We start from the raw sequence: 288,358 nt of genomic DNA on the forward strand, positions 1-288,358 counted from the left end.
GGACTACTAGGGACAGAGCAGCCACTCGAGGAAGACCGGGCCATCTGCAGCACCGCCGGCCCTTCGGAGGGGCCCGCGCCCTTCGGCAGGATCGCTGCTTTCTGTGGAGCCACGTCTGCCATTGCAGGAGGACCGCAGCCACCGTTTGATCAGACTGCTGCCAGCACCCTGACCAGCAGGGTGTCAGGTCGTATTCTGACTCTGTCAGCGGGCTTCTGTTTTTTTTTTCTTTTTGTGTACTGTTGCATTTGGGTTGTTGTTGTTGTTGTTTTCCCTTCTCTTTAATCTTCCCAGTAAAGAACTGTTATTTCTACTCCCATATCTTTGCCTGAGAGCCCTTTAATTTCAAAATTTTAGTAATTCGGAGGGAGGGGGTTTACAGTTTCCATTTCGAGGGAGGCTCCTGCCTTCCTTAGCAGACCTCTGGTTTTTGTTTTTTTTTTTCAAACTGAGACAATTTTGGCGCCCAACGTGGGGCACGAGGGCATCGAGAGGAAAAGGAATAACAGTTCGTGAGCGACCTACCTTGTTGTAAGTGTAACCATGTGGTCTGGCTTACCCTGGTTCGGGTGGCATGTGGTCGTGGCTGTATTTCTTCCATTTGCAGGCCCTTATCTAAACATGAGTCCTATAACTAAGGCCACTGTGGCTGTTATCCAGTTCGCTTTATGGGTTAATAAGGTGAAGAATTCATGGATTTTTAACTTCCTCTGGAAGGCAGGCACATGGATTCAGAGCTATCACACACTAACTGTATGTTTTTGGGGTTACTTTCTTAATGGTACCTACTGTGAGGAAATGACACTGGGAAAAATTTTCTCCCAACCCTTCACCCAGGTCTTTGGGTCTGCCCCACCAGTTTTTGAAGGATTCAAATCTTCTCTAAATGCTAATGATATCATACAGTGGTTGGTGCTGCTGATATGCCTGTTCTTTTTAGCATTCAGAGATAAGGGAAGATTGACTTGGATAACTACCCTGATATCTACCCCAGAGAATAGGGAAGCTGCCCCAGAGCCTGACACTGCCCCAGAGACTAGAGATGCTGCCCCAGAGCCTGACTCTGTCCCACAGCCCACCTCAGAAATGAACCACTCGGACTGGATGGGGGTAATGGAGGAGAAGATACGCCAGGTGCTGAGGGAATACACTTCCCCAGCTGATGGGAAACCCTCTCCCTGCCCCGAGGAGAGGGAGCTTGATGGTGCAGCAGTGGAACCCACAGATGTTACAACTGTTCAGGTTCCAGCTGAACCGCAAGGGCAGCTGCAGTCAGCAGCCGTCGCCCCTGTGGAAACAAGGAAGTCTAAGATAAAATCAAAGCACCCAGATAAGGATAAGAAAGGAGGGCCCTCACAACCGGCAGGAGAGCCAACGGTTGAAATCATCACCGAGTCCCTGACGTACGAAAGTCTCCGTAATCTGCACAAAGACATTGTACGACGGGGGCGTGAGGCCTATACAACCTGGTTACTTAGGGTTTGGGATCTTATGGGTACAGGCGTGCAACTGGATGGTACTGAGGCAAGGAATTTGGGACCCTTGACCCAGGACTCAGGTATGAATCAGATATTTGTAAGGGAGCCAGGGTCCTTTTCCCTCTGGGAGCGGCTTTTAATGAGTGTAAGAGAGAGGTTTGTTCACAGAGAGAGAATGCAGGAGCACCATCATAGAATGCGCTGGAAGACCCTTGAGGAAGGGATCCAACAGCTGAGAGAAGTGGCGGTATTGGAGGTTCTCTTTGGGAGAGATGGGCAGCATGATAATGACCCTGACAAGGTCAGGTGCACGGGGCAGATGTTGTGGAATCTGGCAAATCTAGGGCCATCTCAATACACCACCTTCATTGCAACAATTAATGCCGATAACAACCAAGAGACAGTGGGCTCTGTAGCCAACAAGCTTAGAAATTATGAGAGTATGATCAATGGCCCGATGCAGGCTCATGTCTCTGCTGTGATTAAGGACCTCAAAGAGGAGATGAGGGAGATGAGGGAGGAGATGAGGAGGAACAGTTCTCACATGGCACCAGTGCAAGTTACAGGCCCCAGAGTCAAAGTCCAACAGAAAGGGTACACCCCACGAGCTAACCTGTGGTTCTTCCTGCGTGACAATGGGGAAGACATGGCAAAGTGGGACAGGAAACCCACTTCTGTTCTGGCAGCACGGGTGCGTCAACTCAAGGAGGGAAACATTAATCAAGGGAATTCCACTAAAGTGAAGGTAGCCTCAACCTCCTATAACCAAGCTGCTGGGTATGATCTGTCAGATCCCCTTGAAGGAACCTCTAGTATGTATACTCAGGAAAGAAATTACAACCAAGGCTAGAGGGGCCCTGCCTCTAGCCAGGGAGAGGCACGGGAAAACCGGGTTTTTTGGACGGTGTGGATCCGATGGCCTGGCACATCAGAGCCACAAAAATATGAAGCATTGGTTGATACTGGTGCGCAGTGTACCCTAATGCCATCGGGACATATGGGGGCAGAACCTGTTTCTATCGCCGGGGTGACAGGGGGATCGCAGCAATTGACGCTGTTGGAAGCCGAGGTGAGCTTGACTGGGAAGGAGTGGCAGAAACATCCCATTGTCACCGGCCCAGAGGCCCCGTGCATTCTAGGCATAGACTTCCTCCGGAATGGCTATTACAAAGACCCAAAGGGACTCAGGTGGGCTTTTGGAATAGCTGCTGTGGAGGCAGAGCACATTAAACAATTGAACACCCTGCATGGACTATCAGAGAATCCTTCTGCAGTTGGGCTCCTGAAGGTGGAAGAGCAGCAAGTGCCAATCGCCACCTCGACAGTGCACCGCCGGCAGTACCGGACGAATCGAGATGCTGTGATCCCCATCCACAAGATGATCCGCGAGCTGGAGAACCAAGGGGTGGTCAGCAAGACCCACTCACCCTTCAACAGCCCCATTTGGCCTGTGCGCAAGTCTGATGGAGAATGGAGATTGACAGTGGACTATCGTGGCTTGAATGAAGTGACTCCACCATTAAGCGCTGCTGTGCCGGACATGTTGGAGCTCCAGTATGAGCTGGAGTCTAAAGCAGCGAAGTGGTATGCCACTATTGACATTGCCAATGCCTTTTTCTCCATTCCTCTGGCAGCAGAATGCAGGCCTCAGTTTGCCTTCACCTGGAGAGGTGTGCAGTACACCTGGAACCGATTGCCCCAGGGGTGGAAGCACAGTCCTACCATCTGCCATGGACTGATCCAGACTGCACTGGAAAAGGGTGAGGCTCCAGAACATCTGCAGTACATTGACGACATCATTGTGTGGGGGAACACAGCAACGGAGGTATTTGAGAAAGGAGAGAAGATCATCCAGATTCTCCTGGAAGCTGGCTTCGCCATCAAAAAGAGCAAAGTCAAGGGACCTGCCCGGGAGATCCAGTTCCTAGGGGTAAAGTGGCAAGACGGACGGCGTCAGATTCCCATCGAGGTCATCAATAAAATCACTGCGATGTCTCCACCAACCAACAAGAAGGAAACACAAGCTTTCTTAGGCGCCATAGGTTTTTGGAGAATGCACGTTCCTGAGTACAGCCAGATCGTAAGCCCTCTGTACCTGGTTACCCGCAAGAAGAATGATTTCCACTGGGGCCCTGAACAGCAGCAAGCCTTCGTCCAGATCAAGCAGGAAATCGCTCATGCGGTAGCCCTTGGCCCAGTCAGGATGGGACCAGAGGTGAAGAATGTGCTCTACTCTGCATCCGGGAACAAGGGTCTGTCCTGGAGCCTTTGGCAGAAGGGGCCTGGTGAGACTCGGGGCCGACCACTGGGATTCTGGAGCCGAAGCTACAAAGGGTCTGAAGCCAACTACACCCCAACAGAGAAAGAAATCTTGGCTGTCTATGAAGGAGTCCAAGCTGCCTCAGAGGTAATTGGCACAGAGGCACAACTCCTCCTGGCACCCCGACTACCAGTGCTGGGGTGGATGTTTAAGGGAAAGGTTCCTTCCACGCATCATGCCACTGACGCTACTTGGAGCAAATGGATTGCCCTCATAACGCAGCGCGCCCGTATTGGAAGCCCAAATCGCCCTGGGATCTTGGAAATAATTACGAATTGGCCGGAAGGCGAGACTTTTGGATTATCTTCTGAAGAAGAGGAGGAGCAAGTGACACGCGCCAAGGAAGCGCCCCCATATAATGAGCTACCGGAGAGTGAAAGACGATATGCCCTCTTCACTGATGGCTCCTGCCGAATTGTAGGTGCTAGCCGGAAATGGAAAGCTGCTGTATGGAGCCCCGCACGACAAGTTGCACAAGCTACTGAGGGAGAAGGTGGATCGAGCCAACTAGCTGAACTCAAAGCCGTCCAATTAGCCCTGGATATTGCTGAGAGAGAGAAGTGGCCAAAGCTCTACCTCTACACTGATTCATGGATGGTAGCCAATGCTCTGTGGGGCTGGCTGGAAAGGTGGAAAAGGGCAAACTGGCAGCGTAAGGGAAAACCAGTCTGGGCTGCTGATGAGTGGCAAGACATTGCCACTCGAGTAGTGAAGCTACCTGTGAAAGTCCGCCATGTAGATGCTCATGTCCCTAAGAGCCGGGCTAATGAAGAGCATTATAACAACAAGCAGGTAGATCAGGCTGCGAAAATAGAGGTGTCCCAGATAGACTTGGATTGGCAACATAAAGGCGAGTTGTTCTTAGCTCGATGGGCCCATGATGCCTCAGGCCATCAGGGCAGAGATGCCACCTATAAGTGGGCACGAGACCGAGGGGTGGATTTAACCATGGACAGTATCTCCCAGGTTATCTATGACTGTGAGACATGCGCTGCAATTAAGCAGGCTAAGCGAGTGAAACCCCTATGGTATGGTGGGCGGTGGTCCAAATACAAGTATGGGGAGGCCTGGCAGATTGATTACATCACACTGCCTCAAACCCGCCAAGGCAAGCATTATGTGCTCACCATGGTAGAAGCCACCACAGGATGGTTGGAGACCTACCCTGTGCCTCACGCTACTGCCCGTAACACCATCTTGGGTCTGGAAAAGCAAATCCTGTGGAGACATGGCACCCCTGAGAGAATCGAATCAGACAACGGGACCCATTTCAAAAATGGCCTTATAAACACCTGGGCCAGAGAACATGGTATTGAATGGATATATCATATCCCTTACCATGCACCAGCTGCTGGGAAGGTTGAACGGTGTAATGGACTGCTTAAGACTACCCTGAAGGCACTTAGTGGGGGAACTTTCAGAAATTGGGAAATGAACTTAGCGAAAGCCACCTGGATGGTCAATACCCGAGGGTCCGTCAATCGAGCTGGTCCCGCCCAATCTGAACCCTTGCATACAGTGGATGGAGATAAAGTCCCTGTGGTGCACATGAGAGGTATGTTAGGAAAGACCGTTTGGATTAATCCCACCTCAGACAAAGGCAAACCCATCCGTGGGATTGTTTTTGCTCAAGGACCTAGTTACACTTGGTGGGTAATGCAGAAAGATGGGGAAACACGTTGTGTACCACAAGGAGACCTGATTTTAAGTGAGAACTGTATGTAAGGGGTTTTGGTTTTGGTTTTGGTTTTTTTTTTTCTTCATTCTGTATCTCTCTCTCTCTATATATATATATGTGTATCTCTGTAGGAGGATATTGATTTGAGTATGATGTAGATGGTAATAGAATAAGGGGTGGATTATGTCCTAGGTTATGATGTAAGATGTGCCCAAAAGTATGTATTCTATCACCATCTTCATGAGCTGCTGAAACCAGGTGGGGCAATGTTTCCCTTGCCTCCTCCTCCCAGACTGTCTTCTGTTAATGGGCCATCAATGCCTTGCCCATGACTGTGGATCACTCCCTCCAGGAGCCATCTCTGTTTGATGGGCAATCAAGGATCTGCGGCCAGACTCCCAGAACAACATCGGCCCCATGTGAGATGCTCCAGCGGGGGAGGAGAGGGCGGGCCTGGGGACTGCACCCGGGGGGCGCGCGGGAAAGGGGCGGCGGCGGCGGTCGGGCTCTGGCAGTCACCGGGGGAAGACAGACGGGCACTTGGGGCTGCTGCTGGACTACTAGGGACAGAGCAGCCACTCGAGGAAGACCGGGCCATCTGCAGCACCGCCGGCCCTTCGGAGGGGCCCGCGCCCTTCGGCAGGATCGCTGCTTTCTGTGGAGCCACGTCTGCCATTGCAGGAGGGCTGCAGCCACCGTTTGATCAGACTGCTGCCAGCACCCTGACCAGCAGGGTGTCAGGTCGTATTCTGACTCTGTCAGCGGGCTTCTGTTTTTTTTTTTCTTTTTGTGTACTGTTGCATTTGGGTTGTTGTTGTTGTTGTTTTCCCTTCTCTTTAATCTTCCCAGTAAAGAACTGTTATTTCTACTCCCATATCTTTGCCTGAGAGCCCTTTAATTTCAAAATTTTAGTAATTCGGAGGGAGGGGGTTTACAGTTTCCATTTCGAGGGAGGCTCCTGCCTTCCTTAGCAGACCTCTGGTTTTTGTTTTTTTTTTTCAAACTGAGACAGGGAGTTAGGCGTGATTCTTGGTACGAGGTGTAGGAACACAACTTTGCTGCCTGTTTAGCAAATTCAGCATTTTAATCTCCAAATATTTGCTGTCCAGAGTCTGCCTTATGACGTAATTTTATTTTTTTTCATATATATGCAGCAAAAATGACCCCTTTAATCATCAGTTTCCTAAACTTAAGTTTAGCTGCTGTAGCAAGCTGGATTTTCCTTGTTTTGCAGACTTTGCTGAAGGGAAATATGTACTTTACTCCACTTTTTGCGAGATCATATTGATTTCTTACTTGGCAAAGCATTTTTACTAGACCTCAACTCTACATCTCAAATTACGCAGCAATTCCTGTATTGCAATAGTTCAGTTACAATTTTAAGTTACAAGTATGAGAATATGTTGTGCAAAACTTGTAATCTTTCAAGAAACGTACTTTTCTGTAGAATAATGGGAAAACCCAAATTCAGATAAAGTTCTGAAACACACCAATGTGTTTGAAAAGCAGAAATATTCCAGTAAATGTCGCAGAATTCAATTTTTTTCTGTAGAACACTGTCATTTACAATACTTTGCTTCATGTCATTTGCACGGTGCTTGAGCTCGTTGAAATATTTTAATGGAGGTTCGCCTTTCAGTTTTAAATGGTTATGATACAGATTAGGGTTTTGTTTTCCATTCGCCAGGATATTTTGGAGCAGGAACATATGACTAGGCAGAGCAGATTGATCATGACAGGCAACTCAGCAATAGGATCTGCAAGACATCAGGAAAGAATTAACAAATCAAACAACAGCCAATTACACTCATAAGGAAAAGTTTGTTAATAAGGAAGCAAGAGCTTTTAGCAGCTTTTATAGTAATATCTTCAACGAGCTGTAAAATAATGCACAAGAGAAAAAATCCCAGATCTCTGATGAACTGAATTCATTCACAATTAGACATGGCTGACTCCTCAGTGAGGCACAACTCGACTGGAATTATAAATCCGTACTATTCAGGTTAGTTATTTATAGTGGGCAAAGGAGACACACTGGTGAACGCCAAAGGTGTCAGAGCACTAGAGAAGCGACGAGTCCCGCCATTTATCTCGTGGTCTGCTCTCCACTCACCACATGACCTTCCGTTGACTTCCACGGCCCCGGACAGGGACTCCAGCTCTTCGATGTTTTGCTTTACATCTCTACAAAGTGGATGCTATTCTAGAAGGCTCCATTGCGAGTTGTTCAGTTGGATCCACACGGAATGTGGGCACTATAGCTACAAAGGATCCTAGGTCTGAAGCAGAGGGCAGGGTTTCTGGAGCCTGGACTGTGTCCGCTACGCTCCCTCCAGACCTTGTGCCACCGCCCGCGGTAAGGGGACCCTGAAACGGTGACTGGCTCTGACCTCGATGCCCTCGAGCTTTCCGCTGCTGACTTTTGCCACTGGTAAAACTGGGAAATCCCTGCCCAAGGATCGGCAGCAGCCACCAGGCCGTACCTGTTGCTTTGAGACCCTGAGAGGGGAGGGGAGGGGGTCCGCGCGCGCCCTTTGTTCCGGCCGCACCGCCGCTGAGACAGGACACATCAAAGCTCTTGGGGCTCTGGCGGGCCGCGCCGACCAGCGGCAAACGCGGCGCTGGAGGCGCGGAGCGGGCGCGCCCCTCCGCGAGGCTCCGCGGGGCTCCGCGCCGGCCCTTGCGGCACGGCCTGACGTCACCGCCCGCGGCGGGCGGGGCGGGGCGGGGCGGGGCGCGGCGGGCGTCGGGGCCGCGCGCCGGAGCGGGCGGCGCGGAGGCAGCGCGGGAGCGCGGCGAGGCGCGGGGAGGCGCGGGGAGGCGCGGGGAGGCGCGGCGGTCCTGCCTGCCGGCGCCATGGAGGAGTTCCTGCAGCGCGCCCAGTCCAAGCTGGTGAGTCACGGCGGGGGGCAGCGGGCGCCAAACTTCGCCCGACTTGCCGGTAACTGCGGTCATCGGCCTCCCCCCAACCCCCCCGTCCCCGCCCCGCAGCCCCGGGTGCAGCACCCGCGGATGCTCCCGAAAACTTCTGGGAGTGTTTCAGCGGCGCTCCGGTCCTCGGCGTTGCTCGGCAGGGCGGGCGGTGGGGAGAGGATGGGGCTTGTGACCTTTGCGCCGGCTGGGATGTATTTTGGGGGCGCATTTTCTTCTCGCACCTTGCTGCCCTCTAGTTATGGCTGAATAACGCTCTGCTTTACGAATATTCGAAACCCGGGTTTGACCGGCATGTTGGGGGGTGGCCGCGTGCCGGTATTTGCGCATTCGTGGGGACTTTCAGGCGCATCAAGTTGCACAGTCGGATGGGGAAAAAATGGTATCAAAAGTCACTGAAAAACTGTGGTTTCTGTGGTCTAAATGTCACTGGGAGTAGGAGATGAGTTTGGGTAAGCAAGACTTGAAATAACTGAGGAATCTGCAAAGGTGATCAAGGACCAGCCCCATAATTTTGTCTTGTCTGCCATAGGTAGTTAATATTGCGTTAGGAGTCAAAGAGATACATAGGTCCTGTTCTCAAACGACTCTGTCGGTAGGGTTGTGCTGAAACTGCAATGCATCTGTTTTGTTTACAGTGACTGGTGATCTGGCCCCAAATAGTGTGTGCTTTTTTTTCCCCCTTATGTGCAGTGCAAAAGTAGGATGTTTTTAAGGCTGGGATAGTCTTTGGCTAGCTTTTTTCCAGCCATGAGGGTTGATTTTCTGAGCAGAACTCAGTTTTACAGTTATTACCTTTCATGGGCAGCCTGCACTCCTGCTAGCTATCCCAGCTCTAAGAAGTATGTTCAGTTACAGGTCTAATAATGGGTTAGTGAAAAAATCCCGTGGCTGCTAGTTTTGCCCTGTATTTTTGGCTGCTAGTTTTGCCCTGTATTTTTGGGTGCTTGGGATCTATGTGCTTGCAGGCTCCCCTCTCGCCCTTTGGAGAGCTTCTGTAGATAACTAAATGTAAACTTCATTGTTGATAACTAGAAGCGTAGGAGAGTGAGCAATCATAAAACCAAGATTCTCTGATGCCCAGCATTCCCTATATGTAATAATTTGTAAAGGATGGTTTTGTTATTCCGTCTTTTGTTGTCATGCATATGTTGGAAATGAGAGAATTAAGGCATTTTTTAGAGTACTGGCAAAATAGAAGAGAAAATTTATCCCTTGGTGGCTCCCTCAATATTTAACTGTGTTGGCAAATGTTAAGAGTAAACACGAGGTGTGTCATCTTGGTCACATGCCAACTTTGTTGTTTTACTATGTATTTTTACGAGTTTGTAAACTGTTTCCCTTATATTTTCGTGTAAACAGTCTAGACTTTGGTAGCCCTGTTAAAAGATACTGCATAGCGCAGCTACAAATACTTAATACATTTTCACATCAACATTTCATATATTGCAACGTTTGAACTGGAGTTTTGGTTTTGACAAGTTTCCTGCTCAAGTACATCAAAGGTGGTCTTACTTAATAGACATTAATTATGTTATGATAGCGGTCCCCTCTGCACCATTAGTAAAGGGCAAGCAGTAAGAACTACTTGATTTTACTACTAAAAGCAAATACTCCATTAATCTTTCTGAATAGCTGTTGATAATCAGAAAGGACCTTGTCTGGAAAACCATAATCTTAAGGGGCCCCCAGATAATAGATGATATGATTTCTTTAATTTAGATTAAGCAGGGGGCACAGCAACTGAACAGTAGCCCCTTTTATTCCTGCAATGTGGGTTTTCAAAAGAAATGCAGACTTCTCTTTGTACCTTCTGAATCAGGTTGTTTCGGGAGAAAAACGCGGAGAAAAACTCTCTACAGGAGGAGTATTGTGGGGGGAAACGTCTTCCTGGCTGTGATGTTTTGTTGTATGGTCATGCCAGCTGCGCATGGCTGGGGAAGAAGCATCTGAGCGCTAGCGCATCCAGTTCAGAGCAGATTTATAAATCTTATAGACTGACTTCAATTTGCCAGTTTACTTTGTACCACAGTGTCTTGAAAAAGATAATCTGGAATAATTGAAGGTTTGCATTCTGCCACACAGAAGGCTGATGGTGTGTTTTCCTTCCTGCTTGGTCAAGCCTTTTGTGGGGAATCTTTCTCTGGTGGTACAAGGACTGAGTTGAGTGCAAACAAGGAGCTATATTTGGTTCGCCACTGATGTAAGGTTAATGGGCAAATGGCTCAGAATTAACGAGCTTCTGTGCGTTTCTGTGCTACTGCAGCCATATCTGCGGAAGATTGCTAAAGTCCTACAGTTATATCTCAGAGGCCTGATGATGCTAGTCTTAACAGTGCTAGTATTTCACACCATAGGTGATCTTATAGGTTAAACTGCACTGACGACATGAGTGCTACTCAGCATGAGTAAATGGAAAATTTTCTTTACTCATGAACAGTCACTCCAGAAGAACAATTGCTCCAGACTGCGCAGGAGAACCTATTACTGCAAGTGCTTCATCATTCATTTGGGTCTGGCTCCAGCCACAATGTTAAACAAGGCTGTTTTTCCACATGGAGCAAATTCTAGCCTCAGAGTACATCACACGAAGGACTTACGCATTTTTTGTTTTCTAAGACTCTTGTATTGTGTGCTTTCGTTGATTGTTAGAAAGGAAAATTCTCTGCATTTTATATATTAATAATAAAGTTTCCATTAGGCTATTCTTTCTTTAAGAACAACGAAGTTTACTTTTGTGACTTGTCATGTAGTCATTGAACATTCTCAGTAATTTTCAGTACTGATTTTTAAAATTATTGTGTATAATCTATGTAAAACCAAAGGGTAAAAATGTTAGAAGGCAAAACATGGCAGAATATGAGAGATGCTTTACTGACATTTTTGGGCATTTATGATTCAGTCCTGCAGGTTTTTTCTCCAGTTTATCCTGTCTAGTAATAGTGTGAGAATAAGTGAGACTAGGTGAGACCAAAGGTCCTTCTAAACCAGCTTTCTCTGTTGGCTTAGAGAGGATTATAAGCAGTAGAATATACAGGTCTGCTGGTCAGATGTTGAAAGCTTAGATCGAAAGGTATGTCTAAACTATGTTAGCTGCAGCTAGAGCCATCTTCCATACATTTGGCTATGTTTTGGGTTTGTTTTGTTTTTTTTTGAATCATCTTATGCTTTGGTTTCCATAAAATCCCTGAGACAATGAGTTTTACAATTTTATCATGTGCTCTGTGTGTGGGGCAATATCCCTGTTTGTTTGCTTTAAACCATCTGCTCGACAATTCTAATGGGTGTTCCATGGTTCTTGTGGCTTGAATTAATATGTTTTGTTCACTTTCTCCATGGTGTTTAGTTAAGTATTACTGTATCCCTCTTCTCACAATCATTTCCGCTAAAGTTTTCTGTTGCCCCTTCTTACATGAGCACTATTCCTTCACTCTGCTTATCCTTGTGGCCTCTCTGAAGACTTCATAATTTTATTAACCCTTTGAAACCTCCTTTGTGGAGCCCAGAAATGCCTGCTGTATGAGTGCATAAAAGACTTCGGAAGTAGTATAACAACATTTCATTTTTTTTTTTCCATTTTCTTAAAAGTTCTTGGTATTCTGTTACTTATTCTAGTCTTATTTACTCTATTTTACCATTAGAAAGCATTTTTCTGATGCTTTCAGAGTATAATTTAAAGTGAATGCAGGATGTTGTTTCTGCCTAGTAATACCAATTTTAAAGCCTGTCTGATTGTGCGTGGTACCTAAATATAGTTAAAAAATGGAGGTAGGGTTGTTTCCTCACGTCTTCCCTCGTCTGCGCTTCTTGGCCCCTGTTTCAGTTTACTGTTCTATTAGCTAGTCCTTCAGTGTCATGAGTCCTTTCTGCAGCTTTTGTAGCCAGTTTTAGATTTGACTCTCCTGAATAATCTGGTATTGTCTGCAGCTTTTGTCACTTCATTATTTGCCTGCCTGTCCTACTGGAAGTAATATTATTTATTATTTATGGATGTGAAGAACAGTGTATATCCCAGCACATATGCTTGTAGAGAGCCCTTCACATGGTGAAAACTGACCATTCGTTCTCGTCCTTTGTTTCCTAACTTTTAGTTCTTTATTATGCCATGAGAAGATTATATCCCCTTTTTCTTTGGTAGTTTAGTTTCTTTCCTAGTCTCTAGGAAACTTTTCAGTAATATTTTTGAAGACACAAGTACAGCACATTGACTAGCTTGTCCTTCTCTGCATGCTTGTTGAATTAGTCAAAGAATTATAAAAGATTTTGTACAAAAATTTCACGCTTCACAAAACCTTACTGTCTCTTCCCCAGTAGTTTAAGTTATTTATATGTTTGGTGGCAACTCGGTTTGTCTATCTCTGGGTTAGACGCTTTCAGGCATAGCTAAGCTCTTCAGTGAGAGATGAGTGACCAATCTGCCAACACATTATTTTGTATAACTTAATTAGAAAAATAAATCAAAAGTTTAAGGCTTCAGTGGTATAACTTTAGAGTGATTGACAGAATGAGTATCAAAATGTTAAAGGTACTTAAATAGACAAGTAAAAATTCAGAAATTATTTCTTTAGTAATTCTCTGATGCGAAATACTGTGTGCTGCATGAGGTAGTTAAGTTTGTTATTTTTTATGTAATCTCCTCTGCTTCAGACCGTTTACAGTGAGGCTGAATGACTGTGAGAAGTTAAATCAAGGAAGTCCGTCAAGAAAGAAGCTGTAAGAATTTAGAAAAAGTAAAAACAAAAAAAAAAAATTGACAGAATTCCCCCAGAGAGATGCTGAGACGATGGCTGCCAGCCAGTACTTTTTCTCTGGCCTTAGGTCTGTGCTTAATGGAGAGCCTAATGCTTCATATGCTGGCTTCAGGGAAGTCAAAGAGCACAGAATGAGCCCCGGAAAGGGCTTAATGCACAGATGATACTGAGATATCCATATACTGCAGCAAACTGCTTCAAACTAGCAATCAAAAGATGGTCCTCCCTCTGCAGAGAATAGCAGATTAGCTGGGGAAATAATCTTTCTAAATGCTGTGTCATCTTCAGCAGTTAACAGCATTTGGAAAAAAACCAAAACCCAAACTCACTAAACCTTCAAGTTCTTTTAATCCTTTGCTGCTGTTAAGGGAAGAGACTACAATGCTAGATTGATGTTAAACCTGGCAGAAAAATACACTGGGCAAATGGGGAGTTATGCCCCCAGACAGCCATGCCCAGAGAAAAATTGTACTGTGTAACTGGACGTTTTCCAAAGTGATGGCCCAGCTCATAACCAGGAGGATGCCCTTGAGAATTGTAAAAAAGGCTTCCAAGTCATTGCTTTGATAGATAATGAAAAATGAATGTTGGGCTTGTTTCTGAGGGAAAGAAGTTCAAAGAACAGTTAGTGATGATGGCATGACTTGAGCAGATTTATGTGACAGCAGTTTAAAAACAAGCTGAGTCACTTACATGTTTATTCATATTGCCTTTTATTTGCCTATCTGGAGTTTTGTTAGCAATGATAGGCAGTGGTTACTTTGAAAATAATATTTGATTTAGCTGGAATAAAGTGGTGGCTTTACAGGAAGTGAAAGACATTACTGAAGTGAAGCAGGAGGTATTTTCCCAGAACTTGCTGAACCTATCCAAGCAGAGGGATAAAAAAGCTTTCAAGCATTAAGATAAGGAATCAAGTCTTAACCCTCTCTTGTATCTTCTTTACATTAATCCAGCAGCACACAGGGGACTTGACTCCATTTAGCAGGGCACTTAGAGTATACACAGAATTAGGGGTATGAGTAATGATATTGACTTCAGTAGAAAAACTCTCATGTATAAATTGTACATACACCTAAAAATGTTACAGAATCAGAGTCCTACAACTGATTAACCTTTTGTTCCTTAAATCAGTCAGAAGAAACCATGTACTCTGCAGCAGGAACTTCAGAGTCAGGGTTCATTAGTAATGTGGAAAAAAGAGTAAACTTTGCACTAACGTAATTCTGAGATAAATATTGAAACAAATAGTAGTTGTGAGCCATGCTGAGCAGATACAGTAATGTTAAAGGGCTTACAGAGATGAAGGAAATGGTTAGAAAAATATTTTGGGAAATTGTATTGAAGAGTAATTCCAAATATACATCCGATATGATGAAGAAAATCTGACAGTATGAAAATGGGAATGGAGATGGGAGTGTCACTGTAGTGCAAATAAGACATTCTTATAGGGTGATGTAAGTGTTAAAAAATGCATTTTTGGGATACGGTCTGCGTATCCCATTGTAAGGCCGTTATAGACCCTTGTAAGTTTGTAAAAACACATAGACATCTTTATTAGGGAGGGTTATGTCCTGTAATCTTACTCTGTCTCTTTTTCATCATCACTGTGCAGTTTCAAGTGGAATGCTTCCTTCTGTTTTGGGTACCATATAGCCAAAAATATTTCTTAACTGCAGGAAGAATTCAGAGAATCATAGCAAAATGATTTAAAGATTTGACTTCCAAGGAAATAAAAATGAAGTAAACATAAAACTTGATTAAATTACTGCTGAGCTGAGACATGAGAGCAATCGGGATATATGTGGTACTAAAAGCAATGCAAAGAAGCAATCATTCATTCATGTACACAGGTGTAAATAACAAATTGCAAAATGGTCAGCAGAAGCTTAATAACAAGAGAATATTTCCTAAAAATGAGGGAGGAGTGCGGTGTCCCAGAGGAAGGAGAGCCCTTCCATAAAAGCAAACCAAAATAAAACCAGAATTGGATGAACGTATGCAAAACTACTTTAAAAAAAAAATCCTACAGTTGTAAGGAAAATATATTAGGTTATTTAATTGCCTTTTACAGTTCCACTGAAGCCGTACAGACTACAAACACATAGCAGAAGCTCAGAATTAAAAATGCTTTTCCCCCATGGATTTTCTTGGTTTTGAAGAATGGAAGTAACATTTCTAGATGCTAACCTACACGCCTTGCCTTTCATCAGTCTATGGTGCAGTGATGTTTTCTCCTTTTTCACAAAAAAAAAAAAAAAAAAAAAAGGAGAGGAAATGAAAGAATAAAGTACATCATGGTCAATTTTCCATTGGAGGAGGTGAAGTACATCAGATTAATCAAGATTAAGCCAAATTCTATCCTGAATAACTTGTCACGTGTTGAATCATGGCATGTGTAGCTGACATACTTTGTTCATTGTTCTACACAGAAATAAATTCCAAAGTCATTTCAGTGCAGTACATGTGAATTTACAAGGGTATCATGATACTCATACTATTATTTAAGTTTAGTACTGTGATATTGACCAGGATCCTGTTGTGCTAGGTGCTCTGCAAATACTTCATTAAAAATCTGTTCAATCTCTGTCTTAAACAGTCTGTGAAGTAAGTTGGCAAACATAGGGGGAAGCGGATGAATCCAAAGTAGTAGTAGGGTGATACTGGTAGGTGTGATAAGGTTTGTGTGTCCTAACCTATTTGTTAGCATTTTGGCGAAGGGCAGCTTTGAGTAGGAGTTAGAAGAAGGAAGATGACAAGGTTTGGTAACGTGTTTTAAGTATAGGGACAACATAGGAGGAAATGAGATGATCTGATTACTCTTTCCATTCCTGTGCTATTGACCAACTGGAGATAAAAGTTAATGTTTCATTGTTGAATAGGAGATGATAGATAAAGCAGAGGAAGGTTTGAAAAGGTTATGAAGTGTAGTTTAGGGATTGTATTTAATGTGTTGGTGCAAGGAGAGCCAGGAGAGAGGCCACTGTGGACAGAGCCAGTATGTCGTGGTCAGAGCCACAGACTAGGGGAAGGTTTTCCACAGCATGGTTCTGGAAGATGCCGGGTTACCTCTGCTGATGCTGAATAACATTTATGTGATTAAACCGTCAGGTAATGATAGCCAAAGTGTTAGCTCTGAGGGCAGATAGGAGAGGTTAATGAGAAAAAATCCCTGTGGGACTTTGCAATAGGCAGGATGTGCGCGTCTAAACTAAACATAATGCCAAGATTACAGACTGGAGTGATGGGCGGGATAGTTTTGTTAGTCCTTATATACCTATTATATATACATATATATATGTCTCTATGAGAGAGAAGTGCAGTAAAAGGAGAATGGTAAGATTATGCCAGGGAAGTGGGGAGATGGTGAGGGATTTTAGTGTGGAAGGGGCAGGACCAGAGCTGCACCAAAGTCCCGTTTGCCAGTCCTGGAGTCCTGAGGGAGATCAGGCTCAGGGTTTAAAGGACTTAATAATGTTCCTGCTGTGGTCTTTTTCTCCAAAGAAGAGAGCCTGATGCCAGCAACAGTTAGACAACTGAAATGATATCACCTGTTCTAATGAGATACAAATAGATTGCAGTAAGGACAGAGGACAGACAGTGAAAAGGTGAGGAACATTTCAGAAAACAATGACGTCTGGATGATGTCAGTTCTCTTTCCTTGTTTACTGTATCATTTGACAGTAACTGAATAATGTGTAATAGACCTAATGCACTGGCCCGGTTCCATCTTGCACAGTCATAACCTGCTTTTGTACATTCCCCTCTAGCCTCAATTTATTAGTCTTAAGCCTCCTTACGTCATCTTCTGTCTAGAGGACAGTGAGATTTTGCAGTCACCTGACATGATTTACCTCTTTTGTACTACGTAGGAAATTTTGATTTTGCTGTATTTTGATAGCAATAATTGTGTTTATGTCTTTTTGTAGTTGACACCGTTTTGATTCTGGTTTAGTTTTATTTATGGAAGTGGCTCTGTATACAGTGCCTGACACTAACTAACCAGCTGCTGAACCAACCTTTGATTAAGTGACAGACCATCATGTTGAAGTGACCTTTTCCCTGATGGTTAATCTTATTGTGCTACACTGTGAAACACAGCAGAAGAATTATTATACTTAATAGATACTTTCTTGCTCTTGTACAATAGTGATTAAAAAATCCAAAGAAGGGTGACTAAACTCAAGGGGCTGGAAAATAAAACTTATGGGGAGCGGCTGAGGGACTTGGGGCTGTTTAGCCTGGAGAAGAGGAGGCTGAGGGGAGACCTGATTACGGCCTACAAATACTTGAGAAGGGATGGTGGGGAGGTGGGGGAAGGGCTCTTTACATTAGTGATGGGTGATAGGACAAGAGGAAATGGGTATAAGCTTAGTCAGGGGAGATTCAGGTTGGATGTTAGGAAGTATTTCTTCTCTGAAAGGGTTGTCAGCCACTGGAATAGGCTGCCCAGGGAGGTGGTTGAGTCCCCATCCCTGGATGTGTTTAAGAAAAGGGTGGATGAACTACTTAGGGATATGGTTTAATGGGGGATTAGGGACGGTTGGACTGGATGATCTCTAAGGTCTTTTCCAACCTAGAAATCTATGAAATGTATGAAATCCTGAGCAAGATGGGTTGGTAGGGAGGAAGAAACCTCTGAATTGTTTCTTCAGATACTACTGTGCTTTTATAACTCCTGGAAATAAGTGGAGACATAGAGTCTTGCTGGTGTGCTGGCAGAGAAGGGCACGTTCTGCTTGGTGAATCTTGTATGCTGTTCTGGAGTCAGTGGGATAGAAGGAAAGAAAGGAACTTTTCTTTTGAGTTTGGCTTTTTTTTTTTTTTTAAGAACCAGAATCGCTCCATTTGGAATATATTTGACTCTTCGTGAAGCAGTGCTAAATGGTAAACTTTTCAGCACTCGGAGAGACGATCTCCCCTAAATATAGACAGTTGGCAAGTGATCAGTTTACTGATTCAGCAGCCTTTCTTGTACTTAACAAAGGTTTTAACACTCAGTCAAAGTCATTTGCAGGCCTGTCTGGATTAAGGCTGAGTCAGATGGAGTGCAGTGATTGGTTAATTTGCTGAAAAAGTATATTACTGTTTTTTGACAATGCATGTATGCAGTCCACAGAAGTTTAGTGTATGTTTACCTTGCTTTCTTACAGATAAAACATTCACATTACTCAGAAGAGCAAGTGGCTTTGCCTGATGGACCTGTGTTTTGTGTGTTTGAGAGGTTTAGGTCTATACGAAATCTTGGAAAGGTTGGCCTGCTAGCTTCCTGCATGTTTTTCAGTACATGTTTGAAGTGAATAGCCTTACCAAGTTAAAATACCAGATATGATTTTAAAACCGCTGTTTCTCTTCTGGCCTCTCTCCGTTTTTGGGTTTGTTTCTGTGTTGCTTTGAGTTTTTTGTCTTCTAATTCAGCAAGCATGAAAATGGAAATTGCCCATTCAACTGAAATATCTTCTGTGCAGAAAACAAACAAAATTTTCCTTTTTTACAAAGATGAACTTATCTGTCCTTTCTTTTGACTTGGTTGAGATAGTAGCTGTTGTAATTTTTTCACTAGCAAAAATACTGTAATTCAAGTTTACCTAAATTACAGATTTATTTTTTTTCTGCAAAACAAATTACTTGTTCGATTTGTGAAGGGTTTACAGGCTGAATAGTATCACTAAGGCATAGTCTGCAGTAAAAGATTATATACTTCCTCTCTGTCACCCCTCAGGGAAATGTGTGCATGTGTCACTTTGTGATATGATGAGTTCAACTGTGCAGTTGCTGCAGTTAGCTTTAAAATCTTTAAAAATCTAGATTTTTTTACCTAAAAGTAGTTTTGTATATAAGAGGAAGAGGTGTGGCATGGCTTTGTACAATTCTTTGCTTTCTGCATATTCTGAGAGGCTTAGCTACATACACTGATATGAAAACAGTTCCATGCTACTATGTGGAATTTGTTCCCTCTCTAGAGAATGTGATGCACACTAGAACTTCAGCATTGGCAGTCTTAGGAAGAATAAGCAAAGAAAGTGACGTCATTTGTTGTTTGGAAGGGTAGCATAACTGTGCATTAAAACATTCATTCCAGGGATGAGAGAGTGGTGCAAATTGGAGTTCTAGTCTTTCATCTCCAGAGTCATGGGCTCATACCCTGTTTTAGATCCCATGTGAAAATGAGTTAAGTGATCTAATCTTAGCAGCTATTTGTTCACCTCTCAGAATCATTGCACAGTTTTTCACTGGCAGCTTTTGCACAGTGGAAGAGGGATTTCTAAGGCTGGGTCTGAAGTCTTTTGATTGATCTGTTTTGCAAAGTTTATGTGATAGTTGTTACTATGAGCCTATTTCAATATCAAAGTGTTAAGCCTTCATTTAAAAAACTAACCAAGGACACCAAATCAAGACAGCCATCAACTAAAATCTCACCCTCCAGTGTGAGAATTGGGCCAGTTATAATCTCATGGTCTGAAAAAATAATTTGTTTACAGACTCTGAATAAAACACAAATTACAGTTGATTGATATAGAAAATTAACTGATCTAGAGAAATATTTTTATTTACGTTTAGGTAAGTATGAAGACTTTGAAGTCTGCTTGGCTGAAAATGCTGAGATCTGGTTTCTTGGAAATAGAGCGAGTTAAAGTATATGGCTTACTTGTTACGGAAGCAGTTTATATGCCATTTCTGTGTTCTGTATCTGTCCCCATACAAAATAGTTTGAATGTGTCTCTTTACCAAATGGTCCATGGTGGAGGAAAACATTGCTTGGGAAAACTTTCAGGCTTTCTATTGTTGTGGTTTTTTTTTTTCCCCCAGCCATCTTGGAGAACTTATTCGAGATTTTATTCTTGTTGTCAAATGCCTTACAACTTTTCTATTGGATTGGGAATTCAAGTTCTCCTCTGTGTTACAATGGTGAAAATACAGAGTAATGCCAGTTCTGGTAGCATTAGTTTATGTTTATACTGAGAAAAACAGAAGAGATTAGTTTCAGTGTGCTAGAATGGAACACTAGATATAAAAATGCTCTGTTTTAATGCAGACAGCAGTAAACAGGTGAACTTACCTTCTTGCTTCCTTTTCTCCTCAACTTTTTAGCTTCCAAAGAGGGAAAAGCAATGAGATCTTTGTTTACATATTTAATTTTTTATCTTTTTCCTTTTCCCTCTGCTTTCTCTCTGCTCGCTCTCTTTTCCTGCCAGTAAGATGTTTGATAGTCAAAACCATGATGTTGCCTTGGGGGTTTTAGGAGTTGAGGCATACATACCCATGTGTGTGAAACTAGTGTAGTCTCTCAGTAAATTTCAACAGTTTCAGCACGATGTAGTATAAGTACTTTGTGGCTCTCCACAAGTGCTTGTAATATAGCAGCTTGTCGTTTCCTTCTGTGCCAACTGATGAGGTACTGGTTGGTTCTCTTGAGTGCGTTACAACATTTAGGATAAATTAGCTTTTTGGCGTATGATTGTTTATGAATTGCCGTTTTCTGTTCTACCTTACAATGTGCTGTCCATTGCTAGACAACCAGACAGTTCATCCTGTCTGCCTCTCAGGTTGTTTCTCTTTGCGTTTTGCTGCACTGGAAGATAAGCAAGGATGCTAAACCAGATGTGAAATGACATTCTAAATCTTTCTAGCCCTGCTTAATTACATGTATATTCCATTGTTAACTGAATGCTTGATCACTTACCTTTTAAGCTAGTTAGATATTAATTTTAATTATTTGCACGTTTTAATTTTTCAAAGCTTAGATTGATGCTGTTTGATGATGTCATGGAAAAAGCAACCTAGTTAGTTGCCATATATTAAGTAGTGATTAAAATCTAGCTGCTTCTCTCCCAATCAGATAATAATTACTGATATTGAATTAACATCTATCTGTAAGAGCAGAATCTACTCTTCGCTTCCATAAATCAGAAGTGGTTGTACAAATGAAGTTTATGGATAATTGAGAGACAGGAATTCTGCTTAAGAAGTGCTAGGCTTATGGCAGAAAGCAGGAAAAACCCAGCACTATTTCATAGCATTGTTTTGATCTGAGGCAGCAACCTTGTGGTACAATAGCAGAAGTTACAGCTGGGGTAGTAAGCTGACATGTTCTGTCCAATTTGAAAGCTTAAAAGGTGATATAGTAGATTGCACTTCAGGCTTTGTAAGGTGAGAACATCCCTCTCAGGTGCATGAAAATGTCGGTTACAGATTTATAGCATTGTGAGAATATGGGACTTGCTTTAAAGTACGGGTGTGCATTTTAATGTTTCCAAAGTGACTACGTAGATCCTTTAGGTAGAGAGCATGTATGTTAGCAAAAGAAAAGAAGCCAGGATAAAGGAAATTGGAAGGAAAGTGTAAACACTGAATGTGGCTGTCCAAACTGACATCTCAGCCTTAACAGTTTTAACTTAACCTGCATTGTTAAAATACCACTTTCATCTAGTGCACTCGCACTCTCTGACATGCGCACACAGAGAGAAACACAAACCTCTCTCTGCAAGTGGGTTAATGGGCTAGGGAGCCCTTGGACAGAGTTCTGTGCTTTGGACGCCTAAATCCAACCAGAGTGTGAGGCTGAGGACCAATTCTGAAATCCCACAGAACCAGCCGGGGAATGGTGTCTGTGTTTTGTGTGTGCTCACGCACGCACGTGCACTCGTACACGTGCTGCAGTGCATCTCCCAACAAGTGTAACTGGTGTCGAGCTCGGGTGATGCGAGGGGGTGCGGTGTGTTGTATTTCCCACTCATCTCTAGGGAGGCTTCTTCTGGAAATTGTTGAGATGTGCAAGAAGATTCCTGAGGTGACGGCGTGGAGACTTTACTGAATAAGGCTGGTCCAGTTGGGGTCTTTCATAGGTATTAGAAATACTGTCCTCTTAGGTAAATTTACACCTCTAAAGAAAGGGGAAACAAGACTTTCCTTATGACCCTAACGTATGCTATAGCTTTGGCCTTTCTTAAAAAAAAACTGTTCAAGAAGTAAGTTACTCCTAATGCTCTATTTTCACTTTGGCTTGAAGGAAAAGTTTGAAGGCCTCGAGGGCAGGACTTATGAGGAGTGGCTGAGGTCACTTGTTTTGTTCAGCGTGGAGAAGGCTGAGGGAAGACCTCATCACAGTCCACAGCTTCCTCAAGGCGGATAGCGGAGAGAGAGGTGCTGATCTACTCTCTCTGGTGACCAGTGATAGCATGCGAGGACATGGAATGAAGCTGCATCAGGGGAAATTCAGATTGGGCACTGGGAAAGTTTCTTCAGTGAGAGAGCGGTCAGTCACTGGAACAGGCTTCCCAGGGAAGTAGTCCCAGCACCAAGGCTGTCGGAGTTCAAGGAGTGTCTGAATGATGCTCTGAGTCATATGGTTTAGTTTTAGGTATAGGAACAAGGAGCTGGACTCGATGATCCTTATGAGTCCCTTCCAACTTGAGATATTCTAGGATTCTGTGATTCTGTGAAATATGAAGAGCTTTCAGTTCTTCCTTTGAAACTAAAAGAAATACGGTAATCAGATTTTTGCAGGCTTTTCTACAAAATCTGAAATAGCTCTGTTCTTCCATGTAGTCATACTTTGACATACTCTTATGTATATTTGCAAGGCTGGATATTATAAGTGTTCTGTTAACAGATACGTTCAGAGCACCACAGGTTCTTGAGAAAGCATTTCAAGAACCACAGGTTCATTGAGAAAGCAATGACTGACTGTCATTTTTAACAGGAGAGAGGGGATCTCTGTCCTTCAGAGATCCCAGCAGAATGCACAGCTGCATTAAACAGAACAGGTGACTGGATGTCACTGACGCTGTACACAGCTATAGCTGAAAGATCATTTATCTTCAAGTTAAAAAGATCTAGCCCTCACGACAGACTATTCATCTGTGACAGTCCAGAGAAGCTAAGGAGTGGCATGCTTTGTAATTCAAATTTTTTGGAAGAGTAACACGCCATTATATTTGTTTTGAGGACCCCTTTAACTCATTTCTGAATGTTTAGAAAGTAACCCATTTTTGTGGTAATTTGATGTAAGTTAGATTGATAGGTGATACACAGAAGAGCATGTTGCGTGCACTGAGAGTTAGAAAGCATTACTATAATAAGAAAAATAACTAAAAGCGTGTAAGAACAGAAAACAGGCAGGGCAAGGGAATTTTCTTGCACTTTCTGCATCTTTACTGCATACTTGGGTACTTGCAAGCCTTGTTCTATCCCTGTGCATTAACACAGTAACATTTGGAACAAGATCATGGTCTGACACTTTTAAGCTAGGAATAGCTTGCTGGAAATCATGGAGCTTTATTTGAAATGATTGGTGAGTGAGACAGGGTCAAGGCCAGGGAGTGAAAAACACAAAAAAAAAAAAAAAAGAAAAAAGAGAAAAGTGGGAAGTAGAATAATAATATGAAAGATATTATTTATTGAATGCAGAGGTGTCCCATGTAGTTCCAAGTTCTATCAAGAATCTAAATAAACTTGAAAATTGGACTTAAGTCTCGAAAACTTCCTCCTTTCCCTATACTTACATTCTCTGTCTGCAGTTTTTAGTTACTATTGTTAGAGAGATATTAATTTCAGGGGCCTAGCTTTACATAATTGCAAGTGTTTCTGAGGGCATTTAATTAACGTAAATCAACATGCATAAAGTTTAAAATAGCTCAAACCCGCTGAGCTTTAGTAACTAGGTCTTTTTCCTGGCAAGCCCTTATAAAAACACCTATATAGACTTGATAGTTGTATTGGGAAGCCGGAGAGCAGTGTCAATCAAGGACACTTGATTGGAAAGAGTGAAGTGCTTCCAGTCACAGAGAAATGGGTTTTCCCCTCCCTCTCCTCTTTGGTTCTCATAGCTTCTGCTGCTGAATGGTCTGTGAGAAGGAGAGTTTTTCTATTTGTTCTGAAGAAGGCCATGCTGAGCCACAACCTTATTTCTGTTTTTGACAGGGTGGTCTGTCATCCAGCATCTAATACTAAAGCTGCCTAGTTTCTGTCTCTTAAAACATACCTTTTTGTAAGTGCATCTTTCGAAGTGTCCCTGGAGGAAAGAATCAACGAGTCTGATTTTAGCTCTTCATCATCTGCTCTTTAATTACAGAGGTTAGTGACAAATCCTTCATTGGGACGTGATATCAGTGGGGAGAAAAAGGAAGACGCAAAACATCAGTACAAGGTGTTCTTTTTAGCTAATGATAGTCCGTAAGGTAACTGTGCTCACTAAGTCACAGGTGTGATACCTTTTTTGTCTCTGTCTTCAGGTCCACGTAGCTGCTGCCCCAGGAAACCACTAGAAAGGTGGGAATGGAGCTGAGTGTGATTAGTTCTGGTTCTGCAGTGCTGGTGTTGAGGAGAACTGGAGCAAACATGCAAAGACTGACCATATAATCTTTGAGGTGGGGATGGAAAACAAGATCCCTCTCTTTACACAATTTCTATATGGAGTGTTAATTCCTAAGCAAGTATTACTCATATTTAAAGTCTTACAAACTTACATACAAGTAGTTCTCTAATATTCCAGGTTATTAAATAGGAAGATATGCAGATACTCTGTCCTACTGAACATAGCCAATATGCCTACTTCAATATGTACATGCACACACCAGCCCCCAACATGGAAAGTGTCCTAAGTTCATACCTGTGGGCACTCCTGCATCTATAATTTAAGAGTCTTACCTTTTCATGGTAAAATAAAACTGTGCTCCATAGGGGTTTCTGTAACCTCATCCCATCATGGACATTTAAATTTAGTTTCTTTTCTTCATGGAAATGTGTAAATCCTCAAAAACAGAAAATGTAGGAATATTTTAAAATAGTGAAAGACATTTAGGAGGGAAAAGTTAAGTCAATACTTTCAGTAACTTGGAGATGGGAGTTTGGCTAAATTATGATTTGTACAGTAAAGTTTGAAGAAAGGGCAAAGTATCCTTACTGAGATCAATAATAAGAAATTGAGTAAGCAGCGCTAGCGCAGCTCAGCACTCTGTGGCAAGACCAAAGATATTTTTGAAGAAATAGGAGAAACATCCTAATAATGTTCCAGAAGGCTGCTAAGCTTCGTGCTCTTTCTGCAACTTTAATTTGAGGTTCAGTTTGAGCTGTCGTTGATATTAATGTCAGATCTGTGGTATTTGGAGAATCAGTTGCTCTTACATGACGTTAAAAAAGGCACTTTTGTATCTGGGAACAATAGTATTTCGTATCCGAGAACAATACCAGACTGCTATGGTTGCTTTGGACAGAATTTCCGAAATGTCTTGCTTTTTTTCCTTTTTTCCCTTTTTGCTTTTCAGAATGTTTATGCTGAGCCTCTGCTAGTTTAATTTTCAAGTGCTATTTGTCATGTTATTGGTATCATTTAGCCGTGATGGATGAAGGAAGTGCTTAGACAGGGATGGTATCTGTCTTCTGTGTCCTGCTATTTGCGAAGTATTCAGAATTCCAAATCTGTTTGTAATTTTTTGTGAGGAGTTATACATTAATTAAGAGATTTTGTCATTTAAATGTTTTCTACTACATTCTCTGAGTGTTATTTTTTTATGCTGAAGCATTCCTGAAAAGAGAATTCCATTCATGAGGAGCAGTTAAGTGTAGATTTCATTTAACTGTGTTACAAACTTTCTCCATGTTGTGCATTTTAAAATGGTGTTTTGAGTTTCCACCTACTGTTAAGCACAGCTATCACTTTGTATCACATTAATTGATTTCACAGACTACATGTCAGCAGAGTAAAACCTACAGTTTTTATTGTTAGTGTTGTACTTAAGCATGTTGCACAGCCCAGATGCTTCACAATACACCTTTCATAACAAAAGAGGTCATGCTCCTGTTAAAACATGTAAATATGCTGCTATGTATTGTATATACTATTTTTACAGAAAAAAAAGTAAATACAAATTAAACTTTCTATTATGATGCTAATTGTGACACTAACTACCATAATTATTAGCATCCCAGTTCCCTAGATTGACAGAAATCATTACAATGTATTTGTAAGGCTGGTTTTAAAATCACAGGATTGCAATATTCATGTGACTTCAGCAAGAGAACATGGATCTCCTCTGACAGCCATAACAATCTATTTTTATAAGTAGACCTCATTCTCAAAATTTGTTTCTCATATATTGCTGTGCCTGTGCTAGATGACTCAAATCACAAAGCCTTTGGGGGTTGGTCCTCGTATAAATTTAAACAGCTTACTAATCTGTTTCAGTAATCATGTGGTGGAATATCTCAAATCTCTTTTAAGTCAGTATTTTCTTTTGAGACCTGATGTGCTTTTTTATTCAGGAGTGGCAAGTATATGCCGGTATTTATACATATGGACTCCATCCACAGCCAGAGATTAAATGTTCAAATACAACTGCGTATAAATGTGTTGCCATTATACGTTATCCTCTTTGACCGATCCTGAGAAAAAATATTGTTCTACTTAGCTGGTAAAAGAAAGGAAAGAATTATGCCGTGTTTATTTTTAACAGACTTTCCTAATTTCATTAATGCTGAACAGATATCCTTTTGACAGCAGCACAAGGCCAGCACATGCTTCCCGTATAAGGGAAAGAAAGCTACACATAGTTATTCCTCTTGTTCTTTCAGTGCAGAATGCTTATATTACATAAAATGCAGTGTAATGGTCCTCTGATCTGCTGAGATTTTTGTAATTAACTAAGCAGAAGTAATAAGCTAAAGAAATGTCAGATTGAGAACAGAGAGTGACCTTACACTGCAAAGCCATGAAATCTCCGATTCTAATGTTACACTGTTCCTGTTCTGACAAGTGTTTAACTGGATGCTTGTCAGTACCTCCAAGGGTGATGAATCCCATTTTTTGACAGCTTGGACACCTTGTGAATACAAAGGAATTTTAATTCATGTGTTGCAGCATTCTGATAGCTGGAAACACAGGAATTGTCTTATTGACGCATACTAAACATACATGTGATAGACTACTTGTGTTGCTGGTCGCTGAGGTAGGGTTTAGTTAGAAGCAAATTCTAAATGCCCTACCAGTGTTGTCAGATTTTACCAGAAGGAAATTGAGGGTCTGGCTGCTGTGATCAGTCTACTGTGATCAGTGTTGTGCATCAGATATTTTGGCTTGCTTAAGTCCCTTTAACGTACTTAGGTTTGTTTTTTTTTGGTGTTTTTGTTGTTGTTGTTGTTTGATTGTTTTTTCCCCCCTCTCCATCCCCAGAGATTTAAGGATTTCTTTCTATGCAAGAGGTGACCTAGGAAGGGTGTTGCACTGTCAGATTTTTTTACTTTCAGAATCACTTTAAAGCAAGGTTAGAGCTCTGTGATTTGGCGTAAGTCAGCTATTAGCCTAAGAGGAAGCAGACTGTTCTTTGCTAGCTTATGTATCTCTCCTTACCTTTGGACCCTTTGTTCTAAACTAAGAACAGACACAGAAATCAATGGATGCTGCTTTTCTTAACAGTATATTCTTCAGTTGAAAACCGGGAGCTTGACTGTTGAGGAAAATCAAGCAAGACTCCGTGTGTGGGAAGATGCAGTTATCAGTGTTTTCCATAGATCAAAAATACATCATATTGTGTTAAATATAAAGCTAAAAGATATTTTTGATCTGTCAATTGGAGGGTAATGTTGAAATATTAATGTAATTTATTTTGTTTGTTGTTACCATATTTTTTCCTAAAATATTTGTTATCTTTTGAATTAGCTAGGGCAGCAGATTTGTCAGGGATGATGAATTGCCCGTTTTGGTGTTAAGTGAGAGAATTCAGCAAAACTATCATTGAAGGGGATGTCTTACTTAATCAGTCATTAGTGTCTTTTCATATGTGAATTTGTCAATTTATATATACTGTTTCCTACTGCTTAATAAATTGAAATAATATGTTGTGAAAACCTTAATCAAAATGAGTGAAATTGAGCCAAACCTTAAACAAAAAAAATCTCTTCCAGGTGCCTTCCTTGTTCTCATATTCTGTTACTGCTTACCATTCTTTTAACAGAAATGAATGGCATAAAATATCTTTCAGGAAATTTTTTTATAGCTTTTTAATATAAACAGTGCTTCAATTTACTTTGTATTTACACTTTAAATGATTTTGTCATTAAAATTATTTTCATACTTTTAAAGCGATAGTTGATGTGCTCACCATGAAGATCATCTTTAATACTATATATTCTCTGCTTCTTTTGTTCTTCTCCATATAACATATCTGTTATGAAATGAAATTGATCTACTATGCCAGATAAAATCTGTGCCATCAATAAGCAGTTTACCATTACAGAAGCTCTCACCTCTGTTCAAGGTGGGGTTTTGTTGATAGCTACAGTGACAATCTGGCTATAGCTCTATATGAGAAAGATGTGTTTATCGTATTGTGGTTCTTGATAGATCCTGGCTGTGCTGGAACATTACTGTGATGACCAGCAGAATCATCGTAGAATCCTAGAATGGTTTGGGTTGGAAGGGACCTTAAAGATCATTTGGTTCCAATCCTCCCTTCCTTTTTTTCCTGTACCAATTGTCCTAGTACGTTAAATTTAAAACATGGCTCAAGTGCATATATGCTCTATGTCAGGGCAAAATAATGTGAAATAGAGCTGTGGTTCAGAGGGGCAATAATAATCATCACCATAAATATTTTTTACAGTATCGTCATCTGTACATCAGTTCAAGGCGTTGTTGGGACTATACGAGAGTAATAAGGCAGGAGTCTTACCGAAAATGTGTAACCTTAAGATTCTTACTTTTTTGGAGAGTCTTTGTAATGGGCAGTTAGTTGCTCTGTGGGACATTAACTATTGCAGTGCTGAACTCTGAAGTGCCAGAACAAATGGGAAATGCAGATTTGAACATATTCCCTCCTATAGATCTTTCCCACCTTGCACCAGGCATAGGAGGTAATAGTCATTCCACCTCTTGATAACTTTTTGCTCCCTCTGGAGGATGGTTTTCAATGTGATTGATATTTCTTCCAGTTCTTCTACTATTTCTCATTGTCAGTTGCTCTTGGACAAATACAAGGATTAGATTCAGTGTTTTCCCCGATGCAGTGCATTTTTGTGGAAAGACATTTAAGAAATAAGTCCCAACTCAAACTTTTTTTTTTTTTTCTGAAAGATCTTATATCCTTAGCAGTATTTTAAATGTTTTCCCTGAAATGCAAACACCCCATTTCAGTTTCCTACCCTTTTCTCATTGAATGTTGAGAGGAAATTTTTCAATAAATTAGGACTAGTGTTGCATTCTTCAAATAGGAATATTTGTGGGTTTTTTTGCTTTTGCAGGAGTGTATTTTACCTGTTCTGTCTCATTAGAAGGAAAACTAACATCAGCACAGCAAAAATGAATGTTTCAGATTGCTACTGTGCATTGCCTTTCAGCACACTTTAATTAAAGTGGCGTTTGTTTGTCCTACAATATCACCATTCCCTAATCGATGTACTGAGCAAGCACCATGGTGACAAGATAAGTTGCTTTGTTTTGTTCCATATGTCTGTGTTCCAAATTTTCCATAGTTTTAATTGGTTCCCTGCAGAATAACATTTACAAGCATATGGTATGGAAAATGCTGACTGCATTTGTTATCATATATTTTAGTACATTGGTGGCACTAGATCACTAAGCCTTCAAATGTGATTATGAGGTTATTTAATGCAGTCAATAGTGTGCTTAAAACACAGCAAAAATCTGCAGTGAGCCAAATGGTATCAAGGAAATGCCTTCTTAATGCTTCAAGGATAGATGAGGAGGTCTGATTCAGAAAAGGTTTTGGGTAATGCTTATGCTGAAACATACTTTGTCACGTAAGAGCAGTTTGGAAAGGTCTTTGAGGGCTGTTTGCCATCACAAGAGGCACGTGCATAGGAACGTGGAATACAGAAAAGGCAAAATACATAATACGTCGAAGATTATTGACTTCTGAAGAAACTCACTGGCATTAGCTGATGTAGTGGAATGCAGGATCAGCCCTTAAATCTCATGTGTCTGACTTTGGAGACATCAGCACTGCATTTTTACACTGATTCGGCTCTGGCAGAAGGCGACCAATCCAAAAAAGACCACGATGGCCTGACAAAACCCCAGTCATCTCAACTTGTGTGAAGCTTTGAATTCAACAATATTGACACAGGTGTTGGGTTATGCCTTTTTGATTGTGCTGGAGGGGAGGGTGGGTCATGGTGGAGAATAGCTGAATTGGATTTCTTGCTGAGACAGATTGACCAAGGTGGTTTCAGACTGGTCCAAGAAGAGCTCAGTGGGTCACTGTGTTAATGACCTCTCTGGATTTCATGAGCAAATTGGAAACTCAGACACAGTCCAAATGATCAGAGAAAGAGGATCACTCCATACATGGAGATTTCTGATGTATGGATTACAGCCTTAGCGTATGGATTCAAGAGGTACCATATCCCTTATGTCCCTAGCCCGAACCCAGCCTAACTTACTAAATAAATTACTTCCAAATTTCTACTGTTTTAGTGTCATCCATGTAAAAAAAGAGTATTAGACATTAAAGGAACACAAGTTCTAAGTTTATTAGTGACTAGACATATGCTGAAAAGCATATGGATGTTTAAAGCGATACAAGAATGCGATTATGCGTTATGCATTCTTTCTATGCAGTACGTATATGGCTCTGATACTAGTATTATGGTTAGGGCAATTCAGGGATCTAAGCAGTATAGACATAACCAATTACTGCATGAGTAAAAGGCAGTGCCTACTCATAATGGAGCATATGTTTCTATTCTCATAACATCCCAAATAAAAAAATAGATTGTTTTTGTAAAATCAAGTTTCATTCTGAGTGTTCATTTCTTAGTGCACTGTCATTTCACTAACAAGCACACTGTTGCAAGATAATTTTTAATCTGTGCTCAGCTTCTGCAGCAAATCAACCTAACATCTATCTCTGACAAAGAGACTTGGACTTAAACATATTACAGTAATAGAATTGCCTCATGGAAAAAGAAGCTGCCAATAATAAGAAAGGGCTTTTGGGAAAATTCTTTTGGGGAATGGTGTTTGCAGCAGGCATAAAGAACAGCAGAGGATAACTTGTTAATTGGTTTCTGATTTTCGGTGTGAAAAAAAGTAGTGACTAAAATAATATTGAAGTAAAAAACAAAAACTGCATCTTTTCTGAGGCAGTCTTCACAGAGAGTGGGTAAAAAAACAAAAGCGTTTTAGAATTATAGTGTGATAAAAACCTGTTGAGCAAGCAAGGCAAAATTGAAAGTGACTTTGCCCTCTTGACATCTCTTCCAGCTATCATTTTCTCTTTCAACTGAAGGTCTGTAATACCTCTTAGGATAAGTGACTCATGAGAAGATGGTGTTTATGATTTTATTGTTAGCATGGGCTACTTGTTTGTCTTGAATCGCTTAAAACATAGTTCATGGTGAAGAGGAGACAGAAGTTTACACAGAAAATCTAAAACGAAAACGTGAAAATGTAGCTATGCATAGTATTGAGTGCAATATGGTCACAATCCGTAGCACATTGGTAAAAATTTAGGAGATGCATTGAGATTGCAAGATTATACAAGTAAAAAAAGAAAGGAAGAACAGAGTAAAACCTTTTTATATATTGTCCATACAAACATAGAAAATTCAGTCTTATTGTATGATCACTAATGATATTTCTACTGGGCTGTTGGCTGATGCCAAGGTATGGTCTGTTCAACTTGGTGCATGTCACCTAAGGGCTACACTGGCTTAAGAAGCATGAAGCTCAACTCCAAGGGTTTGTACAGCACAGTGTTCAAATGCCTCCTGATTCTTGGTGAATTTATTCTCAGTTGCAAAGCTGCTTCCACCATTTTAGCGAAGAAGCTAAGCTTCTTAAACACTCTGAGGTCAGACATTAAGTCTGTGACAGAGGCAGGTAAATGAACTGCATTATTTGAGTTGAATTCCTTTGCCTTCACCAAAAAAAATGACCTTCTTTCTCCAGTACACTTTCTCTTTGATCTCTGTAATTCATTCAGCTTCTGCAGTGAGCAACGTAGGGGATTATTGGTGCCATTCACCTCCTGACACACCACACAACTGACACAATTAATATGACAGTGGCACTCTGCTCCTCAGGTAAACGTGCTCCCTACTTTTAACTCATTTGTTTTTAATATCTCAAGAGACACCTTGTTCCTATTGTAAGCTGAACAATTCCTAAAGGAGATGAATACTATCAAGTCCTGTAAACTGACAGGCATCCCAGTCTCTCCTTTGCATCTTAAGTAGCAAGTCGGAAAGGAGAGGGAAATTCCTGAGCTGAAAATTCAAAGATGCGCTGTGACTGGCTTTAAATATTAAAGATAACTTGGAATAGGCGTGTAAGTTGTTCTTTTGCAGAGCTGAATTGCCGTGTGCCGTATTGCTGATACTCAGTTATGAGGTGAGGGCACTAATTCTGCATAGAACACATTAATTTAAACAACAAATGAGTTAATGCAGCATAAAAGGAATAGGGGAACTTTGATTTTTACTTCAGTATCTTCTCTGATAGAGAATCCTATTGACAGGCTGTCGAAGCACTGCTGATTCAGACTTGAATAATCATTCTGCTGGGAACATTTTCCTTTTTCAGCAATACGAGCGTATATCCTGTTTTATCTTGGCAGAAAGAGCAATGTGATATCTTTACTGAGCCTGAGGTCATTTAAATCAAGTTTTTCCCCTCCACAATTTCTTCATCTTGTATCATAAAAACTTAGTTTTCTTTAATTTCCTAAGACAAAGCATATTTAATATCTGTCTGACTTAATGGGAGTTTTATCTTGATGTAACAGTAAAATTGGGATGAAAACATGTGATGCCAAAGTCATGCTTCCAAAATGTGTGTGAATGTTGGCCTGTATGTGTATCCCATGTATGACTCATTTTGAAAACCAGATACTGTCTGGTATACTGTATACTTACTCCCTAGTAGAAGTGGTGTCTCAAAAGCTGGCTCTAAAAGCAAAAAATTTGAAGAAGCAAGAGAGTGTGTGAACATGTAAAGCTTATAAAGCATGGTGGAAAATCAATGCCAAACCAACTGATGAAATAAATCTAATTTTAAAAGGAGCCAACAGGATTTTGATTTATGTTTTTAATTCTATGGTGCTTCTTTTGATATTTAAATGGAATCTCTGCATGATTTGATTACTCCAACTATTTTTTTTCAAATGAAAATTGCATGTAGAAATCATTGCTCGTTTTTTTCAAAGTGAATAAATGTGTGTGATAAATTAGAAGGTATTTCAAGAATGGGCAGACCAGACTTGCATGCAGTTATATTCCGTAAAATTAGTTCAAAAGAGAGTAGGTGTTTGCAGTTGGTAGGAATTCTTTCTTGAACAGTGTGGTTTGTCTGCAGAATGCAAAATCAGAGCCTGTTGATAATGCAGAAATATTGAACTGAATTTTCAGCGGCAATAGCTGACTGTGGCAATTCTTGATTAGAAATGACTGGAAAAGGAAAGCTCCTGTCTTGTGGAAATTCCAGAACAATCCAGGGACAGGACTTCTTTGCTGACTGGCGTGCCAGGTAGTTAACCTACCTCATTTCCATTACTAATTTTGAAGAATCAGCATGCTTCTGTGGGTCAGTGTGATTTTGGGCAATAGCAGTTTTAAATAAAACTTTCTTTAGCAGGCTCTTGACTCTTAAATATGGCTTTTAAAGTATTAACTTTAGAGGACCAATAATACTTGTTCAGCAAGGCTACGTTCAACCTCCTCTGGGAAGCGCAGTCACCATTAGAGAGGTGACTGCAGGTAAGACTGGGTAAAATATGTGCATCAGTTAGGCCCCCCTGAGTTCTATATGCATGACAGCTAAGGTGCAAAGATCTTTTCCTAGTCTTTGTTATAGACTAGTCATAGTCGTTTGTCATCACATCTTTCTCAACACAAAGTTATCAGGTGATATTTTAAGCCTACCCAACCATTTCTGTGGGCAGCATTGAATTTTTATGACCCTTTCACTTTTGTTTACCTTTTTTGTAAGGCTGTTTCTCTTGTACAAAAGCGGGTTGTCTGGAATTAGAAAATTGCCCTTTTGTTTTATTATGTTTTTTTCTGCTAGGGGGATTGATGTTTGCAGTAAAAGCTTTTTTTAAGATCCATAAGTAAAGCAACATTGTACAATATAGATCCAAAAAGTAATTATTAAAATACAGCACACTTGAAATTTTCTCTATTAAATTATGTTCTTTAGGGAAGAATCCACTATGTAACCATGTGTTTTACAAATATTACAGTAAACTACAATGTATATTATATTCTGTACATGATAAATGTGATGCTACAGGGGCAGAGTACAGGTAATGGTTTTTCTTCTGTCCTCAAAAATAAGAGAAAACAAAGACTTCTCAAGATAAGAGACCATCTTTTTTTTTTTTTTTTTTTTTTCCCAGGCCAGTATAAAGCTTTCTTGTGAAAAGACTTATGAAATATTAAACTAACTTGAACTTTGCATAAAATATTAAATTAACTTTGCCTTGGCTTAAAGCCATTTCTTTGACGACGGAGAACGATAATCAACTTAAAAGCCCTCAGGCCTATGAAAGTATAATGCTGCCTGATACTATAAGGCAAGTGCAGGATGTACTCCAAAATAACTATTCAATAAATTGTACCTCTGAGTTGGAGGTACAATTCCGAAGTTACTGAGCAGGTACAAAAATCCTCTCTCATATAAATAAATAACTTAAAATCTCAGTTGCAATATTTATTACTATCTTGTCCTTAGTCCGGGTAGTTAGTTTTTTTCCCCATGCATCTCCAGGAAAGCTAAGTATGTCTGTGCAGCCATGCTCCCTTGTTAGTGCTTCTGCCACAAGGTTGGAAAAGCTTTCAGCTTTGTATCTGACACTGTATTATTATATGCCCCTGCAGCTTCTTCTTTATTAATATGCTTGTGTTGAGCCATATAGCTTCTTCCTTCAAATAATTGCCATCCTTGTCAAGCACTGTCCCATCCCGTGGACCAAAATGCAGTGATTTTGTTGCAGTTGAAGGACAGAAGACCCAGTGAGATTTGAGGCAAAAAAATAGTGCCTCAGAAAGCAATACTTGGAAGGGGGGGGGTGTGGGGGGGAAGGTGTATGAAGGAGAGGGAAAAACCCAAAAATTTTTGCCTTGAGACAGTGAGTGTTTTGTAGGGGTTCCTGTTTATACTAGAAAAACTCCTGTATATTTCTTATCTTGCAAGATCGTTTCAACTTCTGTATTAAGAGAAGGAAAAAAGAAGATACTATATAATTTTTGACTGCTATATTTTAATTTGATGAATCACTGTACTCGTATGTCCTAGCCAAAATTTTTGCAAACCTGACTGCTGCTATATGCATATGCATGTTTGAATGAATCAGCTGTTTGATATAGGTAAGAACCAATAAAAGGTATTTTTGACTGCGATTATATGAAGATACAGTTGCCATACTAATGCTTTTATGTGATTAAAGACAACAAAACTGGGCAGATAGGTGATTGTCTTCATTGTAAGTATCAGAGTATCAGAAGAGCTGTCTTACTAGATAGCAGAAGTAGCTTAATGTTTATAAATCCCTTTTTTGAGCATGATAAGTGAATGTTGGTCTGTGCAGGTCTAATCTGAATTGAATTATCCTGGCTGCTGCCGTCTGTGAATGACACATCATTTCTTTAATTCATTTTATCCCAAGCATCTAGTGTTTATGCATTATACAATTTACCTTTAATCTAGCTAAACAAAACCCCATCAGCATTAAGAGAGATCAGTGGCCTTTTATGTAGTTTAATTTATGAGTTGCAGTTTCATCATCAACCTCTTCAATTTTTTAATTCTTAAAGATATGAGAGCTCATTATTGCTCTTGGGTTTAGGTGTGGTAGCTTCAGGAATTAATTACATTTTAGTCCTATTGCAGCTAAGTCTTACAGAGTTTCTGGGTCTAAAGCTTTGTCTTCCTGATTGTGGGCTTCCCTGCTGTAGTCTTTTCTTGGAAAGACCTGGAAGAGCAAGCCTCATGTCTGTGTGCGTGCTTTTCTCCTAGCTGGCTGATTAGCAATCAGTAGACTATGCAAACTAGTTGGATCTGAGATGACGGAAGAGGAAGCAGTCTCAGACATGTTAGATAAACAATAAGCTTGGGTGGCCCTGGGAGCACGTACTTCAGGGTTGCTTTTATGGACAGTACTTTTTAGAAGGTTAGTATTAAGTAGTAGTAAGATACTAAAAAGCCATTCAGGGAGCTACACATGGGGAGAGGAAATGCTGGTGAAATCATACGTCTTGGACCTGCAAGAGGGGAAGGAGAGGAGAATAAAATGATGCTTAGTAAATGGGAGAGCAGAGATCAGGAAAGGTGAAAAAAAGCTATCACTGGTCATTAAAACAGCATGTGAGGACTGTCAGTGGAAGGTCTACCTTGTGCCTTGATCTAGGAAAAATAGATAAGAAATCAAGTCACAACAACAGACAGTAGCTCATGCTGGTTTTGTGTTGGTTTCTGAACCACGAGCGGCCATAGAAGTTGAGGCGACAGTTCTCAGCCTCAGAAGAGGTGGTACCAACTTACCAGAGGAAACGCTCCACATAAGTCTGTCAGAGCTGGACATGTCACCTGGGATAGAGAATGCCATTTTTATATGCTTTTTGAAAACCATTATGTGATGTGAGAATTGAAAGTGATAGCGTACTTTTGTTCCAAATACACAAAAAAGGCAGCATATCGCTGATAACACTTGTTTTGTGCAGTGTTCTCTTATATTGTTATAGAATCATAGAATCATGGAATGGTTGAGGTTGGAAGGGACCTCAAAGATCATCTAGTTCCAACCTCCCTGCCATGGGCAGGGAATCCCTCCACTACACCACGTTGCCCAAAGCCTCATCCAACCTGGCCTTGAACACTTCCAGGAATGGGACATCTACAACTTCTCTGGGCAACCTGTTCCAGTGCCTCACCACCCTCAGCATGAAAAATTTTTTTCTTATATCCAATCTAAATGTCCTCTCTTTCAGTTTAAATTCATTGCCCTTGTCCTGTCACTACATGCCCTTGGAAAAAGTCCCTCTCCAGCTTTTCTGTAGGCCCCCTTTAAGTACTGGAAGGCTGCAATAAGATCACCCCGGAGCCTTCTCTTCTCCAGGCCGAACAGCCCCAACTCTCTCAGCCTGTCTTCATAGCAGAGGTGTTCCAGCCCTCGGATCATCTTCATGGCCCTCCTCTGGACTCGCTCCAGCAGCTCCATGACCTTCTTGTGCTGGGGACCCCAGAGCTGAATGCAGTATTCCAGGTGGGGTCTCACGAGAGCAGAGTAGAGGGGCAGAATCCCCTCCCTCGACCTGCTGGCCACGCTCCTTTGGATGCAGCCCAGGACACGGTTGGCTTTCTGGGCTGCCAGCGCACATTGCCGGCTCATGTTGAGCTTCTCATCCACCAGCACTCCCAAGTCCTTTTCCTCAGGACTGCTCTCAGTCCATTTTCCGCCCAGCCTGTACTTGTGCTTGGGATTGTCCCGACCCATGTGCAGGACCTTGCACTTGGCCTTGTTGAACTTCATGAGGTTCTCACAGGCCCACCTCTCCAGCCTGTCCAGGTCCCTCTGGATGGCATCCCTTCCCTCCAGCGTGTCCACAACACCACACAGCTTGATGTCATCTGCAAACTTGCTGAAGGTGCACTCAATCCCACTGTTCATGTCTCCAACAAAGATGTTAAACAGCACCGGCCCCAGTACAGACCCCTGAGGAACACCACTCATCACCAGCCTCCGCCTGGACATTGAACCACAACTCTTTGAGTGCGACCATCCAACCAATTATCAATAAGTTAAGATTTCATAGAATCATAGAATGGTTTGGATGGGAAGGTGACCTTAAAGATCATCTAGTTCCAACCCCCCTGCCATGGGCAGGGACACCTTCTCCTAGACCAGGTTGCTCAAAGCCTCATTTCAGTGATGAAAGATGAAAACAAAGGTTGTTTTGAGGGTTCCTTTGATCTTAAATGTTTTGAACAATATGAAAATAGTTTTGTTACAATTTATTTAATTATTCCTCTTAACATAACTTTGGATCTATCAGTACACTCCTTCTTGTTAGCTTGTGATTGCTTTAAAAGTTGAGGTAAGCAACATTGTGCTTACAGACTATGAGACCTGGTTGTTCCTCAAGGAATAATTCATTATTTTTATCCATGGATGGTGGTGCCTTTTTGCCAGTAACGATTATCTGAGGAAGTGATATCATGCTCAAAGTCCTGACTTCTACAACTTCTAAGATGCTGCAAATCAGATTGAGGGTTAAAAATGTTGCTTTCGTAGTCCTGTGATAGAATGGGTAGACGGCACCCATTTGTGCTAAGATGAAGGTTTGCAGTAGCATTCAATTTTTTACTGCTGCAGTTTGGATCTTTCACCTGATGTGTAGATCTCAAATTGTCTGTCCAGCACAGGGCAAAACAGTGTTTAATCTTCTCCCACTTGCGTAACACTGTGATTATAGCTAAGCTTTTGATATAGTATTTGTGTTGTTGGTGCAAGAAGGTTTCCTGTGTTAAAATAGAATGGGGGAGATGCTACCTAGCTTCTTGAGTAATCTATTAATATATAAATACATTGTCTGTGGTTCTGGCATCAGATGAATACTCAGTTCAAGTAATAAAGGTGCTTGGAGTAGAAAATGTTATCCATGTGAATAGGTTATGCAAGTGTGATTTTTATGTGTCATTAAATTATTTTAGTGGTTATCACTGGGGAATGGGAAGGTAAATAATTCACTGTGAATGTACTAAGCTGAGTCAGGGATAGCATGTACCTGTTTCTGCGCTTCCCTGAAGATGCCCTTGGCTGGTCAATTTTGCATGTACCATCTCTCAGACCATAGCTTCTGATCTATGGTTTGGAGTTACATCTGCATACTTAGAGGAGTTGCTGCTTAGCCCAGGGGTTCTAATCTTCCTGCTGACTTCACCTCTTTTAGGACAGCACATGCTATGTGAAGGCAAATACTAAGATGGGACTTCTAACTGTGGCTGGGACAGATTGTCTGTAAGCCTTATCTATGTCTATCTAAATCAAATTTGTGCTGTTTTCTGGAAGTGTATTGTAGAATCATAGAATATCTTGAATTGGAAGAGACCCATAATGATCACCAAATTCAACTTGTCTTTGGGCAAACAGATTACTTGCATGGATAAGAATATTTTCCAAAAATGGAGAATTTCATTTAGGAAAATCATAGCAAAAATCTTGTGCTTTCTAGTAGTAATTAAGAGTGATGTTTTAGGTTGTTATTGTTATCTTTTTCTCCCTTTATGAGTTTCCACAACTACAGGAAGAATTAACTGTCCAAACATATTCTACAACTTTTAAAATATTAATTTATGTTATGATTAATAATTACTTTGGTAATATATGATTTGATATTGGAAAATGCCCCTTCAAAAATCATGCTTTCACGTTTTTTTAATGAAGAAAATTCTTCAGACTGGTGAAATAAGATGTGGATTGTCACTTTTCTCTCTCATCAGTGTGTCTTACATCATCAGAATGTGAAGCACAGACAATCTTTGCAGTTCGTTCTGGCCAATTTTGGCATTGAAATCTGTGAAATAGAAACTTGAATTACTTACTAAGACAGCTCACAGGTTCACTTTGTATTTTAACATTAGTAGAATAGTTGTCATATTTTATTAGAAAGCCCTCGTTGGAAAACCACTTTGCCAAAAGTCACAAATGAGAGATTAGGGAATGAAATGGGGTAGTTGTGTGCGAATGAACAGATTCTTACTCAAGGAGAGGTAAAGTAATTAAATCTGGAGTGACCAGAGAAAGACAGTGTGCAACAGAAACCCCTGAACACCTTCAGAAATTTGTTTTTCATTCCCTTTCATTTGGGAAAGAGTTAGCAGTAGCTAGTCGGTTACCTTGACTGCATGTTTGTCTCAGACAGAAATATTCTGGAAGAAACTAGCAGTTGTTTAGACGGATAGCATGTTAACAACTGGACCAAGAAATACACTCTCTCGCTGGTGGTATGCTTACTGTCATATTAAAATCTCAGCTTAATAAGCTCCATCTCAGAGGCCTTGTTAAGCTCTTGAGAACAGTCCAAGGAGATGATGGCCTGTCCTTCCACAGTCTGTTCTGGTTCATATCTGTTAATGAAATTCTGGTGTGCTGGAGTTGAAATATCAGTCCTCAGATGTCTAGTTGACCTGTTTGTATTACAAAGAGATGATCTCCAGAGCTTTCTTCCTCTGCTATGTTCTCTTTATATTCTGGTCTTTATAACTGTGTTTTTTTCATTTCTTCAGAAGTCAAGTGTAGGGTTCAGAAACTTTCAGCCTTGGAATTCTTCAATTTTTGTGTACTTATTGTGTCTCCATTCCTGGAGAGATAATAAAGTTGGAGGGAGTGTGTGTGCAGGCACAATGATACAAACAAATGAGTGAAAGATGCTGGGTTGTTTGATTTTTTGTTTGTTTGTTTTTGTTTGGTTTTTTTTAAAGAAATGTGAATTCTTCTTTTAATTTTAAACAGCTATTAAGACAAAGAGAGTTTTCCATCTTTGGTAGTTCTCCTCCCACATGATTTTCTACAGCTTTTAGACTGCAGTATATCTGTGTAACAAGGCTACAGGTAACATGTGAGTTTAACAAAGCTACAGCTAACATTTGAGTTGTAAAAACGTGTGCAGATTTTAGTGCTTGAGAGAATGAATTCTAAAGATAACCCAAAAAATGTCTTAATTTTTTGGAAGAAAACACTCAGGTAGCTGATGACATGAGTAGGTCTTACATTCATCACTGAAACTCAGGTGACTGTTGAGGATCCTTGCTAGTTCTGCATGGGGTAGTGTATTGTGAAATGTGAGCAACAGGAAGCAAATTGTTTCATAGGTACAGAATAGGTAGATATAGAACAGCATCAGATGGTTTGAAATTTTTTATATTGCTGTTTGCACTGGATTTGTGGAGGTGGGTGACTTTGTAGCTTCAATGATCAATTTGTCAATTCATTCAGTTTCCTTCTTTTTCAGGGTTGAGTCATTTGCTATGCAGTTATGATGAACCTAAGAGAAAAGAGTTCCGTATACTGAATAAGTCTAAAAGAGGATGAGCTTATGAAATTTCATTCTTTGCTGTGGCAGATCAATCAGAAATGTATGCTGCAGAACAATATGAGAAAAAGTATTTTTAAAAGAGGAAAATGGAGGCAATTTATTGCTGGTGAAGGCCTACAGCTTAAATGAACATACCTGTTCCAGACACTGTACTCTTCAGAAAGTTGTCTGTCTTTCCCAGTACATAGGGAATGAAGAATAGGTGTCCTGGTTTTATTACCCAAGGGTATTTTGATGACTGGGTTCCATAGAAGGGAAAGAGAGCCAAGTTTCTTCCTTATACCCTGAGGGAGGTAAGATTAGACACAGAGAAAAAAGGCTAGTTTAAAAAAATTGCACATTTGTAATTGTTGAGGATAATATACTAATTATGTACTTATGTTGAAAGATTAACATTGTATTTTATACCCAGAATCTTAATTCAAAATAACACAAAGTACATCAGTCCGTATACAACAACAACAAAAATGTTTAATTACATATATTTGGTTCTGAAACATCTACCTTAGTGTCAGTCAGATATTTTTCTCTAATTAAGAAGCATAGCTCATTGAAAGAAAATAAACTGGAATGTTTTGTTGCAGCTAGCTTGATGTTAATGATGTGCACAAGAGAAGACCATCACCTTACATTTTGTGTGTGCCGTCATGAAGAAGATAGACACTTCCCTGCAGTATTTTGCGTTCACACAGTTGGTTTGTCTTTTCTTTTCCTCGTGTTTGGAAGGCTCCTAATTTTATTCAGTGCAGAGCAGGCTCAGTTGCCTTTGCAAGTGAGAACAAGTCAAAGCCCTCAGTGCTTCACTGGACGTGTTCACCTTCTGAAGAGTCAGGGTGAAAGCCACTTACTTACGCTAGTTACTGATTTCAGCTGAGCAAAGAAAAAAAGGGAAAATTAAAATTACAGCTTGCTATGTGTAGTTTGCCGTGTGTATTTCCACGCTCTTTGGGACTGCTTTTCTTATCAGATTTGTCAGGTGTTTTCAAAAGCTTTTTCCACGTATACATAAAGCTGCTTATCTGTTACTTTGCTGCTAAAGGGACTTCTGTGAGGTTAGATCTCATTTGGATCCTAAACCAGGATTACTTGGCTTTTTTGGGAGCTATGAAGCCAAGGAAGCATTTCTGATCCCACAGTAAGTGCATTCCATCAGCCGATGGCGGAAAGCACTACGACTGGAGACAATGCCGGATATTTAGTTTGTCTTTTGAAATGTCCTGGTGATTTGGCTTTTGTTTTTTCTCATCATTGTAACTCATTGCAGTTATCTTCTAATGTGTTACAGAACAGGAGCAAACGCCTGGAGAAAGTCCACGTTGTTCTCGGGAATAAATCCTGTGATTTGGATTCCCTCATTTCTACTCTGGCCTATGCATACTTTCTAGACAAGGTAATAGCAAAAGTGGAGTGAGTGATCTGAACTCATTTGTTTCAGGTTGTTACAGATGTCTTATTGTTAAGTCAATTAAAACATACTGTAAAAACATTATTCTGGACAATGATTTTGTTATAATCAGAGGTGAGGTTTTTAAATAGAAACAATGTACATGTCTTTCCATGCAGAAATTAATGAGTGAGTATTAGGTGGCTTATTCATTAGCAGCAAAAAATCACTCCTGTACATCATTCTTTCTCCTTCCTAGTTTCCCAGTGATTCTGTAGAGGCAAACAGAGACAGAAGAACAAGAAAAAAAGTAAAAGTCTCTTAAAACATGAAGTAAAAGGGGAAAGAAAATTCAGACTGTTTCTAATTGATCACTCTGTTAAAACGTCTTAATAAAGAACAGGTCTTATTTTATGCAACTCTGACAAATACACACCTACATTACAGGTCAGTCCTCCTGACGTTCTTTGCTTACCCGTGTTGAACATACCAAGAAGAGATTTTAGCTACTTCACAGAGACAAGATTTATATTGGAGGAGCTGAATATCCCGGAGTCATTCCATATCTTCCGAGATGAAATCAATTTGCACCAGCTGAATGCTGAAGGGAAATTGTCTTTAACACTGCTAAACAGCAACATGCTGACAAGGTATTGCATTGTATGTACAAGAAGATGGCTTATGCGAGTTTGAGCTGTTTTAAAAATTATATTTTAAATTTTTTCTGCATTAATATTGGTATTGCTATGTTAACACAGACAAAAAAAAGGAAGTTTAAATATAGTCTTCCATTATTTCCAATAAGTGTAACAAAATAAATAGTCATCTTTCTGTCACTTTTAATGGAACTCCCTTGTTTAAGGACCGTGTATTTTCACACGGGTTAGATAGCTATTTAATTCAGTTTAAATATTTTGGAAGTTCCCTGCGACTAGTAAATAAGAGATCAGATTTTTTTCCTGCTTCTTTGTTAGCTTTCACTGAAGGCATTAAGACTCTCACATTGATTTGGAGATGGCCAGCACGCTTGCATATGTGCTGTTAAGGTGGCTGCTAGGTTATCGCAGTCTTTGCAAACTACAGCATTTTTCTTAAAATGTCCTCAGTGCTGGAGACTTAGAGATGCTTTGTGGAAGATCATAGTCCATATACCTGTCCTTAAGAGGGAATATTTACAAGCCCGTAGTGAATCTTTTATAGGGAGCCTTTTTATAATGTCTGCTTGTCTTGCCCAGAGTGAAGGATGCTGTTTACTTCCAACTCTCTTTAGAACTTCATTTAAGACAAGCAACATCCTTTTGTGCTATGGTCCCATCCTGCTCTGAGGGCTTTGTAGATTACAATAAAAGTAGGGAAAAACTAAAATGAGAAATATACACAAATATCATAGCTATTGATTCTTTAACTGCAGTCAACTCAGTACATCATTCACTTTTTCAAAGTAAAAATTGTCCATAAGGTTTCCTTTTGTTTTTTTGATTACTGTTCCTTCCTGTGTTTCTTCCTTCTAAAGAATTAATGATTAGCATATTCTATTATTAAATATAGTTTCACTTTGTTATTGCTATTATAAGCAGAAGCATAATGTGTCTAAATGCAAAATAAAGATCTTTTTTAAGTTTTCAAAATATTGAATGTGGAAAATCCCAACTCTCCCCAATAATTTTGAGTGATATTTTCAGTACATGTAGAAATATTTTTTTCAAATTATGAATTTTTAAACATTTTAATAATGGAAATGTAAACATTTGAGTCTTAGTACTTCATGATGTATCAAGCAATAAAACCACTGTGAACACTTCATTAAAAAAATTACAGTTTTAGGGCTTCATTGTGACATTCTTTGGCTTTATAGCAGACTTCAAGTAGCAATAACAATAGTGTTATAGTCCAGAATTTTAAGGATTTTTTTTCACTGTTTTACTGGGTTGTCTAAGCAGCTAGAAAGAAAAATATATATAATTTTTAAATTTGCTTGATAGTGAGGATAAAAGTTTGGAATCGGCTGTTGTCAGAGTCATCAATCCAGATGAGCAATGTGATGGCAGCCTGGAGTTACAAGCATCTTCTTCCTCTTTAGTAGTAAAAGAGATTCTTCAAGAGGCACCAGAGTTAATCACTCAGCAACTGGCTTATCTCCTCAGAGGTGAGAGATTACTCTTTGTATTAAATACTGAAAGGTTTAATGGAGTGTTTCTGAATCTGCTCATGCAGAAAGAGTGTGATCCATTCTTTGGTTAACAATCCCTTTAGAGACCACGGGAAGCTTCATAAAAGAAGCAGGGAGTAAAGAGTTTGTTAAAGAGTAACATTATATTGAATATTAAAAATGTGCATTTAAAAATAGGCATGAGAGGTCTTTGCTGTATCGCTAGACAGGAATATTAAATGGAGCTGTCGACGCACCAGCTGGGTAGCTGGAAAAGCTGTGCAGTTCGTCGATTCCAGGGGCTGTGCAGCGCCTCCAGTTCAGCTCTGCCTGCCTGTGGACAACAATATGGATTGGGATCTAATATTTACATGTTAAAGCTTCTCCCAATGGCGGTACCTTTTATATAGAATGATGTTTTAACGTCGTGATGTGAAACTTTTACTGTTTAAAAATGCTATAACTGAGTCTTCATTGTGCTCGCCTTTTCTTTTGTATCATATGCCCGGTAGAATGCAAAGGATGGGGCTTCAACAGTCAGAAGTATTGTCGTGTCTGTCTTCATAGTTGATAATTGGTATTAGTTTCCTCAATTTATTTGCAGCAGAACTCTTCAGTTGGAAATAAAACTGAAGCTGAAAAGAACTGATTGCTGCTTTTAAGTTATTTACTGAATTTTAATAGTGTTTAATGAATTTTAAGGTTTTAGGTTTTAACTGACGTGCAACTGTTAAATGCCCTTTTAAGAAATTAAGGTGGGCATGTTTAATGAGGATTACGAAAACTCGCCTACACTTTTCAGGACTGGAGTCTTGGCTTGTCATTGTACTCATCACTGTGATAACTAGCGTAATGAGCATGTTATGAGAAACTACAAAAGGTGATTTTAATTTTTTTTTATGTTCCCATAGAAGAAACATTAATATGAACACAGTATTTAGCCGTCTCTTTTAGTGTCTTTCCATGATAATAATAAGCTAATAAGCTCTTGTAAACCTGCCATGAAATATTTTTGTAAGCTCCAAATTTCTGTTCAGTAGCTATCCAGGAATCTAGGCAAATGACCAAGCATAGTAATTGATTTTGAAGACAGAGCCATAAAAGGCTTTTGGGGATCTCTCAGGATACCTGTTTGATGGTGGAAAGAGTCAGGAGGCAGTGTTCTGAATAACGAACAAGAACATGTTCAAGTACTATACATGCTTGTAAGTGTCTGCATGTTTTGGCTCCCTGGTCTATATCCAAATTAAAATAAAGTGTTTTTATTAGAGAAATATTTTAAGTGTTTGCATTAGAGATAGCACTTCCAGTTTTTAGAGAGAGAGTAGCTTTTTTTTTTTTTTTAAATTGGTAACTTCATTTTAATTCTTGTGTCTGGTAGCGCATATTTGAGAAACTTAGTGTATATAGGAGTGCTTGCACACACCTTCTCTTGCATAGTATGAGAAGTGATTGACAAAGCCTAAACAGCAAAATGCAGCTGCACTTGTGACTTGATGCTTTTCTGCTTCTCCCAGCAACGTGATTTGTATGTATAGAAGGCTAAGGAATACAGTGAGTCCTCTTGTGTGTCTCTATTTTAAGACTTAAAACTTTTTCGGTAATTAAGAACCTTCCATTGCAAATTAAGAAAAGTCAGTGAATCTCATTACTGCTTTTGATAAGATTTTAAAAAATCATCTTAGATATAAATGTATGCAGATAGCAGATCAAAGTACGGGCAATCTGAAAACAAAAGATCAAATACAATCTACCCAATCTAGCTTTTTTTCTTTCCCTTGTATATGTTATGGTCTGTTGTCAAAGTCCTTGCCCAGAAAGTATAACTTTTGAAATTCGTTTCACCTGTAAGTGTAGGAGATAAAGGGACCACGTATCATGGTCTGGAAGGAGAGGTGGCTGCTTCATTCTTGCTACCAGTGAATGTGTGTGTAGAGACTCACAGGATGGCCACTCTGGTGGCACTCCACAGGTGCAGAGCCAAAGAAAAGGTCCTGCTGGGTTTTTCCCACTTTGTTACTTCCAGTGTATATCTGTATGTTGTTAGGATGTATAAATTTTGGGAGAGGTTCAGAACCAAAGGCCAAAGTGGAAGTCAAAGTGCTAAGAATTAAGATTTTATTTTTGTAAAACAGCTGATAGATCCTAATATCTGGGGCACTGAGCTGGCAACTCAGCTTTCATTTTCTGGCTTTCCAGTGGCTATTTTGCTAGAAGACTTGTAAAATAATACAAATATCTCATGTTCTAATAATTATCATGTAGTGGCAGTGGCAGCTTCATTTGTTGCCTCTTTTTCAAACTGATTTTTTCTCACGGTCTGATAGCAATTTCTTTTTTTTTCATAACAAAAACATCTTTATAACCTACCATATTTCAACTTTGAACAGACTTCACCTGCTCTTCTGTGTTTTTAAAAAAAAAATCAAGATAAAAGACTTTTCCTGTGAAACTGAGCATTATTGATTTAGTCAGTTTAATATTTAAGGACTTTTTTTCAGCTGAATGCTTTTCTGTTATCTTTGTCTCCCCGTCAGACATGCTATAAGTTAATTCTACCCTTGGGCTTTGCATAGAGCCTGCTTGGAGAGTCGGAGTGTTGTAGAGCCATATTTGCCTTAAGTTAGAGCTTGTGCTGTCCCTGGATTTGTGCCAGAAGCAAACAATTATAGAACCTGCCAGAGTCTTGGGCCTGTATTATTTTATTTCCCTAGAGATGTTTACAAGGGGACTGTTGCCAAACTCAAGATCCATTAAACTGCTGAATCATTACATTTTCTGTTGCAGCCAGCTGGCAAGGATGTGATTCCAAGAACTCACTGTCAGGTACCTTGGGTCAGTGCGCTCTCAAAAATGCCTCCTTATGTTTGTTTGTATAAGGCCTTGAAGGATGCCACAAGGTGCAGACTGCAACATGTAAATAGAGACAGATTTACAGCAAGAGCATCAGCAACTTTTTTTTTTGTGTGTGTGTGAATCTGGTTTTGCTAGTTATGGGCAAATAGGTTGAGGTCTCTTTGTGCCCGTTTGGGGCGGTCTGACTTTCAGTAGAGAAGATGAATTTGTTATTCTGGCCACCCAGACACATGTTAAGAAATGCCCTTTTAAGGACTTTGGGAATGATGCCAATTTTTTTTGTTTTGTTTTGTCTTGTACATCGATCAGATGATTCACACGTTCCCTAATTGGTGTGTTATTAATATATGTGCCAGAAAGAAAGGAGCGTTTTGAACTGCACCAAGCGCTGCACTGAACTTGGACTGATACTTTTGTTTTTATGTATGGAAACAGTTTTCTTGGAGGCAATGCTTCTCTTTCTCCTCCCCTTTCCCCCCCAAATTATGTTTTATTCCAGCTTCATGGCTTTCCTGTTAATTACAATGAAGACTGCTTCCTTGAGTCCGTTTTACAGTTTGGTTTGTGGGGTTTTTTTGGGAGTGGGGAGTGTTGAAGAATACTTTCCATGAGGGACTGTTGGTTTTCGCCTTTTCTCTGTCCTTTATTTTTCCAGATCATGGAACAAAACCTCGACAGGAGAAATGCCTATATTTTCATTGTACTGTTTCTCTCAGCCATAAACTTATAATTCAGGAGATGCTTGTGCTGTTGTTAATGTTTTCCCAAAACGACTTCTGCCTTCATTAGATCATGTTTAATATTAATGCACAGCAATTGCTTTTGGCAAAACTAGTGTTCCACTTCAAAACTGCTTTGCAAAAAAAAATAAAATGCACATTTTTTGAAGAGGCCTAGCCTATTTTCTAGTGACCTCTCCTTTGGAAAAAAAATATCTGTAATGTAGTGTGATGTACACAAGAAGTAATATTGAATCTTGTATTACCTATTATATATTTCTTTTTTCTGTACTTGTCAGCAGACAGAGCAGCCTCCATTATGCTTTCAGAAACCCTGGGGGAGCTGCACCAGCAGTCAGTAAAATCTGCTGGAGATTTCTAAGCCCATGTATCTCTTTTACAGCAGGTACTTAAAAGAGAGCACATGACTAAATGGACTGCTGACCTTTGGCCAAGCAAAAGTTCCTCGAGTGAACTGTTTTTCTAAAGTGCCTGGAATCTTAACCCTCACAGGGATGCTGAGGATGCCTAGGAGAGAAGACATGTATGCTTGCCTTTCCTGCTCATAAGCATAGTGTTAAAGAATCAAGGAAGAACAAACATTGATCTTAGGGCTTGCTTACAATCTATTAATTTGAGAAGGATCCTTTTCTTACTTTCGTCCTAGTAGAAACGCTAGCAATTTGAAGCACTACAGTATTGCTGTGACAAGTGGGAAAAGCAGCCTTTTAAAAACCTTTCTAAGATGTCTGCCTATGATGAGGCATTATTGCAGGCTCACTGCATTTCATTTTTGTGTTGACAAATCTCAAAATTTCTAAGTTTACTTTGCTATTTGAAGATGTCACCCCAGATCAAAATATGCAAAGCGATTGACTCAGATGAACTGAGCAGTGAAAGGCAAAGGCGTCTAGTTAGATGCTGCAGTACAGTGCATGTCTAAACACATTCTGATTTTACAACTTTACAGTGATGTCTGTGTCCTGCCAAAGGTGAGATCAAATCCTAAATGGTCATGCCGTTGAAGAAACTGAGAATTTGTCACACGTGTGAAAGCAAGAGACAAATGCACAGTGGTCCCTGTAGAAATGCACAGTAGGCTGCTGTAGTATGTACTAGGCAATCTTTCCATCCCTTTTGATTGGGGAATAGATAAATAATGTAAAAGCTTCCTTCCGCCAATCCATGTGTTCAGGAGGATTAAGCTAGTTTTGTTGGCATGAGCAATGCTGCTGCAACACTGTAGTAGAACTGCTTTGGTGTGAAAGAAATCTGTGTATTATTTTAGCAAACAGATACTTATGATGATTTTTAGTGCTGCATAGCTGCTGTGGTTCAGGCACTTGTTAAAATCACAGCCAGATACTGACCTAGCTGGTAGCACCTGTCTTGGTGTAACCACAGCGTTTTGCTGCCAGTTCTCCTATTTCCTGCAGTTGGAGAAATATGAGACTCTTCCTCTTCTTCGTTCAAATTCTTTCCTGTCTTGCCTCCCAATATGCTTTTGCGTGGCTGTAGAAGAGCTGGACTACATCGGGCCTGGAGCTAGTCAGTTTAATTTGGTGGCCCAGCCCTGAACTTTACAGCAGAAACTGCCTGTGCTGTATGGAAACATTACATGTTTGAAATACTGACATAGAAAAAAGTTTAATTAAATAATCTATTTCATTTTATTGTAGTAGTTTGGGAACTGTTTCTGTGAGAAACAGGAAAAAATAATTTTCCTTCAGTTCTGAGACTCAGAAACTGTCTTAATTTGTTTCTATATGGTTAAGCTTCTATTATGGAAGGACATAGTTCTGCATTTGTCTTATAGCTCAGTTGAAATCCAGACTGACTGGATAAAAACTATGTTGTAGTTATTGCTCAATTCACAATCAATCCTGTAATTAGACTGGAATGATTTGTGGTTTACGGAGCTAAAATGAATCAGAAGTGGCTGATCTGACACCGAATGCACTCCATAGTAGTTATTTCTGTATAATTAGGCAGACAATGAAGCTCATGTCATGGTGACTTCAAAACTGAAAAGCTTGATTGTATACGCAGCTCATACCTCGTTTTACTGCATTTTCCAGTATGCTTGTGTTAAGATATTATCTTCTTGGACTTGCCCAAATGCTCTCCTCCTGCTGAAGCACACACAGATGCGGTAAAAGTTTGACACATTGTGTGTCTGAGGACTTGTGCAGATAGACAGATTGCCTAGCTCATCCTAGTGCTGCTGGGAGACTGTTAGGAGATATGCTACAGCCTCCCTCTGATAGGTAATTGTATGATGAATTTGAGCATGCGTTGTAGGTCCAGTACTTTCTGCTGGAGTCTCCATTTCTTTTGTGTGTGCATGAGCAATTTCCCTGTCTGTGCCTGGAGAAAGAAAACAAGGGTGCTGAAAAAGCAGAAGATTCCTATTGCTAAGATAATTCATGCAACCTGATCCCTGAGCTGCCATTTATCCAGGTGGAGCTTTGTGCTGACTGGGAGTGTGCTGTGGGCCGTCAAACTCATTCTGATCACTGCCCTTCCCAAGGTATGGACAAAAACATGTAGCACAGGCACTGTCATTTGATAAGAGGTGGGAACAATGAAGGAATATGATTGGATGAATTATCCTGTAGGCTGCTGATTGAGAAACTTGCCTCATATAAAAGGGATTGAAAAATAGTCCTTGCTAATATAGATAGATATCTTGATTGCTTTATATATCAGTTATTTACCTGTAGTCATCTGAAATCTGCTTGCTGTGCAGCCATGTTTTGTGTACTTAAATTTACAAATGTCAATCTGGGTCAGTATACATGATTTTCCTGCAGTCTGTATTTCTTTTAATATTTTTAACACTATCAAATGGGGCAGGAGCATCGTCTCAAAGTGATAAGACTGACATAAAGAAAGGGACGCTGAGAGTCAAAAGAATATTGGCAGGTACAATATCTGTAATAGAAACACAGAATGGAATTTCACATGTGTGAATTTCCAGAAATTAATATCTGATGGGGAACGACTTTTGGCTTGTTAAGCATTACTTATTATTTAATCCACACAAGATTTGTCTGATAAGGAGATGTGTACTTAGCGTGGCAAAATTGTTCTATTGCACAAGTGCTTTATGAATTTTGAAGAAGTGCTTTTTGTTATTTTATGTTATGACAGTGTAGGAGAAAAACATATATACTAGATGTTTGGGTCCTAGTCAGTCTAATGAGACTGAGAATGGCTATGTCCAAGTTTATCTTTTTCCTTTCTTGGCTCTGTGCTAAAGCCTAAATGTTTTGGCTTGCAATAACTTGTACTATTGTACTGATTTGCTCATTGACCTAGCATGATGCAATGCAATCAGATACTTGTTTGAGATCCCTGTGCACGGTACAGTAATAAATAATTTCAATGCTAAAGTATAAGATTTTATTATCCTTAATTTAGTGTGAGTAATTGGATGTGAAGGCTGTCTTTGGGTGTAGTAATAAATGGGATCCCAGTCTCTAGAGAACAAAAGGGTGGCTTTAAACCTTGAACCATCAGGAATGTTTCATATCCAGGATTCAATATATGCAGCCCATAATTGTCTGAAAAGGCATAAAACACACCTCCGTATTGGAAGAGCATACCAATTATGGTGAAGTTATTTATTGGATTATGTTTCTTTTAAATTTTAAAATTGAATCCATCATTTTGTTTGGCTGAATGTGCTGTGCTTTTTTTGTATGTTTGTTGATGAAGAATTAGCTGGAGTCAGTTACGCCAAAATGGCCAATGACAAGATCATCTAGTCCAACCCCCCACTGCATGCAGGGATATGATCTGCTAGATCAGGTTGCTCAAAGCCTCCTGCAGCCTGACCTTGAACACTTCCAAGGATGAGGCATTCAAAACTTCTCTGGGCAACCTGTTCCAATGCCTCACAACCCTCAGCTTAAAGAATTTCTTCCGTCCATCCGTTGTAGCAGTTCATTGACACGTCTGCAGAAGGAAGGTTGGCAATGTGGATTTGCTGTTCCCAAGCATACCAACACTTGGTCTTGTGCTTACAGAAAGGAACGTGCCCTGGTGTCCCACTGCTCGCTCATGGCCATTCCGCAGAGCTATGTTAGACGTACAGAGGCACGCTGCACACCGTGGTGGCCCTGGGACCAGCCAGTTTGCTGTCCTCTGGGCCCTGATGAGCCACCTGGTTCAGACTGTAGAAACTTCCTTCGTGTTAGGAGGATGTTTCTGTGTGAAAAGCATTCAGTATCTGATTCAGTGAACTCTTTAGCAGAAACAGCCTCCAAGAAGGAAAGGGCTTGGATAGCAGTACAGTAAACATTCTTTTTTTCTGTGGTACCTCTGCTGTTTACAGGAGGCATTGATTTTTGTCCTTCAATGTTTCAGGAAGCATTCTCTTCAAGTGCATGTCTTTGGAGGCTGACAGAATTACAGAGCAACAGGAGAAGGTACTCTCAATCCTAGAGGAAAAGTTTCCAGATCTTCCCCCACGAGAGGAAATTATCTCTGTTCTCCAGGAGACTCAATTTAACCCACAAGGTAGTGCATCTTGCTTCCATTTTTCAGACCTTTTACAAATTCAGTTATGTAACTGTATCAGAATATATTGGCTCATTTTGTATGGTGAAAATAGTTGCAGCGTGCTATCTTCATTGACAGTTACATGTGTTATATTTAATTCTAAATTAAGTGGCTTACATCCTGAATCATGGAATTGTGATTTCTGTTGAGGAACTACTGAACTCCTAAATAATCTTTTATTGCTGTTACAGGTAAAGTAAAAATTAATTTATTTCATATATTGCTTTTACAAGTGTATGCTAGTCGAGAATTTGTGTTGATGAAGTATAGGGACGTAATCAGTGTGTCAGCCCATGTACAGAAATTGTGCTGCGATTGCCTAAATGATGTGGGAGTGGATTTTATCTTCTGAACCTTCCCAGGTTTATCAAAGGCTGTGTGCAGGTGAAGTGAATTTGACTTCAGACCAAGATTAAGAAAGCAATGGGAAAATGACAATTCTTTCATTTCCTTCTGCTAGAAATAGCTGTAAACACTTGTGATTCTTTCCATGATCAAAAGTAGGAATGTTTGAACTCAAAATTTCATAGCAGGCTTTTGAAGGTATGTTTTGAAATCTTGAAGAAAATTGTTGTAATAACTCACATTTTTTACTGTCTTTGTTAATTGGCATTTGCTACCAAGTTGTTACCAAAGAGTGAGTATTGAATTACTGAGATATTTGTTAAATACATCAGATATGCACTGAGTCCATGCAGACTCATAGTCTTTTTTTTTTACCATTCTCTATCCACCACCTGCAAAACCCTCTTGTCTGACTTCAGACCGCCAGCCTGAGACAGCTGCCCTAGCTGGTAGTTAAGGACAGATTTTGAGATGCCATTTCCTTTGCTCTTTCTTTCAGTGAGGTCACAAGCTAAATTAGTTAAGGCCTATAAATCTTCACATAGTTCCCTGAAGTCTGTCCAGACTGTAATCAAGGACACATGTTCAGAAGTAAACTGAATGCAGCCTGGATTGGAGATACCCAGTGAAAGTGGCTTTTATGGAGCTCAGTTCTTAGTTCTGCCAGTTGCCTGGGAGGTTGTACTTGGCCCATGAAGTTTACCCTAATATCCAACAGAAAACTTGGACAAATAGGTATGATGGATTCAGTTGTCACAGCATTGGTTGCCAATAATTTTTATATACCACATGAGAAGGGCAATGTCTCTTTTTTTTTTTTTTTTTGTCTCATAGCTGCTGTTTGCTGTATATTACAAGGTACATATTTACCACTGCATATATTCCTGTGGTGTTTGCATTATTGCTGTTGAGTTTCTGAAGGCACTAACCTCTGCTGAATATTTTACCTTAGGTACCTGTTATTTCAGGCAGTATTAGGACAATTCTGCAAAAAGATCTGTTTCATGCAGAAATAATGATTTATTGACCAGAACTCATGAGTTCATTTGTTATTAGAGGCATAGTGGGCTATAACCCACCAGAAAGTCTACTGGTCACGTATAAAAGGACACAAGCATAAATGTAGTAAATATTAGCCAGTTCATCATGTCATTAGATTGAATGCAGTAGCTGGACTTTATACAGGCACAGTAATGAGAGGATTCATTTCTTTGGCTGAAGTTGGTGTTTGGCTCCTTAAAAATCAGGCATGCAAAGACATTTTGGATGTTAATTGCTGCTAAGCTTTAAAACTCTTTGGACATTTTAGTTGCCACCCAACACTGAAGTGAGTGGTTTGCAGCTTTCTTTATATAGACATTTGGCTATCATTTCTGTGTTTTTGATCGTGTGATGTGACCCTGTTCCTATACATGATATATATTTCTTTTGAGAATCTGTACAGCATTTTAGACAGACATCTTCCGTTAGAGAAACTTAGTCATGTGGATTTTCAATACATTGTACTTAAACATACGTTTCTATGGTACACAAACATCTGGTTGGTTCATTCATCATTTGATATATATAAGAAAAATGCATTGGTGTTGGTATCAATTTATAAGGAAGATCCAAAAGGTTGAATGACTTTGTGTTTGCAGAATATCTTAAGTGCTTTGCTTCTGAATATTTTATGAATGTCATAGTATTCCATATGTGCTTTTCAATATATTGCTCATTCCAGAAGTGTTTTATGTTAATGATTTCATATTAGACTGTAGGAATGCTATATTTATCATCAACTGGAATTCAGTTCTCTTAAAAGTAGTGAGTGTTCACCTAACTTCATTGCAGGAGACAATTCTTCATTCTTTGCTTCCTCTTCCCCCCTTTAAATCTCTTCCTTGCTTAAAAAATTCCTCTAGAAACATTAAGCATTGAAATATTAATGTTGGTTTTAATTTTCGTATAGGATATCCTAAAATACAGATGGCTCAGCATTAGGGTCTAGCTGTGTTTTCAGTTGATGTTGCTGCACCAGGTCAGCTGTGGATACTTGTATGTATTGAAATTCCTTTCTCTTCTCAAACAGGTGTAAGTATTGAGGAGGTTATGCTGAAGGATCTCAAGGAGATTTCAGATGGAGAAATCAAAGTAGCGATTAGCACTGTGTACATGGCCCTGGAGGTAAGAGGAAACCTAAACGGCGTAGCTGGTGAACAGCCCTATTGCGTACAAAGGCGGTTCTTTAACAAAGATTTTGAGCCAGTTATTTTCTCAAGATTGTATATAAACAGAATTTTCAGGGATTTCATTAACTTTGAGAGAAGCAGTAACTGTCTGTAGTCTGACGTCCATTGTTAAGTGTCTGATTATTCCTTCTTGTGAGTCTGTACCATGGTCTGTTAAAACAATGGCATCAGCAAATTGCAGCCTTTGGGTGAATTTATGTGTCAGCTTTCTGTTGTACTTCAGTAGGTAGTTGCTAAGACTTTGTCCTACCTTTCACTTACAGAATGGCATACGATTTATAAAGTCACTCTAACACTCTCTCAGCTTTTTGAGACGAGGGGGTATTCTTTTATGCCTTCTATATACCTATCTTGAAACTGTGTAATGAAGTATGTCCATTGCCTGAATGAAAATGTTGGCAGAAACAAAAGGGCCTGGGTGGGTGTATTGGGTTTATGTGGCTGGATTTTGGTAGTGGGAGAGGGACTACAAGGGTGGCTCCTGTGAAAAGCTGCTGGAACCTTCCCTGGCTCCCAAGTCGGACCTACCTCTGGCCAAAGCCAAGGCAATCTGCAATGGTGGTAGTGCCTCTGGGACAGCATATTTAAGAAGGGGAAAAAACCACTGCTGGGAGAACCTGCAGAGGAGAGAATGGGGAAGTGCGGGCACCTCGATCCTGAAGTGCCCACTGGGTGTAGCTTGTCCTTCCGGGGTGGTGGGTAAAGAGGAGTGGGATGTGAGACAAACAGCTCTGCAGACACCAGGTCAGTGAAGATGGAGCGGGAGGAGATGTGCCGGAGCTGAGATTCCCCTGCAGCCCGTGGCAAGATGGCAGCAGCCCCTCTGCTGCCCGTAGAGATTAACAGTGGAGCAGAGACTCACCCACAGCCCGTGGGAGAGGACCCCACGCCGGAGCAGGTGGATGCTCCCAAAGAAGGCCATGACTCTGTGGGAAGCCCGTGCTGGAGCAGTCTGTTCCTGGAGGACTGCACCTCGCGGGAGGGACCTACACTGGAGCAGTTAATGAAGAGCTGCAGCCTGTGGGAGGGACCCAATGCTGGAGCAGGGAAAGAGTCTGAGGAGTCCTCCCCCTGAGCAGGAAGGAGTGGCAGAAACAGCGTGTTATGAACTGACCGCAACCCCACATTCCCCTTCCCCCTGCACTGCTGACGGGGAGGAGGTGGAGAAATCGGGATCAAAGTTGAGCTCGGGAAGAAGAGAGGGGTAGGGAGAAGGTGTTTTTAAGATTTGTTTTTATTTCTCATTATCTTACTCTGATTTGATTGGTAACAAATGAAATTGATTTTTTTCCCCAAGTTGAGTCTGTTTTGCCCATGGCCATCATCGGCGAGTGATCTTTCCCTGTCTTTGTCTCGACCCATGAGCCTTACATTATATTTTCTCCTCTCCATCCCACCACGGGGGTAGGAGTGAGCGAGCGGTTGCATGGTTCTTAGTTGCCAGCTGGACTTAAACCAGACAATGGGGCAGAAGTTCCTAGACTTTTGATCTTTTGGATCAAAACTATAGATTTGTCTTTATGAGTATCCCTGTGACAGCCTGAAAGTGGCTGCTTGGACTTTCTTTCTTGACTAATCCTAAACATTTTCTAATGGCTTAGGGAAGGCTCTTGTGTAGTATGTTTTGTATCGTTATTCAAGATGATTTGTACTACAGATGTTAGCAGCTATTTAGCTTGACCTGGAGTAGTTATAAATGTTACTGGCTATTACGTAAATATATTAAGTAAAAAATATTAATGTTTAGATTACTGAACAAGTATGACATGGCAGTATTACTTCTGACGGAAGTTTGCATACTGATATACTGGTTAATAATTGTCCTGGTTTCAGCTGGGACAGAGTTAGCTCTTCTTTTTAGCAGCTGGAAGAGCTCTGTGTTTTGGTTTTACTCAGAGGCTCGCTCTGAGAAGAACGCTGACAGCGCACTGTTTGTAGTTGGCACTGAGGTCTCAAGGACTTCTCAGCTTGCCATATTCTTGCCAGTGTGCAGGAGCACAACAGGATAGAGGGGAGCATGGCCGGGACAAGGGGGCCACGACTCTCCTTATGATTTGTACTTGGACTTAAGATTGAGGGCCAAACTGGCCAATTAGTATTCCATATCATGCAGCGTCATGCCCAGTATAAAAGTGAGGGTCAGCCGGAAAGAAGGGCTTTTGCTCTTCCGGGACTCTCACTTTCGGGCTCTCAGAGTGTTTTCTTTTTCTCTCTCTCACTCTCTGTCTCGGGGCCTCCCGTTTGTCTGGGATCGCGGTATCGAGTTTTATCTGTTTCAGGATTGCAGCTTCGTAACGAGACAGGCCTCGGTCAAGGGGTGGTGAGCAATTACACCGTACATCACTCGTTTGTGTATATTTATCCTTGTACATATCTGTATATATATATTGGTAGCAGTAGTAGTAAATTGTTCTTATCTCAACCCTTGGGTCTCTTTTCTTTTTCCTCTTTGACTCTCTCTCTCATCCCTGGGGTGGGGGAGGGTGAGAGGGGACTGTGTAGGGTATAGTTACTGGAGTGGCCTAACCCACCACAATAATAAAACTAACTAGATTGAAGAAAATCTAAGCAACGAAGAGACACTTTTACATAGTATATATTTGCAATTTGCAATCTCATCATTTGCCTGAAGGTGACCCATAGAAAAGTATTTGACATGCAAAAACAGTTGTCATCTTCAACTTTTGCATTTTACTTTAGTCAAAATTTTACTTTTACCTTTATTTTAGTACCTCAAACGGTACTAAAAAAAGTAGTTCTTGAATAGTTCTTCCCTATGTATATCCTATGAGATTTCTTACAACATGTCTTCTGTGGTTTTGTGGTTGAAGAAGCTTGTGGTGCAATCGAGCTAATAATTATCCATAGATTTCTGCTTGCATATTAAAATATGCAAAGCAAATTGGGTAGTAAAGCTTCAAGAAATGAAGCAGGATTTGTTAGTTTCTTGGTTAGTTTCTCGATGTCAAGCAATCTTACCAGCCAGGAAACCTGCACTGCTTTATGAACTATAATTTTTTTTCTGAAAATTATGCCAAAGTTGGGAGGAAAAGGGGATGGAGAAAGAGTATTTTAAGATAAATCTCCAAAAGAGGAAATGGGATTTTTAAAACTTCTTAATAAAATCTTCTTTTTGTTTTAAATCTTTCTCTTTTATTCTGTCAGTTTCAGTGAATGGTAGACACATGGGGCTAGTAATTAGGAGCTAGCTTTAGCATTACATTTTCACAGAATCACAGAATGTTAGGGACTGGGAGGGACCTCAAAGGATCATCTAGTCCAATCCCCCTGCCGGAGCAGGACCACCTAGATCAGATCACACAAGAACACGTCTAGGCGGGTTTTGAACATCTCCATAGAAGGAGACTCCACCACCTCTCTGGGCAGCCTGTTCCAGTGTTCTGTTACCCTTACTGGGAAGAAGTTCTTCCTCATGTTTAAGCGGAACCTTCTATGTTCCAGCTTATATCCATTTCCCCTTGTCCTTTCATTGGATGCCAGTGAGAAGAGCCTGGCTTCATCCTCATGACAGTCACTCTTTACATATTTATAAACATTAATGAGGTGCCCCTTCAGTCTCCTCCAAGCTAAAGAGACCCAGCTCCCTCAGCCTTTCCTCATAAGGGAGATATTCCACTCCCTTCATCATCTTTGTGGCCCTGCGCTGGACTCTCTCAAGCAGTTCCTTGTCCTTCTTGAACTGAGGGGCCCAGAACTGGACACAATATTCCAGACGCGGCCTCACCAGGGCAGAGTAGAGGGGGAGGAGAACCTCTCTCGACCTACTAACCGCACCCCTTCTAATACAGCCCAGGATGCCATTGGCCTTCTTGGCCACAAGGGCACATTGCTGGCTCATGGCCATCCTGCTGTCCACCAGGACCCCCAGGTCCCTTTCCCCTGTGATGCTCCCCAACAGTTCAGTCCCCAACTTGTACTGGTACATGGGGTTGTTCATACCCAGATGCAAGACTCTACACTTGCCCTTGTTGTATTTCATTAAATTTGTCCCCATCCAACTCTCCAGCCTGTCCAGGTCTCTCTGAATGGCAGCACAGCCTTCAGGTGTGTCAGTCACTCCTCCCAGTTTAGTGTCATCAGCAAACTTGCTGACCATGCACTCTATTCCCTCATCCAAGTCATTGATGAATATGTTGAACAATCGTGGTCCCAGTACCAACCCTTGAGGGACTCCACTGGATACAGGCCTCCAACTGGACTCTGTCCCATTGACCACTACTCTCTGGCTTCTATCCTTCAGCCAGTTCACAATCCACCTCACTACCCGATCATCCAGACCACACTTCCTCAGTTTAGCTGTGAGGATGCCATGGGAGACTGTGTCAAATGCTTTACTTTAATAAAATACTTTATTTTCTTTTTATTTATTTTCCTTTTACTCGTTTAATAGACTATGTAGAATGCAGGCCTTGTCCTCCATGAATTTAAGCTCCAGCTAAACGTGGCTGAACTCATCTTTACTACTCTACATACTCAAATTAATCATAACCTAAAACTTGTCTTCCTCTTGGCCACAACTCACAAATTGAATTTGGCAACAGTAGGTTTCATACTCCTAAAAGTAGACAACTTTTCAAACCTTCTTCAGTGATTCTGTATCATTTGACGCTGGCATGCTTTGTTCAAGGAGTGTCAAGGTCTGGTTGTTGAGCAATAAATGTTTCATAATTGTTTTCTTAGGATAGATCTAGCGGCCATTATGGAAGAAAATGGAGATAAAGTTGCATGTGAAAAGAACAAACTGATCCGTGTTTTACAAATGTTAGATGGCTTTAAATCCCAATCTGTTAAGTAATTTTGTTACCAGCATTTTTGATAGTGTTTTTCTGGACGTTACCGGTATCTCTCTTCACTTTTTGCTCTCTGTTCTGCTGTGAAAAGTTTGCTTCAGAAAGAGCTATTTTTTTCAGGGATGTAAATGCTTTTTTCTATGTTTACAGAGTCACACTTTGTACTAAAAGTAGTCTTAATTTCACAGTTGAGATGGAGGTCAGTTTTGTGTTTGCTGCATTACTGTCCTTTGTTAAAACATTTTTTGAACTCCCTAATTTATAGTACTTGACTAGCACAAGACCTTTTTTACTTGCTCTTACTTATCGCTTTGCACAACGATAAAGGAGATGGCTTGTAAAAACATTCTGCACTACTGACTTCACCCAGTATCAGAAGCATAAGACATGTAAGGGAATTATAGACCTGCCTGTCTGTTCAGTTTAGAATTCTGTTAGAAACTCAGGATACAAACTTTAATGACTTCAAGATTTTCTCAGCGATAATAATTGTAATTTGTTATTCATCAAACTGCTCTACAGGCATTACCTGATTACACATTAAGGCAACATGAACAACAGGCTTGAGTTTGCTGCAGGTGTTGAATCTCTAATGTGTTTGCTTTTTCAGAAATCTCGCAGGGTCAATTTTGTTGTGGGTTTTTTTTTTTTCATCAACAGATATGCAAAAGTGTCTTTCATTAAAGTGTTTTCTATAGGCTTGATTATTTGCTTTGGTTCGATGGACTACCATGTAGGTGATACTGCTAAGAACAAAGATGGTGATCATACGATTATAGCTGGGTAGAGTAAGCTGTGCGCAAGCATGCATCCCCTCCCCTGTATCCATGGGATAGGTATCACGAAGAGTGGAAGTGTTGCAGCTCAGCACTCAAGCTCTGATTTCAGTCAGAGTTTCACAATAGTAAAGACAGAGATCAGTAAGTCCGATATTCTGACAAATGTCACACCTCAGTAGCACATACTCACATGATTCTGAACTTTCCTTATTTTTGCTTTCATGGCAAGTTTTACAGGTCTTTATTGAAAGTAGATTCTGAAAAAATCCTCTGTGCCTGATAGGGTGGATGCTCTTTTCAGCAAAGTCTTGACCTGGAGCTAAGTTCTTTTCCCTTCTCTACTGCTGATTTCCTATGTTGAATAAATAAATTGTTTCCTCAGTTTCCCCTCTGTAAATAAGGACATTAATCTTTTACTTCATTAATATGTCATGAATTTAAGTTAATTTAAGCTTGTGTTAGATATGCTGCTATTGACACAGATTTCCTAGTATCTGTGGAAATGTTTTCTAAGTTCTGTGCTTTAGAAGGCAGGAAGAGATGGTAACTAATAAATCATCAATTGCAAATTAATACTCGTAATTACCTCTAGTACTATTGCGTTGCAGTACTCAGACATGTACGTCACATGCAGGTGCACTCGTGCTCTCCAGTTTCTCATGAAGAAAGCCATGAATGCAAAAACAGTAGTGCAGTGGATCTCAGTGCTTCTTTGTATGTACATACTGATATCAATCAACAGTGTGTGATTTACGTCCATTGTCTGTTGGCTTACTAGTTGTCAGCTGACTGATTTTTAAGTGTCTTGATAAAAGTGAATCTTTCAGATGTTAAAGGAAGAGACAGTGTTGTCATTAGCGATCAAGGCGGGGAAGGCATTTCGTGTGGATGTGCTTAGGTTTCTAGAAGAGTCTATATGCAGCTTTGCATTTCTTGAGATAACTACCTTTGGATCTGGGCTTCCTGGATTTAGGTGGCATTAAGGCTGTAAGTTGAAATCAGACCTGTGTCTCCAGTGACTGGCTGCTACTTAGATTTCACATGCATAGCAGAATTTTTTCAGGAAAGTGACATAAGAAAAGTCGCAGTGCCCAGATCACAGTTATTTTTGTTGCCTTTGCTGCAGTTTCCCCAAGTCATGCTAATGGTTACTCATAGGATATTGCAGCAAAATTCAATGCATGCGTTACAGTTAATTTCTGTTACATTATGTTATACCCTGAGAGTATATTTTGCTTGTTCTCTGCTGGAATTCTCTTGGAAATGAGAAATATCTTCTCAATATGACTTTCTGTGAAAGTAATTTTTTTCCCTGAGAAAGGAATACTTCCTTTGTAAACTGAACTGTGTTCTCTGATTTCTTAAGTCTAGTGCACCAGAAGAACAATCCAGGTTTCATGAACATTGAGTTTAGTCGAAATGGCTCGTGATTATTGTAGCTTAATAATGCGTTTGTTGGACTTCCAACCCAAAGCATTCTATGATTCTGTGATTCTATGACAAAGTCGTTAATCTTTTGATTCATGAAAATTTACTCTAACTGCTCACAGAACTTGCAGTAACTTCAGAAGATAGAAAATCGAGTTTCTCCAGGGAAAAGCAGGGCAGTCAGATGAAAACAAGGCAAATAGTCGTCTGCTATTGACTATTACAAAGAAGGATATATGTGCATTCTGAAGGCTGACCGATCTGTTGAGGTTCTTGTTCATCTTTTTGGCCGTGTTATCTGAATATTTCATAAAGACAGTTTCCAGGGTGTAGAGGTTGTGTAATGTTTCAGTATTGTAAGGCTGGAGCCACCTCTATGGGAGTGCCAAAAAAAAGTTTAGAGAAAATGTGAGAGCCTCAGTGGAGGCTGCTGTCACCAGTGTTGTTGCCCCACAAAAGTGACCTGCAAGACTGTGGCAGCACAATAAGCTTGACTGTCCTTGGGTAGCATCTAGTAGTCCAAATGATTTGAGGATGGTGCCAAGGGGAAGTTCTGGCTCTGGTAACAACTTTCCTCTTTGTGGCTCTGTCTCAGAGAAACTCACAGTTCCAGCAAGAGTAACTTAGGAAATTTAGAAATGTTTGGGCACACAGTGGATCTGCTTCCTAATGAATAAATAGTCTAATCTTAGAAAGACTGTTTAATTTAACTATGTTACTAACTTGGACAGATTTATTTGTGTATTACAAAAAGTGATGCTTTTAATACTTCTGTAAAGCAAATCAAGAATTTCCGTGTCAAACAAGTGCTAGGTAGACTATTGCCACACAGTTAAATGAGATTACAACATGTTTGTTTGAAGATTTGAACTTTTGTTGTCTGTACTGATTGGACCATAGTTAGGTATTTGAGAACTTTTTTCTTGCAGTATAAATATAAACATATTTTGAATGGCATCAGATTGGTCCATGAATTTGTTTTTAATGCTAAAAACAAAACAAGAAGAAAACCCCAAGTAAACATGTTAACATTTAATCTTCCAGTAATGGAATTGGAAACAAAATTCTCAGCAACTTACAATAGCAATGCTGTTCAGAGATATTTTTCTGATGCCTGTTGTGAGAAGTTAGGGTATGTAAAATAAATGATGTATGGAGCTGTAGGAATGCGACTTTTGCAGACTACCTTATGTCTAAGGAACATTAAACATAGGGTTCTCGTTTAGCAAATAAATAACCATTCATTTCAATGGCTGCATAGTCTGGACTTTTGTGCATATTTTTGCAAAGATGAGAAGAGGCCATTAGGGATTTAATATAAAATAAATCGCCAAGGGGTCTTCTCATAGTCCTAGTCTTTCTGCCACATGGTGTGTCACTAATGTGCATAAATGGGCTTAAATGAATTTGTTATCTGTATTACATTTGCAGTATGTATATATTTATATATTATTTTTTAATTGTGTTTAAAAATAAAACATTAAATACATCATTTCTGAGAGCTGAAAACATACCATTTGTAAATAAATCAACCTTAATTAAGGTCTTAAAATGTCAGTGTGTGAGATCTGCCTGTAGGAAAATGTATAACATATATAGTACACAAAGCTTAAACATACTTTCGTTTGTTTTTTCAGAAGTATTAGGAGGGTTAAGTTGTCCCCTTATAGGACTGAGTAATGCAGCCAAACATGCATTTTGTACTGAATGAAGTGTACTCACGTTGAAATGTCAGGCTGCTGTGTTCTGGAGGACGGTAGCTGTTCTGTTGATGCCTCAGGTCAACCGAAGTACCCCACTTGTAACGAGTACAGTCCAAGGTGTGGAAAGCTGAGGCAGACCTCCTGAATTCTCTGTTGGAGTCAGTTACTCGTCCCTAATGGTATGAAAGGACACTGTTGGGGAGAACCTGAGACTGTTTTATGTACTTGCTAATTAACTAGGTGAAATCAAATGGCAGCAAAACCGACATTGATTACAGTTATTATCAGGTTTGCTTATAGTTTTAAAATCAAGACCAGATGCCTTCCAGAAGAGGATGTGAGGATGATGTGGACTAAAGTTGCCTTACTCAGTGAGATGTTTCTGCATGTAGGATACCACGCAAGGTGTTCATTATGGTCCCTCGCGATGGGAGAAAAACATAAACTTGTAAAACTGGCCAAGACCATTACATTTATCAATCAATCCAATTCAGCCTGTGCTTAAATCATTAAATAACGATTTATTCAACTGTCATTTTTGCAAGGTGTATTTGTTTTATTCTATACTGCTGTCATAACTCGTCGTAAACCAGAACCATCAGAGATTTTGAACTTGCAGTGTCTCTTTAAGAATGCGTGAGATATACAGGGATACCCGGTCTGTAATGGTATGTATGTAGGATTTCAGTTTATTACAGTGTCTGAAAAAATTTGATAGACTTAATCTGTTATAATTTGTGTTACGTCTGGTCTAAATTTGGCCTATGCTGTTGTTTATGATTTTGCCTTGACTGTTTTTGTTCAATCTTGGTTCCAAAGTTAATAAATAAAGTAAAATAGCTATGAGAATTATTAAAGGAATAAGCATAGACATTAGATCAATCTACTAACATTACAGTAAAAATGTGCTTGTGTTTACAAGTACATTGTTCAAGAAGATAAACTGTATTTTCTTTTGCATCATTTATGAAATGTGTTTAAATAATTAAGATAGTTTCTTTATGAAATACAGTTGTATAATATGCACTGTCTCTCAGCTAAATAAACTGCTGTCATCTACAGTGTCATTATTGGACTGCATTCCTGACTTCTACAAAGCTGACTAATTTATCATTTGTGTACTCTTCTAGTTCTTGTCAGTAGCATCTCGGCTCAGCTGCTCATGGGGCATAGACATTGACAGCGGGAGGTGCTGTTTTGAGAAATGTTCAGCATAAAAAGAGTTTTTCTATGAAATACAATACACTTTTTAAAAATTTCAATGTAAAATCTAATTCAGACCTCTAATATTTTAAGATCTGGCTGTAATGCATGAGAATATAGGAACAGATGATAGTTAGGGATAACAACAATGTGAATATTACAGAAAAGTTCAATTTTATATTCTGCTATTTAGTTTATTGTGTGGGAAACAACTTAAACTGTTGATCCAAGATTACAATATAATTCAAGCTGTAACTAAAAAGACTTCTTTTGGGTTTGCTAGTGTTAGTGTTGTGATAGAATGTAAGTGAATGCTTAACACTTGTGTACATTACACTATATTTTTACCTGTGTTTTTACCATACACCATTGAATTTTATACCTTCTGCTATGTATCAGGAGCCTGTAGTCCTGAAGCAACTGGCTGTTTTAAGATGCAGGAACATTTTGGAATTTTGAATTAGTCAGATCAAGTGCTCTGTAAGATTTTTCGGCATTTGTGTTCTCCGGTTAGGTGATGACAGGGAAGACCCTTCTTTTGACTGTGTAACTGAGTACACTCTCAGGCTTACTTGAAGTCAAGTGTTTTATCTGACCAAAAACTGCAGGGTTTATTTAAGTTTATATACACTGTCATATATTTCATTTATAATACAGGGATGAAAAAAATACGAAATTATTCAAGTTGAAACCCTTCATCCCCTATTTAAGTACTCAAATTCAGAGTAGCTAAGAACACCAACTGTAATTCTACCAAAGAATTCAATTTTTATTTCTCTATTTCTAGGAGACAGGTAGTTTTTGTTTTTTTTTTTTTTTTCAGAAAGATCACAGCTTCTATATTCAGAATTATTCACAGCTTCTGTGCTTCTCTAACAAAATGTAGTTTTCATCATAGTCATCATAAAGCTGCTGCATGAATGGTATTCACCAAAAAAATATAATTTCTTCTGCAACTCCATATCTAGATTGCTTGCGTAAATTTTGTATTTTTATATTTGAGTGAATACGGGTTAAGTCTCACCTGCAGTCTCTTTGACCTGAGAAAAAACAACATTCAGAACTCCTATGTATATTGCAAGAATTGCAATATCTTACTTTTTGACCATTTTTTCCTTTTCTGTATACACTTGATAAATAAAGTATCAAGTGAAAATACATTCAAGGTAATTTTGCACTGCTTTGGGGACAGAGAGTATTTTTCTCCATAAGAGGTTCTATGTATAAATATATTATTTTTAGTTCTGGAATTGTCCCATTTCTGAAATAAGTAAATTATCTTTAACCAAGTTGCTAAGTACAGATTGAACTTATTGATTATGATAAAAACAGTAGAAAGTGTTCAAGATCTTTGGTAGGTTTTTAGCATTTATTTTTTTTTTAAATAATGTATCTGAAGAATAAATCTCAGTAATTTGAGTTTCATAACTTCCTCCGTATTTGTGATTTGTGGTTAATAACAAAATCATGCTTTGACTGAAAACTTAGCTATGGAGAGATTTTCCTTTCTCGTTCTAGCATAATTCTTGTGGTTTTATACAAAGCCACAGAATTCTCATTACTGTTTAGGTAGAAAAGGTAGAACGGGGTACTTTCTTCAGCTGTGATCATGTAGCTCTTGATGCATCAGAATTCCTTAGCATATCGGATGGCTGTCCTCCAGGATTCTTACAGGCCCCTTTCCTTCTGAACACGAGATGAACACAACACTTATGCTGATATAAAACAGGAAAAAGTTGGTTGAAGCCACTAAGTTTATGCCTAATGAAAAATCTGGCATCTGATTATTTTGCCTTCCCCAAATAAGAAAAATTGCAGTATTTGCATTGTAGTGATGGGGAATTCAGGCAAGTATACAAACCTTTCACACTTGGGAGTATGTTATTGTCAGTTCTGTAAGAAAGAAATAATGAATATGAATACAGTTGCTTGATTCTTTGATTCAGGTCAAACAGGACTATAGAGTTAGTAGTAAAATCAAAGGGAGAACCTGGCAGAATTATCTGTCTTCATTGCCAGATGTTTCTTTTTTCTTCCTTTGCATGAACAAGGAAACCAGTTGAAGAAAATCTCTCCTACCCCGGATTCTACTTTTGCTAACAATAGCTATTATTTAGTATTTATTAGTTGCCAGTCTGCTTCCTCTTACAGAGGGATAAATCTCACTGCTAGATACTCTAACCTGACTGCATTTCAGCATTTCTGTCTTGCTGTTGTTCTTACCTTTTTCTTAGTCACATTTCAAATGAATTTTCATAAAACATTACTCTCACATTCTCCTCCCTCTTCAATGGAAAAAAAAAAAAAGGTAGACTTACAGAAACAGAAAGATAAGAGTAAACAGAGTCCACAAGGAATCTTCTTGCATTCCAATCTTCTTTTTTTCCTCTACTGCAAGATTGCCAGAGAGATACAGTAAGCAACCTGTATCTGGATTCCACACCCAGAATTTTTTTTTTTTAGTTTTCATGGATGCCAGACATCTGTGTATACTGATTTGTTCTCTGAGTTCTTGTCACAGACTAGAAAGGAAAAAGGTTGGAATACATTAATTTTGGACCTGAAGTGGGAACTGTTAGGTCAACTATTTGGTTGGTAGAACACCATGGACTTACATTAGTTGTGGATTGTTTTAGCTGAAGAAGAATTTGGAGATGAGTTTGAATAAATGGCAATTGTACAACCAGGATCTCCTGTAATTGTGTTTTCAACCCAAAAGTCTTATCTGACCACTGAGGTGAGTGCTGGTTTTTGTCAGGTTTTGTCACGTACTGAATCATATTCTACTGAAAATCTATTGTTTTAGTCTATAAAGTTTGTCGTATCTTCTTTATATAAATAGCATTAGCAGGGTTGTTTGTCAGTATTTGCCATAAAGCAAGACTTTCTAAATAAAGGAACTAGAGATAATTCAGAAACAAAAAAGTGATTTTCCTTTCACATCTCTCAGTTGAGTATTTGCCATATGGGTTGCTCAGCATCACACTCTCAGCAGGTCTAATTTATGGTAAACACACAGTGAGTGAACAGAAAAAAAAGGGAATGAAAATATTAATATTTTCCCCCCACCCCATTTTTTTTAAACTGAACTAAACGTATTCAGGTTCAGCCCATACAGTTGTGGCATTTAGTTGAGTATGTATGTATTTGCCACTCCGTTGGGAGTGTGTGAGAACTGAAAAGCTCCACTTTTCTTGCCATGAGACTGATTTGCTGGAGCTTGTGTGGCAGCGTGTAAATTATACCTTCCCTGCTCTGATCTGGCATGCTGCCAGGCCCCCCCAGGGCTGTGCTCTCTCCATGAAGGGCAGTTGGTGAAAACATTGCTGCTCTCACGGTGGCATGGGGCGCTTCAGCTTTTCCCTGGGCCACCGCAGGAGGATCACCAACTGAGTGAATGTGTTGATGCCCTGGTCCGCTGCTAGGATTTGGAATAGGCAAAGAAAGAGAGATAAAATAAATAATGGTATGGATTTTTCTCGAGACTCACAACCATGGAAATCCACAGCATCAATATTTTGAAAACTTCCCATCTCCCACAAGTTCCTGGGGTTTTCTCTAGCTGTTGCATATGTGCTTTCTTTCTCTCTGTGGGTTACCTTCTCCCTGTAGGGACTTGGCTGCTATAACCGTCCTTCAAGGACTCTTTAGAACTTGGAAAACCCCACTCCTTAGTGTGCCTGTGTGGAAAATCACTGGAGAGCAACACAAATACTAAGCATGTATCAGCAACCCAAGTGAGCTCTCTTTCATCAGTGCTTCCAGCTAAGGGTATGAGTTTTTTCACAGGAGGGTCTGCATTAACTATATTTAAAAAAAAACAAATTAAAAAAAAAAAATCTGTTTTACAGTTAGGAGCAGGCGTATCTGAACAAAAGAAGCTCCATTGCATAAACAGATGCATTGTTCCGAAAATAGAAATTGCTGCCATTACACCCTTGATATTGAAACTACAAACAGGAAATAGCTACAAATACAATGCTTTAAAAACCCCTTGGTGCTGCTGTCTCCCTTATGGTTGTACAGTAGACCTTGGTATTGCACATACTTTTCTTTCTGTCTGGATACTATTTATTCCAGCAAGAAACCTGCACATTCCCATTCCAAATCTGAGGAGTCAGCCAAATAGTTGAGAACTTTGCATGGTTCAGATTTAGGAGAAAGTGCAGTAGTCCTGCATTGATCAATCATGATATAATTTCCTATAATTTCCTTTAGGCAACATTTCTTCTAAGTCTTCAAGAGGAAGTACTTAGTTTACAACATCTGCAGGAATTTAGTTCAAATAAATACAAAACTCTTTTGTTGGGTCCTGCTAAATGTTTGTCTCAGCGTGATCACAAGTTTCCCATAAGATCCACAGGTTGAATATTTAACTTGTATATTAACAGATGCAGTTGTGTTTGATTTCCCCGTGTTCACTCTTTTGAACAGGAGTTAATTGGAACAGCCAGTTTTTGTTTCTCTGCTCATTATTGAGTATTTTATACTCCTCTGTTGTGCTGCATCTTGTTGATCTTCTCCATGAACTAATCTGTAAATACTTGTAGATAAATAAATAGAAAATATTGGTCGTTTTATCATCTAGTATGAATTCTTCCTTCATGTATATCATTAGCCTAATTGTTCAGAGTGTTCCAGTCAGTTACACTTACACAGATCCTCTGAGGTAATGGAGTTGTGTTTTGTAGTATAAACCAATATTTACTCAGAAGTCGAACCTCAGCCTCACTTCCTGTGGACTTCTAGTACTATCAGTGTAGCAGTAAAATCCAGAGTGAGATTTTTAAGATGCCTGGGTGGACAGAACCATGAAAGCAGTCATTTTACTGATTCCTATTTATGCATTTAAATTTCTATGGATAACAGCCAGCTGAAGCCTGGTGCCACTGGTGACTATTTTGGACTCTGTGGATTTTATGCTTTAACCATTCTAGAAAAATGTCAATGTACAGTGTCTTCGGTCAACTGGAAATGGTTGTAAGGTTAAAGTAAATTAAGTGATGAGGGATCCTTTGTGTACTGTACACTCTGTCCTTGTGAACTCACATTCTGAACACATTTAAAGTGGCATTAAATTTGACTATATTTTTTATCCATTATTAAAGACTAAAAAAACAAGGATATTTTCAAATGACGTTCTGCACAGTCAGTGATGTAGCTGTGCTTGGTGCCACTGTTCTTCACAAAATGTGATATTAATGTTATCTGTTACCATAAAAACAAAGTTTGACTCCACAGAAGCAGCTGGAAATGGATAACCACAATTAAATCTCTTAGGAACACATTGTTTGACATCTACTGCTAAAAGTTCCTCATATTCAGGAATTCTTTTGGTGAAATACTTGTGCTGAATCTCAGCTGGTGTGCATGAAGGAATATTCATTTCCCAGTGGTAAAATGGAATTTGATTTTTTTACCTTTTTTATCTATATTTAATGGATTGAAACACTTCGACGGAAAAATACCCATATATTTCTGGTCCTAATCTAATTCAAGGGGGTTTTATGGTTCTGATTCCAGCCTTTTCTCATGTTTTATGTATAGATAAATTGGAAGGTTATGTCTTGTCCGAGCTAGCAGGGAGCAGAAACAGTCTTCCTCTGTGATATCCAGAAAGATGATCAGTCAGGCAACAACAAACGGATGTTTACTAGGTGGCTGCTGCAGGTGATTTGAAAGGGATTGTCTACAGCTTGGCAAGAGGGTCATGTTAACACCCTTGTGTTCTAAAACTTAACTATTTTGTAGCTGCAAGTTGCGAGAGAGGGTTATTTGAACTTCATAAGGTGTGCTGGGTATTTCAGGCCTGAAACTCCATTATAGTTTAAGATTTTGGAGTATAGTTATTATGTTGCAGTGTCCTGTGCGTAGAGTCAGCTGAAGTTTCTGCAGTAGAAGTGGGTGGTGGAAACAACTGAAAAAAGGGAGTTTTCAGAGATTTGATGTCTGGTCAGAAAGGACATTCCAAGAGCCAGAGAAGAGGTACGAAATGATGGCAGAAGAGGAGAGTGAGGTACTATGGCACAGAACATAGAATCATAGAATAATAGTATGGTTTGGGTTGGAAGGGACCTCAAAGATCATCTAGTTCCAACTCCCTTGCCATGGGCAGGGACACTCTCCACTACACCAGGTTGCCCAAAGCCTCATCCAGCCTGGCCTTGAACACTTCCGGGGATGGGGCATCTACAACTTCTCTGGGCAACGTGTTCCACTGCCTCACCACCCTCAGAGTGAAAAATTTCTTTCTTATATCTAATCAAAATCTCTCCTCTTTCAGTTTAAAGCCATTGCCCCTTGTCCTATCACTACCTGCCCTTGTAAAAAGTCCCTCTCCAGCTTTCCTGTAGGCCCCCTTTAAGTACTGGAAGGCTGCAATAAGATCACCCCGGAGCCTTCTCTTCTCCAGGCTGAACAGCCCCAACTCTCTCAGGTTGTCTTCATAGGAGAGGTGCTCCAGCCCTCGGATCATCTTCGTGGCCCTCCTCTGGACTCGCTCCAGCAGCTCCATGTCCTTCTGTGCTGGGGACTCCAGAGCTGAACGTGTAAAGGCATGAACCAGAATGAGGTGTGACGTAAATCAACCGGAAGCTTCACCAACTTGTGAGCTTCAAGAGTATGCTGTAGAATTGTTCTTAGAGATGAGACTACTAATCTGTGGCACTGCATTCTACATAAAATTGTGCCATACATTTATGTGTGTGTATATATATGTATATGTATGCATCACATATACGTGAGGAACATATGAGCTGTGAGAAATACATGCTGTCTACCTGGTGTGTAACGAACTTTTGCTATGTGGAAAATTAGTTAGGCTCACTCTGGTTTATCTTTCATGACCCATTTTCTTTATTCTAATGCAATTTGGTGCTTATTTCTATCTGTACAGTTGCATCTAGATTTCTGACTCAGATCCTGAGAAGTAGATTTCTAACTTTCTTGTTCCGAGAAAATTTCTCGTTTCAAAGAAATGGAGAGAGGCCTGAGTCTCTGCTGACATAACTGTTATCAACCAGGAGTGTAACTTCTCTCTTAAGTTTGACCATGCACAAGCAGTAAAACTGACTCAGTTACACTAAGTAGTAAAATCCTTTTCCAGAACAGCTTATAATGGGTATGATTTGGCTTAAACTTGGCTATTGACTATGCAGATTTCACAGCTGTAAAAAGTATTTGTGTTGAAAGTCAACTGAAGGAAAGGGGCTTTCAGGTGCAGAGTAAATTGACATTGTCCATCGGATATTCTAGAGGTAAGACACAGTCCGTTTTCCATTGAGGGAAAGTATAATTGTAAGCAGATGAGTAGCAATGCTGTTATATCAGAGACATAGCCTAAGACACCATCCAAATGGTACTTACAGTAAAATGCTTTACTATTTGGGCAAAGCAGACTGAAGATCGAGATGATATGATACGTGGAAATAACTGCATCGTTCCAAAGATCAAAGAAAACTAGAAACAAAAATCTCCTGCGGATATGGAAGATATCTCATATTAGGCCTGAGTTAATAAGTGTTTTGTAATTACAGACGGTTGAAGCTCTTCACAGAAGTGTAAGTGATTTAGTTACAATGAGCAAATGCAGATTTTAACAGAAAAGAGCTTATTTTGGATGAGAAGATAGAAGCTTTGTTTTCCTGAAGAAAAAAATTCATTAGTTTTGCAGTATCTGTGTAATGCTGCTTTTCTTGGTAGTTTTAAAGATATCCCACTGGTAAAGCTTTAAAAAAAGGATCTCTTGACCTCATGAAAAAGTTAGTTATTTGGAATGTTAAATGCAATTATATTGACATATGGTGATAATGTGATAAAGCGTAAGGGTTAAAGGTTGAAGGAACCATGGCTTGGCAATTAGCAATGTAAATGAAACATTCATTATCCAGCATGCTGAGAAGTTGATGAACTGTACAATAAATCTGAGCCCAAGTCACTACTGAGATAACTCATTTGAGACATAACGGTATTTATTAGGATCCTGGACATTGTTTTGCAATCCCTGATGAAATATCTTGCTATATAGAAATATTTTATCCATTCATTTATGTGAAGTAAGTCAACACTAAAAATTCATAAAGCCCTAAGCAATTCTCCAAATAGTATAGAATAAAAAAGGGAGAAACATGAAAGGTGTTTGATTAGATGCATTAGTATCTTTTCAGTGCATTGGTGTTGTCCAATATAAATTGTCTCCTGTGACTTACATTAACTCATTTGGAGCCATTTTTCATCTTACGAGATATAATTGAAATCAGAATCAGACCAAGTAAGTAGAGAACCAATTGTTCCATGTCGTAAGTTCCATTTATACCTAAAAGAAGGTGTTTTATGTGAGAACACAGGATGTGGACTTGTTCGAGAGATGATGCAGGTGTTTACTCAGTGTTCCATGAACATTAGGATTGAGTGTTATCAGGCATTATTACAGTTAACTGTACTTGTGTCTCTCTTAGAATAATGCTCAGTACCAATAAAATCATAGCTAAATTTATTAACTTGATGATAGCAGTGGTAGATTACCTTGCATTAGGTAGACAGTTGTGCGAACAGCTTAGGCAGCGTTTTTAATAGTAGAATAAATAGTGCATAATTTTTTCAGTGAAAATAAGTAGGAAGAAGTTAACAGAAACCAGACACACAAACATGCCATAGCTTTCTTGTCGGTGAGACAAAAGAGTTTCACATTCAAGTGGTTGGTGGAAACAGTATATATTTGGTTTGTGTTAAAAAATGTTGCAGGTGTTTGTTCCTTTTAAAGGCTACCAGTTTATCATGGCCCTAGCAAGTGATACATTGTATTTTCTGCTCCAGCTTTGCATCTATTTGGCATTGTTAAAAATTTTGCATTACATTTTATTTTACATAGATTTCCCACTGCGGAATAGGAAAATTTCTTACTATTGAGGCAACACATTTGAGTAAATATGTATGAATGACATATAAACTCTGAGAGAGTAACGTATCTTTTGTAGTTTTCATACTATTTCTGTGAAATTTTATTGTTATAGATCATTATGAATCCTGAAAGATCAAGTAATCGTTTATGAATTCAGCCAAAAAAACTCAGTACTCCCTTAATTTCTCCTCTATGAGTATCTGATACGCATAATTCTCACTTCACTCGTCGGTGTCAGCAAGAATTGCAGTATTTGTTCAGTAGTACAAAGAAATGTAATGCTCTGTTCAGGAAAAGCATTTAAGAATATATATTCTATACAGAAGAGAGAGAATTCCTATATGTATATAATATGGTGTATTTGCATACTATTCTATTCTACACTGAAAGTACAAGGAACATGCAAGGAAACTCTAAAGACCATTGGCTCCACCCTCCCTCCCCTTCAATAACTGTTCAGAAAACTATTCAGAAAGTAAACTTACATGGTATGCATATTGAAGTGCTGAAAATTGCTTTCGAGTAGGCATCTGTCAAATACTTTGTATCTTCAGTTTCTTTTTGGAATCTCTCTAGTTTTATCATTGGACTGAAAGATCCTTGGGTCAGCAGGGTACACAGGGTGGAGGATGCAGCCCCTGTTGAAGATCCTATGGGAAGCCTGTAACAGTGGCAAGAATTAAATTTAGTACTCTGAATTCTTTAAATAGGAATTTAAATAGGAATTTAAACTCAAAAAAGTCTTCTAACCTTCTTGGAGTATTTGAGATGACTGAATATTATATATGTCCCAAAAATAGGTTGCAAATAGCTTTAATTGCAGGAACTTCTTTGTTTCTACTCTGGTTTTCTCAGAGTGCGGCTGTACCTTAAGACCTAAATTGTGAGAACTTAACGCTGGGTGAAGCACATCAGACAGGCCTCTTTTTATGAAGACAAATGCAAGTGCTGTGTTGAGCACAGCTCTGCCAGAACTGAGAATGTAGCTACTAAGTTATTGTAAAATTGTGAGATAAACATTATGAAGAAAATATTTAATAATTCTTAAGTTGTTATATAGAGTCTCTTATTTAACTACCTTTGAATTTCTCTGGATATCTATATAGCTTTTACTTCTGTGGCTATTGTGCTTTCCTGTAACAGTGATATAATTTAGGAGAGTTTGAGGCATTAAACTCTAAAGTATATAATAGGTCATCTTTTACCCAAATTTTTAAATTAAAAATTACTACAAATAAGTTAATTCCTTTTATAATATTGCACTGTAACATCTCTAATCTAAATGAACTTGCTGACTCACAGTTTATTTGTACTATTTAGATAAACAATGTTCTTCTTAATTACAGTATTCGTGAAGTCTTAATTTCCTGACTACTTATTGGTTAGCTGTACTGGATCAACTCGAACTGAATGTGTAAGCAACAGTGTATATGTGTGTTTATATACATAAAAATATATTATTTTGACAATGTATATTTGAACATAGACACTATTGAAACATGAAATATTCAATATATATGCAGATTAGGAACTATATGATCTTTGAGGTCCCTTCCAACCCTGACCATTCTATGATCCTATGATTCTATGATTATCTACAGAAGATATAAAATATTCAGTACATATACAGTACAAAATACACATGTTAGATTTGTTTAAACAAGTTTATTTCCACAAGCAGCTCTAACAAAAGTTTAGACCTCAAATCTGAGTGTTACCTTTACTAATTTTCAGATGTTTACTTTAAGTACTATGCTTTCAGTTTCTCACTGTTCTTTGAAAAGCTAATAGAGTTGTAAAAGAAAGCTTCATAGAGAACATTGGTCATCTTTCATCTCCCATTGCAGCCTTCTTTTAGATTTCTTAAGCTTTCTTTGCCATGTTTTTAGCTGAGCTTGGAATTTCCTTTTGGACAAAGATGGAAAATCCACCAATCATTGTGGTGTCATGACAACCCAAGATAAGTAAGCTAGAAGACTCTATAGTCTTTCCTAACTTTCTAATGTAGAGACCACTTATGATGGTATCTCAGAATATGTCTAACTTATTGGAAAGTCCTTGAACAAACCTTCCGGAAAGACCGTAGGTGAGATGAAGGAAAAATAAGGCATTGGGAAACTTTTTGCATGCTGACATGGAGGTACATACACCTAGACTGTGCACTTTTCAGACAAGTTAAGGTAATATTCTTTTTTATGGCATCCAACAAAATTAATTAATACTGTGATATATGGGTAAGTTCTTGAAGCTCAAATCCAAGCAGGTTCTCTTTCTTCTATACATTTGTGAATTTCTCAGTTAAAACCCATTGAAGATATTCAGAGGCATATCCATAGGCACGAGGTCCTAGTGTAAGATCGGAGGGTCCCCCAGTAAATGGCAAAATATCAGTATTGAATCTATTTTTTTCTTAGATTTTTCTGGATAGGCCACTCCAAAGAATCATCACTTGTGCTCAAAGAGTAACTGTCCCATCAACAAAATAGGATCTTTCCAATATAGTGCTAGTGAGTTACTAGAAACCAGTGAGAATCAGGCTTGAGGTAGTTTTGTGTATTTTTTAGTGTAATCTGGTTTATAAATAGCAGTTGTAGATTTTGCAGTCTAATCTCATTGGTGGATTTCTTTTTAAGCCAAACTCTTCTATAGCTGGTTAGAGATGAGAAGTACTTGTATTTTACTTGATCACATTTAGATTGTACTAATTGCTTTCCTCTTAACAGCTGCAAGGCCAGAACTAGGTCTGACCGTAACTCTCCTGACAAACAAGGAGGGAGACAAAATACCTTAGACCCTGGACCATGTGTCTTGGGAAAAACAGTATTTTTGTTAACTTCTTAGTACTTCTTCTGTCATGAAAACTTCTGCTAATAGCAATGCTTTGTAAAATGAATGTGAAAAAATCGAAATAAACCAAATAGTAGTGGTAAGTGATGGTACAGTATTGAAAGGACTAGGAAGAGAAGGCAGTGGCTTCTCATGTAAAGCTTCATGAATGTCAACAACATAAACATTCTTCTTTTAGTAAGTTTCTTGATTATTTGAGACAGCTGAGTGCTTATAAGACCGGAGAGATTAGTAAGCACAGGGGTAGAATGTGAATCCACAGAGCGTGGCTGTAGTTGATGTTTATCATCAGCTAATTACCCAGAAGAATGTTTATAGTACGGGTGAAAGGTGCCTTTTTGTAAGGTGGCTACCTAACATTAGTCACAAACAGTACCTGCTTAACAACTTGTTTATTCGTGTCCTGCTTACTGGATACCAACTACCCTCTTCCTGTGTTTTGGAAATGGCATCCTGGCTGAGAATTTTACTGGTAGCTTTCTTCTGTGGAAAATTGGAGCCATCTACTGTCCAAAGAGAGCAGCATTTAAAGTGGAGTGTAATTTTTCTGTCATGTCCTACGTGCTCAAAAATTCTCCAGTGTTTGTTGTTAGTAGGATATTTGCTAACAACATGGATGCAAAATTAATTAGGTCTATATGTTTCTGGAAAAGGCTTATCCATTGGTATATACTGAAAGGCATTTATCTGGACTTCAGCATTAACTGTTATTTAAAAATTTATATTACGTAGGCAGCTTAAGAATCAGGAAAAAAGCTGGACAAACAGCCATCTGCAAGTGTGCAACATCTAAAAAACTCCTTCTATAAAATTAACAATTTTTCTGCTCAGTTCATAGTTAGTTTGCATTCCTAGTTATTGTCTCAATACTTAAAAAAAAAATAAAAATCTCTTTTTGTAAAGTAAAGTTCATTTCCAAAGATGACTCAATGGAAAAAGTATGCCAGGGTCATAGTTTGCTATTTCTTCCTGATTTTGGATGTAATGGACATCCAAAAATATTTGATCATACATTAAAAAAAGAAAACAAAAAACAACAAACCAAACCAAACCCCAAACCTGGAAAAGGTCATGTGTTTGTTTGTTTGTTTGTTTTTTCTTTTATCTCTGCTCTGACAGATCTCCCAGCTCAGATCAAACTTTGGAAGCCTGTCAAGATCTTTTTCCTCTAATGCTTCTCCACCACCTCTGCAGGCCACATTGTTATGCCCTTGTGACACTTAGCACTGTGTTTCAAAGTCTTAAACAGGTGTAGCTACATGGTGCTACACAAATAATGGTATGTCAATTTGAGACATAAAATAGACTATAGTCCAGGCAGCTGTTTCTTAGTTGCAATGAGCTATTCAAGAGTGGGAAGAGAGAAGAAACATCTAAAACACTTATTTGCTGTTAAAGCCAAAAGATACATACTTACTAATTAGTTTAGCTTGTAAGGTTCCCCATCATTTTAGTTGCTGTGGTAGTTGCTCATATCTTATACACATACACAAACACACCCAATGCAAATAAGACAGCATTTATGTGTAGGTTGAACCAAATGATTATAAATGAATTGAGGGATGTCTCCTGGGATTGGACATAAAGGTCTTGTAAACTGAAAATTTTATAAACAAACAGCTGTTGGGAAAATACCATTATGCTGTAATAGCTGCTATTAAAATCCATTAGCAATCTTGATGGCCTGTTTGAATTTGATGCATCATTTGCTCTGACAGCATTTCTTTCTAAAGAATTTTCTAAAATGTGTGTAGATTATGAAAGACAGTAGTAATAGACTAGGAGATTAACACTGATTACACATTTTACTGCGACGTTCCAATCGAGCTTTGAAGAATACTGTGTATGCTCCAGTTTAAACATCAGCAAACAAACAGGAGCACATTAACCTGAACAGCTGCAAAGCTTTCTCCATCACTGTGGGAGAAATACACAGCTCTGCAGAGATGAAGCATTTCCAGGTTAAAAAACATGTTTCAGACAACAAAATAAATCTCCAGTGTTTTCTGAGTTTGTGTGCTATCCTAATTGATGCCAAACTGTCATTGTCCTCCTGCTCACAGATCCAGATACCACAGTGGATACCAGCTGCCATAGGGGTAGGCATGGCCTGTAGATCATGCTGCTACCAAAATTACTCAGACTTCTAATGAGATTTTGAAAAATCGGTGTGCTAAGAACTATCTGAAAACTTCCCTTTTAAGAACAGTTCAAGTGTCAGTGTTATAGCTAAACTGTCCCTTCAGAAACAGGTATGAAAACCCACGGAGTGAAATGTGCCTGTTCCTGTGTCTGCAGGCAGAGGTGAGGATGCGCTTGGCTTCTTCATGGGCGCTGCAAGGGCACCATCTGGTGGGTGAAGGAGAATGAAAGACTAAAGCTTGACAGAGCGACCAGATTAAAACGTCTTCTAATCAAGACTTCTTGTCTGCTCCCTTTTTTTGTAGTGCTCGTACTCAGATAACGTAATGCTTGTTATTGTATATGCTTTGTTTCCCTTTTCTTCCTGTACCCTGTGTTTTTCACTGTTGTAGTCAATGAACTCAACAGAGAATTCTTTAAAAGTACTGTTCTGGTATAAACTCACATGCCAATTTTATGGATACTCTCTTTCCCCCCACTCCTTCTACCTGTTCTCAGTTTCTTTGCCATATCCTCTGTCTCCTCTCTGATATCTGCAAACAGCATTTTGCTAAAAGGACTGGCAAAGGAAGCTGTGTCCTCTACTATTTCCCCTTCATCACTCCTCCTTCCTGGCAGAAGTACAGTGGCGGGGGTTAACCACACCTTGTATGTGACAATGCTCTGCTGAAGTATGCAGCAGAGCCATGGTCAGTTCCTTTCCTAAGAGGGAGGAGTAGAAGGGCTCAGGCTTTAGTATAAAGGGAGGTAAGTCCTTCTAGCTCTGGACCATTCTGTCTTGCTTTCTTTTGCAGATTTGGGATTTAAAATTCTCTTTTTATTAGGGATTCTGGTACAAGTATCTTCATCAAAAGAGCTGTAGGTCTATGGTACAGGTGTTTATTCAGATGTTGTCTTAATAGTGTTGCAAGACGCTAAAACTAGATTAATAGAGTAGTTGCACCATTTAACATGCAAGTTTTTAAAAGAGCCCTTACTTTACTGCTTATCAGCTACTGCATGGTGGTGACCATGTGTTATGCATTCCGCTACGTGCCTCTCTCTGGCACTCAGCAATAGATGGTTTTGCAATGCACAGTGTAGCGCAGGTAAAACCCTCGTGTCGATCCATATGGATTTTTTTCACTGTTTGAAAGAAGACAAGGTGCTATTTGGAGCCTCAGCTTTCTCATTTGCATGTTAACATTTTTAATAATATTTTTGGAAAATAAATGAGGCCCCAAATTTAAAGACATCAATTTCACAGAGACTGAAGTGAAATTCATTCTAAAAATGAGCCAGCAGGATAGAAAGCCTTAACTATGGGCCTAAATAAGGCACTCGTGCATATTTTTTACTTCCATGAATTACTTCATTTCACTTTACTTCATTACTTCATTTGGAGATATCCCTGTTCCTTGCAGGGGGGTTGGACTAGATGACCTTTGAAGGTCCCTTCCAGCCCTAACCATTCTATGATTCTATGATTCTATGATTCATTTCCATGAATGTGGTAAGATTTCAATGTATTTTAAGTACATTTTATCTCTATTATTAGTTTGCCCACCCTACCACCCTATCTTTACTTTGTTTACGTCAATGTTCAAACAACACAAATTCAACATGTAAAGAGGTTTTTTTCAAAACCTTAGCTTTTAAACCTGAGCTTAACCAACAGGCTACAGTGAAGTCAATGGATAGCAGTACAAAATTTAGTAAATTAGCTGCTTGCTTGGTTGGATGAAATTTTGCTCTGACATTGCTGAGAAGTACTCATTTCTTTTTCCTTAATGTGTTAGAAAGATGCTTCAGTGACAACGCATGACTGCATTCATGTTTTTTAAGGCATTATAGCTATACATGGCAAAGACAAATATGTGCTGTTAACTTGCACTATATTTATTTTGTTGTTAGTTTTTAGTTTGTTATTTATTGATTTTATATTTAAATATATTTATTTACTTTATTAACAGTCCTACTGTACAATTTACCTGACACGTTAGGTTTGGCTCAAGATTTAAGTGCTTGGAAGCAAGCTGTAACGGTGTGAGGAGGGTCAGGTGTGCTAGCTGGAGCTGCTAGTGCACAAGGTGGAATTGCCAATAGTTGGTAAAGCCCATTTTAAACTTGTGTTAAACTGCAAAGGCAGTACCAACCTAGCGTCATAAGCACCAACAAAAGTTTTTGGAAACTAGTTGGCCTGGCTGCTGAACATATTGGAAAATAATGATTTTGCATGTGCTCCTCCTGTAATGTTAAAACTTAGAGCGCTTTTTTGTTTACCAACCCCAACAAAATCCCTGTATTATTGTTCTTTAGCAAAAAAAAGTAGATAGTTTTTTCTTTTTACACACTCTTAGTCATAATTTCTTTTAAACATTGAGAGTTCCATGTAAATATCAAGTAAAATTAGAACCATATTAAATGTATTCCAACTGCTTTGGGCACTGAGGGCCAATGGTTGTTAAACTAGATTTACATGACAGTGTCAGCATAGCAGTGGTCCTGTGCCTCAGAGCAGTTAACTCCAAGTTGGATTCAGAGTACTGTCTTGCTTGTGTCTCTTTTGCTTCTCTAGAGAGAGAGCAAAACACAACTTTCTGAAGCATACAGCCTGAATAAAGTGCATATGCTGGAGAACTCAATTCTGCCCGTTGTCATCTAAAATCTGCCTTTCACACAGCTTGTGTTTTGTTCTCGGAAGCTTGAATCATCTCAGTGGTAAAAGCTGCTGTCTTAGCTGCTGTAAATGTAAAACACAGACAAGAGTGCCACAGGTGAACTTCTGCCCGGCATAACCAAGTGTGTATTCCCTGACAGGCATCTGCAAAGAACTTTGTTTTATCCTGGTTTTGCTTGTGTTGATAATGACTCCTTTTATCTCTTCTGCAGGAACTGACTGTTTAACAAATGAGTTGCTAAAGGCATTTTGCTTGCATAACTATAAGTGGTTATTAGAAGAATCCATAGGAAAACTTAAGTGAATTACAAGAAACTGAATTGCTACTCTTATTTGTAGGAACACTGGGATTTTTGTGGTGGCAAAGTTCAGTGTACAGTCCTTGATCGTCTCTGTCCAATTCCTAGAAACAGTCAGTGCAGATGAGACTGAAGCCAGTACCACTGAAACCACATTGGTCTCTGTTTGTTTGTGTGTCTTGCAGGACGATGTTCAGCTTCCTCAGCAGAGAGATGAATGGAGTGAATCGAAAATTAGTTACTCTTTTGTCTCCAGTTGTATTCCAGTTGAGGGTTACTCCGTATCAACAGAGCAACATGGGCAGCCAAGCAAGGTGCCAGTGATTTAGCATTCAGTGCAAAACTGACTTAACAAAATAATTCAAAATAGATTTCTGAAATTTTTACATACTTAGCAGAGAACTTTTACTTCCTGGAAGGGCATTTTACTGAACTTGAGTGCTTGAGAAATGGCATGAATATTGGCTGGGAATATTCAGGGAACTGACTGGGAGAATGCTTACACGTGCATTAGTGGCGTGTCCCAAATGCTTTGACATCAGCAAGAGGCTTTCCATTAACTTCTAGTTCATGTGATTCTGAATTGGCCTATTCATTCTGGCTTGCAGAGTGAATACCTAAAGGTAATAATTACTATTTATATTTTTTAATATGCACAGACCCTGGTTAGAGTGAGGCATTTCAAAGCCACAGATCTGTGCTGCTTAAAGGAAAGCATTTCTTGTGATCCAAAGGATAAAAGTCTAATAAAGACTGAGGTACAGTCAAAGAATATTTTGCCTCAACGAGGAACTGTATTTGCAATTAGAGAGATTTGGAGCAATAGGAAGAAAATATAAAAAGGCAAAACTAAATTTTTCAATTGACATCAGTCGCTCTTGCTGTAAATTCCATTGCGATAGGAAAGAGAATGAGAAATTGAAAATGGGAACAGAGAGTTCATGACAGGTAATAGAGAAAGTAAAAAATAATGTAAGTCAAGAATTTGCAGCACTAGAGGAAGAAAACTTGTAGGAGAAAATAGTATTTTGCAGTCAAGAGAATGAACAGAAGAAGTACAGGTTTTGAGAAGAATGGTTTGCAATCAAAAGACCAAGAGAGGAAACAAACAGTTCCTTGAGAAAGGCAGAAAAAGAGGTAGCTAGATGAAACAGAAGGCCTCACTGATTGCTAAAATTTGGCAAAACAATTCAAAACTTGACACATGAACAATGTAGAATATAGTGAAAGGGATGGTTCTTTTGATTTGTTATCAGCTGATCGTTTTCAAAGCAGGATTTTTAATGAGCAGAAGAGTTTGAATCCTGCAAAAATTTGGATGCCTGATAGGCCTGTATCAATAAATGTCTATTTTTTTAGTTCTAGGTCATAATCTTGCAAAATCTTATGTAAATAGAGTGAAATAGCTCTAACAATTAAGTAACAGTGATTTACTCCTGTAACAAAATTGTGAGATGCTTTCATAAATTAGCAAAGTAAATGTGATTGAAAAAAAAAATCTAAAAAAAAAAAAAGTCAGCAACTTGGGATTTAAAATTGCCATTTAACCATTAAACAACTTAAATAGGTTTAAAGGATTATAAATTACTAAAAATTTTCAAAACTAAACCAGAAGAAAAAAGCGTGAGTGCATCCGCATGGCTGCATTGCTGTGTGAGGAACACTCAGATTGAAAGACGGTATTCCCCAGATGATTTTCTTGGGGATTTTTTTTTTTTTTAACTAATGAACTAATCATTTCACATTAAATATCATTACCTTTAGAAGAAATTCATGCTGAGAAATAATGTCATCCCACAAAACATTTTCAGAGTTTCTTCTCCTCTTTTTGACTGCTTTAGCTGCAAGTTTTGCAGTTCCATCTGAAAGAGTTTTGCTGGTTTTACAGTCTACATTAGCTTTAAAAACATTGCTATTTTGTTATTAAGTACAAGTCTCAATGAATCCTTTGTTCAGAGTGTCACACTAGAGGAGGAACTGCAGGTTTCCTTCTACTTCCTATAGAGAAATGAGTTTTCTCCCTCAGCACAGTGATACTAAGGAATAGGAGTGGTGACAGAGACATGGTGCAATGGAACTTCTGCTGGGCCGTATCCGAACAACGTCAGATGGAGATGTGCACTGGCTGCTCTCTTCGGGCTGCAGTAAGAAGTCTGGCAGCATTTTTCTCTCCTTTACCAAAGAGGGGACAGAGTTGGCTTCCGCTGTGCCAAAAAAAAAAAAGCCTTCAGGACTAACTCAGCTACATTATTTCTAAATATGCTCTTGGCTGAAGACTGGTGATTTATTAGCTTGAGTGAAAGTAATTTTCAAAGATTAGGAGAAAGTTACTTCCTGTTACAGGCACAGTAGATATGTGTGATATGTATAACATAGACTGCATAAATGTATATATAATTTTTCAGACCATCTGCCTGTGATGGTGTCCATTTACAATATTGCTAGCTTCTTGCTGTTGAAAGTTTTTTAATGGCACATTTAGTCTTGCTTTCTCCAAACACAAAAGTGTTTCTGAAAGTAGGAGAGAAAGCACTGTTTCATCCCTCTATAGTGACAGCAACTAAAGAGATACAGCACTTTTTGCCAGACAATAGTATACTGTCATCATTGTAAGGATGAAGCGAATCTACATTTCCAATTTAAGCTGCAAGCATTAAAAGAGCTTGTAAGAATAGCTCACCATCCTGCCTTGGCATTTTTTTTTTTCCCTTGATTATATCTTCAGGAAGAATTAACATTTTAATACAACATTTGCTCATGGATTTGCAGTGGTTAAATCAATAGTTAATGAGGTTCGTCGTATAATTTGAGCTTGTAGTTTGTTTATGCTAGACCAACTTTATCCATACTCCAAACAAATTATCTCTTATAATCACCAGCCTGAAGATAAATCTCTAAATGTTTTTCTGATGATAGTGCTGTGGTTGGCAGGTGTTAGAAGTGCCTCCCAGGGACAAAGATTGAAGATGGGCTTGTTCTCACAAATCCTTCAGGCGAGGTTGTTTAGCTTTCTATCCTGTCATCTGCAGAGGAGCCTTGTATGGTGCCCTGCTAATGAAATCTAATAGGCAAAGGTCATATATCTTTATGAAGAAAAATGCAAAGCTGGTGAGTGACAAATGTGCTCCATGGGGTTCAACGGACGATGCTTAGCAATAAAATCCATGTTTAAACAGTGTTTCAAACCGCTTGGCATATCTCTGTTTTTTATGCCTTAACTACTTTTTGTAACAATTCTCATTACTAGTGATGGGATTAGATAAATACAAAAATAGTTGAATATACATGCAAAGTTGTCTATATAATAATTAAAGAAATAGGTGGGGACTTTCAGTGGATAATTATTTTTCAGTATTCATTGCATAATGAATAAGATGGCTCACACAAAACTACGTGGAAGTATTGTATTTAAATTTGAAAGCTCAATTGACTAGGAATAGAAGTGTACTAGCTAGTGCGAAGATGCAAAGATTTAGGTAGATTCTAGAATCAGCTGTAAATCAAAAATGCCTTTGTCAAATGTCAAAATACAAAAAAAAAAAAAAAAAAAGAAAAAAGGGATGGAATGTAAACAAAACATGCCGGCATAAAATTACAGATAGAACTTCTCAAGAACACAAGTCAGTGCCTTTAAGAAATTGCTAATCTGAAGTTACAAGGAATTAAATAAACCAGATATTGTTGAATCACTGCTGTTTTTTGAGAAGTTACCAGTTCATTTGCTATAGTTATACTGCTGAGCTAAGAGACAGTTCAATAAATCAACTCAGGCTTGATGGATTCTACAAACCATTGCAATGAGTGCGCGGAAGAGGAAAGAAATCTCTTAGTATTCCCTCTTTGACAAAAGGGTATGCAAAGAGCCTGAATGGTTGAATGGTTGATTAATTTTGCCAGAAATTTTCTTGACAGCCAGAAATGTGTTTTTGCGTTACCATGTTTGCATGGAAATTATTTTGTAAGGTATGAATTATTACACATAAACTTACACCTGAGACTTAGCTGGCTAAAATAGACAGCTCCTGGTCAGTATATATGTGGTTGTGATGTTTCTTATGTTTTAATTCATCACTTTGGCAAGTCAGCCTTTTGCTTGTTACTGCTTGCTAATCAGTCAACAGTGAAATCAAATATTGTGTGTGATGAAGTGAACCTTGTAACTGAAGTGGTAGGTTGTATCTTTTTTGGTATTTTTTAATTGATTTACAAGCTATGGAAAAATCAGACGGAAGTTCTTAACATAGGATGAGGAAGGAGAATAATATAAAGGACAATAAAAAAGTGTATCATATGCTATGTCCACATGGGCTATTGATTAATAAGACACGACGACAGTGTTTCTTTTTCTCCTCTGTTTCTAAATAATGTATTAGATTGTATATACTATACTGTACTTTAGTAAGGAGATTTTTCCTTTTCACTTTGTGCATATTTTGGGCATGTTTTGTACAGATGATACTTGATTATAAATGTGCATAAGCAGGTCCCTGGATTCCTTTACTTTTAGGGTTTGGATACTCATACCATGCAGTTCCCTCCAGAAAAATACGAACGTACTTACTTCAGCCTTAAAAATGACCTGAAGAAAGTACATTTTAACATAGTGCAAGTACATTTCCCTGTAGTTCCTTGCTTGCAGCAAAAGTCATACTGTTAGGATTACAAGTTTTCTAGTTTGTCTCTTTAGTTATTTTACAGAGACAAAGTTTTAAAGACACATTTGAAAAAGGAGGTGGCATGTAAGCCTTTAAACTTGAAAATCATATCCATATGTTTTTCTGTGTTTATTTTGTTTTTCTAACAACTCTGAACTGCTTATCCTTCAACTGCCAAAAATGCTGAAAAATGGCAGCTTTACCAGTCACGATTTTCTTTTTACAGGAAACATCCATTAACAATGAGACAAATTACAAGCGCTTCGAATTTCTTCCCCTAAGGATGGAAATAAATAAGCACTTTCACCTTTATCTCACTATACCAGATGATGTACATACCTTCTTTGATTCCCGTGCCTCTGCGAAACCTTTTTTCTTCTAGATTTTGTGGTCACAGCCATCTAATATTACCATGTCGTTCCAGTGCACACCTCAACAGTTTGCACACCATTACCTGTGTTAGCTTATGTCTTAAGGCTAGGTGCTTAATGTTTATCTCAAGCCGTAGTCATAGCGCCTGAACAGAGCTTCATCTCCAGCCCTTCAGGTCTATTACATTCTTTGAGTGTATGGGCACAGACCCCACCGACACCAGAGAGCATTTTTGACTGTTGTATTTCAGGCAGTTAGTTGTACACCTCTCTAGTCAGGGGAGGCTGCCTTGCTTACGAATAAGAATTTGCATCCCTTCAGGTGGGTGGCTGTGATGGCCGCTGAAGGCAGGTATTCCTGCCAGAGGAAGAGTGTTCTAAGCCAAATGGGCCATTATGATATCCTTACGTTGCATGGATATCATAATGTCACTTAAGATACATGGCAATGCCGTACCCCAGCTGCTAAATTCAAAGCTGTCTCAGCTAGCTCTGAAAATGTGGAAGAACAGAACCTAAGTTTAGCTGAGCTACTTTTTTTTTTTTTTTTTAATTTTATGAATGAATTGAGGCTTTCCAGTCCTTCCTGGAAATCGTGTGCTGAGATAAATACATATAAACTATGAGCATCTTTGTGAGTTCTAGTTAAAGACAGATTAAAATGGACAAGCCTGAATTTGAATACACAGAATTTGTACTGGTATCAAATGCGAGTAACACCTGTTTAGCTCTAACGCCGATTCATAAAGAGCGGATCATTGTTAAGACACACTATCATAAAATGTACAAGTGCTGTAGAAAAGGCACTATTTCTGGTGTGAAATTGGCTAAACACTGTCATTAAATAAGGCATGAAAATTTCTTTTATTATACATGAATCCTTCTTTCTTTTTTTGCCCTCCTCCCCACCCCCCCCCCCCCCTCAGTTATTCTGTATTTAATGAAAATAACAGACTGTTAATAAAACACAGCCATCACCTATAGTAAAGGGAGCGAGATCAATGCTGAACAGGCATTCATCACTTTATTCTATATGCGGTGTTTCACAATGCTATAGAATTTCCTGATTAAATTTCTTTCTAAGTTAAGCCCAAGATGCTTAAAGTTAAACATAAGGTGTGACTGGGGTCTCTATAGAGCAGGGTAGCACAAACTCTCAGATGCCCATTCTCCTGCTTTTCAATTTAAGACCTAATACCTATTTCTCTTTGGAAACTTTAGATAGCAACACAAAGAAAACAGGATTAGCTGCTGTTTTTGTTCTTTTCTGAAGACTGATAAATATCGGTATAGCAGAGCTGCTATTTAATAGATTAAAATAGATTAAAACAACAACAACAAAAAAATGCGATCTTTCCTTACCAGAAAAGATGGTGAATTTTGTACAGAGCATTTTCACCAGTGGTGTTGACACAAAAAAGAGGTAAAATAGTGAATATACTTCCCTGTGTTTCTGGACTCTTATAAACACCATACTGTTCATATTGTTTTTCTCGTTTTAGTGTCCTTACCTGAAAACTTTTATAAAAAATTGAGTCTTTTTCTGCTTTTTTGCTTGCCTTTTTTTTTCTCTTTTTTTTTGAAGGAGGGGGCTTCTAGTAATTAGCTGGATTTACAACAAATGGCACACAGACTGTTAGCTCTGCATGTGTGCTATAACATTGGTGTTTACCCTATTATATTGCAATTTAAGTATGTCATAAAGTTTTATCAGTGATCACATAGAAATAAACTGGAATGCAGAAGTACTGACCATGAAATATTAAGAGAATACAGTGTGAAGCAGTATGTATCGACTTCTGTATTGTGATAATTGCTTTGGTTGTGAAAATTGTAATGGGATACAGTGGTATTCCTCATTTATATTTTGTGATGGTTGGGTATTTTTAGCAAATGAGTTGTCAGCAGAAAGGCTTCATTAGACCCATCAGGGTATCTGCCCATGAATAACGAATCCCAAACTGTACTGACAGTTTCCTTGAGCCAAAATGATGGAGCACCTCTGACAAAAGCCATATTGTGCTCTCCATGTGAGGAGTGTGAAGAACAAAAGAGACAGTTTGTTCTTAATTTGATCAGGTTAATATTGACACAGTTAGCTTAGAAGAATCAGAAGTGTGTGTAGTGTACATTTACAGTGATCACTTAGGTAATTGGCTGTTGGTTTCATGCATCAGAAAGTGTTGCTAGAGACAGAGAAGTTACAAATTCTCTTTGGATATTTCTTGGAGATTTTGCTTCTTTTAAAGGATCATCCATGTTTATAGTCATTTTAAACATTCAATTAAAAAAAGAGATTCCTTAAAGAAAATCAAGTTCCAGAGAAAGAAGTGTCACAGCAATATACAGCCTACAAAAAATGGTATTTCTTAACAGAAATACGTAATAACTGAACAGGTCGCATTCAAAAATCCTTCAAAAGTCTATGGATTTCTTACAATTTCTCATTCTGTTTACCCGGATGATAAAAAAAATATTTGTTATTTCAAAATATTCACCGTATTGTTACATTGTAGCATTGTATAAATTATTTATATACGTTAGACAAAATAAGTGCACAATTTTATTACAAATGCTAAGACACTAAGTTTCTCCAGTATCTATATTGCTGTTAACTATGCAAATGCATTTGTAAAATACATTTATTACTAGATTCTATTTATTTTAAGTGTATTACATTTCACATATACTTACAGTCTTTTTTTTTTTATATAGGTTACTTAGAGGGCAGTGCAACAATTAATAATGTTTACATATGCTGTTTACTGGCTATACACTATGCAAATATTAATTAATATTTAAGCCAGCACATGCTAATAAAATAAGGAAAATGCTGTAAGAATGAATAGCTGACTGACCTTTGTCATGGTTTGGCTGTATATATCAGTGTATTTCCTACTATACTAATTCATCAACAGCATATTTCACAGTGCTTTTAATTAGTTTGAGATGGAGCAGCTTAACTGTTGAAATGATTAACATTTCTTAATTTCTGAGGGAAATGTTTTGTTTTCTGTTAGCATTTACAATACATGCAACATTCTGGTTGTTTACTTAGGTTAGCAAATTTGTGGAATTTGTGAAATCCATATGTCTACTATGTCTTTCAATATATAGTCTTTGTTAATTTACAAGAATTTCTTTACAAGAGTTACTTTATGGATGTTTGAGGGGAGGGATGGAGTTAAACTAAGTTTTAGAAAAAATGAGTACTGAAATTAATAGTATTTATTAACATTAATAAAATACCTTTGCTTATTTAAAAAATAATAATTAATTCTATGTTGTGTTTAAATAGTCCAGTCAATCAAAAAAAAATTGATGATATAGAGTCATGATACTGTAAGACATGTAATCTGATCTTGCTTTTATTCAATAGCTTAGCCAACAGCATTTTCCAGCAAATTTCCTCTTTGACCTATTCTTTTAACAAGATGTATTTGCCTTGTGTTTCCTTTCCGGGTGCACTTAGTGAAGTAGCAACTTATGAGACACATGTACTGTTGATTATCAAAGTGACCATTTATATGAAAATTGAGTACCTTACCTTGTCAGGTATTATTTGAATATTAATTGTCACTTAGTAATAGTAATGTGAGAAGCCTGTATCTTATTCCTTATGAAACAAAATTAATAGGGTCCTGGGTTTTATACCTTTGCTGAAAAATGACTTTTTTGTCAGAAAGTTTTCTTGCTGACAGGCTATGGGGTAAAGTAATAAATGGGATGTGGTCAGCATCATTTTATTTAACGTGGACTGTGTTCTGACATGCCTTAATGATTTTCTCAGTATTATTATTGATTGGATGTCACTGTAAAACATCTCTTGCCCTCTTGCTCTTTTAAATCCTCAAATAATTTACATATTTTCTTTAAAGATGTTTTTTTTCAATGGGGTGCTGGCACACCTAAACCCATTCCCGTGCTGCTCTAAGCAGTCTCTCTCATCAGTTGATAGTGTTTTGCACCAGGCGGCGCTGGTCCGTTACGATCCCAGTCAGAAAAGCATGCAAACTCTGTGAGATATCTTTTAAAATGCTGATTATTAAAGCTAACATTATAAGGAGGAAACACTGTAGATAATCCTACATCCCTTTAGGTGGTGGGAACCCTGAGGGGTGTAGCATTGAATAAGACTCCAATCCATGCTCAGCATGCTGGAGACATCCTGTTCGTAGAAGAGATTTCCACCTTTCGGTCATTTTAGCTATTACAGGATCTTCTAACAAGGATACAACTCGTTCCTCATTTCTACTGTCAAGCAGAAAGGATGTTCAATATGAGAATTTTTTGCTGCACTTTTAGATAAAGACAAGGATGCACAGGTGATGTAATTGCTAGTATCAAGTGGATGCTGCCTGCAGGCTTCTCTGGTACAGTTACATGGCCAAGTTTATTCTGTGCCCAAGGAATATGTGTAGCACAGCACAGCCAAGAGGCCAAGCTGGATGTGAAGCACAGGAAAAAACATGCAGTACATAACTGATCTTCTGCAGCTTGTACCCAATGGAGAGGGACAGGTAGTCTGCTCAGGGTTGTGCTTCTCTCAGTCATCAACATGCTGAGAACCTCAAGAAGAAAAAATACTCTGAATAATAGTAAGTTTAAGAGCACGGAAGGAATGGAGACAAACTCAAGTAGCTGGATCAGGTAGTTACTGCAGAAAGTATTTTTGGCACTCCCCGACTTACCACTTTGTGAGTGCCAAATGCAGGTTGAGATGATGGCAGTTATTTTCTCAGTCAATCCTGCTTTAAAGAGGCTTCCAGCTCAGTCATGTGATTTTAACAGAAAATTTCTAATTCCTTGCATTTTCAGCTGATACAAGCAGTATAGAAGATAAAGCATCACGAGGCTTGAAGGCTGGGCATTTTTTAGAATGATCATTTATTTATGTTACATGTGGCCATAAAACACTTTGCAGACTAGGTCCCTGATTGGTCCATATCCTTCCCTGTGACCTCCCGATCTTCTTGAATTGGCTGTGAGTGAGCTAATCATTATTAACTGAGATAAGGAGTTACCAGGGATTTTCAGATGATTTTCAATCTGCTGTAGTTTAAATTTTTGATTCAAATATATTTTAATTATTCTAACTGCCATTAGGAATGAGATAACTGAAGTAACTTTTCCATGCGTAAGCACATTTTGGTACATTTTCTGATATACCTAATACTTCAGTCTTCAGGAAAACGTTACTGGTTTGGACATTCAAACCTGATTCAACATAATTCTTCACTATAACCCCCTATTCAGATTTCATATCTGAATGTCCACCAGTGGATTGACAGCTGACTTTTATTTGTGCATTAATCTTCATGAATTTCACATAAAATCTATTTTTAGGTGCTATGCAAACATCAAAGTGGAACTTCATTTCTAATCTCGGAAAAGAATCTACTTCCAAAGCATTTGACAGATTTTTTGTTTGAAGTTTAACTTACAGGGAGGGAGAGATGCATTTTGTGGACACATTTGAGTAGATTAATAAATAGTATTTGTATATATGTAACCAAAACAGTAATTTATCAGGTAGGAGACAGATGCAGGGGAATAACATGCCAATCTGCCTATACAGTTGTGTTGTGTTCATGATGAACTGCTGTTTATTCAGGGCCAGTGTAGCTTGGCAGCATCAGAAGAACTATTAGGTAGAAGATGATAAAAAACTATCTCAAATACAAATAGCAGAATCATGAAGGAGAAAATAAAAATTTTCAAGACTTTCTTCACTGGCTGTTAACAGAACTGAGGACTGAAGAGAGGCATTTGTACTTTGTGCATTATGTCCTCAGGTGAGAAAAAGGGATGTATGGTTTATGTTGCAGAATCTAGATAATTTGGCATTGGGCTAGTCCAAGCATAGATGAGAGTAGGAATGACAAATGCAGCGTTTACCTTCTGTGTATTTGGGGGATGGGAGGACGTGTGTGTGACAACAGGCATTTTTTTGACACAAGGAGATTTTAAAACTGCTTTGCTTTACTCTGTCCTTATTTTGAGGGGTTATTGTTTTGAAGAATTGCGCAGAATTCAAAGAGCAGGAATAGAGGAATCTAAAAGAAAAATCTGTGGTAAAATTGTATACAATTGTGTAATATCATAATGGAGATATATATATAAAGAGCTGCAAAATTAAGTTAATGCATATAGTTTCCTTTTGAGTGCCTGATTTTGCACCTCAATATTAACTATTCTAACTATTCTATTATGTTAAATAAGTGACGTGAGCAATTTCCTAAAATATTTTTTTAGCAAAAAAGGGGTTTATTCAAGAAATAGCAATAGCCCAATACTTGTAAAATTAAACCAGAGCAAAAGAAAACAGCAGGAACAAGTAAGAATTCCATTTCAGCAGCAGTTTCAGGAAGGCAAAACCTACCTTTAATATTGTAGCGTTCTTCAGAAAAAAAATCCATTACTGTGTTGTGAGATCAGTTCTTGATTTTTTTAAAGCACATAGCTGTTTTGATAAATGGAATGGAATTCAGTTGCCAGTTATAGACAGTGATGCTTGTTAACATTTCTCACTATTTTCACCACAGATTTGGATGGAAAGAGCAAGGATAAGACACTGACATTTATTTTAATTTCTTATCATATTTCAGGACTGCGTGTTACACAGGAGCCTCGTTGGTGATCTGAAAGCATTCATAGATAAATATGGATTTGATGTACTTGTCATTTTGGCCAACTGTTTGTCAGATGAGAAGCAAACAAAACGACAAATAGCAGTATACTCGGAAAACTTAGAGCTAGGCAATCAAGTAAGTACCTGGAAAAAGAATCAAATAATGTCTTTCCTGAAAAAAATGCTTTTTTAAAGTAGTGTATACCAAAGTGTTGAATGATTAAGAGGGGTCAAAAAGTAGCAACAGTTAGCTGGCAACTGAGTAGCTATTTGACATGGCTGCATTATTGATATGATGCAAAATGAAAGAGTGTGATATTTATGACTGTTTCAGACCAGCCTAGTAGAAGAAGTGTATGTTTACAAGAAATATAGAAAGAGACAAGATTTTTCAATTTAGCTAAAACAGAATGATCTTTTTTTTCACTAGTTTTGGCTTGGTTTGTATTGTGATCTACACAAATGAGTCTTAGGCAGTGAGGGATGAGCAAACATATTGTAAATTATAATGACCAGAACTCATCCGTGTGCATGTTATCACTAAAGAATTCAAGCTCTGAAATGAAGCCAGATTATGACTAGGATGTTCATTTATCCAAAGCCAGATTCTGTTCATTTTTTAAACTATATTCATCCCCAATTTACGTGGATTTTCTTTTACTAGTGAAAAATAAACTTCAAAGTCAAAAGGTACAATTTCAAGTAAATATCCTGACTGATTATTTAATAAATATTTTGTATTGATCTTCTGTTTTAATACTGCATCTATTTAGGGATCATTATAAGGCTGTTACAGCAAAATGGCCAGGATATAGATTAATAGGAATAGATAGGTAGGACTGTGTTACATGCTGAAGTAGTCAGTATGTGCCCTTATGCCCATGATTGCAATGGCTTTTGAAACATCCTATTTTTCAACAGATTTGCTGTGAATTAGAAGAATGTCAGAATCCTTGTTTGGAGCTGGATCCTCTAGAATGTGGATGTGACCAAATTCTCATTTATCATCAAGAAAATTCTTTGGTGTCCTGTGATCAAATTTTTCTTCTAGTTAAGGAAGTTATAAATAGAAGACAACCAGAAATGGTATCAAACAGTAGAACTTCTTCTACTGAAGCTGTTGCTGGAAGTGCTCCACTTTCACAAGGATCTTCTGGAATTATGGAGTTATATGGTTCTGATGTAGAACCACAACCCAGTTCTGCCAATTTTGTAGAAAATCCTCCAGATCTAAATGGATCTATGCAAGCCCATGTTGATGTTAATGTAGACCTTGTGAGTCCAGACAGTGGATTGGCTACCATTAGAAGCAGCCGGTCTTCCAAGGAGAGTTCTGTTTTCCTTAGTGATGATAGCCCTGTTGGAGAAGGTGCTGCTTCCCATCACAGCCTTCTGCCTGGCTTTGATTCCTATAGCCCTATTCCTGAAGGAGCGATTGCTGAAGAACAAAAACCTCAGTCTAGAGACAATGGTGATAACTATGATCTTTTCAATTTCGATCTAGCACCCATGGTTACAGCTCCATCCGAGTCATCTTCTCGTTCTGTTGATTGTTCCCCAGCAGATGACTATTTCCTTAATAGTGATTCATCAGAAGGACAACAACTGACTGTGCAGAAAGAACTTGATGAGGCAAACCTGCTAGAAAATGATACAGTAAATTATTCAACTAACTTACTTATAACAACAAATGAGGAAGACAGTTTAGCTGAATTTGAGGAGAATCCAGGAGAAATGTGTGAGAAAACTTCAAGTTTGATCAATTTAGTTGAGGGTGATTCTTCGCCGCCAGAAATGTTGAAATCTGCTGATTCAAGAATTCCACCAACTCCTATGAACAGTCTTGTGGAAACTTCTCCATTAGATAATGGGCAGCCTTTATTTTTCCCACAAGATGTCATTAAAAAAATTAATGAAATAGATGGCACAAATTATTCTCAGTCTCGTGTTAGATATGGGAGCTGGTGGGATGGCTTTGACCTAGAGTCCAGAAATGCTGATACATGGAGTTCAAGTGAGCAGGAATCTGTATTTCATAGCCCTGTCTTATGGAAAGATTGTAAAGAAAGCCCCTTGCTACGAGAACATATTGATAGAAGAGCCTCAGATTCTGTATTCCTCCAAAAACAGCCAAAGCAAATGGAATACATGAAAGCAAGTCTATGGGATAATCAGTTTAAACAAGATAATTGGAACCATGAGAATCAAGAGAAAAACAGTGAACATCCGCATTTGCAAACTGCTTCTTTAGAGAAGACAAAGCAAGAACTGGAGAGCTCTGCTGACCAGTGGAAAGTCAGTCAGCTGACACCTATGATGTCACATGCATGGTGCAATGGTGAAGGGAAAGGTAGTCAGCTAGCTGGAGACTCTTCTGAAGTCTGGACTAAGTTTGATGCAGACGATATTGCTAGATCCTCAGAAAATGTATGGAAAATGCCCCAACTGGATAGAGAAAAAAAATCAGTGAATATTCCTGAGGAATGGGCCATATCAAAAACTAGTTTATCAGATTCTTCAGAAATCATAATGGACAATGAGACTGAAAATTCACCTATCCAGGTATCGCCAGAACCCTGGGATAAGGAAAGATATTATTCAGTAGAGGAATATGGAAAATCTGAAAATACAAATTCTATTTTCAACAATATGCAAAATAATTCCAAGCTGCAAACAGAGGAAAAAACTGTATTTGGTGACCCTAAACATAGACCAAAACAATTTGAAAATATTGAGGCCTGGAATATGTATGATAAAAACATCATGAAAGAAGTAACAGAAGTAGTGGTGCCATGGGAGGACACCTTCTTGTATAAACACTCAGATCTTAGTTCATCAAACATAGGTGAAGATTTAGTTGTTTCTCCACCAGACACCAATTATTCAACATCTGATTCATATATATCGCCTACATATGTGGAAGATGAAAAAGAAAATGAGGACAAAAATTTTGATGAAGAGACAGTTGTTGATAAATTGATAAACCAAAATTTGGCTGAGCCAAAAGTACTTGAGAAGTCACATAAGGAACCATTATCTCCTAGAAGCATGTCTTTTTCAAGCGCCAGAAACACAAACATCTGGAACACTCCCCTGAATAATGTCACTCCGTTGCAAGAAAGAAATTCTGAAATTACTGCTCTTTCTGCCTCTGCTAAACCTTTCCTTAATTCAGAACAAACAGCTAATCAATGTTTTTCAACTGAGATACATACCAGTGAAAACAATTTTTCTGTATCTGAGGGCAGAAGAATAACACCAGTATACAATCAAACAGTAAACGACTTGTCACCACCACAGAACGAATTAAATACTAGACAGACAGCAGCTGGAAATGTTGAGACCGTGAGCAGTGCTCCTGTAGAAGACACAGATGCATCTACGCCAACTTCAGACACTGAGAATGGTTTGGATCTGAAAATATGTGACTTAGGGAGTGAGATGCTTAGTAAGAAGGCAGCACAAAACACTGCTGATGTTGATGAAAAGCTAGATAATCAGGATTCAGTGCACCCACTGAACTCATGGAGTTTACAGAGTGAGCAGGGTTGTGAGGAACGCTGGGACAATGCCATTGTCATCTCTCATGAAGGAAAAGACAAATACAAGAGAACAGATGAGACAAGTGGACAGCAAATCATTAGTGACATTTGTAATAAACTTGTGCAAGAGGACAGTGAATCTTCATGTAATGCAGATTTGGAAGAAAACAGGTCAACAACTGAAATTTCCAGCTCCCCTGAAAAAATGAGGAATACTGTTCATTTGGAAGTGTTAGTTGCAGAGAGCGAGCTGGTTTCCAATCAAAGTAATCCAGTTAGTCAGGAAGAGAAGAAAGACTTCTTGCAGAATAATATAGAATCTTCTTCAAGTGCTTCTGAGGAAGGCAGAAATTACGAATCTTTTGAGGACTCCAGACCACAAAATTACAGTTACAGTGAAACATCACAACTGCTTTTTGATAAAACTGAAAAGGTCACTACAGTGATAGAGGATGCAACAAGTCCTGAGATTGAAAGTATCTCTGAAAGTTCTGATAAGGGTAGTGATAATCTTGAAAATAATTCTTCTAGAATTCCTGGAAGCTCAGGCATCTGGAATGACTCTGGAAAGAGTGGTTGTCACCTAGCCACATCAGTTCTTTTGATGAATGAACCACAAGAAGGGCTGGGAGAAGTGATAGAGGGCTTACATGAAGTTGTTCCTAACCATCCAGGTATTTGTAATTCAGAGTTAGTGTCTTTCAAAAATAGCTCAGAACTGAACAGGACTCATGAAAAGTCTTTCATAGATGAATTAAAGAGTCATCCTTCTGGATATGTCAGTGTTGCTGACATTACAGATACGTCTGTGGGGGAAAATTCATTTTCACATGGAATAGGTTCTGGGAGAAATGAAAACCCTGAAAATTCAGAACCTGCTAATAATCCATGCAGAGAGCCATGTCTAATGCTTAATGACAGTTTTCCCCAAACTGCTTGGAATTCACAGCCGTGTGAAGATTTGCAATCCCCTGGAACAAGTCCTGAGGCAAGTGAAGTCCTTGAAATGGCAAACACCACAAATAGCCTTTCAAAGGATATACAGATCAAAAGTTATTTGGAAGAAGATACTGTGTGGAGTGATTCAATAAATGATTATGCACACTCAAGTGGAACAAGTCCTGATTTAAGTGATGCATCCATGAATGTGTGGGGAGACTTCCCAGTTGCCAGTCATCACAAAAGAAGTAAGGATATGTGGGATATTAAAAATAATAAAAATCTTGAACATGCTTGTAAAAGGAATGAATTTGAGAATGAGTGTGAAGAAGGATTTGAAACAAACACTAAACAGAATAATGTTCCTAAAAGCTTAGATTTTTGGAATGCCCACGTAGATGATGATACTGTATCTTCTTTATCAAGTCCTGACATGAATGAGGATTCAGAGAATTCAGAGGCATGTCCAGAAGTGATTCATGAAGATTCCACATATAAAAACAAACAGCACAAAGCATCTGAAATTGAGGAGGATTATGCTCAATGCAATGCAACAGGTCCTGAAGCAAATGAAGATGATTTAGATGCAAAAACTAAGGTGGGAGAGGAGGTCCAGGTAGGCATCTTCAATGAAAATCCAGAAACAGTTAAAGCTAGGAAAGTATTGCAGGAGGACTTGGCTAGAATGGAGCGTAATGAGACTTCTGAATACTTAGGTCACTGGGCAACACTTCAGAAAAAGGCTCAGGTGAGTATTTTCAGTGAAAAAACAGGTAGCGGCAAAGACTCATATTTGTATCAAATGAATGAAGATACTACACCAACTTTTGCTGTTGGTGATAAAGAAGAATATTCTTCAAAAGCTATAGATATATGGAGTATGTCATTGGGAGCTGAATTAAGAACTGATCCAAAGTCCACAGTAAGAACATTTGGTTTTCCAGATGACAGTTCAGAATGGTGGAATTCACAACCGTCTGAAGAAAAGCAATTGGAAGATCAGTATTCTCTTTCAAGTCACTCTTTAACAAACCAGTTAACAAATAGTAAGGAGGATTCCTGGGGATCACTTTCACGAGATGAAGAACTAACACAAGCACGATTCACTGATGCAAGTAATGATGGAAATCAGCCTCCCTTCCTGTACTGTGATGAGAAAGAAAATGAAAGGCTAGTACACCCTACGAATATTCCTGATAGTCAGATAAATCAAGACACTGTACAGCTCGAACAGTTTGCTCCTTTCGTACTGGATAAAGAAGAAAGTTCCTTGAAAGAGCTGCTGTTTCCTACAGATGGGGAAAATAAACTGTCTCCACAGAATCCTTTTTCAGATGAGGAAAGAGGTATGCCAAATGTATCAGTTCAAGAAATCACTGTACTGGATCTATCAAAAGACAATGAGGGAAATGCAAGTCTCATTCCTCAAGAACAACAGCGGGACACCTGTGAAAACTTAGAAGCGCGTAACTCCCTACCAAGTGCTTTCACTGCAGAAGACTTATCTTTTGAAATGACAGAGAAGTCAAGTCCAGAGTGGAGTATATTAGGTCCCCGAACTGCACTTATACCAGATATTTTAAAGGATAACACACAAGAAAGTAACCAGCTGTTTTCAGTGGAACCTGACCTGTGGTCTAATGCTGAGCAGATTGTCACTTTGAAATCAGATGGAGAAAATCCTGATATATTAAGTCACTGTGACCAAGATAATAGTTCGGAGGCGTCAAGCAGTCCTGATGTGTGCCAGGAGTATGAAGCTAAGCATGCCTCTATCCCGTCTTCTCAGATTGGGGTGGAGCCTGAAGACAAAGATAGTCAGCCAATTCACACGTGGTCAAATACGAGTAAAGAGGCAGATTTTGATTCAAAGTGTCAGTTAGTAGTGCAGAAGGTAGAGACACAGTCTGAAAGTGGTATCCCCCAGGACTCTGAACAGGAAAAGACAGATGAATCCTGTCAGGTAATCTCTTCTAATACTCAAGAGCCTCCTGAATTTGCAGTTTTGGAAGAATGTGGTCTAGAAAATAGACTTGTTACTGACCCAACTGAGTCGACTGAAATTACTGATGAAGTTTTAGGATTGACATCCTTAGGTCTGAAAGACAGATTCCCTGAAAGTTTTACTCCTGCAAGCCATCAAGGAACACCAACTGATACATCTCAAATAGTGACCTCTCAAATGCATTTGGTTCCCATGGATTTTGCTCTACCCAATAAGGCAGAACAAAGCTTAAATGAAATTCGTGCCATGGCTGAAGTTGGAAAATATTCTGGTATTGATGATACAGTGATAACTGGTGATCAGCTAGACATGTCAGAAGCGTGTGTGGATGAATCTGAAACAGGAGTAGAACATAATGTCAGGAACACATCATTGACTAATGTCCAGGCAACTACATGTGGTGAAAAGAATGGACTGGCAGTAGTAGGCAGTGAAGCAGCAGAAGGGGAATCAAAGGATAAACAGATACTCTTTCCCAAATCCTTTCTGCTTGGTGGTAATGAAGACCATGAATCTGATTCAAATAATCAACTGGTTGATGACGTAGCAAAAGAATCTGAAGATGTAATTGAAAATGGTGTTCCTGGGTTTAAGGAAATGCCCAGGGACCAATCACCAGTGATGTGCACTCCAACATCCTATGTATCTTTTGATGCTGAACTCTCTGGCAGCAAAGAGTGTGTGAAGGATGAGCTCTTATTTCAGCAGCCATTTTGTGACAGCGTTTCTTTGAAAAAAACGTTACCACTGCCAGCACCTTCAGAAGGTGCAGAAGGCATCCTAATGACCAAAGACAGTAGCATTAAAGATCAGGTGACTGAAACATCCACAGAGTGCCTTCAGGAAAATCACACATCAGTACTTTCCCTCTCCGAGTCTGACGTAACTCTAGGAGCTTCCGAGGTTTCCAGAGGAAAATCTGAAGCAGAAACAACTGCTCTCGACTCACCGCCAGGTGGAGATCAAAGATCCCCTGATGGTAAGAAAACCTGCTCTCCAGAGCAAGTTCGTAGGCCAAAGAAAGAAGGAAATGTCTGGAGTATTGCTGCTGAATGATCAGGCTTTGATTGAAGTTTGAGGTTTGCGTTTCTCCCTGATGTACAAAACTCTGTGCTTTGGGAGGACCTCTAGCATCACCCTTCTAGACGGGTCTAAAGCTTTTAAACATTGAAATTAAACAGAAATTAGTTCTGTTGTTTGTACAGAGCCTGGCATATGGGAAGTTCAGTCATTTGTCCCTCGGGAATGATTGCAGTGTTAATGTATAATCGTTAGCAATAGTCATGATGATGATGTTATAAAATTCAAGTACACATTAACAGAGCAAAGCAAACTGAGAAGAGCTTTATCTCACTGTACTGATTTAAAGAAATCACAGTGACTGAAACAGTAATTCAAAAACTAATCACAGTTTCTGTTTGCCTGTTTTTTTAGAAGCTAGCACTGACTCGCTACTTTGTAGGGAGAATAAGCCGAGAAATTCCTCTGAGAGCCTTGAACTGAGAAGTACAGAAGGTAAGGAAGATGTGAGGATGCAGGCACACCAAGATCCGGCTTCACTGGAGGTGGATTACATCCTTGTTACTGAGGAAGAAAATACACCTTCAACGAAGGATACCCTTGAAATAAACAAAAGTGATTTTGCATTTCAAGAAGCTAATGTAGCTGAACAAACAGAATCTCCTGAAGGCTTTTCACCCTGCGGCTTGGATACCTTTCAGCCAATCTCCATGACAAATGAAAGAGAAGATCACTCTGTTTGTGGAACTGAATGGGACTCTGTTCACTTAGAAGAGAAAAGTTCTTCTATTGTGCCTCAAAAACAGGATGATGAAAGGAGATCACAGGAAAGCTGTGGGCAAGATGAGGGCTGGATTATATTGGGCCAAAATGAAGTCAGTGACATACCACCTGAAGAAGTCTCTGCCAAGTCAGAGACACCAAAATCAGGGTCTGGACATGCTGGAGAAGAACTGGCAGCTGTTGTAGCACAGGAATTGATTCCTGACAGTCGGGCAGAATTTCAGGTAGAAACTCCCCTTCAGAAATCTACTGAACATGAGGGCTCTTCTCCTTCGGACAGCCTGACTACTGAGGATGAGAATTCGAGCATTGCAGGAACGCGTGTGTTGCAGATGGTTGGTGGTGATGGTGCATGGGAAGCAAATTCTCAACAGAGACTTGGAAATAACCTAGCAACAGGACAAAAAATGAAGGAGGAAACAGTGCTTCTCAACCGTGAAAGAGAACTGAGTCAAAAATCAGGGTAAGGAAAACCAACCTGTTTCCTTCTGTTCACTTTTTATCAATGTTATTGAAGTGCATTGTGAATAGATGTCAGGACTTTCAAGCCTGAAGTACTCATTATATTGACATGATTTAAGTATCGCTGCATTCCTCCCTTTCTAAAACAGAGTCTTTGTTCTTGGTTGCTTGATACAAGCCAAATTAAGATTGTTTTCCAATGCAGGAAGCTTGTAAGGCCGCTTCCTTGCAGGAATAAGTCCGTCTTCCTTCTAGTAAGTCCCTTAGACTTCGTAACCTACCTTTAGATCTGAAATAGATGTGTCCAGGGAATGCAGGCCAAAGCCAGGTACTGATGGTATTGCCAATCCAGACATAATGCCAGTGATGAGATTATGGAGGCACTGAAGTGAAGTACCATGTCCACTGGGAAGACAGATAGGAGAGACTCAAGGCCAGAGTCAGAAAAAGGTGCTGATTATAGAGGAAAGAAAAGGATGATGGAAAATTATGGTCTTTGTAGTTATTTCCAAGCTTCAGTCAGGTCAGAGTAGCATTTCTGACTGTTTGAACTGGACTGGCAGTTGAGGCAGTTTGAGTATATTTGCACCTGCCTTTGGGTGAAAGTACAGCCCCTGTGCTGGCTCTGTTACTACTGACTGCTGTCTCTCTCCTGACTGATGGAGAGAGAAATTACTATCTTGATGCCATTTACTGTAGCATTTTGAAGAGTGTTTTTCTGTTGTTGACTCCTTCTTTTACAACCAGGAAGTTGTGACTGCTACAGTGGACTTCTAAGGTAGCCCCAGAGATGCAAGTGTGGAAGCCTGACCTCGTTTCTCCTGGGCATCTAAAACTGTGATGCTGCAGTTTTTCAAAGAGAAACCTGGCATTGCATTTATACTGTGAAATTCTTGTGAGCAGTACAAGAAACGTCCCAGTACAAATAAAACTAGGCAGTGGAACTGCTTTGTACTTGTTACTCCTTTCGGACGCAACTTACCCAAAAGAATGTATGTGGTATGAAACATGTGGATACATACTGTTTGTGTGAAATGCAAGACTGATTTTTCACTTTTTTTCAAGTTTCTCCCAAGCGCTTGTCACTTCAGTGTAGAATATGTCACATTCACACTTCTATTATTAGGTTTTAATTGGCTTGCAGTTTATTTTGGACTGTACTTTTTGAAATTTTCACTAGCAATTCTGCAGTTTTAGCAGTAAGCTTTTTTTCACTTAAAGGTAGCATGCCTTTGTATGGTCGCATAACCAGGATAACAGCATGTACAAATAATCTGTAATAGAAAAGCCTGTCTTTTTGCTACCCTCCTCCCCACTCTGCTCAAAAAGTTCACATTTTATTAAGATTTCAGGGATGAGTAGTTCAATACCTCTGATTTATCTTCCCTGAGATGTTAAAATATCTCCCCTCTAAACATTTTCACCCATTTTTTAAAGACTGTATCTTTACCACAGACACTGTTATAGCTGAGCTATTTTTAATAGCAAAGCACTATTACTATTAGTAGTGCAGCCTTCATCCTTAACAGAAAGCCCAATCTCAGAAACTCTGAAATGCAATGATGTTACTTGCAGGCTTAAACTTAAGCACCTGTATAGGTCTTTAGGATTTCTTGACAGACAACATTTTGAGTAGTATACAGAGCATGCTTTGCCCTCGCACACTGCCCCTGGCTGGAATTGCTTCTATCTAACTAGGCAGACAGCGCTGAGGAGAATATGAGATGAGAGGGGCTCTGTTTTGGTACGGCAGTGACAACTTTTATTGATGCAAGTTAGCGTTTACTGCCCTCAAGAAAGAGGCAAATCTTCGGAAGGGTTAGCAGAAGTCGAGCACTCCCCAGTTCTGTAGAGTGTGAAGTAAACCAAATACTGAGTGCTTGACCTTGAAACTATTAAAGGTAGAGCACAACGTTTCTGTTGCGCTCCATCCTCCAAGCTTCTAACTTCCAATCCAGCAGGAAAAGCAGAAATTTTGAAATTTTCTACAGAAGAGAAATTTGGAAGAAGCAAAACAAGCAAAATCTCCAAGCAGTTGTTTTACATCCACATTGTTGTGTGGAAAGGCGTCTTGGGGTTTGTGGATGTAGGAAAACTGGATGTTCTTTGACTTTGAGATAGTTTGCTTGTTAGGAGTAGTCCACTTCTGGAAGTCGTCTTCCTCCATTATTACTGCAGGGTTTCCCTGGATGTTCATCAAAACCAACTAGTTTCAATGAATAAATCTGGTTTCTCACAAACCAGTAAGTTCTAGCAAAAGCCTTTAAATCAAAAAACGCTTACCACCTCTTCTCACAGTAAATGATGGATGGGATGGGAAAAAGGAAGGCTTGTTTAGAGGTGCTGGTTAGTTGCAGGCTTACAAACCTGACGTGAACAAATCAGCTGTCAACTCCTCTGTCTCCCATAAAGCATTTTAAACTACAAGCAGCCAGATGCTGAACCTGCTTAAGTCACACTGATTAATTGCATGCAGGCAGCATCCTAGGGTTTGGCTTGCCATGCTTACATGCCTATCATGTTCTTAAAGGGAAGAAAACTGGTCCAGGTGTCTAATCTTAAATTATTTTTATGAATCAACACAATGGAGTTGAGATAACTTTGAAGCAGTAAGATTCTTTGTTAGATACCTCAACAAAAGAATCTAATTTTTGAGCTTACACTGTCACTAGAAAAATCATTCCTATGTCCATGGATTTATAGGGTTTTTAACATATTATTGCTATGAATAATATATAATATAATATATATATGTTCAATCCACTTCGAAAAGAACTCTGCTCTTCTTTAGGAATTTCTGTAGGTGTCCAAAGTAAAAACTTGAATCTCATACACAATAATAGTTCACATTGGTGTTTCATGTAGTACATTCATTTATCTTAGAGCTTAGTGTATTCTCTTAGACTGATTCCCACATTAAAGTCCAAAACTGGACTGTGTTAATGTAAGAGTGTTTTCAATGAAAACTTACATGCACGATGGAACGTGGTGCATCGTGCAAGGAAAAGATACAGTAGTTCTTAGTGTAGCATATGTACATAAAAGATCACTATAGCTTCTGCTATAGATTTTTTCTTACCTGTCTTAGAAGTTTTTTAATACTTTTTTAATACCAAATGCCTTTTCAGTGGATAGCAGTGGCGATTTCTGTCCTTGATGCTGTTGAAGTTGAAGCCCAGAGAAGTAAAGAAAAGCAAGGAAGTTAGCTCAGCATCTGCTTTAACAATTATTTATGGAAACACGGAACCAGTGAAGTCTACTTTACTTTCGGTTTATGTTTCGTTGTTAGACTTTGTTTTTGATAAGATGTGAAATCTAATGGAAAATGTTATTAAAAATATTGCTCTTGTATGAAGATTTTGTATCTAATAGAGATTGCTTTTACAGTGCCTTTTTCCCTTCAGTTTCCCTTGTGCTTGGTAGCTGATGTTCCATGACCTTGTAGTAAGCTTGTATCTGTAGTCAGATAATGACTTCAGACTTTTTAGAGGAGAGCAGAGACACATGCAGATGTCCCTATGTGTGCCCTCAGCATGATCACGGAGGCCTTGATTCCTTTGAAACCAAAGCAAACATGAAAAAAAAATATATGGTAGAAAAAACACAAACAGCTTCCACAAACAGCTGAAGAAACACAACTGATACAGTAGCAGTGTGTAATTAGAAATGCTTTCTAATGCCTTTTGTTGACAGTTTTAAAAACACAAGTTCCCTCTTAAAACACACCTCAGTGTGCAGCTTTAAAGTCTAAAATTAACTCACCTTCTTAGCTGACAAAGTTTAAATCAATGTGATACAGCTGAACTGCCAGCCTGTGGGAGGATAGCACAGCAACACTGCTGTCATCACATAAGAGAAGATACTAAGGCTTCTCTCTTGTTCTTACTGCGATAGAGTTTCTGGATGGCCTGATGGTGCTAGTCATCAGGCTCTGACTCCACCAGAGATTTGCATCTTTGAAGTAGGCTTTGGTAGAGCTGAACCAAATTCCAACTAAATGATGATCAGCTTTCAGAAGTAACCTGCTGCCTAAATTCCTGTACTTCTGAAAGGCCACAATTTAGACTTAGGAAAGTTTCTTGGTTTCTTCACTAAATGTGACTCTTGCCTTGACTGAGTAGTCCATTTCCTAGCTTATGCTTAATTAAGCCTGCTTGGTATCAGAAAATTAAGCACCCTTAATCTGAAGGACTGTGTGGATAGCACAGATTACATTCTCTGCCCATTTTTTTTGTTGTTTTGTCAAATACTTTTGCTTTATACAATTAAGTTTTCATTCTGAACCTGTAACACTCGTCTCTCTGTTAGTGGTTTAAGAAGTACCTCCTGAATCTCGGGCTTTCTCTGCTGCAGCCTTTGCTTCCCTTAAGGAAGCTTTCCTTGTGGCTGCCTGGGTGTCATTTCATATACCCCTTGGCAGGATATACAAATTAGGTTCCTTATTTTTAGGTGGGTACTTCACCTTCATATATTTACGTATGGCACAAACATAGTATCTCTGGAGAATAAAGAAACTCATCATTTGTACTCAAACAGATGATGGAGACATCCCAACCAATAGACAATTGAATTCGTAGTCCAAAGTTTATGGAGGCTTTTACTCAGTAACTGCCTTCTAAGCCTCTTTCTGAATCTACAATTTATTCACATGTCCCTGTTCAGAAAAAAAATGAAGTTCATGCTTGCATACTGTGCTGAAGTACGTTCCTCTAGTAGTGGAGTAAAGGTCGGTAAAGGATGCAGTTTGCATTATTTTCTGCTCTCGTCCAGAAAGTGTCTGTCACTTTGTCTGAGAAAATCGACTGTTTTGTTGAAGAGGAAATTAAAGTTTTGAAACAGAAAGCCTAAACAAAAATGGGAATGAGGAAGTGGATTAAAATCTTGATGTCTGCCGGTCACTGTCCTCTTCGTCCTGATGTCAAGCATAACAACTCTCCAGGCTGTTCAGGTGCATTTTAAGAATGTCTGTGTCTGGTGGCAAAGTTCTTCCTTTCTGTCCTGTTTTTCTTCTGCAAGAAACAGCAGCAGCAGGAAGGGAAGTATGAGAATGCTTGCTAGCATTAAAACACTGAAGAAAAAATATAAACCTGTCTCAGTAATATACAAACACCAGAAATAATAAACCCTAGAGGTTTCTTTGGCCTCATAAAAAAGTAGAAAAAGACTCGATAGCACATTATTAATGTCAGTATTTCCAGAAATAAAATAGCTTTTTATACAGCTTTCCATATGTGAACAGCCAAGAGTGACTACGTTTAAAAAGGAAGCATCGTAGAGCGCCGTACAAATGTTGGGTAGGCAGGATAACATACTTCGCTGCTGCTCTGGCTGGAGGTGTGCCAGCAGTAAAATTTATGGAGACTGCAGGTCAGTTTCTTCCTCACAGAAGCTGTCCTGTCTTACAGAGCTGTATGCAGCTTGGTGATGATGCAGTGGCCAGGAGGCAGAGGGAGAAGGCTGCAGATGACTGTGCTAGCTCCTGCCTACCAGCACACTCCTCAGGGTGTGTTAGTGGGTGTGTGTACCAAAGCTTTCTTGCTCTTACCTTTGCTATGGTGAAAGATTATCCTTTACCTTGGTAGGAAGAGTTAGAAGGCGCTGAGAGGAATACTATGAAATGATGTGTTGACTGGAGGAATAAGAAGTAGCGAGAGCAGGAGGGAGAAGGACACTGATGTTCGAAAGATTTGGGGGAGAGCTTGGAAAACTGGCAGCAAAACTGAGTGGAATAAAATTTCCTTTGAACAGTTGCCAAGATTTATTTAACCCACTAGAATAACGCTTCCACAAAAGAAAGCTTCATTTATCTTTGTGATAGCATGCTCTCAAAGAAGCAGGAATCAGTCTTTTCTGCTCACTTGTGTAGTGACAAGTGAAGAGAGAGTTTTTCCACTGCATCTGTCCAAAATATCTCTCTGTGACCATTGCTGTACTGCTGGCTATTAAAATTGCCCAGTACTGTAAGCAACCGAGTAAATTTTTAATAGGCAAGCCCGTTTTCATCGCATTGTCTGTGGTTTACAGTGAATAAAGATAATTAAATATAATGAAAGAAGAATCTGTGACTATTTCAAGATTAGTAAGTGTTCTGAGACTACTCTGCTACCTCTGTGATTTAGCCAAATACACATAATATATCTCAAAGCCATTAACGATTCAAGTCAACTATCAATGTCCGTTACTGAACTGAAATACTGACAGAATGAACCAGGGAAAGAATTCTCATTGACTCAAGTAGACCAAGGGTTTCACCCAGTATTTTCTCACAATGTCTGTACTATCACCCCAAAGCTAGGATAAGGCAATAAGTTAGGGAGCCTGGGTTTGCTTCTTGCTTTAATGGGCAAAGCAGGCTACTATATATAGGAAGCCTAAAGGATTGAAAATCTATTGTAAGTTTAAGAGGTCACATTCTGCAAAGTAACCTTTACTTCCCTTTGGGTGCCTCTTTCCTTTTTTCCTTGCATACCCGTGGGGCTGTCATCTTTCACTCCTGTCAAGATTGTTTATTAATTGGCCGGATTTGCTGGAAAGCAATTCCAGGCACTCTGGGGATGAGGCATGCTGCTTCAGCGGTGCTTTCAGCGCCTGCTGAACTACAAGATTATGGACTTGAAATGGGAATTGAACTCAGGTCTCCCACTTGGCAGCACTAAGCGTGACAATTGACTAAACACAAGGAGCACGCTTTAAAGGTTAAAAACAAACATGTAAGGAAAGGAGCAACAACTGAGAAGATTGCTTGTAGGAAAGTCCTACATTTTCATGTAAATGGAAGTTAATGCCTTGTAAAAAAAGTAAAAAAGTGAATTGAAACTAAACAAAATGCTTAGATTGGCATGAGCAAGAACTCTTTAAGATTGCTGGCTCAGAACTTGAGATTTCGCTGTTTATCTGAGTTGGATAGGAAACTATATAACTAATATATTTTACATTATTATATGTCATACCATTACAATCATTACAGTAATATACATTATGTATTAGAAGCTCTGTGTTATATATTAGCCTTTGTGAAGATGTTGCTTCTGTGAAAATAGAAGAGTCTCTGAGACATTCAGAGCAGAGCACTTTCCAACAACATAGCTGCAAATTCATTGAAACATTTTAATTTTTCTTTTAATTTTATTTTGTAGTAATCTCCTTAATGTAAATGAATCTCACTGCTAACCTTTTTTATTGATGGAAGTAACAACACACGCAGTTCGTGCATGGGCTTTAGTAACACCATTTCTTTCTCTTTACTTGGTTTGGCCTGTGGAGTCATGACAACTATCTTTTTTTTTATCAGTTTTGGGGTGATACAGTATTTTCCATCACCATCTGGAAGTTGAAAATTAATTAAAACTAAAAACCCAGTTTTCCATTGCGGAGCCAGCTGTTAAACAATAGCAGCAGCCAATATGGTGATGATCCCATTTTTGTAAAAACAGCATTAATATTTACATGCCAAATACCATGTGCTTTATAAAACCTTTTAACAAGAAGGGAACAACACTTCAGTGACTGAAAAGCAATTTTAAAATAAAAAAAAACCCGATTTACTATTATTCTCTCTGGTCCTGGAATTTTACTTAAGTTGTGAGATTGAGCTGGTAAAGCCACTTTCTTAAAGCAAGAAGACCTGGACTATGTTAGTACGGTGTAGCTTTCACATTAAAAACTCCCCCACTATTCAAAACCCCACAGTTTTCTGAACTGATTCACTATGTAATGTATTCCAATCAATGTTGTCAATGACACGGAATTTCAGCCTAAAGCATTAATGAGCTTTGAAACTTAACCCTGTTGACACAGATCTGACTTTGACAATGTGCCCTAGTGAGCTCAGTGGGTCCCAGCAAGTGTCCTGAAATCAGAGATGTTCCGTGTCATTCTGAGCATGGAGGATCAAAGCCATAGCTTCTGCCATGTTACTAATTCCATAGCTTCATCACATTCATGCTACTAATGACTTCTATTGTACATAAATACTTTATAGCTCTATTTCCTGGATACACCTGCTGGGTATCTGGACTTCTGATTTCAAATGAATTAAAGATTGTCCAGTTGAAAAAGTGCTAAAAAATGTCCTCATTGTTGGAAATTTTGTTTAGAGCTAGCTGACAGAAGCATCGAAGATCACGTATCTGCAGCAGTGTCCTTTTTAGAAATGTGTTTTCATGTCGGTAATGATTTTTTTTCATTTTTTTAAATGGTTGGTGTTGTTCTGTAGTTCTTTAAAATAGCAGCTGGGGAGTGATTTCCCAGGAGATGTGCAGCAGGTGAGAACTTTCCCTGTAGCGTTACTAATACCATGAAGAACAAGGTGGGAGCCACTAAATTTTTATTTGTACTGTGCTGTAGGTGTGCATGGAGCTGTACTGATAAATGAAAATAGGGCTAGGCTTTTGTTTGCTTTTGACTGCTTATGACCTAGCAGTTGGATGTGAAAGCATCTCCAGTTCTCACGTAACTCATCTTCAAGGAGGAGTTGCGTGTGCGAAGGGAGAAACTAGCTGAAGGTTAAACTGTCCTAGGGCCTGTTGCCTTGCTGTTTTATCCTCAAGGGATTGCAAGGGAATAGGATTGAAAGCTATTTTGCATTTGGAAAGAAACCTGGAGTTTCTAGGGACCCTGCCCCCAGCAGGCTGTCATGAAAGGAGGCTGCGGGACTGCGCTGCATGGGAAGCAGTGTCCTTCCTTCAAGCACACCCTTAAGAAACACAGCAAAGAGCACAGGTCGTGAGCATTGCTTCTTGGTGCTGGTGTGGTTCGAGTTCCCAGAATTCACCCTGTCTTCTGAACTGGTGTTTCTTTGTTTTTCTTAAAAAAAAATTGCGTATGCATTCCCATAGCTGAATTGCAAATCGAAAAAATTATGTAAAGCGTGTTTGAATATGCATGTGCTCTATAACCATCGATGCAAACAGAAATGAGGGCTGAGAGGGCTTGAATCCATAAGAACTTTTGTCATGCAATCCCTCATCACAAGCTTTCCTCGGGCTCTGAAATGAAACAGCGGGGAGCTTTTCACTAGTGCCAGCTGACTCGCAGTATCAAAGTTTGGTGATGCTCCAACAAAGCTCCACAGGGAATGTGAAAATAAATAATTTTCACGGCCGAAGCACAGCTCTGCATTCATTTAAGCTCTCCTTTAACCAAAGCCCAGTTCACACAGCCGGCTCTTTGGAGGCAGGTGATCACCCTGATTTAGCAGTACCACTAGCCACGTGACAAGAAAATGGTGGAGGATCTGTATTCCTAGTAAACTGCTACAGAAAGAGGGATGCTGAAGTGCAGCAGGAAAGCATCTTTATTATTTTCCCAGTAGAAAGGCCTCTTCAAGTCTTTAGAAGGTAAGCATCTCTTTGCTTCCAGAGGCTGATATGCAGAAGGTTTTCCGATTAACGGCTCTATTTTTGCAGTTACTTTAGACAGAAAAAGGGGAAATGTTTGTCAGCAGGATGCAAAGCACCCAGGACCTCATTACTGAAAACCGGGTAGCTGTATTTTAATTCTGTTGCAGCCCTTTATGAGAGAAGCTTACATCGGTTCAATGGGATTTCTTTTGTCTGAGCGCAGGCACGGTATTTGTAATTAGGAAACAAAACTTCCCTGCACAGTCACCTAGCACGTTAGATTATTTTCAGCTTGTTTGCCTAGCTCTGAGGATACGGAAGGGAAAAAAGGAATGAAGGCTGAGCATTGTCTGCGGATAATTTGCTTTTAAGACTGCTTAATTACTGACATAGCGATTGTTTGTGATAGCTGTCCTTGTAGACTACTTGACAATGGTGTTGTTTTCAGGTTTTTCTGCTATCAACTGAAGCGTATGATTTTTCAATGTCCTCTTACAATGTTGCAGTAAACAGAATATGTAATCTTTGAAGGTTAACTGATCAAGGATGCAGCAATAATCTCAGTGGTAAGAGGACTGAAAAATTGCTGCAAAAGTTTGTTTGCACAGGCAGTATTTTTGTTTAAATTTAATTATAGGAGCTTGTTTCAGCTCCATTCAGTTGTTTGCTTTTCTGTCTGTGAGGAGGAATGACAATATCTGTCAGTTTTAAATTTGGTGAGCAAACAAATGGTAGTGATGTACAGGAGGCATTGAAAACATAGAATTTATAAATATTAGCTACTTAGGGCAACACTGAAAGGAAATGTGTGCAGACTTGGTAGGTGTATTTAGCCAGAATCATTCTAAGTAAGTGGAGGGCAGGCAGAGATGTCATTTCGGGACTTATCTTTATTAATACTTTTGGGAAGTCAAAGCTATGTTGGGAAAGGGAGGATGCTAACAGCTGTAGCAACACGGTCAGGAAGCATAAGACAACTGTGGGGATCGGGATGGGGAGCAACACACGCCAATCCTTACCCTGCCAAAATACTTTTTTTCCAGGGGTGCTGTGTTCCTTCCACTACTCTCACCCATACTCTCCACTGCTATCTCTTGTGGGGCAGGGAAGTACGAAGGTCTAAAATATCCTTTTTATTCCTGTTTTTGACAGAGTCTAGCTGTTATTTGGCCCTGCATAAATCTGGACAATATTATGGAAAATTCATGTAGCTGGAGACAAGTCTTGCTTTCACATAAGTTCACTACTGAAAAAACTTAAATCCTGCTACAAGTGGTCTGTTGTGGTTTTGTGGCATCTCTGTAGTATTCAGCAGTAAACAGGAGAGCTGTTATTTAACAGGTTGTAATATATCTATAGAAAAAGGCAGAGAAAAAAAAAAGTCATCTTTAAGCCACAGTCTTTGTTCAGGCCAAAGATGCAGCTCTCAAACTTACCAAGAAATAATGTATAGGTGAGCATATGATTTTGTCAGCACCTGTGGATATTGATAAAGCTATTTTTATCACTGCAGTGTCTTTAAGACTGGAGGCTTCCTATCAGCCCCTGTACAAATATCCAGAAAAATTTGGTGCTACTGCAACAACAAATGAGATAGAGAGGAGGATGGGAGGATGAGAGTGACAGACCAGTTGCTTGACAGATTTCTTAGTTTATCTACTGTTTTTCCTTTAGACTTTGAAGGAAATGGCTTAACTGTTACGGAATTTTATTAATTAACTCATTCAGGTATTTCTAGTTAGTTCTTGGCATACGCTGTAGATTGTGGTCTACTCTGTAGCCATTGTAGCTGTGAAAAATAAATAGCAGCAGGTCAGACTTCTTTACTTCAGAGTACTGGATGAAAGCTGACTGCGTCCTACAAGAACAAGATCACTCTCTTTAGCAGAAAACACTGGCAGCAAACTCTGAAGAGCTGCCTGAAGGACAGCAGCCCAGCAGGATACGCCTTTGCCTGCTTGTCTTAAGCAGTAGAGCATATAGCTAACCTTGCCTTGGTATATCCCAAGCTATAATGTAAAAGGAATGCCGTATAGAGGAAAGAGGAGCCCCATTTTCTCACCTCGTTCCTTAACATTACTTCTTCAGTCTGGCATTTCCAGTCGCTGTGGCTCAGTCACTGCATTTTTGCTATGTCTGACATTCTCCTCTCTCCCACACTGAGGTTGGTTTTTGTCTTCCTACTGCTCTGTGGCCCTACCAGCTCCTGAAGATAACTGGTGGCTTTCCATGCCTCCTGTCTCCCTTCGCACTTACCTTTTCCGACCCGCCTACTGCGGAGTCTGACCATCCTTCCTGCTCTGGTTACTCGCAGCCCGTGCAAGCACGCTGCAGGACTGCCTTGTCCCGTGCCAGTTTTACTGCTTCAGTAGACCTCATGTGCCTTGATTAGGTGTCTTCTCTGGCTCATGGTTGGGCTTTTCCAGTATTTTTCCCACGTTGTGGATCATCCCATATGGACGGGAACTTTTTAGTTGGCAGTTTACACCTGTTAGGTTATTTCTATTTTAATCTGCCAGTTAAAATTCCCGTTCCACATTCTGCATTGTCACTTACATTCCTCTGCTGTTTATTACGTTTATGACAACTGCAGCTTTAAGAGAGACTGAAGTTTAATGCCATCCTCTTTTTAGAGCCTTTTCTTTATCTTAGTCATAGGCAAGATAGGGAAAAGGTAGCTGTTAGGTATTTGTAGGTTTGCTGCAGTAGGTAAGATATTAATCTAAATTATAGTAACATTGAACAACATAAGTTTTGAAATCATAGTTAAATTAACATGGAATAAATGGGGAAATGAAAATTTGGCTGTTCAGTGACACAGAAGTGAGAAGAAAAGAGAAAATTAACAAAAGCACAAGGTTTAAGGTATTGAAGGAATAGAAGTTGTTAGAGAAGGATAAGGAACAAAGTCATAAAGAGGACCAGAGAAAAGCATTACGAGGGGAGGAAAAGATAGTAGTCATACCGTATAAAAAAAGATGTTGTCATGTATCTTTTCCTGTCTCTCAGCATATTATAAATTGTGCAAAGGCTATGCTTGAAATCAAAGGGGTGCTAGAAAAATCTTAATATTTTAATGAACAGATGAATAAAAGTGCTACAAATCTGTAGATCATGATGTTAATTGCGTTGTTACAGTTAGCAGCTCTGAAAATCATCCCTAAATATATTTTATCATGGAACCAAGACAGAATTCACCTGTTGTAAGATGCTTTGTTAAAATATTTCATTCCAGCTAGTGCAGTGTGATAGTAAGTATCATCGTTATGGTACACGTCAGCATTCATACACGCAGAGAAATAAATCCATTAAGCAATGCAAAATGTTGACAGTGTTACAGAAAAGTAAATTAGAAAACAGGAAATAGCCACTGAAGTTGAGAAGTTAGCTCAGTTGCAGAACTAGTGGTTGTTACTGATGGTTAAGAGCAGTCCGAGACATTTTAGCATCTTCATTTCGAAGCAGATGTGCTTAACTAGACTGTGATAACATTTGGAAGGAAGTTTTCGCAACTCCACTGGAAAATGTCGGTAGGGCATAAAATGTAAAACTTCCTAAAGATTTTCTTCTTCTGATCCTGGAACCTCTACTTGTTAACTATTCTCAAAGCATTAGCATACTTCCTGAAAGTGTAGGTGGCTGCACTGGGTATAAGGTGCATGCTGATCTTTCAAATGCTGTTCATGTGCCCGTTGCATCATTTGGAGCCACAGGTATTCTGAGGAATGGTCTTGACAGCACAGTATGGCAGGAAAGTGGTCACTGTGAACTGTACTTGCTGGAAGGAAAACTGGTTTTAAAGTTGGGAAAACTAAAACAGAGTTTTCTCAAGGAATAATTAGTTGCTCAATGAAAGTAGAAGGTGGGAATCAGGCCCCAGATTGTGATTAGGCCTGGCATTTTAATAAATTTTTAGAAATAAAATTTTCAAACAAAATGTGTTTTCAAGTTATACTTAAGGATCTTTTACATCAGATTGATTTAACTCCTACTTCTCTGCTGGCATTACCTTGTTGCAGTGCATTTGTAGTGGTTGTTCAACAGTGGTTGTTGATTAACAGATCATCTAGGTGTTATTTGTAGAATATTAACAACATTTATTAGGACGAGAGAGATCAGATAAGTTTAAACAAGCCTTCTAAGTGCTAATACTGCTCTGAACCTATATAGCTCATTGCCAGACCTTGTGATCTTCCAACATCTGTGGAGGAGCACCCATCATCACGCAGGCTCCCCAGCTTTGTGTTGTTAATTATAGTAATTTTCCACTGGCCCAGTAAAAATTAAATAGCATTGAGCTAGGCGTGTAAGAGAGGAGAGGCCCTGCTCTGAAGGCAAGACCATATGGTCGTATGTGAATGCAATGCCAAAGCAGAGCAATAGATGTCAGGTGGTGTGTTATTTCTACCTTAGAATTTGTTAACTCGCTACCTGCTTTTGCATACATAGTATTAAGTTAAGAGGATATTATTAAAATGGTAATACTAGGAAATGCCTAGCAGGTTCTACACTCCACCGTAAGAGGTATAGATGGAGACGGTGCTATTTCATGCGTACAGTCAGGTAGCTCTGCCCTGAGGACTTGACTTGTCTTCTGTCCCTGCCAATGCCATGGAGTTGTTATGTGGTGTGGGGCAGGTCAGTAAGAGTCACCAGCTGCTTGAACCACACATGTCTTTCTCCTCTGACCCTTGTCTGATTTGTTCTATTTCTGGATGCCAAAGTGGAGCCACTGGAGTCTGACTATACCAGTCTTTTTCAGTGGCAGCTAGTCATGAGGATCTGTAGTGGCATTTAGAAGATGTTATGAAATGCAACATATTCAGAAAAAAAGCCAAAGCTTACTAGGCATCACATATCAGGAACTCAGAATTAATGGACACTCTGAAAGGTAATTTCTCTTCTGTAACAGTGAGTAATTCCTTATCTTTAACTCATAAAACTGTTGTCCAAGGTATGTTAAATAATGTTTGGAAATGCCCACTACTCAGGTGATCAGCAGCTTGGAAAAGACCCCAAAAGGATTGATTGTCCTGTCTCTAGAGCAGTGCTTGAATGGTGCATGGTTATTAATGCCTGGGGATGCAGAAAGGAGAAGGTAAGGTATTAAATAATTTTAATGGGGTTGCACTGTCTTTCCTGTAGCATCCTGTGACCAGCTGGTGACAAACTTCTAGGGAGAGACTTTTGGGGACTCTGGGATCTGCTGCAGGCAGCGTCAGCCTGGCTTGCGTTCCTGAGACCCCATTGCAGCCAGACATCTAGATATGGGACTTAAGTCCAATTTCCCTCATTCTGTATTTAAATGCCTTTTTATTTTACGTGGCTAGAAGTCACAGACAATTGAACAAGCCCGGAGCCCTAGTTTCCTTCCATAAGCCTTCCTCATCCACAGGCATATGCACAAGGTTGCTGAAATAGCCTAGTGAATCCCATTATCGCTCATCTATTTACTTAGATTTGTCCCTCCATGGCTCCCTGCATCTCTCCCTGGCTTTGCCTGCTTCTCTTGCGCTGTGACTCAGGGAGGGAGCTGGCAAGGAGTCAGGGCAGACAGCCTGTGGCTGCCCAGCAGCAGCGAAAGCAGCAGCATACGGTTAAGAAGAGCAGCTTTCATTTTTCAACAGTCTCGAACTGGTAAGAGCAGACAGGAGAGCCTACTACTGTGAGTGGCTACCTGGAAAAAACTGAGGCTTACAATGTAGATTTAAGAAGAGGAACAAGAAACAGGATTGCTGGATAAATAGATATTAAACACTAAAGTTGTTTAGAGACTAGGAAGCATTTTCGTAGTTAAAAAATTTATTCAGTGGCCCAAAGCGAGAATTTTAACATGTTTTCAGTTAACATACTGAAATGCAAACAATTTAAATCTTCTGACTAAAATACAGGATTCTCCTACAGAGGAACATTGCCTCTTAGAGACATGCATAACTTTTTCATCCAACCTTGATGCTGAATATGGAGTAAAATGTCAGCAGATGGAAGACATCAAGTAATAGTATAATCAGTAAAAAAGCTTTAAATCTGAAGAGGGAAATGTGAAAAACTAGGAAGTTAGGACTTTTACTGATTTTTAGCAGTGATTTATTCTGTGGCTGTTGAAAAAGTGAGTGGCATTTTTCTGTAAAATGGGAATATCAGCATGTGTTTATCTACTGTGCAGCAGTATGACAATGATTAGTTAACATTTGCACAGATATTTGGTTAATAAAGATTTGACTCAAACAAAGCACGACAGATATTTTTTTGTTTTGTTTTGGCTGGCATCCAGAGGTGGAAATAAAAGTCTCATGCTATGCATAAATTCCAGTGCTTGGTCTATGGATTTTTCCTGCATGTCCTGGTTTCACCTGGGACAGAGTCAGCTCTTCTTTTTAGCAGCTGGAAGAGCTCTGTGTTTTGGTTTTAGCCTGAGATTGCTCTGAGAAGAACGCTGACAGCGCACTGATGTTTGTGGTTGGCACTGAGGTCTCATGGACTTCTCAGCTTCCCATGTTCTTGCCAGTGTGCAGGAGCACAACAGGATAGAGGGGAGCATGGCTGGGACGAGGGGTCCATGACTGCCCTTATGATTTGAACTTAGACTTCGGATTGAGGCCAAACTGGCCAATTAGTATTCCATATCATGCAGCATCATGCCCAGTATAAAATGAGGGTCAGCCAGAAAGAAGGGCTTTTGCTATTCCGTGGCTCTCACTCTAGGACTCTCAGAGTGCTCTTTCTCTCTCTCTCTCTTTTCGGGCCTCTCGCTTGTCCGGGATTGCGGTATCGAGACTTACCTGGTTTGGGATCATTAATTCCGGGCCGGGCCTCGGTGAAGGAGTAGTGAGCAATTACACCGTACATCACTCGTTTGTATATATTTATCATTGTACATATATGTATATATTCATCTAGTAGTAGTAGTATTAAATTGTTCTTATCTCAACCCACAGATCTCTTTCCCTTTTCCCCTTTAATTCTCTTCCCCATCCCAGGGGGGTGGGGAAGGATGAGTGAGCGACTCCGTGGAGTTCAGTTGCCGGAGTGGCATAAACCACAACATTGAAATAATTTGTGATCAAGAGCTACCAAATAAATAGCAATAGAAACATGGTTAATTCAGTGTACTAGCATATGGTTGCTAAATGCTGCTCTCGGAAGGTTGTGAAATTAATCCATTTTTACAAGTCACCTGTATACAGTATGATTATTTTACACAGCTGTGAGTAAAAGTAATGACTTTTTTCTAGTCTCAGATGTCTTGGAGTGGATTCCTTCTAATACGCTCTTTTTGTTGGTATGTGGATGTAGTTGAAGCATAGTCTATGAGTGATACTGACTGAATCCTGCACAGTGTATGTCAGTTTGATTTGTTGCATACTCCAGTACAGTTTAGGGATCATTAATTCTGCTGAAGCTAAAAAATTCACACTCCAATCTCCTTTATCTCTGAATAAGCAACTGTAGAAATTTTGGTTTATTGTCTGAAAGTTTTGTAGCAAAGGACTAGTTTTAGGAAGTAGTTTTGGGGGTTGTTTTTAGTGGCTGCATTTGCTAATAGGTTCCTTCTTGTAGTACACAATCCGGCTGTTGGGTTTTTTTGAAACTTAATGCTCCTGGCGTCTCTCTCTGTTTCTTTCTATGTATTTTCATCAAACTTTCTTCAGACTAAAGGCCATATTTTGTCAGATTTTGTTTTTCAATTTTATATAATAATTCTTTATTTCCTATAGTAACTTCTTTTGCCTATAGTAACTCTTTTTGCCTATAGACACAGTTGGTATTGAAGTATGTCCAACAGTTGTCTGGCTTTTCTTGTAGAACATTTCTACCTATCTTACATGGATAATAAGCATCAACGCGCAAACACATGTCCATTAAATTAGGATTTGTTATTAGTTCATTAGCATGAAAAGCCTCTAACACATTTCAGTTATAATATAGTTTATGAAGTTGCTTGCATCTATATGCAACTTCATAGTTTATGAAGTTGCTTGCATTTGCTACAGAACTAGCTGGGATCGTCAATAGGGCTTTAAACTAGATGTGAAGGGGGTGGGGGGTATTGTCAGACTTAGAGGATTAACAGCCGAGGACGGCCCTCCAGTGTCTGATGAAAGGAGTGTAGGCAGGTGCCTTCGGCCTGCTGCCTCAGTGATAGTAGGGGGTGATATGTGTAGTCAGGAGCAACACACAAGTTGCCTTGAGGTAAAAGAAAATCCCCAAAATAACAGCTCAGGAAATAAAGCTTCCCCCCCTAGGGGTGCAGTGGGGTCAAAAGCCCAACTTACGTGCTTCTATACGAACGCATGCAGTATAGGCAATAAACAAGAGGAACTGGAAGCCCTTGTTATCCGGGGAAACTATGACATAGTTGCCATTACTGAAACATGGTGGGATGACTCGTATAATTGGAGCGCTACCATGGATGGCTACAAGCTCTTCAGGAGGGATAGGAGAGGTAGGAGGGGTGGCACGGTTGCCCTGTATGTAAGGGAAGGTCTAAACTGCTTAGAGTTAAATGTTGGGGATGACTTGGTAGAATGTCTGTGGGTGAAAATCAAAGGGGGGCCTATGAAGGTGGATATTGTAGTGGGAATCTGCTACAGACCTCCCTATCAGGACAGTAAGACTGATGAACTATTCTTTAAACAACTGGGGGAAGTCTCGCGCTCACTAGCCCTTGTCCTTATGGGTGACTTTAACCTTCCTGATGTCTGTTGGAAGTATAACATGGCAGTCAGGAAACAGTCTAGGCGATTCCTGCAGAGTGTGGAGGACAACTTCCTATCACAACTGGTCAGTGAACCGACTAGAGAAGGTGCTCCCCTAGACCTGCTGTTTGTGAACAGAGAAGGTCTTGTGGGAGATGTGAAGGTTGGAGGACGCCTGGAGCATAGTGACCACGAGATAATAGAATTCTCAATTCTAGGGGAAGTTAGGCGGGGGAACACTAAAACAGCCAAGCTGGACTTTGGGAGAGCTGACTTTGGACTGTTTAGAAGTCTGATTAACAAAGTCCAATGGGAGACAGCTCTCAAGGGTAAGGGGGCGCAGGAGGGATGGTTACTACTCAAAAAGGAAATTCTGGAGGCACAGGAGCGAGCTGTCCCTGTGTGCTGGAAGTCGAGCCGCTGGGGTAGAAAACCAGCTTGGATGACAAAGGAGATTTGGGAACATCTCGAAAGAAAAAGGGATGTCTATAAGTCTTGGAAGAATGGGCAGGCATCCAGGAATCAATACAGGGAGGAAGTTAGGGCATGTAGGGAGATAATCAGGGGGGCAAAAGCCCAACTGGAACTTAGACTAGCCTGCTCCGTAAGGGACAACAAAAAGTCCTTCTATAAATACATTAATAACAAAAGGAGGGCTAAAGATCACCTCCAGCCCCTACTGGACACAGGGGGTACGTTAGTCACTAGGGATGAGGACAAGGCTGAGGTTCTTAATGCCTTCTTTGCCTCAGTCTTTAATAATAAGGTCAGTAGTTCCCAGGTGAGCTGGCCTATGGTGTCTGAGAGCAGGGAGGGAGAGCAAATTGAAGCTCCTGTGATCCTAGAGGAACGGGTCAAGGATCTGCTCCTTTGGCTGGATGCCCACAAGTCTATGGGGCCTGATGGTATCCACCCGAGAGTCCTGAGAGAGCTGGCAGATGTCATTGCCAAACCCCTGTCCATTATCTTTGGACAGTCTTGGCTCACTGGGGAAGTTCCGCTGGACTGGAGGCTGGCGGACGTTACCCCCGTTTACAAAAAAGGGCGGAAGGAGGATCCGGGGAACTACAGGCCTGTCAGTCTGACCTCGGTGACGGGCAAAGTCATGGAACAGGTTATCTTGAGTGCTATTAATGAGCACATACAGGTTAACTGGGTGATCAGGCCCAGTCAACATGGGTTTATGAAAGGCAGGTCTTGCCAATCAAACCTGATCACCTTCTATGACAGGGTGACCCACCTGGTTGATGAGGGAAGGGCTGTGGATGTAGTTTTCCTTGACCTCAGTAAAGCCTTTGATACAGTTTCTCATAGTGTTCTGGTGGAGAAACTGATAACTGCTGGCCTGGACAGGCACACCCTCCTTTGGGTTAAAAAGTGGCTGGATGGCCGGGCCCAAAGAGTGGTGGGAAATGGGGCTAAATCCGGCTGGAGGCCGGTCACCAGTGGGGTTCCCCAGGGCTCAGTGCTGGGTCCAGTTCTGTTTAACATCTTTATCAATGACCTGGATGAGGGGATTTAATGTACCCTCAGTAAATTTGCGGACAACACCAAGCTGGGAGGCTGTGTCGATCTGCTCGAGGGTCGGGAGGCCCTTCAGAGGGATTTGAACAGACTGGATCGTTGGGCCGAGGCCAATGGCATGAGCTTTAATAAGGCCAAGTGCAGAGTCCTTCACTTGGGGTATAAAAACCCCAAGCATCGCTATAGGCTCGGGGAAGAGTGGCTGGAGAGCTGCCTGGCGGAGAAGGATCTGGGGGTGTTGGTTGACTACCGGCTTGATATGAGCCAGCAGTGTGCCCAGGTGGCCAAAAAGGCCAATGGGATACTGGCGTGTATCAAGAATAGTGTGACCAGCAGGAACAGGGAAGTGATCCTGCCCCTGTACTCGGCACTGGTGAGGCCGCACCTGGAATATTATGTCCAGTTTTGGGCCCCTCGCTTTAAGAGAGATATTGAGCTCCTGGAGCGAGTCCAGAGAAGGGCGACTAAACTGGTCAAGGGGCTGGAAAATAAAACTTATGGGAAGCGGCTGAGGGAGTTGGGGCTGTTTAGCCTGGAGAAGAGGAGGCTGAGGGGAGACCTGATTACAGCCTACAAATACTTGAGAAGGGATGGTGGGGAGGTGGGGGAAGGGCTCTTTACATTAGTGATGGGTGATAGAACAAGAGGAAATGGGTATAAGCTTAGTCAGGGGAGATTCAGGTTGGATGTTAGGAAGTATTTCTTCTCTGAAAGGGTTGTCAGCCACTGGAATAGGCTGCCCAGGGAGGTGGTTGAGTCCCCATCCCTGGATGTATTTAAGAAGAAGGTGGATGATCTACTTAGTGATATGGTTTAATGGGGATTAGGGACGGTTGGACTCGATGATCTCTAAGGTCTTTTCCAACCTAGAAATCTATGAATCTATGAATCTATAACCAGAAGAACTATCCTCTATTTAAAATGAAGGACGGAATGACTATATTCAGTCTTTTCTGAGCACTCTAAGAAAGAGTAATGATTTCAGAAAGTAAATTCTTGCTGTTATTTTAAAACATTATTGTAGCAAAGGTCTGCAAACTTCTAATCTCTAGTTTTTCTTCTGAATAGAAATGGAACAGCAATTACAAGCCATGAGCTTGGAGCACACATATATAGCATATGAAAGAAAGGGAAAGATGTTTTATTTGGCTATAAATGCAAAACAGTAAAACAGTTTCTGTTTTAAAAATGGAATAATGTGTCAAGTGTTTAATCACAATAACAGAATAGGTTTTGCTCTTCTTTTATATGAGATGAGGTGAATGTCAGAGTGGCTATAGAGATGGATGAAAGCAAAACACCCCCTGTAAGTCAGCTGTCTGCTGAAATATTTTGGCTTTAAATTTATATAAATTTCTGTGGCACAGAATTGTAAACTGAAGAAGAATATAGTAACTAAGAAAACACTTTGTGTCAGCTCTTCCTTGATGTGAACTCCAGTTTGTGGAGTGCTTAACAATTTGCTTTAGTCTTCGCTTAAGAGGCTTTTTTGTTGCTTCAGAATGTGGAAGAACAGTGTTCTCATCTTGTCCGAAAGAGGTTAGACATCAAAACACTATTAGAGCCGTCAGTAGGTTGCCTCTAGCAGCAGAAGGGCCAGAGATGGGCTTACTCAAGGTACTGTGTTCTCTGGCCTTGGCCTGGCAAAACACTTAACTCTGCTTAATCATAAGGGCGCTTTCAAATGGAGTCATGCTGAGAATTAGTGGGCAGGCGTTATTGGAGAAGCGCCAAGGGCTTTTTCATACCTTCCAAGGAAAATATGTATGGTCATGTCCAATCCCTCAAGTTCCCTTTTCTCCTTTCCTGGTCTCTGTGCTTGCGTAAGGGCAGTGTTACAGGGTGGGGATGGGAGGGGTTCAGAGGAAAAGTACTGTGTGCTGTCTATGTTCTGCAAAAGCGACTCGGGGAACTTCAGTTCCTTTACCTTGTTTTTGTACCTAAAATTTCACAGTTCATGGATTCTTCCTCAAAACATTTCAATTTTTGCCTCCAAACCAGGAGGCAGTGGACTATAAGCAAGTCGAAGACCAGGGCGTACCTGCGCAATGTGTGGAACCGGAGAATATGAAAAAAGCCAGATGTCTCGTCTGTGAATAACCTTTTCAATTGTCCTTCGTCTCCCCTCCTCCCTTTTGGTTTCCAAAACAAACGTGTATTACTGTGAGCCGAGGTGATTTCATTCATGTCATTCCTTTTGCTAATCACGCTTTGAAACTTCATAAAAACCTTCAAAATATTGTGAAAATTTAAGTGTGAAAGCATTTCTGTGTATAGAGGGAACAACATGGAAGAAACATGATTTACTTATCTAGGAAAAGTGTTTGGCAGTTGTGGGCTCCACTTCAGATTAAACTTCTGCATTGGTGAGTACAGAAGCCTGGAAAATGTGCACAATTTGAAGTCTGGCTGGTGAGTGAGTTGTGAATTGGAGTGGAGGGACTCACTTTAGAAAGGTGACGGTCACCGTTGAATTCATGTTACTCTCTGTTGCAGGTTGTAGGTGTTCATTCAGAGCAACCCATTGGAGAGATTATTTATTTTAGACTGAAGAAATTAACTTCTTGATATGTAATAGCTGCAGAGCAGCTCGGGAAACTGGTGATATATTACATATGACACAAGGGTGAAGAGCACAGCCCATAGGGATTATGATGTATTGCTGTGAATATTCAGAGCTGCTCTTTCCAAAATAGCAGAATGCTGCTGTACCTAGAAAAGTCAGGAAGGATAACTTTTATTCTGAGAAATACTGATTTGAGGGAGCACTAAGAATTATTTAAAGATTATTAATTTATTGAGCTGTAAGAATGTCTGAACCAAGAAAGGGCAAGGAAAGGTTTTCAGCCTTCAGCCTCTCTCTCCTGCTTTCATAAGAATTTAGTGTCTGTCTCTGATCCAGCTTTGAGAAACAGGGTGTTTTTAGCTACTTCTGAACAAGTATGTAGACCTGAATTATCAAAGCAAATGTGCAGTAACTTGATTCCCAGTGCAGCTGATCCTTAAATGACTGGTCTGTGTACTACATAAAAGAAGTCATTTATGGCATGAAAAGCTTATTTGACTTTGACCTCTGTTGCAAGTGAAAGATCGTTTTTTTATCAATCCAGTAAATCATACCTGATTAGAATGGAGCTTTCTAAAGTAACTTAATTTACTTCTTCAACAAGGAGCATTCATTAAAAGGAAAAAAAAAAAGTGGTTTTTTTTCCTAATACTTTTGGCCACATCATTCATGATATTGGTTGCACCTGTATGGGCAGCAAGAAATTTTATAAGCCAGAATTTTGGAAGTATGTGAAGTAGTCTGTGGGAAAGGAAGGGGAGGTAGTTGCTTAATTAAGTTTCTGGAGTCCAGAAATTTTTTTAAATTTTTTTAATTGTGTCAGCTTCTATTTTACTATGGCTCCTGCAGTATGTATGTCTGGCAAGGAATCTTTAATCTGTTTGGGTAAAGCACAAAAGATCTGGAAAAATATGATTAACTCCAGAGTCAGAGTGTCTCTTCTCTGAAAAGCCTTTTGATTGTTTATTTGACAGTAAATGAGAAGCTGACACAATTAAAAAAAAAAAAAAAAAAGAGGAAATCTAATCTCAGCTAAAAAATTTCTGAAAGGTGATACCGTCTTTTATGTGATTGAAAGTACAATGAATAACTTTGAGTCAGCAATGCTTTTGGTAACTGGGCTTGAACTGATTTTTAACTACCTGCCTTGTCGCAGATCTTTCAGGACCACAGACTCTTAATTCCCAAATCAAATATCCTAGTATGAATGATGGGGATTATTGACGCTAAAACCACGGTTCCATCAAAATAAAGTTAGAGATTCTCAGGCAAATTCTGATGCTGTTTACTGGTAATCCCTAAGATAGTTTTAGTTTATTGCCTGTAACAGTAACTGTATTTCAGTAGAAATTCAAACAAAAGGATATGAAACATGTTTATCTTTCAACCCCTAGAAAAGTACTGTTCTTGTAAACACAACTGTTCTATAAAATTCAGAATTAACTCAGCTCTAGTGGTCCCACTGAAAGCAGAACAACATCTGAAATTTATATCATGAAAGCGTAAGAGATTCTAGAGAAAGTAGCAATGTCAGCTCCAAGTACATATGCGTTTTGTGTTTGTTTGGTTTTTTTTTAATATTAAGATACCACAGGGAGAAAAGCATTCTTCAGGCAATCCTAGAAATGTCATGACTCAGGATAATTATGTCCCAGGCATTGCAAAAGTTTTAGGCAACTCTGAAAATTCTGAATTAATCACTTGTGGGAAATTGCTTTTTTCAGTTGATAATTGTCACTATTTCGGTAGAGATAGGGTATATAAACTCAGTCATACTCTTATCATACAGAGGAGAACATGATCTTCATTCTGCTCAAACATTTTTACAGGCTTGCTGCAGAGAATACTGTCTCTTTTTAATACAGAAAGTCTGAAAGTTCACCGTCCTCCTGAAGCTGACACTTCACCCAACTTCAAAGAAAAACATTTCCTTTCAAAAAATTTCTTGCAGTGATTTATGAAGCTTGTTCAGTAAGGAATTGTCATTTGGTGTGTTGAGGCTGTAGGAGATCTTAAAAATGAATGTTTTTTATGTTAGTATTAAAACCCTGTACGGTGCAGTCAAACTATACACCCTTGAGTACCCATCAGTCATCATCTGAGTGGTCCTGAGATGCTTTAATATGAGAAAGTTTCGTATTTGGAAAGGTTAATAAAGCTCCGGATAAAATCTTGATTTAAATTTAAAATGGATTAGAAGTATTCATCCTCTCCCCACACTGTTTCCACCACTATGGTTTCTTACGTTATGCAGCTGTTTCTTACAGCGCTTCGTTAGAATTCAGATTTGTCTCTGCTAAGTTCAGATGAATAAATTACACTTCATTACATGTATTTTACTATGAATTGAACAGACACCAAAAAAAAAAACAAAGACTGTAATGACTTATTTACATTTTCTAAGTAAATTGTGATTATATTCTGTGTATCAGTTTTCTGTACAGCTTCTGAACAGAGATAATGCTACAGAGCAGAAAACAAGGAAATGATACATTACAGACAATTTGTGCCATTCATTTTATTCATGAGCAGGATACTTTGATCAAATTTCGTTACTTCTATTGTATATCCAAAGAGAAAGAATATTTCAAGCCTTCTTTGACAGTAATTAATCATATTCCAGAATTGGTGTGTTTTGTAGAAATCATTAAGCAGTTAATCTCTGTGTTTGTGAAAAATGTATTCTACAGTATATGGGGATAAATTTAGTAAATTTGGCAAGACTAATATGTATCCATTTTTACTGAGAGACAAAGCCTGGTCATGAGTCGAGCAGCACAAGCATGTTTGACTCTAGCTTTATGTTGTCTGTGTTCTCCATGGCCTATGGGAAAAGTAAGAGTTCACTAGTTAGCCTGTCAATATTGGGAATTTGATGGTATGGAGTGTGAGGTAAAGACATTTTGCAACTTTTAAGCATAGTGAAGCCTTTGGCTCACTTATAGGCAGGCCTACATGTACACATTTATATAATAATTTATATTAAATCAACAAGAAACCACAGAAACTGTACTCTTATTCTGATAGCCAGAAAAGTCTTGTCCGCACACTGTAAAATAATGAGGGGAGTCCTCATGGGGAAGGCGCGGGTAGGAAGAAACTACAGGAGCGACAAGCCAAGCCTATTCAGACTTGTTCAGCTGAAACACTCAGAATAGAGCTAGCTGATGCTGTGGCAGGAAAAATTACCCTCTTTGCTGTCATCACTGCTCTGTTGATCGAAGTGTAAAAATTTTCTGTTCTTCAGCTTTTGTGAAAAAAAAAAAAAAAAGAGTTTGGAACAGGAATATGGAAAAAATGCTGTAATTATTTTGATAAAATAAATGAAGCTTTTTTTTGAGTCATACGTTTTCAGTGCAAATAGCTTGGAAGCTGTCAAGAGTGTCCTGAAAATGTAAAATATTGTTTCCTATCTGCAATTGAATCATCCTCCCAGAAAGCATTTTGTAAAATACTTGAATATAGGCATGAAAACAGTTCAAGTCAATTTGCTTTAAGCATTCAAACACCTCTGTTGTTATTTTCACAGTTAATGCCTTTTGCTTGTCTTATGTAGGTGTGTTCAATGTAGTTTCTTAGTATCATCCTAAAAACGGAGTCTAAGTAGGATATTTTGCCACATTTTAGTCTTTGAAAAACTGTGACGTAGTCTTGGTTCTCACTTTTGTGCTTCCTGTACTCTTTCAATGCAGGACATCAACTGTTTCAGTGTTACAAAATGACTGATTTGGGTCAAATTTTTCTAAAGTACAAATGATATCAAAAGAATGAAAAAACCTAGCCATGATCTTATTTTTACTGTACAGTAACTGTACGTACAGCAATGAAAATACTGTTATGGAACTCTTAACTGTGGCGTGCAGTTTGCAAAGAGTAGCTGAAGGTCCCTAGGACAATATGTCTGGTTTGCCAGATGACGAAAGACCGACTTCATTTGTATAAAATGAGGAGCATTGCTGTTTGGCAGCTTGTTATTTTTCACTGCTATGTCTTGATCCAAGTAAAAGTGGGTATGTGTGACCTATAGTCTTCAAAGGCTCTACAGACATGCGTAAGTAAGGAGTAAGAACTGCACAGTAGAATTACAACAGCTGTGTTCCTTTCTCACTTGTATCAGTTTGTGATCAGACTTCTAAACTAGCTGTGTTGAGGAAGATCTCAGTTCTGTATGAGGTCACATGAGCCGTGTTGATACGAAGCTCAATGTGTGCATCTTTTTAAGTTTTTGCTTTGTATTTTACCTTTCAGGTTGGTACAAGAGGATGTGGGAATGGACATCCCCTTTGCTGAGGGTCTGTTAAGCCCCAGTTCTACAGAGATGAGACCTGGTGAGAGCAGCTCTTACTCGTTTTCTTAATTATATCTTATTCCCTTGGTATTTAATTATGCAGTGAGAAGGATGTTTCTGTGCTGGTAAAGAATCAGTTCAGTGTTAAAAAAAAAAGTGTTAAGTTCGCTTTATTTAGTCAATTTTCTTCTTCACTTGAGAAATGATAATTGTAGTGTTCCGTTTCCTCTTGTGCATTGTTGTCATCACTCATTTAGTCCTTGTGAAGTTTCAGTAGTCTCTGTTGTTTCTCTTATGTTGGAGGACTGTCTAAGAGAACTAAGTTAGCGTTAGCGTACTTCAGACAGAACAGCTTGAAATGTGCCACACAGTGCAGTGGCAAGGGGCAAAGCCATACCTAGCTTTTGTCTTGTGGAGGACTGCTGTTATTTAAGACTGATTAAGAGACTCAGAGGTATTTTTTATTTCTGTTACTGTGTTGAATAAGATCTTACATAGTTAAAACTAAAGACATAGCTACTTGCAAATCAGCGCCATTCAAATAGCAGTAAGTGCATAAGAAAACAGCTTGTTTACAAGACATTTTCACTCCTATGGATTTCTCCACGATTCAGCAATGTCTTGGCTCATAACTCAAGTGATTCGTATATTGCTCTTTAAATTCTTAAACATTTATGGGTCAGAGCATGTCCAAGGCTTGATTTTCATCTGATGATTGCAAAAATGTGAATCTGAATTTTGCATAATTTAAAAGCTCCCAGCTACATCTGCCATTCCTGTAGATGCTTAGTTTATTTCTTTAAATATTAATGTTGATATTTGTGTTATGTGGTATTAAATGACTTGGTGTTACTAAAATTGATCTGTCCCAGTGTGTTTGAAGGTGATTCTTAAGTATGCAGGAGATTAATTTTATGCAAAGGAGATAAAGTTCTTCCTTTCTTCCTTTTTGTTTCAGAACCTCCCAATTCTCTTGATCTTAACGGTTCCCATCCCAGAAGGATAAAGCTCACTGCTCCAAACATCAATCTCTCTTTGGACCAGAGTGAAGGATCTGTACTTTCCGATGATAATTTGGATACACCAGATGAAATCGACATCAATGTAGATGACCTTGACACTCCTGATGAAGCAGACTCTTTTGAATACACTGGACAAGGTAACTTTCTAGATTGTAAATGTAGAGTTCATCCCTTTCTTTCTTCACTGCTTATGTGATCAGTCTCATGTCTGTCGGACTATGAATATGGTTAAAGCATTTGAGAGTTAATGTTAGGTGTCCAGGTATTTTTACTGTCTGCTACTTTTTAACCTTTCTTCCCTGTTTAAAATGGTACATTTCTACTTATGGAGATTACAGAAAGAAACAGTAGAGCTGATCAAATAAAATAAGAAGAGCTACCTAGACAGAATCAAATTCAAAGCCCTTTGTCCAGTACCATAGAACTTGCCTGAAAAGAATTGTTCAAGAAGGAGAAAGCAGTTGATGTCCGTTGTGGAGAACACTGTAGCTCAGTGCACCTTCATGCCACTCTGGCCAGCTCTAGATTACAGTTACAACAGTAGTACTTAGGGATGTAACCACGTGCAAAGTACGTTGGCTGACATAAGCCGCACCAAAGAGCCTGCAATGTATAAATGAAATAATAGGTACAGCATGGTGATAGAGGTCTTTTGTCAGTGAGAAGGGTCTTTTTTTATTCCCATATATAGTTGGAAAGCTGAGCCATGGAAGGTGTGTGCATGGCATGATAAAGCTAGCTCAGGTGGTGAAACAACAGAATTCCTCATTCCGCCAATTTAAATATGCTTTCTCAGCAGCATTAGTTGTAGTATACACACCAAAGTGTACGATGGATACTTCACTCTTCCTTTGCATGTTAGTGATTTTCTGTCATGTGATGTAGAATTGTTTTGTATTGTTGTCTTACTGACTTACCCTCATGATGTACAGAATACAGTGTTAACACACATTTTTTGCTAGTGCCTTAAGAACCATACAAGAACTGTGTTCACTAATGTAAGTACATAAAGATCATAAGCTATTTGAGGGGGAAACGAGTGTGACCATTTTACAGTCTACAACAGAAAGAAACTTTAAAAATGAAGCCATTTAAAAGAATTTTCCCTCACATTTGAATTCTCTATTGCTAGTGCGGTCACTGTAGTTTAAAAATTGTATGGTCTTTCGAGCATACAAGAACAGTTGCATCAGTTTAAGTGCTATTGCTAAAGAGGCATTACTGTGTACTCAATCATGCATGAGCGTCTCTAATGTCACTTCTCATTAGAAGGCTGATTTCCTTATGGGTAGATGCAGAGCATAATGATGAGTTGCTTGATGGTTAGAATGTTTTGCAGCAAAGGTTGAAACTAACACACACATGCACAAACACACGTACACACACTCACACACCGAGCAGCGTGTGCTTGCAGTTTTAGACTGTCGTGACCACTGTGTGAGAGCAAAAATCTCTGTCTGCAGTGGAACAAATTTTGCCTTTGAACCCTCTAGTAAATAAATTCAACTCCAGTGATTTCGGTGGCAGTTATATTTATGGCAAGCATTTCTCCCCAGCTGTTTTTGTTGCTTTCTATATGTGATTATTTATTCAATTGGTAAGGTTGAACAAGTTTCCCTGAACTCCTAAGTGAAGAACTCAAGGTGCTTGTGTTTTTGGTGACATTTTTACAGTTGTGTAGTTTGATTTTAGACATACTTAATTGACAAAATGTCCTCCACTTACATGACCCAGGAACGTAGTAGAAGAGGGAAAAAAAAAATCACATTTATCAAAATAAGCTGACAATAAAATAAGTAGGTTATATATTACATGAGTCTGATAGCTAAGAGTATCGAAAGACCTAGTGCAGAATGGTTTATTTACATGGTAAACAGTCTTCGTTTTCTTTGTACTTCTGTCACTCTGCTGTTATCAGCACTCATAATCTCCCAGAAATCAGTGTTTCTAGACTGTTGTGTCAAACCCGGGGAAATAAATACTGAGAAGGCACGGCTGCTGAGACTGCAGAGAACAGTGATTTTCAGCTGGTCACGCTCAGACTGCTGAAGGCCCATTTGAACTGTGAAAGGCAACTGAGAGCAAGACTGTTTTCATGATTCAGGCGTCTACCTCATTACTGGAAAAACGATGGCTCTGTCACACAAGAAATATTGAAACTCATTTGGTTAAAGGAATGATGAAAAAGAATGATCACAACTGCAATGTGCAAGAAAATAGATGAGATCAGAAATACTAAAGTACTTATCTTAAACTAGCACCTGACTTATTTAGGGATTGGTCAATCATCAGTTTCACAGGGGGTTTTTTGTCATGAATACCTTGCATTTGAACATTGTCAGAACCTACTCATGTTTCTGAAAGGAGTTTTTTATGATTATTACATTAGATAACGTAACAATTACATTTCTGAAAACCGCATGTACCTATAGGTGAAGGCCTTCCCCAAATCAGAGTTATTTGCAGTGTAAAAGAGTGTTGATTTTGTCTGCAGATGTTTATTTCTTTTCTGAATTTCACACTGATGCATCTTTCTCTGCAAAATCAGCACACCAGGCAGTAAAGCATAGCCAGTTCTTCAGGAGGAGGCGATCTAGTACAGTTTCTATAAAAAATAATTCGTTTGGCCAGTTCCAGCGTTGTAAGTTTTATCAGAATCTCTTTTCATCATTTTTCATTATTTGCAGTTTCACCACCACCAACAACAAAAAAATCAAACCTGGTTTTAACTCATTGGCTGGTTAGGTAGTGAGGTAGGAGGTGAAATATTAGTACTTTCTTGCAAGACTCCAGCAGGCAGGAATTAGGTAAAGAAAAGAATTGGTGATAGACTCAGCTTTTGTTGCACATGGGAGGATCTACCTCAGAGAGGGACCTTCTGCCGGTATTATTCCCTCATAAAACTTCATTTTAGGGACAGAAAATACAAGACAGGCAGCAGTAGAAATTCAGACTTCATTAGTCCTTCTGTGACAACAAATGTATACTCAACCTAATCTATATTTTTCTATAAAGTCCAAAGCTTTTTTGTTGTGTTTTGAGGGACTTGATATTCCTTGATAAAAAAAAACTTGGTGGAATTATTGATAGGTTTTAATGCAGAAATCAGTTCTACAAATTAGTAGTCAGTATACGTGTATGTGTATGTGCTCATAGATTCTATGTGTGTAGATGAATGTGGTATACTGTCTTATTCCTGATTTCATAAAGGTAATTGATTTAATTCTTGTAATAAACTGGTATGTTTTAAGGATCATATTCTTCCATTTGTATGAGTAGTTCGAGAAGCAGCATTAATCAGAGAGGCATCCCAAGATAAACCAATACATAGAAAGGTTTGAGGACTTCTTTGAAACATTCTTTTATTTACTTCTTGTCAATTAAAATGGTTTATTCTTAACTCTTATAGATCTCTTTGGTATTTTCAAATAAGATGTATGATCAGCTTTTTGTGTACACACATGTATGTCATTATGTATCTCACTATATCTTTATTTACTTTCACCTCACTGACTTACATGGTCAAATTCTGCTTTTGCTTACGACTGCAGAGCCAGAACAATACTTGAAAAAGAACAGTGGATTTTTTACTTCAAATATGTGTAATGCATAAAATGTATAGAATCTTTACTATGAAGATAAAATAATAATATGCACACAGCCACAAGGCAAAGGTGCTTCAGCAAAAATAATAGTACAAAAGAGGGATTTTTTTTTTCCACACGGGAAAAACAGTATGTTGTAACAATAACTAAAGAAGGAAATTAGATGATTCCAGCTGTGGACAGAATCACTTTTCATGTCACTTTCTCTGTAACCAGCCATTAAGTTTGAAAAACTGGAATGCAGTTAAATTTGTTGTTAAGAGCCATCTCGTCAATGTGCAATGGAAATGTAGATTTTCTTCATTACTTCGCAGCTTTTCTGAAACTGAGAGTATCCAGCAGAGAGGCTGTGCTGTGAGATTCGTAGTCAGCCATGCAGTTTATTTACTGTGATCATTGTGTCTGTGGACTAAATGTACCTGTTCTCTCACGAGTGCTGGTACGAGCAGGCAAGGTTGCCTGGCTGCTCTGTCCTTCAGTTCTGGGAGGGAACTGGTATTTCACCTCAACCGAGGGAGGTGAATACTCTGCTTGAGGTATATGAGGAGTCAGCATTATCTCATGACTGAAGCAGAGGAAGATGGGCTTTCTTCGTATTTGCTGGTGCCAGATGTGAAGAGATTGGAGACAAACTGGGAAAAACTTTAGAAGCTGTAGCTCTGTGGTCGTTACTCTCTAGACAAGAAGCATTGCTTTGTTGGCTTTTAGTTCCCTATTTTGCATTTTAGTATAGCTCTCATACCTGCAACACAAAGATTTTTAAAGGCCTACAGTGAGCAACTGATCAGTTTTACTAACTGGATGAAAAAATCCCTTGGTGGTATTCTGTGTAGTGATAATTGCTGCTGTTCTTTTTGTGTTCATAATGGTGAAAAGTTTTTAAAAATGTAAACTTCTTATTTACTGACTGTTAGATGATCAAATTCTGCTCTTATTATTACCAGCACAGATCCAGGATAGTGCTGTAAAAATCTAGTTTATTTTAGTCATCCATTTCAAATGCATGTAACAGAGAAAATAGTATAGTATATACAATTTTATTTTTCAGAAGAGCAGTGTGCTGCTAAGGATGCTTCTCAAGAGGAGTCTGAATCGATTCCAGAGTACACTGCTGAAGAGGAGCGAGAAGACAACAGGTTATGGAGAACAGTGGTTATTGGAGAACAAGAACAAAGAATTGATATGAAAGTCATTGAACCTTACAAAAAAGTAATTTCACATGGAGGTAGGAAAACCCTGAATGCATTTTTTTTGAAAAAAAAATTTTGATTTTAAAAATTCATGCTTTATTGAGCATGATTTATTTCTTTTTTTAGTTCAATCATACTGGCAACGGGACAGAAAGTTTATTTTTCAGCCATGGGTGAAATCAACTCAGCTTTAAATTCAGTGTGGCAATGACTAATGAGTGCTTTAAATACAAAATAATTTCAGGAGCAACAAATAAACTGACACACAGGTGTCTGTGACAATTTAGTCTTTGTAGGCTAAAACTGTCTTAGAGTAAGGAAAAAACTTTTGTCCTGAAGAAAAAAAATTTTGAAAACTTTATTCTGTGGATTTTGGCAAAAACATTTGCATGAGGAAGCATAATGCTCTGTGATTTGTTGAATGATGTATGTAGGTGCACAGCTCTAAACAAGAAAAGTGGCAAAAGAAAAAAAATAGTTTTCCCTGGGGCTGCCTTTTGTCTGGCTAAGATCCTTATGTTATTTTTCTGCCATTTGCAGTCGCCAGCAGATAGCATTTCACCAGCAACTGTTCTATGTTTTTTTCATGTAATTTGTTAATGATTATCAAATAGCATATCAAAGAAAACATTTAAAGTAGGAAAATGACCTCATGTGCTTGCTGTATTGTCTCCTTGCTCATCTTCTACCTAACCTCTTCAGAGGATTTGTAGTTCCGGTGTTACTAACACACTACTGTATAAATTAATTCAAATAGATAAATATTACTATAGGTATTGATGGAAGAAAATGAAACAAAGCTTTTTAAGTCCCTTTTCCTTGGTGTCGTAGGTTTAGATTATCTTTGGATTCTGTATGTTTGGGGTACACTGTTTGCCAGCTGTTAAGTGAAGTATTAAGTAAGGATGAGTTGTTCTATTCCTGCAAAAACTGAGTCAGGTAACTTAGCATCTCAGAAGTAAGATTTGCGAGTTTATATGAGGATGCTTCTGTCACAATGTTGCTGATGTGTAATACCATTTAAAAGTAAATCATTGTTTCCTGTGTATTTTCAGGATTGAATCTCTGCCTGGTAAAAGTGACATAAATAAATTATGCTTCATTATATTACCTGAGGATGTGGTCCTCAAATTTGCACATTTACATTAAAAGCAGCTAAATGCTATCCTACAGATGTTCACAGCGGCCAGTATGCAGAAGGTTTAGTTGGAATTAATAAGGATGTTTAAACCTCCAAGCATTTTCCCACTATAACAACACCAGGAAAGATTTATGAATGTGGTGACACCTCAGACACAGTTTAGCAAACAGACACAGATGGCATAATTTAGGAAACAAACATAAAATATTTTGAGGCCTTGCTAATGGTGTTTATTTATATGGTTTTCGTATGCTGTAAACTAGTCTAGGTACATTTGTGGTGAAAACTGCCACATACAGTTCCTACTAGATGCTGATGTATACGTTTATACCAGCTTTTATGAAAAATAAATACCAGTCCATTTTAGTGCATGGAGAAGTAGCTCGTAATTCAGCACTGCTTAACCATTGAACAAGGACTAAATCCAGTGGCAGACATCTCTGATGGCAACTATGAGGTACATAATAATGTATAGTTATCGGTGGGAGTCTAGATCACCCAGCCCAGTTCTCGGTGTGAAACAATCAGGATTCAAATTTTACATGTCTGACGTCTTGTTTTGTTAGATCACTCAAATCTAAGATAAAAACATTATATGTCCTTTACTTTTGAATGGATGCTGGTGAGTAACTTAGCTGTTGTAAAAGAGATGGTGTGAGATGTCACGATATTTCAGCCTACCACTAGAAATTTTGCCTGAAATCTAAAAATATCAAAACGAGTTTAAGGATTGGATTAAATTATGTGTTTATGAAGTGGCAGACTGAAGATGCGGAAATGACTCATTTTGATGCATGAGTCGTGGGAAAAGTTTGGACAGCTAGAATAGTTTCTACAGGATGGCGGCTAGGCCTGTTCTATAGGATATTCCCTTTGGCAATACTTCAGTATCTTCGGAGGGCTTTAGAGGGCCAGGAATCTTTCCTTTAACTAAGAACAGAGTCTCACTAAAATGAGTTAATTGGAAGTTGAGTCAAACATCTCTTGATGATTCAATGATCTGCTGAACATTTCTCCCTTTAAATGACAGATAACACCAAATGCAGATGGTAGGCACAAAATAGGAAAGGGGAGAGCAGACTTGGCAGTCTACATGTGAGACTGCCTTCCGCATATGTTGATGGAAAAATTTCTCAGAGATCTGTCTCTTCACATAGGCTGACTGAGAATTTGGGCAAATGGCTTTTACTGACTTCTAGTGATGAATTAAAAGGCACATCTCTCGTGGGTGAACATTCCTTGTCTACAAGCATGTGTAAGAAAAAGTGGCTTAGATTTATCTGTGGGTTTTTCTTCTGTTAGGTGGCATCTGCACATAATCATTTTGCTTTACATGAACTGCAAACTGTGCTGTGTAATTTAGTGGACACACCTGCCACAATGTGCTCTCACTGCCAAACTCCTGAGCCAGCTGGACAGATTGCTTTATGACAGCATGATATAAATTGTCCTGAAAGTCTTTAAAGGGTTTTTACATTCATGGAAAGCAGGAAGTCTGCTCCCTATTTGTAAAGCTGAGGGGAAAAAAAAATACTGCTTTATTCTGTAATGATTTAGCTAAGGGATGAGCTAGGATGGGATAGGTGAAATGTGTACTGGCTCTTTGGCAGTATGGGGGTCTATTGAGAAGATGGAAACATAACAGAGTGTAGTATTAAGTGATGAGTGTGGGAAGTGGAGTTCTTTTATCTTTGTTTCTTTTGAGAAGACTGGTAGTTCCTTCCTGTCAAACTCTTAAAAAATGAAGATGCTGAAGACAGGATTGGAGTTTCTTCCCCCTCTCTGTGTACATGCTTGCTAGAGAATGCAATGCTACTCTTTGAATTTCACCTTGACGTTTCACTGAAGTCAATCACTTGTATCTATACCTACAGATATGCTGTTCATATTTACTGGATCCTAGCATGAGGTGGAGGTATGACACACCATGCCATGTCACGTGGTTTAAAGTGCTTATATCCACATTGCCCTTTGTCTTGAACTTGGGCCCTGATCCTGAGCTCTTCTGCCAGTTCATGTCCTCTAACAGAATGGAGAGCAACACTATCGTGTGGGACTGGAGAAAACAGTGGACATACATTGGGCTGCCATTGTAGGGTGGCTTCTCTAGTGCTGGGAGCCCAGCTGTAGCTTATCTGGCCTTTGGCCTCTGAGCCAGAATAAAAGCTACTGCACAGTGCAGGGAAGACAAAAGATGCCAGGATCTTGGAAGGATGGAGTCAAGGCTAAGGACAGAAAGCTTCCTGCAGTGTCCAAATTATTCTTCAGTGGATGAGGTCTAGGCTAGCTGGCATTCTCAACTCAGTGTTGCCATCAACTATATGTATTCAGCTTATCCAATGCGTTATGTTTAGTCAAATATACCAAATCAAATTCAGAAAGAAAGAAGTCCAACATCCTTCAGCAGGTTGCTTTGCCAAGCCTTGATTTGAAACAGTATGGCTCGAGGCAGGAGACTTACCTCTGACATGCACATTTTTCTCTCAGAGACTTACCCTTCTGTTGTTCCCCTTTGTAACTGGGGAAGCGGTGGTGTTTTCCTGTCCTTTAAGGAACAGCTGAGAGCCTTGAACGAGGAGCACTTCCATGCATCTCCTTATGACTGGGATAGTGTCGACTTTAATCAGCTGTGGTGGTTCTTGGCGTGAAAGACTTCATGGGCAAGTGCCTTAAAGCACCCATTTTGGCAGGGATTCTGTATTCTTTGAAGATGTCTACAAAGCTGCGTAAGAAATTACTTCCTTGACATAAACATCATATCCTTATTTCAGCTAGTTGAGACAGTTTAGGTGTTGAGTGAGAAAGGAGAAAACAAACTAGTTTCTCACTCATCCCTGGTTAGCACACGCGGATTGTGTATTATCTCTGTCTTTCCATAAGGAATTTTGCTTTGCTCGACCAGCTACAATGCAAGAAGTTCTATGAGTATTTGAGTTAGGCTTAGATACTGCTCTCTAGTGTCTAAAAAGCACTGTAAAAGTCTCTAAATCTCCTTATGAAAGTGTTGTATAGGTGCTGGTATTATCCTTTAATTTTGTTGGGAATGCGTTCCAATATCTGAGGGAGACTGTGGGTTTCCTTCACAAACAAACCTTATCATCTCTCCCTCATGGTTAGTTTCTCCTAGCCTCTTCTGAGAGGCTTTCAATTCATTCTCTAAGTATATCCAGCTTCTATCTCTGTGCATCATTAGTGCCTTCTACCTACGATCATTTCTACAGCATCTTTATAAATTGCCTTCTGATTGCATGTGTCTTTTAAACAAAACTTTCAACTGAAATGCAGGAGTATTTTGTGTTTATTATTAACAATACAGAAATGTAGTAGCTGCAGAAGATTGTGGGGAAGATTAACCAGCATTAATCCATCATGAAAAATTAATATTTTCATTTGGGTAACCAGCAACTGTCAAAGTCCCCAGAATGGTAGTGCTGCAGCTTTGAGGTTTTATAGCTATCGTTAAGCAGTGATGCAGCCCAGGGAATGCCAGTATTGGACAACTGAAGTGTCCAAGGTAAAAAAATATATTGTAGAAAACTTACAGCAAAGGATTTAACTGATCCCCGGGAACTTGTAAGGTATAGTGAGTGCAGTCATAACTGTAATATTCTGAGACCATTGGAGCTGCACAAGCCAACTGAGATTAGATTGTGAGACTTTGTGAAACATCATTCAAAAGATGCAGGGTAACAAATGTAGGATATTTTCTTTAGCTCTCTATTGCTCAGTCTGTGGTGAGCATTCAGAACCTGGTTACTGTAGAGATGCAATGAACCAGGAGTTCAGACAAGATTGTATTACTTACAAAGTAGAATAAGGTTTTTTTGTTGGTCTGTATAAAAAGTTTACTAATAGTTGTGCTAAGCATGTTTTTCAGGAATTCGACGTAACTGACTGTTCTGCTTCCTTATCATTTATGATAGTTTGTACATTTTCAGTCTTCTTCAGCAGTAGACGTAATCACTCTATTCCAAGACTTTGGGATTTCTTTTTAAATTTTTCTTGTTAAGAGCCTTTGACAAAGATAAAAATGCCTTTTCTTTTTTTCCACAGGATACTATGGTGATGGTCTGAATGCTATCATTGTGTTTGCAGCATGCTTCTTGCCAGACAGCAGTCGAGCTGATTACAACTATGTAATGGAAAATCTTTTCCTGTGAGTGATATGTGAGCAATGTGACAGTGTCTTTTGAGTTAGTACTCGCAATTATGTAGTGAGAGATAACCTGTCTTTAATTAAGAGGTAATTTTGGTCATTAGAAAGATACCAATAATACTAAAAATACTCCTCAGCGGAGTATTATTTTGATATTCTTTACCTACACGCCGTCCCAAATTAAGGTGTATTTGTCAGGACCAAATCTGACTGTAGTATCTCCCTAAATGTCAAGGAATGCAGTATCTTCATGGCTATGTTTCACTAGTGATTTCCAGCCCTTGCTGAGAACAATCAGCAGGCCACCAGAGTGTTCATTATTTATTATATAGTATCATGATGTGTCACTGTCTATATATATATATATGTGTATTTATATATGCTGTGGCTGTGTTTAGGAGTCACAGGACCACTTTATGACACTTGTTTTAAAAATACAGGACAAATGACAGTTGCTGACACAAACGGCTCATATTTTTCCTGACTCCAGCTGCTTCTGCTTCAGTTATAAGTGGCAGGGGCCAGTTAGACAGGACACAAATTTGACCACGTGAACCCAAATTTATGACATGAAAATTACTCGAAATAGCGACTTGGTTTGGCAGCCAAAAAATGTGGAGGCGGCACTTCCCTGAAGTGCCTCCAGCTACTTCTACTTGCAGCTGTTAAAAAATCAATGGTTCCAGCATTTTCTGTGCTAAAACCCAAGTCATTTCTAAATCCAGCAGAGGCCTGGCCTTTGCCATTTGCAGCTTACAAGACACCAAGAGCACAGTCCCAGTCTCTCTAAAACTCCAGTCCTTGAGGATGGATGTGGTGACAGCCAATGCCTTCAACATTGTGTCTATGTGTGAAAAAAAAAAAGATTGAATGCATTAGTTTCAGGTCAGACCAACTGCTGACATTTGTCTGGTAGAGCCTCTAAGAGCCCCCATGCTATCTGCAGTAACTGATTTTCTACAGTAACTGGTTTTCGCAATGCCCAGTGATTTAGACGGGACGAATTACTACAGTGACTTGGTGACTAGGGAGCAAAGCTGAGAGTAACCGTGATGACATTAAATAATTGTTCTCTGACTTCACCCAAGGCCCTTGTTCATAGATAGAGCTGGTGGTAAATTGACTTTGCAGAGAAAGCCTTTTCAAGCCTAGAGAGACTTCTCCGCATCACTTGAGGATATTGCCAAAGTCAATTTTATAATTCACTGTGTTCTTCTGGGGTAGTAGTATAAGAGAGAGTTCAGGTTGGCTGTGAAAGTTCAGATGATTTTCAGTTTTATAGGCTCATGGTTCTCTGTGACAACAAAAAAAGGGAAGACCAGATCATCCCTTTCTTTCAGTTACAGGCCTATTAATTGCATTGCAACAGAGGACGTGTGACGGTGTACAACATATCCAATAACTGATATATTTAAATATTTGTGAATTCTTTACTATTTAATTTTATAGGGGTCTGGAGAGACCTGCAAATCGCTAAATCTCATCTCATTTTTTATACAGCATGTTTCTGGTATATAATAGTGCACTTGCAGTATATAAACCACTTCTAGTTTCTGATTGTCAGGTGTCCTCAATTGTTCGTGAGTTTTGGACGTTACTTTCCCTTCTGGATTCCCTTCACATTTCCAGTTACCTTGTTCCTATTTGTTACCTTGACTTATCCTGTAGAACTGTCTTTGAAGAGTTGGGTTTGAGCTAAAACTCTTGAGACAGCATCTTCTACAGCACTTCTTCAGATGATGAGATAGATCCACACAAAAAATTCTGCTGTTTCATTTGTGGCTGCCTGATACAGTCGAGAGATTAAAAGTTTTTTAAAAGACTCACAACTTGAAAAACTACACTTGGAAATTCAAAACCAGCACTTCTTGCTTTCAGAGCAAAAGAATTGTTCTAGTCAATGAGAAAAATTCTGTCCATCTCTTCAAATAAAAAGAAATTACCTGTTAGGTAAAGTTTGCAAGAGAGCTCAGCATCCATAAAATGGCAAATGACTGAATTCAACCCACAGTGAATAAGAGCTGTTGAGTGAAAGTACAGGAGATGTGAGATCTAACTAAAAAACTAGCAGATTTTTTTTTGTCATAATACTCTTCCCATTCCTAATGAGAAATATGCATGATTGTTCTTATTATAACTGATTATTCATAATATTCACAATTCCCTTTGCACCTAGGCGAACATAGACGTTTTTCAGACTGTCTCTGTTTCTGTAGCTGAAAGACTTGTAGTGTTTTCTGAAGTAATTATACACACTTTTCTGTATGTTTCAGTGTCTAAATGCCTTTAAAGCATTAAATGTGTGCTATGGGAAGGGCTAATTTCATAACCTGTCAAACAGTCACTAGGTTGACTTAAATTAAACTTTTTGCTTCAGAATCTCTATACAATCTCTCGCTTTGATATTTCACTGTTAGACGTGAGCTTTTTAGAAATGTCAGGTAAAAGCAAGGAATGCACAACTGCAAGGTGAGAAAGAGAGCAGTGAAAAGCATTGAGTGAGTGGTCATTTAGATGGGTTTTATAAAATGCATGGAACTGGTCAGTTAACGGCTGCCTACTTTATGCCCAGGTAGAGTATCACTCTCTTTGGTGAGAACTAGATTTCCTACTCTTCTTTTAAAGAAACTGCATTTTAAGGAATTTAAGGGCCAGATTAGATCATGAGTCATTCCCATACACCTGTGAAAAGGGCCATTATGCTCAGGGATAAAGGTGCATTTTGTAGTGAGGGCACTCAGGCATTCAGGTTTTTAATGTGTGGTTTTTCACTGTAGTCTTTACATAGACATGCCTTAGGGCTGGATAGTAGAGAGAATAATTTGAACATTCCTGTGACACTCTTCTGTCTTAATTCTCCTTGACGAGCTGAGGAATTTAATGAGTGTTTGGAGTGTTTTACTCACCACATGAAGTGATGCCATGGAGTGCTCTGTCCCATCAGAAGGCGGGTTGATGGTCGAGTTTTATTAGCCTTGAGATTCAAAGTGTTTGTAGTTGCAGCCACAAACTCGGTAGCAGTAGTGTGAGGATCACAAGAATTACAGACTAGTATCTTCTCCTGACTATTTTTGCATTGAGCGACTGAAATAGTGGAGTTTCTCAGCAGTTAAGCTCAGAAGTTCCTGGCACTTCACATGGTCCTGCCATGCTCTCTCTTGCAAAATCTCATGATTTCATGCCCTTTTAAGGAAAAGCAAAGTCACCTGTGAGATTTGAAAACTCACTATGAAAATGTGTTCCATGTAAGGAAATTACATATTTCAGAAGATGCAGACAAGACTGTGGTTTTCTAGTTATACATCTACAGGAAGCATGGCGACTACTGCTGAATGTTTGCATTGGTTTAAAGGAAAAGAAAGCACTGTCTTGTCATAAAGTGCTTAGTCTGCCTTAATTTATTCTTAGCAGACTGATTTAGTTTGGGCTTAAGTGGATAATGTAAATAATGTAATGCTCACTTACTTCTGTACTTTTATCAGCTATGTAATCAGTACCTTAGAGCTGATGGTAGCTGAAGACTATATGATTGTCTACTTGAATGGAGCAACACCAAGAAGGAGGATGCCTGGACTGGGTTGGATGAAAAAATGTTACCAGATGATTGATCGACGGTGAGTAGTATTTTCCTTTCCCCAGCCGTTATTTTAAACACTGTCTATTTCTGCTACTCCCTGTATGACAGTGTTCACCATATATGATCTTTCTGTATCTTTTGTGGGTTTTTGTTTCTTTGCTTGTTTTTTAAAACTCTTTCTTTTTTAATTAGATTACGGAAGAATTTGAAATCATTTATAATTGTTCATCCATCATGGTTTATCAGGACAATTCTGGCTGTGACACGACCTTTTATAAGGTATGTAGTGAACACCAATTATTTTCTATGTCCCTAAGAATAGAGAAGCACCCTAAATCAGCAAACATGGCTGTGTTAATCTTTCACTGAAGTTCATGTTGGGATTTTGATGGCTGAGGTTGACTTTCCTAAAGTAAGCAGAAAAAAACCCGTGATTTATATGAGAGTTTAGTTGCAGACATCCTAAATGTGATATCCTAAACCTGTATGTGTACGCAGAACTGGGAATTTAGTGCCTTAAAATTGTCTTTGTTCCAAGCCCAGCTAAGAGGCATGTAGAAAAGGGGCCTAAATGTAATGATAATCACCTCATTAAAAAAATCCTGGCTGCAAGGCAAGATTAAGTTACAATTCTGGGTTTAAAAAAAGTTAGTTGCCACTCATGGGAGAGGACTGCCAGCATCCTGAGCTGTTTCAATGCATAGGAGTCCTGGTTTCGAAAATGGTTTCATGCCACCAAAAATAATGCTTTGATTAGTAAAAAAGCAAGGAAACTTTACAGACCCTGAAGGCCTCACAAGTTGTTGAAGAAGATGGGCAAGTATGCAGTTGAAATCCTGAGGTCAGGGAGAGCAGACTGACAGGTGGGAGAAAGAGAAGAAGCATCAACTACAAAAGCCACAGTGAATAACATAGGTCATGAGAGATATCAGAGAGGTTGGGCCCCGGGCTGCCGATGAGGACACTGGGGGTGTCTGTCACAGGGTGCTCTGTCCTGAGAGGGTAACATCAGGATGGGGGAGCACACGAGTTCTCCCACCTCTGCCAAAGTGCGACAGGCAGAGGATCGTAATGGAGCTGCTTCTTTCATACGTGGTGTCTTTAACACCACTTTTGACAATCAAAAATATCAGAGTAACAGGGAAACAATACTTGGAGTTATCAACAGTAATGACGGGGATTCACTGAGTTGCATTTATGTCTGGGATATTTCTGTTGACATCCTATTTGCTCCCAGACGGAAGGTAGGCAGTAAAATTTTAAAAAATCAAATATGCCATGCCTGTTTCAATTCATTAGTCATTTATTCAGAATGACCCTACTGAGCAGCAGTGACTAGAGATTTTGGATTGCCAAATAGGAGAAAAGATTCACTCTAAACAGTCTGGCAAAGCAAATTAACAGTACAAAACCAGATACAATGGAGACCAGTCAAAACTGTCCATTTTAGCTAGGTAGATTGGGTCTCTGTGCAAGAAGAAAGTGAAGTGCAAATGGGAGCTGAAAAAAGGTGGGCAGGACACATGGCCAATGTGACTTTTGTGGAAGATGACATAACATATTTAAACCCTCACAGAGGACAGAAAAGCACTACAAGAAAGCTGAGTAAAAAACTCTGGGAGGCATGAAAACAGAGTCAATTCAGTAAAATGCAGTGCAAGGAGATGGAAACTTGATTTGATTGAAGGCCGATGGCTGTAGCTTAGTTTGCTAGCCGGGAGCTGTTCACCAAACCACTGACATGCACAGTGGCAATTTAGGGCAAGAAATGAATTGGTCCCAAGGCAAGCAGAGATTTCAATGAGATAGCTAAACACGAGCAACATAATTTTAATTTTATTTCAGCTGAGATGTGGAGCAAAACAGAAGGAATCAAGAAACCGAAAGACAACAGAAAGGCAAGGGACAGTCAAGTCACTGAGGGTGTGCCTTGAAAACTGGCAAGGTCATTCAGTGGAGTCTGGGACTTACCTTCACTGACAAACATTCAACAGTTGTCTGAGTACACAGGTTGAAAGAGCTAGTGGTTGCAAAGATATCTCCCAGATACTCTTTATGGACCAGATATTCACACTAGAGTTCATCTTAGCTGTGTTAGGTAAGAAATTAGATTTCTCATACAGCAAGTGTCTGTGAAAGATATTTGGCATTTGATGGAAATATTTAAATACCAGGAAGTTTACCACTATAGGCAGCATGTCTACACTAAAGTCTGAAAGAAACAAGGACTTAACTGTTTCAGTCATGTATTTGGGATGTGCGTACACAGATTCCCACATAAAGCAATTACTCAAAAATCGATCACTGTGGTGGAATTAGTGGACCCAGAAGAATCCTCAATTGGAAAAATTAACCCTTGAAAGAATTAAAAAAAATGTTTTCTCCTCCTTGCCCCCAGTCTTTAGAAGCTTCTGATTGGCTTACAGCTTGCCAAGTTACTTAGTTACTTTAGCTGCAGCTCAGATGATGCAGACTATGATTAACATTTTCGATAAAATGCTAAGAATTATTGGTATGTTATCACAGCTTTGACTGGACAATTGTGAGGTATTCGTGCATCTTAAAATGTCAGCATTGGCCTGCTCCCGTGTGTATGCCTAGTGATGCTAATCTGATACAGAGATAAATTAAAATGAATGAGCTTAAACTACTGTTCACAGTACCTTCATGTATTCCTGTTTCAGTTGTCTCGCTTTACCTCATTAGGACTATATTTATGGTAAGGGGAGGGGCAGTAATCTTCTGCTCAGAGATATTTCAGAGGCTTCATATTGTCTGGTCATACTGTCAAATCAGCAGTAAGTAGGAAGAATATGTTCTGTTTTTTATGGCCTACACTTAAGAACGTTTACGAACAATGTGCTTTCATCACTGTTACTGATGTTAAAAGACTGTCTAGGTATGACCAGATCTAAGTTTGGAAAACTGCTTTGTGAGTCAAATGAGAAAGATAGATGCATTTCTCACAAGCTGATACATACCACATAATTCAGGTTAGACCAGTGAATGGCCGTATTTTTTTAAGTGTGTTTTCTGAACAATTTAGCGTTTTTCTGAGTGATCATTTCTCAAACACAATAAAGGATCATGTAGCACAGCTGAAATAAACCAGGGAAGTAATTCCTCATAATAAGGCCCTGCAGTAAGAATAGCCGTGCACATACACGAGCAGATCTGTACTTATCTAAACAAATGAGGAAATTTAGTTTTGTTACATTTGATTGATAATCAGTGTCAAATATGAACACTAATTCGTCATGATCACGTGATGTTAATTCATCATGACCGCATTAAGTGAATGCTTCCCATCTCTTCTTACGTGTAAGTATGCTGTAGGGGATTGATTCTTTTCAGAATTTTGATATATCTCCTTCAAACTGTAAAACTAATCACATTGCCTAGTATATAGGCATTGCAATCTATAATGTCCTAAATACTGTGATTGAGCCTAAGCAAGGAACAGCAAAAGATCTGGTCTTGATTTCAATGTCACTAGAACTCAGGTATGCTCCTGATCAGCTGAACTCTGTAATTGAAATATGAATAACAAAATGCTTAATTATTTAATACATTAAGTACATGCCTTCTCTTTTTTAATATATTGTAAAATATTTTGGGGGAAAGTCAATTAATATGTTGTTTCTGTGTTTCAGCTCTAAGTTCAGCAGTAAGATACAGTACGTCAACACGTTGGCAGAGCTTCGTGAGATGATTCCAATGGAATACGTGAACATACCAGACAGTATTGTCAAGTAAGTGATGTACACTAAGCATGTACTTGTTCTAATGGAAACTATTTCCACAAATGGATAATAGTCTTCAGAGCCTGTAAGAAAAACAGGAAGCCCCTTTCTGATATTGTTACAAATACTTTTGTTGTGTTCCACAAAAATTCCACTGTCAAACTCAGAAGCGGGAAAACACTGCATATTTGAAACACGAAACACAATAAATATATACATCTAAGGAACCAGGGTTTATAGGAAGAGAAGGGTTTTGTACTGGACCAAATGATGTTGCTGTTAAAATGAAGAAAAGCTTTAAGGCTCAGAGTCCCTTCATCAACCCTATGACTATATAATCCAAATTGTAACAGACCGTTCACTCACTAATTGCAACTCAAAAAGAAAATAGGAAAAAAAATTTAATCCTTCCACAGATATCACCTATGCTATATTTTTTCATAACTTTTATGAAGTTATGAACTTATTTAAGTAAAAATGGTTTTAGTTTTTACTCATACAGAGCTTTGAACTGAAACAAGAATTCAAAGATACCCTGTTGAGTAGAAGGCCGCTGGAAGTCCATAGGTTCACTGTTCCATATCTTGTTGATTTTCATGGTTTAACCCAGAACCACTGAAAGACAGTGTCTCAGTTCTTGCTTCTTATGTGTAAAGGTTTTTTAAGAGCAGGTATTTCTAAAAGAAAGATACCTGCTAAAAAATTGTAGGAAGTTGATTTGAATTGCTTGTCTCAACTGGCTTTTTTCAGACCTGAAAACAAAAAAACTGCAACGGTATACCAAGATTGAAAACCTTCAAAATTGATGGTTTTCGTGTGGGGCACTATTAAAAAGATAAGCTGTTCAGGAATGTTTTTTTTTAATGCTTTTTATCCTTGTTTTTTGAAGAGGCAAATATTCTGTACTGGAAAGTATTTTGACAAGTAAATACACAAGTATGATTATCTTTTCCTTATGATTTGTCAGTGACTAAGTATGAAGAACACTTATTTTGAAGCTGTCATAGATCTCTTCAACCCAGGCAGGAGTTTTCACACCTGCCTCACAGCAGCTGTGAAAGCAGTATAACTTCCTTCATCGGGCTGGTGGTTGCTCTGATACTTGTGGTGTAATTACAGGGAGCAACTGGGAAGCTCAGTTCTTGCAGTGGCACTTGTGAAAACAGTAAATTACAGTTGTGAAATCAGGGATCATAGGGACTTTCACTCAGATTTACTTGCTGCTGCAACTTTTTTAGAGGTGGAGTGATGCTAAGAATGTGGAGCGCAGAGGTCGTTGGTCACCTGATAAAGAGATGTCTAGAATATCTTAACATCACTAAAATTTTTTCATCCTACCTCCATCCCTTCCTCCTTCCCTCCATTCCTCTTTTGATTCATGTGAACATTTTAGTTTCTTGTAGCTCTCTCTGACACAGACCTTAACCTCATAACTCAGCGTGTATCTCTGTTTCTACCATTAGACTGTCTGTAGCAAGACACACATCTTTGTTACACGTATCTTTTCTTCCCTGTAGACTGAAAGCTGTTTGGAAAGTCTATTCACCTCTCCGATCAAAGGTGAAACAATCATCACAGCACCAGTACCAAAGAAACTTTAGGACTTGGAGCTTAAGAAATTTTAGGGAACTGCCTACTTCATGTCGTCAGCAGACAGAGGAGAGATCATGATTTTGCTGCAGAAAAAAGTAGAAAGGTGTCAAGTGGGCCCATTGGTGGCCAGCATTTTCAAGATGTTGTGATACGAAGATTCAGTGGGTGTGTGCCTTCAAGGCACTGTGTGGGGTTGTTCCCACGCCACAGGGAGAAGAGCAGTGTTCAGCTGATAGCTTCCCTTCTGCTGCAAGTTGAGAAAGATTCCTGTAGCAAAATAAAATAAAATTGAGCTTTCAGCTTCATAACTGCTCCTCTGGCAAGAACAGAAATACCACAATGGCCATGAGGAGTCTCACCTGTAGAAAGTCCGTAGGGTTATGGCAGGATTTGGGTTGTGCAGTTGTTTGATAGTTTTTACTGAAGTGGGGTACGACGTGCCTGTTGTATTGTATGAACTTGTACATCTTTTCTCTTCCTTCACCCACTCTGACCCGGTAAGGTATGATGAAGAGAAGTGTATTAAGAGAAGAATGAGGTAAAACTTTCTTTCTAGCCTGTGCTGCTGCTCGTAATGGAGTGAATCTCTGTGACAGCCTTTCGCCTGCGGGCGACCTCAACAGCTGAATGAGAGAGGACTTGCAGTGATGTGGAATCTTACTTTCCCCTTCAAGCTGTTGAGATCAGCCTCCCTTGCAAATAAAACTTACTCAACTGTAAATGTCCTTGACTTGGCCCAGGCTGCAGCTAGTTTAATACTATCTGATGGAGAAACTGAACGCTTTCAGCTCTGTCCACTGGGCATGCCTCAGATCCCTGCTGCTTTTATGTTTCTGCCTCCAAATGAGCTCAAATTAGGGAGCTACAAATTAAAGGTGGGTTGAGCACAAGGATAAATGGTATCATACTGAACTGAAGAGCTTTAGGGTCAGTGCATAGTACTGGGCACCTCTTTTAGAAGCATGTACTGTATTTGTTCTTTGCTCTGTGATTGCTCTGCTTCTCTCATGCTCTGCTTGCTTCTTTGTTTCTTTATATCAATAACTTTTGCTCATGCAGACTGGATGAAGAGCTGAGGGAAACTTCAGAAACAGCTAAGTAAGATAGCTTTCAGCTCGATGCTGGCGTGGTGTTTACTTGGTTCACAGGAGTAGTACATTATGTGTTTGGTACAGCACTCAGCTCATAGTTTCAATTACTGTGTAAGTTGCCACATCTGTGAATTGACTTCCCCTCTCGCTATAAGCAGCCTGCTTTTGTACCGTTGGGTCTCAGTAAGCAGTAATCATACCCTTACGCTATAAAAACATTTTTGCTACTTTTTGGTGATTGTTTCTATAGTCATGGGGAGGACTGAAATCACTTTTTTACTGCATGAAAATTGTTTGTTAAACATTTTCTACCCTTCACCCATTATGTCAGATGATTCATAAAGTTTTTAGGAGGTATTTATTTTTAAAAATAGTTTTTCACAATTTACTAAGTTAGGGATAGCTATTGTACCTCGTTCTCAGTTAAAGTAGGTAGATAACTTTTCCTGTCTTTCCAGTGTTGGTTGGATGGGACGGTGGATTAGTACTTGTAATTGTTGTAATTAATAATATTGTATTGTCTATGGTCACTTAATAAATCAGTGTCAACTGATGATCAGATACCTTAAACTTGTAACTCTGTGCTTTGGCTTTAACATAATGAGGCAGTATGGTGTAAAGTACCATACAAATCCTTACCTGGAGGGACACAACCCTTGGCTCACTGAGCAGAGCTTCGAAAGTATCCAGTGCACTTTTTTCACATGTGTGTCGTACACACGATTCCAGAGAAGGGAGCTGTGTTTATTGGTTCTAGTATGACATTTTCCCTGTGCTTTTTGTAACCAAAGATTTTGAGGTTTTGAAGTTTCTTTTCAATCTCCTTCCTTTAGCTTGTGCACTGCAGATTTGTCATCTTACCACTTTTTCTTTGTTGTATTTTTTCTAAAGTTTCTTCTTTTGCAGTACGCATTTTTCTCCAGTTCTCCTGAGATTAGCTTTCAAAACAGCCACAGAGAAATATCCGATACTCTGGCCACTGCTTTTTGATTCTAGCTCTTAGATTGCCTCAAAAGCAATAAATTCACATAAGTAGTTATCTGATACCACGTGAATATTTTGTTAAACAGAAGAGAAGAGGCCCACCCAACCTTGTAATGCATCCACTATCCCTTCTATTCAAACATTTTCAAGTGTATTGTAGTATACGACAATGAACACTCTCTGGAAGAAAGCTGCTTTCTTGTTATTCCTTTCATTTAAAAGAGTGCAGGCTGCAGCATACCAAGTGAAAGGGGAACTAAACATTCATATGAGGCACCACTAATTATTGTTATTGTTGGATGTATAAAGTCACTGTAGTGCATTTCCCTCCCTCAATTTAAAGAAATAACTTAAAAATGTATTACCCAAACTAATTTGTGTTGCAGGAACTAAGCTCACTACATTGTTATCAATAATGTTTGTGTGTTCGTGCTGTCAAAGATACTCACTACAGTTAGTTATTACATCCCCCAAATTTGACGTTGTATTTAAAAAGAGAAATGAATACAGAAGAAATGTTTACTACTACCTCTTTTTCCTTGTACCCAGAACTAGCTGCCTCTCAAATGATCCAGAAATGACTTCAGTGGAGCAGGAGTAAGAATTTATGCATAATACTGTCATTACATTTTAACATTATTTTACAACCACGCTTCTAGAAACTGAGGCTGGGTAGACTCCATAAAGCTTTTTTTGGAGACGTAAATGCTTTTATCATTATTTTCAGGAACTTGATTCAACATACGCAAGCAGAAAAAGCACTGAAGTTAGGATTTATTATATTTGCATTGCAGATGTGCTTAAAGTGTCCTCCACCATTTCCAAGCAGAGACAGATAGAATTGTTAGTCTGAGAGTATTCAGGTTAAGTGATGTGAAAAACAGATAGAAAAGTGATCAGAGTGAAGATGGTCCCATGCATTATCCTCAATTAAAAGTAAAGTGGTAAACTTGCCATTCCCATTCAGAGATTAAGAAGTCTTGTATTTTACTTAGAATTCTGGGTCGTGCTCTTGATGTCTTCCTTCTCTTTGCTTTTTGTTCTTCTCAGCTTCTTTCCTAGTTATTTCCCTCACTAAATCTCCAGCATCTTTATGGCTCCTCCTTTCGAAGCTAGACTGGTTCCCTTAGAAATGAGAATGTATCAGTCCTCTAGCATGCTGTTGCCCTGTCTGGTCCCATAACTGAAGCGTGCAAATGGAAAACCCTGCACGGCTCTCACTGCGCATCAGTGAGAGTGTTTGTAGCTGCAGTGTGTCACAGGAGCACGAGCAGTTCATTGTTAGAAATGCAAAATTGCACTCTGGTGAACTATCACAGTGTCATACCCGATACGTATATTAGAACAAGAAGCTAAATATTGATGATTCCTAGAGCAGCTGACATAAAATGTCTTGAAGTGTTTTTTTTTTTCCTCAGGCATTGTTTGTTCTATAATGAGTCAATATGAGAACTGTTTTTTTTAAAGTATGAGAACAGAAAATAAATAACATGTTTAAGACTATTTATTTATGATTTTGGCCTTTTGGTGGCTTGAAAAATTTTCCTGTTTTTCTCAAAAGAAGCTGGGCATCAAAAAAACATATGAGAAGAGAATTTATGTTTAGCTTAAATAAATATAGCTGAGGCCAGATCAATGCTAATTCCTGCTATTTGTTTTCTCTGCATAAATATGAATCTCTCTTCAGAAGCGGCAATAATTTTCCTGTGGTCATATCCATCATTTCTGGTGTCATTTCTTCAGGAAGTAGGATTTCCCATGTAAATGCCTCCACAATGATAACAGCAGTTTTACATAGACTTTTCTGTGTGCTTTCTGCTGAAACCTCTCTGGAGTCTGCCCAGCTCTTAGTTTGCTTCTGTTGTCTTTTTCATATCTATTCCAAAGGCTTTTGTCTATTGTCATGCTTTCTTGTGTTCAACTTCTTGCACTTCCTCATGACTTTAGAAAAGAAAAAATCGTTATTAAATAATTTACAGTGAAGAACCCTGTATGTTCTGTAACAGTTCATAAATATTGAGAGTGCTTTAAATAATTGTGCATTCTGTGAGGAAGATTGTATTTTTATGCAATGTTTATGATGACAACTTCTTCTAAAGAATGTTTCTAAAGTATTTGATGGCATGTGCTTTGTACTAAATGGCAAAACTGTACTCCTAGAAACCCTTTTAGAGGCACTTTTATCTTGTCACACTGTGGTGTCATAACACCAGCAGATCTCTCCACATCTGATGTCTACTTCAGATTGGAATTTCCAGGATGTAGTTATTAATTTCAATAAACCAGTAACAGATCTTATTAAGGGTTCTATTTTTCATATATAGTACATGATGTGTGTAAATTATTTGACACCAATGCATTTAAGTAACTGAGAAATGAGGATGCTTAACACCTTGTGGGAGCTCTAGATTGGGGAAATGACTAGTCATGTATTGCATAGTGATTTCTTTTTTTTGTTCTTCTGTTGTGTTTGTTTTTTTGTCTTTAACATATAGCATTGACATGACCCTGAAATAAAAAGCATCGCTGCCAGGCGTTTGAAGAGGGTTTGCTTGGATTTTCATCACCCAGACACCCGTGACCATGGTGTACAACAGGCAATTCGGGTTAATTTTGTTTGGTTTATGATTTTTCCGTGTCATTCAGCAATTCAAGAAGACCAAAAGAGCCAATCCTGTTGCCATGGAAACAGCAGATTTTGGGGCCTGATTATTTGTGTTGTTTTCAGAAATAGAGCTTTCGTTAGGAAAGCTATATCATCTAGCATTGGTTTCTGTGTGTGTGTGCAATTTCTGTTTAAAGGGATATCATTTCGCCCACAGTGTGCCTCATGAGCAAGTTTTGTTTCATTTTTGTCTTTGGCATATTCATGTTTATGCATAGCTGAACAGAATAGTTATTGTTACAATAAATGTTAGCTTGGTTGTGTCACAGAGCAGCAGCAACTTTATTTTTAAAAATAAGGCTAGAAATGATGCAGGACTTTCTTGAATTTGTCTGTCTGAAAAGCCTTTCCATGTTCATTTAATGCTGTCATTTCATGACTTTTTTATTTGGTCACAGAAAAGGCTAATATACTGAAAAAATAACAATTAGTCATCAAATAGACTTCCTAGAGGACAAATGAGTAACTGAAGTTAATTTTATTTTAATAATTTAGTTTAGTATCTTTATTTTAGGGATAGTTTCTATAGAAGCAGCTAATCTGATAAGTGATTGTCATATATTCTAAAAGCCTTGGAGCATTGGCTTGTTATTGTTGGTTTTCCAGAACTTTTTTTTTAAGTTATGAGTCTTCAAATGACATCCTAACTCCAATTGTAAAGCCTATTAATGCTATGAATAGAAACAAGTATTTCCTAGTAACAACTGCAGGTTAAATGTATAAATCTGTAGTTTGGAGTCACACTCATTCGTTAGGAATAGATGTGAAAGTATTATTCAAAGTGTATCTACTATTAAAAAAAAAGTATTACAATGCAGTTTATTGTCTGTGTCAGAGAACACAGCAGTAGAAACACGAAAAGGAAAAACCCTAAGCATTTCTTGTTTGCTGCTGTCCTGTGTACTGGCACAAAAGAGCTTGCAGTGTAAGTCCTCATGTTCACTGGAAAATAACTGCAGTCTCTCTTCCCCTAATGAACACACGCATGTGCTTTCCAAATCTGCTGACTCACCTGCCTTTTGGGATGTCCTAACAGAAGTAATAGCGTTACACACTCTCTGAAATATTATTCTTATCTTCAGAGATTCCAGTATGCCCTAGAATTACGTCTGTGGATTCTCTACTTTGTCTATAAATAAATCCTTAGACATAACAATTGAAGATAATTTGCACTTTCTTTTTATGTGTGCACTAACTCCTGTCCTGCTTCTAGTCCAGAATTATTCATTAAACGGAAGACAAGCAAAAGTTTTCTTGAGGAATAAAGTTTAAGCAAAAGGCAGGACAGCATGAACCTTGATTTCTCAGTAGGATCTAGACTGAGAGTGAAGATTGTATTTTGTCCTTCATTTTAAGGATTGTTATTTTTGTTCTGTGGTTTGCACATTTCCATCTCTGTCAATTTGTGTCTCATATTTGCAAGGTAGTCTGCAGGCAAGGAAGCAAGCATCCCTCACTGTGTGCACAGCTGTTCAGCTACTGTCACGAAGATTGGCAAAATCGTCAGAAAGGCAAGAACTTGCCAAATGCTTTCTTATCTGCCAGCTTCAAAACCGAAATGTCTGCACCTCTGCAGTCCTCGCTCTGTGCTGGCAGGTGATGCGTTGTATCTCTGTCATACTAGCTAGCCTGCTGTATCTCATCTTTCTGTCAGTTCCTGTTAATTTTCACAGAGGAAGGGCCTAATCCTGCTGACCATCGTTGCTGCTCTATAACCTTGCCCTAAATTAGGATCTAGTAGTTTCCACCCTTTCTCAGATATTTCAGTCTTGGCTTGTGTCTGCCTTATCAAAGTGCTGTCACTTAGTATATTGGGGATAAAGTTTTATGTACATATTAATATTTGTATTAACTTCCAAATGCTAATTAAGCTTCACCTAGATCTAAACTATTAAAAACATTTAGCAGCATGAACTCACGTCTTCTGTAGACCTGTAGTTTAAGCCACCTAGAATGAGACAGATGACTTGTGTTATGCTATAGGTGAGAGAATTGTTTGCTAAAAGAGAAGTTCACCGCAAAGCAGCTGTTCAGCACAAATCTTTATGTGCCGTTTGAGATCTAAGTAGGATATAAGAGATTTGTGGCCTTAGTGATGGATGTCAGCTCTAAGGTGAGTTTAATTCTAAAGGCTTTCGGTGAAATTACTAAACAGCAAAGCTATACATGAATTAATATGATTAATGTGGATGGACTAATAGTGGATAGCTTGATATGGAAGGAATTTGTTTAAGCCAAATGTCACATTAAAACAAAATGGGGCATCAATGTGATGGTGCAAAAATGATTGCAAGATCAAGGTGTGGTTATCTTTGCTAATTAATGCATTTTGAAAAGTTTTTTAATGTTATGATATGGCAATTCTATATTATACTGACAATAATGTATCAATATTAATAAATCAGTAGTTTGTTGAAAGAGGAACACAGTACGTATAATTGCACAGATATAATCTTTTATATACGGATTTTTTCTACTGTGTATCAGAGTGCTCAGATAAAATATAAAGTAATAGTTGCAAATTTTTTTGTTAAAAGACCTATGCTGACTTAAATTATAGATTAAGCAATACAAGGATATCTAATATCATTGTATGCATATATATACGTATGAATCAGAAATAAAGAACTGTAACCCACCACTGGAAGTATTTCCTTTGAGCTTTACTTTTTTTTTTATTCCCTAGATGTGTGGAAACACTGAATCATTTGAAATCACAGTTCTTTGCATAGTTACAAATTTTTTTTCTTTCCATTCCCTACCTATCCTTCAAAAAATTGAAACTAGATCAGTTCTGTGTCTCATGATGTTACTCTCCACCTCCATGGAATCGAATTCTTACTTTGCTGATACTAGAAATATTGTTCCTGAAAAAAGGCAGGAGGAGCTTTTCAAATTGCTGTCTGATTTGTGTCTACGCTCTTATGTAAAAACAAATGCATACATAGTCTCAGTCCATCTCATGTGGTAGGCAGAAAACAGAAGCTACAGGACAGAAACAGGCGACTGACTGTGAAGCTCCCTGAGCAGTTTAACAACATTATGGACTGCAGTTAGGGCAGGGGTCGGAGTTGGTGGATGTTCACTCCTCTATCTACCTGTGGTACCATGTGCCCACTCCTGTCCCGATCTACGTCAATGTCAAATGGGTCCACTTATACTGCCAGTACTTTAAGTAAACCTGGCTGAGCTTCGGACAGCTAACCTGGAGCATTGGCCAGTGAGGCACCAGATATAAGCTAAAAGGGGATAATCTGTAGCTTCTTAATTGCCACCCACTTACAAGCAACCGTATGAATGCTCCTAGACCTTTCCAGTGCAAAGTCAAAGAAGTTGGATTAAAGTAACCCGTTATGCTTGTTGAAAATAGTGTCCTTGACTTTTGATAGGTTTAAAGATTTATCAGATTTTAAGGGTTGATAATTCAGGGCTCAGAAGCAGACTTAGTTATGGCCATGTCATACAAAAGAAGTGCTGCTAGATTTCAGGAATCTTAAATTGTGTTTTGGTTTTGATTATCATTCTCCAAGTCAATCCAATATGATTTAGTTTACAATTTAAATGTTTTGTTGGTAATTGATCTCTAATGTGATCACTTACAGTCTAAATCTCAAGGGATGGAATGGCTACTCTTAATGTTTAGCTATAATCCTGTAGCTGGGAGAGCTGTAGATCATCCTAATACCATCAGCCGTTGTAATGAGAGCTCAGATGTTTTGTCTTCCTTACCTTCTGTGTGCCTTACCACCTGGTAATTTATGTCTTCCAGTAATTTGACTGATGTTTTCAGAGTGGTCCTTAATGGCTCTTGTAGCTGGGAACATTGATGCAATAGACACAGCTATTTATGCAAGGAGAACCTGAAAATGCAGTAAGTAGTAACAGAGAAGCCTTATTTCCAAAAAAAAGAAAATTCTATAATATTAACTGTTGACATCTTCCTGTTCTCTGATAGTCTCCAAATAGTCCATGTTGTGAACATTTGGGACGTATTAACATTTTTCTCAAGAAAAAAGGTGTAAAAAGGTGTAACGGTACTTAAACTGTATGTTCTGCTCATTTGCATTTCTTCAGGAGTAGAAAAAAAAGATATTTTCTTTTTTCAGAGATTTTCAGTGGAAGGTTGTCATGAAGTAAGTTTTCAGCACAGTTCAGTGGCATAAAATAAGATATATCAGCTGAAAGGGAAATCTATTGCCATGCAGTAAGTTAACATTATCACTCATTTCCCGACTGTGTTAATTTTCTGCCTTCCCGCTTCTCCAAGATTTATATTCCTGTTAGCTCAGTCTTTAGAACTAAAGCAGAAATTGATGACCTGGATTGTTTTCTGTATGGAACAAGTACTTTAACAAGCTGAATGCAAAATATTATGAAAGGACACCATATTAATTTACAAAATCTCCAAGTAACCTGATCCCACCTGCTCACACTCCTCCCTTCATAGGCTCCATTCACTCACACGCTCAAAAGCACCAGGACATGTGTTCTCAGGATGGCCTGACCATGAGCTGTTGTTGGCAGCACAAAGAGCAAGAGCAGCTGGCTACGGAGTCCTCATCATGTTTCTGGTCTTTTTTACTGCAGTCAGCAAACTAGTTTTTGAGTGTGAGGATTTCGAGTCCTTCATACAATTTAGGAGTCAGTTACTATTGAGTGGTCCTTTGCTTTAGAGTCACACTTCCTTTGGGGTCATAAACCTTAGGCCGCTGTTTTTCCTTTGTTTGAAGCATATGTTTGTTCTCTTGGTGGGTTATCACATGCATCACCCTCTGTGTGACACACTGCAACCTTTTTGCCGCCCTGATGGTGCCAGGTTGTAGGGTCTTCCACTGACAACCCCTTGTCTTCTCAGAGTGCAGGTCATATGGTCCTGACATAAAGAACAAGATTCCTTGATTTTACTGCTGGGATCAATGTCCAGGGAGGTGTGTCCTGGAAAGGGTGCTCTTTCTAATCTGTCCCTGCTGTTCTTTTAACCCTTCTTCCACAGTATTTCCAACTGCATTCACACACATGAGTATTCCCGTTTCATATCGATCTCATTTGTTCTGTTACAAATTTCTACAGCTTTGCAGGACAAAGAACTGCAGTTACGCTGTCGTTTGTAAGTCAGGAAAGTGCTGTCGACAGATCACTGCGCACTGGAGTAACTACTGAAAAAATAAAGGTTATCTAGTTTTCTTAATGGAAGAAAATATTAAAGAGTCTGTAGAGTTGAGCATAGTGTCCTATTGTTACAAGTCACATGATAGTTTGGAAGTTACTGGATTAACTGAAAATCTCATCGTTTAAATTAATGTGAAAAGTTAGAATGGTTTGGGTTTGAAGGGACCTTTAAAAATCATCTAGCCCAACTCTCACTCTGGTCCCCTTGAGTGATCAGATATTTAAGATGTGAAATGTAAATGTTTCTAAAGAAAGCAAATAAAAGACTTCCTTACCATTTTCTCTGAAATAAGTGCACTGTGGATGGGTTTTTTAGATCCACCTGATTTTGGTGTGTCTCTTCTGTGATCTGAAGCCTTTGGGCTGGTAAAACTACGTCCTCTAAAATGTAAACTTGTTAGTGTTGAAGGCTTGTGACAGTGCCAGCAGTGTATTTTGTTAGAAATACAAAACCTACAAACACAGACTTTTCAAGTTTTGTGGTATAATCTTTTGTAATTTTTGAGTGTCTAAAGTGCCCCTTGATTTACTACTGGTGCCACTAGTGGGAATAAAAGACAGGTCCCAGATTGTGTTAGCCGTGTAGCCATCTATAGTTATTTCTGGAGACAAGAGGGGTGTCCCTGTATTACCTTCATTACCGATGAAGCCAACAGAGCAAGCACCAGGAAATTCGCTGTTCTACTTCCTTGTTCACTGCCCCTTTCCTGCAGTGATGCAACCCCTTTACCACCCTGTTCCTGTTGCAAAATACAGCTACCCTGCAGGCAGATGATAACAATTAACTGTATGTTTGCAACGCTTTAAAACAAGGGCCTAAGTTCATGAGGGAGCTCATAAATGCCTCAGATGTGTGGGGAACTTAAAAAGGACTTTAGACCAGTGCATTGTTCCTGTAAGCAATTTTTTCTAATCCTTTCTTTGATGCAGACTTGCCCTTTAATGCTACTTTTTACTCCATGAACTTACTTTTTGTGCATCAGTGCTTGAAGTAGGCGGAGGTAAACATTTATGATTTAGGTGTTTTGTTGGAGCTTGCTCTAGTTTCTAAACAACAGCTACTGATCTGCCATCCAGCTAGTTGATCTTTCTTGATTCCTGTTTATGTTTGTATTTCATTTTCATGTCTTGTCATGTGCCAAATTCTACCATCTTTTCATTTTAACCAGTAGCTTTCTGCAAGTTAAAAAAAAAAACAAACCACACTCAAAAGCCAGCAAAAAAACACCCTTTATTGAGGAAAGCATTTCACTTTCCAGGTTTGCATTTAGAAAAAAAGTCATAAAATTGCAGTTATGGCTTATAGCATAATTTAACTTTCATTTTAAAATTGCTTCCTCATAAAAGGCAAAATCTAGTGAAGAACAAATTATTACCTATTTTCTTGTAGGTGCTGTTCTGTATGATTATCTGCCTGTGCTGAGGGGAAGGTCAAAGAATGGCATTGTGAAGTTGAAATGTTGCTGTTCCTGTTTGCGCTGTTTTGGTTTACACTTCTGCAATCTTTGCCTTGACAAATGCTCAACTACTAGGGAATACAAACACAAATATATGATTTCCCAAAGCAACGGAAGTCTCCTTAAAAATCACATGCTTGGTTCTTACAGTTATTTTTCCTAGAAAGATGCACCCATTTAAGAAGAAATGATCGCTTGCTGCTTGCACAGGGTGACTTCTCCCAACAGCCCCTCTGGTGACTGTCTGGATTTGTCCCTTCAGAGGGAGCAACGAAGTCCGAATTCGAGAGCGTGAAAAGAAATGCAGCCTGAGCCTGCTGTCCCTTGTTTCTTCCTCTTTGCTTTCCTTAACTTGAGTTAAACCTGTTAAATGCAGCTTTATGGATGTAAGGCAGAACATCTCTCAAGTACATTTAAATGTTCGGACTGGTATAGGCTTTTTGATTTATGTTTGCTGTTCCTGTAGAGGTAATTGTTGTTAAGGAAAAACACAGATGACTGATTCTACAAGTACACTTGCAATGTCCTCATTTTTCTCCATTATGGAAAATACAGTGTCTTGATCTTTTAGGCAAGACAGGAATAACAAGGCAAAATTATGATTTTTTTTAAAAAAAGAATTGAATACTATTACCAGATTTCTTCTCTTTTTGAAGAAAGTTCAAACAGTCATTTCATAGATACTGTTGAAAAAAATAGTTTCATATGCTAAAACATGCATACATTAACGTTGCTAACAAGGTGTTTGCTGGCTTCGGTGATTTTGGTCTTAATAATTTTGGGCTTAATATCCAGGATTATGTTAGGTGTGAGAATGCACTGTACCGTGTTATCACTATAGTTTGCCTCATATTTGGATTGTAAAGTTAGAAGGAATGACATTTGAAGCCACTAGTTCTGTATCATGAACAAGTAATTTGAATCCAGGTCAGTGCTATTTCTGGATGATTTTTAAATGCCTTGAGGCCACAGACCAAGTCTCTGCCCTAACATTGGCAATAACCTATGAACAGTCTTAGAAGTAAATGACAACTCCAGAGAATGAGGTTTCTTTTATGTATGAGACGACAAACTGTGACCTCAGTGGTGGGCTGCTGCAGAAAAAAAATGTACACTGTGTCTGCTAATACAGTATCTAGTCTGTCAGAAAACCTATTAAACGCTGGGGTTATCAAGCCACACTGTTGAAAGGAATTAAATTCAGATGAAGAAATAAAAAGCATAAGCTCATGTCCCAGGATTATCTGTTTAGCCAAGTCACAACTTACTATAAAAATAGAAGCAGTCAAAGGAAAATTCAAATCAGAAATGTCAGAACCTTATCTTCTTGCCTATTATGTACTTCAATGGGCAGCAAGCAACGCAGCCTCCAGCAATAGCAGGAAAATAATCCCCAGAGTACTTCCCACACCACTCCCCGAGGCCTGAAATGTAAAGCAGACTCCCTCTGTGAGAGGGACTCAGAAAATGAAGCGCTGGCTTTATATGACAGACCTGTGTTAAGCCATCAAGACTGTAAAACTTCATCTCTGTCTTCATCCCTTTGAAGTATGAGTAATGTTGCATTAAACACTCAACCTAAAGAACACAGAGAATATTAATGTGAGATTTGGGCTTTATAAAAGAAGAAAAGGGAAAGAAATGCAGCTAAAATTATCAGTCTGGGAAAGGGAAAATAAGGAAAAGGAGGACAGATTAGGGAAATGACCAGGGAGAAGGTAGTGTTACAGACATCTTTCTGCTTGGGGCTCCAGCCTTCTTCCAAATTCTGATTCTCCTTGGGGAGAGCGTCTGAAACACAGCATGCCCTGTTTGCTGGGAGCCTTGGCTCAGGAGAAGTGCAAGTCAGCTCTGTTCCAAATGTTCTTTTTCCTCATTTAAGGAAATGATGGAATCCCTGGAGACAAGTACCTTAATCTGCCTTTCATGCAGTGTAGAATAAAACCCTCTCAGCCCTTGTGTAGATAGCACAGAAGAGGAAGCTGGAAAAAATGGGAAATGTTGTATTAATTTAGAAGAAAGGATGTATATATTTCCTAGTGACATGCACAGAATGTGCATGAGTCAGAAGACATCATAGGTGTGAATAAGGAAACAAATTAAATATAGAAAAGAAAGTGCAAGATGCAATAGAGGGCCATATGGAAAAGAGTGCTTCATAGAGGAAAATAGCTGCAGGAGGGAAATGACAGAATAGGAGATGAACTATGCCAAAGAGGATAAACAGAGACCAGAAATGCAATGTGGGGAAAAAAAAAAAAAAAAGAAAGAAAGAAAAAGAAGAAAGTCAGTTGCCTCCGAAGAGAACTCCTGTGCTATTTAATGGGTCAACAGCAGTGCTCTGCAGAGAAACTGCCATCTCCTGTGTCTCAGAGGTGTATGATGGTATGTATAGGTTTGTACAAAAATAAAGGATCTCAGGTTATCCATTCACCCGCTTCCTACGCTATCACCACTGGAAGAGGAAAGAAAATCGGTGTGGGTAAGCAAGTGGATTTAACACTGTGCTGATTCTGGGAGCGAGCACCAAAATTAGTGAGACCTTGCTGGTCCACTAAAGCTGGTCTGATATTCTTTAGCTAGAAGTGTTGGGTTTGATATCCACTGATAGGACCATACTTCCTGAACACACACCATTCCCAGAACCCTATCCACCAGCAAGGTAATATATTCAAGTGGTCATTGTATTCCCAGGAGGAAAAATTTCACAGGTCCAAGTTGCTGTTATTTTTTCTGAAAACAATTTTATTTGGAAAAGTTTCTGTTCAAACAATATTTTCTTCCATTTTTCAGTAGCTGTAAATTTGGAATCTCTATTCTGTCTACGTCAGCCTGGAAGTATCTGTGAGAAGTGTGTCTCATTCAGAGCTTCTATTGGATGGAGAGCTTTCTGCTTTTCTTATTCATCTCACAGATGTTGTGGGTTAACCCCCATAGGCAGCTAAGCCCCTCACAGCTGCTCTCTCGCTCTCAGCAACAGGATGGGGTAGAGATACAGAAGGGTAAGAGTGAGAAAATTCAGGGGCTGAGATAAAGACAGTTTAACAGGTAAAGCAAAAGCCACCTACTCAAGCAAAACAAAACAAGGAATTCAACCATTTCCCATCAGCAGGCAGGTGTTCAGTCATCTCCAAGAAAGCAGGGCTCCATCGCATGTAATGGTTACTTGGGAAGATAAATGCCATCACTCCAAACATTCCCTCTTTCCTTCTCCAGCTTTATATGCTGAGCATGACATCATGTGGTATGGAATATCCCTTTAGTCAGCTGTGGTCAGCTGTCCCAGTTGTGTCCCCTCTCAACTTCTTGCGCAGCCCCAGCCTACTCGCTGATGGCGTGGTGTGAGAAGCAGAAAATGCCTTAGCTCTCTGTAAGTTCTGCTCAGCAGGAGCTAAAACATTGGTGTGCTATCCACATTGTTTTCGTCACAAATCCAAAACAGCACAATACAAGCTGCTATGAAGAAAATTAACTCTATCCCAGGCAATACTAGTACACCAGAAGATCAAACCCAGTCTACTGTTAATAAGCATAATTATGGCCTACCAAACCTGACTTCAGGCACCTTTTGGTTAAGGTGTTCTGCCTTATATGGAGGACTGATCAGCTAGACACTGGTCCAAATGCTGTTGGTGCTGGTAGACATCTCCAGTTCATGGGAGGATTGCCAGGCAGGTTCAGTACCTGCTGCAGACTACTTTCTCACTTGCTGGAATTGTGAAGTGAGTAAAAATGGATGAGACTAGTGGCAGGAACCCACACAGAGGACGTCATCACCAATTCAGTTAACTCATTTGCCAGGTCTCTTCTAACAAGTTCTGGAAGGAAAAAGGCACTCCATTTTTTTTCCCCAAAGCCAAATCAGACAGGGGCAAAGCAGGGTAAAGTGACCTCAGAATGACCCTCCTGAGGCTGTCTAGACACGCTTCTCATTTTCCTCTGTGATTTCAGCTGCTACACTTCATCCAAAGCTGATAACTCCATTCCCCTCTCTTGAGAGTGGAAACCGTGAGCACACAAAAGAGCATGGGAGGAGATCAAGAATAGGGCTTTTTTTGTGAACACTGAACAGAATCCAGAAGGGACACTCTGTTTCTTGTCCCTAATTACTTACTCTGGATTTTTGTCTCTGGTTTGTTTAGCCTGGTAACTTCTTTTTTTTTTGTTTATTCTAACTACTCCATATTAGGTGTTGTTACTTCTGTGTTACCATTCACTAGCACTTCTTCCATTGATAAGCATCCTAACTTTACTCCAACTTCAAAGGAATAATTACTACTAATGAAAGGCTTAGTCTTTTCATGTTTCTAACTGAAACAGCACTATTTTGTTAATTGCCTTCTGTCCACGTAGGAATGTGGTGCAACGGGATTCTCAAGGAGAACACAAGAAGGTTCCTCAGGACTTTTATTGACCTGAAGCTCTTGGTCGAGCTCACTGTGAAAGAGAGGGTGGTGACAACTCACCTAGGTGGGCAGATGTGATGCATCAGGCATATATATATATGTGTATATATATATACACACACATATACACACGATATATACATACATGTATGTATAGATGCATAAATATATGAGCAAAGCCAGACATAAAATGATTTTATTGCTTTCAAGCTTTTGTGTTGCATTCAAGCTTTAAGGAAATATCTGCAGCTCTGGCTCTGCTGCCTGATGCTGTGCTGCACCTTACGTTAGCTGTTCCAGGAATACAACAATTAAAGGATCAACTGGTCTAAACTGCTTTCACGTACAACAAATGAATTGTTTTCTGGTGTGGACATAGCATCAGCGAGTTCAAGGGCTCATCCTTTGATGTTGTAGTCTCAAATAGGCTGAGAGAGTTGGGGCTGTTCTGCCTGGAGAAGAGGAGGCTCTGGGGTGATCTTATTGCAGCCTTCCAGTACCTGAAGGGGGCCTACAGGAAAGCCGGGAAGGGACTTTATACAAGGGTGTGTAGTGACAGGACAAGGGGCAATGGATTTAAACTGAAAGAGGGCAGATTTAGATAAGATATAAGGAAGAAATTTTTCACATTCAGGGTGGTGAGGCAGTGGAACAGGTTGCCCGGAGAAGTTGTAGGTGCCCCATCTCTGGAAGTGTTCAAGGCCAGGTTGGATGAGGCTTTGGGCAACTTGGTGTAGTGGAAGGTGTCCCTGCCCACGGCAGGGGGGTTGGAACTAGATGATCTTTGAGGTCCCTTCCAACCCAAACCATTCTATGATGCTATGAGGAAACGGGTAACATCAAGCTTTTGACATCTTAATATTATTCAGATTTTCGTGAGTGTGTTCCAGTATTTAGTTTCCTGAAAAAAAGATAAAGACAGTTTAGTAGACAAAGCAAAAGCTGCACATAATTCTGCATATAATCCTGACTCCTAGCCCCTACTGTTGCCTTCTTTGCAAAATTAATTCAAGCATTAAACTTTTATGTTATTTCAAAGTGACTTCTATGCATATGCACCACCTTCTCCTTAGTTGTGATAATATTACTTTCTACAAGTGGCCAAAGAGTGGGCTGGTTAAACCATAGATCAGCACAACTCACTGATTGCTGACAGGATGGCTCCAAGACGCAGGATAGGACAACTGCTGTGACATGAATTCTCCAGTGTCTTCCCACAAGTCTTTTCTCTCCTGTCCAAAAGGGCAGACATCTTCTTCCAGAATGCCTTGGTAAAGGATCCAGCATCTGCCTCTGTCTATGGCAGGGCTTATAATTTGGGAATTTATCACAGGAAGTCCAGACACCCCTGAAAGTAAGGTGCAATGCAGACACAGACTTACCCTGTGGCTGCTCTCGCTTGAGCTGAGCTGCCTCAGTTGAGGCCTGCCAGAGGAGCATACTCTTGGCCATCCTTATATCCAAAAGGTTAAAACTATAAATTTCTGTAGGTACACTGCAAAAATGCAGATTTGGTGGATTTAGTTCTAACTGTGCTTCAGTGGTAATTCACCATCTGGAAACGCAACATCTCACTGCTGCTTACTGTTTCTTTTTTTCTTTTTCTCTTTTTTTTCTCTTTTTTTTTTTTTTTTTTTTTTTCCCTCCTTCTTAGTGTGAATAGTAGGCAGATTTTGTAAATGAAGGAGGAAAAATCTTTGGAGGTGCTGCCCTCTTTTAATTTCTTTGCACTTCCACACATCCAGATCTGATGTTTACGAGGTGACCAGTTGGTCCCAGCACCTTCATCTTTCCCATGGGAGGGACAGCATGAAGGCCACCCAGCTTCTGCAAGTACAGCTGCTCCCATGATTTCACAGGGACTGGGGGCCATGAAGAACCTACCTCATATATTGGCAACTGGTTCTACCAACTTGACTTTTCATGCCACTAATCCACGTGTTTGAGCAGATATGTGGCAACTCATCAGAGTTATTGGTGAGGGGAAATGAGAGAACATTCTTTCATATTTTCCTCAGCCTCTTCTGCCCTCCCACATGCCCACACACTCCTATGCTCTACTCAGTGGCCTCCTAATCGAGAAGGTGAACCACAGCCTGGCACCCTGGGCAGGAACATCATGCTGTCGTTATTATTCCCATCCCTTCAGAATTTTATTAAACCATGTATTTTAGCTAAACTCATTCTCAGTCTGTCTTTCCAAAATCACATATGTTGTACTTAATATTGTGGAGGACCCCAGGTGTATGTGAGGGATCTTCTCTGCATACATGAGGATTAAGAGTATTTAAATAGATAAAATAAAGTATAATGACTAATAGCTCTGCTACTACATATGTTCTTTCGCTTTCATTATATACAATTGATAGATAAAAAAAAAAAAACGAAACAATTTGGTTTTTTGTTTGGTTTTTTTTTTTTCCTTTTTTGGGACCTTAATAAATAAAGCAAGTTTTGAGGTTATTCCTCTTTGTTCAGATTAGTTGAGTTCTAAATGATGGGAAGAACTGATGTCTTAGTTTTGGAGATGTCCCACTGATCTGGTAGACAAGTCTCCCTATGAGTTTCAGGGTGGTAAGGTTTATGACCAAGCAGGATAGCTCTTTGTCCAGTAGGTTATAGCTGTTCAGCTGAAGACAAATAGAGATGTTCAAGTGTGCAACAGAGAAAATCTTGAGTAATGTTGTGCTGCTTTTACCTAGGACTTTGCTTTTGTAAATTACTGAGTCTGTTGGGTGCCTGGACATTTTGTCTCCATTAAAGAAATGCAAATAAGGAAGTAAGCACAAGTAGCCTCGACAACAACGGATAGAGAGGAAAGAGAAGAAAGCAAACAAGTCTAACTGCTTGATAAAGAAGAGGCAGATCAGAAAATATTTTAATGGATTTAGAAAAGAAAACCCCAGGTTATTTAAACATTCTTCCTGAGTTCAATATTCATATGAATATCTTTGAACTTCCATGAGTGTCCAGTGGTTTTTTTTAGTTTTTATTAAGCTCTGTCCGAGAAGTTGAAAAGAGTTTGACTGCACGTTCCTTTGAACGTGTCGAAGTTACAGGTGCCTGTTCAGTGCCTCTGCTTGGGAAACACAAGTGTTTGAATGTGGTGTGGCTGTGGTCATTGGCAGACAGATTCATCTCAGGGAGATTGTTATCTGTCAGCTGTTCCAAGCACACTCAAGAACTAGAAACTGGGCATGCATGGGGAATGCAAAATGTAAATTAGTCATCTGGTAATCAAGGTTGCAAAGCTGAGATTTTCCTGAATATATAAACAAGATAAATGAAAACCTGATGACATCTATCTGCTGGTAGCTTCTTCCCATAGCACCAGATCACAGTTTAAAAGTAAATACATATATTAAAGGAATTATTTAAGGAATTATTTTTTTTTTCTATTCTTAGGAAGAATTGGCCCTCAAGACCCTGCAGTGGTGCAGACAGCCAGAAACCTCCCTTATTCTGACCATAACTCACAGGCAGCAAACCACGGCTTCCCCTTGCCACAGCTTTGCGCAAGCCGGGCTTGGACTATTTCTGCTTCCCACAGTAGCCTGGAGAGAGGCTGTTGCTCAGAGCAAACATTTTATCCAAGCACCTTCTTTACCAGCTGCCAGATATGCTCCCGCCTCTGCCCATACACTGTCCCACCACTGCCCTCCCACTGCACACCCCTCCCTGAGCTCTCCTCTATCCTTCTGCATGTTCTGAAACATTTTTCTTATCTGGATTACCCTTTCTTCCCGTGTTCTTGCGTTTCTGAGATTGTATGCAATAGGTTGCGACTATTTGCATAGGTAAAAAAAAAACAGTGTAGGGCCAGTACACTTGCAGATCTACATTCTCTGACTATTCTATTAACAATACAATAGTCCACTGTAACTATAGTGAAAACTGGGAAGGACTGTTTTTACCTGTTATAGTGGTGCTCCTTAAGGAGAAAACTGCTACCAGATAGAAACTTGTTATGTGCTGGTCTGGATAATATAGTTAGTCTACTTAATGAAAGTATTATTGCAATACTTAATTATGAAGCTTGCTTACACACCTTCGTTGGAAACATTACCCAGTATATATCAACTCTTGTATTTAGCTCAGGAAATAGTTTTAATAAAACTAACCAAGCTCCTCTCGGCTTGCATTTTTGCTGAACTGTATTTCTGTCTGTGACAAGCAGGTCATTATGAGGTGGGGAAATTAAAGCAAGTAACAAATCTGTGGTAGCTACTGGCAACAGACTATTTGGCTCAATTTCTACTGCTCTGTAATCCCCCAGGAAAAGTCTGGTTGCAAATTTTTCTGCCCTTCCCCAGTGAGACCTTTTTTAGCTTCAGACCTCCACACTGGCTACATAGTTTTCCAATTATTCTACTATGCATTGCCTTCACTTTTGCTTTCTTAGCCTTCCTATTAAATGACCTTTCATGGTTTTTTTTACTTCTGTTCTGGGGAGAGGAAAATTTGGCGAAATGGTCCCTAAATCTGTTGGCAGTGCTCAGCCTGTGAAGACCTCAATGTTTGATAAGCATCAGGTGTATTATTCCTGAACAATCTTTGTGTGGTAGGTAGGTCTCTAGCTCTTCTAAGTGAAAAGCGTATTTAATGTAGTGCTATAGCAAACGGAATAGCACAGCTTAAGCCAAGACCTTACAAACACGACTGTACAAAGACCTTACAAGATCGTGCAAACCAGAAAGCCTGTCCCCTTGCCTGGGTCTCAGACCTTCAGGAAGATTGACTCCTCCTCCTCTTCTTTTCCTTAAGGTAACACTTCAACGATGTTAAGAGGGAAAGTTCAGGTAGAAAATAAAGCTAAGTAATGCAAGGATGCATTTAAAAAACCTTGTAGTTTTTCTTAACAATATGCTCATTCATAGGCTTTACTAAGTTTATAAGCAGCAGTACTGGCTGTACCTGCCTTTGGTTCTCCCTGCATGACACTTGTGTTCCAGTCGTGAACACATACTCACCCTCATTGCTGACACTTAGGAGCAAAGGTGAATTAAGTAACAGCTTAGATTAAAATATAGTCTAGATAAACAAACATACTGTACTTCAAGTTTCTTTCTGATTTGAATATTGGTGTCCTTTAAAGAAGAAATTTCTTACCTGTAACAGTGCACTCAGCCTCCTTTAGCTAAAATGTGACTCATACCGTTATTTTTATGTTTTCCTTCTAGTCCCACTGCAATCCCCTAACACTTTACTTGTTATTTTTATTACTAATCCTCCATGTCAAACATGAGGATGAGCCATTTATTGTTCTTATTCGCAGAGTTAACATGCCCCAAAATGTTCTACTAGTATTTCTGCTACTGGTAGATGGGGAGTACCCTGATAAGTAGTAAAAGTTAGTATGAGGATACTCATCTTGACAAAAACTTTCCGGAATGAGTCAATCCAAATGTGGGCAGCTAAAAACAACCAGCTAACCTCTCTCATTTCCTAAAATGTGAACACTTACATTGGTGAGCAGAAGCTGTCTGTATGAATCCTAACATGAAACTTTGCTTCACATAATACATTGATTACATTTGTGGTTCTGCTTCTTTCTGGTTCGTCACTTTGACCAAATAATAAATGAAATTTAGTATGTGAGCACGTTGGATATGAATTTAATTTCAACAGTGCTGAAACAGTCCGCTAACACCTTCTGGAGATTCCTAAATACCAGTGAATACAAGTGAAAATTTAAATGTATCTGCATGGATTTCAGTGTACAAGTTTCAGAAAGTCGTATCTGTGCTTTTGTTCTTTGGTGTAAACGGGGTCACATCAGTAGTGTCAAAACAGAACTACACAGTCCAGTTTGGGGTTTCTTTGCAGTCATAGGAGACTTTTTTTAAAGTACCAACCAGTGTAGAAAAGGCCACACAGATTTTCTGAGGGAAAGTGCCATGTGTTGGCAAAGTATTTATATCCTCAAGTTATGATGTACTACAAATGTGGTTTTAAAAATCAGCAATATTTTAAAAGGCACATGCACTGGCTTGGAGGTTGTGGCAGGAGAGTAAGCCTACTGACTCCTGCCCAATGCCCTGCCTAAAGGCAACCTTACCTGTCTTACTTATCTCAGTACCTGCCTCCAGACATCCTTGGTATGCATATATTTCCACACAGGTGAGCCAGTTCTCTCTTCAGAGACTTAGTGTCTTCTGTTTGCTGTTCTGTTCATCAAATTTGGAAAGTATTTCTTCAAATTGGCAGATACAATTACTTTTGAAATCCTCTTTCATTGTCCTCACACCAAATCAGTATACAGTATTAATCACAGACTAGCTAAAGATTTTGCTTCAGAATGGGAGTAACTACTACTTAGTAAGAGAGCTCAGTTCTGCTGAGAGTGCCTAATATTAGTTTGGCTGCGTATCGGTTTCAGCCACTGGAGTCTCAAACTGAGAATAAAAGCCTCATTCACTGAAATGGTTGTATTTACTAGCCTCTTAAAAGTTTCCACTAGTATGTGCTCAGGACTTTTCAACAGAACTGTTATTTTTCTCCAGCTTTACTCCTGTTCACGTTAATTTAGAAAGGAGCCAAGTCTGTGTCAGTGTAATCAGGCCTACATAACTATTTTGCTTTGAATCCTCGTTCCCAGATTAAAGTGAAGAGAAGTGACTTCAGGACCAAAAGGTAGTCAGTTGGGACAACCTTTACATTCAGTGAGTTCCCTTCGGATGGATATAGAAGGGAGCCGGCTGGGCTAGAGTCTCAGGCTTGGAAAAGATAGGGTATTTACAGTTATTAAACATATTTAAAAGGAGGGATGTAGAAGCTTATTCCATGAAAACCGACAAGAAACAGTACTGAGAATTCCCCACTCAGCTATAAGGATTTCCTCAGGGTTATCTGCTCTAATTCAGGCAGCTCACTGTGAAGTGAGTGGTGCTTCCAAGATAAGGTTGTTTTGCATCCTGAGGGGATAGGACATGGAGAACTTGTATTCCACCAGAGATGGAGAAGAAAAGAAAGTTGACTAAATGGTATTTCCTCCATCCAAAGAGGAATCCCTATCGGTTTGGCTCACCTGTTTCTTTGAAGGGTCCATAGTCACAGCATGTGGCAAATGTTTGCAATGCTGTGCCCCGAAAGGCCGAGCATGACGGCGTGTGGGAAGTAAATACAGATAGATGATTCTGATGGGATGCCACCATGATTAAATGGATACAGTTGCTACCCATCTTCTCTTTGACTAATCCCTTACAGGGGATATAGTCCATAATAAAACCATGTTTTTCCTCTGGGGAATTACAATTCATTGAGAATAGACCTGAGAAAATAATGGACGGCCTGAGGCTTAGACCTAAAAGTAAAATAAGGTACCCAGCAAAGGGTCTACAGACACACAGGTTCAAGTTTTAAGAAATCTAGGAAACAAAGTTTCAAATCTAGATACAGAACACTCCAGGGACTCCATGGCATCAGGAAGCAAGCCAGAGAACTGGGACAGTTTGTGATGTGTCCCCATCCTTGAAGAGCACAGTGCTTGCCTCTTGCTCACTATGGTTGTGACAGAAGTAGTTGTCATGTGCTATAAACAAGTGTGCTTGAAACCATAACAGGTTCTCTTGTACGCAAGTAACTTTAAAGCCCGTTTTCAGCTTGCTGGATGGTCCCTGCCTTATCCTGATTGTAAGCTGCCTCAGAGCGGCATTCGATTTCACACTTGGGTTCAGTTTTATTTCTCCCTGGGCACCTCCGCTGCTGCTCCAACCCTCAGCTCAGCTGGAGTCCAGGATTTTCCTGCTGTTGCCAGCAACACGGGTGCCGCTGCTCCAGCCACCCCTCCGGCACGCCTGGCCTTGCTGTCCCTGCCGAGGACCAGGACGGAGCAGGAAGAGGTGGCAACGACAGCAGCGCTGACAGCTGTGGCAGCAGGAGTGTCGGGACGAGGCTCAGAGCAGGCAGGTTTGTGTCATGTCTCAGCGGCTTTCCGGACAGCTGGAGAGGGTTAGATAACCAGGGGTCATCTGGTGGTTTTGTGGCTGTCTGCTGGAGTGACGTCTCCCAGTACTACTGTTGGGTGACCTTTTGGGGTGAGGGTTGGTGTTTTTTCCTTCAATGTAGAGAAAAAGAGCCAGCTTGTAATCAGAATAATAAAGTAGCTTAGAGTGGTTTGAAATGTAACACCTGGCCAAATACAACAATCCTGTTTTTATTCTGCAGTCAGCATGGTTAGCAGCATTCAGAAAGACTGACTGAAGTGCTTTCCCTGAGTGAAATGACCTGTTAATGCTGGCCAGCGCTGAGACTGAGTTTATCATTAAAGCAAGTTCATTGTCCATAGAAATATATATCTGAGTAATTTTAGACAAAAAAAAATCATCCTAGAAAGAAGGGTGTGCCATAAGAAATTAGATCAATAAAAGGTTTAAAAATATATACACATTTCCTTAGCATTTCCCCATTGCTCTTAAGAAAGTTAAATGTAAATCTTGGTTAATAAAAGTGAAAAGCATCTACATCCCTTTTAAAGCCAGGGAAGTTAAAGCAAATATAATGACCCTTCTGGTACTGATAGAACATCTGTAGAACTGGAATTTCCTGGTGACTCTCAGCTTGTAACAAACTGAAACCTACCAAACAGGTTTTGTTTCTTTTTCGAAACCTTAATGTGGCATAACAATTACTCTAAAATGGTGAAACATTTTTTTTTAATGTAAATTAATTCCTGGCATTCTTTTCTGACCTCTGCTCTCCTCTAAGAGCCTTAAACAAACATGCTTTATGCTGTGTGGGCTAAAGTAGTAACCAAATGTCCAGCCAAGAAAAACAATTGTATCTTTGCTTTCATTAATGAGGTTAAATGATGGAATTTGTTTGGACAGGTCCTTTTCTGCATATGGGTAAATCAGTAGCATAGTTGTATCAGGGCTTGCTGTGAGATTTCCATTTAAAATGAAACCATCAATAGAAAAAAAACAACGAACAAACACAAAATTAGCATGGGATTGATTTCAAGAAAGGTAGATTTTAAATAAATCTTGTAAAGTGCTAAATGAAAGTCAGACACATCAAGGAAAACTGATGAGAAGGAAGCCACCTTTCATGATACAAAGCTCTATTTGACCACTGGTTTACTGAGACCCTCTTTATACAAAGAAAGCTTCCTGATCTACTGATGATGAAATTCCAAATGCAAAGAAGAATTAAGAGCAAGCAAGAAGAATTTATCTTTGATTTGGTATAGTTAGCAATCTTCCACATCATGATTGCCTTTGATTTTTTTTTTTATTTTGAATTTACTTAGTTCCATAACATTTATCGTTATTTTCTGCCATTATGTTCAGTTCTGTCTTTTTTTTTTTCTCCCCATGAGTAATTCTCTCTGTCTATGCACAGGACAAATCCTGGAGAATACAAAATATTGCTACCCAACTGGAGCTAGTCAAGGTATTGATCTCATTCCCTGCAGGATACATCTGCAGATGTCTTTCTTTACCCTGGATTTATAAACAAGACTGGGATTACTTGATGTACCTGCACAGGAGAAGAGGTGAATCTGTACTCTGTTCAGTCTGCTCCTGTGAGTGCGAGATTCAGTGTTGAGCCTAGAAGGTCTTTGAACAAGTGATCAGTCATCATAACAAATTACAAGTAGGTAATACATATGACACAAATTATAGGCACCAAAATTCCCAAAGGTATTGCAACTGCAGACAGGATTTCCCACTTTTATTGCCAGATGGATAGAGAAAGGGAGCTGGAAATAAGCAATTGTACAACTCTGTGAAAGACCAAATCAATCCATGTAGTGTTCTCTGGGGCTGCCAGTTTGTCCTTGCAAAGACAAGCAGGAAGATGAAAAGATGAAGACGGGCTGAAGCAAGTGGAATCAAAATTAGCCCTACAGTGGCATCTAGGAGACCAGGCTGGCATAAACTTCTCTTGTGCCCACACTACAGCCAAGCATTGTGACTTTTGGAGCCAGAAAAGCATCTCAGGTGGCCTCAACAGTCCTGATGAGGTGACGGGTGAGATGGTGTCCCAGACCAATTTGTTCCAGACAGCTTGTTCCTGTGTTCAGAACAAGGCTAATAAACAGAGGACTGGAGAAATGTGAAAGGAAAACATGTTTGACTGAAGTAGATGGTACTTACTGATTCAAAGTAAACTTAGGAAAAAGAACTTGACATGCTGTTGGGTTTGAGATCATGATTCTTCAGAGGACTGTCAGTCTATCCTTGAATTAGGATGTAATGTGCATGTACATTACGCATAACATGTACACATGTAGAGCAGGATTCAGGAACTTTGTCGCTGGATGAGCCCCAGACTGTAATCTGTTTCTTCCCAAAACCCGTTCTCAAAAATAAAACCTGCTGCTCAGTTGCTACCTAAAACTACCTGAGCCTGAGCTGCTCAATACCTATCCGTTGCTTGAGTCCAGCCAAGATCCGGGTACAGGAGAGGCAAGTAAATCCTTAGGGATGGGAGCTGAAGGAGATAATTTTTTTTGCATTGATGGAGCTGGACCTTCTTAATATGCAAGCTTCAATGTTTTCTCTCTGAACAGGATACTTGCCTACAAATGTCCTTCTCAGGCTTTAAGCATTCAATTTCATATGTCCTCTTCCCTGAAACGTGTCCTCACCTTCGGAAGAAGCTTAAGTGCACGACTCTTCTTGTCAGCTTTGTATGTGAAACTGTGTATTGCATGCGAAATACGAAGCAGTGCAGGGAGCATGGGGGAAAGGTTTTCTCTTCTTCCTATTATTTTGTCCTTTCCAGGCTTTCTCAACAACAGTGTACCATCTCCAGCATTTGAAAAATTATGTCCTTTACAGTGGAATGGAACCTCCCTTTATCGCCAAGACATTGTTCATTTTTTAAAATTTTGTGTCTTTGCATGGGTATTTATCTCACTAAACACAAACATATGTTGTTGTACTTTTCTTCCATTTCTCTGTCATGAAGACAGTAGTTCTGTTTAATGGTTTAATTTGTAATGAGAGTCTCAAAAAAATTTTCGTCTAAAAGTGCATGATTTTTTAAAATTAACTACATAAAGGTCTACACTGAACAAAGGCATAAAACTATATCCATTGTTTTTAAGTATCTAGTGAGAATAACATAGTATTATAATTTTCAATGCTCAGCTTTTAATTTTTATAAATGCTGACATTGCAAACTTTGCGCCTGTCCACATGTTCCTTGGAGGACTACGTGATCCTTGGAGGACTGGGAAAAAGATGGAGGAATTTAAGAGAAAATTAGTGGAGAAACAATAGAGAGATGGAGGCAGCTGGTTACTGTTAGCTAAAAGGCTTCTGTTTAAAGATTATCTGGTACTGCTAGACACACCTTATTTGGCTCTGTTGAAGTCAATCAGTCAGTTAACAACTTCTCTAAAGAAACGTTCTGTGAGTTTTAACATTTCCTGAATTGTGGTGACAGGGCTAAGAATAAATATTGTGCCATCCTTGTCAAAACGCTGCTGTTAAAGACTATCAGCCTAACTGAAAAAAACTAACATTTTGATCCATAAAATAAAATATACCTCTGGTGGTTTAGTTTGTCAGCAATAGCTGGATATAACCTCTCCCTACTGTTGTCAACTTTTTTTCCATTTCTGGTAAATAAAAATTATTTTAACACTTATGCTAATTCTCAAGACATCTAGGATTCTTTGATTTTTAAATCTGACAAGGTATGTGCCCTTTTTCAGACTGGAGGTGAGGGAAGACGATCATAACCATCTTAATTGACGGTGACTCAGCATCGAGGCAGGCAAAATGCAAAGCACTTTGTTCACCTGACCCGGTTGCCTCCTGACTCTGTCGAGCTGCAGGACGCCTGAGATGTCCCCTGTTCACCCTCCCCTCCGGCTGCCCTCTGGGACAAGCCCACTGTGTGCTTCTCCAGCACTCACCAATCCTGAGTGGCCACCGCCAATCTTGTGTGCAGCCCCAGAAGACTATCATGTTGGGGAGCAGCCCCCTCATCCAAAGCCACCTGAGACTAAATCTGCAGGGCTGGCAGTACTGTGTTGATGCTGGGTTTGTGCTCTTGTAATTCATTAATCTTGGATCAACATCCTGCAATCACCCCGATGCTGAGGGTACACAGAATAAGATAGGTTTTTTTCAGTATAAGCACATCATGTAGTTTTATCTTCATTTAGTGCATATGAAGAGTCTGGAATATATTCCAATACTTGTTGTAGTGACTGTTCTACTCGTGAAAAAAACCGTCTGGATTACAGAATCTCCTAAGTCACTGTAGTAATCAGGGTGTGTGCTCCCAAAGGAAGAAAAGCAGTCCTAGCTGCCTGGTAGTAAAAAACCCTAAAAACTCAATTTCTTTTACTTTTAGGCCTAAAGAACAGTCTACACAGACTAGATGAAAATGTGTTATGTAGTGGGTACTAGATGGCTTGTGCCATGATTTAGGCAAGGTTGCAGATGTATTGTGAGAAAACACTAGGATATGACTGCATATAGAGGCAAGGGATATGTCTCATTGTTTCAGATGATTGATGTATGATGCTTAACTTCCTTCTTTCAACTTTCAGATGGCAATGAGGGTCCTGATCTGCGCTGTCCCGTTTGTGGAGTTATCTCAGACTTTTTTGTTTAGTAAAGGTCAGTATGGATGGTCTTGTTTCAGAATATTTGCCTTGTTCCTATTTAAGTCAAGAAATAGATGAAAAAAAGCCTTTTCCACAAGAAGAGATTTTCCCAGATAGTTGTCCCATGTTAGGTAAGGTAGAAATTTAACTTTCCAGGGAAGAAAAGCCCTAGGAGTCTCTGTGAAAGGTTTTTTTCTCCGTTTACTGTCAAATCTTCTGGCACTGCCTGGTGTCATTCACATTGAATGCATATGTACTACCCTGCAAGTGGGAGGAGACTATGTCAGTTGTTCTTGGACGAACACTATAAAATTTTCAGCTTTACGTTTTAGTTTTATTACTAGGTGCTGGTTTTAGCTCCTTAGAGTAATGTTCCTTTAGGCTTCTGGTTTTGCCCTGGGAGGTGCTGGTCCCTTGCCATCCCAGTAAGAAAAGTGCTGAGACTCTGTAAAGATATCACTCACAGTACTGTTTATTAGAGCTAACACAATAAGAAGAGAAAAGCATAGATCATCTTACATCCCTTTAGGTGCTGGGAGCCCCAGGCATCCAACAAGACCTCAATGCATGTGCAAGATGCCTTGCAGACCCTGTTCATGACAGAGAGAGACCGTGAGCCACCTCTGCCAGTCATTCAAGCTGTTACAGGATTTTCTAGCAAGAAAGTAATTCTATTCATCCTTTCTACTGTCAGAAAGGAAAGACATTCTCCAGAGGACTTCTTGCTGCACTGGTAAAGACAAGACTTTATCATCAGTGCTGAGTGGGAGATGCCCACAGGCTCCTCTAGCACCACGCACAAGCCACAGTGGAGGAAAGCATATGGCATGGCACGGCATGGCACGTCACAGCACGGCATGGCACGGCATGGCCTGAAGGCCATGCTGAGCATGCAGCACCTGCCCAGATTAGCTGCAGTGTGGGTCACTGGCCTCTAAATGTACAGTGGTCTCCCGGTCAGGATCTCTATAGCTTCTGTAGCCAGAAACTTGTAGTTTTCCACAAGTAAAATTTTAACTCGTTTATAATACTTCAGCACAGTAGTGGTGGACAGGGTGGGTAGGGATGAACAGACAGAATGGACAGCCTTTTAAAATGTCAAAACTTCATTACAACAGTTTCTTCCACCATCTCCTGCCATTTTACTATCAGTACCCTTTGCTAGTTTTTCTATTCCTTTCATCAGCCTTCCTGTTTTCCCGTTTTTTCCCATTTTTCTAGTTCACATCTATTTTATTCCACATTATTTTCCCATTCTACTTTTGTCAGTATAACAAAATACATTCTTCATCTCACTTGCCTTTCAGTGCCTTGTTTGGTGGTTTTTGTAATATAGGTTCTTAGGAGAAGGTGGTCTGTCTTCCTATTTGCACAGTACTTGCCACAGCAGGGCATTTGGATAAAGTCACAATATAATCAACAACCCTGTGATGTTTTGCTGCCTTTCATTTCCTCTGGATAAGTTAATACTTAACTCTAGTAAAAGCCATACTGTGGTTATTCCACCCCCACCCCCCACCCTCCTCCCCACCCCCTCCCCTGCTATGTGACCACTGAGTGTTTGTTCACTGCCAGGACTTCAGAAAAAGTTGATGGATCCATGCCATTTTCTTTTCTATACTACTGCATTCTCAAGGTTTACATGTGCTTCCCCAGCCACTTCACTATTCCACATCTAACACTGAATGCTCTGTCCCTTCTTACCATCTCCCTACTATGTGAAAAAAGCAAGTGTTTGTGCTAAGCAGAGTTTCGTCACTGGTTCTGCTTTTTGCAGCTCGTTTTTAAGACTTTTTTTGCTTTCAGTTAGTGTAGAAAATTTCAATTTGCCTAGAAGTCACTGTTGTTTCTAAATGTCTGCTGACATTCTTTGTCTAACAAAAAATGTACTGTGTGAACCCTCTTATAATGTGCTGTAGAGCACTGAAATTGCATCACGGAGCCTCCAATGTGCCCAGCAGCTGGAATCCTTATGGCAGGAGTAGTGTGATCAAATAGGAGCTAAGGAGCTCTGAAGACAGGGTTTGCATGTTGAACTGCAGCACTGGAATTGACTCAGTAAGAAAAAAATGCCAATGGCCTTTTAAATACACTTAAATATTATTTGACAGTGTTTTCTCCAACAGCCTAATCCTAATGCTATTTAACACTCAGGCTGACATTCTACTATCATTTTTTTAATAAAGGCAGAGAATCTTCTATCTGATAGTAGATGAGATGCTTAAAAGGCAGGGTAGTGAGGTGTTTGAGGAGGGTTTTTTTTCCCTCCAGCTGAGGTTCATTTGCGTAAGCATTTTGAGGCTGATAAACTTTTCTTTCTAAAAATACGCAGAGTCCAGGCTACTGTAACTTGTATTGCTTTCTTGTGTTTTCCTGACTTCTTCTGCCTGGCATTTTTCCGGTGTCAGTTCTTAAGACTTACCCTCAGTCTGAACCACCCTCCCAGCCTGGTGGTGTGCCTCTGATATTGATTGGTTCGTGCCATGACCTCAGAGAAACACACAAGAAACCTGGCATCTGACAAATAGAGCCATACCTCCTCCTCTGGAGTTACAAAGTGTGAATAGCATGCAGTATCTGCACAGAGGGCTGCAGACAACAGTGAAGACTTACACATTGGGCTGCGTTTACAGACAGCATTTAAAATGTTTTTCCAGAGGCATGTTGGACGTGTGTGCCCAATACCCTATTCTATTCTAAGCTTAAGTGTCAGGCTCCATAGAGAGCAAGAACAACTGGCACAGGGAGTTACCAGCTGCATTGGGCTGGCCAAGGCGACAGTATGGAGAAGGGCTTGTCTTTAACCACTTGTTTCTATAGAGCTGATGACTTCTTTAGAGAAGAGACCAAATTCCTGTGTAGACAGAGACATGTATTTCCTATTCTTTTAAAAAACAGAAGGTGTGCTGTTCTTTTAAGTCAGAGGGGAGGGGAAGGGAAGGAAAGCTCTCTGAGTATGCCTACAGCAGTATGTCTTTGTCCAGACTTAAAAATTAACTAGGCAGTGAGCTACGCAGCACGAGCTAGGCCAGGTGGAGGGAGACATATAGATTCACATGTTGAGGTAAAGTATGAAAGATCAAAGATAAGAACACAATGGAAAGAAGATGCCTCTGACTTCAGGTGCAGTGGGGCAGGGACATAATCTTGCACCTAACTCTCCAAGTTCCCACAGTAGGTGCTTTCAGTTCTTTTTGAAACTTGGCCAAGGCTAGCAGCTTGAAATACAAATTGTATCATAGTCGTTTACTGCATTTTAGGCAATACCAAATATGGGAAAGAAAATTGGAGCCAGTGCTATTAATGTAAAAAAACCATTTCATAGTCACTTTTTGTTGCTGATATTTTTCCTTCCATTACCTTTGCCAACAAATGACACAGAGCACTCAGCAGAAAGTGAAATCATTTTGGCAGAATTATTTTTCCTTCTTTTTTCCAGCAATTAAAGAGAGTAGCACTTAACAAACATTAACCAAATACTGCCTTCTGCCAAAAAATAATTTATACAACTATAACCCCAATGCCTATATAGAAAGAACAGTACTTTTGTTGGTATATTCTGATGTACCGATTCCAAGCCAAGCTTTTGCATAGGATTGTTAGACTACATATTAAGTATCGAGTTCCCATCAAAGGCCTGCATAATGTGGTTTCTCAGCCTAAACTATTCTAAGTACCTGCTCCTATTTCAAGAGATAACAAGCTGCACAAACATGCATGCATCTAGCCTTTCTTACAATAGGTTTTTAAAGTACCAGGCAAGTCCAGGCATATAGAGCTTCCTAGGCAAGAGGGAGCACACATGAAAATAATCACACGAAACAGACCTGCTTTCCTACAGTTCATCATTATAGCTACCTTTACAACAATCTTTAAACTGTCAAAAAGCCAAGCACCTTCTTAGAGCAGCCCATAAGAGAAAATTGACCTGATTGTGCTGACTCCTCATTGTGTTTAAAGAGGGCCTTGTACAAGCACAGGCTGATTTTCCTTCTGACTGCACTCCAAGAAAAAGCAGAGAACCGTCTCCTACCATCCCCCTGTTGTATCACACAAATGGATTGGTTCATGGCTTCATTTGAGGATGTGAGCAGAGCCGAATGGTGGGCACAACAGTGCCAGAAATTGCTAAGTGTATTCATTATTTCCCAGCAGTTTTTTTTTTTTTTTTTAATCACTATTCCCAGCTTCAACTGGGCTAACTGATCCTCTGAAGTACAACTGCCAGTAATGGGCAGATAGCTTTGCATTACATGTAGTAAGCATCCTTCCCACCTCAGAGTGTAATTCTGTCATTAATGTAAGCAAACATTTGACCAACTTTAATCCCAGACAAATGTGAAAGAATACTGAGTTAAAAATAACAGTACAGGTGAAAAATAGGAAACGATGTACTGGGGCTTTGCGGGGACTAGTTATTTGTGACGGTGACAAAGTGCATGTGCAACATGGGAAAATGAGTTCCAGCTAGCCTCAGGTATTACATATTATTTAAAACTTTCAGTGTGTAAGAAATGGGTTATTTGACTTGCAAAATGTTTTTCTTCAGCTCTCATTCCTCTGGAGTGGTTTTGTAACTGTATCACTGCTGGACGAATACAGAAAAACAGTCACATGGGCTGGTATGGACTGCAGGAGGCTAGCAGCTTGAAATACAAATTGTATCATACAATTGTTAGACTGGTGTCCAGTCTAACCTGCTGTCCAAGGCAGGCTCAGCTGTGGAGTCAGACATGGTTGCTCAGCACTCCACATGGCCAGGGCTTGAAATCCCCTAAGGACAGAGATGGCACAGACTCTCTGGGTGGCCTCTCCCAGTACTTGGTTATCCTGCCATGGAAATTCCCCACCCTGACTTTCTCTAGCTGGAAACTCTCCTGTTTCCATTTTTGGCCACCATTGACAAAAAGCCTGGCCCTTGGTCACCTCCTTATAGGCAGAGCAAGCACCTTGAAGCTGCCCTTCTCAAGCCCAGCTCTTGCTGCGTCTCCTCATAGTGTCTGTTGAAGCCTTCCTCATATATATCCAGGCCAACAACATCTACTGCTTTTCTCTCATCCAGAAATCCAGCCGTTTTATCTCAGAAGACCATTCAGCAGGTCAGGCATCATTTAGCCTTGGTTAATCCTTGCTGGCTATTTCCAATCCATGTCTTCTCCCTCGCGTGCTCGCACATGCCTGAGAGTTCTTGCTCAACCCATGATTTTTCCAGGAACCAAAAACGAGGCCAATCAGCCTGTAGTTCCCCAGGTTTTCCCATTTGCCCTCTCTGAAGACAAGTAAAAATGTGCTTTGCTCTGGTCATTGGGGACCTCCTCCAGACTCCATGACCTGTCAGAACTGAAGGAGAGCAGCCTTGTGAGGATGTCAGATAGCTCTCTCAGCACCCTTGGACACAGCCCAACTGCTTCCAGAAGCATGGGTAGGCTGAGGGCACACTTAAAAGCCATCAAGTACCTCAGCCTTTGTCACTGCCCTCCCATTCAGCTGCTGGTCCAAATATACCATTTAACCTCCACTGGCTGAAAGCAACTGGTGACTAGTGCTGAAGTGCTAACTATACCATCTCAAACCGAGCTATGTGAAATATTTTAATATGTTGATTATCACTCTATTCTGCTGTGACCGTCACAGGGTTCTCTGCTCTTAATACGCTTTTAATTTTAGGAGACTGTTCCAGCCTGTGTCATTCATCTTCAGATAACGGAAAGTGGCCTTGCAGAGGATTTTCCCTCTCATATAAAAAATTTCCACATGACTTAGTGCTAGAAAGATGCTTAACTGATGGAAATCTGTCAGTTTCATGCAAATTAACTGAAGTACACAAATTACACAGCTGAGCAGCCAGTGTAGCAGATCATAGAATCAAAGAATCATAGAATGGTTTGGGTTGGAAGGGACCTCAAAGAGCATCTAGTTCCAACCCCCCTGCCATGGGCAGAGAAATCCTCCACTACACCAGGTTGCCCAAAGCCTCATCCAACCTGGCCTTGAACACTGCCAGGGATGGGGCATCCACAACTTCTCTGGGCAACCTGTTCCAGTGCCTCACCACCCTCGATGTAAAGAATTTCTTCCTTAGATCTAATCTAAATCTCCCCTCTTTCAGATTGAATCCATTGCCCCTTGTCCTATCACTACACGCCCTTGTATAAAGTCCCTCTCCAGCTTTCCTGTAGGCCCCCTTTAGGTACTGGAAGGCTGCAATAAGATCCCCCTGGAGCCTTCTCTTCTCCAGGCTGAACAGCCCCAACTCTCTCAGCCTGTCTTCATAGCAGAGGTGCTCCAGCCCTCGGATCATCTTCGTGGCCCTCCTCTGGACTCATTCCAGTAGCTCCATGTCCTTCTTGTGTTGGGGACTCCAGAGCTGAACACAGTATTCCAGGTGAGGTCTCACGAGAGCTGAGTAGAGGGGCAGAATCCCCTCCCTCGACCTGCTGGCCATGCTTCTTTGGATGCAGTCCAGGATATGGTTGGCTTTCTGGGCTGCCAGCGCACATTGCCGGCTCATGTTGAGCTTCTCATCCACCAGCACTCCCAAGTCCTTTTCCTCAGGGCTGCTCTCAATCCATTCTCTGCCCAGCCTGTACTTGTGCTTGGGATTGCCCTGACCCACGTGCAGGACCTTGCACTTGGCCTTGTTGAACTTCATGAGGTTCTCACAGGCCCACCACTCCAGCCTGTCAAGGTCCCTCTGGATGGCATCCCTTCCCTCCAGCGTGTCCACAACACCACACAACGTGGTGTCAAAATTGAGAAACAAAAATCTAATCCATTCTCTAGGTCCCACTTCCTCTTCACTAGTTGCTCTGCTTCCATAAAGGTATTGAAGCCTAGAGCTACACTGAAATATGGAAGAAATTATTCTGCTCACCCTTCCTCTAAATAAATAAATAAATAAATGAGAATGTCTTGCAGTTATACAACAGCACTGAAGTGACTGTGCTCAATTTAAAACATTTCCGTTTGACTGGTTTTTATGGAAAGTCCTTTAGAACCTAAGGAATATGTTTTAAGTGTTCTGTTAAAATAGTGAAAACTATTTCTAAATGATGGAATTTAACCTACATTGATGACATAAATTTCTATTTTATCCCGAATGCCAGTCCATTCCTCTTACACTTTAGCAAAACTGTAAATGTGATGTATGTAGTAGCTCTTACTTTGAATTGTAATTCATAAAGGAAGAAAGTGCATATTTGAAAATTTTACTGATTAAGAAGTACCTGGGAAGATTTCAGCTGCTGAGAGAAACCTCGTTTATTTTCCCTGTGTATCTGAATATGTAATGATTTATAATTTTAGAGAGATTTTCAGATTCAGTGTGGACTGCGGAATAGAGCTGGACAGATAATCCATCAAAGGATTCTCCCACCTATACACAGTTAGAGGGGGTTTGCACCATATTTTCAGTCTAGATATTACTGAGACCCTGGGGGCTGGGAAGCTGGCAGGAGAAAGACAGCCTTCAGAACCAAAGCAATCAAGTACTCTTGCCCTGAGTAGGATCTGTAACCCCATCGGAAAACAATTTTACTGAAGCTTCATCTCTCCTTTTACCTTGGCCACCTGAAGTAATGTTCGGCAAGGTCTGTTGGTGTTTCTTTCAGATGTGCCCTCTCTTCCCAGCAGATCATGGCAGAAGAAGAAAAGGCAGTTGGAGGCTGTGAATCAAAGAGGCAAGGGTGGGAAGAGTCTTGTTTGGTGGAAACAAGAAAAGCCAGCTCCTGCCACCATAACCTCCCCCCCCAACATCAAACCATGACATTTGGTAAGGAAGGAGAAAGCCCATGAGACTGGATATACTGAGGAAGAGACCTTCTTTTTCTCTGTGTCCTCAGCTGCAGTGGGTAAGCAGGCAGAAAAGGTTAAAAAGCAGCAAAGGCAAAATGCTTTGAACTAGTTCTGTGAAAACAAAATGAAGCTTCTTTCTGGCTTTTCTGGTTTTGGTCATTTGAAGAGAACAAAAGCTCTCCAGTATTCAGTTGCTCTAGGGAGCAGGCATGGGAGCAGTGGCATTATCTCAGTTACTAAACATCTTGTTTGCTGAGTTTCCTGGTACGGTAGCAATTCAGATTACATTTAGTGGGGAGGGAGTGAGGAAGAGAGGAAGGGAAAAGTATGCATGGTGCTTGTAATTTACCTTCTAGCAGACAGTCCTTAAATAAGGTGTATGTGAGTTGTGTAGTCTGGAGTTTTTTGTGAACTCTTTTAAGTTTCATTGCTCTCTGATCGTTGTTAAGGATTTGCATATCTCACAGGCAACAGTTGCTCAGTGTGGTGGTGCCAACATGCACACAAGAAAGAATAAATGCTTTTGGTCTCACTCTCCCAGGTCGGTTCACCTCAGTTTGCTGCAGTGTAAAAGCAAATCCCCTCTGCTCTAGGAATTGAATGTGTCAGATGCAAGGCTTACAACTGTGTGATATGTCATTTCTTAAGAGCATCTCCTTGTTCTGCATGCCCAGCACAGACATGCCATGCAGATAGGTAAAACAGCACCACTTGGTCTAGAATGAATGAACTCACTGGGCTCAAGAGCCCCATGCAGGCAGGAGGGCACCTGGCCTGGCCACTGAGAGTTTGTGTGTTGTTAACAACAGGTTTGCTGATTTTTGCAGAAGGACCTATCTGCCTTAAACTTGAAAAAGCGCAAGCGATGGCTGGGATTAACTCAAAGTTAAGGGTGATGGCATTTCAACTCCTCCTTGTGGAGTTGGTTCCACAACATCCTAATAATCTAGTGGTTCAAAGAGGTAATCAAGGTTTAACTGCCTGGTGCAAGCAACATGCTTAATTAACAGCAGTCTGCTATTAAATGGGATTATGAGCATGGCATACAGACAGGTGATGTGCACTCTTCCAGTATGTTTTCCATACTAAACTCATTTCACATAAACACTGAGAAATCCCTATTTCCAGTGTCACTGTACAATTCACACAGCTGGTGCCAAAATATACTCATGACTCACCCATACTTGTTGATGCTAAGCCACAACTTTTACTCAACTTTTTCCCTATCACACATTGGTTGGTAAGATATACTTTGAAGCTATATGACTCACTCTGCTCCCCACCCCCGTGTGTAGTTTTGATGTAGACAAACCAATTTCATCAAAGTTAGTGGAGACTTTAGTAACTACACATATTCTGCTGAAGGATTTCTGAAATACTACTCTTTTAAATGAAAGAATGAAAATAGGATCAAGTCCATGAAAAATAAAAATACGATAGGTAAGATTAATATGATTTCATGATACAGAATAAAAGATCATTAGTTGCATGTGAGGAGATCTCCCAGGCCTAGGTTCTCAAATTCAGAAGAAATTATTTTTAAAAAGTATACTTAGACCACTATCTGTCAGAAAAAGTTCCAGTATCCTGTCTTGCAGTACACGACATGGATTTTAACAGGTGACATCTGCTCAGGGTCCATCCTGACATGTTTTTCTCAGCTGATTTTACTTCTATATCATCTTTTTATCTACACAACTTAAGTTTTTTTTTGAAAAAGTATTTTTAAATATGTTGGTTTGACTTCAAGGATCTGGTTGCGTTCTTAACTTTTTCTTGTCAAGCTCTACTATACCTGTAGAAGACAGACAAACTAAAATGGATACTGGCAGATCCCAGAAGAACTCAACCATGCATAAAACTCCAACAGCAAAGCTCAGTTTCAGAGCCACAGTATTTATACGAGGGCACCAAGCAAAATATTTCCCTGTCTGAAGATACTGTAATGTAAGGTAAAGCAAATAAGGGAGACCATAAGATCCCAAAATGTTATTTGTACAAAAAGAATAAGGAACCAACTCATTTCAGTTATAAAATAAAAAAACTCAGAACACATATGAGTTAAATATAAATCAAATTACTGTAGCTTCTTGAAAACTGAGTAAGAATATCTGGAAGAAGTTGGGTGACTTGATTTGGAACAAACAACATAACCTAAAGTGTATTGCCTTTTTATGTCTGCTGTCTAAGGCACCTGGCAGGCTCCTTGTCTGCCCAAAGCAGGTTACTGCTAATTTACCACACTGCAATCTAGGGCATTAAAAGCTCAATTAAAGAAACTCATCTACTGGAAATAAGAGAATTTGAAAACTATGGGAACTGGTCTACTAGATTATTAAAATGTTAAGCTAAGGATGAATGGTATTGCTAACTGGAAATGAGAAGCCATTTTACATAATACAATTCCCCATGTTTTAATTGACTGAAGAGGTGCTCACTACAATATAAGTTCTTTAATATATTCTATAAGCGGCTAAAAGAATCCACTATTAAAATCTTCCAGACGTTATAAATTAAAGCAGTGAAATATTGCAACAGAACTTAAAGTAAATAGCATTTATTATTTTTAATGACTGTCACAGCCATTCAGAGCTAGCAATAGCACTGAATCGGGAGGAAGGGATTGTGTCCTCCTTAACAGCACAGTGCAAGCATGTCGAAGCAGATGGCCTCTTCTTTTGGTTTTATCTTCTAATGCATTCATTTTATAATCCAGGTCAATTTTTAATTGCCGAGCCACTTGAAAATGCACCAAGTAATGGCGATCTGGCTGGCAACCTTAATTATAACTGCAGTGTTCAACTGGGTTTCCTGTCATTTTCTGTTGTGCTAGACAAGAAGAAGCAAGACAGCCAAACACGATTCCTGTCAAACCAAACCTAAGGCAGGAAGGAAGTTTTAGATAAAAGCACAAATATTAGGCTTCTCGGATCACTTAAGCCTAAAGGCTTTGAGCCTGGTGACTCTTGGTGATACAGGATACTTGGTTACCACAATTATTATCAGTAAATCAAGTATATTGTTATTAATATTAGGGCCATTCAAAATACTTACGTGTAAGTGAGGACTGAACTAAAGCAGTGCCTCTGATGCACTGAGCTCTTTTGGAAAATTCTGTGATGGAAAATTAAAAGTCAACTTAGGGGATTTCAATAGCATACATGATACTTCAGCAACGGTTTCACTGGCTACTCATTCCTTCCCAGTACTGGTGAGCTGGACTGAGAATCTGAACCACACTTAAAAAAAACGGAAAAAGGAAAAAAAAAAAAAAAGTTATTTGGTAGGCAGAATGCAAATCAGTTTCCTTCCTAGCTGCCCAAAGGATGATAAGGTCACAGTGTGAGGGCTGGTGCAAGCATGCAGCAGGGACTGGACAAAGCAGGTACTGTTGAGTGCCCCGGGCAGCACCGTAGCTGAAGCCATCACCACAGCTTTGAGCTTCCAAGTTCAGTCCTTGTGCAGGTCAGTGTGTTGCCTTCCTCCCTGAGAGAGAACCTAAAGGTGATCAGAGCAAACCAGCAGTTTTCTTGCATTAGAGTGCCACTGTATTCAGAATTAATAGTTCAAGCACACCCTCGCAGGTGCTGAGGGAGCTGGCGGATGTCATTGCCAGGCCACTCGCCATCATCTTTGCTAAATCGTGGGGAACAGGAGAGGTGGCTGAGGACTGGAGGAAAGCAAATGTCACTCCGGTCTTCAAAAAGGGCAAGAAGGAAGACCCAGGTAACTATAGACCGGTCAGCCTCATCTCCATCCCAGGAAAGATAATGGAACAACTTATCCTTGGTGCTGTCTCTAGGCATATCAAGGATAAAAGGGTCATTAGGGGCAGTCAACATGGCTTCACTAAGGGGAAGTCGTGCTTGACAAACCTGATAGTCTTTTATGAGGACATCACCCAGTGGGTGGATGATGGTAGAGCAGTGGATGTGGTCTATCTTGACTTCGGTAAAGCATTTGACACAGTCTCCCACGGCATCCTCACAGCTAAACTGAGGAAGCGTGGTCTGGATGATCGGATAGTGAGGTGGATTGTGAACTGGCTGAAGGATAGAAGCCAGAGAGTAATGGTCAATGGGACAGAGTCCAGTTGGAGGCCTGTATCCAGTGGAGTCCCTCAAGGGTTGGTACTGGGACCACGATTGTTCAACATATTCATCAATGACTTGGATGAGGGAATAGAGTGCATGGTCAGCAAGTTTGCTGATGACACTAAACTGGGAGAAGTGACTGACACACCTGAAGGCTGTGCTGCCATTCAGAGAGACCTGGACAGGCTGGAGAGTTGGGTGGGGACAAATTTAATGAAATACAACAAGGGCAAGTGTAGAGTCTTGCATCTGGGTAAGAACAACCCCATGTACCAGTACAAGTTGGGGACTGAACTGCTGGGGAACAGCACAGGGGAAAGGGACCTGGGGGTCCTGGTGGACAGCAGGATGACCATGAGCCAGCAATGTGCCCTTGTGGCCAAGAAGGCCAATGGCATCCTGGGGTGTATTAGAAGGGGTGTGGTTAGTAGGTCGAGAGAGGTTCTCCTCCCCCTCTACTCTGCCCTGGTGAGGCCGCATCTGGAATATTGTGTCGAGTTCTGGGCCCCTCAGTTCAAGAAGGACAAGGAACTGCTTGAGAGAGTCCAGCGCAGGGCCACAAAGATGATGAAGGGAGTGGAGCATCTCCCTTATGAGCAAAGGCTGAGGGTGCTGGGTCTCTTTAGCTTGGAGAAGAGGAGACTGAAGGGGCACCTCATTAATGTTTATAAATATGTAAAGAGTGACTGTCATGAGGATGCAGCCAGGCTCTTCTCACTGGCGTCCGATGATAGAACAAGGGGAAATGGATATAAGCTGGAACATAGGAGGTTCCGCTTAAACATGAGGAAGAACTTCTTCCCAGTAAGGGTAACAGAACGCTGGAACAGGCTGCCCAGAGGGGTCGTGGAGTCTCCATCTCTGGAGGTGTTCAAAGCCAGCCTGGATGCGTTCTTGTGTGATCTGATCTAGGTGGTCCTGCTCTGGCAGGGGGATTGGACTAGATGATCCTTTGAGGTCTCTTCCAACCCCTAACATTCTGTGATTCTGTGAAGGGTTTATATAATAATCAAATTTTTAATTTTTAGAGATTCCTTACAAAAGCCCAGTGTCTTCAGCACAGGATCGAGATTGGCTTGTTGGTGCAGTATCAGTGAAGCATTTTTCTTTCATTTTCACTCAAGCTTACACTAGACTTTTACTCCAGTCCTCTAAACATCTAGCAGAAAACTGAGACAAGTAATGAAAAACCAATTGCTGGTGTCAGTAGAAGATATAATCTAAATTTCATTTGAGTTTTCTTGGTGCCACAAAGTTGCTCAATTCTAGGATGATTATTATTTTGGCTAAGTTTCTTGGCAAATTTGGCGAAATACTAATGTAAGTTAGATTGTTTTCTCTACCTGTTACAGTTGGCTATGGTGTCTTTTCTGTATGCATAGTTGCAATACATTTAATTAATCTATTAATTTCCTTGGGCATATTTGGTACTTGTTCAACAAATTAAGAGTTCTTTTCATGAAATTGCCTTTCTAGACCATTTAAAAATCTACTAGATCAGGGTGTGTCTTCTAAAAGTCAGTTTTAGGGAGGTGTTTTTTTTTGTGGTTGACTTTAGCCAGAAGAAAAAGAAATTCCTCCTTACCTTATGGAGGATCTACACTAAACAGCAATGTTCTCCTGTTTTTCCCTCTGTACATAACAGAACATACAGTGAGCGTACACAGGATCTCTCTTACTCTATCCAAACTCCTAGCCAAGCAGGTACTTCACCATCTGTCTACAGTAGCAGTATCATTAACAACAGAGATACAGACAAGCATTCGTTGTGTTATATAAATGAGTAGTACCAAGCAGACTGGAATAGGTAGGTAAAGGGGTTGATGCTCCAGCTGTCTAGCAGATTTCAAGCAACTAAGTCAGCAGTCCATGCCATGCAGAGAATTTCATTACCACGTTTTCAGCCTATTTGAACCAGCAGTTCTGGTCTCATAGAAGCTATTCATGTAGCTTGTCTTTAAGTAGAAATTCTTAAAAAAAAAAAAAAAAGCTTCCTTTCTGCTAAAAACATAACATTACTTCCTGGAATTTCCCAGTATCATATGCAGTGAAGTTACACCTTGTTGTAGCTTGTGCAAAGGTAGTAGAGCACAACTGTCTATAAGAGCATTCTTGTAGAAAAGCCAAAGGGTGGGGAAGACGGTATTTCCCTCCACTGCCGCAGTTCACAGGCTTTAATTGGCCGTTTATGGGTGAGAGTCTCTGAAGACTCCCTAAACAGCTTTCAGGCGGTTTTGAAGGCAGGGGGTGGGGGTTAGCAAGAATAGGCCCTATTTCAGATTAGATTGCTTGCCTTCCTAGCTATTTGCATGATCAACAGTAAGCAGTTCATGATGTTAATGTCTAAATATTGGGGCACACCTTAGGAGAAACTTCAAGACAAACTACCTTTGTAAGAAGCACATGCTGACATCACAGCAACAGCTCAAGAAACAAAAAATTTAATCTATTCTGCCATTTGCTAGTGCCTGTAATGAATTCAACTGTCATCTCGTGAGTAAAATGAGACACCTGGCAGCAACATGACAAACCTGGATTGATTTGGAAAGAAATAATATCATCCCTCACAGTGTCCTGTTCTCCTGTCACCATGCTTCTGTGCCGCATTGCAGCAGCTGAACTAAGCAGTGACCTAACCTGGAACAAAACTCAACCAGATTTCCTCCTTTCCCTTCCACCAAAAGAAACAGATGAACAAAAATCAGCTGCACCAGCTAATCCTAAACAAGCATAGACACATGAATGAATGAATATATGGAGGAAGGTTAGGACTTGTCTCAGCAGCAGCTTCAGTTGTGTATGGCAATCTACAGTAAAAACATTTTAGGTCTTCATCATTAGGATTTTTTGGTGGTGCTTTCAGAAGGACTTTAATTGTAGGAAGAGGTGATATCATTTAGAAAAATAACTTTATTTTTGCATACTCAGTGTTAAAAAAATCTGGAATGCAAGTTGAGCTTGACAGAAAGCAGAAACCAGCAGTTCCATCAACGACATTTAGACATTACTGCAGTTCTCCCTTTAAGTTTTTGAGAAACTCGAGTCACTTTGAATCCAAAAAGCAAGACTCCTGATACAGTAAGAAGTGTAAAATTACAAGTCTACCTGTCATCAGGCACAAAACTGAAGTTTCCCTGAGAAGATGTAATTGCAAACTAGTGTATAAACTTTATATCACATTATCAGGGGGGTTAAGAGTACAAAAGCAAGATTTGGCTACAAAAATTTCAACACGAGTCCTCAATACTCCATGCTGAAGACAAAATTTGCAGGAGGATTAAGAATTGCATATTACAGAACTACAGTAATCAGATTTAACTTAAATGATGACAGCTGACTTTGGTATGTTCTCTTTTGTTTAGTTTTCAGATCAATCCTAATGTCATTTTCCTGAGATCTTTCACTTCTCAGTATGAAGTCTGTGCAGTCCAGCTGCTTTTTCCCTTCCCCATCTCCCCTTCATCTTTCCCTTCCAGCTAGCATTACATTCATGGAGAAAAAAACTGAGGAATAGCCATGAACAACATGCCTTTTCCAAGTCTTAAAACAAATAGTTTAGCCAAAGAAAGTCCATTAATTAGACCTTTTAGACAATAAATATTCCAAACAGTTGGCCTTCCAAAAATTGCTGTCTTTGATTTTGTACTCAAAGATCCAAGCCTCAGCGTGCAACACAAGGCATCCCCATCTTCACTTGAGACATGATTTTGTAATAAAAGTTCCAAGCCTCGGTGTGCAACACAAGGCATCCCCATCTTCACTTGAAACACGTCTTCTCTCCCCGTTGTTCATGGACAAGGCAGGGAGGGTGTCACCACCACCATACCAACATGATGAAACCATTATACCCATCACCAGCATTACCACCATTAGCGTTATATGTTAAAAGTACATAGCTGTAGAGTATTTGTACCTATGTTTCCTAACTGGAGCATGCTGTATTTCAGTTCTTTTGCAGATACAAAGCTTTGTGTCGCAAGTACTCTTCCAAACACTTCACTGCAAAGGGATCAACATCAGTGTCAAACTTATTAGCAAAGAAGTGGTGGTTTCGTAGTATCCACTTCAGATCTCCTACCCCAAAAACACAGACAGAGCGAACGTGAACTCCACTGCATGGTGGGTAGGGTGCACCTTGAGACACATCACCTTCAAAGTACTGCCACTTGACAAACCTGGCCAGTGCATTCATGTCAGAAACATCGTACTTATCACTAGAAGAAACTGCACCTGGGACTTCAGGGATTCTCTGAATTGTTGCCCACAGGTACTCATCTGGGCTGTAGGTGTCTTTTGCCCACTCAATGAACTTAAGTATTTTGCTGCTTTCTAACACATATTCTACAAATCTTCTGCTAACTACAAAATAGGCACTACCAGAAAAAATTGGAGTGCTGAGAGGTGGTAGTTGTTTGTCTACACCTGTGTTCTTTATTTTACCATCAATAATCTCATGGTGTTTTTTCCACCTCATTTCTTTATTAACAGGCATTTTTTCCGTTTCCAAGCTGTTTTCACCATTTAAGGCTTTTAATTTCTCTACTATTTCCTGGTTCGTCTTTATAGGAAAGTCCATGCCACAGAGGTTTATCAGGTATTTCCAGTTTGAACTTCTTCTGTGGAGATCTTTCATGCAGTTAATGTCTGCCTGTACCCTGCTCCATGAAGCATATACAACACTCTCTAACTGGCTGGAAATAAAGACATTGTCAAAACATGAGACTATTCCCTTCACAGCAGCAAAAAAGGATTCTGGAGACTTTTTGTCAACATGAATGCAGTAAAAATTCTGAGGGGCATAGATTGATCTTAGGAGTCTATCAAGCATCTCAATTTTGTGATAAACCACTATTGAATAAGCAATTGGAAATTCTGCTTCTTCATTGCTGAGAGGTTCCATAATGTATTTCCTAGTCTTGATGAAGGAGGCACAGTCTGCTGTCATATTAATATAATCATTTGTTGTTAGTCTGGGGCGTTTCTTAAAGGATACTGACAATGTCTCAAGCTTTACCTTTTGAATTTCTTCTATATCCCCTTCTATAATCTTGGTGCAGTTAACATTGCCAAGAGGGTCTTCTTTTGTCAGCTCTAGATGTCTCCGATTTGAGAGGTCTTGTTTCTGGTTAACTTTCAAAACTGAAACAATTACTAAAACAAGAGTCAGACCCAAGAAAAGCCTGAAGAGCGAGTTGTTGCAAAACCGTAATTTCCTCTTCAGCATTTCAAATACCAGGTAGCTTTGCAGGGCTAAAAAAATTGCAGTCCGCTCTGCTCATATCAGCTTCAACAACTTCAGAAAAACAGCTTGTGTTTCTCAGGAATTTGGTGAGTTTGTCAGGAAGATGGAAGGAAAAATCCTATAATAAAATGAAATATGTCTGTCATTCAAATACTAAAAGGTTTCTTTAAAAAACAATGAGTGATTAGTAATTACACTGTTATTTTAGTGACAGTAAAAAGGTGAATAGTCCAGCTAAAAATATTCTGTTGAAAATTAGAAATTAATGAATAAAATTAGTTTATTTTTCTAGAAAAAGGTTGCAAGAAACAGTTTTCATGAGACACTATTTCCTGTCTTCTATCAGCTGTAGTACTAAGATTAAAAACCAAAGTTCAGTAAGAAAACAGAGCTAATTCAGCTGCGTCTGACACAACTAAAGCCAATAAGTCAGCTATGTTACTGAGAAGTAACTATTTGATGTTAATTCATGCTTCGGAGTTTGACAAGAATATTTTATACTCACTTTAGCAGTGACATAGATTTCATTATAATTACAACTTACCACTCACTTCTTTTATCTTTTCATTGGAAAAGCAGTCTCTGAAGCTTTTCAAGATTTTTGTGTGAGATACAGTCCCTTCAACATCCTTCAGATGAGCTTAGAAATACCATCAGGAAAGAGCTGATGAGAAGGAGAGAAAGAAATTAGCATAGCATAGCTCCTCAGCTTTCAGAGTTGTGAGATCAGCTGTGACTGAATTACAGAAGTGCCTTTTTAAAGTAAAAGGCATTACTTACAGCCTGTCTCTAAAGCTGATTTGTGTTAAGTCACTGCACATGCAGGAACCTAAGAGCACAGCAGTGTTGTGTTACTATCATTTAAACACACTTGGGTTTATGATTCAGCAATTGCTTTTATGTGGAAATACGCTGCATCTCTGAGTTGCAACAAGATTTATAATCTGCCAACCTTATTTTCATCTTTATTTCACAACACTACGCTATTTTCATTAGGCCTGTTTCCCCTTAAGCAGCTTTTTTCTGTTTCAGTGTGCTGTAAAGGGATCACTGTACAGTTATGCAGCTGCTACAGCTGTAGCTGTCAAGAAAACTGCTGTCTAGAACTGCATTACAGAACTGAGTGTATTTTTTTTGTAAGTACTACCTCATGCAGGTAAACTTATCAAGAACAGGATATCCTTCAACAACTTACATTGCTACACAAATGTCATTTCTACTCACAAGTTCATTGCCAAATAATCCAGTGCAGGTCTGAATTTCAAACCAACCTCTAATTGCAAAAGCCAATACAGTTTATAGAGAATATCTTGCAAAATTGTAATCTGTAAGTTAAAAGGTTAATTAAATACTGAAGTATTTGAGAGATATGCAGCTTTTTTCATTTTTACTACCTTCAAGAAACATTTAGTGCCTCTGAGTAACTTTCTGAACAATTCTAAGAACAATTGCTACCCAAAAAAACTGGTAAGAAAATTTGTTTAAGAAAAAGAAGTGTGCACTCTGTCCCCTATAAACTCTGGTTTTGCTATAGGCTGTTCAGCATAAGATTTTTCTTTTTTTTCCTTCTTTTCTTTAACCAACCCTGGTATCATTTTAGCTTTCAATTCTCAAACTGTGGCTTTTAATCTGCGACTTGAAAATCTCAGAACAGGTACAGGTAAGCAATTGAGGCCTGGCAACACAGAGCTTTTTAGTAGTGATATTGCCACTGGGATGCACTACGCGTTGGGTCCACTACTATGCCCTCGGCATTGCAAACTGGCTGGGAGAACTGATCCACGTGCAGTAGGTGGGGGGAAGGTGCAGATCACTGCACAAATGTCTAGCACAGTGTGCTGGGTTTACGGGAGGGGCTGCAGAAATAGCCCCTGTAAGCAGCTGTGAAAAGCTTCCCCAGCTCCAAAACCAGTCTGACTAGCCTCTAGTTGAGTTAGCTGCCTGCTTCCCTCCTTCCTGCCAAAATTATTCTTCACTGCTGTAAACAAACACAAACCAAAATGACTAAACACAAACCCAAGATAATTTCAACTTGATTTCTACTAGAGACTAGCGTTCGCCATTTAAATAGACCTCATGGAAAGAAGGATTCCTATACCTAGCTTAAATTTCCATTTCTGGCACCTCTTCTGTGTCACAGGGTAAATAATTTTGATCATCTGCCTCTTAGGTTATTCATATGTGAAACAAGTACTCATTACCCGGCAGTCCGAGAGATGTCCCACTAAAAGTCGTGTTCTGATTTAACTTCTATATTACTGTAAACGTGTTACTGTAAAACAGCTGATTTTGTTAACAATGTCTTTACCTGGTTACTATATAAATTTGTGTTGACCCTACACGTTAAATAATTAATCTGGCCCATACTGACTGAAATGAGTCAGCAATAGACTACATGAGTACTTATGTCAAAGGAGCTTAAGGAGAATAATGTTCATCAAAGAAAGGCCATGGCCAAGGACAGGGGGAGCAGCACCCTCCAAGCCCAGCTCAGCATATGATTTTAGATAAGTTTGGCTTCACCCATCCTTAAAAACAAACAGAAAATCCCACAGGAAACCTAAGTCTTCAGAGACAAAACCAAACAAAACACTTTCACAAGATTATATGACAGCTCGGAGGGAGACCAAAGTTCATGTGGAGGTTTTGTGCAGACAGGCTGGACTGGAGCTGCAACACGTCATGGCAGAGCTATAAGTAAGGACCTTTATATCCGCACCACGGGGCTGGTCCCAACACAGAGGATGTTGGCCAGGGCGCAGAGCTGGAAGAGAGCTGCTACACCAGCCCTGGCGAAGGCCGTGTGCCTCAGCCCCGCAACACTCTCTCTGCCTTGACAGAGCCGCCATGGGCAGCCACCGGCCCCGCGACGCCCCGGGAATGGGCTCACCAGGTCCAGCAGAGCCAGGCTCTGGGTTTTAGACTCCTGTTTGGACTGATGCGGCTGAGAGTGAGAGAGATGTCTGTTCCTAAAGGAGGATAAGAGCCACAGCAGCCTCTAATCAGTGCTACACTCGGGTGGCACCACTCTCTTGAGTTATTAATTCTGCCTGACTTACAGCATCAGGATTGGGAAAACAGGATTCCCAGATCTCGGGTGTTACAGGTCCTCCCCCTCATGCTAGTGGATGTAAAAGTCAATGCCTTCCTCTGTCCTGTCCGAGGTAGTTTAGAGAGCAGAGTGTCACTACATCACTATATTTTCTCTTGGGAAAAAGCAGTCAAGGCTTGCTGTGAAATGGTACACAGATCCATTTTATAATAAGATTAAAATCATCAGGGTCTGGTGGCACCGGAACAAAAAAAATTAGATGTCTCCTTGTTTTGGCACTTCAGTCTTTTCTCACATCAATGGAAAAACTGTTGAGGCAAGATGTTAAGCACCGATTCAGCATCCAAAATACACCATGGGCTGGTATCGGCACCAGAAGTTCAGAAGGGCAGAGGGTAAGAAAGTACTCTGGAGTACTTCAGCAGCCAGTAACTCTTGTGACTGACTGACAGGAAGGCAGGAAAGAGCTCGGAGTTAGGTAGCATCATGGAGGCTGTCAGGTCATAACCAGTTATAACAAGAGCAGGGAAGATCTGATCACCCTTGCAGGTTTAGCTGCAATGTTCTGGTGTCATGACTCTCTCAGCCTTGTGGGCTGCTGAACTAACGTGAACTCAGCTCCTTCCCTTCATTTTTCCTCCTTTTCTGCTTCCTCTAACAAATCCAAGGAAGTAGACAGTGATGACTGGCCTCTTGTAGTGGCTTTGGTGACTTCTGGCATACAGCTACTGTGGAGAGGAGCCAGCAACATGAACATTAAGCTGGCCTTGGTGTCCACAGACACATTAGGTTTTATTCAGCTTTACAACAGGTATTTGAACATTTCCTGGCAGCTGCAGTAATATCCTACAGTCATTGACAACAACCTGAGATTTTTCTTTTTACGGGAATGTATCAAAGAAAAGCCAAGTGGAAAATGTAGTGCTGAGTACACCCACCTCTGAAGCGGTAGTTGGGATGGGCCAGGAGACAAGTAATCATTCTGATGGGTGGGGTGTGAGAGTCAGAACTGACTTATTTTTCCTTTTTCTTGCCTCCAAGGGAGGGAAGATACAGGGAAACTTCAGCTACCCCTGAGAACAGTAAGTGAGTAGAGGTTGACGAGATCCTTGCTGTTCCCTTTCCCCATTCACAAATTTCACCTGAGATGAACAAAGCTTTTCCTCTGCACTTCAGAAGAAGGCCTTCCACTGAGGGTGGATTTGCTGGAAAGTCCTTGAGTATTAACTGGACATATCCAGGATGCTTCAAAGCATGCAAGTGCTGCAAGTAGTTATTACAATTAACCTGCTTCCATTCAGGTTCAGTCATGCAGAACATTCGTTCTGATGAGGAAGTGATTTTTAAAGCTGTAAGCAGTTTGCATAAACACAAATATACATAAGCACAAAGACAGACCCCACAGATGCAGGGTTATCTGCAGAGATCTGCCAGATACAGAGAGGGAGTCACATCTACTCAGCCTTTCCATGATACCAAGCAGCACGATCTCGAAAGTAGATATGCCTGTAACTGACTGAAAGTACTCATGTTTGTTCCGTTAGATAGTCTTCAGTCTTACTGAAAATAAGAATTGGTCATAAGCTAAGTATTTGGGTTACCATTAGACTTAATTAGACCTTAATTCTGAAAGTCACGCAGAGGCAGCAGCAGGGTTCCACGGTAGGTCCACTCTGCAAGAGCAAGGCTTTTCTTTCAGAGCTGCTTAAAAAAACCCTCAGAAAAAATAAAAAGGACTCTTCCTTTTTATAGAAAAAAGGAACATATTTCTAGTCCCTTTTTAGCTTAGAGGGCAGCTTTAAACAAAACTCCACAAACTAGTATTGCTACACCTACCACTGCATGGAGATTAAATAGTGACCGTAGCTAAAAGTAAAGAGCTGTTTTACAGGGAGGGAAAAAAAAGTATGAAAATAAACTCAAATCCCTGGGTTATTTGGAGATCTTATGTTCAAATGTCAGGAATCTGACCCACTGGAATCTCTATCTTTAAAAAAAAAGAGTAAAACCCTCATCAACATATATGCAGTGTGTAAAATGGCATTAAAAAAATCTGTTTTGCTAGCCTTTCTAGTACTATACCAAGTACATCTTTCATCTTTCGACAGGTGAAAGCCTGATTCCCATTTGCATTCATTTCCATCCCTAAGAGGTCTCATAGGCAGAGTTGTAGCAATCAGAAATTTCAAATAAGGAAAGTAAAGCCGTTATGGCAAAATCATTCAGTGACCACTTCCTACCCCTAGAAGTCTGTGACCGTTAGTACTAACGAAAAGATATGTTTTACCTCGAGGTAACTAACACTGAAAGTACACTTATAAATACCAAAACAAAAAACTCAACAAAATCTTTAAAATAATGTTGTCCAATTTAACACTCAGTACAACTGCCTGGTGTTTGTCAAGATAATTTATACACATTGGCTACTTCAAAGTAAAATGCATATCTATTTTTTTCATATTATTTTAAAGTAGGAACTATAATTTCATCAGGAATGAAGCAGTCACTGCATTCCTCACACCCATCTACAGAATTTTGCTAATTGCTACCTTGTGACAATGCTGTATTTCCGAATGGGACATGCTGGCAGACTGTTACAGGAAATGTAATACCTGTTAAAACCACCACTAAATCTCACGATGAAGGAAGAGGCTGTGAGATTTTTGAGTACTGGATCCCTCTTGAAGCACAACATAGCCCTATGTAGAAGCCAATGTTTTAAAGCCATGCCTACAGTTACAGTTCATCAGTGAGCTAAAGGACAAATAATAAAGGACAGCAGCAATAATCTCCTTCGAAAAGAACAGGTATCTCTTTGTAGTTACCAAACTAACAAGGATCAGCATCACACTTAGGTGCATAGTTTTTACTCTATTGTGCAAGTCAACAAAATAATACTTCCTACTTTTAATCTACAGCTTAAGAGGTACTATATGATATTTTTTTGTTTCTTCACTGTTCACTTCAGGTGAGGTGAGTTTAATCTGACCTGCAAGACAACTGCACATAAAAATAAGTTCAAAAATATTACTTTTTATTGTTGCAGATACTACTTGGAAAGTAGGTTCCGTTGCAAAACACACAAAAAGACAGAAAAAAAAACCCACCACGTTATAGTTTATAGTGCTGTATATATCACCAGCAATGGGTAACTTTCACTGTCAGAAACTTTACACTGGGCAAGAACTGCTGCCTCTTACGCCCTTCTTTACAGGATTTTTCAGTAGGAAAACAGCCTAATCCTTCCACTCCTGAAAGAGATAAACAAAAGAAGGTTTTAAAATCTAATTGAGAACAACATGTATAATTATGATAGGAGAATCCAAACTTGGGAACGTTTTGGTAACAGTTATCAAACACATAGTTTTTGTTACGATTTACAATGTTCTTGTCTGGTGGGTGCAAATAGCTTTCTGGGATAACCTATCACAGTTTTCTGAGATGTTTTGAGGTTTCTGTTTGTTTTATCAAGCTTCTCTACTAGTGCTATGATTATCCTGTGTATAATAATGCTTTACAGTGCAAGAAGTGGTTTCCCTAGAGCTATGAAGTAAACCTAATAGCACGAGTTATTTCAGTTGTCCTAGCTGGGCATGTTGCGTTCTTGTATCTCATGGTTTAACTCCAGCTGGCAACTAAGCACCACCTAGCCACTCACTTACTCCCCACCAGAGGGATGGGGAGAGAATCGGAGGAGTAAAAGTGAGAAAACTTGGGGGTTGAGATAACTACAGTTTAATAGGTAAAGCAAAAGCCGCGCATGCAAGCAAAACAAGGAATTCATTCACTACTCCCCATTGGCTAGAAGGTGTTCAGCCATCTCCAGGAAAGCAGGGCTCCATCTCATGTAATGGTTACTTGGGAAGACAAAACGCAATCACTCTGAATTTTCCCCGCTTCCTTCTTCTTCCTCCAGCTTTATATGCTAAGCATGATGTCATAAGGTACGGAATATCATAGAATCATAGAATGGTTTGGGTTGGAAGGGACCTCAAAGATCATCTAGTTCTGACCCACTTGCCATGGACAGGGACACCTTCCACTAGATCACGTTGCTCAAAGCCTCATCCAACTTGGCCTTGAACAATTCCAGGGATGGGGCATCCACAACTCCTCTGGGCAACCTGTTCTAGTGCTTCAACACCCTCAGAGCAAAGAATTTCTTCCTTATATCTAATCTAAATCTCCCCTAAAGAGGGGGAGCACTTTAAAGTGAAAGCACTTTAAAGCCATTGCCCCTTGTCTTATCACTACATGCCTTTGTAAAAAGTCCCTCTCCAACTTTCCTGTAGGACCCCTTTAAGTACCAGAAGGCTGCTAGAAGGTCTCCCCAGAGCCTTTTCTTCTCCAAGCTGAACAACCCCAACACTCTCAGTCTGTCTTCATAGGAGAGGTGTTCCAGGCCTCAGGTCATCTTTGTGGCCTTCCTCTGGACTTGCTCCAACAGGTCTATGTCCTTCTTATCCCTTTGGCCAGCTGGGGTCAGCTGTCCCAGCTGTGTCCCCTCCCAACTCCTTGTGCACCCCCAGCCTGCTCACTGGTGGTGAGGTGTGAGAAGTGGAAAAGGCCTTGACTCTGCGTAAGCACTGCTCAGCAGTAACAAAACGCATCCCTGTGTTATCAACAGTGTTTTCAGCACAAATCCAGAACATAGCCCCATATTAGCTGTATTAACTCCACCCGAGCCAAAACAAGCACGCAGTGGAATTACCTTTTTTCATCTTTCCTAAGCCAGAATTCTAGGTTGATAAAATTAGGTGCTCTCAAGTTTCAGAAGCTTATGAACCAAAGTAAGTGGAAAACTTTTGGATTATGTTGAAATTCAAAGGAAAACCAGGAGGACATTATTAGAAAAACAAAATTAAATCTTTTGAGGCAACAAATTCGAAGAGTAGGATTTTGCTCAGTAGATCACCACATTCTCAGCACAGCAAACTGTAAATCTTCAGCTTGCGTGTTCCCCGGTGCATTTCACTTAAATTAGAAAAAAGAGAACAGACTTGGCAAAGGTATTCATTGGACTTTTTAACCAACTTTTGGCTCTTCTGGCCTGAGGAAAGAAGTATTACCCCAGACAATTCAGATTCATAGGAAAAAGATGATGCTGATAACTGATGTTTACTATAGGCAGAGTAGAGAATGACTGAGGAGAGAAAATAAAAGTAGTATTTTCTTTTGTTTACACCTACATTCAAAAGCACTGTACCATTGTAACTGAGCTACAAATACTGCATTATTTTTCACAAGAATTTGCAAGTTGAAGTCGATAGACTGAAATGCTAGACTTATGCCCTCTTGTCTTACTACTGTTTCTGACCCTGGCATTCAAGCTAGTTCTGAGGTCACACACCTCATATTCCATTAAAAAAAAAATTTAAAATTGCACGCTCCAAAAGGGCAATTCCCTCCTGCTGCCACTCCTCCTCTTTCCCACAAAGAAATCTACTTTTCCGAGCAACACTGAAAGGAGGCAAAGTGCTAGAGCATAACTGAGCCATAACTGTCAGGCTCGAGTACTCCCACCCAACGTCGGTCACAGAAAACTATTTACAACCTTCTAAACAGCTTTGCTGTTCTGAAAAAAAGGAGGTTTCTGCAAGGTTTTCCCAGTTCTAGCAAGTTTAATGGAGGGGGGGAAAAAAAAAGGGAGCATCAGATGTCCCCTGAATCCTGTGGTTGCTAACAGATTTCACACCAACACAGCACCATGGAGGCCAACAGCCTGCCCTGGGCTGCCCTGCTCATGCTGCTGCAGGAAAAGATGAAAGGAAGAAAGACAGCTAGAAACGAGGAGAGCAAGGGTGGAGGCGGGAGCAGGAGGGGAAAAAAAAGGGAAAAAAAAAAAAAAGAAAACAAAAAAAAGAAAAAAAGAGGGAGAAGGAAAGAAAGGGAAGACAAAGAAAGAGCAGGGAAGATGAGGACAGACGGGAGAGGAGAGGAGATGGGAGAGGGGAAGAAAGGGAAAGGGAAAAGAAGGGACAGGATGGAGGGGAAAGAAAAGGAAGGAAGGAAGAAGGAAGGAGGAAGAAAGAAAAAAGAAAGAAAGAAAGAAAGAAAGAAAAGAAAGAAAGAAAGAAGAAAGAAAGAAAAGAAAGAAGAAAAGAAAGAAAGAAAGAAAGAAAGAAAGAAGAAAGAAAGAAAGAAGAGAAAAGAAAGAAGAAAGAGAGAGAGAGAAAGAGAGAGAGGAAAGAGAGAAAGAAAGGAGGGAAGGGAAGGGAAGGGAAGGGAAGGGAAGGGAAGGGAAGGGAAGGGAAGGGAAGGGAAGGGAAGGAAGGGAAGGGAAGGGAAGGGAAGGGAAGGGAAGGGAAGGGAAGGGAAGGGAAGGGAAGGGAAGGGAAGGGAAGGGAAGGGAAGGGAAGGGAAGGGAAGGGAAGGGAAGGGAAGGGAAGGGAAGGGAAGGGAAGGGAAGGGAAGGGAAGGGAAGGGAAGGGAAGGGAAGGGAAGGGAAGGGAAGGGAAGGAGGGAGAAAGAGAGGGAGAAAGAGAGAGAGAAACAGAGAAAGAAAGCAAATTGAAGAGTGGAGAGGAAGAAAGGAAAGAGAGGAAGGAGTGAAAGAGGAGAAAAAGTAAAGAGGAGCGGAAAGAAAAGAAAGAGGAGAGAGGCACAGCAGCCGTGGCCCCCGCTGCCCTCCAGCGCGGCACCTGCCCGGCGATCCCGCAGGGCACGGAGGAGGCCTCCGGGAAAAGCGATGATGCTCAGAGCGCGGCCCGACCGTAAACTCCCCGCGGCAGAGCGACATGGCACCCCGCCTTGGGTGCTATCCCGGGGGCGAGGGGGAGGTCCCCGCTCCCGTCCCGCCCGCAGCACCCACCTGCGGGGCCGCGGCCGCTCCCGCCCGGCGCGGCTCGATGCGTGGCGGCGCGGGGCGCGGCGCCCGGGGCAGGCAGGGCGCCCCGGCAGCGCAGCGCTGCACGTCCCCCGCCGGTGCGGCCCGGCGCCGCGATCCCGGCGCCCGCCCGGCCCCGCACCCCTCCCGGCACCACCCACCGGCCCGGCCCGGCCCTCCGCGGGGCCCGGCGCGCTGGCCGCGTCCCGCCCCTGCCTCTCCTCGCTCCCGCTCGCCCCCTCCCTCGCTCCGACCGCGCCGAGCTGTCGCCAGCCCCGTGTGCAACTGCCTCTTCAGCCTTTTTTGAATTTGCTTAAGGCATCCCCTGTCAGTGCCGGTAACGTTGAAAGCCACGTAGGACGGAGCGGGGGCAGCTCCTTGGCGGCTCTCGGCAACAATGGGCTTTCTCACGGTTCCCCAGGCCAGCCCGGGGGACGGCCCGGCCCGTCGGGAGGAGGCAACATCCGCAGGGGATAGTCCAGAACGACCGTAAACCCACCGCGGCAGTGCGACATGGTACCCCGCCTTGGGTGCCATCCCAGGGGCGAGGGGGAGGTCACCGCGACGGGGCTGAACGGGTTCGGTTTGGTTGTAACACCGGCGCGTTTGTGAGCGGGGACCCAGCGGGGCCGGGGCTGCTGCAGACGTGGGTGCGCAGCGCCCACCTGGCACCGGAGCTCGCCTGTTCCGGACAGAGGCGTTTTAAATGGGTCAGTGGGTGGAAAAATGGAGAGGCGGAAGAGGAGGGTGGGAAGGGAGCAGGCCTGGCTGGGGAGCCGGGTACGAAAATTGCAGCGGTGAAAAGAAAAGCGTGCCTAGACAGAGCCTGAGGAAGACTTTGATTTGTTGTTCACTTCATCCCATCAAATGTCTGCCCGACCATAAACATACTCGACAGGGTTTGGAGAGCTGTGAAACATGATGGCGGTGCTTAGGGGCAGGCGGCTTTTTAATATGTTATCCAAGTACTTAGAAAGAAAATAGAAAATTAAATTCCAAGGAAATAGAAAGTTCAAAGAAAGCATCTTCCTCATTAAAAAAAAAAAAAAAAGTGCTGCAGCCTGCAGCAGCTTGAACAGTGGTTGCAGCATTCCCCAAGAAACTCTGCACACCTGCATTATCTGGAGTGCAGTATGATTTGGCAGATCGAGGCATGCCTAAAGGACTCTCCTGTCCTTTCCTCATCCCAGTTCAGAGCTCCCACTGGAGATTCACAAGCATCTGCACAGTAAGAAGGATCGAGGGTCTGAAAGCTAATGAGAAAATGAGAAGATTCAGTTTCAAGGCTGGCACTGGGAGACGCTGCCAGGAGAAGGGGGAGTTGCCTCCGCGTGTCGCCGTTTAGATCAGGCAGGTTAGTATGGGAATGGACTGTGAGACCTCAAATCTGCATCATCAAGTTGTGAAGAAAATTTTCATCACATGTGTACCTTCTGGGTAGAGAAGTTACATATAACTACACCCTAGCTTGGCAGTCCTCTCTTTTTCCTGAAAGGTGGGGGGAAAAAAGGGGTCTTCCTATTGTATCTGTTATTTACAGGGCTGAAGTTCTGGTGGAGCACAATACTAAAAAGGCCTTTCTGCTGTAAACCCAGTAGAGGTTAGTTAACAGTGGTTTCCAATAGCAGTGAGAAATCTGGGGAGAGGGGGCAAGATTCCCTACTTATTTTTCCTATGGAAAATGGTGGTTTATGATTACAGTTGATGACTGCATCTTGTTGGTCTTGCATGTAGATTAGAACAATAAGTCACAGGTAGCATAAATTTAAATATTTGTTCTCTTGCTAAACCATCTGCAAGGGATCCCGGTATTGCCATCGCAGTACAAGAAGCAGTAACAGTAGAGCTGAACACTGAGTATTCTTAAGAGAGCGAATCGGATAAGCTCTGGGGGCAGATGTTTTCTGTTACTGTTTTCCGTTCTGCTTCCCTTAATTACTTACACAGCTACAGATGCAAAGTGGTTTGGATCAAAATAAAGCACCAGAGTTGATGTATATTGCTGCAGGAACAAAAAGTGCCCTCTAACAACTTCTTCTCGTGGAGGAAAAAAAAAAAAAAGAAAAAGCATTAAAGTGAATACCGAAAGTGGTTATTTCAAGGAGATAGCGGAAGTTCAGAAGTCTGTTATTCTCTAACTTTTGCACAAGTGGAAAGTGGAGTTCCTCACAGAGTGGCATGATTAGAGAGGTTGTAATCCTTGGCTGACCATGCTGGCAAAGACTGATCATTTTAGTGCAGTTTTGTGAAATTTCCAGTACTGTGTTTCAGTTACAATTCCTTTCATGGATAGTTTTTGTCAACTGATCCTGAAAGAAAATGAATGAAGTGGGTTTGCACCTGGTTTTTGCTCTTCCAACCTTGATGCTGGAATATGAAGGTGACAGGGTTCACAAACTGCCCTCGCTTGCGGTAGACCAGGAGAGATGTGACTGTGTGGTAGCTGTGAAACAAAATAAAATTAAAAAGAAAAAAAGAGATGTCTTTCATGATTTTGTAAGTACTGAGAGAGGAATTAAGTAAAACAATGGAAAAAGTGGAACTTAGAGACAAAATATAGACAAAAGTAAACAAAAAGCAAGTCACAAGTATCGGAAATTCAAAATACATAATTGATTCTGTTGTAAATCTTGGCTGGTTTGCATGAGATCAATTTGTACATGAATATTTGATAGACAAACAATCTGGTCAGAACAAGGCATACAAACAACATAATTGAGAAAGTTTCAAGAACAGTTTTCTGTTCATGGCTGAATTTACATAGTTATGGTACAGGAGACTACAGCTTAAATGTAGGAGGACATCTGTCTCCTAGGTATGCTTGCTCTAAGTCGATATTAGTATCTCATTTGTCATTTGACAGCTGCCTCCAGGCTTTTAGGATTTTTCTTGGAAAACCTAAAGAATATAGAACATTTTGAAAAACTTTTTTTTTTTAATGCTCTCTCAAAAGCTTGAACAACAAAGAATTTTTTAAACCTAATGCTTACTACTCATTCTTGTATGTTCTTAATTTTACCAGTTTTAAGGAAGTAAATTGCCTTTTCTGAAAAGCCAGACTGGTCTAGCATTTTGTAATGTTAATAGCTTCTCTGCTAACTATTTCAAAGGATCTCTTGTCTGAGTTTTTGTTTCTAATAAGTGTAAGCCCAGTATCTATTTCTTCTGATAATTCAGATCTAACATTAGAACGGTGCTAGATCTTAATATCTAACCTCAGGTAGACAGAGGATCCTAACTCCAGTTTTGAATCCTTCTAGGTTCCTTAATATGGAGACTGTGCCTTTACTACTTTAGCCTTCTCTAAGGAAAGAGTTGCTACAAGCCAGTAATTTGTATTATCTTTTCTGTAAGCATCCCTAGTAACATTTCACTTTGTTGTAAGGTTTATAAGACTTAACATTCTTGCCTAGACTCCCCACGCTGGTGGCTTTGTGCCTGAGTAGGGAAAAAAAGTAATACTAGTCTTCAGTTTGCAGATGAACTCTTGAAAGCTGAACCTCAGCTTAAGTAGATTCTGTGGTGCCAGAATTGCAAACACTGCATGCACAAAAAGAAAGGACTGAGGAAGCTGATCACAGCTGCCAAAACCACTTTGACACAAAACATTGTCTGACAGAAGGAAGACACATAGCCCCAAAGGTCTGAGGAAGCTGATCACAGCTGCCAAAACCACTTTAACACAAAACATTGTCTGATAGAGGGAAGGCACCTCACCCCATTTAAGAAAGTCTATCTGAAGGGCATTGTAGCACACTTCTTTTTGGAACGAAATGTCTTCTGATATGAGTGAGTATTCATTTGTAAGGATGAACATGGCTTATGCCTGAAGTTAATAAGGGAAGGTCATGTTTTCTTCCTCAGAATATGTGTAATAAATATTAGAAATAACTCTTTCATTTTACTCATTGTGCGTTTACACAAAATCATCATACTTTTGAGAGGCAATTTTTTCAGGTAAGTTTAAAATAATTCTAATATGAACAAACTATGTCAGTACTGGCATGATCAAGGCCATCCTGGGACAAACTTCTTCCAAGACACTGGCTGACGGCTAGTGCTAATTACAGAATCAAAAAAATAGAGTGGAGTGGATTGCAGCCTTGAGTTGCCAAAATTAACTGTAAAATATACACTGCATAAATTAGGGGCCTCTACTTGTAACACTGTGGTGGATTTGACCTTGGCTTGCTGTCAGATGCCTACCTAGCAGCTCTTTTACTCTGCTTCTTCAACATCACAGGGAGAGAAGGTAGGATCAGAAAGCTCATGGGTTGGAATAAAGACAGGGAGATCACTTACTGATTAACATCATGGTCAAAACAGACCCAGCTTGGGAAAGATTACTTTAATTTCCTGCCAAATAAAAATTAAGTAGAATGGCAAGAAACAAAGACAAAACTAAAACCACCTTCTCCCTTGCCCCTCTGGCTTCTTCCCAGGCTCGACTTCACTCCTTCATTTCTGACTCTTCTACCTTCTCTGCCCTGAGCTGCACAGGGCTATAGGGAATGGAAGTTGTGGCCAGTCCATAATAGCTCTTCTCGCCGCTCCTTTCTCCTCATGTGGTTCTGCTGCTCAAGTGTCAGTCCCTCCATGCTGTACCATCCTTCACAAACTGCTCCAGCGTAGGTCCTTCCCACAGGATTCAGTCCTTCAGGAACAGACCACTCCAGCATGCATTCCCCTGACAGGCTGCAGCTTCTGCCAGGAGCCTGCCCCTGCAAGGGTTCTCCACCAGCTGCAGCTTCCTCCAGGACACATCCGCCTGCTGTGGCATGAGGTTATCCACAGGCTGCAGGCCACCCTGCCTAATGGCAGGGTCTATCTGCTCCACTGTGGACCTCCATGGGCTGCAGAGGAGGGTCTGCTCCAGCACCTGAAGCACCTCCTCCCCCTCCTTCTCCACTGATCTTGGTGTCTGCAGGGCTGTTTCCCACATGTTTTTTTCACTTCTCTATCTCAAAGCTGCTATGCAGTTTTTTTTACCATTTCTTAAGTGTGTTTTTGCAGAGGTGCCACCAGCGTCACTGATGGGCTCAGCTTTGTCCAGCAGTGGGTCCATTTTAGAGCTGTCTGAAATCAGCTGTGCTGAGCATGAGGCATCCTCTGTCCTCTTCTCGCAGAGGCCACCCTTGCAGCCCCCACTGCATCCCCTGACTGTGCCAGGTAAACCCAGTAGAACCACTTAGATTATTTTTTGTTACTCTGATCCAGTAAAAAAGTGTGACTTGCTGATTGCACTGAAGAGGTGAGAAGCAGGCCTGCCACTAACATGTCTGCTGAGGGAATGAATGACTCCTTCTCTTGCTGTCTGCTTTAGCAGGAGTGATGAAAGATCAGTCTGGTGTGGCCTGGCAAAGCCAGCATTTTAACCATAAGGAGAATCAGTGAAGCTCCTTCTAAGACACTAACAAATTAGACAGACATCAACCTTTCAAACTTTTCCAAATTTTATTTATGGAAAGTATCAATTGTCTTAGAAAGTTGTCTCCCAAAGCAAAAATAAATCAATGCCAATATTAAGTATATAAATATAAATTAATATGTAGGTACATACATACACGCAGATGTATACATACGTGTATGCATACACCAGGAGTTCTGAACTAATGCCTGAGCTCATTTCGTTTCTCCTCTACACTTTTGAAACATTTCACGAATTTCAGAGCCTGGCCTCCTAATTGCTTTAAGGTGATCCAAGTGCAGGCTTCTTCTGAAAGAACTGTGATCTGTGTATCTGCAATGCTCTGCTTAAGCCTCTCCTTTGGTTTTCTGTCATCTATCTGCTATTCCATAGCCCAACTTTTCCATTTAAGTTTGTTTCATTTCTCCTTCCTCCCTTTGTTGGAGGTGGTCTGTTGTTATAGCTGTGAGGAGCAATTGCACAGTAAACTGTTTTATAGTCTCTCATGTTTATGTTTTGCTAGATAAACATGTTTTCTCTTTCCACTATAAAGGGTTAAACTCATGTGATCCTATATCACATGAGCAGCATCTTTGATTTACCTTCAGTATTTTTACAATGACAGTGTTTTTCCATCAGTTGTTACATAAACTGTTAGTCTGGTGCTAAGCTTCCTATTTGCATTTTGCTGACATGGTAGACTTCAGGGGTTTTGGTGCAACATATATAACTAATATGATTTCATGCTATATTGTCTGGTATTGCTACTTGTGGACAGGAGGAAAAAATAATTCAGTATCAACACTTCTTTTGCAGCATATCCAAACAAATTAATGCCAGCTTAGCATCATGAACCTAAAGTTCCTTTAGGTGTTATTTGTATGTACAGCATTAGCCTCCTGTCTTTACTTTGTTCCTTCTTTATCATCAAGCTTCTGAAGTCTACTAATAATTTCCCCATATTACTTTCTTTATGACATTTCGTCTAATTTCTGTAAAATAGGCAGTGCTTTTGTTATTTCTGCATTTTCTTTCGGTTACCCTTTCACTGTACACTATCTGTTATTATCGGTTCCTTTTTTATAGCAGGGTTGCTCTGTTAGCTGAGATCAGCTGAAAATATGTCAAGAAGTAAGCTATTTTTTACCAAAATTTTCTCTGCTGGAAACAGAACGTCCTGCTCCGTCCCTCTGGGCAGTCAATCCCTCTGTACAAACACCTTCAAAGAAGTACTTTATATGTGATTCTTGACAAACTACACACATATGAGATCTGAACACATTAATTTTGCAGTACTCCTGTGGGAGTTCTTTTCTACTACGTCAGCTGTGAACAAAATTTGTATACCGATATTTTCCAATACTGGACTAGGTTCTTCATTCCCTAAGGAAATAATAATCTGTGTATTTCCAAGTGTTGAGAATTGTTAGCATTAATAGCCTTGCTTAGGACTTGAAGCTAAAGTAGTTGAAGACTTAGGCTACAAGAGCTATCCAAGACTAAACTTTCTGATAAAGCTAATGTTGCAACCACAAAATTCATAGAATCATAGAATGGTTTGGATTGGAAAGGACTTTAAAGATCATCTAGTTCCAGCCTCCCTGCTGTGGGCAGGGACACCTTCCACTAGACCAGCATGTTCAAAGCCTCATCCAACCTGGCCTTGAACACTTCCAGGGGTGGGGCATTCACAGCTTCTCTGGGCAACCTGTTCCACTGCTTCACCACCCTCAGAGTGAAGAATTTCTTCCATAGCTTTTATTGAAATCTGCCCACTTCCAGTTTAAAGCCATTGCCCCTTGTCCTATCACAACATGACCTTGTAAAAAGTCACTCTCCAGCTTTCTTGTAGGTCCCCTTTAACTACTGGAAGGCTGCTAGAAGGTCTACCCTGAGCCTTCACTTCTCCAAGCTGAACAACTCTGGCTTTCTCAGCCTGTCTTCATAGGAGAGGTTTTTCAGGTATTGGATCATCTTCGTGGCCCTCCACTGGACTCACTCCAACAGCTCCATGTCCTTCTTGTGTTGCAAACCCCGGAGCTGAACACAGTACTCCAGATGGGGCCTCACGAGAGCAGAGTAGAGGGGCAGAATCCCCTCCCTCGACCTGCTGGCCACGCTTGTTTGGATGTAGCCCAGGATATGGTTGGCTTTCTGGGCTGCCAGTGCACATTGCCGGCTCCCGTTGAGCTTCTCATCCACCAGAACTCCCAAATCCTTTTCCTCAGGGCTGCTCTCAATCTATTCTCCATCCAGCCTCTATGTGTGCTTGGGATTGCCCTGACCCATGTGCAGAATCTTGCACTTGACCGTGCTGATCTTCATGAGGTTCTCACAGGCCCACCTCTCCAGCCTGTCCAGGGCCCTCTGGATTGCATCCCTTCCCTCCAGCGTGTCGACCGCACCGCACAGCTTGGAGTAGTGAGCAAACTTGCTGAGGGTATACTCAATCACATTTTCCATATCACAGGCAAAGATGTTAAACAGCACCAGACCAAATACTGACACCTGAGGAACACCACTCATCACTGGTCTCCGCTTAGACATCGAGCAATTGACCAAAACTCTTTTGAGTGTGACCACATAGCCAATTTCTTATCCACTGAGTGGTCCATCCATCAAGTCCATGTCTCTCCAATTTAGAGACAAGGATGTCATGCAGGACAGTGTCAAATGATTTACACAACTCCAGTCAGATGATGTCAGTTGCTCTTCCCTTATCCACCAAGGCTATAATCTCATCGTAGAAAGCCACCAAATTTGTCAGGCATGACTTGCCCTTAGTGAAGCCATGCTGACTGTCACCAATCACCTCCTTATTTTCCATGTGCCTTAGTATAGTTTCCAGGAGGATCTACTCCATGATCTTGCCAGCCACAGAGATGAGACTGACTGGCCTGTAGTTCCCTGGGTCTTCCTTTTTTTCCTTTTTCAAAATGCAGGCTATGTTTCCCCTTTTCTAGTCGGTGGAAACTTTGCCAGACTGCCACGACTTTTGAAATAGGATGGATAGTGGCTTGGCAACTTCTTCCGCCAGATCCCTCAGGACCCGTGGATGCATCTCATCAGGTCCCATGCACTTGTGCACCTTCAGGTTCTTTGGTTGGTCTCCTCAAACCTGATCTTCTCCTGCAGTGGGCGGTTCTTCATTCTCCCAGTCCCTGCCTTTGCCTTCTGCAACTTGGGCAGTGCAGCTCGAGCACTTGCCAGTGAAAACTGAGGCAAAAAGGTCATTGAGTACCTCAGCCTTCTCCATATCCTGGGTAACCAGATCTCCTGTTTCCTTCCCCAGAGAGCCCATTTTCCCTAGTCCTCTTTTTATCAATGACATACCTATAGAAGTTTTTCTGTTGTCCTTGATGTCCCTGGCCAGATTTAATTCCATCAGGGCTTTACCTTTCCTAACCTGATCCCTGGCTGCTCTGACAATCTCTCTGCATTCCTCCCAGGCTACCTGTCCTACCTTCCACCCTCTCTAGGCTTCTCTTTTGTGCTTGAGTTTCTCCAAGAGCTCCTTGTTCATCCATGCAGACCTTCTGGTGGTTTTGCCCAGCTTCCTCTTTGTTGGGATGCACTGCTCCTCAGCTTAGAGGAGCTGATCCTTGAATAGAAACCATCTTTCCTGGTCTCTCTTCTCTCCAGAGATTTATCCTATGGTACTCTACCAAGCAGATCCCTGAAGAGGCTGAAGTCTACTCTCCTAAAATCCAGGGTAGTGAGCTTGCTGTGCACCCTCCTCACTGTCCTACAGTTCTTTTACTCCATCGTTTCATGATCACTGCAGCCAAAGCTGCCCTTGAGCATCATGTTCCCCACCAGCCCCTTCTTGTTGGTGAGAACAAGGTCCAGCATAGCACCTTGTTGACTCCTCCATCACTTGGAGACGGAAGTTATCATCAAGGCATTCCAGGAACCTCTTGCATGGCCTATGCCCTGCTGTGTTGTCCCTCCAACAGATATCAGGGTGGTTGAAGTCCCCCATGAAGACCAGTGGTGAATGTGGTCCTCATGAACATGAGACTGCACCTATCTGTCTGTAGAGGGCCTCATCCGCTTGGTCTTCCTGGTCAAGTGGGCTGTAGCAGACCCCCACTACAATGTCACCTGTCCCTGCCCTCCTTTAATACTGACCGTTAAGCTCTCAGTCGGCTCCTCATCCATCTCCAGGTGGAGCTCCATGCATTCCAGCTGATCCTTGACACAGAGGGTGACATCTCCTCCTTGTCTCTCCCGCTTGTCCTTTCTAAAGGGCTTGTATCCTTCCGTTCTGACACTCCAGACACAGGATTCATTCCACCACATCTCCTTGATGCCCATAAGATCATAACCCTGCAGGTGTGCACACATCTGTAACTCCTCTTGCTTATTCCCCATGTTACGTGTGTTTGCATAGAGGGATTTAAAATGAGCTCCTAATGAGTCTGACTTCCTGGATGGAGTATCTGGAATTCCTTTCTGCTATTCTTCACGTGCTCTCAGCTTGTCTTGATCAAGCCTGAAATTATCCCCCTTCCCCTTCAAATCTAGTTTAAAGCCCTGTCAACAAGTCCCGCTAGCCGATGTGCAAAGATTCTCCTTCCCCTTTGAGAAAGGTGAATTCCATCTGATGACAACAAGCCTGGTGCCCTGTAGGCTGTCCCATTATTGAAAAACCAGAAATTATGGCAGTGATACCAGCCATGGAGCCATGTATTAATAGTCTGGGCACATCTGTTTCTTCCAGTATCACTGCTTGCAACTGGAAGGGGAGAGGAAAAGATAACCTGTGCCCCAAATTCCCTTACCAACCGTCCCAGGGTCCTGAAGTCTCTTTGGTTGCCCTTAGACTATTAGATGAAGTAGCTGCAACTGGCAGATGCAAACAGAATGATGAAGATATGAACTAAGGAAATAATTCCAAGAGAATGTGGTGTCTTCAGAAGAAGCCCAGCCCAGGGACCAAGAAAATCAGTAAGAAAACAAGAGATCACCCACCAGAATTAAGTTAAATGGACTTGGATTTCAGGTAATGGGTGGTATGTTCCTGGAAATCCATCTGTAAGGATATTAATTAGGGTGCATGGTCTGCAATGGGCATCCCTCCTCAGAGGCACCCAGCTCAAGCTGCTCTGCATGTCGGATAAATAAACCACTTATTTACTCAGTGAATTGGTGACTTGTCTTCTTTGAGCAGGAACCTAGGGTCAAGACCTGTTGAGGTGGCATCTGCGTGATTCCTAACATGGACTAGGTGGTGGCTGCATAATTCCTGCAACGCAAGATTGTCTTTAACTTGTATATTTAGTGCACATGAGGCTATAATAAAAATTGTCCCTTGGTATATGATCTGATTATTGCCTGTTTGTGACTTTACTGTAAGCTTAGACATCAGATAATCATATAAACAGGACATTACCATAAATCACAATGGTTTTATTCATATTGCTAGATACCACTGCCTGTTGTTCCTAGAATCAGTACTGGTGTACTGTAGAGTAAGAGTATACTTTCATTTTTATTATGGATTTCGCCTTTGTGCATAGGCTTTTGCAGATGACTTAAGTTCTTGGAAATGTAACTGTTTCACCAAAAGGATGGCTACTGATGGGATGTGTATTTTATTGCACACTTTATACAGTCTTTTACAATGCCCTTTCCAAACTTATCCTATTGATTTTGCAGACTCAAGTTTCCAAATCTGGCTTGTTTCTTTATGTTCCCAAGAGTTAGTGGTTTGGTCATGTATTCCGTTACTCTTCTGCCCTGGAGGGTAAATGTGGGGTCCTAATTACAGGCTAGTCAATTTATATTCTGCAATTCACCACTCCTTTTTTTTTTATTCTATGTTTAAATCTAGATTCTATGTAAACATTTTGTTCAGGTTTGAGTGTCTCATGTCTGTCACAGATAGATGAACAAAACATTCCCTAAGATTTTAAGACTGCCTATAAAATTGAGGTCTCCTGTAAGAACTGCGTAAGTTTCCTCTTCATACCTGATACCTTTTAACAATTTCTTACTTTCTAGGTCAAGAATGCTTAGTACCTTTCCTTAGTACAGTCTGATAAACATATAGTTTCACCTATGTATCAATTATTGAAGTAATCTTGAATATTCTGGGCAAAACAACTTCCTTGTCATATTTGTTTTCAGCAGCTCCATTGAGCCTTCCTGAGGGACAAAATTCCTGCTGGTCTCTTCAGATTTTTTTTCCATTGTTCTTTCTTATGGGTTACAAGTTAGAAGCTTGTGAGAAACAAAGAGTTTCATTTCTTGCTGTCAGTGCTGTTGTGAGTTCTCAGGAGCAGCTCTGTTCTCTTAAAAGGTTTTCAGTCCTCAAAAAAAATGAAGCTTTTGAAAAATACTGTACCTTTTTCCTTGTGAGAATTCCAGAGGGATCTTATGCTGGTGGTAACCTCTCGAAACAGTGACACAACTCTATATAAGGAAGAGGTCTGTAAAATAAATAAATAAGCACACAAAGAAACAAACAAGCCTGAATTACAAGCAGAATTCAGGGGTTTGCACTATAATGTAAAAAGGTTTAGTAGTGAAAATATTGTAAAAAATATTCTGCTGTGTGTCTGTGTCCCAGCTTGCTGTCACATGCCTGAAAGTCATATTTGTAGCTCTGCTAGGAAGTAGGATTGTTGCCACACTGAAGAAAACCCCTTTTTCCTTCAAGATGCACATATGAAGATTTGAACTGCATCCTCAAAAAGACTCCATTGTCCTGCACAAAGGCTTCCTGGCTCAAATATCTTCATTTACTTCACGTATTTGACATTGTATTTACACCTAATGTTGTTTGATCTGTCAGTTGGCTGCTCTCTGTATCTTAGGATGGTGTTCCCCAAATGGATTTAAAACAGCACTGAAAATCAATGGACTTAGTTTTAATTTAACAAAAAAAACATCCAGTAATCTGAGACATCACTTCCTTCCCCATGTTACCTAAAATAAGGAAAATGAAGATCATAAGCAAGTGTGGTGCTAAAAATCTTTATTCAAGCAGACACCAACAAGATGTAGTGATATAAATTGAAAATCATTCAAGCAAATCACTGTTCTTTCAATGATCTGAAGTGAAAAAGCTGTTGTATGGTAAGACCTGTAGCCTGTTATTTTCTGGCACCAAACCAGAAAACAAATGAGAAATAAACAGAGATTATTTCAGTCTGAAAAACTGTGCTTAAGTAAATACAGAGAAGCATTTCTAATAATGCAGCTTGAACCTTTGCCTTTGCAAAAACGTGTTTCTATTGCAAACCAAGAAGAAAGAGTACCTGGTGTATAGATTTTCTGGTATCTATAATTTCTGAATTAAATTAAAGAGGGCATTTTTTTTTCTTCGGTGAAGTGCTTTGAGGTTTACTGATGAAATGTTCTGCAGAGATGTAGATATTGCATTGCTGCAGTCATTGACATGACTGTCCAAATCTTTTGCAGCCTTCGCTTTTTGCAGCCACCTTCTGTGTAGTATCTCAAAATATGTTCAAGAAAATTTATGGTCTGAGCCCAAAACATGTAAATATTCACTTGAAGCTCTGAATGAACTCCAGTGTTGTCAGTTTTGTTTCTTTGGCATCCTGCTGCAACTTTCTGTATGAAGAAGTTTTAATGTATTGATAGACCATTCTGGGAAACTGGGCTGGTGTTCTTACAAAAATAAAGAACCGACCACATATTCATCCTGTTTCTCCTATATATACATGGCAACAGCTATGTTCAAAGCAAAGTCAAAAAGAAAAAAAAAATATCCTAATGCCTAGCACAGTAAGATACTGCATTGCACATTCTACTTGTGAAGAGGCAGAAAATGAAATGGTAGGTGTTAATCATATCAGTTAATGCTGAACATACTGAGGCTCTGCTAATGAAGCAAGATCCCTTTAGAGAACCTTTTATGGATCAGATATGATTCTTCAGAAGTTCATTCAGAACTAAAAGTTGATTGAATAAAAATCAGTATACATATAATGCCAACTAATACACAGGAAATAATTACCTTAATGCGGGAGATGAGTGAGGACACCTGACACGATCAATGTGATCAAACAAGTGAACCTTTATTTGTTTACACTCAGCGTGCTTTATAGCTTTCTAAACAAGACTTGGCAATCTATGATTGGTTACAATACAAACAATAGCCCACCCCTCAGTATGATTGGTTGCATCCCGGAAGCAGCATCATCATGGTGTCAAATTCCCTTTCTGCATCCAGGCACGTGCTCTCAGGAAAGGCTGGGTTGTTCACATGACTGTTGATTCTCAGGTATCCTTCCACAACCTTAACTTTAGAATTTCTGAATAAAAAATCACTTAGCTTGTTTACTAATTTAGAATTGAATATAATCCAAATTCCTGGCAAACATGTACAGGGACAACTACCCCACATAGGTAAAACTGATGGGGTTTCATTATACTTTGAAGAAGTAAAGTGTAGAATGTGGCTCTCCTGTAATTTATTTTTATTTAAACCATTATAATTCAATTGATTTCAAAAAAATCTATTGAGTATTTAAATTGAGGTATCAGATATCAGAATTTGGCTTAATGTTAAAGCAACCTATTATATCAAGGTGTTAGGGGTATTCATTGGCCAGAATTTTGTTTTTAATCACTTAATGCATTCTAATATGTACTGAGAAATGGTCATAAATCCTTCGAGATCCCTCAAGTGTTTGTGGGCAAGTGAGGCTGCTGTAAACGTGCTCACGATCTGACATATTTTATGAATTTATCAAAAACTATAGACTGGGAAGATGTGTAATACAAATACATTTAGCAGAAGTACTTGTCAAGAAAGTGGAGGATAACCTTTTAGTAACTGTCTAATTTAGCAACATTTTAAGGACTGAAATAGGAGGGCTTTCAACTTCATAGTGACATTCTCCTTGTTTAAATACAGTGTTGACATTCACTCAAAAACTAGCCAATTGGCATAAACAGCTGATACGCATATTTGAATGCTCAGGTAAATGATTGTCTTTTGTTAGCCTTTTGTCTATTAACTCGCTATTCCACGCCCTTGGAAAAAGTCTATAATAAAGCTACAATAACAGCAGATAGAAAAGTTGATTAAATTCCTAAACAGACAGGTCAGAAAGACAGAGGTACTGATCTTCCTTGAACTTCAGATTCAATTGTGTGTGTTTTCCGTCTGTCTGCAGTGAGAGTGAATGGGAGCTAACAAAAGTAGTAACGTCATTCCCACTGAGAAAAACTTGCATGACCGAGTGTTCTCACAGAACTGGGTGAGGTCACAAACTGTGAATCTGCATGTATGCGAAGTCTCAACCCAATGTGGTAATTAATAAGGTCATAGGCTCATGTATTACCGAAGTTAAACTAGATACTGTGATACCAACCAGCCCATGAAGTCACATTTGTGCCTTGTCTAGGAGACTTGTCCTCAGATTGTGTTTGCTTGTTTGTTTCTTAGTTTCTGAATTTGACTTGACCTTTTGGAGGATTATGAGTTGCCTATTGGGGAGTGATGTGGAGAGTGAGCTGCCAGGAATAGGGCAGTGTGGTGAACCAAAAGGCTAGAAAAAGCACAATTGCAGTTGGTGTTCTTGTGTGTCTGATATTTCTATGCTGTTCATTCTCAGCTTCTTCTCAAAGATTTTTTGGAATATACCAAACTTCTGAGTCATTTGGTATTAAGTTCCTCCAAAAGGCAACAGGTTCAGAAACTTATGTTCTAGTTACAGGCCTACTATGGGCAGTAAAAATTTATTAAATATTTGGCATGAAAACAGAAGCGTAGTTCAAAATAAATGTTTGTATGGATTCTCTTCCATGGCTTGATTTCTCCTTAAAAGAAGGGAAAATGTCAATTTGCTCATGGTTTTTTTCTGTTCTCTTACATCAGACAAAATGGTTTGACTGCTTTCGTGCCACCTCCTTACTTACCTCCAGAGACAGTTAATGACTGTTGAAGTCACTCGTCTGATGTGAGAAAATATCAATCTGAAAACTAGACTATTTCTTCTCTTCTGTCAAAGAAGGAAGATCATTCAAACCACCTCAGAATATGCTGCCCATTCTCACTCACAAGTAAATCTTTTGCGATACGTCAGAATATCTGTTCCATGTTTAGTACATTCTGGTTGCCAGATGTAAGTACAAGGTTGCCAAATTCACAATGACGTATACTAATCTCTGATGTATTTTTTAGGCAACAAAGAACTATATGAATCTCTTTATTAAACCTATCTGATACTACACAGCTGATGCCTATGAAAACTCCTGAGTCTGTGGGGATAATTAGTAAATTACTGTATAGTAAAGTAGGCTCTACAGAATCTTCTGCTCAACCTGTGTTGTAGCATAAATTATGGGTTCCCATTGCCATTTCTTTGCCAAGGTAAATAGTGTGGGGCAAAATGAGTAATCCACGTGCAGGAGGTAGTGATACTAATAATGCAGAAAAACTGGTTAGAACATCTCCACATGAATCTGGTACTGAGTGAGATGGGCTGTTCTGAAACTCTGCAGCTCAGGATACCCTTGAGAAACTAAGTGGAATAGGAGCTGTCCTAAAACCATCCTGAGGGGTTTCTTTGGGTGGGAGGGGGAGAGGGGGGAAGAATTGATTTTTAATTATAACTTCCAGTGAGCAAAACAGTAATTGTTTTCATTTCTGATGGATGCAGCTTAACTGGGAGAACTGAGGGAGAAGCCCACGGTACTTCCACAATGTAATTAACTCAGCAAGAAACATACCAGCTGCATTATTCAGACCATGTGGGCCTTACTACTCTTAGGGCAAAACAATATGACCCAGCAGCAGCTTGGAGAGCAGCTCTGTCAGACCTCACATATGAGGCAAGTGAGTTAGCTTCCCATGTTACTATCAGCAGACACTTTCCATCATCCACAAAGGAACTCACTGGAAACAAGCAGGTCTTGTGTGGTGTGGAAGGCAGAGCAAGAGTCATGCTGGAAGGAGCCCTGTGAGACAAACTGGTGATGCAAAAGTGAGTGGAATAAGGCTGATACTGCAGTTACAAAAAGCTATTTAATACAAATTTCCAAGTAAGGATATAACCTACTAGACACCATGCTTGAGCCAAAGGATGTATTCTCCCTATTTGCAGCCCTGTGTTTGGCATCTCCCATGTCACAAAATCCAACTCCTTGGCACACATGCTTCATTGCCACTTTTGCAATGGTATAAACACAACAGGTTGCACACTGTTGAGTAAAAAGTCAAAGAAACTGGAGAGAAAGGAGAAAGAAAATATGGTAGAAAGGTTTGAACTTCAAAGAAGTTGTAAGGAGTTACATGAGGAAGTGAATGTGATTTAATAGTTTGATTCTAAGTATTACAGTAGGGCTACTTTCTTCTTTAACACCTTGCTTACTGATATGGGTGATAATTATTTATTCCTCAGTGCACACACTGAATGCATAATGGATTGCAAAAAAAGAGCAGGAAACACATTGATAGTTATTTGTTAGCAGCCATGACCCTAGGAACAGCCTTTCATATTTTACATCTTTTTGCAATTAGATAGCACCTACTAGACTTGTGCTTGGTTTGACATTGGGGTGGAATACGATTTAGGAAGAACTGAGCAGAAAAAAAAATGCCTTTTGCTTATTGGTTCTAAGTATTGCTTCCAATAAGAATTCGGCTTTATTTTGCCCTTAACTGTTTAAATTCGTACATGTTTAACAGAAAGCAGTTTTATGTTTCATCTACTTTATTAGAGTCCTCTTTTTTATGAAATCAGTATTGCTGCTGTCTGTGCTGTGTAATCCCTGGAAGGAAATAATTTTGAAGGAATTGCTCGAGGTAGGGTCACAATTTTTTCTTCCTCTTTTAACTTTGGGGCTTTATTGCCCTCCCCTAGCCCCCAGATAAAAGAAACAAGAAACTGGTCTTGTATTACTTCTGGGTTTCTTCTTTGTATACGTCTTTTGTATTCATAGCTTTGGTTTGACTCTGCAGATGGGTAGGGCAGCACCAGGCCAGGTTTACTGGCAAGGGCAAGTGACTGCCGTCTGCCCATAGTAAGGCAACTTTAGGAGGCTGATGCGGAGTCACCCTTCTGTCCACAGCACCAGTGGGTCTAGCACAGGCTGCTTGCAGGAGTACTGGGACTGTGTGCACAGCAATTGGAATGTAGCCCAAAAAACAAGAGTGAAAATTCTGGCTAACTCTCTGCAAATTGGTGTGCAAATATTCCCCACGTTAAGAAAACACGAGGTTGCAGTCAAATAGCATGCATGGAGAAGGGTCTCTTTGCAGTGGCAGGCATAAGTGACGATCAGGGCTATTTCTTCCACAGGAAGCAGAAAGAAGATTGCTAAAGGAAAGAGTGGTTGCCTCATATAGATGGCAGTGCTGTCACAAATGCAGGCATGCCCCGCATGTGTTTGGGAACCAGCATCACATATTGGTGATGGCAGAGTATTATAAACTCCAGGTTCCTTTTAACAATGAGAAATTTTCACCAGAGTCTTTCTTGTTTGCTCAGCCATTGCTTAGTGTGCGAACAGCAAGGCCAGGGAAGGAAAGTAGAAAATAATCTTAGAAACCGATAATTAGCATGCAGGGAAAAACATTGCAGGCATTTCCTTCCTTACCTTCTCCCTGCAAAGTCAGTCACTAGGACAATCATTTTTACCTTCTGCTCTTTCTGATGCTATTGCATGGGTGAAAAATCTTTCTCCCTTGTAGCTTGAAATAGGAAAGCCTCTTCCTCATCCATAAAGATAACAGAGGTGAGGGCCTATGCAGGGTATTCATGGACATAAAAAACCAAATCTACCACATGGGCAATACGTTTCTTGAAGTTTTAAGAGGCTACTGTTCTTCCCAGCACTTCTAAATACATCTTCCATGAATGAGTCAGGCAGTCACTGGTTCAATTTTTTATTCTTTATGGCATTGTGAAACCAGTTCTTGCAGTAAAGACAGACAGTTTTGACAAACTGGCTTACTTTCCTTTGTAAAGAGTTCCCAAACTTGTGAACTCTCATAAGCATCAAATATCTGCTCCTTTTGTCTCCGCACTCATTCTCACTTAGGCTTATGCCTGTCTAACAGGCTCTTCCCTCTGAGAGATTGCCCTTTTCTGTAAGCCTTTAGCACCTTTGCCCTCTATTCTTCCCCACGAAAAGTGGGGATTATGAGCCACGTAGTACTTAAGTTCTAGGTCAAAAAATATTTTGGTATCTAATTATTTTTTTGCTTTCTAACTCATCAGAAACAGAAATTTGGATTCACCAAAAATCTGAAATTAAGTTATTTCTGGGTTTTGTTACGTTTAATGAGCTGAAAAATCCATTGCCCATCCCATTGTTTGTGGCTTTCTCAAGAGGTCTCAGCTAACTACCACCTGTAACACATCATTACTGCTTACATGTCATTTCTGCTGGAATACTGATCACAAATAGCTTGACACTAACCTCCAAGTTGCCCAGCATCTATTCATCTGCAAGGCGTTGCACAACTCATGACAATACAGTAAACATTTCCTAACCTGCTTCACTGAGATCCCCAGTCTTGTTCTTTTACGTTTCATTGTGGGATTCCTGGTAGCAATCTGTGTTGATTGTTGAGAAATCCAAGGTATTTTGAAACATAGACTCTCAAACATATAAGAATCTTATTTAGTTATCTTCAAGGACGGAAGTTGCCCAAGATACCCTGCCCTGTACCACTTTTCTTGTGCTATGAAAGCCTCTGTGGGTAGGGTTCTCCTGCAGATTGTGCTAAACCATTAATCAGGCTGTGTTGTATCTTTGTTTTGAAGTAGATTAGAAATCAAAAACAAAGGTTTTGTTTGCATTTATAATATATGATATGCTCATCACAAACATTTTGATCTGCGTCAGCTGTGGCTGAAAAAAATGTGTGTGATATACACCTGGCATTCAGATGCTCATCATTATGACCATGCCTGACAAATTTGGTGGCCTACTATGGCGAAGTTACAGCATTGGTGAATAAGGGGAAGAGCAACTGACATCATCTGACTGGAATTGTGCAAAGCATTTGACACTGTCCTGCACGACATCCTTGCCTCTAAATTGGAGGGAAATGAATTTGATGGATGACCCACTTGGTGGATAAGGAATTGGCTGGGTGGTCACACTCAAAGGGTTGTGGTCAACGGTTCAATGTCCAAGTGGAGGCCAGTGACAAGTAGTGTTCCTCAGGGGTCAGTATTGGGTCTGGTGCTGTTTAACATCTTTGCCTGTGATATGGAAAATGTGATTGAGTATACTCTCAGCAAGTTTGCTCACAACTCCAAGCTGTGTGGTGTTGTGGACACACTGGAGGGAAGGGATGCCATCCAGAGGGCCCTGGAGGGCTGGAGCACCTCTCTTATGAAGACAGGCTGAGAAAGACAGAGTTGTTCAGCTTGGAGAAGGCTCCAGGGAGACGTAATAGCAGCCTTCCAGTACCTAAAGGGGGCCTACAGGAAAGCTGGAGAGAGACTTTTTACAAGGGCATGTAGTGATAGGACAAGGGGCAATGGCTTTAAACTGGAAGTGGGTAGATTTCAATTAAAGCTATGGAAGAAATTCTTCACTCTGAGGGTGGTGAGGCGCTGGAACAGGTTTCCCAGAGAAGCTGTGGATGCCCCATTCTTGGAAGTGTTCAAGGCCAGGTTCGACGAGGCTTTGAGCAATGTGATCTAGTGGAAGGTGTCCCTGCCTATGGCAGGTGGGTTGGAACTAGATAGTCTTTAAGGTCCTGTGATAGTTTGATGTGTGGGGGGGTGTTCTGGTGGCAGGGGAGGGGATTTGCTCCCTGTGCCACCAGACCTGAGTCCCATTTCCCCCGGGGGAGGTTGAGCCAAATCAGCGCCTCTGTGAATTGCCCTATTTAAGTTGGGACAAAGGGGCGGGAAAGGGCTCTTTGCTCAGGAGCGAGGAGAGAGCAGGAGGGCGCTGCCCTCGCTCCCGGCTCCCGGCCGGGCGGCTGCCCGGGCCCGGGCCGGCGCCATGTGCTGAAGATGGCGCCGGGGGAGCCGCATGGGGGGCTCGGGAAGCGCCCCGCTCCCGGGGTGCCTGCCGGGCCGAGCTCCCCTAGAGAGGAGAAATATCTAAGAGAAGACAACCACAACGACCGGGTCAGCCAAGATGGAGCAGGAGGAGGTGTACTGGAGCTGAGGTTTCCCTTGCAATCGGTGTGAAGATGGCAGGCAGCCCCCCTGCAGCCAGGGTGTACTCGGCGGAGCAGCGACCCACTCGTGGCCCGTGGAGAAACCCACGTCGGGAAGGAGATGCCTGAGCCCAGGAGAGGTCATGGAGCAGGGGATGCGCGACCAGGTACTGTTGATAATGGGGCATGGAATGCACGACGAGGTCGTGGAGGCATCTGGAGTCCGTGGGACGACCCACGCCGACGCGAGTGGCAGCAGCTCCCTAAGAGGCCGAGACTGGTAAAGCCCGAACTGGTGCGATCCATGGGGAGGATTGCAATCCTGCGGGCAGGACTTACTTTGGAAAAGTTTGGGGACTTTTTCTTTGTGAGTAGGGGATCCACCGAAGCAAGGGAAAAATGGTGTAAAGACTCCTCCTCCTTTAAGAAAGGAGCGGCAGTGAACAACAAGGATGAACTGACCTGCACTCCCCCATTCCCTGTCCCCCTGCGCCGCCGGGGGGGGGAGATAGAGCCAGGAAGGAAAGAAAATAGGGGGTGGGGAGGGTGTTGTTTTAAGATCTGGCCTTGTTTTCTCTTTTCTCCTCTCAAGTAACCGGTTTCGTTCCCTTGTCTCCTGTTAAGTAACTGTTAATAAATTGTTTTGTTTTGTAAGCGAAAGCCTGAGTCATGTTTTGCCCGAGACCATGGTTGGTGGGTGCTCCCTTTCGGTTCTTGTCTCGACCCTCAGTCCAAAAAAAACCACAACAGGTCCCTTCCAATCCAAACCATTCTATGATGCTATGATTCAGCCTAATCAAGAGAACTTAGATCCCAGTTATTTAATCTGAGCCATTTAATAAACTCTTTTTGGAAAACAAACAAATAAGGAGGGCTCTAAAATGCATTTAAAGGCTAGCCTCTTTGCAAAGAAAACCTTGATTTCTTCAGCAGCTTTAAACTTAAGAGAATTTTAAGTGCCAACCATGAAGTACGTCCACATGGCGCAGTACAATGCTGTGCAGAGACAGGGAAAGCAGTTAGGCTAGCTGAAAACAGTGCTGTGCATTTTTCAAGAAGCCAGCTGAGGCTTTGGTGTGGAGAAAAGGAAAAGAAAGAGAAATAGTGATTCAAAAGCTGAGGGAATTTTTGAACACATTGATGTAAGCTTTAAAAAAACATCAAACTACAGCTTTATGCCATATTTCTGCAATACTTGAATTGCACCAGTAAATAATCAAACAAGCTTTGTCTCACACACATCGTTTAGTAACACAAAAATAGTAGTTGCTAGAATTTTCTATAATTACTAGAAGCTGTTCAGTCGATATCAGTGATGGCTCACTATGCAGACATTGATAGTAATTATTGCTTCACTGTGATCCAATGCAGTTTTGTTAGCCTTCACATTAATCTGCAGTTATTTCTTCTAGAAAAATGTGGTCTTTTCAAATAGAACAAAACTTCAAACAGTTTAAAAAAAGAAAATCAGCTTCTGTGGTTTGCTATTCTAGACTAAAATACTGAAAAAAGTACTTTCAAAGCATGTGTTTATTAGACATTCTTGCAAGAGTGTTTCGTATATATCTTTGATTTCATCACCTGGTTTCAGCCTACTAAAAGTAAGACGTGCCAGAGTGTCCTTGGATTGAACTCCTGAATCAATGAGAGTTCTGTCATGCTGGGAATGGAAACTTCCAAGGAGCTGGTTAAAATACTCCTAGTTTTACTACACGACACTTTTTCTCCAAGTCACGTCTTGAATATTTCACTGAGCCTGGTGTAACCAGAATTTCCAGCTTGGCTAGAACAGCCCTAGAATATCCCAGTATGTAGCAGCTGGGGTTTTTTTTTGCTATTTTTCCATCTTCTGTGGAGGAAACAGGATAGTCCTGCTCCCACCTTAAGTCATGCCAAGGAATGCATCCTTTTGCAGCATGGCAGCAGGAGATAGGTACTATGGCACAGGGTTGGGATGTGATACAAGTCACAAGTCTTGTTTTACTACAAAACAAGATGAACAGAGTATGTTCTGCACTGTATTACACATTGGTTAATATCAGTCCACAAAGCTTATATTCAGTCAGGTAACCTCCCACAGAACATACACAGACAACATAACAGATGCTCTGTTTTCTTTATTCTGGTTTCTATGGCTGTGTATATATATATATTAGAAAAAATATTTATACTTTTCTCTAACAACAGTAGGTGTAGATGGAGTAGCATAATCAGGGAAGAAGTTTCTTCTCAGCTGCCTGAAACAGTGCCTGAGTTTTCTCGTTGCAGGTATGAACTGCTATCTAACTGCTCTTCTCTTGACTGACAATGCTAGCAGACATGCTAATCACTCAAATTTGATGACACTTTCGGAAGAAACATCTCTACTAGTTCTACTAAATTTTAGTACAGGTAACTAAAATCTACTCATTCAAGATCCCCCTTTCAATATGAACTAGGTACAACTACTAACAAAAGAAAAACATGTCTTGTATCAAGCATGGCTTAAGTTTTAGCTGGATTACAGCAACATACCATGATGACTAATAAAAATTATTAACATTACAACTATTTGACAGAATGAGTTAGAAGTCATCAGTTAGACTTCTGTGAAATTATCTAACCACATAGTTCTTAAACACATAGTTCCTTCACTTACTATTTCTCAAGGTCTTCTGTTTTACTGAGATGATTGTAAACCTTACGGCCAAACCAACAGATGCTGAAAAAGAAGATATTGCATACCATCTTGTGGATATCACAAGAACATCAACGTTTATTCTGAAAAGATGTATTCATTAAAAAAAAAAAAAAAAAAGAACACAAAGATGTATCTCCTTAAATATAAATTATAACCCAATGAATAATTAATTACTACCAGGAAGAATCATTTTATCTCTCCTTCGAGTTGCAGGCAGCGACATTTGAAGAAACAGATGTGCCCAGACTATTAACACATGGCGCCATGTCTGGTATCACTGCCACAATTTGGGGTTTTTCAATAATGGCATGGCCTACAGGGCACCAGGCTTGTTGTCATCAGATGGAATTCACGTTTCTCAAAGGGGAAGGAGAATCTTTGCACATCGGCTAGTGGGACTTGTTGACAGGGCTTTAAACTAGATTTGAAGGGGAAGGGGGATAATTTCAGGCTTGATCAAGACAAGCTGAGAGCACGTGAAGAATAGCAGAAAGGAATTCCAGATACTCCATCCAGGAAGTCAGACTCATTAGGAGCTCATTTTAAATCCCTCTATGCAAACACACGTAGCATGGGGAATAAGCAAGAGGAGTTACAGATGTGTGCACACCTGCAGGGTTATGACTTTATTGGTATCACAGAGACATGGTGGGATGAATCCTATGACTGCAGTGTCAGAATGGAAGGATACAAGCCCTTTAGGAAGGACAGGCAGGGGAGACAAGGAGGAGGTATCACCCTCTGTGTCAAGGATCAGCTGGAGTGCATGGAGCTCCACCTGGAGATGGATGAGGAGCCGACTGAGAGCTTAACGGTCAGTACCAAAGGGAGGGCAGGGACAGGTGACATTGTAGTGGGGGTCTGCTACAGCCCACTTGACCAGGAAGACCAAGCGGATGAGGCCCTCTACAGACAGATAGGTGCAGTCTCATGTTCATGAGGACCACATTCACCACTGGTCTTCATGGGGGACTTCAACCACCCTGATATCTGTTGGAGGGACAACACAGCAGGGCATAGGCCATGCAAGAGGTCCCTGGAATGCCTTGATGATAACTTCCGTCTCCAAGTGATGGAGGAATCAACAAGGAGAGGTGCTGTGCTGGACCTTGTTCTCACCAACAAGAAGGGGCTGGTGGGGAACATGATGCTCAAGGGCAGCTTTGGCTGCAGTGATCATGAAATGATGGAGTAAAAGAACTGTAGGACAGTGAGGAGGGTGCACAGCAAGCTCACTACCCTGGATTTTAGGAGAGCAGACTTCAGCCTCTTCAGGGATCTGCTTGGTAGAGTACCATAGGATAAATCTCTGGAGAGAAGAGAGACCCAGGAAAGATGGTTTCTATTCAAGGATCAGCTCCTCTAAGCTGAGGAGCAGTGCATCCCAACAAAGAGGAAGCTGGGCAAAACCACCAGAAGGTCTGCATGGATGAACAAGGAGCTCTTGGAGAAACTCAAGCACAAAAGAGAAGCCTAGAGAGGGTGGAAGGTAGGACAGGTAGCCTGGGAGGAATGCAGAGAGATTGTCAGAGCAGCCAGGGATCAGGTTAGGAAAGGTAAAGCCCTGATGGAATTAAATCTGGCCAGGGACATCAAGGACAACAAGAAAAACTTCTATAGGTATGTCATTGATAAAAAGAGGACTAGGGAAAACGGGCTCTCTGGGGAAGGAAACAGGAGATCTGGTTACCCAGGATATGGAGAAGGCTGAGGTACTCCACAACTTTTTTGCCTCAGTTTTCACTGGCAAGTGCTTGAGCTGCACTGCCCAAGTTGCAGAAGGCAAAGGCAGGGACTGAGAGAATGAAGAACCACCTACTGCAGGAGAAGATCAGGTTTGAGGAGACCAACCAAAGAACCTGAAGGTGCACAAGTGCATGGGACCTGATGAGATGCATCCATGGGTCCTGAGGGAACTGGTGGAAGAAGTTGCCAAGCCACTATCCATCCTATTTCAAAAGTCGTGGCAGTCTGGCAAAGTTTCCACCGACTGGAAAAGGGGAAACATAGCCTGCATTTTGAAAAAGGAAAAAAAGGAAGACCTAGGGAATTACAGGCCAGTCAGTCTCATCTCTGTGGCTGGCAAGATCATGGAGCAGATCCTCCTGGAAACTATTCTAAGGCCCATGAGAAAAAAGGGGGTGGCTGGTGACAGTCAGCATGGCTTCACTAAGGGCAAGTCATGCCTGACTAATTTGGTGGCCTTCTATAATGAGATTACGGCCTTGGTGGATAAAGAAAGAGCAACTGACATCATCTGACTGGAGTTGTGCAATGCATTTGACACTGTCCCGCGTGACATCCTTGCCTCTAAATTAAAGGGACATGGATTTGATGGATGGAGCACTCGATGGAGGAGGAATGGGCTGGATGGACACATTCAAATTGTTGTGGTCAATCGCTCGATGTCCAAGTGGAGACCAGTGACAAGTAGTGTTCCTCAGAGGTCGGTATGGGAGGCCATGCTGCTTAACATCTCTGTTGACAACGTCGACAGTGGGATCGAGCGCACCCTCGGCAAGTTTGCAGATGACACCAAGCCGTGTGATGTGGTTGACACACTGGAGGGAAGGGATGCCATCCAGAGGGCCCTGGACAGGCTGGAGAGGTGGGCCTGTGAGAACCTCATGAAGTTCAACAAGGCCAAGTGCAAGATTCTGCACATGGGTCAGGGCAATCCCAAGCACAAATAGAGGCTGGATGGAGAATAGATTGAGAGCAGCCCTGAGGAGAAGGACTTGGGAGTGCTGGTGGATGAGAAGCTCAACATGAGCCGGCAATGTGCGCTGGCAGCCCAGAAAGCCAACCATATCCTGGACTGCATCCAAAGAAGCATGGCCAGCAGGTCGAGGGAGGGGATTCTGCCCCTCTACTCTGCTCTCATGAGAGCCCACCTCGAATACTGTGTTCAGCTCTGGAGTCCCCAACACAAGAAGGACATGGAGCTACTGGAGTGGGTCCAGAGGAGGGCCACGAAGATGATCCAAGGGCTGTAACACTTCTGCTATGAGGACAGGCTGAAAGAGTTGGGGCTCTTCAGCCTGGAGAAGAGAAGGCTCTGGGGTGATCTTCTTGCAGCTTTCCAGTAGTTAAAGGGGGGCTACAGGAAAGCTGGAGAGAGACTTTTTACAAGGGCATGTAGTGATAGGACAAGGGACAGTGGATTTAAACTGAAAGAGGGGAGATTTTACTTAGATCAAAGGAAGAATTTTTTTACAATGAGGGTGTTGAGGCACTGGAAGAGGTTGCCCAGAGAAGCTGTTGATGCCCCATTCTTGGGAAGCGTTCAAGGCCATGTTTGTGGGGTTTTGAGCAACATGATCTAGGGGAAGGTCCCCTTCCAACCCAAATCATTCTATGATTCTATGGAAAATATAATTTGTTTTGTTTCATGGTCAGCAGCTGAAATAAAGAAACAATTCTAATGGCCAAGGGGTCACATTGTCAATTTTTAAGGTCTGTCATTAGTTAAGCAACTATGTAACAACTTCAGGAGTTGGACTTAGTATCCACGATTCTTCCATTATAGAGTATCGCAGAAAACACTTTTTGTAACATTATTCTCTATATGCTGAGAGAGAGCAGAACAGAATATATACAGTAGCAGCATACTTATGACATCCTTCTGCTCCACTTTTCCTTCTTACACATATGCTACCACCACTCTGCTGCTCAGATACAGCTACATATATAATGATTCTGTAAGTCACCACAGCTACTCAAACTGAAGTAATGAATCTAAACGTTAGCATGAAAAGGATGGTGGGAATTGGAATAAGAGAAAAAAAAAAGAAAGAAAAAAGAGCAGAAACACTTTTTAAAATAATTTTTGTGTTCTTATATAAAATAGTTTGTGTCCACAGCTTCCACAAACTGGTAGTATTCAGTGCTTTATAGTTTGACATTTCAGTCAGTTTCTCAGGACAGTTCCCATTTTTAAAAGTCATTTACTTGAAAGGCAATTAGATACAAGAACAAGTCATGGATATTTACACTGCTTTTCCCCATTAAAAAAAAAAAAAAGCTAACAGAATTACAAGCAAGTCCTGAAACATTTTTGTAGCTTTTATCAAACTGGTAAAACTAGCAACTTGTGTTCTAGAAGAAAAAGGGGGAAAGATTCTAAATTCACTTCAAGGACTTTGGTGGTATTTCTAGATACAGATATGTGTTCACACAAAAATATGCTTATGTGCAGCACAGCAGTGCCAAGTGAGACCCCAGAACTCAAATGACATACGTACCACTGGTACAGGCTGTCTGCTCTGTACTTCGGGCAGATTACAGACGTTTTTCACACTTAATATTTTGAACTCATGTAAACTCAATTTATTTGAGCAGGACCAGGGCCACAGAAAAGAGAGTGTTAGTCACCTAACGACACTGAAGAGATTTATCAACAGAGCTAGAACAGGAGCAACTGGAAAAAGGAAGTGGTGGAAGGGAAATGCTGAGTTACTCTTAATTTCCTTTAAGTATGTGGAGTGAGTATAGGATGAACATTTCTGCCTTAATGCTTTTTTCCCAAAGGAAATTCCTGCACTATCAGGGGTAATGGCAGAAAAGGATATGCTAGCATGATGGCAAATCGTGCTGGGTTTATGTGATGGGGTTTTGGTAGCTGAGGAGAGGCTGCAGAGATGGCCCCTGTAAGAAGCTGCAAGAAGCTTTCTAGGCTCCAAAAATGGTCGGACTGGTCTCTGGCCAGGTTGGACCTCCCTCCCCTCTGTCCAGGGCCAATCCAATCAGCATCTCTGCGAATGCCATGTTTAAGAAGCGGGCAAAGGAGCCTGAACCAGGCTGGACCTAAGGTGAAGAGAGGAGGGAGGCAAGGGCCTGATTCCTCTGGCCTCCTGTGTGGGCGGCTGCCCACACTGGGCTATGGTCACCCATCTGGAGATGGCTGTGGTGGCACAGCTTGGAGAGCTCCAAAGCACCCCGCTCCTGCGGCCCCCGCTGGGCAGAGTTCATCCTGCTGGGACTGCCAAGGTTCGTTGGGCTGGTTGAGTCCAGTGGGACTGCAGCAGAAAGGGAACTGAGATCTGAGAGAAATGGCCACACAGACACCAAGGTCAGTGAAGATGGAGTGGGAGGAGGTGTGCTGGAGCGGAGATTCTCCGGCAGCCGTGATGAGATGGCAGGCGGCCTCTCTCTTCCTGTAGAGATTAATGGTGGAGCAGAGGTCCACCCGCAGCCTGTGGAGAACCCCACACTGGAGCAGAGATGCCTGTGCCTGAAGGAGTTTGTGGAGAGTTGCCTCCGTGGGCTGCTGGAGACCAACAAAGAGGTGGAGATGCATCAAAAGTCCATGGAGAATCCCACACTGGAGCAGGTGGCTGCATCTAAGAAGACATGACTCTGTGGGAAAAACTCAGGCTGGAGCAATCTGATGGGTAAGGATCGCATCCTGCAGGAAGGACTCACATTGGACAAGTTTGTAGACTCTTTTCCCATAAGGAGGGGCCCCAATGGAGCAGGAGGAAGAGTGTGAGAAATCCTCCCTTTAAGGAAGGAGCAGCAGAAATGTGTGACCAACTGACCTGCAACTTCCTGTCCCCTTCCCTGTCCCTCTGTGCTGCTGGGGAAGGAGGTAGAACCCAGAAGAAGGGAGGGGTGGGGAGAAGGTATTTTTAAGATCTGGCTTTGTTTCTCATTAACCTCTCTGAATGAACTGTTTGAGAAATTAAATTGTTTTGTTCCCAAGTGAGTCTGTTTTGCCCGGCACCATGGCAGGTGGGTGATCCCTCCCTGTTCTCATCTCGACTCTCGGGCCTTTCGTTACGAGTCGGTTCACCGAGGGGGAGGAGTGAGCAAGCGACCTGGTGGCAGCTGAGCTGCCGGCCGGGCTGAGTGACGACAGAGGGCTCAGGTGTGGCACCTGCCGGTCACCCGAGTAACTGTTGCCGAACAGCCCCAGCCCTTGCTGTTTATAGTTTTCACTGCACGAACGCTGCTGGGCGGGCTGGCCAGACCCAGCCGCTGCCCGAGAGCGGAGTCTCGGCGGGAGCGAAGGGCATCCCCGTGAGCCCGACAGCCAGCGACGGCCCGCCTTCCTCGGGAGACACCGCTTGGCTTGGCTCCCGGAACGAACGACCCGCTTCGCACCAGGCAGACCGAGCCCGCGGCCCCGCCAGCGGCCTGCCCCGCGCAGCACCGCCCGCAGCCTCCGGTCGCGGAGCCTGCGCCACACGCCCGCCCCGCCCCGCCTCCGGCAGCCCGCGGGCGGACGGCGACCCTTCGGGCGGCCCAAGAACGCGCCGGCAGGAGGGTTTATAGACGGCGCCGTTCCACGCCCAGCGCGGGGTGGCCGCCGCTATCATCACCATATGCCGCACCAGCGACCTCTGCCAGCCGGGCACAGGCGCTGCCCATGAAGCGAGGGGAGGAGAGGGGAGGGGAGGGGAGGAGCGGGGCCCCGGGCCGAGCCGCCGAACGCGGGCGGAACGCAGCACCCTCCCCTCGACGCACACCTCCGCCACTGCGCCCCGTGAAGGAGCCAAGCGGCTCTGAGCATGCGCAGACGGCACCACTCCCACTCCCCCCCCGTCCCGCCCCCAACGGACAAGTCTATTGTAGAGGGGCGGGAGGTGCCTGTCAGAGCCGTGTGTGAGCACCCACCTGGGTGTTCCCCTCTAGCGCACGGCGCGAGGTGGCGGCGACCGCCGCGCGCGGGCGGAAGCGGTTCTGCGGGGGGGGCCGGGCTGGGAGCTGCTGGCGGCTCCGGGCGGTGTCGCGTGCCCGCCCGCCCGCCTGCCTCAGCGCCCGCCGGCCGCCATGAGGCACCTGCCCTACTTCTGCCGCGGGGAGGTGGTGAAGGGCTTCGGCAGGGGCTCCAAGGAGCTGGGCATCCCCACCGGTGAGCGGGGCGCGCGGGGCGCCGGCGCGGGACGGCGGGGCGAGGGTGACACCGACCGCGAAGGCCGCCGAACGCCTCGTTCCGGATGTTCCGCCACCGCCTCCGGGGCTGGTGGTCCGCACCGGGTGCCCGTCCCGGGACCGCGGGGCGGCGGGAGCGCACCCGCCGGGGCGGCCCGCCGAGGGCCCGGGGTCTTTCCGCAGCCCGCACCGCTGCGGCCTGCGGGGCGGAACCGTGCTGTCCTCCCGCGGAGAGGAGGCGCGGGCGGCCGGCGCTCCGGCCGCGGGGAAGTGCGGGAGCTCGGTCGCTGGTGGCGGAGCTCGTTTGAGCTGAGGAGACGCCCCGCTGTCCCGCACAATGCGCTGTTGGCGTGACTCGTTCTTTCTGTAAATAGGCTTAGCCTGTTCTGCGTTAGCGTTTTTCTGACGCTTCCCCCCCACCCCCCCCCCCGCGTTGCTTAGTGTTGTACTCTTTTCCCTGTTGTTTTCCACCCATTCTGTCAAGCGATTTCTCTCAGTCTTGGTTTTTTTTTTTTTTTGTTCCTTTAATTGTCTAATGATCGTCACGATGATGTACAGGATGTAGATAAAGTGACCACACGCACGGCGTTGTGGTGTGGCAGCTTGGAAAATATCCGCTCGCCTAAACCTCAGATTAGAACAAGAAAGGGAGTAGGCGCTGTAAGGAAGTAAGTTCCAGGGGAATAATGCAGAGGCTAAAAAGCGGAGCAGGGGAACTTGACCTACAAAAAATGTATTTTCTTATTGCTCGTCTCTGTTTCAGTTGTCTAAATACAGCTAGATGTGTAATTCAAGTGAATTCCGGCCTGTCTTGACTCTGAAGTCAACAGTCACGTTGCACCACGCCTAGCAGATAAGGAAACTTTGTAAGACCAGCCTTGAGGTGCTGGAGTTCTGACAACATCTGTTAATAATTTTACATTTCCCTCCTCATCTTGTGTAAATGGTGTATTGAAATCAGGGAATAGGAGAGGGAAGTTGTTACTACTTGCGAGCTTTGATAAAAAATCTATAACCATGAATTCTTTCAGATCAGCTTCATGCCTTGCATGAAGACTTCTACTCATGTGGGAAGTAGAAGTAGGATAGTAATTTTGAGAGAAGCTTAGGTTCAGTCAGAAGGGAATTTATTTTACTGTAGGTGTGTAGTTTTCAAACAAAGTCCTTGAAATCCACAGATGCTTCTGAAAGGCAGCTTGTACAAAATTGACAGGTAGCTAAATTGCAATTTCAAGTAAATAGTTCTGAAATGCTATTTTATAGTGCAGAAGAAACTTAATTTTTTTTTCCCCCTCATCTTTCACCTTAATAAAGCTGTCATAGTTATCTCAAGAGGGAAATGTGTTCTGACTGAATATATTACATGTTTGTTAATTATTACCACAGAAGAGAACGTGTATAACTATAAAACATACTCTGCGTGAGAGAGGTGATCACTCTGATATTACCACAGGGGCTGAATTTTATGAAGCTGTTTTGTATTTTATACTTTGCCAAATGGCACGTTGCATCATTCTCATCATCATCACTGTTATGCTTGTAAATAGTGTGCAGGCAGAGTTTGGCTTTGTAAGTGTTTGAAGATTCTGTTACGTCCTTGACTTACGCAAAGTCACTCACACTTTACATTTTCTAAAATTTTTGCAGCTAACTTTTCTGAGCAAGTAGTTGAGAGCTTTCCATCTGATATCTCTACTGGTATATACTATGGATGGGCCTGTGTTGGAAATGGAGATGTGCATAAAATGGTTCTGAGCATAGGATGGAATCCTTTCTATAAGAATGTTAAGAAGTCAGTGGTAAGAATTTTGCTTTGTATGGGATTTTTATTAATACAAATGAGCCAGATGTTGAATTTGAATAAGATAAACAGAATTTAATTCATAAATGAGATCTAGTAATTCTCTTTGCTCTTAGAAATGTTTGGTATCTATATCACGTGTTTCTGTTCTGAAAAGAAAATACTCTTGGTAGCCAGGAGTATGCAGCTGTAGGTGAATAAAGTTTATTTTCTTCTTTCTAGTCCATCATTACTTAAATACTTTCAAAGTAAAAATTTGACAGTATTTCTGAAATGGTGGTTGCTTATGGTGCTGATAGCTAACTAAACATAAGCTTGAAACTACTGGCATTGAATTTACTGGTTATGACAGCCTGAGCATGAGCTGGAACATACTGATCTGTTGTTCCCTGCAATCTGTCTACGTTTCAAGTAGGAGATGTTGGGGCATTGTCATTTCTAATGATTTTCTATTAATTCTTCTCTTAAATGGTAGAATCCGTACATGAGGTGCCGTGGCTTGATATACAGAATAAATATTTGAAGGTACATAATAACAGGATCGAGGAGTTGAGTTAAAATCTTGAACTGTGGCAGCTGTGTTTTTCTTGCTCTCAGGTGCTGGTGCTTTTTGTGAGTCTTGAAGAGCTCTGTTTTAATTGTTTAAAGCTCTTTTATTTGGGCGTGAATCTCTGCTTCTAAGGGTCTAAGTGTTTGAAGATGCCATAATGTGCTTGTCTGAAGCAAATGTAAGCTTTTTAAAATTTTTGCAGATAACTTCTCTGAGCAAATAGTCAAGAACTTTCTGTCTGATATCTCTGCTGGTATATGCTATGGGTGGGCCTATGTTGGAGAGGGAGATGTGCATAAAATGGTTTTGAGTGTAAGATGGAACTCTGTCTCAGCCTTCACTCCTTCTTGGACTTTATCATTCAGTTCTCATGTGAGCTGGTTGTAGAAGCTCTCCTTAAGCCAACTATTTCAATGAAAATCTTCATAGTTATTTGAATTCATCAACTTAATGATGAAATATTAAGCTTTGTTTGCGATTTGCTGCCTTGAAAATCTTACCTCTGAGAAGCAGTGGAGCATTTCTCCTGAGTAATGGATTTCTTTCCTTAATTTTTTGACTATTGGAACACATTTAAGTGAGGAATTTTTGTTAAATTCCATGCAAAGTACAATTCTCCTTCCTAACATAAGCAAAAGCCCTAGCCTTTTAAACCTTGCGTTATATATGCTAAACTAAATGTCTCTTTAATTGATAGGTGTTGGGGAGAATTTGAATTAGGGATATTAGCTGTACGTACTTACAGTGAGGGAAATGAACACAAAGTTCATCATAAATGCCAACTTATTTCTCTTCCTTTAGGAAACACACATTATCCACACCTTCAAAGAAGACTTTTATGGAGAAATTCTTAGTATAGTCATAATTGGATATATTCGACCAGAAAAAAACTTTGATTCCTTAGGTCAGTATTGCAGGTCTCCCTCAAACTAGCCTCTTATTTGTCTTATTCACGCAAGTACTGTCTTCACTGTCTCTCTTTCCATGCTGAGATGTTTTATCTGTTAACTTGTGAAATTTCAGTGAAATGTTTTCATGAGCTAAAGGTAACAAGTTCATTTAATTAAAAAAAACCCAAAACGTACCCCCACATCTTCCAATGTATCACACTAAAAAATTTTATTGTTGTGTCACTTGTCTGAGGAGTAATTTTAAAATCCTGGGCTTGTCATAAAAGCATCAGTCTAGTCTGTTAATTTATTTTTAAAATACAGCTCTGTTAGAAGTAAAACAGTTAATGAAACTGTTGAACTTTTGCTAAAATGTCTTTTGGAACAAGGACAGGGTGGTGCTTTTGACAGTGAAAAATGCAGCTCTGGCATGTTTGAAAAAAAAAAAAAAAAAGGCATTTTAAACCCAAAGCATTTTGCCTTTCAACCTTGTTGTAATAATTGTATTACTCTGTGATTGTTGTCTGGTATTTTGTGGTACACCTTTTTTTCGCTTCCTATTGTGTGTTAAGAATTCAGACCAACTTTTAAATATCCCTAATCTTGTCTTTTTCAGAGGCACTCATTTCAGCAATTCAGGAAGACATTGAAGAAGCAAAAAGACAGCTAGATTTACCAGAACATCTTAAACTCAAAGAAGATAATTTCTTTCATCTGCCAGAAGGCAAAATAGTGAACAACCACTGAGCAAACCCATGCTGCTTTGTTGGTTTTTTTTCTTTCTTTCTTTTTCCTCCCCTGTCATGGAGCTTTTATATTTGCACTGCTTTTAAGGATATTGTGTTGTAATATGTCTGTTTAGCTAACTGAGGTTGGAACCGACCATACAAGATGATTTCAGTTTCCTTGTTTTGATTCATCATTAACCCAGTCGTGCAAAAGGAGTAGAAGGCTGGTTTAGGACTGTACAGATAAATTGCCTATCCAAAGGTTGCCGGTTGTTCAGACACCTGAGCACTTGTGGAACACGACCAAAGTTAATTGTGACCTCTTCTGACCCTGAGGTATACATAGTTCACTTCAGTGGAGAATGTCTGGGTTTAACATACAGAATGTTGTTCCAACCCCTTTTCCCAGTTTTGTGTCATTCTTACATCTGAATTTTAGCTAGTAGCTTAGAAAATTTTGCTATTGATTGAGTCAGAAATTTCCTGTGGTGCAGGAAGCCAATGATTAGGTAACAATAGCAAGATTAGTAGTTCTTATTTTTTTATATACTACACAGCTTTCATGGTTGAAGCTGTGATTTTAGTTGAAATTATTTATTTTATTTCAAATGAAAGAAATCACTGTTGCTTGTTGAGTTACTAGAACCTGAGATATACTTCTTCATAGCTGGCTGTACGTATGGCAACACGTGTCCTGAGTAGTTTACTTCTGAGGAGGTGTTTCACTGAAATTCAGGAAATGAATAACAATGTGAAAGTTGAGAAACTTTAAAGGTTCAGGCACAAAAAATACAGAAACAGTGTAACACTTCTGCTTGTTGGGCCTTAAGGCAAAAGAGGTAATGAAAGGCAACTTTGCATTTCATATGCTGCTGGCATTTGGCATAGGAAAATGGAGAGAAGCCTTTGGGGATTCATGGAATAACATATCAACACTATAGGGGATATTGGTTATTTATTACAAGTAATTGCAGCCGGTCCTACTGTGAGATGTAGGGATAGGTAAATGGAGGGGGTATTGTTGGATTTGATAGTAGTTTGGAAAATACTTCTTGAAGTATGTAATGTGTGATTCCAAATCTACTCTTTTTTTTTCCTGTGATAAATTTTTGCATCCCTACTCAGTGAGAGGAACTAGGTAAGCTGCAGTGACTGTGTCACGTTTGTAATCTTTTGATGTCAGCTTGTGATGTGGCTGGAACATTTTATGGAATGCAAAGTGGTTCTATGGATATGTCTCAAGTGTAGTTCTGTGTCTGAACTACCAATCTGGAACGCACAATTTCTGTAGTGCAATTTTTTGAATTTACTGCTTGTCCTACCCTGCTTTTCACTCTAGAGTTCACGAGAGTTTTAGCAAGGTAGCCATTGGTTTTGGTGGCAGGTGCTGTCAGGATGTTAGTTCCACTTCATATTATTGGAACTTCGAGCCATTACAATGGGATATTTTTAGGAGAGAGGTCTTGAGCAAGTGAAGGACTAATGTTTGCTTTATAGGACTTCAGGAGAAGCTTGGTTTCATTTAAATGAATTGTTCATAAGCAGATACAGATGGAATACAGAACTGGGGGGTTAGTTATCAGCAGTTAGATGTATTTTGTTTAAAGGAAAACAAAATAATTAATTGCACTTTTACTATATAACATGTTGGAAACTGTATTTCTGAAAGGTCTGTAAAAGAAATGTCTTGCAAGAGTGAAGTTGGTTTTTTTTACATTTTAAAATGGAGGGATGAAGGGAGACTTTTTTTTTTCCCAAAGATTTGCGGCATTCAGGATTGTAATAATGTCAACTGAGTGTATTGTCAAGAAAGTATTTAAAGAATAGATTGTTGTTCATCATGCTACTGTAGCTGAACACTCATAGCCTTCTTTAAAATTGATTTTTTTGCCAGTAATTTCATGTGTCTGTTGTGGAAACCGTGGTGCCTTAAGCTGATTGTCTGAATAACACTTTTCTGTATCTGCTAGTAAATGCTGCTGTGGAAAATTCAAGTTGCCGTTTGGTTATACAACCACTGTGCTTTGACAGAGAACAGTGGCAAAGGGAAAAATCTGAAAAACTGTCAGTTTGCTCTCAAGTCGTAGCTGAGGTGTGGTGTATGAATACACTGAACTAATAAACTGCTCTTCGTGTGTCTGTCTTCAATTTAGAGAAAATGTTACTACAGTAATTTGGCTGAGTGCGCCTGTCCACATTATTTAAGAGAAAATGTTATATATCAACTGTTCAAGTTCAATACATAATTCCTAGCACAGTATAAACTCTATGCAGGGTTATATTTTTGTATTATGTACAAATAACTGCATTTCAGTTGATGTTGCTGCACTGTACCATTAATAAAGGAAGCGTAATTGACAAAGTTATCCTTTTTGTCGCACGTTTCCTTTCCTTTGCTATGCCTGTCTAATGAAAGACTTTGTGGGTGTGACTGCCTCAAAAGCTAGACTGACAGAGAAGAGTGGTGAGATATTGTTTGGCCTTCCTAGCATGTCTGAAGACTGGCCCCACTCTGGGGACTTTTGTGCTTTAATCAGAAGTAATGGGAGCTACAGCCTTAGAGTTCGCAGCCTGAAACCCGTGAGCCGATTTGTCTATACACTTTCTTTCAAAACTTTTTAAAACTGTGTGTTTCTTGTAGGATTCAGTTGGAAGAAGTTGCATTCTTCTTGTATGTTCTGCGTCAGCTGTTAAACATTCATCTGGTGCGGGGCGAAGATTTGTTGGCTGCTGCTGGAGAGTCAGCCTGCTATCTTAAAACACGTTATTGTGGCTCTGGCCTCTCCTGGGAAAAAGGTCCTCTTGTACTTTCTCTATTGGCAACTGTTCACATGTAGACCTTTCTATAACCTCTGCCTAGCATCCCTGAAGTTACATCAAGAAAGAGTGTAACACATTCTGGTGGTGTATGTGGTGAGAGTTGGTTTTTTTGTGTCACACGCAGTGGACTGTTCAGTGTAGGCTGGTATCTGTCCGAAATCGTGCTTTAGACAATAGAATGCCCACACTGGTGGGCCCATACGAACCTCATGAAATTCAACAAGGTCAAGTGCCAGGTCCTGCACATGGGTTGGGGCAATCCACAGCATGATTGTGGCAGAGCAGAAAGAAGAAGTGGAGACGTTAAAGGGGATCAGGGAATGTGAGGAATTCGGGGACAAGGAGCAATGGCACAAGGTCCCTGCTCGGCGTGGCAAGCGTAATTGCCTGGCAATTCCCTCACCCCCCCAGGTGTCCTTATGTAACAGGTACAGTGCTCTGCGAGGGGAACTGGATGACAGGGAGGGTGGTGGTTGTCCCTGCGTGGAGATGTCTCCAAAGCCGGGTTGGACTGCCGTCGGCATTAAAACCTCATCAAAGGAAGAAAATATAGACGAGGGCCCATGCAGAGGGTTGCCTAAGGGGAGTCAGTCTGCTCCACGATTTCTGACTGCCTCTGTTGAAAGAAAAAGGAGGGTAATTGTCACAGGTGATTCCCTTCTGAAGGGAACAGAGAGGCCAATATGTCGACCGGACCCAAACCACAGGGAAGTCTGCTGCCTTCCTGGGGCCCACGTCAGGGACGTCACTAGGAAACTCCCTGGTCTGGTATGGCCCTCTGATTATTATCCATTACTGGTAATGCAAGTTGGTAGTGATGAGCTAACAGAGAGAAGTCCAAAGGCCATCAAAAGGGACTTTAGGGCATTGGGGCAATTGGTCGAAGGGTCGGGAGCCCAGGTAGTGTTTTCTTCAATTTCTTTAGTGGCAGGAAAGAATATAGAAAGGAACAGAAAATCAGATTTGATTAACAGATGGCTCAGAGACTGGTGCCACCAATGGAAATTTGGTTTCTTCGATCATGAGGAGGCTTTCGCTGAACCAGGTCTGATGGCACCGGATGGGACTTGCCTTTCTCAGAGGGGAGCCAGGGTCTTAGCTCAAAAGCTAGCAGGGCTCATTGACAGGGCTTTAAACTAGATTTGAAGGGGGAGGGGGGAATATCAAGAATGATAAAGATATGCTGGAAGTACCTGTAGAACAGAAGAAGGGAATTCCAGCCGCTCCAGCCAAGAAGTCAGGTTCATCTGGGGCCCAACTTAAATGCCTTTATGCCAATGCACGCAGCATGGGGAACAAGCAAGAGGAGTTAGAGGTGTGTGCGCGCCTGTTGGGATATGATCTTATTGGCATCACGGAGATGTGGTGGGATGACTCCTATGACTGGAGTGTCAGAATAGAAGGGTACAGGCTCTTTAGGAAGGATAGGCAGGGAAGAAGAGGAGGAGGAGTTGCCCTTTATATCAAGGACCAACTCGAGTGCATGGAGCTGCACCTGGGGGCGAAGGAGGTCCTGACTGAGAGTTTATGGGTTAGGATTAAAGGCAGAGCAGGGACAGGGGACATAGTAGTAGGGGTCTGCTACAGACCACCTGACCAGGACGACTGGGTGGATGAGGCTCTCTACAGACAGATAGGAGCTGCCTCACGTTCACGAGCCCTGGTCCTCATGGGGGACTTCAACCACCCTGATATCTGTTGGAAGGACAACACAGCAAGGCACAGACAATCCAGGAGATTCCTGGAATGCATGAATGATAACTTCCTTCTCCAAGTGGTAGAGGAACCAACGAGGAGAGGTGCTACGCTGGACCTTGTTCTCACTAACAGTGAAGGGCTGGTGGGGAACGTGACGCTCAAGGACAGCCTTGGCTGCAGCGATCATGAAATGGTAGAATTCAAGATACTTAGAGAAGCAAGGAGGATGCATAGCAGGCTCACTACCCTGGATTTCAGGAAAGCAGACTTTGGCCTCTTCAAGGATCTCCTCGCTAGAGTACAATGGGATGAGGCCCTGGAGGGAAGAAGGGCACAAGAAAGCTGGTTAATATTCAAGGATCACCTCCTCCAAGCTCAGGAGCGGTGCATCCCAACAAAGAGAAAGTCAGGTAGGAACACCAGAAGGCCTGCATGGATGAATAAGGAGCTCCTGGACCAACTCGGGCACAAAAAGAAAGCCTATAGGGGGTGGAAGCAAGGACAGGTAGCCTGGGAAGAATACAGAGAGATTGTCCGAGTAGCCAGAGATCAGGTTAGGAAAGCCAAAGCCCTGATAGAGTTAAATCTGGCCAAGGACATCAAGGGCAACAAGAAAGGCTTCTATAGATATGTCAGTGATAAAAAGAGATCTAGGGAAAATGTAGGCCCTCTCCGGAAGGAAACGGGGGACCTGGCCACCCAGGATATGGAGAAGGCTGAGGTTCTCAACGACTTCTTTGCCTCAGTCTTCACTGCAAGAGCTCTAGCGACATGGCCCAAGTCACGGAAGGCAAAGGCAGGGACTGGGAGAATGAAGAACCGCCCACTGTAGGAGAAGACCAGGTTTGAGACCATCTAAAGAACCTGAAGGTGGACAAGTCCATGGGACCGAATGAGGTGCATCTGCGGGTCCTGAGGGAACTGGCAGATGAAGTTGCTAAGCCACTATCCATCATATTTCAGAAGTCGTGGCAATCTGGTGATGTTCCCAATGACTGGAAAGGGGAAACATAGCGCCCATCTTTAAAAAGGGGAAAAAAGAAGACCCAGGGAACTACAGGCCAGTCAGTCTCACCTCTGTGCCCAGCAAGATCATGGAGCAGATCCTCCTGGCGACTATGCTAAGGCACATGAGACCCCACCTGGAATACTGTGTTCAGCTCTGGAGTCCCCAACACAAGAAGGACATGGAGCTACTGGAACGAGTCCAGAGGAGGGCCATGAAGATGATCCGAAGGCTGGAGCACCTCTGCTGTGAAGACAGGCTGAGAGAGTTGGGGCTGTTCAGCCTGGAGAAGAGAAGGCTCTGGGGAGAACTTCTAGCAGCCTCCCAGTACTTAAAGGGGGCCTACAGGAAAGCAGGAGAGGGACTTCTTACGAGGGCATCTAGTGATAGGACAAGGGGCAATGGCTTTAAACTGAAAGAGGGCAGATTTAGATTGGATATAAGGAAGAAATTTTTCACTCAGAGGGTCGTGAGGCACTGGCACAGGTTGCCCAGAGAAGTTGTAGATGCCCCATCCCTGGAAGTGTTCAAGGCCAGGCTGGATGAGGCTTTGAGCAACCTGGTGTAGTGGAGGGTTTACCTGCCCACGGCAAGGGGGTTGGAACTAGATGATCTTTGAGGTCCCTTCCAACCCTAACCATTCTATGATTCTATGAGTACAGACTGGGTGGAGAATGGATTGAGAGCAGCCCTGAGGAGAAGCACTAGGGAGTGCTGGTGGATGAGAAGCTCAACAGGAGCCAGCAATACGCACTGGCAGCCCAGAAAGCCAACTGTGTCCTGGGCTGCGTCAAAAGGAGTGTGGCCAGCAGGTCAAGGGAGGTGATTCTGCCCCTCTGCTCTGCTCTTGTGAGTTCCCACCTGCAATACTGCGTTCAGCTCTGAAGTCCCCAACACAAGAAGGACATGGAGCTGCTGGAGCAGGTCCAGAGGAGGATCGTGAAAAGGATCCGAGGGCTGGAGCACCTCTGCTGTGAAGACAGGCTGAGAGAGTTGGGGTTGTTCAGCCTGGAGAAGAGAAGGCTCCGGGGTGATCTTATTGCAGCTTTCCAGTACTTAAAGGGAGCCTACAGGAAAGCTGGGGAGGGACTTTTTACAAGGGGCAGTGGCTTTAAAGTGAAAGAGGGCAGATTTAGATTGGATCTAAGGAAGAAATTCTTCACTCTGAGGATGGTGAGGCATGGGAACAGGCTGCTCAGAAAACCTGTAGATGCCCCATCCCTGGAAGTGTTCAAGGCCACGTTGGATGATGCTTTGAGCAACCTGATCTGAGGGAGTTGGAACTAGATAATCTGTAAGGTCACTTCTAACCCAAACCAATCTATGACTGGAGGTATGGATTTAAGAAAGAAATCTTCAAGCAAACGTATGTTGTTCAGGGCTTTCGTTTAACACTCAGCATTATGATTTCCAAGCATCTAGATTTGCTGTTGATTTTCTTCTAGAATTAAAACAAAATTTAAAAGTACCAGAATGCCTTCAGAAGTCTTATGTAATCAATATGCTTTATATAAACATATAGCCTCTTTTCACGTATGCTTGCCTTTTCTGAAAGGAGAAGAAAGGTGTAAAAAACCCTCAATAAACAGTAGGCTGTGCTTGCTAATGTGATTATTGGAAAATTGAGGTTATCTACTCTTCTAGAGACACATTTGGGTAGATTTGTGGCCTCTTTTGCTTTTTAAATGATCTGGAGCTTTAAAAACATTACAGTTACTATCTCATCAAGTGTATAACCGAAGGTAATGATCTCTATCTTAATTATAATGGTTGGGAAATAATTTTGGCTTCTTATTTGTGGCTTACAATAGCCAAGTGCTTAGTATCTTTCACGTGTTCTTAATTTTGCAGTTGGTTTGCTTCTTCCCACAATGCTAAGCTTCCTAAGTGAAAGAGGAAGGCGCAATTCAATGCAATCAATGAATAAATTAAATTTGTTTTGAGCATTGTTTGTTTCCTAATGATGAGAACCTCGGTGAGGGAATTAGATCATTGCATAAGGACTGGGAAAAAGAAAGAAAATTTGGAGTTGAAGGTCATGTTAAGTAACAAGAATGAGAAGAAAGGATACAGCAGAATAACTGCATGGTGATTTTGGTCATGGAACATGTGGTGAGCAAGGATGGAGGAAGTCAAGAAAAAAGCTGAGGAAGAACAGTTTAACATAATGGTTGTTAGAGAAGTGTAGAACCTGAACTCTGTGAAAAATACAAGTCTTTAGCTAGATGCTGAATAGATAATATTAATGAGGAACAGTGAAAGAACATTTATTTCCCTTTTTAATACTCAACTGAATGTGTAATACAAATCGGCAGAGTCATGCAAAGAAAAAACAGGTGCATCTCTTCTGTTGGTTAAAGAGGTGTGCCTCCCACTTGAACCTATTCTGAAAAGGGGCAATGGAAAAAAGGTAATTGCTGCCTACTTGTTATGTACTTTCTGAGGGAAAAATCTTCTGGTGTGTTCACAATTAATGAAGCCTTGAGAGATGTGTTAAAATAAGTTTTTAGAGATGTATTAGGCAACTCCCTAAATCTTTCAGAGCAGTAGGAACCCAATAAAAGGAATATATGGTACTTACTTGGAAAGATGGCAGAAGTTACATGTGCATATGATGTCTTCAGATCTTAATATCTCTAAATTTATCTAGTTCATTGCAAATATGTATGTCCAGACAGAATCTTCAGTCATCTGTTCTTTGAAGAAGTGATAGCTTATGTATCCATCTGTATGTTCTTGAAAAGGTAATACTGCTATTACAATGTTTTATATTAAATTGATTTGGCACTTGAAATGAGTTTTAAACCCTAACTCCTAATCCTAGCATCTTTGGTATTGCCAAATACCTACTAAGCCGGGAAAAAAAAAATAAGTCAGAGAGGAAATAACTTAGTCTCTCTATTCAAAGGTCTTTTTGAAACCTCAGAACATGTTTGTTCCTTGTCAGTTGCATGTTTGGTTATTCCTTAAAATTCAGGCTTGAAACCACACTTGTATTGTTTTAGGTTGAGAGTAGATGAAAAATCTATTGTTAACACAGCTCTGTTCTGCTGAAAGAACTGTACCTTTCCCTCCCTCCCTTCCCCAAATATATAATGCAAATACATATTTCTCTTGAAGTAGCTGTCATTTGTCATGAGAAAACCAAATGTCTCAAAATCCATTTGAAATGCTTCTATGGTACCTTAGGTAGTTGAGCTTTTAATATTCTCGTTGCTCTCTTTGGTTTGAAATTCCAGCCTGAGTCCTTAGCCAGAAGTCATGTGGTGGTTGTTGTGGGTTAGGCCGACCCCCCACACACAGCTGGTCACTCCCCTTCCCCCACCCCCAGGAATGAGGGAGAGAATTAAAGGAGAAATGGGAAACCCGTGGGTTGAGATAAGAACAATTTAATACAGAAGATTTAATACACAGGGTAGGTGCTCACCACCCCCTCGTATGCGAAGCCCGTCTCGTCCCGAAGCTGCAATCCCAGACGAACGTGAGGCCCTGAAATACAGAGGGGCAGAGAGAGAGAGAGACATAGTACTCCGAGAGTGGGAGTACTGGGAGAGAGAGAAAAAGAAAGAAAAACAATAGAGCAACAGCGCAGCAAGCGCAAAAGAACAAAAGCGGCGAAAGAGCCAAAGCGCAAAAGCCCTTCTGTACGGCTGACCCTCGCTTTCATACTGGGCATGATGCTGCGCGATATGGAATACTAATTGGCCAGTTTGGCCCTCAATCTTAAGTTCCACCACAAATCACAAGGGGAATCATGTCCCCCTTGTCCCAGCTATGCTCCCCCCTTATCCCGCCGTGCTTCTGCACTCCGGCACACTGAAAAGTCCAACCACAAACATCAACTTGCTATCAGCATTCTTCTCAGAACGAGCCTCTGAGTAAAACCAAAACATGGAGCATTTCTAGCTGCTAAAAAGAAGAGCTAACCCGGTCCCAGCTAAAACTGGGACAGTGGTCATACAAGAACCGGAGGCAGTTGCATGGTGTACTGCAAAACTGTAGCCTGATTTAGGGATAGCCTGTGGGGGAAGGACAGTTGGGCCTCAAAGCTCTTAGACTGTAGCTCCTACAATGTACTTTCCTTTGCTTCCTTTCTAGCAAAACTTAATGGAAGAGGAAAATTTCCCCTATATGCATACACTCCATTGGAAAGAGAAAGAATAAAGAGCACTGGTAGTCTACACTTCCCTTTGAAATCATATTACTGGGTTACGTGAGAGGTGCGTGGGTGTTAAAGCTGTGCAGGAGATGTGAATTTAAACGGTCATTTTGAAAGAGTATTATTAATGAGATAGTAACGAGAGATAATTGCCTAGGAGAAAGAAAATATAACTAGCTAGGGAAGAGCTTAGGGCTTGGGAAACTCCGTGGATAAATGAGAATAGCAAAGAAAGGGTCACAGAATTGAGGAAAGAAGAAAACAGAAAAAGGTCTTGCGATGAAGAAAAGCTTGTGAAGCATTTTTGTTTTTTAAAAGTATTTGTTTCCTGTGGGACATCTTTCTCAGTATGGTGGCTGGAGAAGGCAGGAGGATATAGAGAAGCAGCATTGGCTTTTTGGGATCAGGATTTATGGATTTGAACAGTTGTGGATTTGAATTTCTCTAGCTGTTTTTCAGGACAGTGTAAAAGGCATAGACACAATAAGTCCCTAAAAGAGAAAGCAGTATCCTTGTGTGAAGGGAAAAGAGAAAGAGATCCTTTTGTGCTGTGTCCTGTGTACGTTTGTTACTGGTTTCCTTCGTTGTACTGTTTTCTATGAGCTTCCTCCAGAGGTGTCAGTGGCTAATGAGCAATTCCCTCGGAGTCAGTAGCTCTTGGATAAGTGGCCTTTTATAAAGTTTATGATTCTTCTTGGTCTCCGTGTGCACTCCCAGCAGGCAGTTCTAACTGAAAACACCGCAAAGTTGATATGGCTCTGTAGGCCTCTAGTTTTGGTGTCCTTGGCCATTATTTTTAAAATACTGCTTAAAAAAAAAAAGTCTTCCTCACAATTCTCCTACTCATACTGTGTCCTTCTAATGTTATCCATCAGTTAGTTGTTGCTGTCTCAAGAAGACCACTTCAAGGCAATTATCTGCCATCTTCTAAAACATGGATGTTTTCACCCTACCCATACAACACAAAATCATGCAATCTTCCTGCTGCCTCTTAGGAGCAGGCGTCTCCTCCCAACTGTCATTTGAATCCTGCCAAAAACACTGATTTTCTGGGTAGAAAGAAGATGCTAGTACTGCTTCTCTCCTGCAGCTGACAAATTCAAAACATGATTGAAATGTTATGCCCAAACCAAAGGAAAGAACTTCTGAAAAGAATTGGCATTTGAGAAGAATTCAGAGCTCTTCATGCTTTGGATGCATGCTCAGAAATGTAGTTTTGTTCCAGTCTTACTTGCACTAATGTAGACCAAATTATTTTAAGGAACAGATTTTTTTTTAAAAAATAAATGCTTATTTAGGTTTTTTTTTTGAGGTTTTGTTTGTTTGATTTTGTGTGTTTAGTTTTTGTTTTTTTCAATCATTCATGGTTACTGTATGTACAAAAGTTTTCATAAAATAGTGATTATGTTAGTCTGAGAGCCCATAAAAAAAATGTTTTCTTCATCCCTTTCTTGTGGGGATTTAAGGCTGCTCAGGTACCTTAGATTAAGCATTTGGAATTTGATAGGAGTTAGGTTATATAAACCACTAACAGTAACAAAACATAGTATTAATCCAAACAAGTGTAGGAGAGCAGGGTATTACAAATAGTCTTTTTCAGCATCACCTTTTGAATTTATTTTTCATTCTTTTTGTTTCTTCCTTAGTTTTTCATGGAGAACTCCTCCAGATAAGAACTTAAGTTGAAGTGATAGATCAGATGTGCCTTTCCAAAGTACCTTGTTATTATATCGCTTTTGATAAATATAGGTCCTTATTATGTTCTTTTTCATCTGTCACATGATTTTGAATTCCTCTTTCTTATTGAAGGTGAAATGATTAAAAGATGAAAATCTGAAGTGGAGTCCACAGAACTCCTTTAAACTTACTCCTAAAGACCTCAGAATTCTTGTGTATGTATCTAACACACACACACAAAAATGCACTAAGGAATTACACCCTAAAAATTAGTCTTTCTCGCATTTAATTACTTTTTAAAGCTAAATCTGAGCGATTAACGGTTCTGGAGCTGTTTATTATTGGAAATGTAAAGCAACTATTCTAAGGCTGAGTTTACTGTCTTAGCCACTGGCCGTACTGACATTCGTGCTTTTGAGCAACGAATTTGTTCTTTCACAGCAAAGGACCATAAAGAGCATCCTTTTCTGTAGTATGATGTATTGTATTCCTGTAATACTAAAAAATGACATTGTTCTGTCCCTTTAAGTTAAATTACCCAGTGAGTGCTATTTATTCCCTTTGGCAAAAAGGGAAAGTGCTGAACCATTTAAAAGATAAATGGAAAATTTATTTTGTAAATGCTCTCTGTTTATTTCAGTTCCCTGTAGCCCAAGAAGGTAGTTAAAAAGATAAAGGAAGTCCTTTTTGGCAGTGTGCTTATAGACTATGTTTCACTTTGCAATAAATCCAAAATCCATGTGTGTGATGAAATGTTATTTAGGAACCATCAGAATTAAGATAAATTGGAGGTTGAGGACATATAAAATATTTCAGATATTTTTCATACAAACAGTGAATACAGTGGAGGTACTGGGAAGAGAGTCACAACCATAAATCTTCAAGATTGTATTATAAATGCAGTTTCACTGCTACAAGATTATGAGGAAACACGTGAAATCGTAGAATCATGGAATGGTTTGGATTGGAAGGGACCTTAAAGATCATCTAGTTCCAAACCTGCTACCATGGGCCGGGACACCTTCCACCACGTTGCTCAAAGCCTCATCCAATGTGGCCTTGAACACTTCCAGGGATGGGGCATCCACAACTTCTGTTCCAATGCTTCAACACCCTCAAAGTGACTTTAAGGAGCACCAGATGATATCAACGAAGAAAATCTGTTGATAAAAAAAAAATACAAAAACCTATTGTATTATTAATTGCTTTGCGACTATAATTCCATGATAGTAAACTGGTGGCACCCCATCCCAGTGACATTCCGCATGCAGATGAATGCGCCCATCCCATTTATCTCTACATGTTTCGGTAGTGATCGGCACGGTTCTCGATAAGTGCGCGCATGCACAGTTTGCACAGATGTTTGTATTAGTTACAATGCACACATATATGTATTGAGGAAGGATTTGGTCTCTGCACAATGGACAGAAATGTAATCTCATAAGCAGTGTACATCTAAAGTGCTGCTTAAAAGTCTACCAAGGTGTTTATGTAAAGCTTAAGAAAAACAGTATGTTTTTAGAAAACATGCCCCTCTCATCATACATATTGGCTAAAATCTTGAGCTCAGCATGCGAGAAAATAACTAAATATACTGCAGTAATTTTGTAAGAAAGGCAGCAGAGAGGAAAATCCATTAATTAGCAAAAAGTTCTCTAAATTAATAACTTCCATCGTATTCAAGCTCATCTTCCTCATTGTTCTCCAAGAGTCTGTTTTTAAATTTATGATGAACTGTTGCCATCCTGTCCCATGTACGCCATATCATCATCTCCATCTCCAGTCTCAATCTCTGTACTCAGTGACTTGGTCTTCCTCATAGTTTGTGTTCCTGCAGTTAATTGCATAGGTGGGAAGGGAAGGCTTTAGATGGATATATCAGCTTCTCATACCCACCTTCATTAACAGCTGTGGCTTTGGCTGGCTGTGTTCTCCAGATACATGTAATGGTTCCAACAAAAAGGGGAAGTGAAATCGGATGGTAACCTGAAATGGTTCAGGTTTTGCTGTGAGGTGATAGAGCAGATTATAATACACAGTCATCTGACAACAGCAATTGAAAAAAAAAGAAATTATGTAAGGTCAGGTAAGAGGGATCTTTGTTTTAAATGACCTAGTAGAACATTTAGGCCAGTGTACCATTTTTAATGTGTTGGTGTTACTGCCTTGCCCTTCTAATACCACAGTTGTTCTCTTGTAGCAGAGGTGATATAAGGATAAAGGCAAAGAGGGGGTTGGTAGAACAGATATGTTTCTTTCTTAGATTAGGAATAGTCAGAAAGGAGCAGAAAAGCCAACAGGGACACAAACCCAACCTACTTCCTAGAAACACAAAACCCTCAGAAATACTTACATTTTTAACTCTCTGACATCTAGCAAAATTTGAAGACTGGTTGTGTGGCCCGAGCCTGCTTTTCCCAGTTATGTCAGTTTGGTTTAATAGGCACATTTCTTCACTCTACAAATCTGTGCATAAGACGCTGTAGCTATTTCAAAGACGGTGAGGTGATTTTGACATGATGATACAGATTGCTATCCATTGAAATACGTACTTCCCAGTCAACTGTCTCATGAAAAGCATGGACATTTAAAACAATATTTGTAAGTGAAAGAAGGTGGCGTCTCCCACATCAGTTGTGGTTGTGCCTATTCTGGTGATGGAGCCGTAGCAATACACTGTGCACCTGCAGCTCGGCAGCATGCTTTTGCTATTTTCTGCTTTTCATTTTTAAATGTCAGCCCAGTCAGCCATAAAGCTCTTAAATACCGGTACAGCTCTTCAGCATGGTCCTACCTTGTTTTTTTTACTGCAGTCAGAGCAAGCTGGGCTGTGTGCCAGGTAAAAGCACAGCAGGGTGGGCAGCAGCCTTCTTCAGCATACGGTGGCATGTTAGCTGGACACAAGAGAAGAATAAAAATAAGAATATTTAGAGATAAGCCATCTTGAACTCAGACAGGATCATTCTGTCGTTCATATTCTTTTCAGAAATTAAAAGTTCAGCATACAAATCACAGGAGAAAATGGGCTTTGTATTCACCTACAAAACAGTCTAAGTTGCACATTCCACTCAATAAACTGCAGCTCGGTACAAAAGATGTGCACCCAAATTCTCACTTCTCTAGAAAAGCAAATAAAACAATATCATAACAGAAGAAAAATGCCATCTAACTTCCCTTCAAAAACATACTGATCACCCTGGCCAAAGCAAAGGGCTGTTTGTCATCATGAAGAATCAGCAGAGAAGTCTAGCAGGAGGTCAGCATCAGAGAAAAAACCCTGAGCCTGGTCTTGAAACTCTATGTGCCCACAAGTTGTATTTCTTAGGTATTTTGAAATTTGTGAAAAACTGATTATGAACTGCAAGGGCTGTGTTGGACTTCTGTCTTCTTTTTCTCTAAATGATGCAACTGATTTACCGCCTGCTTTAGCTATTTGTGCCATGTCTGCACACGGATGTTCAGAGGCATTCAGGAGCATCAGTTAGCTCAATGCGCTGATAGAGAATTGTGGGAAACCTTGGCCAAATAGTCTCATTTGCAAAGGCAGTAGGTGTTAGGCCTAGTGGACTCCTTTCACACCACAATGAATTAAACTACATTTATGTTTGAATAACAACACCAATTCTTTAGGTGCGTTGGAAAAGTTGTGCTTGACTAGGTGCAAACAGAGCATCGTATGTGTCTGGTGTGTGTCATCATATGTGCGTTGTGTCCAAGAGGGTATTTTTGAAGACAGGAGCTGCGTATGGTTCTTCTGTGAAATACTGAAGTGAATGCTTTTGTCCTACATAATGTTAAAAGATGTCTGCCCAGTTCCCTGCAACTAGACATTTTCTGTCTGAAAAGAAGAAAATAGATATGCCAGTAGTTCACGTTAGCAGCAGTTAAACAGGTGAAGTTAGCAACCTTCTATGACCTGGTTAATTTATTATGTGATTTTTCTGAGTGATGCAGGATTTAGCTTCCTGCTTCTGAGAAAGAAGAGACACTGCACCACTTCTCAGGTCCTACATCAACATTGCAGATATACCTCAGAACACCTACAGGTTTGCCATTTAGAGGGACTGGTTCGTATTTCGTCTTAGTGTTTCTGTAATTAGGACAGAAAATGTATCTTTGTTGTACTAATCCCAAATAAAACAAAAATCAATCATTGGAAGCAGTCTGCAAACTGAAATTACATCTCTTTTTGTCCCAAATCTATGTCAAAATACTGCTGACATGTATTATAGTGTCCTTGTACAGCTGCATTTTAATGGTTCCTGAAGGTGGCTTCTTTCTAGTGATTCCCACAATTTTAAGTATTGTTATGTCATAATTAGGGATCTGCACTGTCCAATATATTCACCGTCGAAAGGAGTTTTTATGTTTGTCATGGTTTAACCCAGCGAGCAACTAACCACCAAGCAGCTGCTCACTTAGCCTCCCTGGGGCTGGGGAAGAGACTTACAGGGGGAAAGGGAAGGAGAATTGTGGGTTGAGATAAGAATTTAATAGTAATAATAATATACAATTAAAAGTATTACTGATAAAATAATAATAACAATGATATATGAATGTGTATATATAATGATAATAATATATACAAACAAGTGATGCACAGTATAATTGCTTGCCACCTGATGACAAATGCCTGTCCTGTACTGGCAAGCGATCCTGGAACAGATAAGTCCTGACAATGCAATCCCGGATGAATGAGAGGCCTGAAAAGAGAAGGGGAGAGAGAGCACTCCGAGAGCCTGAGAAGACCCTGAGTCCTTTAAAAAAGAGAGAGATACTAACTTCCCAGCCAACCCTCATCTATATACTGGGCATGATGCTGCATGATATGGAATACTCCATTGGCCAGTCTAGCCCTCCATCCTAAGTTCAAATCCTAAGTTAGAAGTTGTGGCCCCTCTGTCCTGGCCATGGTCCCCCCCTCCTGTTGTGCTCCTGCGCACTGGCAAGAACATGGGAAGCTGAAAGGTCCTGGATGTCTCGGCACCAACTATAAACACCAGTGCACTATCCGAGTTCTTCTACAGATGAGAAGCTCAACATGAGCCAGCAGTGCGCTCATGTGGCCCAGAAGGCCAAGGGCATCCTGAGATGTATCAAGAGAAGCGCGGTCAGCAGGTCAAGAGAGGTGATTCTCCCCCTCTGCTTTGCTCTTATGAGACCCCACCTCGAATACTGCGTCCAGTTCTGGTGTCCCCACCATAAGAGAGACATAGATTTGTTGGAGCGTGTTCAGAGGAGGGCCATAAAGATGATCCAGGGCCTGGAGCACCTCTGCTACGAGGACAGGTTGCGGGAGCTGGGATTGTTCAGCCTTGAAAAGAGAAGACTTTGGGGGGACCTAATAGCTGCCTTCCAATACCTGAAGGGAACCTACAGGAAGGCTGGGCAGGGACTTTTTACAAGAGTGTCCACTGATAGGACAAGGGGAAATGGGTTTAAGTTGAAGGAGAACAGATTTAGATTAGATCTTAGGAAGAAATTCTTCAGTACAAGGGTGGTAAGACTTTGGAATAAATTGCCCAGAGAAGTTGTGGATGCCCCCTCCCTGGAGGTGTTCAAGGCCAGGTTGGGTGGAGCCTTGAGTAGCCTGATCTAGTTGAGAGGCGTCCCTGCCCATGACAGGGAGGTTGGATTAGATGATCTCTGAGGTCCCTTCCAGCCTATACCATTCTGTGATTCCATGATTCTATGATTCTCATGAGTCCCAGACTAAAACCAAAACACAGAGCTCTTCTGGCTGCTAGAAAGAGGAACTAACTCTGTCCCAGATGAAACCAGGGCAATGTTACAACAAGACACAGTCTGAGCTGGGTTTAGTAGAGTGGCACCTGCGAGATGTCATCTGATGCTGTGGAGAGAGAATAGGATGCTGTTTCCAAAGGGAATAATGCTGCTCAGTTCAGAGTTAGATACGGTATAATTGAGGTAAAGAACCTCGGGTATATGAATGTGTCACAGAACAAAACAGCGTCTCTCAAAGTTGGGTCTGAAAAATAGTTGGTTGTATTCAAAGCAGCAGGCATTACAGTATTTTTTTGTTGATTTTTTTTTTCACCTTGAAGATATGTTTTGTGGCCTTTTGATTTTTAAATTGTGTTGCTAGTTCTTGATCTTCTACTCTTTTCACAGGATTGTAACTGTGTGGGACTTTTCTGCAGCTGGCTTTGACTGTCTTACAGAGATTTTTGTTTATTTCACCTCATGGAGGGACATTTCCTACTGGCTTTTTCTAAGCTGTTTTTAAAATTAGCCTCCTTCAATTTTTTAAATTCTTGAAGTTTGACAAATTAATTACTATATTCAATACCACACTCTTGAATTTAAGAGCTGTTGTAATGGAAGTATAAATGTTGTCTAGGGGTTTACTAGGCCGTTGCTCTGAACTGCTCATTTGCCATGCAGAGTAGTCCAGAACTGTGCCTTAGTGAGTCATGTGTTCATTGCAAATGAGGAGAAGAATTCATCTTAATATTGTAAAATTCAGCCTAGTGCTCCAAAACCAAATCAAGCTCTGTAATCCCAACAGATTACAAACATGAAGATCTGGGACATATGCGAATTTAGGGTATTCAGTGTGGGAAGGTATTCACGTGGAGATTTAGTACTAGCCAGCCACAGAATACTATTACCCTGTATCTAAGAGGTCAAACCATGAGCAGGAAGGGAAGTAAAATAAAAGTTTGGGAAGAAGTTGTGTAAAATAGCTCTCCTCAGTGCTATCACAGGGCGGCTCTGACATGCACCAAGTGGAACTTTTATGCCTGCAGGAAACTAAGACCTTGGTTATGCTTGGCAGACTTTATTCAACATGTTACTCAGCCTCTAAATGTCAAGGAGATTTGTGCATTGTACCTCACACACAGGAAGGCTGCCGGGAAGGTTGTGGGTCTCGGCATTCAATTCTATATTTTGATCCGAGCAGTCATAACAACGGGAAAATAGATGTATGATTAAAGAGCAATTATGAGACAGTAGGCTATTCATTTTGCTGGAAATAAAAAAAAAATAGAATAAAAGTGGGGTACAGCTTGAGCTTGGCACTTCAGTTAGCATGTCCAGCGGTTTTGAATAAATACGATTTTTGTAAACTGATGGATTGGCTGACAGTATCCATTAGCCCCATGCAACAAATTGCTACATTTTACTGTTCTGCCTGTTTTTGCAAAGTAGTTTAAAATGTTGACATTTCAAATGAAAGACAGGAAAGGAAATGTTTTCAGTAACAGTAAGAGGGAGAACTATAGACATACTGAGCTTCTTCCCACTAGAGGAAACTGTAGACATTGTAATAAGAAGACATACATTAGGTAGAGAAGTGGATACATGCATCATATGGCACAGGGACAGAAGGAAGAATAATAATAAAAATAGTAATAGTTATTATTATTGATAACTGCAAATCTAAATTATTCATATTGTTTTCATGACTCTGTTATTGAACAAATCCTTACAGGGTACCCTTCTTGGTGTCTTCTGTAAGAATATAAGGAACACTCTGGGAAAGCTAGGTGTTTGGTCTTAATTTTACTGAACTGAGCAATATTCATGTTTTCCATTCTCCTATCCCCACTGCCCTGTAAATCCTAAGATTTTTCCCCTTTTAGGGACAAGTCATTTGGCACACTCTGAAAAAAGTGTGAAATAATCGATGGTATATTGGACAGTGATATAGTTTTAATTAGTTTTTCACTTGACATCTAAAACCTTGGCTGAAGTAAAGACTCCTCTGTTTCTGATGTCTACTTACAGTTTCTGATGTAGACGTGCAGACTCCTCTGTTCTGTTGTCAGTTGCTTCTAAAAATTTCAGAAATTGTCAAGGCTGAATTCTTATTTTCCCATTGAAATTGTCTGTGGTCTACACATGCAATACATCCAAATTCTCATTTCTCTTCTTTGTATCCAGCTGCCTTACTGTGTGTTATGTTTTGTTTCATTTCCAGGTAGTTTTAAGGGCTGTAATTTAACATCTGTTATGCAAGTGAAGAAATAAGCAAAAATATTACTGCAGTATGTGTTGAAAGGGACCTTGATCCTGACAAAAGAGTTGTTTTAATATAAAAAATAAATAGCAATATGGTAGGGTTAAACTATGAAGAGATTAACTACTACGGAAGAATACAGTCTCAAAAACATATAAAGCCTTGCAAGTAAAAATAAAGACCTTTTAAAAAGGTAAGTACTTCCTCCTCTTCCTTTTAATCTTTGCTGCTTTAGCAGCATTTGCTGTTTTCTGTAATATTTGCCAGTCACCCCCAGAGGGAAATGTACATAAGCAATTTGTTTTCTGATATTTGGCATGAGTGACCGCCTTTAACTTTACAGTCAGATATAAATGCTTAAATGCCCTTGTGAAGTTGCCAAGAAAATTGGTCATGAAAAGGTGAAATGTTTATCCTTGGCCTTTGAACCAATGCTAAATCAAAACAGCAAGTAACTGGGCTGGGCCATAGAAAGATCTTTCATTCGTCAGTTAAAATGTACTCAGCATAGTTTGGCAAGTTATGCTGCATAATGCTACAGGAGAACTAATTAATTAATGGGAAGATTGTCAGCTTGGAGGTTTCATCCCTCTTTTCTGGCCTGTCGTTGCTTCTTGTGTAAGAACAAGGCTCAAACAAGGACAAATAAGTCCATGACTTGTTGTTGAACTGTTTTGTTGTATTTCTTTATGCCCTGATGTCTACCATGCTGTACTTGAGGATCCCATAAGCCTCTGTTTAAAATTTGCAGTCTGTAGCTCTTCTGGTTGCAAATGAAGTGTGTAAATAAAACAGTCACCTGTGTATGATGATGTGTGATTATGAAGTAATTATGAAACCATGGATCAGAGAAAAGTGCAAACTAACCATATTCTGAAAATAGGGCATTGACTCTAGAAAAAACACCCTATTTTATTATTATATTGTTAAGAATTTTTAAAGGCAAAAATGGATGACCTTTTCAGACCTACTGAGCTGTTTTTTATGATCTTTCTTGGTTTTGTTTGTTTATTTATTTGTTTGTTTGTTTGTTTTTTCAAACTAACATGCCTTCTATTTGAAACTCCTGTTCAGGCCAGGCTCAAACTCAATGCCACCTTGATTTATGCTTCTTTATCAGAATGAGTAACAACTTTGGCATATATCCAGCTCAGTCTCCCCTGTTTTTTTCTATAAACTGAGAAACTGATACACAGTGCCGTTTCTTGAACTAAGGTTTACTGCAGCTCTGAAGCTTCCGTAGTGCTCTACCCTTTCAGTCTATTCACACTCTAAAAAAATTTAAAGTTCTTGGAAACCTTAGGTACAAAAATTTAAAACTGCTAGAGGATTTGGTACAGGGGAGACAGGAGCACTCTTCCAAAAGGTCACAGAGATCTCATTACTGCATAGTCTAGGAGATTTGGCCTGATGGCATCACAACTGAATATTTTATACCTTTTGGGTTTTTTTTTTCAGATATCTCTGTGTAGAACACCCAAAATAGGTGACAAGGAAACATAGGCAGTCTAATTTAATGCAATTCTGAACTGGAAAATTAAGTTCCCAGTCCAAAATTCTGCCCAGACTTCCTGTGCTGATCTAATCTCGGACATAACATACCTTAAATCAGTACTGTTTCCTCAGCTATGAATTTTTCTGTACTCTGCTCTGGCGTATAGCATGGTCTGGTCATAGATACTTGCACTGTAAATTGTAGGATTGCTTGTTTGTTTGTTTGTTTTCTATGCAGGAAAATGTTTTATAGGATCTGATTCCAATTTCATACCAGTGTGAATGTCAGCTGGTTACAATGCAATTCAGTGCAGTTGAGCCAGAGTTATTGGTGTGAGAAATACGCTATTGATAGGACATGGGATTAAAGACAATAGACTTCTGGATTAGGTGTAAAATGGCGTAAATGTAAATCTCTGGGAAGGCACCTCTCTAGCCCTGCTCATTCCTTTAGAGAGCCTATGAAAATCAGCCTTCTAAATTAGCACACCTGAGTTAGGGGCCTGTGTTCAGGTGCTACGAGTATCCCTCAGATTAGCTGATTGCTAGCCTCAGTGTCCACATTCATGCCTGTGCTAAATCCCATAGCTGTGCAGAGCTACAGGATACCCCTGGAATCCTGTCATGTAATTCATCACTGTTATGACTCCAGCAGTTAGGATTGTGAATGGAAGACAGTGAAGGAAAGACTATTTCACTCATTTACAGACAATTTTCTGTGTTTAGCATGAATGCCATAATATTACTATGGCACTGAAGTCCACAGTTTATCTCTTTATTTACTGAATATTCATTAAAATATTGTTACAAACTGCTAAGCTGTGCTCTTCATAACTCCCAGAGGAGACATTAGTTTAGTAAGTGGCACAAATGCTCTTTCTGTGTAAAGCATCACGCAGGGATAGGAAATCAGTTTATCAAACAGTGTTATAAAACACTAGATGGGTGTTATATGTTAGTTTGTTACTTGAAAATCTATTCTAATCAAGTCTAGATATTTGAGAGAATTGGCTGTTTGTACTATTTTAAGTCACAGAAGAGGTTGGACAGAGTCCTGTGTAACACATAAAGCCTGCAGCCATACAGTGATTCTGTAATTCTATACATACCTGAGGAATACCATCAGTGATGCACCTGAGCTGTGCTGCAGTTCAAGCAATACCAGTTAGTTACTTGGGTTCTTCCCAGATTTAATCTTCATGTATTGATTGCTTGGGAGGGGGAAGAAAAGAAAAAAAAAAGAAAGAGAACTGAATGTATTATATGAGTTAGCTATGTTAACAGACTTAATTCCTCATAATTCAAAGTTTTTAATGTGCAATCTTTCTTATGTCCCTGGTTCAAAATGTTTCTTCGATTCCACATTGAAGCCTGGGATACAGTAACATCATCAGCACTTCTGATGTATCCAAAGTGGGCACCTTGGTCCATGTGTAGAGAAATACTTCTGGGTGATGCAATTTCAGTTAATCTCTCTGTCTTGGATGCTGCAATAAAAACATTCAGTGAACAAGACCCCCTCAGAGGTATCAGCTCAGTTAAAGACTAAGTAGTTTCAGAAGACATGGATGAACCATATTTCTGTGCATTTTGCTCCAATGTTGTTTCATATCTGAATTCATACTTGGTAGTCAATACGTTGGGGGAAAATCAGAGCATTTGTTTGTACATGTTGGGGGAAAAAGCACTATATAAAACATCCTTCACATTAACTCTTTCTGGTCTACAAAAGCTGGAAAAGGAACCTCCACCCTCAGTGATGCCTCTTTCTGCAAACTCTCTGGAGTCACTAATAGTTGCATGGGTACAAATGCAAACAGATTTATCCTGGCATATTATAGACCAAACTGTTAAGTCAAATGTTTGCATGACAAAATTGATATATGCTGAGACAGGTTACTCAAAACTAGTGAGGCATGAAACCTCCTTTTCATTCATGAAGCATGAAACCTCCTTTTCATTTATCCACCTATATCTGACCTTCTCTGGATGAGCTCTAGATTACAATAACTTAATTCTAATTTCTCGATATGAAAATGTCCCATGACCAGTTTATTTCTAGATGTGCAACATGACTGCACACTGGACAGGGAACTTCAAATTTAGAGAGCCTAAAAAACAGCAGGAGCTATAAACAGAAATAAGACTCAACCCTGCCCTTTTTTTTTTTTTTTAATATTGATATAGCTGTTGTCAAATCCAGATGAAGTGAGCTGCACCAAGAGTTGTCTTTTACTACATTTGATGCTGGATACTTCTCACACTATTTAACACTGGGCTTTATTCTGGTATGATTTTCCTGTTGGGCTGCACTTGTTGAACTGTATAGATGAGTAGCAACATTTTTAGGGAAGCATGACAATATCTCAGTGTCTGTGTAACTGATCTTTGAAAGGAATGACTCACAGTGAATAACCAAGTCAACCGTGCAGCAAGTCCCCACCACAAATTGCATGCTCCTTAATCCCCTAAAAAATTCTGAAATAATGTCCCTAAATATTTTTGTTTTTCCTCTTAATACCCCTTCACATAACTCTGGTATTACTGTAGATAATTAAAATTATTTTCACTTGTCAACATTTTCACAATTTGAAGCAGCAAAACAAAACTGTGATTCTATTGATAGCACAATAAGGTCTTCACATAAAAATGTTTTGTAAGGAACGGCTTCTGAAAAACAGGTAAGGAAGGAAAAGTCAGCTGTTGGATGAAGAAGTTATTTTAGAAAAATTCAGGAAAAATGAATGTGACACATCCTATTAATTCACACATGTGTTGCGAACAGTAACATTAAGCAATAAAAAGATAGATGGTTAGCATAAATTACATTATATAATTTCAGTATATCTTTTTTTTTTTTTCTGAAATAAATGGCTATGTAGTTCTAAAGCTCCTTTCCAGGAAGAAAATGGAAGGTATGACAGGAAATTAGAGTAAACTCTGTTAAAAGCAGAGGGATGCATTTATGTGCACTTTCAACTAGAAAACTTACATTCTTCACGTTAGCTCGAAGAAGTCTGCCAAACCAAAAATGTGTTAAAGAACTACCAAGAGAATTAAGATTTCACATGTCAACAACCATTTTGTGTTCGAACTATGATATGGTAAAGTAAAATCAGAGGCAAAAGTATAGAGGAAAGAAAAGGATTCCACCTAAATGTCAGTGAGGTATCTGCACATGCCACACAGGAACAGTGGCATGATTCATATTCCCTACTAAAACCATATTTTCCTTCTTCACAGCAGATTGCTCTTTTGGTGACATGCTGGCGGTTGTAAAAAGGAAAAAAAAATCAATGTTAGAGCTCTGAGCAGGTAACAGCAACAGGAGACAACAAAGTCATTCACAAACCAGTGGTTCTCCTTTAGTAAAAGAACAACTCAAATATTAGAGTTTGCCAGCTTCCTCCACTGGTCATATTTTACAAATTTAGAGATAGTAATCACTTCAAGTGGGAATAAAACACGGTTTTGGCCATGGTGAAATAGCAGCTGTTTATGAACTCATAGCAAATATTACCAAGTACTAGCGGACAGAAAAAAATGAACAATGCCAAGGAGTATTGAAAAATATCAGGCATTTTGCCCTTGAGGAATTTGGCACAAGGTCAGCACCACTGCGTCCAGAAAAATGTTAAGGAACTTGTTAACAGGATATCATGCTTCTCTTGAAAGACCAGCAGCATCTCCTGATACTAGCACAGGCTAAGAATAGGTTCATAGTGAAGGAAATCACCACCTCTTTCTGCAATAGCAGTTTCGTTTGAAATCTCCTGTCTGAATGCCAGTTCCAAGTGGTTGGGGAGATCTGTGAAGACTACAGCTGGACGATTCTGTCTGCAGGCACTTTTGAGAAAGAGCACAGAAGAGCGAGTAACAGGGAGAAAAGAAATAACACAGTGAAATTTCTGTGTTTCTCCCTAAGTAGACATTTATGCTTTCATGTTATCAGGTGCCTACAGCAGTTTGTTTGGGTTTTTTTTAAGCTACGACTGCCATGTTTGGCATCTTCTGCAGAACCTCAGCTTTCACCCAATTTAACTGATTCTCTTTAAATGGTCTTCTGCTCTAGGGAGTACCACACAGAGCAGGTGTTAATCCTGTTTTACAGATTTAATCTTCTAAAACTCACGTGTGCTCAGCACCACTATATATTTTTCAAGAGTGGATATGGTCTCGGTTTGGAAAAACATAGCTTAAATCAGTGATTCTAAACCACTCCTGCTTGCTTATTATCTTCTCTCAGCTATACATTTCAAAGTGCTTTACAAGGCAGATTGCATTATCTTGTTTTTACGGATGGAAAAACTAATAATGTGCACAAGTTTAGTTAATGGGCCAGTGACTGTGTCATGGTTTGATGGGGGCGGGGGGGTGGTTCTGGTGGCAGGAGAGGGTTTTTGTTCCCTGTGGCTTCCCTGGTTTTGGAACCGGGTCAGACCCGGTTCTGGCCCCCAGATCGGACTCCCATCCCCCTCGGGTTTCAGCCAATCGGCGCCTCTGCGAATTGCCCTATTTAAGTCGGGACAAAGGAACCGGAAAAGGTGCTTTGCCCAGGAGTGAGAAGTGAAGGGAGGAGGGCACTTCCCCCGCTCCCTGGCTCCTGGCCGGGCAGCTGCCTGCGTCGGGCCAGCGCCGCCCACTGAGGATGGCGGCAGTGGAGCTGGCTGGGGAACTCGGGGAGTGCCCGGCTCCCGGGGTGCTCACCGGGCCGAGTTCACCCAGAGAGGACTGAGATCTGAGAGAAACAGCTGCATCGATACCAGGTCAGTGAGGATGGAGCGGGAGGAGGTGTGCCAGGGTTGAGTATCCCCTGCAGCCTGTGGCGAGATGGCAGGCGGACGCCTGCAACCAGAACGGCCTCGGTGGAGTAGAGACCTGCTCGCAGCCCGTGGAGAGAAGATGCCTGAGCCTGAGGATGGTCGTGTTGGGACACACGACAAGGCAGAGAGGCATCTGGAGTCTGTGTGACGACCCATGCCGGAGCGAGTGGCAACAACTCCCTAAGAATCCGAGACTGTGGTAAAGCCCACACTGGGGCAATCTGTGGGGAAGAATTGCATCCTGCAGGTAGGACTCACACTGAAGAAGTTTGTGGATTTTCCTCGTGAATAGGGGATCCACTGGAGCAAGGGTAAATGGTGTAAGGACTCCTCCTCCTTTGAGAAAAGGAGCGGCAGTAACAACATGGAATGAACTGACCTGCACTCCCCCATTCCGTGTCCCCCTGCACCGCTGGGGGGAGGAGGTAGAGCCGTGAGGAAAAGAAAAGGAGGGGGGGGCAGGGGGGGAAGGTGTCGGTTTTAAGATCTGGCTTTGTTTCTTGTTACCCTCTCAAGTAACCGGTTTTGTTTCCCTTTGGTCCTTTTAAGTAACTGTTAATACATTGTTTTGTTTTGAGAAAGCCCTTTCTGTTTTGCCCGAGACCATGGTTGGTGGGTGCTCCCTCTGTTCTTGTTTTGACCCTCAGTCCCTTTATTAATTTTTTTTTTTTTCTCCACTTTACTGGAGAAGGAGTGAGAGAGTGGCTGTGTGGAGTTTAGTTGCCAGATCGGCCTAACCCACAGCAGACTGGATCAGAACTGCCCATCGACAGCTCTGCCAAGACAGTGCATCAAGTGTTGAACTGTCGAATATGAAATGCATGTCCTGCAAGGATCTGTTTTTTTGCCACCCTCACACAGGTGGTATTCCTTCAAAACATTATTAGAAATTATATCCTCTTACTAAAATGGCCCAAGAAAACATTAAATTTTGGTTCTTCTAATCTTTTTTCTTTCTTTCTTTCTCCTCTTCTCACACAGAGTAGACTTGTCTCCCCTTTTCAATGGTGCTACAAGCTACCGTTTGTGTTAATTGACAGGGAAGTACATAAGCATGACTTTGACTTAAACTCAGTTTGTGAGAAATGAAAATATCAGCATAGCGTTTTTTAGAGACTGTGACCTATAATGTCAGAAAGCTGTAATCTTGGGTTTTCTGATATGTTTTGTTATTGTAGGAACTTCTAAACTGTGACTTTACTAATCTGATTTTACAGATACACAGAAGGCCATGCTGAGTTTCCTAACATTTTCCAAAATACTAATATGGACTGCAAATTTAAAGGGAAGCAGGTGCTACAGTTTCACAGACAGTTTAAATAGACTAATGTTCTTTCCTTTCCATTACATCATACATCCTCTTTAAAGGGTCACTTGTAGAAATATATATTATTGTAGCAAGAAGTGTACAGGCACTTGAAAAATTTAAATGTGGCATAAACACACAAAAACGAAAATTCTTTTACAAAATGTAAAAGAATCTAGCTGTCAATGTCCAGGAATCAAACAACATGTAGCTGCTACCAACTGAAAGATGAAAGTCCACTTTGATGGAAGGTAGAAGCTAATCGTTAAAACATTCATGGAACACCCATAATTTGAAAGAAGAACTCCAACAGATAAGGAATACTGAGCTCGTATTTTTTCTGATACAAAGCTAACATTCAGTCCTTCAAAAATTTTATGATTTTTTTTCACCTTTTCTTCTAGGATCAAAAGGTTATTCATTCATTCACAAAGGAGCTTGAAAAGTGTGCTGCTGCTTTGTGGGCTTTACCCATCAGTTTCAAAAATAAATGTTGGTCCCCCTACCAAAAAGAAACATCCACTCTTGTTTACACTACGTGCACAATATGTTGTAATAGAATTGAGCCTGAAATATGTCAGCTAGGTGAATGAATGACTGTATGAAGTGACACATTAAAGATAAGAAAATAATTCCTGACTATTATAGGAATGAACCAGAAGGATTAATACAATTCAACAGCTGCAGTTGTAAAATAATCTTGACTGCCATACTGTAGGCCAAAAAACTGTAGAAGCCAGCTTTCCGTATGACTGTGGCTTTTATTTTCCTAGAAATTAGAAATGCCACACATTGGTAGAAGAAAATACAGCCAAAACAGGAATGGCACACAGGAAATGAGGGCCACTCACAGCTAAATAGCTCTCTGACGTTCTTTGTTGTATCCCCATAGGCACACAGGTCCTTAAGGCTCTACAGGTATTGTGTATATGCATATACACACACACATAAACACGCAGAGATATTGAGCTCCTGGAGTGGGTTCAAAGAAGGGCGACTAAACTGGTCGAGGAGCTGGAAAATAAAACTTATGGGGAGCGGCTGAGGGAGTTGAGGCTGTTTAGCCTGGAGAAGAGGAGGCTGAGGGGAGACCTGATTACAGCCTACAAATACTTGAGAAGGGATGGTGGGGAGGTGGGGGAAGGGCTCTTTACATTAGTGGTGGGTGATAGAACAAGAGGAAATGGGTATAAGCTTAGTCAGGGGAGATTCAGGTTGGATGTTAGAAAGTATTTCTTCTCTGAAAGGGTTGTCAGCCACTGGAATAGGCTGCCCAGGGAGGTGGTTGAGTCCCCATCCCTGGATGTGTTTAAGAAAAGGGTGGATGGACTGCTTAGGTATATGGTTTAATGGGGGATTAGGGACAGTTGGACTGGATAATCTCTAAGGTCTTTTCCAACCTAGAAATCTATGAATCTATGAATCTATGTATATAAAAGCAGAGAGACTGCCCATCTGGCCACTTGCTGCGTTAAACGGAACACAATTCAGATAATGAAGACCAGAACTAAAGAACTAAAACTCTCATTCTAGTTAATTCCATCAATTTCCACAGCATGTAATGAGACTGTTCTTTGATTTAGATTCTTATAATAGAAAAATAATCTAAGAAGCATAAAATCAGCTCTTCTGTTTTGTTATAATTTTGAAATGACAGGGTTTAGTTTTGTTCAAAACTGTAGAAAATCATTTGGTTTTGGCCTATGTACATCTTGGAATGTAAAAGAAGCAGGATCACTCGGCACCCGTAGGCGCACACGTTAGAATTCATAGCGTGCTCTGCCTTTCTCCAAATAATAGTGAAAATAATACTAATTCCTTTGAGTGAGGCCCATTTACCTTCAACAGGTGATTCACACATAGCTTTTGTTCCAATTAAAAAGAGAAAGAAAAAGTTTTTCACTCTATGAATAACATCTCTGTCTGATGGCAGAAATACTAATGGGACAAAATAGACTTGAAATTAAGCAGACCTAGAAGAACTGAAACGGCATTCTTCTAGAATGATCAACTACATGCACATGTCCTGTCATGCTACCTTCTTATTTTAAACACATAGCTTTTAAGAATTCCAGTTAGCATTTTAGCTAATATTTCTTTACATGTGCCTTTTCATGTAGTAGAAACAATAGAAGTACTTAGTATATTTTGTGAGAGTCATTCAGACATTTTTATTGATTACCAATAACATACCTATCCAGGTGTTCTTAAGCATTCTTAAAAATCCCCTATTGTTTATCTCACAAAGATATACCTTTATGGCTTCAAATACCTTCTTTTAAGTAAACATCTAAGTTTTAAAATTCAGAATTGATTCTTAGCAAACCAGTAGGAACATCCTGATTGCTTTGGGAGTTTATTTACCTGCCTGAAGTGTAGTGCGCCTTGTAGTTTACCAAATTATAAATCAATAATTAAAAAGTAATGTTATGATAGTCCAAAACACGCTTGATAGCAGAACTCTTATAATTCATTTTTAGATGTCAGAAAGTAGTAATTAACTAGATTTGTCACTTCCAATGCAATACAGATACTTTCTGACATGATGTCCAATCAAGTATCAGGAGTAAGTGTTAATTTTGTCTTAGTGATACATAATTTCCAACACTTGCAAGTATTCAGCTCTCTAACAAATACGTTTTAATCTATATTCAGTATTCATGCATAAACAATGGTATTTGTTTCTGTATATAGTAGATCTCTTTCAAAATGGGTCTCCAGAGTTGGAGCTGTTCAGCCTGGACAAGAGAAGACTCTAGGGAGACCTTCTAGCAGCCTTCTGGTACCTCAAGGGGGCCTACAAGAAAATTGGAGAGGGACTTTTCACATGGGCATGTAGTGATAGGACAAGGGGCAATGGCTTTAAACTGAAAGAGGGGAGATTTAGATCAGATCCAAGGAAGAAATACTTCACTCTGAGGGTGTTGAAGCACTAGAACAGGCTGCTCAGAGAAGCTGTGGATGCCCTATCCCTGGAATTGTTCAAGGCCAGGTTGGATGAGGCTTTGAGCAACGTGATCTAGTGGAAGGTGTCCCTGCCCATGGTAGGGGGATTGGAACTAGATGATCTTGAAAGCCCTTTCCAACCCAAACCATTCTATGATTCTATGATTTTCAGTAAGCACAAGGGCAACTTTATACTCCTTTCCTCGAATCAGCAAATAGAAGTACCCACTCCTGTGAGCCTCTTAGGAAAGTCCTTCCCTCAATCTCCATTTGTTTTGGAGTGCTCATAACGAAACAAGTGAATGAAACTGAACTGTGCTCTGGGAATTAAAAGCAGAAGAATGTCTGTAGCCCCACAAAATCTTTTTCTTAAGAGCTCAGTTCTTCAGTGGACGAACATGAAGTCTGCACGCTTTGCCCATATACGTGGAAGCACGATGCAACCTACCAGGGTAGCAAGGCAAGGATTTATTTTTTTCTGTACAATGGGCTTTTCTGCTTTTCTACTTCACTGATAAATGATACTGTTTTCCTTATACGTAGGATAAACAGTACAAAGCAAAGAAAAACGACATGGAAATAAATCCTTTGGCCCTATATCTTTGTAAGAGTCACCGGCATTATGAGTGCAGTAGAATGACTCTGGGCTGCTCTAACTAGAAGTCCGTAGGATAAAACCAGATTCAGCACCCAAGAAAGCAGATGACTGAATATGGATACATTACAACTGCTTTCAAACATGGGAGATAACATTTCATGTATTTTTTTTGACTTTTTTCGTGAAGGCTGCACCTATTAAAGATTTTACTTTGTTTAAAACATTGACTCTTGGTAATCTGTCAGATAGTATGGGAGTCTGAAGAATGCATGCCTGCTGTGATCTTGCTCAGGATAATATGTAAGATAATTCACATGCTGTTCAGGATTGAAGTCCTTGGGAGAGGAGGACATCCACCAAGCTCAGACCAAAGGAAAACACTCCATGTCATTTTGGGGCAGGTATCACTCAGGCATCTCCTCAGCATTCACACACAGACAGCATCCTACTGACAGGGGCTCAGAAGAGACTCAGTAAACCCATGGAGGTTCCTGACCAAGAGGCAACCACAGAGCCCAGGCCCCAGTAGGGATGCTGATCTCAGGGTGGAGCTGTTCCCATGGACTGAGAAAGGGTCAGCACAAACCTGTGGCCCCTCACTCCCCCTGGGTTAACTGTCTCAGGTGCTCACAGCCCAGCTGCTCAGCATCTCACCACTGGCCCAGCATAGTTCCCATGTCTGCCTGATTCTTTCCTTGTCTCGGTTGTTGCCTATCTTGCCAGCTGGGACCCCTGTGTTAAAGAACGCCAGCCCAGCATTGGGCCTTGTCTCCATGGATTTTTGGCTGGTGACAAGGGTGACAGAGGAAGATGGAGAGGTCGGAAGGCTTTGCCCTGTGGTGGACAGAGCAGCACCCCCACGGGCTGCCCTGAGCTCTCAGCTCCTGCTAGGAGAGCTCCACTGGCTCAGCTCCCTGGTCGGTGACAGGTCCCAGCTGCTCCAAGGATGCAGGACCGACCTCCTCTCCTCCCCAGTCTGCCACCGCCTTCTTCCATTTTTAGCTGTTTCTCTAATGAAGCAGGTGTCTTGCTATGCTTGATGCTGCTGAGGCAAGCAAGGCAGCTGGGAACAGCTGAGCTCCTGTGGGTTCCAGATGGGGTTACTGGGAGAGCATGACCTTCCCCCAGGTTAGAGAGGGTGTCACCACTCGATGTCAGAGACCTTTCCTCCATGTGCCCCGAAGAATTCTACAGTGCCCTCTGCCATGCAGGCTTGGGGATCCAGGTGAGTCATTTGCAGTTCCTGGAGGAGATCCCTCTGCCTGGGACCTGCTGCAGAGTCATCCCAGGACTTTCTGAGGTTGCCACGGTTTCTCTCTCTGTACCACAAAAGAAGAGTGTTTCGCTATTTTGTGCTTCCCTCCTCCAGAGCTCATGGCTCTGTGGCTGGGCTGTAGCCACAGTGGCTCCTTGCTCTGTGTCCCCTGCAGCGGTCATCTGGAGACACCACAACCCCAGTCATGAGGTCCTGCTTCCTGCTCGGCAGACAGATACAGTGAAAAGGACTGGGTGTTTTTTTGCTTTCCTCTTCAGATCACCCTGCTGACACTGAGATGAATGTGACTTCAGCATGTTGAGCAGCAATCACCAGCCTGGGCTCCCCACACTGGCAGAAGAGAGGAGGAGGTAGGTAGGTAGGTAGGTAGGTAGGTAGGTAGGTAGACAGCAGGATAGTGCTTGGTTGCTCAGCCATTTCCTTTGATTCTTTCCTTTGCAAAACAAAATAAGGAGAAAAGAATGGGCTCAGACATCTGTGGAGACTTGTCCAAAGTGCAATAAACAGTCATAAAGTCACACAGAGCCTGTAGTCTAGCAGAACCCAAGAGGGCAGCACCCTCAATAACCAAATTTCAAAAGAAAAAGAAGAGCTTGTCATGCCTATTGGGTGCCCTAAGGTCTTTAGCTGTTTTCCCAGAAAGTGGGGTTCTTTCGCCCAGTGTGCAATAAGCTGATCCAGACACTGAGACAAGATATTGCTTTATTACAAAGTTGCACAAGTTTGGGTATCTGTCCCAAGACAGCATCCCTTCCAAAACTCAGTGAACATTTATCCAGTATGCAATGGCATATTTACATATTCACTGTTATTCTCTTGAACAATTGGTCAGTTTTCTCTCTCCTAGCATTTAAATCAGTTCACATGCTCGGTCCTTCTCCTCCGCCCCTTTCTTTTGGGTCTGGGGTATGTTTAGGGTAGGTGGTCCATGAGTCAGTGGTTGCGATTTCCCCCTGCCGGAATTACCTTTCCCCCAGTTACCACAGTTTGTTGCTTATTTAATATTTGTGATATTCTTCCAACCTCATTAACCTTTTCTCATAACAAGATGTTTTCCTTACCAGGCTGTGAAGTCCTTGCTGTGGTGCCTTCTTTAGTGACTAACAGCTAGCAGAGCCATTAACACTTGCCAGATATTTTGGACTTACAAGGACACATGTCCTCCTCGTGACATATATTTTAAGGCTCCTCTGCTATCCTTCATTATCTTAAAAGAAACAAAGTCTAGTACATTTTGCATCAATACATATTTTTCCAGGATATTTCTCTTTTAAGGATGGCTTGACAATTCAAGATGATCATCCTGATTTCAAACATTAGGTATGTACTTGCTTTATCTAAGTACACACAGACAGGCTACTTTATACATGAAAGCAATCCACTAACGTAAGTTTTAGCGAATTCAGGCAAATCCTTCACTTAAACCTTTAACTTTTACATGACTAGACAACATAGACAGTTTGCCCTAAGTCACATTGGCCATGACTAAGCTCTGTGAAGAGCTTTCTTAATAGCTCTGCATTTCAGAACAGTCACCCAAATTTTCCATCATATTATGGATTTGGATTTGAAAACTGTGGGAGGAGAAATTTCAGTCAGAGAGCTGAGACCATGTGGTCATGAAATGTGACTGCTAGTCTTGTCTTCCTGTTAGAAAGAGCAATTTGGTCTACAGAGGTAATCACAGAACTGATGGAAATGCAGGGATGAACCAAGAACAAAGCAAAGTGATACTGCCAAATTAGAGGAAGTATCTGAGTGTTGAAGATATCAGATAAACTGATTTTTGCCCAATTGCGAGGGCCTCTAAGGCCAATTTTTTTTAAGACATTTGGGTAGAGACAAAAATCCCCATCTAGAAATCCTCCATGGTGTTATGCAGCTCTGCTGCCCATTGCCAGCTGATATTCCCTGGGCCTTCCAAAGCTGAATGAGACAACACCTGCAGACCTTGACTGTGGGTAAGTATCGTCTTCAGCAACCTCGCAGGTGTGATGAATTCAGTGGCAAAACAGAGGCTCAGCATCGTCCCTGGTCAGGCTTAGTGTTCACAGGAACATGGACAAACATGCTGAGCTGGTCCTTGTGACTGGAAATGCCACATGCCCAGGGCGGATCCAGAGGCCATCTGTGAACTTCCCTCTGTAAGCAATGTTCTCCTCAGTGTGACCAGTATCCATGGAAATATGTCAACCATGATGTGATGTTCATTTGCTTGTCCTCAGCCCTCCCGCAAGGACAGGGAATATGATCTAGGACACCTGGGTAAGGTTGGATGGCTTTTCTGGTGGTGTTGCATTTAACTGTTGTCTGATTGCTATGCACCTCATACAGCTGAAACAGAACATTGTTGAGGAAGTGTCAGGGACGTAAGAACACTGATGAGCCTCACTACCCCCACCCAGACCCCCAGAGCCTCCCCCTTGCCCTGGCTTCAGGACCCTATTTCTACCCCCCAGGGTCAACAGTCTCTGTTCCAGGCACGTCTCGGCAGGCCTGTTCTCCCTCTCTCCACAGCCCCACAGGGCAAAAGTTTATAAAGAAGAGATATGGTAATCCATACTGGGATATTGAACGGGTAGAGGAAAGATATTGACCCTATGCCAATCTGGTCATAGTGTCAGAGGTGGAAAAATCAAGTCAGGATTACACCAGTTACTTGGAAGTTGCCTGTGGACCACAGTAGACAGGTTAAGAGATGAACAAGGTAAAATCTCTAGCTGAGGAAGAAAACTCACCCAAAGAAATGTAACCTCTAATACCAGAGATAGTCAACTGGAAGCAGAAAATAAGTACTTAGAAAGTCAATTACAAGCCTGCATCATTGCCAAAGCTCTGCAGCGATGGCAACAACTGTTCCAAACTGGCAAAATAGGCCCAGACAAGTTTATGACTGCTACATGCGAAATTGTTTGAGATAAATAGCTGGTGTGATCCAGATCCCAATCTGCTACCTCCTGAATAGCCTTTGACACTCAAGCCCCTATCCCCTGACTATATCAAGCACCCCGTGATATACTCCCTGACTCAGAGGTTGAGAAGGTTCAGGACTAGCAAATGAATACAAGAGAAGAGGCTGACGTGCTGTCGGGACAGCAGCCATCCCCTGCTACTGCCACTGCCTGTGGTTTCACTCCTCAAGAAATTAAGTGATTTACAGACTTGATATGCCATGAAATGTTATTGAATTGTGCAGCAGGGTGGGCTTGTCCCTCACCCACTAGCAACAGAGGAGGTGAAGGCGGATGGCTTTGGGAGAAGGTTAGCAAATTAGAAAAGGCAATATTAAAATGTGCCACTTTAGTCTTGTTAAAAGAGGAATGCAGGTCAGTGGTGGGCAAACAGCTCCGAATAACGCATGGCGGCACGACATCACCACAGCTGGACTCCATTCCGCAATGGAAGAGGCTGCCCCAACACCGAGACCTCCATCGCTGCCCACCGCAGCAGCCGCGGGACACCAGCCCTGACAATGGCATTCTGTGACGGACCAAAAGCGCCCCATAACGTCAGAGAAATGCAAACCCGGGGAAGGGCTGACATCATCCTCCCCCCACCAGCCCGCCTCAGCCACACCGCCGCTTCGGAAAAGCTATGAGTGTGCCAGAAGAAGCAAGCAGCTCCCAACCGTCATTGAGGCAGGAAGACAGAAAGGCTGACATAAAGGTTTAAAGCAGCGGCAGCTGCAGAGTCTTTCCATAGGTACTGAAAAAATGAGCAGGAGAAAACATGCCGGTGCAAAATACTCAGGAGAGCCAAGCAGCAGCTGCCTCAGCCCTGCTCCTCCAGGTCCCCTCCTCAACATCGAGGTCCAGGGCTGGCCAGGACCCGCTATGGGGCTGGCAGACATACGAAGAGTCCACCGCCATTCGAGTCTGGAAATGTTGGTCAGGGACAAGTTCTCCGCTGCCTTCTTAATAGATGCCAGAGCCCAAATCTCTACGATTCATAAGGACATGTACGAAGGAAGAGCCCCCTTAAATGAAGCAAAGACTCAGTGATAGAATCGAATGGCAAAACAGTCACATATCACGTGGTTAAGGCAATTATTTCTGCCAAATGTCAGAATAGTGAAACCTCGGGTCCTGTTAGGCATCATGATTATCCTGGGGATGGACATCCTCAGAGGTCACACATGAATAGACAGCTAGGGAAAATGAGAAACTGGGTCACCACCCAAGCATCTCAATATGAACCGAAAGGATGCTAGCACCTGTTTGCTCCAACTTGCCCCTCCTCTTTTTGAAAGCAAACCAGTATGTATCCCACAACACATGTTACCAGTAACATTTGTCTTGTGTCTGAACTGATCCAACAACTAGAACGATGGGGAATAATAGAAAAAAGATATTAACCATACGATAGTCTGGTGTGGCCAGTCTAGAAACATCATGATACTTGGCAGTGACTTATTGATTGCTGAGCAAGATCTTAGCCATTAACAATTAGTGCAACAGGGCATGGATGCAATTACAAAACACCTCCCAACTCCAGGGGTAGCTGTCCCAGACAAAAAAGGACAGGCTCCTACTAAGAAGTAGTGTTCATAAGAACTATGTATGTAGGAGGAAGAAAAACATAGTTCCTCAACCAGTTTTGAATGAGACTTAAGACCTGGCTCCATCTAACAGTTATCCAACAATGAAGGGGTTAAAATTTTTGTTTAAGAATTTCATGAAGAGTTTAGTAGGCAGTTTACACACACCTAAAGAACATAACAAGAGGATCATCCTTGAAGCTGCCAGAAGTGATTAGAAGGGAGACTCTGTATCAAGAACTGTCTGCCCTTGGAGGGAACATCCCAGAGAATGTATAAACTTTGTGATCATGCTTTTCTGAGCTGTGAACATGCAGTGACTTGGGGAAAAGGTAACTCCGGCAGGGGGAGATAGCGACTACTGACTCACGGACCACCTGCCCTAAACACACCCCAGACCCAAAAGAAAGGGGCAGAGGAAGAGAAGTGAGTATGCAAAGTAATTCGCACATAAAGCAAGATAAAATTAACCAATTGTTTAAGAATATGTAAATATGTTATGAATATGCATGATTGTAGTGTATAACGGACTTTCTGCCCAGGGGCCAGGTGTACATGCCAGGAGGAGATATTCCCCGTGCACCCGGCACTGCAATAAGGAATGCCTGCTTTCTAAAAACTCCAAAACAAATCTTGGAAAGTTCAATTGCACAGACTTTTCGAGTATCAGTTTTGGTGACCCAGATTTGACCCTCTCTGCTCAGCTGCAGGACTCATTGAGGAAAAGGACTGCCCTGGGCGCCACTGGGAACTTTTCCAGAGGGACTCCTCACCTCAATTGGACCACTGTGGGAACAGACAAGGACCATCTGAATAAAGGTATTCTTTAAATCTTTTTGGGAGCCTGGCTGGTAGGAAGCTTTTCATAAACCGTAAGACGAGATCTTATGTGAAACAGTGAGTACTGGGTTGCTAGCACCTTACTAGTATATGTTTGGGAACACTTCAGTGTTCATCTGGGTACATTTTGGTATGCATTTGGGAATACTTTTCAGTTCTGACATTGGAAATTGTACTCTCGGATCTTGCAATTTTGGTAATTTTGATAATGTAAAAGATATGTGCGTGTGAGTGAGTGGGCGAGCGAGTGAGTGAGTTAAACGTGTGATTGTGCATGAAGTGAGTGCAGAAGTCTGGATCTGCGGTTCTGTTATTCCATGAGGAAAACTGCCAGAGAAGGATGAGGTGAGAGGATGAGAGCGAATGATGATTTTAAATAATTTATATTTGTTTGTCTTTGGGGAGTATTGTTGGTAGTGATTATAGTTATAGTTTGTGTCTGTCATAATTATTGTAAAGGAGCTCCTGGCTGCATAGTATAATAGGTGGTCAACAGAGTGAGGGAATTTTGGAAAAAAACTGTTAGGATGTATCCTGGCACATTGGAAAGATAATGCGGGTCCCCTGGGAGGAAATGTAGATAAGAAAACTTTATTCAAATACTGTAACCAGTGGTGGCCTTTATATAAATTGGAAGATGGGAAAAAATGGCTGAATAACGGAACTGGAATAATGGAGTGGCGAAAGGAACGTGGTATAAATTTGGCCCCTCAGAACCCCTTTGTTTTGGCATTAGAAAAGGAAGGAGCCTGAATGGCCAGGTATGCGGCAACAACAGATCAGGTAATAGAAGTAAAATCCCTCCCAAAAGGTTCATCGGCACAGAGGGCAGAGATAATTGCCTTGGTGAGGGCACTGGAGCTCGCTGAAGGACTGCAAGTAAATATACTGACAGATTCGAAGTCTGCCTTTGATGTAGTACATCCTCATGGAGCGATCTGAAAAGAAGGAGGACTTTTAACCACAAGAGGAAAAGGTATTAAACATGCAGATATGACATTGTGACTTTTGGAAGCAATTCGACCTCCAACAGCTGTGACCATCATGCAAAAAGGTAACGCTGACAAGGAGGTGGGTAATGAATTGGCTGATTACAAGGGAGGCAAGCAGCGGAACAAGGTGAGGTATTAGATTTGATCCTTGAAAAATCCTTATCGCTACCTGAAATGGTAGAATATGATGAAAAAGATAAAAAAACTAATTAAAGACTTAAAGGTTAAGATTAATCCATCAGGATGGACAACAATAGAGGACAATCAAGTGATAGTTCCCTTTAGAATACTACGGATGTTGATAAGAATTGAGCATGGCAAACTCACTGGGGAACAGAAGCTTCATACAATTCTCTCTCTAAGCAAATAATAGCCCGAAGTTTATTTCAAGCTGTGAAAAATGAGGTTAATAAATGTGAAACAAGTTTAAAGAATAACACAAATGTAGAGAACCGAGTAAAGTTTGCAAACATTGGCAAAGGATGTGTTTCAGGCCAAAATTGGCAAATAGACTTCTCAGAATTGCCTAGACAAGGGAGGAATAAATATCTCTTAATACAGGTATCTATTCCGGATAGCTGAAGCATTTCCCTCAGACTAACAAAGCCCAAGAAGTGACTCAAGTTTTATTAAGGGAAATTATCCCTTGGTTTGGAGTCCCTGAAGCAATCTCTTCACAGAGGGGGCCGCGCTTTGTATCGCAAGTAATGCAATCCGTTAGTAAATTTTTGGAAATCGACTGGAAATTGCATACAACTTTTCGCCCCCAAGCAAGCAGGAATTAGGAGCAGCGGTAAGTACTCTGAGTTTCTGGTGCCCTCGTATTCCAGGATTTAGTATATCAGCCAGATCCTTACACGTTCTTTTAAGTAAAATACATTTTGGCAGAGGCTTCCAAAACCTCAGGAAGACCTAAACATGTAAAAACATGATCAGTCTCTAAGACGTATACACCCTTCCCACCCTTTTCTATTGGGGTGTTTAGAGCAAAGCTGCATTGTATTTCTCTGTTTAATTTTTTCTTTATTTCTTAATACCAGAATATGTAATAAAAACTTTCTTAATACCAGAATATGTAATAAAAAGTTTCTTAATTGGCCATAAATTAATTTAAGTAAAATTCCCTGACTCAGAACTGTTTTGTTGCCTGCGACTCCACTCATTTAACTAATATTAATACAGTTTAAAAAGCCTGCAAGGAGTGGTTAAGAAGGTGGCTACCCAAATGGTTAGGACTTAAGGGGAGTTCAAATTTGTTTTAACATGCAGGCAAACAGACACGTCCTGTAAGACATACTCTACCTAAACAAATAATAAGTACTCATGCCAGTTTTGCTAAACTGTGGTTTGATGCATAGACTGTGGCCAACAACATCCTAACTTGAGAAAAGGGAAAGTATTGCACAAACCTGACAAATAGATTAGACAGAAAACTACCAAGGGTTGGCAGCATTTTCTGACAAGTAGTAAGTGGCTTGGAAAATGTACATCCAGCCTGAGGTGCCACAGCACCACCCTCAGCAATAGTATTAAATTGGCAGTTTACTACACTCCCATTGTCTCAAGAAATACCATCCGATAATGGATTCCATTTTAAAAACAAGGAAATACATGAATAGTGTTTATCAAGATGGGTTTAATAGACTCTCCATTTGTCATATCAACCACAGAGTAAAGGTTTGTAAAAAGACAGAATAGTATGTTAAATAAATAAAAATTCACAATCAAAATCTCCTCAAGTGGGGAAAATTCTTTTGGACAATTTCATGGTATTTGAACAGTCACCAAACACTCAGAGGTAGCCCCCTTAATTGATCATTTGAATTGTCAATAACCTAACCAACCCCATGACACCAACACTAGTCTAACTGGAGGTCAGGAGATGAAATGGTTGATCTCCGTCCTGCACTAGGAATCCATTAGGTTACCTTATTGTGCAACTGGCAAAAGGGATTATGGAAAACTTTGAAGAAATTTAAAGGGAAAGAATTAATTAAGAACTGAGGCTTGGATAAACTCCAAGACCGAGATTTGTTTTCTGTCATTGAAGAAATCAATTTGAAATGGCAGACACAGAAAAAAAAAAAAAAAAGTGAAAGGGAATGCCAATATTCCAGACTAGCAGACATTCTCACAACATACCTATCATCTCCTCCTTCTCCTATATTTGTTTTGAATTTTCTGGGACTTCTTCATTTATTAATAGGGAAAGTCACATCTACACCTTACTCTAATATTCCGTCTATTACTCAGACCCAATACCAATAGGTAATTGGACCCCAACCCTGTGCCTTGAATATAGCCAATATTGAGAGGAAACTTCCATATTCATAGCCCAAATTTATTCGATACGAAAATCAACATGGTACCAGACATCTCTATGGTATTGTCTGGTGCCTATGCATTAATACAAGTGATTGGTTTGGAGCTTCTTCATGGGAAAAACAATATCATGGTATTCACACACTAGATACCTCAGGAAACACTGTCTCCTACTATCAAATCTCTACCTGACTTGAAACCAGATAGTGTCTAATTGTAGAACTGAAACAAGAAATGTTACAGAATTTTTAACAAATCAATCAAACTTCTTTTCATCTGGGACGTATATTCAGAACATAACAGAGGGACTGCAAATAGCTTTTGCTCTACTTTTATAAGGTATAACTGAAAGCCCAATTGTGGAACAGTCCAACATGTGAAACTGAAATAAGGCAACTTAGTTTTTGGCTTTCCTATAGACAAACTTGTTTTTCTTTCAATATTAAAAATCTACACCTCCCTATTTAAGTGATACACAAGAAGCTCAAGAAAATTTTAAAATTAAGTCTCAGTTTTGTCTGCAAGATAATATGTCCTGCTACAAAAATAGAATCCAATTTTAGAAAGCTTTCCACTGCCTTGAAAAGTAAGCAGAGCTCTGTTTTTCCATACGTGTTTTTATATCTTTGACAGAGCAGTGGCTTCTGAAGTCCACTGCTATAGTGAGTTTATTTATTGTTTGTTAATCTGTCTTGCTAGCCCTGGTAGATGAGTTGTATGATAAAGAGCTCTAGAAAGGCTTTGAATCTTTACCCAGATGCTGCTAATGCCAGTTTAAGGATCCTCCCCATGCTACTCTCCCCATTGCCCTCTCTGCTTTCTACTAGGTGCTTATTGCATATTATGTGAGAAAGCATGCGTGTATGCCTATGTAGAACAAAGTAGCATCTTGAACTTAAACTTCAGTACCCCTTTCACCCAGTGTCAGCCAGTGTAAAAGGAGGAGGAGAATCACACCCTGCCAGGATACCTCCAAGTTTATCTCAGTCTCCAGCGGAGATGACACAGCTAAAGAGCCATCTTTCAGACCAGAACAAGACTGTTCATAAAAAGAATTATCATTTTTTTGAAGCCACAAAAAATCAAACCACACATCAAATGGTGCTGAAACGCACCTGAATTAAAGAGGCGTGACTACGGACTTGCAAGAAAAAAACCTAACTTGATTGAGGAAAAATCCCTACATCCACACTGTTTATACTTCTGCTTCTGATGCCTCTTCATGAGAATGATCTCAGGAGTCAACATAATCTTCTACAGGCAGTAGTTGCAGATTAGCCACGACAGAGTGCACCAATATGCAAATGTTAAGTTGCATATAAAAGAGGAACGTTTAAGTTAACGATCCAGCAGTGCAATAACCTGACTGGTAGCAAGGTGGAGATAGAGTGAAGCAGTACAGCGATACAAGGTCAAGTTCTCTGAAGTCACAGGTTTTGTATCTTAAAGATTTTACCGTGTTTCAGTTCATCGCCTGATCTTTCTCATCCTTTAAATTTTGTTAAACTTTTAGTGTTTTAGAACAACTGGTGAGATAAAAATGCAAATAAAAATGAGAAATAACTATACATACTCTGAAAGGGCTTAGGTTTTCTAATTTAGACCTTGATTGCAGGAAAGGATAGTAAGTATGAACAGAAATTAAATAGCTCTTGAAAGAGTCTTGTACTCTCAGGTCCATACTAATATTTACTACAACACTAGTAAAGATGCTACTGCTACTACTGAGCTGAGCACAACTGGGTTAACAGACCAACAGGATCTTACTGGAAAGCTTCTGCACTGAACTCCATTCTCTGGAATTAAACAGGGCTGAAATCACCTGATAAAATTCCAGTCTACTTACATGCCCTGGGAAACTAACAAAGCAAATTTAACGCTGCTTAAACACATGCAATTCTGGTGTTTTTTTATGACAAAAGTGAACAAATGCATGTCAAACAGCACACGAAAAATAGGACAGGGGAACTGCTGCCCTAGGCTCATAGGGGAAAAAAAAAATGACTCCACTGAAGATAAATCACAAATGATAACCGTTAGCTAGCACAAAACCCAATAAAATAGGACATGCCCATGAACTGACTGACAGAAGGATCCTGGGTGGAGAGAAATCACATGGGAAAGCTGATGATCATGACTATCTCTTGTTATAGCTTATTACACAGCTGAACTATAGCTATATTCTCATGTAGGCAGTACTTAACCATTTCAGAGTTGGAGTTGTAGTACGGAAATTCAGATGGACCCACATCTAAGAACGTACAGCAGGAACACAAAAGTTTTAATACCAGAAAATTCTCTCCAGCTGAATGTAAAAAGATTTAATGAAAGATATTTATAGTGAGCAGCACAAGTTTCCTCATCTGAGATGCATCTATTCCTTTGTTACAATGAGGAAATCCTACCTTCTCTACTTTGTTTTTGAAAGAGAATTGAAAAACATATTTTCTATTATAAGAAAAAAAAAAAATTTGGATTTCATGACTGTTTCAGGAATTTCTACCCTATCTAGCAGAATAAAGGATAAAAAGAAGCATTGTGCTATCGAAAAAACCTGAAAGCCCCTTTTCCCTCCCTGTTCTCCCCCAAAGACGGCCATTCAGTTTCAAGCAGAGTTATCAAAACTTTACCAATCTGGTCAAAACCAGTCTTTGCTGTGGCCTTTCTCCATGCTTTGTGACACAGTCAGCTGCACTACAGTCTCAAACTCCTGTATACAGTCCAATGGGGGTTTTGGTTGGTTTGGGTCTAGGCACAGGGGTATATTGTTTATTCTTCCTTAGAGCAGGAAACATGTCTAGTCTCGTTTCTCTTCTGCGACAGGCAGAGGTGGCTCTTACCCTCATTCTATGGAGTCCATCACCGGCACAGCTTAACAAACCCCTGCAATGTTGTTTTTAGATGCTCTCATTATTTGTGATAGCAATCAGGAGACAGTATCAGGCCAGAAATTCTATCAAAGTCCTTTCCATCACAATGAATTAGTCATACATGTAGCTCTTAGTGAGTGTATTCAGCAGGATGGTTGTTTCTAATATTCTTCTGAACATGTGTACTCAATGTCTGTTCAGAAGCAGCCAGGCTGTACAATATTGGCTGAAATACAACCTTACAGCATATCAAGGCCATAGCATCTGCTCACCATGGACACAACAGGGTGATGGTTACTTTATGGAGACTTTTGCTTTTGGAAATACTGTGTCTCAATTTTGGAATGGAAAATGTAGGGATAAATCTGCTGCCCTGATGAACTAGGAGCTGAGAACTGAAGAGACATGACGAAGATAAGCAGGTTGCATGAAATCTCTGAGGCAGATAATCAAACAACCTTCCTTAACAGTGTTGAAGTTACAGATGGACTTTATGCTTGTACTGTTTGCATCCCTCTTCCTTCTTTTTTTTACCTTGCTTAAAGAGAGTAGTAGTAAAAAAGGCTGCAGTATCATTTTGGCACTGTAGCGTCATTGTGGCAGGATCTCGACATTTGGATAAAGTGGCTACAGATTTCTCCTGGGTGACATTTCTGCAATGCCATTGCAGCTCAAAAATAGTGCTGGGGACCCTTTGTGTCCCCAGAACTGTGGATGAGCTTTTCTGCTCCGTTTTAGCCTCATTTGTTACTTCATTATGAGAGTATGCTCACTCAGGCACTGCTGATGAAGCTATTGATGAATTCTTGCATCCTGTTTTATGAATGCAGCAAAAGCAGGAAGTGATAGAATGTACCTGGTGGGTGTGTGTATCATTGAGGGTATTTTGGCAAATGACACGGCAATGGCCATATCAACTTGCTGTGTCACGTGTATTATACCTGCAAAGTAGGATGTCTGCGTGGATGAGCTGCCTGTAGCCCTGATTAGCGCATCTGAGATAGTGACTTCAGTAAACCTGGTATACTCCCCAAAGATGCACTGCTGAAACCAAAATTAGTCAAGATACACAGTTCGAGGTACACAGTTTGGGAAGAACATTAGGAATGTGAAGATGGTTGTGAGATGGACATGGACTTGTGCTATTGATGATAATTTCTTATGAACTATAGGAATTTACTAAGAACTGTTTTGATGATAAAACAAAAATAAGGTAAGAAAGATTCAATTTGTTCACAGAAATTGTAGCTATCCCTTCTAAGGAAGAGGCATTTATTTGCATTTATGGTTTATTCTTATGTTTATTATAATTCATGAAAGGTTAATTTTGACATGCAGAAGCTAAGGGAGGAAGGACTACAAAACCCATCAGATTTCATGAGAAACCACCAGTTAAGGGAATCAGAATGGATCCAGCAGCTAGAGAGAGGTATCACTGCAGCAGCTTCATGTCCCCAGGTCCAGCTTCAAGTGAGGCTGAGCGCGTGTTCCCAGCAGACACATGCACACAGAGCATGTGTATACAACACATATATGCATATTTACACCTGGCCAGCCCCACAGATAACAAAGACAAACACAAGAGCACACACATGAACACCAACAGTGCCAATGGCCTGATGCTGCTCCTCAGAACAAGATCGGTAGTATGTTATTCATAAGAGAGACAGTAGCAATGAGAAAAGATGTTTAGTTGTTGCATGAGGAACCAGAAGAAATGGAAAAAAAAACCGTAGTGAAACTTGTTACAAGGTGTCCCAACTTGGTGTCCTGATTTCGACTGGGACAGAGTTAGTTCTACTTTTTAGCAGCTAGAATAGCTTTGTGTTTTGGTTTTAGTCTGCAATTTGTTATGAGAAACATATTGATAGCGCACTGGTGTTTGTATTTGGTGCCAAGACATCCAGGACCTTTCAACTTCCCGTGTTGTTGCCAGTGTGCAGGAGCACAACTGGCTGGGGGGGAGCACGGCCAAGACAGAGGGGCCACAGCTCCCCTTACAATTTGAACTTAGATTTAGGATTGAGGGCCAAATTGGCCAATGGAGTATTCCGTATCATGCAACGTTGTGCCCAGTATACAGATGAGGGTTGACCAGAAAGAAGGGCCTTTGCTCTTCCAGGCGCTCTCGCCCCTAGAGAAGTAAGTCCCTGGTGCCGGGACTTACCTGTTTCTGAATTGTATGCTGGGATGGGACAGGCATTGGTCACCAGGTGGTGACCAATCACACTGTGCATCACTTGGTTTTATATAATATTAGAATTATATACATATATATATTCCTATATTATTATTATTAAATTGTTCTTATCTCAACCCAGGAGTCTCTTTCCCTTTTCTCCTTTAACTCTTTTCTCCATCCCCTGGGGCTGTCAGAGGGTGAGCGTGTGGCTGTGTGGTGTTTAGTTTGCTGGCCGGGCTAAACCACGATACTTGGCGACGGGTAACATATTTCCATAACATGGAGAACGTGGTGGCCTGTCGAGGCAGATCGCAGCCCTGCAGGCTACGTCAGTATCCTCTGCACCCAGAGCCATCCTGGCCTCAGTTCCCCAAACCCTGCCACAGGAACTGAGCAGGTATGCACCTTTTAAACCTGACCAAATCACTATAGGGTCAATCCAGTTTTCCTCTACACATTCGGTAACCCCAGCATAGGTTGTCATATCACTTCTTTAGAAACTGTTGCCCTAAATCTTTCCATATACCACGTACTCCACACTTTTACCTCATGGCAACGGTCACTGTAATACTGGTCTTATCGCTTGCTTGTATTATTTCAGCTCATGAGCCATGCTAAACACTTCGCTTGTGAGCTATAGTGGTTTTTACTAAAGGGATCCGACTGACTGCACCAATTTAGTGCCATGGATCTTTACAATCCTCCCACCAAGCATACACGTCACAACACAATTCTGCTTAGGTAAATTAGGTATTTATTAAGTATCAAATTAGTAAATAAATAATAATAATAATTATTATAGTATTAAATTATTTTCTTCCAGTACCTCAAGGGGGCCTACAGGAAAGATGGGGAGAGGCTGTTCAGGAGGGCCAGTTATGATAGGACAAGGGGTAATGGTTTTAAAATAGAGGGAGGTAGGTTCAGGTTGGATATTAGGAAAAAATTTTTTACTATGAGAGTGGTAGAACACTGGAACAGGTTGCCCAGAGAGGTGGTGGATGCTCCATCCCTGGAGACGTTCAAGGCCAGGTTGGACAAGGCCCTGAGCAACCTGATCTAGTTGGAGATATCCCTGTTCCTTGCAGGGGGGTTGGACTAGATGACCTTCGAAGGTCCCTTCCAGCCCTAACCATTCTATGATTCTATGATTCTAAATGCTATTAATAATACTGATACTACTGAAACTACTAATAAAATAATATTAGTAAACTTAACACTCTTACACTGTATCTCATGTTATCTCAGAGCTTTAACAAGTCACTCACTGTTCTCCAAGTATTCTCTATTCATCCCCAGCACAACCTGGGGGTCCTCTCCCACAGGGCAGCGTGCATCTGCATCATCTAGCTATGTGGGGTATGAGTTCTCTGAATGCTTCCTAATATGTTTGATTTATTTTTTTTTAGGGCTAGGTGAGAGTGGCTCAGACCATAATATCTGTTGTCTCCCTTTCTGTCTGTGTGAATAGTACATGCATTTTTGTGCTGACTTTTGCTTCTTCATCTGACAGCCCCGAGAGTCCTTCCTCTTTGTTCAGGAGCAACAGGATTCCTCTATCAATCTGCACCAGGCAACTGGGGAACTGAGACTCCTTTCTCCCTGCTGAGAGGACAGCCACAGACTGCAGGACATCAGGTAGCCACGCCAAAGCCTGGAGCATCCAGGCTCTGTCTAGACAGAAAAACCGGAGTACAGAAATTGAGCTGAGTTGTGGATATTCACAAAAATTAGGAAAAAGAAGCCAGACAGCTGATTTCAAGTATCCCTTCTGAGTGGCTTGAAAATGCTGATATCCTATGTATAAAGCAACTTCGTTCCTGCTTCTAGAGGAATACTGGTTGAGATCATGGTCTTTTTTGAGATGCCCTAAGCTTATGCCTGAGTTGAAGACAGACAGGACATTGATGAATGCGTTGAAATCCTCTACTGCGTATATCCAAACATGTCACTGGAGAAATTGGTCTTGCTTTAGAAATACTTTCTTTTAATTATTTTAATTGGTATTGAAGAAAATTTAATTTGGCTGCAAGGGATGCTTAAGGAAGATGGCAAAGGCCAAGGTCTGGACAGAATCTTCCCCAAAAAACTCTTAGCAACTGAAATTCTTTATTGCCACCACACACATGTTGCAGTTAAATGCCTTACTACCGTGTGGCTGAGGCAGCATGAAATCAACTGCTGAAGTATTCAAAAGGATGTTTTAGTGTTTAAAGACAAAGTTATACTCTTGGTTTTGCCACTTGCTGGTTTTGAGTTTTTGTATTTCCACATTTCAGAAACTTTGAGTCTCTTGTCCTGAATGTGGTCCTGCAAAATACGTAGTGCTCTGTCTTCATGTTAATTTTTTCTGAAGCAGGATTCAGCTTTACTGGTCTAATAATGTAATACTTTTAGGATTACTGTCACTACTTTGCAATGCAATCCTCAGCAGAGACCCAGCTAAACCACAGTGCTGAAAACAGAATATAAAAGTATTAATTTGAAAAGTTGCTAGTATTTTCCTCCTATTGAAGTTTATGTGAAATATTTAAATATTTCAAACAGATCCGGAAGTTCTTCAGAGCAGATTCTTGAAGGGTAGACATGCAGAACTGTTTAAAATCTAACAGATGATCTTTACATGTGGTTATCAACTTTCTTTTTGGTACTTCAGTGTGTCTACACAGGATAGCATCTCAATTTTCGGTAATTGTTAAAGGGATTGCTTTTTAAGACTACCAGTCACATAAAAATAATTGGCTATCTCTAAAATCACAGTTTCAGTGAAATGTATTCTAATATATCTATATCTATATGCTTATAGATAGCGGGGTCTTGACGGGTTATAAAAAAAAGCTTACTGTTCTTTTTCTCCTTGTCTATTCACACACTTAAAAGTATAAAATTGCATTAATTAAAGAGTGTTTTGCAACTTTGTTTAATTGTGGTTATTTTTGAAAAATAAATGGCATCTCAAAGCCAGTACATTGAGTAAACAAAGGAACAACTTGTGGGGCACATTGTGATTTTGTTAAGGTCAATGTTATCGCCTACATTAAAGAGGACAAATTCCTGCTCAGATGTAGTGTTTAGAGAAAAAAACAGAAATCATTATAGAAAATTCTCTTATAGCTCTAAGATTTCTTTCCTCAACAGCTTTTTTGTTTAGTAAAATGGATAATTTTTAGATAGCATGAAGCTGATTTCTTCACTGAATTTGAACATGTGTGTTTCCACACTTTTAAGGAAAAATAACCACCGCTGCCATGGACTGTCACTGTTAAAAGTACAAAAGCTGATTCAAAGTTTTATATTAGTGACTGCAAATGCATAGAATTACTAACAGTGATTGCATTAGAAATACTGCTTTTCTCTGTTTAAGCAAATCATTGATCTTTTAAAAACCTAAATGAGGATAAAACAGAGTAAAGAATAAGTTTGAAGAGTCATGTTATGTCAACAGAAATCTGTAGAGCATGATGAAGTGTTAAAAGAGAACAGGTTAGTATAAATCTTCAAAGATTTCACCTAACTATAATAGCAGCAATGAAGCAGGATCCTGTTTTCACCAACTAGAAATATCACTAGTTCACTTGGAGCAACTGTATAAAAAGCAATTGTCTTTTTCCCGTCAAGACAAATCAGTTTATTCTTTTACAACTCTATTTTTATTTAGATGTATATATTTCCAAGCATAAGTATGAAGTTTTCCCATGAGGCTTATGTGTTTTTTCTATTTATTTACAACTGTCATAGCTGTTTATATATGAATATGTATGTAACAAGTCAAGTGTTTAATCTAATGCTCAAATATGATGGATAATTTGGGGGGAGGGGCACGTGCTTATTGTTCACACAGGAGATAATAATATGCAAAGTATTTAACAAACGTTTCTGTTGGCTTCTGAGCAGGTATAGGACAGTATCTCCCTATTGAATTCAAGGAACCTAATGCTCTGCTTGAGAGAGAAAAGTAACTACAATCATGTTTGCACAGATGGGGAAGCTACCTAAGAAGAGTGCAGCTGCTTACACAAAAGCCAGAAAGGCATCTTGAACTGAAAGTAAAAGTATAGAGAATCCAAGTGGAAGGAAACCCAGCCCTTCAACAGTTACAATGTACGGGGAAGAAATGCTTTTCCACACATTCAGACGGTTTCCATTGTCAACCAGGTAGTATTTTAGCTTGCATCAACTCTAGGAATGATTCTAAAAAGGCTCCATATTGTAATTAGTTATATAGCTACACTCTCACTTCTATGGCTGATATTTTTTCCAGGACAAATGTGAGCGAGGTAACAAAATGGTGAACAGAAGCCGTTTAACTTTATGTACTTTTTTTCCTGGAAGTTTTCTAAAGATAGAAGCAATAA

General features: G+C 40.5%; 3 protein-coding genes across 3 annotated transcripts; 2 read left to right on the top strand and 1 right to left on the bottom strand.

Annotated features, from left to right (window-relative positions):
- The first annotated feature begins 42,364 nt into the window (after window positions 1–42,364).
- PRUNE2 (prune homolog 2 with BCH domain) lies at window positions 42,365–153,673 on the top strand. Its single transcript, XM_086629911.1, has 19 exons — window positions 42,365–42,598; window positions 43,040–43,242; window positions 44,575–44,738; window positions 52,688–52,840; window positions 55,299–55,393; window positions 93,863–94,021; window positions 94,807–101,350; window positions 101,806–102,637; window positions 129,015–129,094; window positions 130,013–130,213; window positions 134,730–134,906; window positions 140,066–140,168; window positions 143,651–143,782; window positions 143,938–144,024; window positions 147,399–147,497; window positions 149,584–149,619; window positions 150,141–150,179; window positions 151,706–151,753; window positions 153,652–153,673. Exons 1-19 carry the CDS (start codon window positions 42,365–42,367, stop codon window positions 153,671–153,673), a joined length of 9,408 nt encoding a protein of 3,135 aa, XP_086486037.1.
- A 39,501-nt stretch (window positions 153,674–193,174) lies between these two features.
- Window positions 193,175–194,536, bottom strand: GCNT1 (glucosaminyl (N-acetyl) transferase 1). Its single transcript, XM_009987342.2, has one exon. It carries the CDS (start codon window positions 194,534–194,536, stop codon window positions 193,256–193,258), a length of 1,281 nt encoding a protein of 426 aa, XP_009985644.1. The 3' UTR covers window positions 193,175–193,255.
- A 39,866-nt stretch (window positions 194,537–234,402) lies between these two features.
- On the top strand, window positions 234,403–240,754 carry LOC104369759 (riboflavin kinase). The gene is made up of 4 exons (XM_086629010.1): window positions 234,403–234,484; window positions 236,152–236,303; window positions 237,657–237,759; window positions 238,362–240,754. The coding sequence occupies exons 1-4, from the start codon at window positions 234,403–234,405 to the stop codon at window positions 238,490–238,492; spliced, it is 468 nt and encodes a 155-aa protein (XP_086485136.1). The 3' UTR covers window positions 238,493–240,754.
- Window positions 240,755–288,358: the final 47,604 nt, after the last annotated feature.

This window comes from Tauraco erythrolophus, chromosome Z, assembly GCF_009769465.1.
Source record: "Tauraco erythrolophus isolate bTauEry1 chromosome Z, bTauEry1.pri, whole genome shotgun sequence".
Lineage (NCBI taxonomy): Eukaryota > Metazoa > Chordata > Aves > Musophagiformes > Musophagidae > Tauraco > Tauraco erythrolophus.

Bases quoted from the DNA above. Each gene is read 5' to 3' on its own strand.
- PRUNE2 (XM_086629911.1), top strand. From the start codon at position 42,365: ATGGCGGAAAGCACTACGACTGGAGACAATGCCGGATATTTAGTTTGT. The intron at 43,243-44,574 runs GTATTGCATTGT...TTTGCTTGATAG, and splicing joins AACAGCAACATGCTGACAAG to TGAGGATAAAAGTTTGGAAT. The intron at 140,169-143,650 runs GTGAGTGATATG...TACTTTTATCAG, and splicing joins GTAATGGAAAATCTTTTCCT to CTATGTAATCAGTACCTTAG.
- GCNT1 (XM_009987342.2), bottom strand. From the start codon at position 194,536: ATGCTGAAGAGGAAATTACGGTTTTGCAACAACTCGCTCTTCAGGCTT.
- LOC104369759 (XM_086629010.1), top strand. From the start codon at position 234,403: ATGAGGCACCTGCCCTACTTCTGCCGCGGGGAGGTGGTGAAGGGCTTC. The intron at 234,485-236,151 runs GTGAGCGGGGCG...AAATTTTTGCAG, and splicing joins GGAGCTGGGCATCCCCACCG to CTAACTTTTCTGAGCAAGTA. The intron at 237,760-238,361 runs GTCAGTATTGCA...TGTCTTTTTCAG, and splicing joins AAAAAACTTTGATTCCTTAG to AGGCACTCATTTCAGCAATT.